Here is a 288358-nt window from a genome sequence, read left to right on the forward strand (position 1 = left end):
TAAATGGAAGAAGCTTCTGGTTTTCTAGATAGAGCTTTTATTGTATGGTAGTCACAAGGTGATGTTGATTAGAAGGATAGGAAAGTAGAAATACAATACAAATCATCTTAAGTCTAGGCTTAGTCTATATTCTGTATAAAACTCACCAAAAACTGAAGGCCACCTTTGGGGCGAGAGACTGAGTCAAGCACGTGCTGTTAACCGAGAGCCGGGCCGAGTCAAACTCCAGTCTGCGTCTGTCTGTGCAGCGCAGCCAGGAGACCAGCGGAGCAGGAAAAAAAGGCCCCACTTCCGTTCTCTCCTTGCCTTTTAAGCTCGCACCCTGGAAGTCGAGTGCTCAGCAGGCAATCTGGCGTGCGTCACAGGTGGACTGGGGTGCGTAGCTCATGCTGTTGATCTCCTCCCCAAAAGGGTGGTCCTAAAAAAAACTGGCGTCTCTCCATTATCTAATCGACTGTTAAAACTTTTTACCACACATCACAAAGAGAGCTGCTATAAATATTTTTCTACATATGGGTCCTTTTCTCTCTTCTATGATCTCTTTGTGATACAGACCTAGCAGTGGTACCACTCGGTCAAAGGGTAGGAACAGTCCCATAGCTCTTGGGCATAGTTCCAAATTGCTCTCCAGAATGGTTGGATCAGTTCACAGCTTGACCAACAATGCATTAGTGTTCCAATTTTTCCACAGCTTCTCCAACATTTATTATTTTCCTTTCTTGTCACAGCCAATCTGATAGGAGTGAGGTGGTACCTCAGAGTTGTTTTAATTTGCATCTCTCTAATCCGTAGTGATTTAGAGAATTTTTTCATATGGGAATAGATAGCTTTGATTTCTTCATCAGAAAACTGCCTGTTCATATCCTTTGACCATTTCTCAATTGGTGAATGACTTGCATTCTTATAAATTTGATTTAGTTCCCTATATATTTTAGAAATGAGGCCTTTATCAGAAATACTGGGTAAAAATTGTTAAAATCCCAGTTTCTTGAAGAAGAAAAGGTATGTCCACAAAGAACTATTGCTGAAGTCAGAGTATAGAAAACATGAGAGAGAGAGAGAGAGAGAGAGAGAGAGAGAGAGAGAGAGAGAATTATCTGAATTAAATTAGTAAATTATTTGCTATGTTTTCTCAATCAATAGAGATGACAGAATCAACAAGGCAGCCAAGTCTTTGAGGGCATGAGTCCCACAGGATTTCAAATAGTGTTAGCATAGTGTTAGTGATGACATGTCATTTCAAGACTCCAATCAAACTCTATCTCTTCTGTAAAACTTTTCCCCCACTGTCACCAGCTTATACATCTTGCTTTTCTCTGAATTTACTGTCTAAATATATGGTGACCATGTTTTTCTAATCAAAACATCAGGAAATGTGATATGCAAAAGATATTCTTTTTACAAAAAGAACAAAAACTGTATATACTTTATTAACTTTGTGTATCAATGAGCCTCTAAAAGTTCTGAGATCTTTGACTCTGGAGTCCCCTAACACTATTCCCAATTCATTGTGAGCTGTTGCAATCAGTCATTCAAATAATTAAAAAAAAATACTCTCCATTAACAAAACTTTTAAAAGCCACCAATCCAATAACAAAAACATTTAATTAAAACACAACAACAATGTAAATAACAAGATCAACATAAGTAGTGCAATTATTCTCTGTCCCCATACTCAAGGGAAATCTTCTATATCCTCTAAGGTAATGAATTAATTTTATGCAACCTCCTAGGCAGTAATTTTTTTTTATTTCCATATTAGCATGTTGTGAATGAAGGAACAAACCAAAAGAAAAAAATCACAAAAAATAAGGAAATTGAAAATAGTATGCTTTCATCTACATCCAGATTTCATCAGTTTTGGGGATGTGAATAACATTTTTCCTCATGAGTCCTTTGGAATTGTCTTGGATCACTGTATTGCTGAGAATAGCCAAGTCATTCATAGTTGAATATTGTACAATGTTGCAGTTACTGGGTACAATGTTCTCTTGGTTCTGCTCATTTCACTTTGCATGTAAGTCTTTCCAGGTTTTTCTCAAATGCACCTGCTCATTTCTATAGCACAATAGTATCTCATTACATCTCCCACTCAATGGACATCCCCTCAATTTCCAATTTTTTGCAACCACAAAAACTGCTATAAATGTTTTTGTACAAATAGATTCTCCCCCCCCCCCCAACATGTTTTTTTCTTATCCCTTTGGGATATGACTAGGAGCAACTTAGTTGAGATATAGAAACTATTCCTCATTAAGCGGTTGGATGAAGTGAGAAGTGTCATTTGTGGCTCATCTCCTCTTAACATCCTCTCCATGACTAACTTGAATATCTACTCCATACTCAGGTTTTCTTTGTAATACTCTGGAGGAGCTGCCAGCATCCTACTTGCATAAATGATCTCTTGGGTTCCTATTCTCCAAGTACACTGTAAAGTTATCATTTCTTGCTCAGTAAATTATGGCCCAAAACATCAAACCACACCATTTCAAATACCTGAATCATGGATGTCAGTAACACTCCAGGATTCCTCTATCCACATGTCCAGCTTACCAGGGCCTAACTTGAAACTCTTTTCTGGGAGATTTTTCCTTCCCTTCCTTTCTTTTCCCCAGGTTTATACTTCCTGATCCAATTGCCCCTTCTTCACATAAGATCTCATGGGGTTCTGATGTTATAAAGCTTTGTTCAATGAACAAATCTCCCTTGTCTCACCATCATGGGCACCTGAGCTGAGTGACAGTCTTTCTTTGTGGGCAATGTTACCTCAAATGTACTCAAAAACCCATTCCATGTATAGACTATATCTGATTGCTTACAATATCAGGAAGGGATAGAATTTGGAACTAAAAACTTTTTAAAATTTTTTTTAAAAAGAAATAAATTTGAGCAAAATAAGAGGTATCAATAAAAATAAGATCATATTAAAAAGTAAAAAAAAAACCATCCATGATATGTGGTCAAGATATCTATACCATTCATTTGAATTTTACCACTTACTTATAAGACTCAGAGATAGAAAGAAACTTAGTGATGGTCTATTCCAATCCCCTTATTTTACAGATGAGGAAATTGAAATATAGAGAAATAAATGGACATGCATAAAGTCACATAATTCAGTCTGAACAGATGAAGTCCTTTTTAGTGAGGCAATGGGGGTTAAGTGACTTGCCCAGGGTCACACAGCTAGTAAGTGTTAAGTGTCTGAGGCTGGATTTGAACTCAGGTACTCCTGACTCCAGGGCCGGTGCTCTATCCACTGTGCCATCTAACTGCCCCGAAGTCCTTTTCTTAAGCAAAGAGTGAAGAACAGATAGAAACAACTAGAATTCCTATTGAATATACATGTGAAGTTCTTGATACAAAAAGGAATTCTGCCAGCATCTATGTGTGTCTTTATCTGTATTACTCATGACTAGTATATCCAGCAAGTGCCTAGGAACTGCAAAGTTCCAGCTCCCTTTGCCCTCTTAAGTATAAGACAGTGCCACCCCTAACTACTCTTGTTTCTCAGACTCTATTTGTATTTCTAAATAAAGCTGATTTCCCCCCAAATTATCACCTGTGTTAGTCTGCCTCTCAAGGATAAGAACAAATAGCTAAGAAACAGAGGTTCATTTCTGATTAGCACACTATTTTATTATTACTTGACTGCAAATAAATAAATAGATGGGTAAACAAATAAATAAATGAATAATTGAATAAATAAATGAATGAACAAATGGGTGAATAATTAAATAAATAAATAAATAATTACTTGACTACCTCAGAAAAGTAATAGAAAAATTTTAAAGTAAACCCAAGTTCTCTGTCTCTAACTTCAGTAAAATTTCTACCATAGCATACTTTCATGTATATACCAGTGACTCTACTTTTATTTTTATTTCTATAGAGATCCTAAGGAATTATCGGGATATGAAAAGAAAGTCAGATATGATCAATGTAACAATTTCTGATGATTCTGGTGATTATTCAAGTGATTATTCTCTGTTCCCTCATCTAGTATTTGTATGATCCACTTTTTTTGTTCCAGGAACAGAAGCCAACTCATTAGAATAAAACAGAGACCTGTGTTTTCTCTCTTTCCCTTATCTTCCTCTGATTTTGTTACCTAAATTCCATTACTACCTATTCCTATTAAGAGAGATGAACACATCAAAGAATGCAAAACTGTAAGCAGTGGCATGATTTGGAGATTCTAGAGCAAAGATAGCAACCAGCAACTGGGATGAAAAAAGAAAATCCAGAGTTGTTCAGCATTTCCAGCTATTATAAGTTTCATTTGGTTGGAAACCCTTTTCTCTTTCTAGTCCATTAGCATTGGATGGGGAACAAATGTCCTTTCCTCCATTTCTTTTCCACATGCTGCAAATTACTGGTACTGGTGTAGCTCCCCCTTCCCATCTTCAACCCCAAATCTGGGAGAGAACCAGGAAGAAGATTAGAAGAGGGAAATGCTTAGTGGTATCAATGTCTTCAAAAGAATAGTTGGCATATTTCACTTTTCATTTTATTTTATGTGTAATTATTTTCAAGTTTACAATACACAAACTGTATTAATCTATAACTAGACTAGAAAGTGACCTGAGATAGTAGAAGATCCCTATGGGGTGGGAGCCCTAAATCATGGTAGATTGTGCATTTAAATATTTAAGCTAAATTTCATTCTATACTAAATTGAAATTGGCCAATAAAGAGACAACACAAAACCAGTTTCTGAACCAATTCCTGAAAAAAAATTGCTCATTATTTCAGGGAGAGCAGCCTAACTTTAGCAGTGGTCACAAGGATTATCATGATCTGTTAGAAAATGTCATAGATAATGTGAGTGATGAAACAGTTTTGGACTGTTGGCCCAACTAGAGCACCACCTTGTGGTTAATTCAGACATTGTCCTTGACTACTTAGAACCCCTTGATTGAACTCAGTAACTTGGTGACACAGTACCTCTGAATCTGCAGGTATGGAACCAAGGATTAATTTTCTCTTTACCAGGTCAGAGCCTGCAACTGGTATGCTTAAAGAAGAAATCAATGAGACACAAAGAGGTCTGCTGCTGCATATGATAGTGATGATGACGATGATGATGACGATGACACTTCATCTTAGAGATGCAGATTGATGTGTCTGCTTTCTGCTTTTACAAGGAAGAAAATAAGGCATCACCTAATCTGGAGCAGATGCAGAAGTATTTTACATTACATTTCATAGGATCATGAAATATAAAAGTTCAAAGTGACAGTAGAAAGTATCTGGTCTAATCCCTTTAATTACAGCTGAGAAAAATGAATGCCTCAGAGACTAAATGATTTGTGCCAAGTCAAACAAATATTGAATAAATGTTGAGATTCACATCCAGCTCCTCTGACTCCATCCAAACTTAATTTCCTCTCTATTATACTATTTAATCCCTCTCCTCTTGAGAGGAAAGCATAGCTGCTAAATTAATTTAATTATTATTTTTCAGTATCAAATATTAAATGACCAATATCCCACAGTGGCAGCTCCATTCTGTCCATTGGATCATTTCTAACTACTCTTATCCCTTCATCTCTTAGTTTAAAAGGTCTTTTAGTTTAATTAGGTTTATTTGCCCCTTCCCATAATCCTTTTAGTTTCTAAAACCCAGGGACTGTTAAAAAGTCATTGGTAGTATCTTCACCACTCATTTTATTTTCTATTCTTTCTGCAGCAGATCACCTTCTTAAGCAGCAGATTTTTCTAAAAGTCCAGGAAGTAATTTGAAGTGGAATATGTAAAAGACAAAGGTGAGATGTGTTTGTAAATTTATGTATGTGTGTATGCATGTATGTGTTTGTGCATGAGAGTAAGAGAAAGAGAGGGTATGTTCATATGTACCTGGGTGTATCTTCCATATAGCCCCTATAGTGAATTACATTCACTACAGTCTTCAAGTAAATTTCATCTTACTTTATCAAGTGAACAAGCACTTATTATGTTTTCTATGTCTGGCCATAATGCTAAGAGCTGGGGACAAAAAGAAAGGGGAAAAAAAGTCCCTGTCCTGAAGGAGCTTACATTCTAATAGGGAAAAACATTGCATAAAAGGAAACTGAAAACAGTATCAATTGTAAACAACAATAGTAACTGAAAACAGGGGTGAAGAGAGATGATAGAGATTTCAAGAAAGTCAAAACCAGAGCCCATAAAGAAGTGAAGTGAATATAGCTGACCTGAACAATTCCTCGAAATGGAAGAGAGGTAGTGTGATGTAGTATATAGAGTACTGGATTTGGAAGTGAAAAAAAAATGGTATTTAAATCCTACTTTTGACACGAGCTATGTCAGGGGCAGCTAGGTGGTGCAGTGGATAGAGCACCAGCCCAGGATTCAGGAGGACCTGAGTTCAAATATGGCCACAGACACTTAACAATTACTAGCTGTGTGACCCTGGGCAAGTCACTTAACCCTCATTGCCCCGCTCCCCCCCAAAAAGACATTAAATATGTCACCATTTTCAAGTGACTTGACTACTCTGGGTCTCAATTTTCTCTTCTGCAAAATAGGAGTAATAATTTCTGTAGCACCTACCTCACAAATGAGATGATGTATGTAAATTACTTTACCAACTTTCAAACTATATTAATGTCAGCTATTATTTTTATGAGACATCTTTGCTAAATTGCATCATGTTACAGGATTCTCTTTGCATATAAAACAAAATCTAAATTCGTTTAACAATTTAATGTTAACTAGTAGCCAGCTAAACTTGGAACATCTTATTAGGATCATTAAGGAGTAGTTGAAAATGTGCATATTTTGTTTTTTGATTAAGAATTTGTCATCTTGAACAATGCTATTATAACTAATGAACTTTTAAAGAATTCTTTGGCTGATTCTTATTTTTTAAAATAACTTGGTTTTTAACATAACTATTAAGCACTTGCCAATGTTCAAAGCACTGCCCTAGGTGCTAAAGATACAAAAACAAAAAAGAAATAGTCCCTCTCCTTTAGGAACTTACAGAGAAGATACAATATGTAGATAGATAAGCATTAACGAACTTCCACCAATTAGTCCCAAACTACTTTCCAGTCTTGTTTTACTGCACACACACACACACACACACACACACACACACACACACACACACACACACACACACACACACCCATAGATCCCAGCACAGAACCCTGTACATTTTTTTTTAATTGTGAGAACAAAGAAACCCAAACCAGCCAGGTGGTCAGACTAGCTCAGATTAAGGAATTCCCGTGAGAAAACTATTTCCACCAATTTATTCTATAATTATTCTACAACTTTAGAACTTTAGGGAGTTTCCTAGGATACTGAGAAATTAAATGACTTGATGAGGGTCACATAGTCAATATGGGACAAGGGAAGAGTTTGAGACTTGAACCCAGGTCCATCTAGACCAAGGTTGGCTCTCTATCCACTACCTTATGCTGCTTTTTAAATTATTTATTAATTTGTAGTTTTATTTGCATTATTTTCTATGCCTGAAATGTTATTGCCCCTCAATTTTACATCTCTAACTTATACTTATCCTTCAAGGAACAGATAAAAAGCTAAATCTTCCATAAAACCTTCCCTGGTGCCCCCAGAAAGAAGTGATCCTTTTTCCTCATAAACAAACACAACATTTGTATATTTCTCCTTAGGCTTTCACATTCTGTCTTAACATTTTAGTTCTTTGTGGACACACATTACCCTCCCTCTTAGAATTTAAACTCCTTGAAGAATGAGGCTGATTCTTATTTAGTTATTTACATTTTTTTTAACTCTCCACAGTACCTGGCTATGGAGTAAACAGTAAATATTCACTAAAAGAATGTTTAATAAATAATCACCCACTAACAATCAGATTTTTGGAAAAATGAAAATTCAACTGAACCACTATTACTATCCCTGTTTTCATATTTGTAATCATAAGCAAGTATCATTATTTTGGTATATAAATTATGTGTATTTCAGTGATGGAGAAGCACTAGGCATCTCTCTAGGGAACGTGACACAAATTGGCCCTATGGTCTAATGAATTCTTGATGTGGCATGGTGCTTCATAATGGAGTTATATTTTATTTAACAAAATGCCCCGGCTTTCACCTTCCTCCCAACTCCAAGATTTCTTCCCCATAGATGGTAAACATCTTAAAGGGCTCTTCAGGCCATCTTTTGTGTTGCTTCCTATAAATGAAAGAGTGATGTCTCTGAAGGGTTTGGCACTAAGAAGGTTAAAGCAAATTAAACCTCTGTACATCCTCATTGTCCCATGATAATGACATTTTCCTAATGTCTGCTGTCTGAAGTTAACCATGAATCAAATCAACACTGTCACATATTAAGCTCACTTAAAATGCCAGAGGAGACGTTTTTCTGGCATTGCTATGAACAGAGATAAAGCTTACCCTGGTCTCCAAAGAAACCTTTGATATTGTCATTTATTTTATCAACAGAAATGTATCCAAGTGGATATCAATCTTCTCCCTTAACCTTCATACTTAACTTTGTATAGGATATCTAAGGCACTTACTGAGTAATATTGTACATTATAGCTATCTATGTTTCTGTCTCATCCTTCTACTGATAATATGTTATATGAATTCAGGGGACATGTCTTATTGGATCTTTGTCTCTTTTCCCACACCTACTCTAGAGCTCTTTGCTTGTAGCCCATGGATCAGAAAATAAAGCTCTGGGATTCTATGAGCTAATCTTAATCTTGGGGTGTTTTGCACAAATCACTCCAGCTTGCCTCTACTCCAATAAAGCTTTTTATACCAGACTAAGCCAGAAGACCCATGAGTTCAAAGCAAAAGATATTTGATGAATCAAAATAGCAAGGTAATCACAATTAATCATTCTACAAGCATTTATCATTTACTATGTGCCAGTCATTGAAGTAGGCCCTGGGAATTCTAATACAAAGTGAGACAGTTCTTACCCTCAAGGAGTATAAATTCTACTGGATGGCAGGGTATTGAAATGGGATATTATGCATGCTTCATATAGGCACCCAGATGGCTCTCCCTTCCATGCCTTCAAGGAAAAATTAAACCTGGGGAGAATAATAGATTTAGAAATGTTAGGGACCTTACAGTTGAATTTGTTGTTAAATTTAGAATTTAGTCCAACCCCTTTCTTTTCTAATGAGGGTCATAACCCTTGCCCAGGGATATACAAATGACAAGGGTGAAATTTAAACTTGAGTCTTCCTCTGATGTAAATCTAATAATCTTTCCACTGAAACATACAGACTTTTAAAAAATCATTCTATTAATTGTTCTCAAAACATGATAAAAGCACTGACTGTTTAAATTCATGGAAGGATCTCTTTAATCACTTCTCCATTTTTGACATAGAAGCTACTGAGTTTACTCTTCTGCCACAGTGGAATTTGAGGATATTATATGTTTTTAGTCTTGTGTCCCCATGCCAGCTTAGATTTCATAAGCCACTTTCATCTACATCTCCCATTGTCAATCATCGCCCCACCACCCAACCAGCCTTTGAAATCTCACTTTCCATCTCATCACATGATAAAGCCATTTATATTCCTCCAGGTCTAAATATGTAATATGAAGAAAAATGTCCAGAAATGAATTTCTAAATGGTTGGGGATTTTCCATGGACTCATTAATTTATTCAGATAGATAGAGATAGAGCTTTCTGGTAGAGGCAGTGAAGGTGTATTTTCCTGGAAGCAGGCTTATCTCACCAGGGTTTGAATTGGGCAATGTCCCCACATGATGAAGCTTATACATAGCTTTCTGGGTGAGTAAGTTTATGGAGGAAGGAAGCACACCCCTGCATGAGTTTGACTGCTTTTAAAATCAAAAGGAGAGTTTGGAGCTATAGTTGTTGAAAACTTAGAAGTTAATATCCTTGAAGACAATATGGAACTATGCCCAAAGAATTGCTAATGGTGATATTGATCCAGTGATATCACTACTAGGTTTAAAACCCAAAGAGATTAAAGAATGAATAAAAGGACCCATGGGTACAAAAATATTTACAGCAGCTTTTTTGTGGTACCAAAGAACTGGAAACTAAGAGGGCACCCACCAATTGGAGAATAACAAAATGAATTCTGGTATATTAAAGCAGTGAAATATTATTGTGCCAGAATGAATGATGAAGGGATGTTTTTGGTGAAACCTGGGGAGATTTTTAGTGAAGCCTGTGAACTAAAGTTAGCAGAACAAGAACAATTCATAAAATAAGAACTAAACTATAAAAACAAACAACTTTGAAAGCTTTAAGAACTCTGACCAAAAATGACTAAAGAATAAGAGATGAAGTAAGCTACTCTCCTCTTGACAGAGAGGTGAAATACTCAGGGCACAGAATATCATGTGCTTGAGGGTGGGGGCTGGCCAACACGGGAATTTGTTTTGTTTCACTGGATATTTGTGACAAGGGTTTTATTGTTTGTTTTTCCTAGTGGTGGGGAAAGAGAGAGAAAATCAATTTTTGTTTTTGAAAAAAAATAGATTTAATTTTAAAGGAAATTAATGAATCTATAGAAAATACCTAACTATCTGCAAATTTATTTCTGGAAATTATTCTTCATATTACACAGTTAGACTGTGGAGAAAAGATAAGGTTCCCTCACCAAATGAGGATGAGAGACCCTAGTTCTTAAAACATCTATTTTCCTATATTTTCAAAATAAGAGAGAAAATAGTATTGTAAACAATCTTGAGCTTGGAATCAGAAGACAAGAGTTCAAATCTTGCCCCCAACAATTACCATGTGAACATGGTCAAGTCATTTAAACATTCACATCCACACCTTCATCTTCATTCAACCAAGCATTTATTAATCACCTACTATGTACCAGTCACATTAGGAACATAAATAAATACAGGAAAAATTAGCTGCCTTTAAGGAACTTATATTCTCTCTATATAAAGATCATGTGTACCTATAAGGATTTATAAAATTAAAATTTAAAAATGCAAGGTATGTGGGGGCACACTAGCAGATGAGGAAGGGATCAGGAAAGACCTCATGTAGGAAGTGGCATTTAACAGAAACTATTGATTTTAAGAAGAGGAGGCATGGAGAGAGAATATTCCAATTATCCAGAATGGCCTATGCAAAGACATGGAAATGAAAGAAAGCTATCCCTCAAAAAAGCATGATGAGAACACTTCCACTGCCAGACTCACAGGCTTCTTGGGAGAAAAGCACTTTGTGAGCCTTCAAGTGCAAATATGAGTTACTGTTATTAAATTACTGTACAATTATTCAAGAGGCAGTGCATCATACATGCCTTTAATGAAAAGTAGACTTAGAATCAGAAGGTGTAAGATCTGAACCTCACCTCTACTACTTACAGTGTGTGACTTTGATTGAAATTTATCTTGGATATATTATTTGCATGTTGTGTCCTGAATTAGACTGTGTGCTCTTTAAAAGCAGGGAGTATTTATTGTCCTTCTTAGCATTCCCAGCCCTTAGCCCAATGCCTGGCACACTGTAGGTGTTTAATGTTTGTTGGCTGACTGACAGTTTCACATTTGTGAGCTTAGTTTCCTTATTTGTAAAATGGAGATGTCTACCTTTCCTACTGCATTAGGGAGGTTGTGAGAATTTGTCATGGTAATATATAATATAAGTGTTAGTCACTATTGTCAGTTTCTCTAAGGTCTCTTCTAACCTTATACATAGAGGCAAAAGAGGATAGTGGAAAGAATGCTACATAGTGAATGGAAGAATCCAGGTTTAAATCTCACCTCTGTGGGTTACTATGCAATCTTGGGCAAGTTACTTACTAGTTACCTTTCTGCACCTTAGTTTCCTCACCTGTAAAATGAAGAAGTTGTCATGATTCCAGAGAACTGGTGATGAAACATCACCACCCACCTCCTGACAAAGTGATTATGGACTCTGTTCTCAATCACTACTGATTAGAGAAATGCAAATTAAAACTACTCTGAGGGGCAGCTAGGTAGCACAGTGGATAAAGCACCAGCCCTGGATTCAGAAGGAACTGAGTTCAAATCCTGCCTCAGACACTTGACACTTACTAGTTCTGTGACCCCAGGCAAGTCATTTAACCCTCATTGCCCCTCAAAACAAACAAACAAAATACCTTCTCTGAGGTACCACCTCACACCTATCCAGTTGGCTAATATTAAAAAAAAAAGGAAAATGATAAATTTTGGAGATGTGGGAAAATTGGAACACTAATGCATTGTTGGTAGAGCTGTGAACTGATCCAACCATTCTGGAGAGCAATTTAGAACCATGCTCAAAAGGCTTTAAAACTGTACATACCCTTTGACCCAGCAATACCACTACTTAGTCTATATCCCAAAGAAATGATAAAAAAGGGAAAAGGATCTCCATGTACAAAAATATTTATAGCTGCTCTTTTTGTAGTAGCAGAGAATTAGAAATTGAAGGGATGCCCATCAACTGGGGAGTAGATAAACAAGTTGTGGTATATGAATGTAATAGAATACTATTGTGCTGTAAGAAATGATGAGCAGGTGGATTTCAGGAAAAAAAAAACTGGAAAGGCCTACATGAATTGATGATGGGTGGAAATCAGCAGAAACAAGAGAACATTGTACATGGTATCAACAATATTTTGTGATGATCAACTGTGATAGACTTAACTTTTCTCAGCAATACAATGATCCAAGACAATGCCAAAAGACTTATAGAAAATGCTCTCCACATTCAGAAAAAGAACTATGGAATATGAATGCAGACTGAAGCATATACTATTTTCACTTTTGTTGTTGCTTTTTTGTTACTTTTATTGTTTATTCTTTGTTGCATTTTTCCTTTTGCTCTGACTACTGTGGAAATATGTTTAACATGATTGTAATGTATAACCTATATCAAATTGCTTCCTGGCCTCAGGATTGGGGAGGGTGGAAGAAAAATTTGAAACTCAAAAAATATCTTTACATGTAATTGAGAAAAATTAAAAATAACAATAAAATTTTTTTAAAAAGTGATTATGTGCTCAAGATGCAGAATGAGATTGACATCTTTGGACATGACTAATGTGGGAATTTGTTTAACTTGATTATGCGTGTTTTTTACAAAGGTTTACCTTTGTTTTTCTTTCTTCATCTATTTTTATCTTCTCCTTTCTTTTTTTTTTCAGTGTAGGTAGTAGGGAGAGAAAATAAATCCTTGTTGAATGAAAAACATAATATTTAAAAAGTAAAATGAAATGAGGGGATTACACTAGGTAACATTTAAGGTCTCTAAATTTATGACCCTATGATAAGATGACCCTACGGTCTTATGGTCCCTATTTCCTCCCTAGCTCAGCTCAAGTTCCAATAAATACTACTGTCAGAAAGCAGCCTGACACTGAGTCATGGAACAAGCTTTGATTGGTCTAAAGAGAGCAATGTCTTGTCTGAAATAAGGATACATTATTTCTTGGTTATTCTGATGAACTCCTTTTTTTAATAGCCATGGCTCAGCTTCAGGCCACATAGACTTGATAATGATCTATTAAAATGGACATTGGAAATTGCAAGTTCTCTTAGAGTTTGATTTACTGTCATGCTTAACTTCATCCAGGAGAACTAAGAGGTAATGCATGCCTGGCCCTGAAAATATCTTTCTAAACTCTAAAGAGACACATCCTTCAGTCTCCTAGGTACCTCCTATCTCTGATACCATGCAGATGGTATATGAATACTTCATATTTGAAAACAAACCTCTATTTTATAAATAGCATGTTCAGCCATGCATTCCCATCTCTGAAACTCTCACCTAGAGTCAAGCTCACCTAGAAGATCCACTATGCCTATTCAGATCTAACCCATTCTTCAAGACCTGGATAAAACCCTGCTTCCTACATAAAGTATTCTCTTATCACTTCAGTTCACAGTGATCTCTCCTTTTTTGGAAAGCTTTGTTTTCTCTGTCTCTACTTATCATTTAGCCTAATGTCATTTACTTCTTGGTGAATAATTTTTTTATTTTTTTATTTTTTTTGGTTAGGCAATTGGGGTTAAGTGACTTGCCCAGGGTCACACAGCTAGTAAGTATTAAGTGTCTGAGGCCAGATTTGAACTCAGGTCCTCCTGAATCCAGGGCCAGTGCTCTATCCACTGTGCCACCTAGATGCCCCAGACAGCACCTATATTTTTGCCATGCATTCTTCCAGCAGAATATAAATTCCTTGAGGCCAAGGACTATTTTTCAATTGGTTGTTATATCTCTTGTGCAAAGCTCAGAACCTTATACAAAGCAGTTAATAAATGCTCATTGGATTAGATTGCACTGGATCAGAAGTATTCATTTGTGTATGAATCATAGATGCTATTTGTAGAAGACTCTTCTGTTAGTGTCTCCTGTACTTATTGCAGCCCAGTACTTTGGTAGGGGGATACAAGGGAATCATGTAGGCAGCATGAAGCAAAGGAAATTACAATGAATCTAGAATAAGAGGAGCTAGGTGTTGTCCTGGCTTTCTGGTTTATTAACTGTCTGCTGGAAGATTGCTGTATCTCTCTGAGCCTCAGTTTCCTTGGTTGTTAAATAGGGAGTGCAATATTGGGATTACTTACTTCAAACAGTTGTTGTGAGTATCATATGGATGTAAAGCATTTCATTAATCACTATATTCTGCAAATATGAATATGGGTTTTGGTTTTTGTTTTTACTGGACCTAGGATTTCTCAGGTATAGGGAACTTTTTTTTGAACTATTTTATTAATGGGAATCTACAGCTACTCTGTAACTTAGATTCTTAAAGAGTTGCCTGGGACACTAAAAGGTTAAGTGATTTACCCGGGGACACAGGGTTAGTAAGCATTAGATGTGGGATTCAAATCCAGGTCTTCCTGTCCCTAAGGCCAACCCTCTGTCCTATACGCATTATTCCATCTCATGAAGTATGATTAAAAGTAGCAATGAAGATTTTACCCTTAAGAAGATTATGAGGGGCAGCTAGGTGGCACAGTGGATAAAGCAATGGGTCTGGGTTTAAGAGGACCTAAGTTCAGATATGGCATCAGACACTTGACACTTACTAGCTGTGTGACCCCTGGTAAGTCACTTAATCCTCATTGCCCTGCAAAAAAAAAATTATGTTTTAGTTCTGGATTCAGGGCAAACCCACAGAACAAAGAGAGAATTATCCCAAAGCAGCATATAAACAAGGGAAATTTAATTTTGGTTTGCTATCTTTATGTGAATGTTCCTGTAATGTCAAAAGGCATTAAACTTGTTTAAAGACTATGTTGTTCATTAAAAGATATCAAGGCAAACCAAGGGGGAAAAAGAAGTTCTAGTTTGCCCAACTATATTGAATATGAGTGTGTGTGCATAATATATAATATCAGAAATCAGTTCCTCAGAAATTTGAGGTGTTAGATTGTTTTTATTCTTACTGAAATAATTCTAAGAATCAAATCTGGAATTAGGAATGTATGCCAGGGTTTTTAAAAAAAGTGAATGTATGTAGTATGGTAGAACATTTAGTAAGGTTGTTCATTTCTCTTTTTATCTAGGTATATTATAGATTCTTGTTATCCAAATTCAATTGGGTTCTCACTGCAGCAAGGTAATTCTTTTATTACACCCTAAATGATTCTCTCATTCCACAATATTCCAAACTATTCTCTTCTTTCCTTAAGCCTCCTACCTCCTCCCCTCTACCTCCCCTTTAGATGAAGATCTCTTGTCATACTTTGCTAACATAATTGAAGCCCTTCAACAAGAGCCTCCTCCCTCTTCTCCCCTTCTCTTCATCTAAAAACCCCTTGACATCGTCCCTAATTTTTTCATACTTTGCCCTAGACTCTGGCAATTAAGTGGCCTCTTTTTTTATTTTGTTTTGTTTTGTTTTGTTTTTTTACCATGGCCAACCCATCTACATATGTCCTTGATCTCCTTCTCACTCAAATTCTCCAGCAGATTACAATCTCAATAATTCTATCTCTTGCACTAATTTTCAACCTCCCCTTCTCCACTGAATCCTTCCCTGATGCTTTTAAACATCCTCAAGTCTTCCCCGTTCTTGGAAGAAAAAAAATTCACTATCTCTGTAAGTTACAATATTATGTAACCTCTTAGAACAAAAGCTGCTTACACTTATTTCCTCTGCTTTTTTCCCTCTCATTCTTCTACCATTCATAATCTGGCTCCCTATCTCACTAACTCAGCTGAAACTGTTCTTTCCAAACGCGAACAATCTATTACAGATTGGATGGTATTACCTTAGTATTCGTCTTTCTTAACTTCTCTGCTGCATTTGACAATGTTGACCATGCTTTTTTCTTATATACTCTATCCTCCCTGTTTTCAGATTTGCCTCTTATTTGTCTAACCACTTTCTCAATATTTTTTGTGGGTTTATAAAACCATGTCCTTTTGTTGTGGGTGTTCCTTAAGGTTTGTGGTAAAAAAATATATGAAAGTTTTTTAACAGTCGGTTAGGATAACTGAAAGACGCCAGTTTTTGAAGGACCACCCTTTTGGGGAGGAGACCAACAGTCCTCCTGCTGCACACGTCAGACTGCCTGCTACGCATTCGACTTCCGGGTGCGAGCTTAAAAGACAAGGAGAGAACGGAAGTGGGGCTTTTTCCTGCTCTGCTGGTCTCCTGACTGCGCTTCACAGACGGTCTCTCTATCTCCAAAGGTGGCCTTCGGTTTTGGTGAGTTTTTTATAAGGAATATAGACTAAGCTTAGACTTAAGATGATTTGTATTATGCTTCTACTTTCCTATCCTTCTAATCAACATCACCTTGTGACTACCATAACAATAAAAGGTCTATCTAGAAAACCAAAAGCTTCTTCCATTTACTAGTCTGGGAGATAAATTAAGGGAAAAGTTAAGTAGGGAAGATTTATGATCTAATATCTAATTTTAAATCTCACAGGTTCCATCTCAGGACCTCTTTTTTTTTTTCAACTTTATGCCAATAACATATACACACATCTCTTCTACAACATTAATCACATTTTCTTATAGCTTCTACTTGAAGACTTCCTGTGGCAGGCCATTCTCATTTTGACAGCCAACATTCAGAAGTATTGAGCTAAAAATCTTTCTTTTGGCAATTTCTACTTATTGATTACTCACAAGTTTCATTCCCATATGACGAGTGGTCTGTGATAAAATAATGGTATTTAGCTGGCCCACCTGGAGATTAATCTAAACTGATTGAATTAAGTGAGTAATTGACTGCTGATTAGCCTATTTCATGTTAACTAGATTGTAATCACACCTGGCAAGCCATTAAGAAGTTCTTGTTCTCAGAAGCTAGACTTTGAACTTAACTTGAGACCACCTTCAAGTCTAGTGACCAATGGATTTGGATGACACTTACTTTCTGTTCCTCACACATGACACTATTTCCCATCACCATGCCTTTTCCTCAATGGCTGGAATGCACTCCCTCCTCATCTCTGCCTCATCATCCCTCTCTTACCTCATGAAAAATTTCAAATACTACCTTTTGCATGAAGCCCTTCCTGATCCTCGTAATTTATAGCATTCTCCCTCTTAACCAACCTTTATTTAAACATTTCTAATTTATTATCTTTATATATATTTTTTATTTATAACATATCTTGGACCACCATTTCATGAGGACTCACCATGCTCACTTCACTCTCACTTACTTGGTTCAACTTACTCAACATCTTGACCATGCCAGGTATCCCTTCCTCTTTCCTAGCTTCCCTTTATGTGTTGTCTTCCATCATTAGATTGTAAATTCCTTGAGATTAGAGACTGTACTGTTTGCTTGTGTTTATATCCCTAGCACTTAATATGGTAATTGGTATGAAGTAAGCAATGATCCACTTATCATCAGTCATTCATACCATTCATCCATCCATCTATCTATCTATCTATCTATCTATCTATCTATCTATCTATCTATCTATCTATCTATCTATCAATATATCTATATATCTAACTATCTTTCTATCTAACTAGCTATCCATCATCCCTCCCTTTAAATGTAAGCTCCCTGAGAATAAGGCTTGCATCTAGCAGAATTCCTTAAATATAGTAGACACTTAATAAATGCTTATTTAGGGCAGCTAGGTGGCACAGTGGATAGAGCACCGGCCCTGGATTCAGGAGCACCTGAGTTCAAATCCAGCCTCAGACACTTAACACTTACTAGCTGTGTGACCCTGGGCAAGTCACTTAAACCCAATTGCCTCACTAAAAAAAAAAAAAAAAAAGCTTATTTATTGAGCTCATACTGCACTAGGAGCCAGGAGTATTCTTTCCTTTTGTTTAATTGTCAAAATAACAGAATAACAGAATATCTGAGTAAAAAGGGACCTGAGTAGTCATCTAATGCCACCACTAATGAAAAGGAATCTATTCTACAATACCAATGTTAGGGGATTTTTTGGTTTTGGACTTTTAAAAAATAACTTCTACTTGAATAACTTCTGTGGAAGCTCCATCCACTTTTGGATAACTCTTGTTCAGAAATCTTTGCATACTTTGAGCTAAAATCTGTCACTCAGCATATTGTACTTATTTCATTGTCCTTGAGTCAACCAGAGCAATTTGAATCCCTCTTTCCATGTTACAGCCCTTCAAATACTTGAAAACAGTGGTCATGCTCTCTACTTTGCCCTATAAGATCTCATATCTAGGCTAAATATCTCCAATTTCTGCAACTGATCTTCATTTTTATGGGCTCTAGTCTTCTTGCCATCCTGAGCCACCTCCTTGGATATTCTCCCATTTGGCAATATCTTTTCAAAAATATGGTGATCATAAGTGTGAAAAATATTCTAGTTGTACTCTGAAGAAAGGAGAATGCTAAAGACCTATAAACTCCCTTTTTCTGGACACCACAGAGACCAGGATGATGTTAGTTTTGGGGGAAAACATGTCACACTAATATTTAATTTTGAGTTTTCAGTCCACTAAACTTTTCTCATAAATCTTTTTCCATCTATACCCTCATCTTGGTTCTTTGTAGTTGATTTTTTAACCACAGTGAAGGACTTAATATTTATCCTTAAAGAATTTTATCTCAGGGAGCAGCTAGGTGGTGCAGTGGATCCAGCCCTGGATTCAGGAGGACCTGATTTCAAATTTGGCTTCAGACACTTGACACTTACTTAATAGCTGTGTGACCCTGGGAAAGTCACTTAACCCTCATTGACTTGCACAAAAAAAATAATAATTTCATCTTGTTAGATTCAGCCCACAATTCTAGTTCAGCAGTTCTCAAACTCTGTCTTCTAAAGACCTCTTTATAATCTAAAAATTATTAAGGATTACCCCAAAGAATTGGTGTTCATGAGGGTTATACATATTGATATATATTATGTTAAAAATTTAAAGGTCCTGTATTAGTATGAAAATGGTTTTGACATTGCAGACCTCCTAGTATTTCAGGCATCACATAAACATGCTCAAATTTTGAGAACCATTGTTCTAGTCAATCAATGTCTTCTGGCATCCTGACTCAGTCATTCAACATTTATCGAAGCCATTGATAAAACTGTTGAATAATACAAAGCAAGTCAAAATCCCTGGGTCACAATGCTCCAGGTCTTCTTTCTATTAATCGTTGCTCTTTGGACTTACGCATATAAAGTACTCCTGAATCAATCTAACTATACTATTATCTAGCTTAAAGAAAATGGGGTACATAGTCAAAAGAACACTGGATGGAGAGTCAGGAGACCTCAATTCATATGCAGGCATGTATTAGCTAAACTAGAGACAAGTCACTTCTCATATATAAAATGGGTATGTCAATATCTCAACTACCAATCTCCCAGAATTGTGGGGAAAGTTATCTTTCTATCTTGTCCACAAGAATATCATGGGAGATTTTGTCAAATGTCATGCTGAAACCTAAGAGTATCATGGCATTCCCTGGAGCTACCAGGTGGCTAGGTGTTGGAATGGGGGAAAGTATTAGACTATAATCAGGAAAACCTGAATTTGACACATACTAGCTCTATGATTTGGGGCAAGTCACCAAACTCTCTCAGCCTCTATTTTCTCATCTATAAAACAGAGATAATAATAGCAACTACCTCACAAGATTGTTGTGGGGATTAAATGGGATAGCGTATATAAAGCACTTTAAGGTTTTAAAGTGCTTTATAAATGTCATCATTATAATTGTTATTATCACTGTTATCAGCATATTTACACTAGAAGAAAAATTAAATTAAGTGAGGTTGATATCATGTTCAGTTCTGGGTTCCATATATTATGAAGGACAGTGATAAACTGGGTTACGGCTAAGAAAGGGCAACCGGGACAGTAAATGCCAGGACTAGTTGAAGGAAAAAGAGATGTTTAGTCTAGATAAGAGAAAATATAAGGGGGGGGGAGTATATATTAGCTGTCTTCAAATATTTGAAGAGCTGATAAATGGAAGACTTATCTAAAGGGCATGACACCGGGAATGAGTTGAAGGGTCAATTCATTCCCCAAAGGCTGCACTCACTAGTCCAACTTTCCAAACCAAAATATTCCTGCCCAACCACCACTCACCTACATTTGTTGTCTCCCTTTATTTGAATGTAAGTTTGTTGAGGGCAGAAACCATCTTCAACTTTATTTTTGTTTTCCAACACTTGGGCAGCTAGCTAGAGCCTGGACCTGGAGTAAAAAAGACCTGACTTTGGGGGCAGCTAGGTGGTACAGTGGATAAAGCACTGTGTCTGGATTCAGGAGGACCTGAGTCCAAATCTGGCCTCAGACACTTGATATTTCCTAGCTGCGTGACCCTGGGCAAGTCATGTAACCCTCATTGCCCTAAAAAAAACGAAAAAGGAAAGACCTGACTTCAAAACTGGCCTCTGATACTGTGTGACCCTGGACAAATCACTAAACCCTGTTTACCCCAGTTTCCTCAACAGTAAGATGATTTGGAAAAGGAAATGCAAAATCACTCCAGTATCTTTGCCAAGAAAACCCAAAATGTGGTCACAAAGTGTCAGATAGGACTGAAACTATTCAATGACAACAACAAAATCCCACTTAGCAAAGTATTTAATACAGTAAGGACTTGATATAAATATGTAAGCACTTCATATATGCTTTCTTTCATTCATTCACCCATCCATCTATCCATTTATTTATTCAAGTGGTAAAATTAATCCTAATGTGAGGAAAAATCACAGCAACAGTGTCTAAAGCAAAAAAAAAAAAAGGGGGGGGGGAGGCAATGGCTTCACCCTTCTTGGAGATCTCCAAATCAAAGCTCTATATCTGCTTGTCAAGCACATTGTAGAGAGAATGTTTTTACATCACATGTCAGCCTATAATAGGTGACTGCTGAGGACCCGGTCAAATCTGAAATTCTATGATTCAATGAAAACTTATCATGATATGGCAGAATAATCATTGGATTGTGAATCTAATTATGGCACTATCTGTAACCATAACTTTTAGCAAGTTATATTTTAGGGCCTCAGTTTCCTCTAAGGGGGAGTTGGATTAGGTGACTTTTAAGGTCCCTTATACATAAAGAAGTAATGGAAGGAATAATTCATTCAAAATCAGGTTTAAGTTTCACCTCCACCATTTATAACTGTGTGACCTCTGTCAAATCATTTGACCTCTCTGAGCCTCAGCTTTTTCTATAAAATCAGGATATTGGATTAGATAATTCCTATTGTCCCTTTTAGCCCTGATATTCTATGCCTCTGAGACAGATGCCTTTCTATTTTCAAAGAATTAGTTTTTACAGGTTCAGAACTAGAGTAATCTATCAATGCATTCTTCCCCACACCCAAAACAAAACCACTTTACTGGGGCAACATTTGCAGGCAAAGGAGCTAAGCCACAGACATGAAGCTTAAGTAATAGCCAAGTGCTGCAGTTCCCAGCCTGCTTTCCTCTGCCAAATTGTCACCTAGTGATGAATGCATCTCTTTCTAAAGCAACTTCCCTCCGGATATGTCATGTGTCCCAAACTGTCCCTATGGGCTTGACTGTGGTCACACCCACTTTCCAAGCTGCAAAATTTGTTCCCATCCCAGTGATTTATTCCACATGCTTCAGCAAAGCAAATCAACCTGCATGGTCTGCAAACTAGTATCTATAAATCTGAGCTCCTTGGAAAGCCTATAAATAGAACTGGAGCTATCTGGGGGTGGTAGAGAGGGCTGTCTTTTGGGGAGCCTGCAGATTAACTCTTCCTCTAGAAGAAAGCAACCTTGTTCCTGGTTGCTATGTGCGTGTATCGCACAAATGTACAGCCTTACCCACCTGTCACAATTATAGATTACAAAGATATTGGCAATACAACACTGCCTGGGTAGTCTATCTGTATTTTCTATGTTTACTTCTTAGGCAAGGCAGCCATTATGGTGAAAAAGACCAATTGTTCTTGGACTCAGAGGATGTAGGTTCAAATGTAGGTTTTGCCATCAGTTACTACCCATGTGAGCCTGGTAATATCACTTAACTCTCCTGGCCTCAGTTTCCTCATCTGTAAAATGAGATAGTTGGCCGAGATGATCTCTAAGATTCCTTCCAATTGTATTATCCTATGGAGTCATACGGTGATGATGATAGAGCTGATCAGTTAACAGTCATACAGTCTTACATAATTGTCAAAGTGCTTTTCTATCCATGACCTCATTTGATAAGTAAGGGAAGGTGACTACCTCTTTGCCAGCCTTGGGAGCATTGAAGAGCAATAGGAGGGAACTGCAGCATATCATAGGATGAAGGACATGGCTTAGAGCCCATGAGCCCTTACCCTTCAATGATTACTTGAATTCTGGATTTTGACACAATGAGATCATTGGTGGTGCTGTAAAGGAATATATTAGTTCTTCCAGGATGTCAACCGTGAATACCATAAAAAGTGATCCTCAGCTAGTCCTGCCTCACCCAATTACGTTCTCTCTAATCATTCCGGTAAAAAGATGTAACTGACTCTGGTACTATACATTTTGAGAGAAAAGCCCTCTCCCCAACCACCTCCCTTCCTCTCCACCAAAGAAAGCTTGGATTCTTATTGGTAGTTTCCTTATTTAAATAAATTTCACCTCTTCTCTCTCTCCATTTGTTTTTGCTTGTCAATGAGGCTTAAGTGGCTTGCCCTGGATCACACAGCTAGTATGTGCCAAGTGTCTGAAGCTGGATTTGAACCCAGGTCCTCCTGAATCCAGGGCCATTTATCTACTGCACAATCTAGCTGCCCCTGTCTGTCCATTTCAATATCTGTCTCTATCTCTGCCTCTGTCTCTGTCTCTATCTCCATCTTTCTCTCCCTTTGTCTCTGTCTCTGTTTTTGTGTCTCTGTCTTTCCCTGTCTCTGCGTCTCTTCCTTTCTATAACTGCCATTATCTATCTCTATGTCTCTGTCTCTGTCTTAATGTCTGTGTGTGTCTCTGTGTGTATTTTGTGAGTCTGTCTCTGTCTCTGTCTCTGTCTGTCTGTCTGTCTCTCTCTGTGTCTCTCTCTGTCTCTCTCTGTCTTTGTCTCTTTGTGTCTCTGTGTCTCTGTCTCTCTCTGTCTCTCTCTCTTCCCCTTCCTCACTTCTCCCTGCTTCCCTCCCTCCCCTCAACCTCTGCATTTGGGAAGTCTATCAGCCTGGGCCTGGTCCCAGGACACATAATCCATCGCAATCTTTCTTTCAGATTCTCATATCTTCACAGATTATTGCTAAGGTTTTAAAAATTATTTTGGTTGTTTGGGCTCAGACATGTGATTTCATGGGTATAAGGAATTCTCAGTAAAGAAGTTTCTTTCCCAATGCAGATGGGTGCTTTCTCTGAAACTTAGTCTATGGTCATGGGCACTAATAGGTTGTCGCTTGCAGGGAATGAATTAATGTTGCCAGTATAAGAGAAAGATGGAATTTGAGTCCATGTCCTCTTAACTCCATGACCAGCTCTTTATCCACAATACAATGTTCCCACATAGATATTGTTAAGGGATCTAATTTTGTGGACTATAAGTCATTCTGATATAGTCACATATTTTACTGAGCTAGACATTTCCCACAGTACTCTATGTGTTTGATATTCCCATTGGATAGCTATCTCTCTCCAGGGTGGGATGGGGTAGGGAAGATAAAAACAATTTCATTTAGTTCTTAATTTTAATCCCTTCTCTGTCATTAACTCATTTCCCTTTCTGTGCCTCAGTTGCCTCATTTGCCACCTGTTTAGTCCAGCTCCAAAATTCCATGTTGTTACTCTCAGGAGAGTTTCTGGCCAATTACCAACCATTTATTGTCTAATATGTGCTGTGGAGCTAGGTGTGCTAGGCTTGGGACCAGGAATTCTCATCTTCCTGAGTTCAAATCTGCCCTCAGATACTTGCTAGCTGTGTGACCCCAGATCTGTTTGCCTCAGGTACTCATGTGTAAAATTAGCTAAAGGAGTAAATGGCAAACGATTCCAGGATCTTTACCAAGAAAGCCCCAAATGGGGTCACAAAGAGTCAGACATCATGTCTTTAGGTCATCTAAAGAACTGAAAAACAAATGTATCAGAGACTCAGGCACTGGAGGTACAAAGACCAAAATGAAACAATACTTGCTTTCAAGGAGCTTATCATCTAATGGTGAAATAACATGTAAAAATTAGTATAGACCAAATATGTATGAAATAAAATGAGACAAATTTTTTGCAGAGGGCACTAGCAACTGATGATATAAGATCAGAGAGGATATATAAATGTAACATTCCTCCTCTCTTCTATGTTCCATTAGCTCCCTGCAACAGAAGCAGTATCAGAAAAGGGAAAAGGGGTCAAGAGACTGGGAGGAGGTGGAGTGCAGAGAGAACTGGCTTATAAACCAGTGGGATTTATCAAACTTCCTAGATAATTTGATGAGGTAAAGGGCTAAAGAACCAATTGATTTAAACTTAGACAGCAGATAATTTAGGTTCTCACTAGTGTGAAGGTTTTTCCAAGACAAAGAAGGGAAGATAAAATGTCCATTGATAAAAGGCCATTAGCTGCTTCTCTCTGGAGCTTTTTTCTCAGGAGACTTTGATGGTCAATTGGGCCCTCTGGACAGGAGTATGCATCCTGCAGTGAAAAGTTGGAAGCTGTTGACAGAACCAAGCCATGGGAATCATCTAAGAAAGGATGTTCCAGAATAGTAATCAACATCTGATTTAAATAATTGGTAAAGAGTTTTGAGCTGCTCTTAAGAAGATTTCAATCTGAGCATCTGAATATGTTCTTTGAACTCCTGGGGCCCTTGGCTTTCTTACAGACAAAAAAAAGGTTTGAACTGGAAGGTGTTTGTTTGTTTTACTGGATTGTTTCTTTTAACTCTCAGATTTTGATTTGCCAGTAAACAAAAGAGTTTATTAGATTGCTCAAGCATAGGAGGAGGCATAGACAGGAAGAATATGCCTGCAATGACTTTTCAATATCATCTTTTAATTTCTTTCCTTATTGTTGTGAATAAAGAATTGTAGTGGAATTAAATATGATAATTATAACAGATATAAAATAAATTTAATTAATTAAAACAAATATAATTAAAGAATTATAAAGCTGTGCTTAGATAGATGGATTCTACTCAAATTCAGCAGCGATAGAAAGAGCGTTGAGTTTTCTAGATTCTGGAGAATAGTTGACACAGAAAATAAGGACCTGAGCAGTGGGAAAGAAGTAGCTAGTTCTCTAAAGCCATATCCAACTTGGTTACCCATGAGTGCCCTCTGGTGTAGGATGGCAGATGTTCCCACTATAGTGATCATGTGAATGTCTGCTTGGGCGTTATCCCTAAACAAGGTCAAGTACTCGATTAGCAGTGCCCCTGGTGGTTAAAAAAAATCAAACAGTGCAAAGTGAATTTATTTTTTGGAGATAAAAATTGTAAGCATTTTAGCCTTTAGTCAAAGTAACAAATAATGCTCAGGATGCAGAATATTCAAAATAGGCAACCCAAATTAATCACAATCAAAAGTGATACCAAGAAAACCAGCAGGTACTTTACTCAGAGCAAGTAAGTTATATACATACATATGACCTCTGCTGCCCAGGCAGGCTGGGGTAGGGAATGAGCTCCATCAGGTGGGTAGATAATAGCTGCAAAGTTGTTACTCCTGCTGTTAATCTGCCTGCTAAGCAGCTTCAGGGCTTCATGGAAAAAAAGAAAAGAGACAGAATCATAGTATAGCACTCCTAAGCTTAGAAAAGTACTAAAAATAAGATAGAGACTCTACTTCCTGCTTAGTGTTTGATATTTCCAGAGAGGGTGGCCTTAGTTCACACTGTTATGTCATCCAAGGTAGCCTACTTAAGATAAGAATATGGACATTCCCTGACCTATTGACCTTCTTACATCAAAAGAAAGAAGCCATCTGTGGGGGCAAAAGTTGTCAAATTTAAAAAAAAAAAATTTAAGAAAAAAAAAAGTTGTCAAATTTCCCCCCTGTGCTTCATATATTACCAAGGGCCTCCATCTGAAACTCTTGAAAAACACAGCTATAGATATGCACATGCCACCAACACCACCATCAAATCTTTCAATAACTTTGAAACATCACAATCTCCACTAAAATTTTTGCTATAAAATATTCCTAAATTTTCTATGAAGCTCTAATTCTTTCCCCACCCCATATGTTCAAGAAATGACAGGTAGTCAAAATTCAGTGTAAAGGATGCTATATTTAAAGTCAAAGGACATGTGTTCTATTCCCATTGTTGCTTCTGACTGGCTATTTGACCTTGAGGAAATCCCTCAACCTCTCTGAGCCTCTGTTTTTGCAAATTTAAACCGAGAGTTGGAGTAAATGATCACTGATGTTCCTTCTACATCTAAATATATGATTCTATGTATTATTGGGTTCTATGAACTTTAGACCTTACTTAATGTAAACACATGACTCAATAACTACCACCTAGAGGGTCATCATGGAATTTGTATTAAAATTACAGAAGGTTTGCTCTTTTGAAAATTTTTATAGACCATCATTTTATTTTAATAGACATCCTTCCCACAGCTGCCAAAGGAATTTTCCTTAAGCAGAGATATAACCATATCACTTGCTACTCAATAAATTCCAGGGTCCCTATTGCCTCTAAGGTCAATTATAAAGTCCTGTGTTTAGCTTTTAAAACCCTTCATAACCTGTCCCAACCTTTCCTGCCTCATTATGATCTGTGATTTGTGACTTTGTGATCCAGTAAAACTTTTTCTCCTGCTCTCAGTTCCTAATACATGGTCTTCCATCTCCCAGCTTTGTGCCTTTACATTGCCTGTACTTTCTCTTCCCCTCTGCCTAATAGAATCCTTTATTTCCTTCAAGAAAAAAAAAAAAAACTCTATGGAGCAGCTAGGTGGTGGAGTGGAGAGAGCACTGGCCCTGGAGCCAGAAGGACCTGAGTTCAAACTTGACCTCAGACACTTAACACTTATTAGCTGTGTGACCCTGGGCAAGTCACTTAACCCCAATTGCCTCACCAAAAAAAAAAAAAAAAAAAGATAAAACTTTACAGGAAGCCCTTTCAGGTTCACCTAAAACTAGAGCCAGTGCCTTCACTCAGTACCTTGTAGTTAACTTCCTTGTGTTTATTATCTTTATATTTATTCTATATATGCTCATATTTGTGTATCTTATTTCCTCCATTGGAATGTAAGCTCTTTGAATGTAGGGAATGTTTTTATTTATTCTTTTTATTTGTATCCCTAAGGCTTGGGTCTAGTATAGTGCCTGGATCAGTCAATACTTGCTGTTTGATTGGTTTTTTTGTTCATTTGCTTTGCTTCCTCAGGCTGAATTGATCTCCCCAAGATTTCTTCCTTTCAAAATCCTAGCCATCCTTCATGGTTTTGATCAAATGTTGTCTCCTTTGAACCTTTTGTGCCTCAATTAAAGATTTTATCACATTCTACTTTGTCTTACTTCTGTCCAGGACTCAGCTTCCTTTCTAGAGTGTAAGCTCCTTGATTAACGGACGATCTTATACTTTTCTTACATGCCCCTTAGTGCCTCCTGAAGTAACTTACACACAGTAGGTAGTCAATCAATATTCACTGCATGAATAATTTTTAAAGAATTTTCATATTTTAGGAGTATTCAATATCTTGTCAAATCACCTAGACAGCATAGTTTTTTGGAAAGAGTATTGGATTTCAAGTCAGGGGATTGGATTCTAATTCCTGCTCTACCTTTTACATTGACTATATTTGATTAAATTAAAGATGTTTCTCCTCTCTAGGCCTCAGTGTCCCCATATATCAAATAAAGTGATTGGAAGAGATGTTCTCTAAGATCCCTTACTGGTAGATAAGGAGGATCAAAGTTACTTAGTTCTAAACTCCATGAGACCATGCAATCTTATCTTCACCATGGTTACTCTCCATTCTACCACTACTTTTCCAGCCTCCAAACTGGACCAACAAGCTAAGTCACTTGACTCTCTATATTTAGTATCTCTGCCATTACAATCTGAACTGTATGAGGGGAGGTGCTGTCTCCCTATTGAATTTCTATTCCCAGCACTTAGCACAGAACTTGAAATGAAAAAAATAAAACCTTAAAATGATTCTTATTTATTCATTCATATTCTAAATACTATGGTATCATGAACACCTTCAAAAGTGATTGTGGTGGGGGCAGCTGGTGACACAGTGGATAAAGTACCCGCCCTGGATTCAGGAGGACCTGAGTTCAAATCCGACCTCAGACGCTTGACACTTACTAGCTGTATGACCCTAGGCAAGTCACTTAACCCTCATTGCCCCACCAAAAAAAAAAGTTATAAAAAAAGATTGTGGTATATACCCTGTGTCAGATTGCCTCTTGGAAGAGGAGGGAGGGAGCAGAGAGAGAGAGAGAAATAGGAACTCAAAATTTTATTTTAAAAATTATGTAAAAATTGTCTTTACATGAAATTGCCAAAAACAAAAATACTATTTAAAAGAAAAAGTGATTGTAGAATTAATTGATTTTGAGTAAGTCAAGCCAATATAATAAAAATGACAATTCTATCTAAATTAATTTACTTATTCAGTGTCATACCAATTGAGTACAAAAACGTATTTTATAGAGCTAGAAAAATAATTATAAAATTCATCTGGAAGAATAAAAGGTCAAGAATATCATAGGAATCAGAGAAAAAAATGTGAAACATGGTAGCTTAGCTGTACCAGATCTCAAACTCTATTACAAATGAGTAATCATCAAAGCAATCTGGTACTGCCTAAGAAATAGAGTGGTGTCTCAGTAGAAAAGATTAGGTACACAATACACAATAGTAAATAATAATAGTAATCTAGTTTTTTTGTTTGTTTTTGTTTTTGTTTGTTTTTTTAGTGAGGCAATTAGGGTTAAGTGACTTGCCCAGGGTCACACAGCTAGTAAGTGTTAAGTGTCTGAGGCCAGATCTGAACTCAGGTACTCCTGACTCCAGGGCCGGTACTCTATCCACTGTGCCAACTAGCTACCCCAGTAATCTAGTTTTGATAAACCCAAAGACCCCAGCTTTGGGGACAAGAAATCATAATTTGACAAAAATTGTTGAGAAAGCTGGAAAACAGTTTGGCAGAAATTAGGTGTGGACCAACATCTCACATTGTATACCAACATAAGGCCAAAATAGGTACATGATCTAGACATAAAGGGTAATATCACAAGCAAATTAGGGGAGTATAGACTGTTTTACCTGTGAGATTCATAGATGAAGAGATAATTTATGACCAAACAAGAAAGAGCACTACAGGATATAAAATGGATCATTTTGTTACATTAAGTTTAAAAGTTTTTGTAGAAACAAAATCAAATGCAGACAAAATTAGATTGAAACTGGTGGAATTTTTTTTATAAGTTTCTCTAATAAAGGGCTCATTTCTCAAATATGTGGAGAACTGAGTCAAATTTATAAGAATACAATTCATTTCCCAATTGATAAATGGTCAAATGATATGAACAGGCAGTTTTCAGAAGAAGAAATCAAAGATATATATTGTCATATAAAAATGCTTTAAATCACTATTGATTAGAGAAATACAAATTAAAATAACTCTGAGGTACCACTTCACACCTATCAGATTGTGGAATGAAAAAGATAAGAAATGCAAAATGTTGAGCCATTAGATTGTTATGGAAACCTAACTTTATTCAGTAAAAACAAACAAACAAAACAAAACAAAAACAAAACAACCCCAAAACCTCTTATTGGATCTTACTGGAGCTCAGACTTAAAGAGAACAGAAGTGGGCTGGAGGTGACTTGTCATTACTAGGAAGGCAGAGCAGTTGATCTATGGACCCAAAAAGAAGTAACACTTGCCAATACCTGACAAAGACACTGCTTCTTTTCCCTTCTGAGGTTGCCTAAAGCCAGCCTAGCTAATCTAGGTTTCCAAGTAGGTGTTCCAAAACTAGCCATGATACTTAATAGTTTATTTTGGTATCAAGAAAGATAGTATGTTTTGCCTTTAAAAAGAAGATGAGTTGACTGGATGATCTATGGGTCCCTTTCAGCTCCTGATCCTTTAAATCTCTATCTTGGCATAATCCATAACCACACACACTAAGAACTAGAAGGAATATTATGCACAACTGTGCTTTACAGAGGTTGAACCATTTGTGTGTGTGTGTGTGTGTGTGTGTGTGTGTGTGTGTGTGTGTGTGAGAGAGAGAGAGAGAGAGAGAGAGAAAGAGAGAGAGAGAGAAACCTAAAAGACTTAAGTCACTCTGACAGTGCCCAGCGGCTCTCAAGCTGGGTACATATAGTTGGTTCTCTTGTTCCTCTTGTAATGCCCCCACAGACCTTGAAACTTAATTCCTGACACCAAGGTTAATTTTACCTTTTAACCCGCCTGAAGCTATTTTTACTTCGATCTCCAATCCAAGGCTTTGTTCAACTTGGATTAAATGAGGCTGCTGAGCCATCCAGAAGGTATACACAGAACTACATAATTAGTCTTCCTGTCTCTACTTGAAAGTAACATTAAACTGGAAGGGGAAAAAATGCCCACAGCAGCAAGGACTCAAACCAGTGGAGGAAATAAGGTGCTTGATTTTCTACTCCTTTGGTATTTATTATGATCACCCTTACTGGTCCTGTGATTGTTAACACTCATAGGCCAAAAAAAAAAGCAAAACTTTAACTATTTTTGTCCAGAGCTCTGTTGAACTTTCATAATGTAGCCTCTCACTGGGAATGCATGTAATTAAATTTGTAAGTTTACTTCAAGATTTCAGTCTCACTGCTATACATAGGTTCATTCAATGGAATCCAATTCAGCAAGCATTTCTTGAGTGCCTACTGTGTGTCAGGCCCTATGCCAGGCACCATAGCTACAAAGGTAAAAATGAAAGAATCCTTATACTCAATAACTTATATTCTTCTAGGAGGAAACAATATGCATACAAATAAGCAAATTTAATGTACTAAAAGTAAATATCAAGTAATAAGGACAAGGAAGATTGCTAACAAGTTGGGGGAGATGACCCCTGTTGGAGGTGATAGTTGAGCTGTGCTGTTAAAAAATGCCCCAAACTACATATCCCTCTTTATCTGTACTATACCACCATTCCTCAGTTGCCTCCTCATTCTGCTCCTGTGGGCCCCATCTCCCATTGCTAAGTTCTTGGTAGAATCTTCATTTGGGGGAAGGGCCCGGACCTCATTCTCTAGACTAAGCCACTACATACCCAGTGAGGTAGCCACTACATACCCATTGAGCTACCTCCTCTCTACCATCTCCCCTTTATGTGTTGCCTTACTTCATTAGAGTGTAAACTCTTTGAAGGTAGGGAATATCTTTCTTTTTGTTTGATTTTGTTTCCCCAGTGCCCATAATAAGTGTTTAATAAATGCTTATTGTTGTTGTTATTGAAGGACACTCTAAAATTTCTACAAGGTGGCAATAAAGAAGGAGACCATTCTAGGTATGGGAAAAGGCTGTGCAAAGGCATACGGGTTAGAAATAGAATTGATTATACGAGGAGCAAAAAGGAAACTATTTTGGCTGGAATGTGATATGACTCATTGACTTCAGCTCCATTTAACTTTGGAGTTAAGACTTATTCAAGTGGAAAGCCGAGAAGTCATAGTGGGTGAAAACAATAAAAACTTCAGCAAATGTACCAACTTTTTTTTTTCTTCAGGTGGTATTTGGATTGTCATCTGTCCCTAAAGGAAGTACTTTGCTAATTCCCTATACAACTTAACTGTTTCACTCAACTGATTGATTCTTTGGATTTACTGAGTTTACATGTCATGAAGAAAACTTACTTCATCAAGTGGTGGATTAAGTTGAGATTCTTAGTACTTAAGGAAAACTTTGAGAATGACACAGGAGGCTAATAGATCATATTCATAAAGTATCTGGACGTTGAAGGATGGGAAGTGTTTCATAATGCAGTGTTGAAAGGAGGGAAGTCTAGGTAGGGAAAGTATACTGAGCATGGAAGTAGCGACAGGTTCTTCCCTTCTCAGTGGGTGAAGAAGAGGGGAAGAAGAGAACATGGAAAATATTAAAATTAAATGGAATATAAATGAATGGAGGCAGGAAAACACAAGTCATGTTCAAGGAAAAGAATGCAGTTCACTTTTCTGGAAAATAATATGTTACACTAGAAAGAGTCCTGTCTCTGGTGTCAGAAGACTTCCGTTTAATTCTCACCTTGATACTTTAGTGCTTATATGACTTTGAGTAAAGCATTTAATCTCCCTGGGTCTCAGTTTCCTCCTCTGTAAAATGGGAGTTGAATTGGTCTCTCAGGTCGGTCCTTCCAGTTCTAGACCAGTGATCCTAAAACATATGAAGTGGAGTATTATTAGATTAGATGAGAAAGATAAAATGTGCACTAATTGCAGAAAGACTTAGATGCCTTACTAAAGAATTTGGACTGTATTTTTTAGTCAGGGAGGAGCTGTTGAAGGTTTGTACAAGAGAAGTATGATCAGAATTATGTATTAGGGAATCTAATCATCCAACATAGATTGGAGAGGTAGAAAGATAAAGCAGAATGATCAGTAATAAAGTTATTATAATACACAGAGGGGTCGGGAGGTAATGTTGACCCAAATTATTAACTAAGCAGGAAAAATAGGGAATAAAGGTTGGAAGTAAAAGAAACTGCAGAAATAAATGAAGGAATGATGATATAATCAACTGGAATAGGAAAACCGGGAGGAGGAGCAACTTTAGAAGGAAATACAATTAGTTCAGTTTGAACACATGAAATTTGAAATGCCAACAGGATATCTAAATAATGATAGATCATATTTATGTCAACCTTTAAGCTATGTACAGATTATTTCCCTTACAACAAGCCTGCCAGATGGGTGGCACAGGTATTACTATTTTCATTTTAAAGATGAGGATATTAAACCTCTACTAGGTGAAGTAAGTAGGTCCACAGCTAATACATTTCAGAGTCAAGACTAAAGTCCAAATCCCTGGACATGTTTAAGAATGTATCATATTATACCACACTAAACATATGAAGCTGGAGCTCATTCATTCATTCAAACAGATATATAGTAAGCACCGAATGCATTTGTACTAGACAAAAAGTTTAGATGACTTAAGTTCCCTGTCCTCATGGAGCTTATGCCACAAGACCATAAAACATAAATATCACATAGTGGATGCATTAAGGTTAAAATATAAAAGTGTTATATGAGGTTCAAGGGGAACCTTAATGACAGGAATCAGGTATGACTTCATGGGAAAGGTAGTATTTGAGATGAATTCCAAAGGGTGAGTGTGAAGAGAGGAAGGAACTACATTACAAGCAAGCAGAATATCACAAATAAACCAAAGCATGAAGGTGGCATAATGCAGAGAATGTTCAAGGAGAAAAGAGTAGGAATAATATGAGATAAGGCTGGAATGATCATAATGGTCCTTTGTCAACAAATTATGAAAGGACTTGAATTGAAAGTAATTTGAACTTTACTTGGTAGGCAATAGTGGACTAGTGAGTATTCTTGAGCATTTGAACAACATGAACAAATCTACCCATATTAAAGATTATTATGGCAGTAGTATAAAGAATGCAGAGTGAATGTATGAAAAAATATCATTATGAAAACTATTGCAATAGTAGATATGACTGGCATTGAATGCCTAACTAGGGTGGTAGCACTAGAAATATTGAGGAGGAGATAGATGATAAAGGTGGATTTAGTTACACTAGAAAATTAATTCACTGGAGAGCTGAGAGAGAAGGAACAATATCAGATATATTTCTTCTTTGAATAACAGGAGAGTTCAGGGCTAGAAAAAAATATTATATATATATATATATATATATATATATAATGTGTGTGTGTTTGTGTGTATGAATATGTATATGTATATATGTATGTATATGTATGTATGTGTGTATGTATGTATGAGAGTTATCTACCAAGTTAATAGTTGAAGTTTTAGGAGTGGGTGAAATTGTCAAGGGAGAGAAAGTGGAGAAGGCTAGGGAGAATGTCTTGGGGGTGTTGCAGCATCAAGGGAGAAAGGTAGAAGAAGAGGCATTGAAAGAAAGCGATACAGTGTGGTCAGCATAGTAGAAAAAAAAGCTAAGAGTGCACAGAAGAAAAGAGCTAAGAAAATATTAAAAATTAGGAAATGGTAGGACTTCCAGCAAGATGATTGAGTGAAAGCTTTTATGTAAATCCCAATCTTTATCATCTACAACAGCTAGAAATGTGCTAAAATACTACAAGAATGGTAAGAAATCTTCAAAGGGAGGGGAGAAAGTAGCAATGGCCTAGAGATTGAATGAGCAATCAAAAATTTAAAAGAAAATAATGAAGAAATTATATAGGGAAAGGAAATTCAAGGAAAAATTCTAAAAGAGAATAATTACAATTATAACTCCAGAAAAAAGAATGGAATAACCACAAAAATCCCCACATGGTTAGAAGATCTAAAAGAAGAATGGAAGGAAGAAATAAAGATTAAACTTAAAACTCTACATAAAAAACTTGAAAGGAAAAGCAAAGGCTTAGAAGAAAAGTTGCAAACCTTAGAACAGTAGAAAACTTGCTTAAAAAAATAAAGGAAACATTTCAAAAATTCAATTGTACAAAAATCATGAAAACACAGTCCAAGGATATCCAACACTTGAGGATTTATACAATCAAAACAATTCACCAAAAAAAAGAGAGCTTGAAGAGAGAATCTAAGAATCACTGCCCTCCCATAAAAATATAACAATATAAAAAGCCTCAGTGCCATATTTGAGAAAATAATAAAAGAAAATAGCCTAGAAGTAAGTATTGGAATGAAAGGACAAAGCGGTACTTCCTAGAATCCAAAGAATATTACCAGAAAAGACCATAGGTTTTCTACCCACCAAAAAATGTGTTCATCAAATTTTAGAGCTACCAAGTTAAAAATAAAACATTTTAAGAAATAGGGTATGGTTGATAATGTCCAAAGTCAGAGAAAAGTCAAGTTGAATAAGGACTGATGAAATGAAAATGAATTTAACAATTAGAATGCATAAAGGTGAGCTTTGAAAAAGTCATCTCAGGAGAATGGAAACATAAAAATTTAAATATAAAGTTATTAAGAAGTGAGTAGATTATGAGACAGTAGAGTGACTGCATATAGGTTAATCTTCCCAGGAATTTGTCAGGGAAATGGAGAAGAGATATGAGACAAAAATCCATAGGAAGGTTTCTGTTTGTTTGCTTGCTTGCTTCCTTTGTTTTCCTTTTGTCTTTTAGACCTGAAACTATTTTTAAGCATAAAATGAGTCAGTGGAAAGAGAGATTGAAGATGTGTAAAAAGGAATGATTGATGGGAGAATAGCTGGTGTTGACCTTTGTAAGTTCAGACAGGAGGAGAAACAAGAAAGAGAAATATCATAAGCAAATAAAAAAGGAGAGAAAAGAGTATCCAGAAAGAGAAGGAAATCAATAGTGTCAATTGCTATAGAAGGGCCAAAAAGGATGAATATTGAAAAAAAGCCAGCAGATAATATTTGTTTTGTATCTACTATATATGCTTAAATATATCCATATTGTCTTAGAATGCAAATTTTCAGAGCATGAACTTTCTAATTTTTGTCTTTACATCTCCATTGCCTACAGAATTCCTTTCCTTGGATATAATAGACATTTAATAAATGAGTGTTTCATTGATTAATTGATTAATTGGCTGATCTGGCAACTAAGAGTTCATTGGTAAATTTGGAGAGAAAACTTTCAGTTGATGAAATAGTAAGACAACTTGCAAAGGCTTTGAGAAATAGGAGAAAAAAGTGAACACAACAAGTATAGAAAACTTTTTTCTCCTAGGATCTTAGCTATAAAAGAAGGAGACATAAAAAACTGGAGGGAAGACTGGAGTCAAGTGAGGGTTTGTTTGTTTGGTGTTTTTTGTTTTTTCCAAGATGTGTTCATCCAGCTTTTCCTTGGGCCTCCATTTCCCCACTATTTCTATCTAGAACCTATAGATGGTTGGACTAAATAGCTACCTTCCTCACAGGAGCATAGAATAATGGCTAAAAGGGAATTGAGAGGTAATCAAAGGCAATGTCCTTACTTTTCAGAAGAAGAAACTGAAGCACACAGAAATTGATAATCCAGGGTCGTACAGTTAATAATTGTCTGAGATGGGATTTGAACCCATTTTTTACTCCAAGTTCATTGCTTTATCCATTATAGCATACTACCTCTCTTGTCAGAGTGAATTATTTCAGATGGCCCATGGATAAGGCAGGTGCTACATTTATATTTTATGAAAATAAAAGATAAATAAATATAAGACACATAGTATCAGCAGATGGTTAGCCTTATTTTGATGGTTAGCTTATCTTATTTTTTTTCCTAGAAAATTGTCAAGTGTGGAAAATTATTCTGTCTTGAGACATGATGACTTCATCCAGTCAGACTTGCTCAGGGTGAAGAGCACTTTGCTTTGAGGATTCTTGTTGGGAAAAAAAAAAAAAACTACCTGGCAAAATATGGAAGAGAGATGACAGGCAGATGATTGAAAGTTTCCTTCATATTGTACCCCCTTAAAGTGTTTCCTTGGAATGAGATTTAAGAAATTATAGTCTTGGCTTTATAGTATATTTAAAATAATGTCCATCCATGAATGTTCCATAGAGTAATTAAAGTCATGAACTATGAACATTTTGCCTTCAACTGAGATTTATCAGAGTAAGCAATTATGAGCTTGTATGTTCTGGCTGTGTTAAAAATAGCTGGTTGGAACATGAGGCATGTTTATTGTTTGTTCATTATTGTTCTTATTGTTGCTTTATCTAGACCTTTCATTTCATCATTGTATGGGCCATCTAGTATGGAAATGCCCTCAGCCATATAAATAAGGTCAGCCTGTAACAGCCTTTGAGAATTGCCTAGGACACTGTGACATTCAGTGATTTGCCCAGAGTCACTTAGCTAGTATGTGTCAGAAGTGGGACTTGAACCCAGGATTTCCTGTCACCTCTTCTCTTCTATGCCATACTGCCTCTTATGAAGTAAATAGCCATATAGTTTTGAGAATACTCTACATGTTTGGTAGAACAGGCATAATAAGTCTGAAAAAAAGCTACATGTCCAGGAACCAGGGCTTTATATTCAGAGAATTCTAAATCAGAACTATCAGGCTATTTTCTTACTAATTCTAATTAACATGTAATATATTTTTACAGTTATATATCATTCATTAATTTTCATTTGCAAATTATACGGAAACTCTTTAAAGGTCTTGGAGTTAGAATGCCCCATTAGGAAATAATGGGGGAGAACATAAAATTAATAGTCACAGGACCTATCTTTACATTCTAGCTCTTCTATTTATTTATTATATAAACTTCAGATGATCATTTTATCTCTCCGTGCCTTCATTTCTTCATCTACAGCTAGTATATAGGCTAAGCACAACTGGTTAATTAAGACCTCAAGTCTGTCAGACTACATTGGTCTTTAGCAGGGTTCATTGCTTAGAGGAAGCTCAACTTCTCCATAGAGTAAGTAGTCTCTCAAAAAGTAGATTCTCTCTTCATTAGTTCATCACCCTTACTTTTTCATCCTGAGGAAAGTTATTAATTATGGTTATAGCTTTAAAATATATAAAAGAGTGCCGGGGGTAGCTAAGTGGTGCAGTGGATAAAGCACCAGCCCTGGATTCAGGAGAACATGAGTTCAAATCCAGCCTCAAACACTTGACAGTTACTAGCTGTGTGTCCGTGGGTAAGTCACTTAACCATCATTGCCATGGGGGAAAAAAGAGTGCCCAGAGTACAATATGAATCAGATATAGAAAAGGTATATAGAAAAGAATCATAGTATGAATTACATAATGATTAGAAGATAATTTAGTAGCTTAACTTATACTACTACTATCTTCAGCTGGTGCCCAACTAAAGCTTCTATGAGAAAATAATGGGATTTTGCAGATACTCAAAGGCCCACCTAGAAATTAATCTAAACTGATTGAATTAAGTAAGCATGATTGACTTTGCTGAGTAGTCTACTTAAAGTTAATTAGATTGTAACCACACCTGGCTGGCCCTTAAGAAGGTATTGTTCTCAGAACCTAAGGACTTTTAATTCAACTTGAGACCACCTTCAAATCCAGTGAACCAATGGATTTGGATGATGCCTACCAATCAGTTTGAAGCAGTGTGTAAGGATCACCTCTACTGCAGACCTATAAAAAGCTTCCACACTCAGTTTAAGGAGTTGATGGTTGAAGCAGGCTCATGGCAGAGGACTTGAGGAAGAACCAGACCAGGCTGGAACTCTAGGCTAGATAGGCCTTTTCTTAACTCCACATGTTCTCCTTTTACTAATACCTAGTATGTTTTAATAAATTCTTAATGTCCAAAGACTGGTGCTAAAGCTTCTAATTTAAGTCGACAACACATTTAGATTTTAAACATCACACTTCACTGGAACATTTAATTTTTTTTTCAGAAATGTTCATCACCCGTTAGGCATTTGACATTAGCATTGTTTAATCAGCTGAGCTTGATCCTTCCTTTGACCTCTCATCAATGCTAACTCTTCCTGTAGTGTCAATGTGTTGCTGCTTAAGCTACTCTTTCCACCTTTTTGTTTAAATGTCAAGAAATAGCAAGATACCAGCTCTAGTATTTGTAATCTCTGAAGACCTTTGATGAACACAATATCAATCCTAAAGGAAGGAAATGTATAATAGAGGCAAAGATATCCAGGAACCCCCTTTCAATCCTGTGAATTGAATTCCCACTCCACATGGGGAGTGATGGCACCTACTACCATTATATTGAGACAGAGAAGGACAATCCTTCTCCAACCCTCACTGAGATAAAACTTTATATTCTAAACTTTTATCCCAGAGGGTACTAAACATAAACCACCTCTTCCTTTAAAGGTAAAGAGGTAAAACAACTGGTATTATCAGCTCTTAAAGCTTAGTAGTTAATAGCCAGACTCCTAGTAGATGAGTATTATCATGTTTGGAAGCTGGACCCCAGAGCTCCCCCATGGTTCACCAAAGGCAAGCAGAAAATATCTGTGCATGCTAGAAGTAGGGGAAAGAAGGGATAAAAATCACAATGTAGGGAGAAACAAGGTGGCACAATGGATAAAGCACCAACCCTGGATTCAGGAGCACCTGAGTTCAGATCCAGCCTCAGACACTTGACACTTACTAGCTGTGTGACCTTGGACAAGTCACTTAACCCTCATTGTCCCAACAAAAACAAAAAAGAAAACAGAAAAAAGAAAGAAAGAAAATTACAATGTGATGTGGAGAGTAATAAGTAGTGAGAACTTGTTAGCCATAGGTATAGTAATGGGTGGAACGTGAATTATAATGTTAATATTCTTGAATGGCTGATGTTCTCAGACAAGACCCAGGATTATAGGGTTTTTGTCACTCTAATCTCCTCCTCCAATGTGGCTGAGTAAGGGTTGGGGTGGGTGGTACTACCACTACTTCTCCCCACCTCCAGATGATAACTGATGACAAAGAGAAAGCAGAGATGCAGGAGTCTTATGTTGCTCCTGTTTTCTCTGCCAATGAGAATGATCTTTGGCCTTCCTGGAAAGATCAGAAACAAAATGGCTAATAAAGAATTCATACCTAAAATAAATAAGAAGATAGTAATAGAAGACCTAGCTGCCCTTGATTAGTTCAAGCCTACACACCCAGATGAACTATATAATGGACTCTGAAAACATTGGCAGATATAATTTTTATACTGCATAGAGCAACCTTTGAAAGACTGCGGAGGAGAAGCACTGCAAGGTGAAAATATTCCCTGATTTTCAAAAAAAAGGAAGAAAATGAAATTGGCAAATTATAGACTAATAGATTCCCTTTGATCTCTGACAAAATTTGTGAAAATGTTAAAGGAAAAGTTAATGAGGATCTAGAAAAGGAAAGAATGAAAATAAAAACCCAACATAACTTTATCAAGCACAGGAAATTTTTTAAAAAGAGAAACATTAATAAAATATTAAAAATAAACAGGACATAAACAAATAGGGAAATTTTGTTACTACTGTGTTAAACTTAATATACACTTTAAAGTTGGGCATAGCAGTTCACTTTTATTTTTATTTTCCATATATTGAATTTTTAATAATTAAAATTAATAAAAATCAAAATAAAAATTAAATAAAATTAAAGACAAAACAAAATTATATACATATTCCTTTATTCTTGGTAGAGAAGTACCATGAATGTAGAATAATACATATTCAGTCACTGTGTTAGCCTGTTCTGGTATGACTGCTTATGATGGTTGTGATTGTTATGAGAGAGCTTTGTGAAGAGAAACAGGGGCAAGGTATATTTGGAAATGATTGTAATATAAAAAAGAAATGGAAACAAATTTTAAAAGAAACACATCATTTTAGACTAACTGTCTATCAGTTTTTGTCAGGGTTATCAGACTGATAGCTTGGGGAACTTTATATATAGTTCACCTGTATTTTAACAGAGCATTTAACAAAATCTTTCATGTTATTATTAAGGAAAAGATGGAGTTCTAAATAATAATACAATTGTGTGAATTCAAAATGATTTGAATGACAAGACCCAAAGAATACACATAAATGATTTGAATCCATAGATCTGAAGATAAGGCAGTCTTATAAGTCACCTAGTCAAACTCTTTCATTTTATAGAGGTGGTAACTTGCTCAAGGACACTCAGGTAATAAGAAGCAGAACCAAAATTAAAATGCAGGTCCTGTGACGCTAAGTTCAGTCCTCTTTTTACCACACCATTCTGTCTACAACTTGGAAGGACCTTTAAAGTGGAGTGCCCTGAGGATTTGTCCTTGGTCCTGCATTGTTTCACATTTCTATCATTGACTCGGATAGAGGCATAGATGGCATACTTATTGAATTTTCAGATAACACAAAGTTGAGAGAGATAACTAACACAATGGATGAGAAAATTGGTCTTGACAGGCTAGAATATTATGAAGAATCTAAGAAGATGAAATTTATTATGAAGTCTGTAATTTAAAGTCTTGCATTGGGTTCTGAAAATCAAATTCACAGATACAACATGGAAAGGCTAGATAGCAATTCATCTGAAAAAGATCTGATGGTTTCAGTCGAGTGTACTAAGTTCAATATGAGTCAATAGTATTATATGGTAGCCAAATAAACTATTGTGATTTCAAGTTGCATTAAGAGAAGTATGGTCGTAGTTTCAGGGGCTGAGCCAAGATGGTGGAAAAAAGGCAGTAACATCCTGAACACAATTACCCCCAAGAAAACTCCAAACACAACCAGAAAACAACTCCTGGAGCAGCAGAACCCACAAAGATATGGCTGAGATTCTTTTCCAGCTAAAGAAACCTTGGAAGTTCAGCAGAAGGCAGAGCGAGGCTGGGAATGGAGTCCTTCCCAGCAATTGTGCCAACACAGATACAGCCCTAGGCAGGTTGCACCAAAGAAACTTAACCCTGAGGCTCTGAATCAGCTGCAGTGCCAACATCTTCTGGAACTAAGCTCACGGTCTGGTGAGAGGGCTGAACAGCTGGCTGGGGGGAGTGTACCAGCGTGTATGCAGGAGCTAAGGGGGGATTTGGATGTCCTAGCCCAGAAGGAAACCAGGAAGAAATCTTGAGTGGTGGTAGCCCAGGTGGGGGAGGGGTGCAGGCTCATTGGAGCTAGTAACAAAAGCACATAGGGTTTTGCTGTCTGGTTGATTGGCAAGTTGGCCTGGGGTTATCTGAGTACCTGAGAAAGGGCCAGGCAAATGAAGCAACTACCCCTCATTAAATCATAACCCCTGGGACCCCATGAAGCTTGAGTACATCCTGGAAGCAGTACCCCCTGTGGTAGAAGGAGTTAAAACTCAAGTGGAAGACAGACAGCATGAGCAGGCAGAGAAAATTGTGAATCATAAAAAGCTTCTTTAGTGACAAAGAAGATCAAGGTGCACCCTCAGAAAAGGATAGCAACATAAGGGCTCCTACATCCAAAGTTTCTAAGAAAAATATTAATTGGTCTCAGATCATAGAGGTGCTCAAAAAGGACTTTGAAGATAAAGTCATAGAGGTAGAGGGAAAAAATGGAAAGAGAAATGAGAGTGATGTAGGAAAGACATGAGAAAAAAGTCAATAGCTTGAAAAGCCAAATGGAAAAGCTCTCTGAAGAAAATAATTGCTTAAGAATTAGTATTGAACAAATGGAAGCTAATGACTTCATGAGAAACCAAGATATAATAAAGCAAATCCAGATGAATAAAAAAAAAAATAGAGGCCAATGTAAAATACCTTCTTGGAAAAACTCCTGACCTAGAAAATAGATCCAGGAGAGATAATTTGAAAATTATTGGACTACCTGAAAACCATGATCAAGGAAAGAGATTAGACATCATCTTCCAGGAAATTATCAGGGAAAACTTCCCTGATATTCTAGAAGCAGAAGGTAAAATAGAAATTGAAAGAATCCACCAATAACCTCCTGAAAGAGATCCCAAAGGGAAAACTCCCAGGAATATTATAGCCACATTCCAAAGATCCTAGGTCAAGGAGAAAATATTGCAAGCTGCGGAAAAAAAAAAGAATTCAAGTAGTGTGGAGCCCCAGTCAGGATAGCACAAGATCTAGCATCTTCTACATTAAAGGATCAGAGAGCATGGAATATGATATTCCAGAGGGCAAAGGAATTGGAATTACAACCAAGAATCGCCTACCCAGCAAAACAGAGTATAATTTTTCTGAGGAAAAAATGGGACTTCAATAAAAAGAGGACTTTCAGGTATTCGTGATGAAAAAACCTAAACTGAATGGAAAATTTAACTTTCAAATACAAGATCCTAGAGAATCATAAAAAGGTAAACAGGAAAAAGAAATTAAGTAGCACGTTAAAAAGTTAAACTGTTTACATTTCTACATGGGGAGATGATATGTCTAACTCATAAGAACTTTCTCAGTATTAGGGCAGATGATAGAAATAAATTTAGACAGAGAGCACAAGTGGGAATTGATTATGAAGGGATGATACCTGCAAAGTATTTATTTTTGTTATCTCTTTTTGTGGGGTGGTTGGAATTGGGTGACATGCCTGGGGTCATGCAGTGGGTGAGTCCCTTGTGTCTGAGGCCAGATTTGGGTTTGGTTCTTCCTGGGTCCAGGTTGGGTGCTTTGTCCACCATGTCACCTAGCTGCCCCATGATGACATATTTAGGGTAAAATTGAGCAGTGAGGGGAATGCACTGGGGGAAGGGGGAAAGGGAGAGGTAGAATGGAGTGAAGTCCCACATGAAAGAAATAGGAAAGAGCCTATGGAGTGTGGGGGAGGCAGGGGGAGGGATGAGGGAGGAGCAGGGCAGTAAATGAACTTTACACTCATCAGAATTGGCTCAAAGACCTTAAGCTCATCAGAATTGGCTCAAGAAGGGAATAATATACACATTCAATTAGGTGGAGTAATCTATCTAACCCTGCAGGTAAATGGGAAGGGAAGGGGATAAGGAGAGAGGGGCAAAAGAAGGGAGGGCAGATTGAGGGAGGGAGCTGTCAGAAGCAAATTCCTTTTGAAGAGAGATAGGGTGAAAGAAGATAGATAATAGAGTAAATATCACGGGGAAGGGAATAGGATGGAGGGAAGTGGTTAACAATAGTAATTGTGAAAAAGAGAAATGGGGGGAAAAGTTACAAAAAAATATTTATAGCAACTCTTTGTGATGGCTAAGAAATGGAAATCAAAGGAATGTCCATCAATTGGGGAATGACTGAAGAAGCTGTGGTATATGATTGTAATGGAGTGTTAGTGAACTGTGAGAAGTGACAGGTAGGATACTTTCAGAGAAACCTGGAGAGACTCATATGAACTGATGTATAGTGAAGTGAGCAGAACTATGAGGACATTGTGTAGAGTGACAGCAGTATTGTTCTATGAGCAATAGTGAATGACTGGACAACTCTGAGCAATGCAATGATCCAAGACAATTGCAAGAGACTAATGATGAAGCATGCTATCCACTCCCAGAGAAAGCACTGATATTGATTGAACACAGACTTCAAAAAAAAGAGCACTTGTAGATTGTACATATATAACCTATGTCAGATTAGTTGCTGTCTTATAAAGGGGGGAGGAAGGGGAGGGAGCGGGGGAAATTTGGAACTCTAAATCTTATAAAAAGGAATGTTGAAAACTACCTTTGTGTGTAACTGGAAAAAAATAAAAATAAATTGAAATGACAAAAAAACATAAAATAGATAAAACCAATAAAATATTGGGGTTTTTTTCCTCATAAAAAGAAGTGAAGTATGGTTTCTAGGAATAGAGAGGTGATTATCTCAGCATTCTCTGCCTTGGTTAGACCACATAATGGAGTACTGGCTTTAGTTCTGGTTATCTTATTTAAGATAGAATCTTGATAATCTGGAGATTTTCCAAAGTAACACAAAGAATATGGACAGGGTCTTGGAGTTCATGACATATGGGAAGTCATTGAAAAAACTAGGGGTGTTTAGCCTGAAGAAGAAAAATGGTTAAAGGGCAATTACCTGAAAGCAGGATTAAACTTGTTCTGTTTAATCCCCAAATCAAAACTAGAAGCACTAAGTAGAAGCACAAAACATACAAATTTAAGCTTGATCTTAAAGGAAACTTCCTAATAATTAGATATCCAAAATTGGGAAGTTTCTATGGGAAGATGCTCCCCTCACTGGAAGTCTTTAAGCAAAAGCTCATGACTACTTCTCACTTATGTTGTAGAGAGGATCCTTATTCAGGGACATTTTGAACTGAACAACCTCAAAGATCATTTTTGATTTTGAAATTTTGTGATTCTGTGAGATTGTCCGGGATCACATGGCTAGATAAAGAGCTCTGGATTTAGAATAAGAAGACCTGGTTTTCAGTCTTGTCTCTGATTTTTACTAGCCACATGACCTCAAATAATTCATTTCTATAGATTTGGAACTGATAGAAACCCTAAAAATGCATAAATTCAATGTCATGGATGAGGAAACTAAGTCATAAAAGTATAAACTGATGTGCCAACATTCTCACAAATATCATGTAGCACAGTCAAACAAGAAATATAGATCCTTTTACTTCTTATTCATCATTCTCTCTACCATACCATGGTACTTTTTGTTATTCCTATAATCATTTGGATGTGTAATAGTAATAGAAGGAAGGCAATGTAATATAAAAGAAAAAGTTCTGACTTGGGAGTCAGAAAGCCTGGGTTAAAATCCTGCCTCTGACACATACTATCCATGTAACCTTGGAGAACCACTCTTGATTTCTAAAATGAAGGGGTTAGACTAGATGGTATCTGAAGTTACTTCCAGCTCTAAATCTATGGACTCTCTGGATTTGTCCTTTTCTTCTTTGGCCATGAAATCAAATCCAAAATTCCTAAAAGGAAAGTAAAATTCCCTAGTAGGACCTACTTTCTCCTGTCTAGATATTATGTTTCATATCTCTAAAATGAAACAGTTGGTATAGATGACAGATCCTACATTCCTATGTCTCATCCTAATTGGAATAAGTGACATTTCTACATCATTTTAGGGTTTAAAGTACTTTCATCCTAACAACCCTTTGATGTAAGTAGATGATGTTTAAGTAACCTCCAACTCCTAAATCCATTTCATGATCCTGAAATCTTAGGAGCTTTTCCTTTTCTCTCCTGATAGTCTTTATATCGCACTTTTTGTGTTAATGGAGTAGCACTACTCATATGTAATCAGGACTGGCAGAGAAGCCAGGAGAATGTCTTATTATGGCAAATAATATTCCTGTTACTGACTCCAATCTTGAGTTACATTCATAGGAATAAAAAAAAGGTATTGTTTTTGTAAGACAAGCTTGACAGCTGTTCATTGTCTGCTAAGAGTGGTCCTGAGAATTACTCAGCAATTAACTCTTAACTAAGGGAACCTTTTGAAATAATGACTTTGCATATTCATGGGGGAGACACTGCATTTCACTGAATCCACCAAGGATTTTGGTCCATCTCTATTTGAAAAACTGAAAGAGCTCAGTATTTGAAATATAGCCTTAAAGATAGAAGGGACCTTAATGATCATTTAACACATTTTAACACATAAAGAAATGGTACTACAAGGAAGCAAGGATATTTGGCCATGATAATGTAGCTAATTAGTGGCAGAGCCAGACCTTTAAAAAATGTTTCTTGAGTCTACCTAGGATATCACAAAATCAGCCGTGGAATTCAGAGCATCGATCCCTGATACTCTAGTAAACTACTACTGTGACTATCAAAAAGGTGACCTTGGGTTCTTGAAGCTAAAAGACTGTGTGTTTAGAAAGGACTTACCAAGTTAGAAAGGCTCTGACTATAGGCCCAGCACAGGACTGTATCTGTGATCCAAGGACCAATCTAATAAAATTCAAAGAGGTTTATTTCCAAAGCTTGGCAGCCAGTGATGAATTTGAGGGCCCATGGAATTCATGAATATCATCTTCTAAGGTTTAGAGAGGTTACATCTTCTGCTACTCCAGCACATGAACTCATAGCATTTGGACCTGGGGTCAAGAAGACTTAGGTTCGGGGCAGCTAGGTGGCACAGTGGATAAAACACTGGCCCTGGATTCAGGAAGACCTGAGTTCAAATCTGGCCTCAGAGACTTGACACTTACTAGCTGTGTGACCGTGGGCAAGTCACTTAACCCCAATTGCCTCATCAAAAAAAAAAAAAAGAAGAAGACTTAGGTTCAAATCCTGCCTCTGATACTTATTTGCTGTGTGACCATGGGCAAGTCACTTCACCTCTCTGAATAATCCTTTGTTTCTTCACCTGTAAATACTGTAGATACTCCCCATGATCCAGTAAAACTGATTTCTCTTTCTCCTTCTTATACCTAGCACTCTATCACTAGTCTCCAAGAGGTTTTGTTTTGTTTTGTTTTTGTTGTTGTTTTTTGTTTGTTTTTTGTTTTGCAGGGCAATGAGGGTTAAGGGACTTGCCCAGGGTCACACAGCTAGTAAGTGTCAAGTGTCTGAGATGAGATTTGAACTCAGGTCCTCCTGAATCTAGGGACGGTGCTTTATCCACTGTGCCACCCAGCTGCCCCCTCCATGAGGGGTCTCTCAAAACCCAAATCTACTCCCTACCTCATAAAATTAAAGTGGAGCTGAAAAGCAGAGGCAGGAAGGGGAAAAGAGGTATTTGCACCATGGCATGATGGCTAAGTCCTGAGAGATGGGACCTTTCATAAAATGGATATTCTGAGAACTCACTAATGGGAAAAGAGACCCACAGGAGCAGTCAGAATGCATCTGATATGTAGTGACTACATCTGCAGAACAATATGCCTGGTTTGGTGCTCTTCCCTAAAACGGAGGTTCAGGGAAGAACTCTTCCCTGAAGAGAGAAGGGACATCAAACTTATAGGCAAAAAGGATCTAGCTCCTTAAAGAAATCCCAAAGCTTAAATTGCAAAGCAGCTGCCAGAATACTTCTGCTGTACTATCCTCCAATGATATACATATGCCTAAGTAGTACATTTAATATGTGTGCTTATTTGAACTATATAAGACCATTCTGAATTGGAAGGCAAACAAGGACTCTTCTGATTTACATAGCTTAGAGAAAGCAGTATTCAACAGAAGCCAAAGCCATCTGCCCAGCAGAAACCAGAACACTTAGGGACTTCATTGATGAAGGTCTTTACTTCTTCTAGGCCTCAAGGGTTTATTTTAGACACTTTTAGCAGAATCCTATGAGCTGTCATGTAGTTACATTAGGTTGGTGTGTTATTGTAGAAAAGTCTGACAAGTGCCCCTACATGGTTGATTTACCTTGGCATATGCAGTTATTTTTAGCAGGATCTGAGAAAACAATCAAACTCCAGATGTTTCTGTGCTGTTCTCACCAAGAAGACTCACTGAAGTTTGCTCTCTTCTCTATACTGTTTCTGCTTGGGTGTTTTCTGAAGACATAGAAGTCAATAGATGCAACTTTTGACATTGTTAAAAAGCCTTTGGGTATCGAGTGAGAGTTTCATAGGTCAGTTAAGAGGCAACATAAGTTTTCTGTTGGTATCTCTTGATTTATGGGGAAAGACATATGTAATGCACTTTCCAAACCTTAAAACGCTATATAAATGTCAGCTACTATTACTACTAAAGAGTAGATGCACTCCAACCAAATTGCATGGAAAGCGTGTCATTCTTCTATTGATAACTATTATATAATTATAGCTATTTCCCTGAAAATTCAAGATGTGTGATGGATAGAAGGTTATTTGAAGTCAAGAGCAACTGAGTTCAAATCCCACCCCGATACATACTAACTTTGTGATCATGGAAAAGTAAACTCTTACTGTACCCAAGCAACTCTAAAATTACAAGCAAAAAGGATCTGGCTCCTCAAAGGTCTTCTGTGTTTAACTCTCAAAGCAATTGCTAGAATGCTCCTGCCAGAATCTCCTCTTATAATATAGTGGGCCCAGTGTTGTTTTTGATTCTTCAAGCAGTCCCAATCCATTTTATCATGTGATTTCATCCACACTTAACCTTTTCCTAAAGTGATGAACTATGTTTGTTTACACTTAGTTTATGTCTACGATTGATTGGTTCATTCTACAATTCAATCAAAGGTACAATCACACCTAGTAAAAATATCTGGGGCATGGAACATGTTGTTAATTAAGGTAATTGGAGGTGGGTAAAAATAGAAATTTTTTTATTCATTTATTTATTCCATGTATATACCTTACATATTCTCTCTCTTTATTAAAATGTGAACTCCTTGAAATCAAGTAAGATGCTTTTGCTTTTCTTAGTGCTTAGCACAGTTCCTGACACATAGTAGGTGCTTAGTAAATGCTTATTCAGAAAGATGGGAAACAATTTTTGCATCAAGTGTTTCTAATAAAGGCCTCATTTCTCAAATATATAGAGAACTGAGTCAAACTTATGAGAATGCAAGTCATTCCCCAATTGATAAATGGTCAAAGGATATGAATAGGCAGTTTTCAGATGAAGACATTAAACCTATCTACAGTCATAAAAAAATGCTCCAAATCACTATGGATTAGAGAAATGCAAACTAAAACAACTGAGGTACCACCTCACATTTATCAGATTGGTTAATATAATATAAAAGGAAAATTATAAATGTTGGAGAAGATGTGGGAAAATTGAAACACTAATACAGCATTGGTGGAGTTTTGAACTCATCCAACCATTCTGAAGAGCAATTTGAAACTATGCTCAAAGGGCATTCAAACTGTGCATACCCTTTCATCCACCAATACCATTACTAGATTTGTATCACAAAGAAAGCATAGAAAGGGGCAAGGACCTACATGTACAGAAAATATTTATAGCAGCAATTCATTTATAGCAATGAATTGGAAATTGAGGGGATGTCCATCAATTTGGGAGTGGTATATGATGGTATATAATGGAATACTATTATGGTATAAAAAAATGATGAGCAGGCTGATTTCAGAAAAACCTGAAAAGACTTACATGAACTGATGCTAATTGAAGTGAGCAGAACCAGAAAAATATTATACACAGTATCGGCAACATTGCATGATGATCAGATATGATTCATTTAGCTCTTCTCAGCAATACAATAATCCTTTGCTTTTATAAAGGACTCATGACGGAAAATTCAATCTACATCCAGAGAAAGAACTATGGAATCAATTGCAAATGGAAGCATACTATTTTCACTTTTTTTGTTGTTTTTTTGTTTTGTTTTGTTTTGTTTTTTGTAGCCTGCATTGGTGGAGGAAATTTCTACACAGGGAGTTGCCTAACTCAAGAAGTCACAGGTCTCTAGATTATAACACTTTAAAAAAAAATTCCCAGGGGAGGAAAAAATTCCCCCAAATAAATATTGAAACTTCTCAGCAAAGAATAACTTTAAATAATGGCTAAATCCAAAGCCCTTGGGATATGTTAGTATTCAAAAGTGTTTTTGCAGGACTTTGAAAACTTTGTGGTCATTTACAATACATTTTTCAACTCTAGGTGTTCTTTCTCTCTGTTACCAACTTCCATTCTTCCAAAGATCCTAGCTTCTTAAACTGTGGGTCACAACCCCAAATGGGGTCACATAAATGAATGTGGGGATCATGAAAAATTTGTATATTTATTTATTATTATATGTATATTTATTTAATATACCTATATACCTGGGTCGAGTAAAAAATTTCTTGGGCAAAAAGGAGTCATGAGTGGAAAAAGTTTGAGAGGCCCTGCTATAGATCACTGGAACATCTCAGATTTTTATATTGTTAGTCTTGGAAAGATGTATAGATACCATATAATCATGTCCTTTTTATTCTAACATCTCCCATATACCTGTCCTCTACTCCACTCATGCAACCATCTCCTTAGTCCAGACCCTCATCTCTTCTTATCTGGATTATTGAAGTAGCCTCATATTTCTTTTTTCTTTAATAAATGTTATTTATTTTAACATCCTTTTTTAAAATTTTGAGTTCTGAATTCCTTTCCTCCCCCACCTACTGAAAAGGCAAGCAATATATCAATTATACATGTGAAATCATGCAAAATAAATTTCTCTATTAGCTGTGTTTAAAAAAGAAAAAAGAAGGAAGGAAAGAGAAAAAAGTTGTACTTCAGTCTGCATTCAGAGTTCTTCAGTTCTCTCTGGAGGTGGATAGTAGCCTCCTATTTTGTATCCCTGCCTCAATCCAATCCGTCATCCACACAGTTAGCAAAGTGATTTTGCTATAAAATGCTGATTTGATCATGTCACCCTTTCTACCTTAATAAACCCAAATGGCTCCCTATTACCTCAAGGATGAAATATAAACTTTGCTATTTGTCATTTAAATATCTTCACAACCTGGCCCCTTCCTACTCTTCCAATATTATTATATGATTTTCCCTACCCCATGTCCATGTGACTGAACTCTGCCAAACAGCTACAATATGAGACTCGCTGACCCATCTAGAAGACATGCTATCTCCCATCTCCTATCTTCTATCTCTCTATCATTGTATTGGTTGTCATCCACACTTGCAATGTTCTCTCTTCTCCCCTTAGCTTCTCAGAGACCCTATTCCCCTTCAAGAAACAGCTCAATTACCACTGTCTCCCATGAAAGCTTTTCCTGATTCCTCACCTCAAACTACTAGGAGCCTGGCAAACTTTTACTGCACTAAATATCTATTATTTATGTAATTACATCTGCACATGCTTTCACTCCCAAATGAAAGAAAGCTTCTGAATGGAAAGAGCTATTTCATTTCTTCTCTGTATTACCAGTATTATATGGAGCTCCTGACACATAGTAAGTGCTTTATGTATATCTGGTGACTGATCAATTAATATTTAGAGTTCATCTGTCTCTTTTTATTTGGTTGGTTTTTGTTGTTGTTGTTGTTGTTGTTGTTTTGTTTTGTTTTTGGAGGGGCAATGAGGGTTCAGTGACTTGTCCAGGGTCACACAGCTAGTAAGTGTCAAGTGTCTGAGGCTGGATTTGAACTCAGGTCCTCCTGAATCCAGGTCCGGTGTTTTATCCACTGTGCCACCTAGCTTCCCCAGCTGTCTCTTTTTAAAGATGAGGCACCTGAGAATCAGAGGGGATAGATGCTCAATGTCACACAGCTGGTGACTATAACTGGAATTGAATCCAGTCCCCCTGACTTCACTCTGTATTACACTGCCTCCCTCTCTCAATTCTAACATACCAAGGAATCACCAGACTCCACATCTGTAGCTACTGAAATTTATCTCTTATCCCATTTCCTTTTATAGGAGCATTACTATATGTACCTTGCAATATAACCCAGTTTGAAAAGTCTTTTTTTTTTGGTAAAATCTGCAAGCTGGCAATTCTATGAAGCAAATTGACTTACTAGTAGTAATACTTGCACTAGAAAGGTTCAGTAGGAAATTCTATGGAAGCTTAAGTAGGCCCAGTGCCACCAGATCTCCTCAGAGACTTGCAATAGCCCATGGCAAAGAAGAACTATGAAGCCACAAACAGGATTAAATACACTATTAGAAGCCTTTTGCATGGATCCCTTGAGATCAAGGGATCTAGATGGCTTCTCACAGTTCCATGACTGCAAGTCAGCCAAGAAAGAATCCTTGGGGTTCATCCACAGCAGGACCAAAAAAAAAAAAGTCTAGAAAGGGTTAGAATGAATCCATGGATAATAGCTCCATGGAGGGTTATTAAGAGGAAGTTAGAGACATTTGATGTACAAGCCTTTAACTTCTGAGCAAGAACAAATGTACAGTAGCAGAGTAACTGGTTGCTTATGTTGTGGTTTGAGGAGTTCTAGGAAATTCTCTGATCCCAGGACTATCTCCTAACCAGATGTCATAGTACCATAATTCTACCATGAGCAAATCATTTGTTTGGGTTAAACATTGCCCTCTCCATAGACTCCCTTTTTTAAAGGAAAATATCCCCCAAAAGGGGACATGAGATTGTTATCAATACCTTGCCGATCTCTTCAGCTTCACTTGGTGATCTCAGCAGCTCAGTGGATTTATTTATTGGCTCATTGTTGATGATTCTGAAATCTATCTGTCTTGAAGCAATCTCTTTGCTGATATCCAATTTCACATCTCCAACTGCCTTTCAGACATCTCTAACTAGATGTCTTAAACTTGACATGTACAAAACCAAATTGAGTATGCTTCCTTCTAAACCATTCCCTATTACTATAGAGGGCAACACTGTCCTCCTAGTCCCTCAGGCATGGAATGCACATATCATCTTTAATTCCTTACTATCTCTTGTTTCCCTTGCCCCATATTCAATCTGTTGCCAAGGCCTGTCAATTTTACTTTCGCAACATATCTTAAATATGTCTTCTTTTCTTCTCTGACATTGCCATTACTCTGGTATAGTTCGTCATCATCTCAGACCTTTACTATTGCAATAGCCTGCTGGTAGATCTGCCTGCCTCAAGTCTCTTCCCACTTGGCTACTAAAGTAATTCCATTTGGCTACTAAAGTAATTTTCCTAAAGTTCATGTCCAATCATGTTACTCCTCAACAAACTGAACAAACTACAATGGCTCCCTATAATCTCCAAGATCAAATACAAAAATTTCTATTTGTCATTCAAAGCCCCTCATTACATAGATCCTCTTACCTTTCTTAGTCCTTTTCTAACCTTATGCCCCGATATATACTCTTTGATCCAATGTCATTAGCTTCCTTACTATTCCATAAACAAGATATTACATCTTTAAGTCTGGGCATTTTCTCTGGCTATCCTCCCATACCTGGAATTCCTCTCTCCTCAGCTCTGTGTATTGGCTTCCCTGGCATCTTTTAAATCTCAATTAAAAATCCATTTTTTCTAGAGGAAGCTTTTCCCAATCCCTCTTAATTCTAATATTTCTACCCTCTTAATTGTTTCTTTTATCTTGTACCATTTATTTATTATTTCTATATCTTATTTTACAAAATATTTGTTTGCTTATTGTCTCCCCAACTAAATTGTAAACTCCTTAAGGGCAGAGACTCTCTTTTGCAACTTTTTGTATCCCTACACTAAATGCTTTGCCTGCCACATATTAAGCACTTAATAAATGTTTATTGACTGACTGATACCTTTATACACCATGAGAGCAATAACTATGTTTTATCTTTGGTCTCACTCAGTTCCTAGAACAGTGTTATGCACATAGTAATGTTTAAATGAAAAAATGAATGACTGATTATATCTGTTATTGCTTTCTAAATACTGTAGAGGTCCCAGAAAATATGAGAACAAAGAATAACAGTGTCAATGTTCCCCAGCTACTGACTAGATAGGATCCCATGCCCTTTACTAAACAAAATAGAGAAGAGATATGAAGGCATTATCAAAGGCGTTTCTGTGGTTATCTTTACAGCTGTAGGACTGGTAGATAATTTGTACCTGAGAACTCAGGAAACTTATAGTACACACCAATGCATAGCACTCCCCACCTCTAGGGAAATACAAATATAAACCTACAAGGTGAGCCACACAGATAATCAGGCTTGTCAGAACTTCTCTACTCTGCTACAAAAAGCCCTCAGCAGGTTCTCCTTTCCAAAACCCAAAGTAGTATCACAGTAAAGTATAATGGACCTGCCTAACACAAATCAAGAATACCAGGTTTCCTCTGCTATTATTTATTGCCTATAAATAACATATGAGTGGGAGAGAAGGTGGTGCCTTCCTTTAGACTATTGAGGACAGCTGCTACTTTTTGCTCCCACAGCTCAACTGCACTGTCTTAAAGTCCTCCCTGCTTCCAATAGGAGGGAGAGTAAGTTGCTCTCAGCATATACTTCTGCCAGAAAAACTTTATTAAATTTAATTTAGCAAATATTTAAGTGGCTAATATGTGCAAGGTATTGATCTGGGCTAAGGGAAAACAAAGAAAAACAGGTCAGGTCCTCAAGAAACATCTATTCTACTGAAAGGATAAAACACATACACAAATAAGTACAAAGTTTATATAAAGTAACACAAAATAATTTTGATAATAAAGGGGTGGTGGAACCAAGATTAAATACAACCCAACTCTTTCAACAATTTCCTCCAAACAATTTTAAAATAATGCCTCAAATCTAATTTTGGAGTGACAGAGTCAAGAAAAGGTTAGAGTGAGACATTTTTCCAGCCTAAAATGATGTAGAACATTGGCAAGAAAAATCTATGACACTGGAGTGAGGCCAACAAAGAGCACAAGTGACTAGTAGTGGACCTTGTAGGAGGCCATATCAGCAGCAGCAGTAGAATAAGCATTAGTTTCAAGAGTTCTCAGCCCAGAGGTAGTAAGGTGATCAAACAACTGGTCAGGAAAAGTTTTCAGGGGACCCTTTGCTGGCTCTGGGTACAGCTGATGCTAATTTGCAATTCTATTGCACATAAACAGTTCTAGGTCACAGTTCCAGGGCCAAGGGGAGCACTAGTGCTTGTGGCTTCAGGAGAGTAGGGAATCTTGACACAATTCTGGGGACAAGAAGAGCAGTATTCCTTATGTTGGTCACAAGAGAGAAGAATATTTGGTCAAAATTCCACATCAGAGAGGAGCACTAGGCCTTTTGGCTAAAAGAGGGCAGGTGACTTGATCACAGTCCCAGGGCCTAGAAGAGACCTACCACTAGCAACAGTTGAGGAACAGGGGCTCTTTCTGGTTAAAGAAGAGAGCACAGACTAAGAGGACAATGACCACACCTGTCCAAGGGTCAAACCACTTTGAAAGCACTGAAAAATTATAGAGCTCCCCACCCCCCCAAAAAAAGAAAAATATTGCTTTGAAAACAGCAGGACAAAAAAAAATTTTAAAGTTTGGACAATGCCTCTCCAGCACCTGACGAACAGAAATCAACTTTAACATAAAGTTCAAAGTCAAAAATAAGCAAACGACAAGAAAAACAAAAGTTTGAGCATTAAATATATTTACTACACTAGCAGAGAAAACTAAGAAAACTTGTTTGTCTAGAATAAGACAACAATGTGAAAATAGCTACAAAGCAAAGCCTCAATGAAAAATGCTAATTGAACCCAAGCCCAACAAAAATCCCTGGAATAATTAAAGAAAGATGAATGGTAGAAGAAAAATGGGAAAATAAATGAATAACATGAGAAAATTACGAAAAGAGAATTGAGAATCTGGTAAAAGAGGTTCCAAAATTAAAAAAAAAAAAACCCTGAAGAAAATAGTACCTTAATAAACAGAATTGGCCTAATGGTTAAAAAGAGGCTCAAAAAATATCAGAAGAAATAAAACTTCTTAAAATATAGAATTGGACAAATGGAAAAAAGGGATACAAAAGCTCACTAAAGAAAATAATTCCTTCAAAATAAGAATTAATTAAAGTAGAAGCTAATGACTCCACAAGACATTAAGAAATATTTCTTTTAAGACAAAAGAAGAAAAAAAAAGAAAAACAACTGATCTGGAAAATAGAATGAATAGAGAAAATCTTGGAATTATTGAAATGACTGAAAGTCATGATCAAAATAAAAAAGAGGATAGACATCATATTTCAAGAAATTATCGAGAAAAACTACTCTGATGTCTTAGATTGAAAGGGTAATAGAAATTGAAATAATCTACTAACTCCTCAAAGAGATCCCCAAATGAAGACTCCTAGAAATATCATAGCCAAATTCCAAAGCTCTCAGATCAAGGAGAAAATATTGCAAATAACCAGAAAGAAGCAATTAAAATATTGTGAAGCCATGATGAGGATCACACGAGATTTAGCAGCTACCACATTAAAGCAGTAGAGGTCTTAAAATATGACATTCAGGAAGGCAAAGGATCTAGGATTATAACCAAGATCACCTACCAGGCAAAACTAAATGTTATTCTTTTCAAGCATTCCTGATAAAAAGGCAAAAGAATAGAAAATTTAAAATTCAAACACAAAACTCAAGAAAAACATAAAAGGGCAAACATGAAAGAATAATCATAAGGGACTCAATAATTAGTTAGAAGTTATCTACAATTAGGAGAAATCTTTGTAGACAGAAAACATGAGTGTGAATTGATTACACTGGAATGATCTCAAAAAAATGAAGGGGTGAAAAAGAGGGATACAATGGGAGAAGAGAGAAGTAGAATGGGGAAATTTTTTCTCACATAAAAGAGGCAGAAAAGGAAGAGCTTTTCAAGAGGATGGGAAAATGGAAGTGGTGACAACAGGCAATGCTTGAACCCTACTCTCATCTGAATTGATTCAAAAAAGAAAGAACATATATATATATATATATATATATATATATATATATATATATATATATATATATGCTTTCTAGAGATCTAATTGACTCAATAAAGAAATAAGAAAGGAAGGGATCAAGAGATATGGGGGAAAGATTACAAAAGGGAGAGTGGATTAAAGATCAGAAGTGAAACAGACTTTTGAGAAGAGACAGGATAAAAAGAGAATAAAAAACAGAAAAAATAGAATGGAGGGAAATGCACATTAATGTGAATACACAGAATTTGAATAGATTGAGCTCATCTATAAAATGGAAATGGATAGCAGAATTGATTAAAAACAAGAATCCAACAATATGTTGTTTTCAGGAGACACAACTGAAACAGAAAGACACAGACTATTAAAATGAAGTACTGTATAAAAGAAAGAGTAAAACAGTGCTAATAACTGTGAGAGGGAGCACCTGAACCAGACTCACTTCACTTGTCATACTGTCACCTTTACTTGTTGAACTATATCAATCTCCAAAATGTAAATGATTTTGTTATGTCTTGAAGTGTGTCCTGCTTTATATTTTCCTTTGTCCAGGTTTCCTTTTGACCTCTTTCAAAAAAGGCTCAGAAATTCTACTCCAATTATTTCCTTTCTGTTTGTTCAGATTTCTCCCAAGGAAACTCCTTTTTCTTTCAGCTTCATCTCTTTTTGAAGCTCTGAACCTGAGGTAGAGGCTTAAACTTGAAATATTTGCATGACAGAAGCCTCTTCTCTCCCAGCAAAGCACAACTCCCTGGACTTTCATCTTCATTATGACATCATTGGTTAGTCCCTTCCCCTGGTCTAATTTTACTCAAGGCTTCATCTGTGATAATAAGACTTCAGAGAAGGTGGGAGATTCTTGAGTGTGGGCCAAGTAAAAGGGAAGTACACTGACGTAAGGTCCACTAAAGACAGAGTCTGATTCTTCAATCAGTGTAACCCAAACACGTCCTACTGAGGTCATATTTTTGAAATAAATAGTTCTCACAACCAATCAACCCTCTGCCAAAGCCTTTCAGGTCAGTGGCATAGTTTCTTGATACACCAACACATCTCCCGGGGTTGGGGTGGCGGGGGGAATCTCCCATCAGGTAAGGCAACTCATTCAGAAGTCATCTTATGACACTCCCTTTGGGAAATATAATTCCTTGCCAGAATTTATTAGGACTTATGCCTATCTGGTCTACAGTAGCCCCTGGATCCATAGACACACTCCTTTGAACATAACCAGCGGAGTTAACTTTTCCATATCCCTAGGACTCCTTTCCCTACCTTATTAGTCCTTTTCCTCCAAGGTGATTGCTCCTGCAATGTCAGGGTACCAAGAATGCCTACGTGGAAAGAACTGCTCCTGATCTGCTTGGTATGGTTATACTCTGATATGCTGAGGTCCCAATATAGTCTCTTTTGATCTATCTCAGGACCACTTTACCTTCCTGAGAGCCATCTGTGTGCTTCCTTATACAAACCTAATCTGAGACCCATTGGAATAACTGGAGGCAAAGGACATGGTAGGCCTAGTCCTACAAGCCCTTAGAGCACTGATGTATCTACCTGAACTTTAGTTACCTGGAATGAGGGCTCTCATGGTGCCCCAGTGACTGTGTAGTCTTCTTGGCTCCAAGTTCTTCCCATCCATTCTTGTCCTTTAATCAGTCTTCCAATTGTACTAGCATATCAATAAAAGCCACCAAATCCCCAGGCATCAAATGTCTTGCCAGGCAGAACTTAAAGTTTTTGTTCAAGATCTTTTTTTAAATACTTCCAACATCACTGCATCCTCATAGCCCCAAATGTCTCTCAGTTGGATAAGTCAATTTATATAAGCTATCAAAGAGCATCTTCCCTGTCAGCATCCCATCACATAAAAATGGAATTGGGCTTATAATGGGAAGCAGGCCCAAATGGCCAGTAATCCCACCTTAAAGTGTTAATATCTTCCGAGCATAGGGCCCCCCTCCTCCATCAGAGGAACTGGAAAGAGAAAGACCTTAGATCTGAACCTGGGAGGGAACTTAGAGGCTACCTAGTCTAAACTCTTCATTAAATTTTAAATTGATTTTCATTTTTACTCTGAACTTATAATACATCAAGCTAGGGTATTTGCAAAACAAAATAGAACAGACTCTACAGGACTCTACATGAAACTGCAGGTATCTATTATGTTCAGCTTACTTTTCTTTTTTAAGTGTATAATAAGATCAACCTGTAGCTTTCAAAGCTGTCCTGCTTGTCTAGCCTTCTTTATGACCTTCTTTCTGTTATTTTCTCTCCATTTAAAAAAGATACATCAATGAACCTCTTTTATTTGTTTTTTTTTTTCTTGTTACCGTAGCTCTATTCCCTTTGCCCTACCACCCCACCCCTCACTGGGGAGAAAAAAGGGGGGGAGAAACAAAGCTCTCATAACAAATTTATACTTTACCAAGCTAAATAATTTTCCATATGATCTGTGTCCAAAAATGTGTGTTTTGTTCTGCATCTTGAATCCATCCCCTCTTTGTCTAGCAAGGTTAGTCATCAATCTTCTGGAATCATGATTGGTCATTGGCTTGATCAGAGTTCTTAAGTCTTTCAGCATTGCTTTTATTCTTCTTGTTCTATTAATTTCATTCTGCATCAGTTAATAAAGTTCTTCCCAAATTACTCTGAAACTATCCTTTTCATCATTTCTTCTGATGCAATAATATTCTATTACATTTATATATCACAATTTGTTTATCTTTTTCCCCAATAGAAAGCTACCTCTTTGTTTTCCAGTTCTTTACTACCAAAAATTTGCTATAATATTTTGGTACATATGAGTCCTTTTCCTTTTTCTTTGATCTCCTTAAGGTTTGGTGCCAGTTGTGGTATGGTTGGATTATAGAGTATGAAAAGTCTATTATCTTTGGGGGCATAATTGCAAATTGGTTTCTAAAATGTCAGGACCAATTCATAGATCTGTCAATAGTGCATTAATGTGCCTATTTTCCCACAGCCCTCCCAGCATTAGTCATCTTTGCCACTTTGATGCAACCCTCTATATACAGAAGAGGAAACAGAGGTTCAGCAGAATAAAATAATTTGCTCTAGTTTACAGGGCTCAGAAGTAAGAGAGTGAGGATTTGAACTCGGGCCCTCTGATTTATGACCAAGTACTCTTTCTTCATCACTCTCACTGTCCTATCCCTAGCAATAAAAACCACTCACATCAACTCTATCTTTAAGACTAGCTCATATGAAACTACAAAGGCCAGAATCAGCTTCTGCTAACTTTAGAGTATGGGTGGCAAAGCAATGGCAGACACAAGCAGCAATATTACCAATAGTGCCATGTAGTAATGGCACAATTGCCTAAATAGACAATTCTCCCCTGTAACTAGGGCTGAAAACTGTCATAACTTTTCTTGCCTTCCACCGTCAGCCAGAAAATTGCCATAAGGGATAGCCCAGGAAGACCTAAAGCTACCTTGCCAGGCTTATTTACACACTACTTCTTTTCATACAATCAACATTCCAGCCATATTGACCTACTTGCTGTTCCTCATCCATGGTAATCCATTGTGCATGTCTATGTCTTTGCACAATCTCTCCCTATGACTCTTAGAATTCCTGATTTCTTTCAAAGTTCACCTCAAGTGTCTTCCCTTGTAAGAAAGCTTTCTAAATAATAATAGCTAATATTTACATAGTGCTTACTATGTGTCAGGCACTGTTCTAAGAACTTTACAATTATTTTCTCATTTTATCCTCACAAGTCTGGTATTATTGTCCCCATTGTTTTTTTTTTTTTTTTTTACAGATGAAACTGAGGCAAACAGAAGTTAAGTGACTTCCCCTGGGTCAAACAGTTAGTAAGAGTGTCGGGAAAATTTTTTTTTTAAGTCCGACAGAAGAACGAAAATAACAAAGCTTCCAGGCTGAAGCAAATAGGTTTCTCGAGAGAGGGTTAGTCCCCCAACAAAACCAATAGGTTTATTGAGAGGGTTTTAGCCTCCCAATAAATCTGGTCATCCAGGCATTGGGCCTGAAAGACCCAGAATTACATAATCCATGGGTTTATATACCCTTCCAAAGTTACACTTGTACAGTATTATATCATTAGTTACACTTCTAAAATTAAAACATAATCTTAGGAAATATAAGGAACTACCTAAATGACTATAAATGCCAGCATTATGATAAGAATAGGGTGGATCATTGTTAGGCCACTGGTCAACAGCGTGAACTCTTATAGGCACTCATGATTATTAAAATATAGTATTGCTGACTACTAGATCTTTTGATATTACCTAATGCTTGTCATTAGAAAATTAAGAAATATGGGAAAAGACTTAACCTTTTAACCTTATGCAATCTATATGAAATAGAATAAATCACAATTTTTTTAGCTAATATATTTCTTATTATCTTAATCAAATCACTTATAACTATAGTAAATCTCTTATAACTAAGGGATGGGAAAAATCTCACTCACAAGAGTCTGATATTGGATTTGAAATCAGGTCTTCTTGACTCCAGGTCCAGTGCTACACTGTGCCACCTAGATGCTTGATTCTTTCTTGATTCCCCTATGCACTAATGTCCTCCCACCAACTACTTCCTCTTTGTCTCTACTACTTTACAAAAGATGTGGCACATAGGAAACTTGATAAATGCTTATTGATGCATTGAGTGACACATAAAAGTCATGGATACCGGGAACATAGCCCTGTTATCCTCCACCTCCGCCCTTTATAGAGGCCTTTAGTGCCTCTTGTATGTGACATCTCTATGGGAGAAGAGCTGGGAATATTTTACAAGCCCATCAGTGATATTTTTATGGCTAAAGCCAAAAGGAAGTAAGGAAAGGGAGTCCTATAAATACCCACCCAGGCATTTGGAGGAAGGTCACTAGAGAAGCAAGAACACCAGTTGCAACAGTTCCATGGGTATTTATAAATTGTCTCCTATGATACTGACTTCAGTTCCCACAAGAGGCAAGCTGGATTCTTTTAATTTGCCTTTCCTACTTTCTATTCAGTCATTTGAATATGAATGCCTTATCCTGGGTTATAGTGGGAAAATAGAAGGACAAACATTAGGAAAACAAGTATGCTTGTATATAGCTGGTGGATCTGTGAATTGGTGCAGCCATTCTAATAAGAACTTTCAAATGATGCCCAGAAAGTTGTTGTAAATACCCTTTGACCAGCTAAACAACTACTAGGCCTATACTCATAAAGAAATAAAAAAGAGAGAAAAGGATCTATATGTATAAAAATATTTATAGCAGTTCTTAAGAGGAAAACATTAGAAATTAAGAAAGCATCCTTCTAATTTTGTTGTTGTTCAGTCATTTTAGTCATTTCCAACTCTTCATGACCCCATTTGGGGTTTTCTTGGCAATGATACTGGAGTGGTTTGCCATTTCCTTCTCCAGTCCTTTTATTAGGGAATGTCTAAACAAATTCTGGCCTATAAATGTAATGTAATATTATTATTCCATAAGAAATGATGAAATGGAAAATTTTCAGAGGAAACTGAGAAGACCTATATGAACTTATGCAGAGCAAAGTAAACAAACTAGCACTAATATAGAATAAAATAACTTTGAAAGATGTTGATCAATACATTGAAATATCATGAGTCCAGAAGAATAAGAGAAAAGAGAGGAAGGGAAATGGAAAAAGAAAGGAAGAAAATTTTTAAAAGATTAGGGATAAATAGAGGTAATTATGGTGAGAGAAGGGATAAAAAGTTAGTGAGGAGAGTGGCAAGGTTATAGAAAAAAGGGAGTTCCTGAGAGAAAGAAGAAAAGTGAATGATAGCCAAATGATAACTAGAAATAAGGAGTATCAATTCTTGTCCTAACCAAGTAACCCAGTGCTTCATATAATGCCTACTGGAATAGGCACTTAAATCTTAATAAATGCTTGTTGATTTATTCACCAGTTGCAAAAAAGGATGTGGGCAGTGCCATGCTGGTAAATATTTAACAACCAGATCTCTGACAAAATGTAATAATGAGTCATTTTTAAGTTGAATCTACATTCTCAACCGTGTGTGTTGTTGTTTTTTTAACCATTGCTATTTTTTAAGTCTGTATAACATACAAAACAATAAATCAAGCCCTGATTTTTATGGGTGGCAAATTCCCAAGGTGTCTTGCTCACACTGTCAATCAGGTCTTGTGAGCCTATTTGAGCTATCTCCAGCACACCCCTGGATATAGGTCACATGAGTGTAGTCTATGTTATCAATTCCCAAAGAGAGAGTTAGAAAAAATTTGCATTGTATGGGCTGTGAATGTATAATATAATGCAAGGCTTTGCAGCTTTTTTTTTCTGAGTCTATTCTGTCCTGATGGTCAAGGCCGCTATTTGAAAACAGCACATTGTCATAGGTGGAAGAGAGATGAAGTGAGATCAAAGGGAACCCTCCAGGATCTAGGACAATGATGCAAAAGTGATTTGAAAGGAAAAGAGCAGGTGGAGTCTATTCAGTGTGAACTTTAGAGAAGTTTCAGCAAGCTAGCTAGAGCTTAATGTCAAATTAGTCTACACCAGACTGTTGACCCATCTCAGATTCCAAACCATGTGTTTGGACCTCCTGCCTATGTAATCAGTAGGGGGAAGTTACTGTTTGTGACTGCCCCTGTACAAGTTAGCAAGCTAGCCAAAGTAGAGGATACTTAAATAACATCCTCCAAGTATCTTTAATGAGGAAAAGAACCAGGCCTTTTATTTTTCTTGTATTTCTCATAGCCCCAAGACAATACTAAATACATAGTAGGTATCCAATAAAGACTTATTTAATTAAATTGAATTAACCTAACTGCATTGTTCCAGTGAGGGTGGGTGGGAAGATAGGATTTAATTCACTTTAAAATGACTTAAGCTAACAGTTCTTTCTCCAGGCAGCTCAGATAGAGAATCTGAAGCCCTCTTCTATAGAGTGTCACCAATAGGGGATTTTCTAGTTGGTTTTAACTCATTGGCCAACTCTTCAAACCCTGAAGTCAGTTTAATAATGACAGGGCAAAAACTATCAGGGAAATGTAGCCAAGTGATTAGAAATAAAAAAGGAGAAGCTTTTCATTGCATTTTCATTCACTGCAAATAATAAAATGCTCATATAACTGAGTCATTGTTCCACATATTTATAGTTATTTGGAACCAGGAAAATATGTAAATATCTTATAATATTAATATTAAACAAGAGAGCAAAGCTGGGAGGGGGAGAATGGAAGCTTGCATGTGTTTTTTCATTTTTTCATCAAAAAGTATTTTGTAAAAACAAGAAGGCAGGTAGAGAAGAGATTTTAGATATAACATTCAAAAAGAAATTACTCAAATGATCATATATATATATATATATGTATGTATACAGACACATACAGACATATGTATGTAGGTATATGTGTGTATATCCAAATAGATAGGGAATTCACTTTCCTTTTAGGAATTTGGATCCCAAAGCCAAAGAAGGAAGAGGAAAAAATGTATATCATAAATGTAGAAAATGAAGATATTTCAGAGACCACCAAATACAACCCTTTCATTTTGAAGATGAGGAAAGTAATAAGCTTCAGTGAGCAGAAAATTTTAGTGACTTGACTAAGGTTATACTTATCTAAGGCAACACTAATTTAAGATACAGCCCCATTTGCAAAATATTACAGAAAAGGAAGAGAAAAACTGAAAATAGTATAAGCTTATAAAACAATAAAAAGACATTTGACAAGAATACAAGCTTACAGATAAAATGGTCTGAGATCTGTTTCATTAACCCAAGAGCATTTGTAGATGAAACTGGTAGGAAAACAGATACAAAACAGAACAGATCTGCCCACATTTTTTTATAGCAATCTATTCCTATACAAAAATATAAATTGCAGAGAATGTGTTGATCTGAATTAGTAGAGGGAGTTCTTTCCTTGAAGGATTCCCTAGACTAATGAAATCATAGCTGGCTTTTACCCCTAACCCTATCACCTAATCTCATTAACAACAATAGTAAAACCACTCTATTTGGATTATATCACTGCCTACTCAATATAATGTGGCATCATACTAGCAAAGACACTTGCAGTCAGGAAGAAGTCAGGAAGAGTGTCTCAACATAAAAAAAATAAAAACATAAGATATGTATTCTGGAGGATACACAATTCTAAAGAATCATAGGAATCATTGGGGGGGGGCGGGAAACACTTCAAAGAAAGGAAGATTCTAAAAGAAAGGAAAAGTCAAAGATGGTATAATTAAAACAAACAGTTCCGGGGCAGCTGGGTGGCACAGTAGATGGAGCGCCAGCCCTGGAGTCAGGAGTGCCTGAGTTTGGATCCAGCCTCAGACACTTAACACATACTAGCTGTGTGACCCTGGGCAAGTCACTTGGCCCCAATTGCCTCACTAAAAAACAAACAAACAAACAAACAAAAAAAAACAGTTCCCATCTGTAAACATAACCCCACCCTGTCACTCTATACATATATTTGTGGAAATGGGTTATGCATGAGTCAAAGGTTTCTTCAATTAAAATATAAGAAAACAGATACACTCTCAACAAATGAATTTTTATAGCAAACCTCATCTTTTTGTCTACAAAACTAAGTATAGGGTGTCCTAAAAAGAGTACATAGTATCCTAAAAGTCTTAGTGAAGTTTTAAGTTATTAAACATTAAAACTACATTAAGGGGCAGCTAGGTGGCGCAGTGGATAAAGCACTGGCCCTGGATTCAAGAGTACCTGAGTTCAAATCTGGCCTCAGACACTTGATGCTTATCAGCTGTGTGACCCTGAGCAAGTCACTTAACCCCCCATTGCCCTGCAAAGAAAAAAAAAACTACATTAAAACTTTTGGGACAGTGTTTATTGTTTTTTTGTTTTTGTTTTTGTTTTTTTTGCAGGCAATGGGGGTTAAGTGACCTGCCCAGGGTCACACAGCTAGTAAGTGTCAAGTGTCTGAGGCCGGATTTGAACTCAGGTACTCCTGAATTCAGGGCCGGTGCTTTAACCACTGCACCATCTAGCTGCCCCTATTGTTTATTTTTTAAAAATCGGATGATATAACAAAATGCAGCCGGGGTGGGGGGGGAGGCCTGCTCAAAATATTTCAACTGTACACATTAAAAGAATGCAAAGTTTTACGGCATATGTGACTACAGAGATAACTTTGTTCAACTGTATTCATGCCATAAATCAAAATATAAAACAATTGGAATTTTGTTCTCTTAACATGCTTCCTGACTCAAGTCCAGACAATTGACTAATTCTTTATTAATAAGTAAACAAAGACTTCTGTTGAAAGATATTATTGTTTTAATGATATCAAGGCTCAGAGCTTTATAATGTCTCTTTTGTTAAATACACAGTAGTACAAAAGAGATGGATCTAATCATACACATTGGAAAAACAAAGTGGATGAAAAATACATATTGCTCAGATTAATCTCCTACTACAATACTTTTGCAATGGGGGAGTGATAATTGAGTTGAGAAAGCAGGATGCCTGTAGCTAGAAACAACTTATAAGAGAGCCCGGGGTATTGAGCTGGTGACTGCTCAACTAAATCTTATAGTGCAACTATAGAATTTAATATTAACATGAGGGAAATCAAGATAGCATAGTGAGACCTCAAAGTGGAAGAGCAGTGCAGTTTTGGGCAGTAACACTTCCTGAGTAACCTTTTGCATTTCTGTTTTGCTGTGTTATATCTGTTCCTAGATAAAGCCTTTTTTTTTTTGAACTGTGTTATAAGCTGCTTAATATATTAGACACAAAATACCTCCAAACAAATGAACTAGGATTACTCTATATCACAAGATAAGCAGTGGCTGCCTTTTTAACAACACCTTCTGAGGTCAACTCTATTCTCTTAGGCATTCCTGTGTCAGACTGGTCATAGACTGGTAGTCAGTAGTTGTAAGATTCTAAAACATGGGCATCCCTTCTAGTTACTTCACTAATTTATATATCTCAGAAATATGATAAAGTTATGATAGAATCAGTAGCAGGAAGAAGTCAGTCTGAATTGAATCTGAAAAACTGTACAACACTTTCAATCATACCGAATGTTTTCTGTCCCAGCAGTCCATCTCTTTCATATCAATATTCTTTAATAATGGGGGACAGCTAGGTGGCACAGTGGATAAAGCAGTGGCCCTGGATTGAGGAAGACCTAGATTCAAATCCAGTCTCAGACACTTCACACTAGCTGTGTGACCCTGGGCAAGCCCCTTAACCCTCATTGTTCTGCCCCAAAAATTATGCTTTAATAATGTTTTATGGTTTTGAATCAGAAAATACCAGTTTCACAAATAAACTAATAAACAAATAAAGTAATAGCTAATAAACAATATAAAGAGTAATGTGATGAATAACATATGGTAGATATAGAGTGCTTCATGTTATCAATAATGACTTCTATGCCAAGTGGAATATAAAAAAATTGACAAACATATATGATTAGAAAGAGAGACAGACTGCTTACATGCTAAGAATGAAAGAAATAGACGGACAGTCCAAATGCATGCTATAAGATACTAAAAGACCAAAACGAATACTTATTTGTTGTATTTTTAATTGGCAAGAATCATGCAGAATGATAAGGCATAGAAAAGACATAGTCTGTACAAGTGTAGAAAATTAAAGAACCAAAAGCTAAAACTCATTGTTGTGTTTGACTCTGTGCTTTGCTCAGACTGTAATTAGGCTTTGGTTAAAGAATCTACACATTACAAGCCTATATGTGGAAACTTTGTAACTGGAGATAGACATGTATCTCTATGAATTGTCAGATAGGACCTGACTTAATTGGGAGAACCAACTAAAATAGGATATCTTAACCTTGGATTCTTGGACCCCTAAAAGGTTTGTGAACTTCAATTGGAAAATTGTGTCTTTATGTCCACTAAAATCTAACTGAAATCTATATTTCCTTCAAATAGAAATGTTTAAAAATTTATTCTAAGAAAGCATCTTTCATAACTTCATAATACTGTAAAGGAAGTCCATAATGCAAAATAATTGAGAACTCCTGATTTAGAGTAATTTTTTTTTTAAATTAGAGAATTGGGTTCTTGAATTAAGAAAAGATAAACAAAGTCCTCTCTATGTACCTTTGAAAGTTATCAAAACAAAGTTTTGAGGAAAATGTATAACAAATAACTTCTTTTTTTTGTTTGTTTTTGTTTTTGTTTTTTTGCAGGCAATGGGGGTTACATGACTTGCCCAGGGTCACACAGCTAGTAAGTGTCAAGTGTCTGAGGCCGGATTTGAACTCAGGTACTCCTGAATTCAGGGCCGGTGCTTTAACCACTGCACCATCTAGCTGCCCCAACAAATAACTTCTAATATGCACATTGTTTTGTTGTTCTGTTTAACTCAAAGCACAGGGAATTTGACCTTAGTGTTTTAAAATCTGATAACAATGGCCAAGTCTTAAGTTTGATTCTTGAGTGTAACTCTTAGCATGGCTCATTCCTGTAGCCATTCATTGTACACCAAATTCTAGTTAACTGTGCCAGAAGTGTATGGTCTTGAGAGTGCAGAGTAGTGGAAAGAGCACTGAATTTGGAGTCAGCTAAATTAAAGGCATTGAGATTGTGCAGTGGATAGTATATTGAACTTGAAATCAGGAAAATATAAGTTCAAATCCACTCTCAGACACGAACTAGCTGTGTGACCCTGAACATGTCACTTGATCTCTGTCTGCCTCAGTTTCCTTAACTATAAAATGGGGATAATAATGGCACAACCTCATGAGGGATTGTGAGGATCAGATTAGTTAATATGTAAAGTGCTTTGAAAATCTTGAAGGACTTCTTTTTTATGACATGTGCAGTCATGCAAAACATCTCCACATTAGTCAGGTTGTAAAAAAAGACAGGCAAAATAACTTTAGAAAGAGGAACTAACAAATTCATTTATACTTCAATCTGTAGTCAGATACTATCAGTTCTTTCTCTGTAGATGTATTGCATTTTTCATAAGTCCTTCTGATAGCATCTTGCTCATCATTTCTTTCACAATTACTACTGCTAACTGTATTACCCATCATCCTATTCCCTCCACTTGATATTTACTCTATTTTCTATCTTCTTTCACCCTATCCCTCCTCAAAAGTGTTTTGCTTCTTACTGCCCTTTCCCCCAATCCACCATTCCTTCATTCACCTCTCCCCCTTTATCCTCTTCCCCTCCCACTTTCCCACAGAGCAAAATATATTACTATACCCATTATAGTGTGTATGTTATTCCCTCTTTGAGCCAATTCTGATAAGAGTAAAGCTCACTCATTCCTGTGATAAAATAATGGGATCTGGCAGATGCCCAGGGGCCCCATCTGAAGATTGATTTAGAATTGTTTGAATTGGGTGAGACTGAGAAACTGATTGAGTACCTACTTAAGAATGATTAAATTGAAATCATGCCTGGCTGGCCCTGAGTGGGATGTTGTTCTCAGAGGCTATGGACTACTGATGACAGCAGGAGATGGCCCTCAACCAATCAGCTTGAAGGACCTCCCCTTTTGGGGAGGGAGACAGGAAGTAGGAAGATGAGGCTCGCTCACTGAATTGGCCTCTTTTGGTCCAGAACTGGCTTGGTGGTGGCAGACAGAGAACAGGAGGGCTCCCCTTTCCATCTAGGACTTTGGCATGGTGAGGTACTTCATGTGGAGTGCTAGGAAAAGCAAGAGTTTCTCTCTGGCTATACCAACTCTCTCTTCACTAACTTCTAAAACACTTTACTAAATCCTGAAAGCCTAAACTCTTGCTGAATTTGTCACTGATTTTAGCCAGCTTTCTCCCAAAAATGGGGGGGGGACAGTTTAGGACCCACATTTATATTTTATACATCACATTCCTCTGCTCCTTCTCCATCTTCCCCTCCACTCCATAAGCTTTTTCTTATTTCTTTTATGTGAGCTACTTTACCACATTACACCTTTCCGTTTCCCTTTCTTCTAGTGCATTCCTCTCCCCCCTTAACTTTATTTTAAAGATGTCATCATGGGGCAGCAAGCCCAAATCCAGCCCTAGACATAAGCCACCCCACCCTGCCTGCCCCACAACACAAGGCTAAACAAAAAATAAATGCTTTACAGATAGCATCCCTTCATATTCAATTCACACCTGTGTATTCTAAGTATATTCCTTCCAGCTGCTCTACTACTGAAAAAGTTCTTATGAGTTAGAAGTATCATCTTCCCATGTAGGGATGTAAACAGTTTAACCTTTTAATATCCCTCATGATTTCTTTTTCCTGTTTACCTTTATATGCTTGTCCAGGGTCTTGTATTTGAAAGTCAAATTTTCTATTCAGTTCAGGTCATTTCAACACAAATGCCTAAAAGTCCTCTTTTTCATTGAAGTCCCATTTTTCCTCTGAAAGATTATATTCAGTTTTGCTGAGTAGGGAATTCTTGGCTGTAAGCCCAGTTCCTTTGCCCTCTGGAATATCATATTCCTTACCCCCAATCCTTTAATGTAGAAACTGCTAGGTCTTGTGTTATCCTGACTGTGGATCCACAGTACTTGAATTGTTTCTTTCTAGCTGCTTGCAATATTTTCTCCTTGACCTGGGAACTCTGGAATTTGGCTATAATATTCCTGGAAGTTTTCTTTTGGGGATCTCTTGCAGGAGGTGATAGGTGGATCATTTGAATTTCTGTTTTACCTTCTGCTTCTAGAATATCAGAGCAATTTTACCCGATGATTTCTTGGAAGATGGTGTCTAAGCTCTTTTTTGATCATGGTTTTCAGGTAGTCCAATGATTTTCAAATTATATCTCCTGGATCTATTTTCCAGGTCAGCTGTTTTTCCAAGGAGATATTTCACATTGCCCTCTATTTTTTATTCATTTGGATTTGTTTTATTGTGTCTTGATTTATCACAAAGTCATTAGCTTCTATTTGCTCAACCCTAATTTTTAAGCAATGATTTTGTTCAGAGAACTTTTGTACCTCCTTTTCCATTTGGCCAATTTGGCTTTTCAAACTATTGACTTTTTTTTCATAGCCCTCCTACATCACTCTCATTTTTCTTTCCATTTTTTCCTCTACTCTTACTTTTCCCTCTACCTCTCTTACTTTATCTTCAAAGTCCTTTTTGAGTGCTTCTGTGGCCTGAGACTAATTCATATTTTTCTTGGAAGCTTTGGATGTAGGAGTTTTGACCTTGTTATCTTCTTCTGTGTGTGTATTTTGATCTACCTTGTCACCAAAAACTTTTGACGGTCTGCATCTTTTTCTGCCAGCTCATTATCCTAGCCTGTTTCTTCACTTTGAACTCCTTCTCATAGTGGGGAACCACTTCCAGGATGCACTGTCCCAAGATTCAGGGGGTCCCAGGTGGTATGATTTAAGGAGGGGCAGGTTCTGCACTCACCTGGCCTGTACTCTGGTATATAAGTAACCACAGCCTGCTTGCTCTTTAACCTGGAAGCAGAAATCTGGTTCACTGTGGGTGCAAGCTTGGCATGCCTGTGCCCCTCCCCTACTTGGCCACTGCCACTCAAGGCTGCTTCCAGGTTCAGAACAGGGGAACCACCACTGCACTACACCTCAGCTCCAGCAGAGACCCCTTCTATCTCCCCATGGCCAACTGCTGGACCCCCTCACCATTCTGTGAGCTGACTTCCAGAAATAGCCACTGATACTGGTGATTCAGAAGCTCTAGAGGCACAGCCAGCCTAGGGCTGGATCTTGCATGGCACAACTGCACTCCCCTCTTGCTCCAGTACAGTAGACCTTCTCTGCTGCCCTTTGAAGCCAACTTTGGCTGGAAAATTATCTCACTCTGTTCTTTTGTGGGTTTTGCTGCTCCAGGAGTTGTTTTATAGTATTACTTGGAGGTATGTGGATGGACCTTGTGGAGAGCTCCAAAAGTTACAACCTTTCCTACACCATCTTGGCTCTGTCCCCCTGGGGAACTAAAGTAATAAAAACCTAACTTAACCTCTCTGAGAATCAGTTTTCTCATTAGTAAATGGGCTTAGTAACTCCAATACTACCTTTGTTATGTGGTTATTAGAAGGCTCAAAGTAAGTAAAGTTTATAAAAAGCTTTGCAAACTATAAAGCATTAAAAAATAAATATAAGGTGTCTATTAATACTAAGAAAGAGTTAAAGAATTAGGATCCATTTACAAAAACCTTTCCCCATTATTGGGGGGCATGTGCTGGGTCAGTAACATCATCTTTGACCATAAAGATCAGCATATTACTTTAACAAGGAGGTATGAAAAAGAGACACATGAGTTTCAATCTTATATCCTGTAGAGCTGCAAATCATAATGGCATGAAAACCCTTGTGCCCTCCTGTATATTAAATGCCTATGATTTCTACTGAAATAAATCTTGGTTTTTCTTTGATTCTCTGACAACCTTTGGTCCAATCTCATTTTTGATAATTCCTCTAACTTTTTTATGAAATTCCTCAGTACTTTTCATTGGGTTACTAACTTGAGTAGGTCGGTTCTGTCCTTAAATATTTAGCACATAAGCAAAATATATGTCCCCAAAACTTTGCCTTTCTTTAAACTCTTCAAAGGGGCTGTTTTATTACCGACAGTATCTCCTTTCCAACTCAAGGGGAATGGTTAATTTAGTACTGTAGGGTGTCCACTGCTGTGCTAACACAGCTGTTTTCCACACACAGGAAATGCTAGCAGCCATGGGGAGCTGTCCACAGCTGAAGCTCATTCAGTAGATCAAGGAGGGGAGATGTCAGATGATGCAGTGCAGTCAGACCCAATTCAGTTCAACAAATATTTATTGAGGGTGTGAGGCACTGTGCTAAGCCTGAGAGTCATACACAGATAAATAAAAAATAGTCCCTTGCCCTCAAGAATTATGAGCCTCAGGCAGAAAGGTTTCTTTTAAGTTGTTTTAATGACTTTGGCTCTAGTAAGAAACATAGAATGCCTGTGTGTTACTGATATGGGGAATTTGGCCTATCTTCATTCAGTCTATACTTCCTACCTCCTTCCTACCTGAAAGCAGTAGCCACCTCCCTTAAGGCCTCACTACTTGGTCCTATTTTGTGATGGTAACTTCTAGATAGAGCTGTTCTGTTCTTGGAAAAATGAGAGCATTTACGTCTGGGATAGGGTAGAATTCTGGGTGAATTATGACTTTAAAAAGCTCTGATATGAACAGTATGGTAAAACTGTCTGATAAAATTAGATGGATCCCAAGTACTGGGAGCAAAACAGGGCTTTATGAATTTTAATAGTTCCTGGGAAATGTCAGCAGAGGTTTGACTATAAAAACAGGTATAAAATAACACCATATGTCTGTGTTCGAAGAAGTAAGGAATAGAAAGAATATATACTTGAATTATCAGACTTAAAAAGAAAAAAAAAACTAAGATGCTATTTGAGATTTCACATAATACTTAAATAAAGTGGGGGAAAATCCAGAAATTCTTCCCCTACCACCAACAAACAGGATTTAAAATGCGATTGCATTCCACTTTGCCTCTGAAGTTTGATTTTATCAATGACATAGGTTTGTTACAGGGGGTAAATTATGTTAAATGTGAACATTATGTATGTATCTGTATGTGTGTCTACATGATATTACATATACCCACATTCTCACATTATTGGCCAATGGTTTGGGCCTGTGATTTCATCAGTATTGAAATTGCAGGTGTTGAAGCTCCCTCATACAGAACCTAGAGAGCTAGTTAGGGAAACAGAGGTTAAAATAACATTCCCATGACTCCATAGGTAGCACTATTCAGAGACAGAACTTGAAACTATATGACTTAAAGACTACTCAGAACTACCAAATTGCTATGAATGCTGTAGTGTTAAGCACCAATTCATAGGGGGGAAATGGATTTGGATTGTTATCTTTTTGGTAAGAATCCATTTGTATTAATTTGTAATAATTACTACTATAAATACATTATTACTATAAATACATTAGTGTATAGTCATATATACTATATATACTATAGATATATGAGAATACCATCCTGAATGAAAATGTATAGTTGTATACTACATCTACCATTCATATGACTATCTGCTCTACTACACTGCCTTATGTGCATGTGTGTTTGTCCAGAACTGCGTTTTCATTGGCAAAGGAAACTCCTAGTGAGAAGATAAGAAAGTTCTCTCTATGAGATTGACAAATGTTCTGTAACTTAGAGAAGTGCCTGGGGGAGCTAAAAGGTTAAATGACTTCTCCAGGGTCACATGATCAGTATGTGTCAGAAACAAGACATGAGCCTAGGTCATCCTGATACTAAGGCTTGCTCTCTCTCTCTCTCTCTCTCTCTCTCTCTCTCTCTCTCTCTCTCTCTCTCTCTCTCTCTCTCCACCATGTCACACTGTCTATATTCTGTGAGTATATATCTTACCTGACTCTGCCACTTATTAATTATGTGATGTTAGTAAGTCACTTTACCTCTCTAGATCTCAATCTCATTTGTAAAATGTTGGACCAGTTAGCTTCTAGTCTTCCTTCCAACTCTAAGTCTATGAATCTATGATACATCTCCTTATTTGAGAGAAAAAATACGTGATCTGATTATTACAAATGGATTCTTACCAAAAAGGTAACAATCCAAATCCATTTCCCCCCTGTGAATTGGTGCTTAACACTACAGCATTCATAGCAATTTGGTAGTTCTGAGATACTAAAATAATAAAAATGAATGTATCTAGCATAGCTCCTTTATGGTAGCATTTCTCAAACTTTTTTTTTCTCAAGATCCCTTTACATTCTTAAAAATCATTGGGGACTTCAAAAAGTTTTTGTTTATGTGAGATGTGTGTGTGTGTGTGTGCAGATACAAACTACATTAGAAATTAAAATATCTTAATATTATTACGAAAATGATTTTAACTTCATAAAATCCTGGAAGATTCTTGGGATCCTTAGGGGTCTCCACTCCACAATTTTAGAAATGTTGATTTAAGGAGTATTTCTAGAAGGGAAAACAAAACAATAACAACAACAACAACAAAAATTCTCATGAACCAGAATTTAAATGGCTGACAAAGCATGGAGGGATGAGTAGTCGGGTATATCACTAAGAGGATGGCATACCCACAAATTCAACCAAACTACCAAAGTCACTACTAAAAGTAATTTTACAGCTAACTTTGTACCTTACAACTAGACAACCCCTGGCCTCATATTGAATGTATAAATGTTACATGCCACTCTTTGTCCTTTTCTTTGCCTCTGCTACTACTTTGGAAGGGCTAGATATTATTTCAGGAATCCACTCAATAAAAAAATATAAATGGCAGAGAAAATCGTATGCTTTTTTTTTCTCAGAAGCAAATCCCCATCCACTCTGATTTGTATTCACCAGAGAGCTTACATTGACTTTTATTATACAGTCAGATATGAGATGACAAAATGAATTAGTACAGATTCATAAAGCTCATTGATTTAATCGATGGCACACCCATTGAACAAACCCATAAGTGCAGCCTATATTTACATGGCTTTTAAAGCAATTGTTCGTATCTCAGATGAACTAGTCAGTTCCAATTAATCAGTTTATATACTGCCTACCATGTTGACACCCAGATATTTCTGATTCATGTCATAACCTGGGTTTTTTTTTTCATTAAATTCTGAAGGAAAGTCACACCACCACCATTCTCTGATTGATGGAAATCAAACATTGGATTACAGGATCATGGATCCAGAGCTAAAGGGGCCTCAGCAACCATCTAACCCATATCCTTCCTTATTACATATGAGGCAACTGAGGCATATGGAGGTTAAAGCAATTCACCCAGGGTTACACAAGTAGTAGTTATCAAAGACAGAATTTGAACTCAAGAGTTGAATTCTAACCCCAGTACTATTCTACTGGATTATGTTGCCTTAAACAGCAAACATGTATTGACTTTCACATTTCCAGGACTGTGTTATTTGGTGAAATGTGGGTTGATTAATATTCTTAAGGTCAATAGATTTGTCATGAACAGAGTTAGTATACATGAAACAATTCAAGGTCTTCATCTTCCAGAGCAATATAACAGGAATTTAGAGAAATGAGAGAACAGTAAGAGTTGGGAGTTTCATAGGAGAGGAAGTTGTTGAAAAGATAATTGGTTTGTTTATTTAAACACTGGTAAAGATCCCTGAAAGATATCTAAATTATGAACAGGAATATTACTGCCAGCCTAACCCTGCTGAGTAAGGATTGGATGTTGGAATAAGGGATTCCTTAAGAATTTTTACCTGTATAGATCAAAATAAGGATAGACTTATGTGGTAGATGGTAGATAGATGGATAGGTTGCTTTGTGGGAGGCTACTGTCCCTGAAATATCTAGGAGTGGGCTACACTAGATGTTTTGATGAAAAATGAAAAAATTCAGCTATCATAACTGGGAACTTTATGCAACACAAGATCTGGCAACTTCCAAACACAGCCCATAAGTGATCTGGTAAAACAGTAGAAAAACATCACTTCTGTAAGAGCTGTTCAAATCCCAGATGATTCATCTAGAGTATATCTGCTAGGTTGGGTCTCTTGGGGAAAGGGCTTGGGGAAACAAATGTAAATCAGAAGAATCCCATTACTTCACACTGAGAGAAGAACAACGTCAGCACCCATCAAGGGAGCAGGCTGACTGAGCCAGAAAGAGATAATCCTTGAGCTAGGCCAAACTGAGAGAAGAATTGGAAAAGAGACCTGATTTAGGAGCCCTGCAGGTTTAAATGGACCCTTGGCATTTTAGCCCCACTCTCCTACTTCCCTTCTCCTCAATTCCCTGTTGTCTTGACCTTTGCTTCACTACTTGACCTTGTTTCCTACAGTGCTAGTTCTATTCATAAACATGTATAGAGAATTATTCTAAAGCCAGATATGAAATAACAAGGGGAATTAGTCTAGATTCAAAAACCTCATTCCATTTTATGCCAGGTATGTGATTTCTCTATGCATACCTATGTTTCTATTAGTATTTCAGACCCTAATTTCATGACCCTGTGCTTAATTGTAATGTAGACCCAGATTAATCCTGCTTGAGTGTCTCTGAAGGGAGGGCCAGACCCCCTTTCTCCTGGCAAATAGTCTCCCCCCCAAAAAAGCAAAACCTCTGCTAATGCCAGATATACCAGGTTTTTAGAGATTTCCTCAAGGACTAGCCATAAAAAATTGGCCCAGGTCTAATAAGTATCCTTTAGTCTAGCTAAAACCATTTTATGAAGAACTGAAGATAATTTGGCATTTTCTGGTCTTCTGATATACTTTCAATAGGGATAAAAGCAACTTTGATTTCCCCTTGGGCCTATAAATAATTCAGCTCCATTTGTGTGCCATCGAATCTCTTTTAGCAGAAACCTTACAAAGGTCAGGACCAAGTAAATGTCTCTTTCAGTGTTTGTGCATAATGTCAAAGAGTATTTTTAGGGCAAAGTGGTATTCAATTGAAATACTGAACAGAACCTAGTGAGGTCATTGTGTGGCAGGGCAGAAATTCCTAGTTCAGTTGTCATTGGCTCTGATGAGAGCCCCCAGAACTAGGACAGTGCTTCCTGGCAAACACACAGCCACTCTTCTTATGAAAAGTAAATTTTTCAAAATATAGTTTGGGTTTGTTTCTGCTTTCCCTGAACCCAGAAGCAATCTGCAAACAGCTCTTTTCCAGGTATTCTAACCACACTGCTTCTGGTTTAAATGTAATCAACCATTCAATTCAATAAATGTATATTGTTATTAAGTAATTACTCTACATGATATATGCTACTAGACACTGTGGACACTGAGGACAACAAATGAAGCAGTGCCTGCCTTCAAGGATCTTATATTTTACCACATAAATACTTTCATCACATCACAGGATTGCAGAGTATTAGAACTAGAAGCAATCTTAGTACTAATGTAGTCCAACCTTATTACACAGATGAGGAAACTGAGACCTAGTGAATTGAAGTGATTTGGACAGTCATTGAGTGGCTGAGTTGGAACTGGAACCCTAATATACTGATTCCCAAATCCCTGCTCACTACCATTTCACATGATGTCATCCCCTAGGCTTAAAGACTTCCTCCTGTATATCAGACATAGCACAAACTCCTTAGATAAGTGATTGAGGTTCTCCATAATTTCATCCCATTTAACCTTTCTCTTAGTTAAGCTGCCTTTCTCATTCTTATCTCTGTGCTTCGTGACCCCCTCTCTGCTTTTTATCCAAATCCTGATCATTCATCAAGAATCAGATCAAGCCATGGGATCACAGGGTTATATGAGGTCACAGACTTAGACCTTGAAGGGGCCTCTGGGCTCCTCTAGTCCAACCCCCTTATTTTATAGATGAGGAAAACAAAGCCCAGGAAAGTAGGTACCGGTTGTAAATGGCAGAGGTGGGATGTCAGGTCTTCTGAATTCAGAGTCAGTTCTTCATTCTCTTTACTCTAGTCCATCTTTCCAGGCTATAAGGGAACTAGAGGTTGTGGGATCATAGATTTTGGGGCTAGAAGGGATCTTTGAGGGGGTTGGACTAGATCTCTGAGCTAACTTCTTCTGTCTTGTGTTGCTCTCTTATTGTTTCACATATTTAATTGAGCTGCTTCTGTAATGAGATTATAAGAATAGGAACTATATTTTCTGCTTCCTCTGGATCCCCTAAAGCATTTAGCATAGTTCAAATAATATGTACAGGCTGAATAAATACATGTTGACTAAATCTGAAATGCTGAGAATAATAAAAGGAGAATTGAAGTTTGACTTTGCTTGGCATACTTAAAGAATAGAAAGCAGCTTCTTTTAATGGAGCTGATTTGGCCCAACACGCTCTTTATAAACTTTGATCCCTGAACTAATGAATGGACTTCTCTGGCTAATTCATTCTCCCTTCTGAATTACAAATGCCATCTTGGAAGCAAGGGCCCCTGCCTCAAGATAGATTAGCAAAGAAGGCTCAGGTGCTGTGTTGCCCAAATGATTTCCTTCCTTCTCCTTGATTAATGTGAACGAGGCTAGCCTGGGCTTTTATCTCCAATAGACAGGTCATGTTGGAAAAATGTTAATGATGGTGCCAGGTGATGTATTTTTTCTCTTACCTTCACTCACTGAAGCATGAGTGATAAATCAAAACCAATGGGAGTTGCAGAAAAAAATATGCATTGAACTGTTCTAACCATATGATTATCCTCAGCTAACCATTCAAGGGCACAAAAAGTAGTCCAATCAACAGAGAGATTTAGGATACTTGCCCTGGACCAAAGAGACTGTAAGTAGCATGGTAAGTCATGTGCTAAGGGAGATTGCCCTATTTTCATCTAGACCGTAGATTTAGAGCTGAAAGAGGCCTTAGAAGCCATTTAATCTGATCCCCTCATTTTGAAGATGGGGAAACTGAGGCCTAGAGAAGTTAAGTGATTTGCCAGAGGTGACAGAACTAGTAAAAAATAGAGGGGTTGTGAACCCTAACTTCAGGCTTATCCCCCAACTCCTTATCTCAGAAGTTATCATAGCCAGAAAATGAATATATTACAGCAATCCAAGAACCTGACTGACCAGAACAAATTCTTTCATGGGTATAGTTTCTGGGAACTTGTGCAACTGAGTCCCCATTTAGCTGCAGTGATTAATTAATTTCACCAAAATTAACATAGGCCTTGGCAATGGAAGTCAGAAAAACCTGGGTTTGAAACCTGATTAAAACACTTTCAACTCTATGACCCTGACAGGGAACAGCTAGGTGGTGCAATGGAAAAAGCACCAGCCCTGGTTTCAGGAGGACCTGAGTTCAAATCTGGCCTCAGACACTTGACACTTCCTTGCTGTGTGACCCTGGGCAAGTCACTTAACCTTCATTGCCCTGCCCCACCAAAAAAATTTAAAATTTAAAACAAATTTTTTAAAAAACTCCAAATAATGCCATAAGCCAACTCTATGACCCGGGACATGGCACAACTTCTCTGGGTCTCAATCTCTATATTCATACAATATAAATTTATAGTAGCATCTACCTCATCAGGTAAACTGTGAGGAACAAGTGAGACCATGTAGGTAAAGCATGCAGCAGACCCAAAGCAATAGATAAACATCAGCCATTAGATGTTGCTGGGTGGCTCAAAGCCAGGCCTAGAATCAGGAAGCCCTGGGTTCAAATCCATCCTCAGACACTTATAGGTATGTGACCCTGGGCAAATTACTTAACCTCTGTCTGCCTCAGTTTATTCAATGAGATAATATTTATAAAGTATTTTGAAAACCTTAAAGTGTTATAGAAATGCTATCCATTGTTATTATTAGGGTAGAAGTATCTTGATGCAGTTTGTGGCAAACATAGCATATTATTATTTGTCTAAGAACCTTTAGAATCAGTGTTATACTTGAGTTCCTTTACAGAAAACACACTATCAGTTAGTGTTTAAGAAAAAGACTAAGTTTTACTTCTTTAGAGCACTTTTGATTAGCTCTACCTGGGACAGATTGTAAGTCAATGGGAACTGAGAAGAGATTGTAATTATTCCTATGAATAGCTTGTCACTGGCTTACATGAATTCAAAACTGCTTGCAGAGATACTATAAATAGGGGCTGTAAAGAAATCGGATTTTAGCTTCTTTCTGATTATCCAAATGCTAACCATCCTTCAAATCCCAGCCCAAATCCCAGGTCCTATTAAAAGTGTAAGGGACCTTAGAAAACATCTCATCTGACTCCCTCTATTTTGCTAGTGGGAAAATTGAAGTCCTACACTCTTGAATGTGTTTAGCAATAACTTAGATCTGTGGTTCCCATTTTGTGGTTCCCTGGATAACTGTCTAAGGCAGAAGTGTCAAAGTAAACTCTGATGCAACTGGAACTCATTAGAACGTAATTGGGAAAAGTTTTTTTTTTTATTTTAATATAGTACAAGATAGATAATGTTAATTTGTGGTTCTCTCAGTCAATCTAACCTAGAGGGATCCATTTCTACTTGAATTAGACACCACTGGTCTATGGGGTTGGTACTAAAAATTAGCTAATGGTGACTTAAGCAGTAAATAATTGCAAAGAATATTCCGAGTAGTTCATTAAATTACCCTGGGAATTTGCAATATATTTTTGTTATTGAAAGGGGTTTATGGAACAAAAGAAAATGGGAACAACTCATTGACTTAGAACAAAGACATACAACATGCTTTTAAAATTTTCAGATGTCACAAAAGTAGGAGAGGTACCTAACACATCAGGATAACAGAGTCAGAGTATAAAAAGATCTCAACAAGCTAAAATATTAGGGTGGCTCTAATAAGATGAAATCTAATGGGGAACAATGTAAAAAGTACATTTGGTTTCTAAAATTCAGCTTCATAAGTAGAAGAAGAGGGAGCTCAGCTCAATAGCAGTTCATCTGAACAATATCTGGGGACTTGAGCATATCTCAAAATACCAATTCCAATCCAAATAATAAAATCTTCTCCCCATACAATAAAATCCCTCTCATTTATTTTAACTGAATTCTTTAGCCCAGATTCAATGTTGCAGGGGAATTTGAGAAGACTTAGGGGTGACTGGGTAAATGCTGTCAGTAATTGGAAGAATTATTATAAGATGTATGGTAACCAGTCTTTCAGCATCTCTATATAGTACAGAATAAGAGGAAATGGGCTTGTGCTACTTTGGGGGGGGGGGATGGAAATGTAGTAAAGATTTAAGGAAATAAAAGTGATCCGACTGAAATAGATTCCTTAGTAGCATTAATCTCTATACAGAGAGACTTCTGAGTAACATGAGCAACAAGAAGTTCTCTCATCTTATTGCACTGAACACTGCTGACCACCTCCTCCTCTAAGACACTCTGTGCTCTGTGGGTTTTCATGACCCTGCTCCCCTGCTTCTACTCCTACCTGTCTAACTATCACTTCTCAGCCTCTGCTGGATCTTAATTGGCTATGCCTCATCCCCAGCTGTGGGTTTACCCCTTAAGGCTTTGTCCTGGGTCCTTTACTCTTTTCTCTCTATTCTCATTCTGAGTGATCTCATCAGATCCCAAGGGTTCAATTATCATATCTAAACTGATGGCTCCCAAATCTACTTATCTATCTAAAACTTTCTTGAACTCTAGTCCCAAGTCACCAGCTGTCTTCTGGACATCTTCATCTTAATGTCACAGGTAGAAGTTGGAGAGCCAGGATTTGAAACCAGGCCCTTTGGCTCCAGACTTACCATTCTTTCTATTATGCCATACTGCATTTTAAATTAGGGAATAAGAAGCAAGTTTAAAGGAAAAGATTATGAGTTTAGCTTTAGACATTTTGACTTTGAAATGCTCATAGAATAACCAAGTGGAAAAATGTTTAGCAGTGACATCTCAAAGTTAATAAGTCCAAAACAGAATATGTTACTTCTTATCTCAGTATCTTCTATTCTATGAACATTCCTTTTTCTAACTTCTCCATTTCTAACCAGGGTAACATCATCCATCCAGTTCCTCCCCTAGAAGGTTTAAAATCTGATGTCATCCTCAACTCTTCATCCTTTTATTGGCCATATGCAATCAATTCTCAGTTCTTGTGTATTCTATCTCTATAGATCTCAAATCAATCCCAGGCTCTCCATTCTGACAGCCACCATGGAAGTTCAGGCTCCCTTCACCTCTCACCTACACTACTACAATAGCCTCCCCTAATTGGTCTCCCTGCCCCAGTCTGTAACTTCTTCATTCCATCCTCTAAAAAGCTGCCAAATTGATACTCCTAAAGCACAGGTCTGACCATGTCAGTCATCTGCACAAAGAGCTTCAAGAACCTTTTCTACTGGTGCTAGAAGAAATATAAATTCCTGTTTGGTATTTGAAGCCTTTCAAAATCTGACTTCAGCCTACCAGTATTGTCCATCTCTCTGACTCTGCATAGGCTATCTCCCAATCCTCAATTGTTCCCTAACTTTATGTTTGCCCCACTAAAATTCCTACCACCCCTCAAGGCTTAGTTCTAATGCCACTTCCTACATGAGACCCCATCTCTCTAGCCCCCTCTTAGTTCTTAGTGTTGTTTCTACCCCCATGCCCAACCCTAATCCCTACCCCGTAATCATTTTACATTAATTTTGTGTATATTTATATCTACCTACCTTTGCATTTGTTATCTTGCCACCTCCAACCCAATAAATCTAAATTCCTTGAAGACAGGGATGGTCACATTTTTGTCCTCTAATGCCTAGCAAATAGTGGGTGTTTATAAATTCTTGATGAATAGGATATTTGGATCTGTTGCTATCCAGAAAAAAGATAGAATCAGTGACCTCCTTTGATGTGATTCTTTGATTCCTGTTTTGTTATTGTTTTGGTATTCCATTGTCCCTTGATAATACAACATATTTGTAAAAAAATTCCCTTCTCTGTTCCATAATCTTTAATTATATTTTCTTTCATTACCTAAACATCTTAAAATGCCACTTTCATCATATCACCCAGAAATACTTAAAGGCTTGCCATTCTCCATAGCAATGTCAACCAACCACAAGTTTGCTGTAAATTTTTAGTACCAAATATACTTACTTCTTTAACATTATACACTATTTTAAAAGCCTAGAAAAAGGCTGCAGAATAAAGAGTAATCAATTGTGAATAATCTGGACATTTTACTGATTTTTCCCTATAATTCAGTATGGTAAAGACTACTCTATGTGATAAAGTACATAATGCATAACCCTGTATTGAAGGCCTTAGTCACTATTCCTTAGTCCTAACTAATATCCCAAAAGTAAATCAAATTTTTTTAAAAAAAAATCAAGAGCAGAAACATTTAAATATGACAATACCAAGAGATCCCAAGAACCCTTAATATAAACCCTTAGTTACAGTCAGGTCTATATAGTCACTCTCCCCTGAAAATGTATTCAGTTTGCCTGTCTCAGCTTCTTTGCCCAGGCCATTCCTGCCTGGAAGATTTGTCTGTGTTGATTTCCACCTATGTGAATCCTAACTTTTCTTCAAATACTGACTTATATTCCATATCCCTCATAAAGCTTCCCCTGGCCATTCCAACTCACAGTGATTTCCTCTTCTTCTAGATTGATAGTATTATTGTATGGCAGATTTAGAGCTGGGAGGGACCTCATACATCAACTACTCAAGCATTCTCATTTTATAGATGAAAATTTTCAGACCTAGAAATTTCTCTTCCAAGTGACTTGTCCAAGATCACACAAATAGTAAATAGAAGAGATGGGTTTTGAACGTGGGTCTTCCAAATTCAAATACATCATGCTTTTCCACCATACTATGTTGCCATTTCTATAACAAGATGTTCAATCTATTCTTTTGGTAATTAACATATATTGTCATTGTATACTTAGTTTTATTCCCATGCCTATGTTGAATGTTCTCAATGAGAAGGACCATGTCTTATATATTAGGCCATGAAATCCTTCACAGTATCTAGCACACTAGCATATCCATACTAGGTACTCAAAGGCTCCCCATTCTTCAGGAGTTTTCTATCAGCAGATTGGTAGGTCAGACTAAGGTAGAAAAAAATGTTAAGGTCTAATAAAAGTTATCTTAGTGGAGGAAGAGAATATAACAGAAAGAATCTTGTATTAGTATACAAGAGTCCTGGATTCTTCTCTCAGCTTTAATACTGTGTGCCTTTGGATGACTCACAACCTCTCTGAGTCTCATTTTCCAGATCTGTCAAATGAGCGACGGGTTGGACTCTAATATTTCCAAGATCCCTTGCAACTAAAAACACCTATGATTCTCTGTAGAAAGTATTTTTGGTTTTTTCCCAGAAACAAAGAAATTCAGGGCAACGTTATGAAATGATTAGAAGTCCAGTTTGGCTGGGTCATAGAATGAATTGGAGGAAATGATGTGAAAAGGAAGCTCAAAAAGTGGGTTTGAGAAAGAAGTAAAATTCACAATTATTTTTGAGTCAAGATTTCAAATCTTTGTGATTAGGGAATGTTAGCCATCAACACAAATTAAGCAGTTCATAGAAACATATACTTAGAGGTTGGAGGAACCTTAAAAACGATATAGCCGACTACTCCCTTCATTTTGTAACTTTCAAAGAAGTCAAAAGGTTCCATGGCCTCTGACTTCAGAGTTAACACTCTTTCCACTGTACCATGATGTGTTTCAAATTGGGGGAGAAAGGAGAGGTTAACGGGAAAACATGATACATTTAGCTTTAGACATATTGATTTTGAAGTACCCATGAAATAGCCAGATAGAAAGATGTGCAGCAGTCAGGGCTCAGGGCTTATGGTTGCAGCAGGGCATGTAGACTTGGGATTCAGCTACAGAAAGCACTCATTGAAATTGAGAGAGTAGATAAGCTCACTAAGGGAGATTTTGTAGAAAGACAAGAGAAGGAAGATTCTTGGAGCACATCCATACTTAGGGGGTGGAAGGAGAGTGATGAATCATCAAAGGAAACCTAAAAGGAGCAGTCAGATATATAGGAGGAGAACCAGGATAAAGCAGTATCACAGAAGCCAAAGGAAAAGAAAGCATCCAAAAGGAGTTGGACAACCATGGCAAATGTCACAAAAAAGTCCAAAAGGGCAAAGACTAAAAACTAGCCATTAGATTTGACAATTGAGAGATCACTGGTGACCTTGGAAAGAGAAGCTTCAAGGAATGTTCTGGTCAGAAGCCAGATTGAAAGATGTTGAAGAGTACATGTGAGGTGGTGAGAAAGTGAAGGCAGTGAGTGTAAATAACCTCATCTAGGAGTCTGGTGAATCTGGAGAAATAATATGACTTGCCCAAAGTCACACAGTTAGCAGAGCCAGAGCTATAATGTGTGTATTAATTGCTAGTACTATGTTCTTTCCAATGCCTTATGCAACCTTCCCTGAGATCAAGTTCTGAGAGCAGCACTTCAAGTGGTTATTATATGAGGAAAAAGACACAGAAAGATGAGACTCTGGGTATTGAGGGCAAGCATTGACTTTTTTGCTGTTTTGTTCAGTTCTATTGAGGACAGTGGTATATAAGCAAGACTTGTCCCTAGCTTTATCCTAATTTTCTTGGAATGCAAATTACTTCAGTTTTACATTGTCACTGGGACCTTATTTGACTTTGGGAATCAAAGAATGAATCCAGAAAAGTGTGCCACCAAGGCTTCCTAAATAAGATGATCCTTAACCATCCTTGATAGCAAGGGTTTCAATGGCTATTTCAACAAGGCCTAGAAGTAAGCTACCACTACTGTCTCTTTGAAGGACAAGCTATGTAGAAGGATAGGATCCAGGGGCAGTTAAGTGGCACAGTGTATAGAGCACCAGCCCTGAAGTCAGGGGGACCTGAGTTCAAATCTGGCCTCAGACACTTAACACTTAACTAGTTGTGTGACCCTAGGCAAGTCACTTAACCCCAATTGCCTCACCAAAAAAAAAAAGAAAAAGAAGTATAGGATCCATAATTAGGGGGATCAATTATAAATGTAGGGTTTTATAATTATTTTTCTTTGTTTTTATTTTTGTTTTTTGTGGGGCAATGAGGGTTAAATGACTTGCCCAGGGTCACACAGCTAGTAAGTATCAAGTGTCTGAGGCCAGATTTGAACTTAGGTCCTCCTGAATCCAGTTATGGTGTGTTATCCACTGCACCACCTACCTGCCCCTATAATTCTTCATCAAACAATATTGCTGTCATTATGCACAATATTCTCTTGGTTCTGCTCACTTCACTATACGCGAATTTATGTGTCTTTCCAGGTCTTTCTGAAATCATACTGTTTGTCATTTCTTATAGCATAATAATATTCCATTACAATCATACAACTGCTTGCTTAGTCATTCCCCTATTGATATGCATCCCTTTGATTTCCAATTATTAGCCACTACAAAAAAAGCTGCTATAAATATTTTTGTGCAAATAGATCTTTTTCTCTTTTTTGGATGTCTAGCCCTTTCGGCATATTTCCAAATTGCCCTCCAAAGTGGTTGGATCAGTTCACAACTCTACCAGCACTGAATTAGTATCCCATGTTTTTCTCACATCCCCTCCAACATATAAAATTTTCCTTTTTGTCATATTAGCCACTCTGATAGGTTTGAAGTGGTACCTTAGAGTTGTTTTAGTTTGCATTTCTCTGAATGAATAGTGATTTAAAGCATTTCTTCATATGACTATAAATAGCTTTGATTTCTTTGTCTTAAAACTGCCTGTTCATATCCTTTGACCGATTATCAACTGAGGAATGACTTCTACTTTTATAAATTCAACTCACTTCTCTATATATTTGAGAAATGGGGCCTATATCAGAGATACTTGTTGAAAAATTCTTTACCAGTTTTCTGCTTTCCTTATAATTTTGGTTGCATTGGTTTTGTTTGTGAAAAAAGCTTTTTAATTTTATATAATCAAAGTAATCTATTTTTTTTGAGGGGCAACGGGGGTTAAGTGACTTGCCCAGGGTCACACAGCTAATAAGTGGCAAGTGTCTGAGGCCAAATTTGAACTCAGTTCTCCCTGAATTCAGGGCCAGTGCTTTATCCACTGATCCACCTAGCTGCCCCAAAATCATCTATTTTACATTTTGTAATGCTCTATATATCTAGTTTTCTTATGGTATCATCCTTTATGTGAAAATTGTGTTCCCATTTTGACCTTAGTTTTGTATACAGTGTGAGATGTCATTCTATACCTAGTTTCTACCATACTGTTTTCCAGTTTTCCCAGCAGTTTTTGTCAAATAATTAGTTATTCCAAAAGCTTGCTTTGGGTTTATCATGTACTAGTTACTATATTCATTTACTGTAGTTTAATTCATACCTATTCTTTTCCACAGATCTACCACTCTATTTCTTAGCCAGTACCAGATTGTTTTGATAATTATTGCTTTATAATACAGTTTGAGATCTGGTTTAGTTGTTTACTTGTTAACTCATCGCACCCTTAAGACCTGTCAGTCTTCTTTACATCAACACAGGCAAATGCCTGAGCTTGTTAAAACTTAGATTTTCTTATTCCAAACCTAGCACGCTTTCTGACACAGCAGCAATGATGGAGGGTCATGGATGGAAAGAGCAATGAGCTCTTTTCAGAACCTAGAATCATATTTCCTCCTCAACTGCTTTTTTCCTTCATCAAACCATTCCACCCATCCAAATGAGAATGGTAAAGAATAGGAAAGTTTCATCCCCACAAATCTTTTCTCCAGGATCCATAAATCATGCCTGCCTTTTTTGCTAACCTTTCTCAAGTGCATGCACTGTCTTGGTCTTCCAATGAACCTTAGAAAATTATTTCCAGGTAGCTTGTAACTGGTCAGCTTTCAACCATTTTCAATCTTGGGAACCTCCAAAAATAACTAGGCTCTAATGCATATTTCAGGTTAGGTTTGTTTATTTTTACTTGCTTTGTGCCAACATAATAATTTCCCAAGAGGGCAAAGCAAAGCAAAAAGCTGTTGCCAGAAAATAGAAAAATACACTTTAGCTTCCCTCTTTATTGCCAGTGGGAAGGTGCCTCTAGGGGATCCCTGCCTGGTTTTATGAAGGAAGGCCAAGAAAAGAGTGACATTTCCCCTGAGTGGGCAAGGTGTTAGAGCATTACCCTACAACCAGGCTCACAAGGCTCAGGGCCAGGCAAGAACTTTTATTTCTAGTAGGGGATTTTAACAACTTCTTAGCCTTGAAAAAAAAAAGAGAGGAATGTTCCATGTACCAGTCCTAGCCAATTTTCAGCCATCAAATAGTAAGAAAGGGAGAACTGTTTTGGCTATGGTTGAAATTCTCTAGTGAAAAATATTCCTGAAAGAAAGCAGTCTGGTACAGACATAGATATAAACCAATATCATGTCATTGTAAACCAAGATAAGCTCCGAATGGTAGATGACTTATATATGAAGGGTAATATCATAAACAAATCAAAAGAGTGACAAATTTACCTGTTAGATCTATGGATAAGGAGAGAATTCATGATCAAACAAGGGATAAAGAAGATCACAGAAAATAAAATGGACAATTTTGATTACTTAAAACTCAAATGTGTTTGCACAAATAAAACTAAAATTAAAAGAAAATAAGGGAAATGTGAGAAAAATCTTTGCAAGAAATTTCTCTGAAAAAGTTCTCATTTCGTGTGTGTGTGTGTGTGTGTGCGTGTGTGTGTATGGAACTGATTCAAATTTATAAGTATGAGAGTCATTTCCCAATTAATAAATGGTCAAAGAATATATCAATAGCCACATGAAAATGCTCTAAATCATTAATAATCAGAGAAATTCAAATGGAAACAATTCTGATATCTATCTCACACCCCTCAGAATGTCAGAGTTGGGGGAAATAAGTAAAGTTCAGGAGAAGATGCAGAAAAATACGTATAATAATGGGTACATTAATGTGCTTTGGGTAGAGCTGTGAATTGGTCCAGCTATTCTAGAAAGCAATTTGGAGTCCAAAATTATCCAACTGAGCATACCCTTTGACCAAGAAATATCACTACTACTATCTGTGCACCCCCCCCAAAGAGATCAGAGAAAGAGGAAAAAGACCCACATATACAAAAATATTTATAGTGGTTCTTTTTGTAAGTTAAAGAACTGAAAAATTAGGGGATGCCCTTCGATTGAAGAATGGCTAAACAAATTTTGATATATGAATGTGATGGAATATTCTTGTGCTGTGAGAAATCACAAATAAGATGTTTTAAGAGAAAACCTGAGAAGAATCATATGAAGTGATGCACAGCAAAATGAACAGAACCAAAAAGAGACACATACCAGAAAGAGACCAGGGTCTGACTGCTGATGAAAAAGCTGATGCTATTATCTGGTGAATTGGGGATTTCCTCTATAGTCAGTAAAGGGACTAAGCAAAGGTCATAAATTGGGATATAGATCATAGATGTTAAAAAAGACCTAGAATGAATCTTAAAGTTGACCTAGTCTAATCTCCTCTATTTTAAGGATAAGCAAACTGAGTCTTAGAGTGGTTAAGTGATTTGCCCAAGATCACATGGGTAATAAGCAACAAAAGTGAGAATCAAATCAAGATCTCCTGACTGCAGAAATACTTCTTTGTCCAATGCACCATGAGCTGCTTCTCCTTCACTGATGTTGAATTTAAGGTGTAATCTCAGAAGGCAAAATTAAAATCCTCAGAATAGCAAAGGGCTTACCTCCCAAAAGAAGGCATTGTGCCTTTAGCTAAATGCCCTCTCATGAAGTGGCTTGCTTAGTCATTCTGATGATAAGCCTTCTTCAAGTTCCAGCTTCAGAAATTCACTTTCCTCTTCCTGGAAACCTTATTTATCTTAGATCTTAGACAATGCCATTGGCTCAGTTTCCCAGGTCACAGTAGGCCAAGTCTTGTCAGCATTTGGAAAGAAACTGGAACCAACTCTAAGTCAAAATCATAAGCCCTTTTATGAAAGGTATTCCTGCCTCAAATCTCTTTTTGCTAGAATCAATCCAACAAAAAAGATTTATCTTCATAAAGCATGATTCTGATGATATCTCTTTCCGCCCTCAAAACCTTCAGGGGTTCCAAATTACTTACTGAATAAAATCTAAATTTCCTTAGGCCAGCATATTCAGAATGCCTTATTTCAGCCTACATCTCTAGTCTTATCTCATATATATTATATATCATATATATCATCTTCTATAGTGGAGCCAAAGAGGACATTTTTTTTCATATTTTTCATGTTTCAATTTTTTTCAATGTTTCATATTTTTTTCAACATTCCTTATATATAAAATCTATTCTCCCAAGTCTACGTGTAGAAATACCACCCATTCTCCCAAGCTTAGCTTAAATGATATCTCATTCACAAAGCCTCCCCTGATTCCTCCAGTCAAAAAGCAAAAGTAATTTCTCTTCCTGCGCTAAATGCTCACAGAAGCTATTCATAGCCCCTTTTATGCACTTAGATATATTTGCAAAGGATCTGACATTTCTAGAGTGAGAACTCCTTCCACATATGAAGAATGTAGCCAGTCTGTGACTCAACAAATAATTAGATCACAGTTGGAAGGTACCTTAGAAGTCCAAGTCAAATTCATTTTACAGATGAGGAAAATGAGGCTCAGGAAAGGGAAGTGATTTGCCCCTTTCTGATCCAGAATTTTAACTCAGGTCCATGTTTGGTGTTCTTTCCATTATACCATGTACCTAAGAAGATTGCCTAAGACAATAAGAAGTTGTCACTCAAATGGGATCACACAGCTAATAAATTTCAAAGGTAGGATTTGAACCCAACCTGTTTTGATGAGTCCAGAATTCTATCCACTAACCCATGATATAAGTTTATGTACCAAGACTATACTGGTTCATATTAAGGTTACCTGTGTGTATATGGAATTCTTTTCTTTTTTAAACAGCCTGAGAGCTACATTGATATCCATCAAAATTTAAAACATCACACTAAACATTTCCATTATGTTGGTCAAATCTCTTATGGAGAAATTATAGAAGCATATAAACAAGGATAATATAGAATAAAAAGGTGGTTGAGTTAGAATCTGCTGTTGGAGTAATTGCCCATATCAATGGGATTAGGAACCCATTAAAGATTTGTATACATGTCTTCTCTGTCACATTAGATTTTAGACCATTGGAAGGCAGGAAATGTCTTATTCATCTCTCTCTGGATCAAGCTCACAGCAGTGTTTAACAACTGTTGCTTGTATTAAAAGCCTTCCATCATCCCTTTAAAATCTTTCCTGCAAATTTTTAGTCCTCCTACTGCTCAGAAAAGTGTAAGAACTCTCCCATGCTGAAAAGGGTTTCAAAAAGCAGTATTTCTTGATCTTTATGACCTTCCAATGGCACATTTCCAGTGCCTCGTAAAGACATCCAGAACAGTCTCACTGCAATCATAGTTATTGAACAGTCTCCCAAGCAGGACATCCCAAAGCACATTGTTGAGGGAGAAAAATAAACACAGTGATCTCACTAGCCTGCACATAACAGTATAGCAGTACCCTCATGCAAATTCTATGGTAACTGATACCTATTTCTATAGGTACCACAAGTTCAAACTCCAATTGTGACAGCTGAAAACTAGTGGAAGGTGATATATATATTTGAGGATTTTAATTTTTTAACAACTTGTCCCTATGTCACACACTGCATCTATTTTGGGAAGTGTACTTTTACAAGTATGGAGTTATCCTACAATCTTTCTAGATATAGTTTTTTGGAGAAAATGGAACTGTTGCCCATCAAACTTAGAGGAATGGCAATCAACTAATAGTCCTGGCTTTCTACCAAAGACACAGTCAAGTGGTCTGACAATTTTCAGTCTTTTGCATCTGTGGCATTCTATTATCATCCATGAAATGTCCTTACTATTTGGGATCAAGCACCATATGATGAGTAGTGATATATTTCAGTAGAAAAAGTAGAGGGGATGGAATCAAAGTCTAGAACCAAGGCATGATATAATAATGATGGAACTTAATTATTCAGGCTCATTTAGGAGTGTCTCTCTCTCTCTCTCTCTCTCTCTCTCTCTCTCTCTCTCTCTCTCTCTCTCTCTCTCTCTCTCTCTCTCTCCCTCCCTCCCTCCCTCCCTCCCTCCCTTCTTCTCTCCCTCCCTCCCTCCAAAATGGAAGAGCTGACTTGCTGACTTGCCTTAATGATAATTTCTTCCTTCAAAAGGTGAACACATAAACAAAGGAAAATTCTCACTACAGGGAAGAACTAGCTGCTAGGATACAAATGATGAGAACCTTAGGGGTAAGTGATTTCCTGTAGTTAGTGATAGAGAAGAAGAAAACCAGGCATAGTCTGCATGTACCCACAACTAAGTGATAACAAATTTGAAAGGGTTCAAAAGAAGGACAGTTGGATCACCAGGACTAATAATATTCAACAGGGGAAAGTTGACCCAAAAGGATGGGAAATTATGAAGATACAATAGAAACAATTTCAATGAGGAAGAAAAACAGGAACTATTTTTAAAGACCCATGTGGATGCACAGGGAACTCACAAACTAGAAAAAAACCTAATATATAAGAATCATCATACTTGTCTCCTAACATCTTAGTCCCAGGTATGTTTGGAGAATAGGTACAATTGGCATCAAAGATAAGAAAGGCAAGAAAAATAGCTGGATCATAATAAGTATACATGGAGGAAATCCTTGCTAGAAGAAATAAAGTTGTGAGGGTATAGATCGATGTTCCCATCCATATTAAATATTTATGAGAATCATCTACCCACACAAATTGAGGGCATCCTCGATAAGGATAATAGAAAACAGGCTGGCATTTACAAGTAATATGTCATAGTAGACTACATCTTTACCATCATACAACTGACTGAACTGTGTAGAAAATACAAGAATCCCATATTTTTTATTATTTCTTGACAATAAAAAGCATTTTATTTAGTATAGGCAAAATGCTACCTCATAGGAACTCTTCCAACAAGTTATATATGTTTTTTTTTAATCTGTGTCAGTTTGTGAATTCCCTATGCATCCACATAGGTCTCTTTCAATGACTTTGATTTTCTTCCTCATTGGAATTGTTTTCTAATGTATCTTTAGAATATAGTTCTTAAGAATTCCCTATTCTCTTGAGCTGACTTTCCCTATTAAATTTTAGTCTATGGGATCTCCAATCCTTGCCTTGAAAATGTTCATGATTCCAGGAAAGATGCAATAATGGTGATAAACCTATTTCTTATATATTAATATAACAAGATAAACCTCATTTGTTATGGTCAGATTACTGATTATAAATTTTATGGAAAGTATAAAACAAGGAGATATAGGCTCACCACTGCAATGGAAGAGATCCAGGACAGAGTCCATGCTGAAGAAAAGATTCCTCCAGGCTCTCCAGGTTGTTGATGTTGTCATGCTAGTTGCAGCAAGCCCAGGAAAATTGTAAAGCCTTCTGGAAGAGATTTTCACCTCCAAAGAATTTCATCTAACCTTCATCATAGGTTAAAAACCAAGTGAATAAAAATGTCAACTTTTCAGATTAGAAATTGGAAAACTACAGCCCATGGACCAAGTCTGTCCTGATACCTGTTTTTTATATGGCCCAGGAGCTAAGAATTATTTCTACATTTAAAAAAAATAAGATTGTGTTGTACAAGTTTCCACAGTGGGCTGGATTTGGCCTTTAATCCACAATTTGTTTGCCCCTGGTCCAGATGATTACATTCAATTATATAGATAACCTATGGAATTTATCTATCATTGTATATTTGTGTGCATTTATATGCATATATAAACATGTACATATACATAGATTATGATAGATAGATCTCTATTGCAGAGATACAAGACACTTCATCCTCATTACTATTCCCTTCTCCCTCCTCATAGTTTAATGTATTAGTTGCATCATTTGATAGGTATATGACATTGTTTCTTGTTTCTCTCAGAAGTGTTGAAGTGATGAAGAATGAGATATAATGGACTTATTAAGTTATTGATTCACAATTACTTAGTTCACTTTAATTCATCTAGTCTGATTCTTCTTTGTCCTAGGAAAACAGCCTCATAGCATGGTCTGATTAGAATTTGCTTGCCTTTTAAAGCAAAACTCTCTCTAAGTTATAACGGAGGCATGGAACCTTGCCCCAGCTGCTCCAATTAACCCACAGTCTGAGTGAATGACTCAGCAGTCTGCTATTTTTAAAGAAGCCAGTCTTTTACCATGCAATCAGTATTTTTATATGTAGAGAAGGACTACAATTCCTGGCTGCAGGGAGACAAGAAGGGGCAAGACAATTGGTGAATCCTCCATAATTTAGAGATGGATTTGATGGATATACTTGTAGAGAGACAGTGATGCAGGAAACATACCCATGTGACTTTTTTAAAGGTGACAGAGAGGGGCACACTGACTCCTGGGACTGTGTTTGCCCCGCTTCTACTGTCAACATTAAATTTATAATAGTCAGGCTGTGCTACCTTGGAATTAGCCCCTGGGCCATTTTATTATTGTTCTATTTCAGTGCAGGGGCTTCAGGAATAGACTGCAACACAGCAGTGTGGCTTAAAGTGTGGAGTCGGAGCACCTGGGTCCTAACTGGAGCTCTACCACTTACCACATATGTGACCTTGGGTGATTCATTTAACTTTTCTAGGGCTCAGTTTACTCTTCTATAAAATAAGGTGGTTAGACTAGATCATCTCATTTTGGTTAAGTCCCAGTACTCTAGAGCTGTCATGCTGTTGTCCTATTTGTCCATATATCTAGACGAAAAAGGTTGCTGCAAGTTTCTACATCATCCTCTAATTTTGGTGTAGACAATGGGAGGTAAGCTAACTGTATCCATTTCCTATTTCATGCGGAGGCAGGATGTCTAAAACAGGTCACGAGCTTCCAGGTCAGCTCTGATCCCTAGAGTGGTAGAAAAAAAAATCAAACTCCAGCCCAAAAACAGTTTCTACTTTGGGGAGAAAGTGGGACCCAGGATCCCATGTAAAATAAGTTGTATGTTACCATGGGAACAATAAATCTTTTTACTACCTTTTCTCTTGTCCAATTAAACTTCTTTAACACCATTGGCACAGGGCATTAGTCAGCTGAAAAATGTGGGAAGGGAGTATCTAAGTTGGAGGAGACGTGAACCAAGGAATTTGATTAGAAAATAGAGTCAGAATTCCAAGACAAATACTGAACCCAGTACTACCTATTCAGAGAAAGGATTAAGGAGTGGTTGATAACCAGGTACCCTGAGATCCTGAGAAAAAAGCAGCTGCAGGTGACTGATGTTCACAGTACCCCCTAGAGTCCCTTCTTTCAGGGAATAGTTTAGTTGGAGTTTAGAGCTAGGTATTTATGTTTGTAGGCTTCTTCTGAGAACTACTATTAACCAATTAGTGGGCTCTTTTGGTGGGGTGAGGGGAATGGAATGAAAGCTCTTCAAATAAAAGGTAGCATATGCTATTTATTAAAAATATGCCACTAAACCATTTAATATACCAAATATAAGTAAGATGCAGGTTTCTTCATGTTAGAATATGAGATAACTTTGTCCCTCCTAAGATTACTGTGTATTTTAATTAAGTGGATTAAAATAATGTTTTATAGACTCAAGAGTAATTTCATTATACTTCTGACATAAATGGTGACATCTTAAGGTATTTTAAAACTAAGTTGGGGGGCAGCTAGGTGGCACAGTGGATGGAGCACCATCCCTGGATTCAGGAGGACCTGAGTTCGGATCTGGCCTCAGACACTTAACACTTACTGGCTGTGTTACCCTGGGCAAGTCACTTGACCCTGCTAAAATTAATTAATGAATTAAATATATTTTTTTAAAAAACTAAGTTGGAAGTTAATAGGTTTAGTATACAGGAATATTGCATAGTACCTGGTATACTGTAAGTACTTAATAAATGCTTGTTGACTGATGTATTATATTAGTCCTCAACCTTTCTGATCTTAAGACCCCTGCACATTCTTAAAAATTATCGCGAACACCCAAGAACTTTTGTTTGTATGCATTATGGTTACCAATATTCACTATATTATAAATTAAAATGTCAGTATTATTGTGAAAATGGCTTTGGCTTTGATGATCTTCCTGTAGAACTCTTGGAGATGCCCAAGGATCCCCAGATGACACTGTGAGAACCATTAATTTAATGGAAAGATCAGTAGAATTAGGAGTTGAAGGACCTGGATTCAGATCCTCTTTCTAACAATACCTACTAGTTGTATGATTAGAAGGAAGTCTTTTATGTTCTCTGCCCTTTGTTTCTCTTATCTACAAAATAAGGATACTATATTCAACACCAATACTACAGAATTGTTGAGAAGCTACCCCTTTACAAGGCAAAAGTACTACATAAATGCGAGCTCTCCTTAAGAACAATGGCTAATTAGTTAAACTAAAAATCACAGTTGGAGCGATTCTGTAAAAGCCATTCTGGGTGCCAGTGTCGATGCCCTTGCAGTTTGTTCTGTAATGCGGCAAATTCCTAAAGTCCCCAAAATCAAAGGCAGCAGCAACTGCATTATTTATAGTTCATGTTTAACATTTCTCACAGGCAACTACACCAGTTAAATGTGACCTGTGACCACCCTGCATCACAGTGATTTAGAGAAACTAAACTATAAGATATTTTTAAAAATTTAAAAATAAAAACCAACCTCCCTTTTCTTTTATCAGGTGTCACAGCTTCTGGAGGCTGCTATACCAGTCTCTGAAGTGATGGAGATGCAGGGCAAAGTCAGGGGAATCCTACCCATAATAGAATGTGCCAGGAAAATAAACTAGATATGTTCAGCAAATGATCCGAGTGCCTTTTCCATGTGTATTCTGTAAGGGATAAATATTGAGCAAAGTACATGCTGATTTATCCACTTCTCTCCTGCAAATGTTAATGAGGCACAACAGGTAAACTGTCATGCCTCACTTTGAGTATATTTAGCTCAGCATGTCCAGAATCAAGATAATCAGTCATCAAGCAACATTGTAAAACACTTGAAATTTAAGCTTTGGGCCAATTGGGCCATGGCAGATCCTCTCTGACTCATTAGATTAATAAGATGGTAGATGGTTGGAGCTAGAAGGAAGCTGAACAGTAGCTATCCCACAATCTGGTCCTAATTGTATTAAACTTTGGCTGTCATTCAGGCTTCCATCACCACGTAACTAGAATATTGAAGCAACCTCCTAACTGGTCTCCCTGCCTTATTTCTCTTACCACTACAGTTCATCCTTCACCTACCTGCCAAAGTAATTTTCCTAAAACAGATTTGACCAGGTCACCCCTGAAGTTGTTAAACACTAGTGGCTCCCTATTGCCTCTAGGAACAAATATAAATTTCTCTTTTGGTTGTTTGAAGGACTTTTGAAGTCCTTCACAATATGGTCCCTAACTATCATTCTATCCTCATTGTGCGTTGAAATCCCTTCCCATGTTTTCATCTGACTAATGCCCTGTGTCAATGGTATTAAAGAAGTATTTCCCTTCCTACTCTCCACCATCCAGATAAACTGGCCTTCTCTCTGTTCCTCGTTGCTCTCATTTCCTTGCCATCCACCAGTAATAGAATACATTCCTTCACCTCTGTGTCATAGAATCTCTGTCTTCACTTCAAGTTGCAGATCAAGAACTACCTTCTACATAAAGCCTTTCCAGACCACCCCGAAATGCTAATGTCCTCTCACAATAGCTACCTTGTATTTATTTGCCTTTGTTCTCTATACATTTGTCCTGTATGTTCTTGTTGTTGGCTCCCTATTATTGCCAGGATCGAATATAAAATCCTATTTGACTCTCAAACCCCTTCATAACCCTGCCCCTTTTTACCTTTTCAATCTAATTACATGTTATCCACCCCCCACTCCCCATGTATTCTGGTATCCAGTGACACTGGTCTACTTGTTGTTCCTCACATAAGACACTTTATCTCCCAACTCTATGTATTTTCAATGGCTGTCTGCCAGTCCTGGAGTTCTCTCCTTCCTCATCTTTATTTTCTGATTTCCTTCAGATCCTAGTAAAATCCCATCTTTTGCAAAAAAAAAAAAAAAAAAAAAGGAAGACTTTCCCTACGCCACATTATGCCAGTGTCTTCCCTCTAAGATTATATCTAATTTATCATATTATCCATAAATATCATGGGATATTTATTATGTATGCTATGCAATATACATGAATACATCTGTATTGTATATAGGCTATATGTGTGCAGATGCATGCATAATACAAATACATGTTATATGTGTGTATGTACATGTGTGTGTGGAGAGAGGGGGAAAGGAGAGATGGTGAGAAGGAGGAAGAGAGGGAAAAAGAGAAGAAGAGGGAGAGGGAGGGATAAAGATAGCTTTTTTGTGTATTGCCTCCCCTTTAGACTGTGAGCTCCTTCAGAGCAAGGACTGATTTTTTGTTTTTCATTGTATTTTCAGCACCTAGCACAGTACCTAGCACATAGTAGGTGATTAATAAATTATTGTTGTCTCTACTTTTTATGTTTATACTTATCCTGCATGTACTCTTTACTCTCTCATTAGAATGTACACCTCTTAAGAGTAGGGAATATTTCATTATATTTATTTTTATCTCTGGTACCAGGTATGGTGCATGGTATTAAGAGATTCTTAATAAATTCTTGCTTGATTGATTGTTTGATTGATGACAGGCCCAGCTTTTCTCTCCCCCTGCTCCAAGCTATCCCAAACATCTCGTATAACTGCCTACCATGAGAATGAGTTATATTCTGAGAGCTAAATAACCCAATTAGTAGGACTCCTACATGCCAATGCTTATTTTCATCTCCACTGGACAAAGGAGGGATTCCATTATATGATTCCAAGAGGTTAACTGGTCCTTTCCATTCCCTTCAGGTAAGCAAATGTCTTGCCCTCAGAAGATAAGACAGCAAAGGGTTCATAGGAGCATGAAGTATGGAATTTGGAGCTAGAAGGAATCTTTGTACATAAATAAAGCCTTTTGTGATTCTCCACTCCCCAAATTTACCCTATGTTTGTATGTGTGTGTGTGTGTGTATACACATACACATACACACACACATATATGTATATATATATGCTAATTTACATATCTATTGTCTCCTCAATAGAACAAAGTTCCTCAGTGACTAGTGCAGCGTCTGGAACACAGGAGATGCTAAATGAATGCTTATTTGTTTATTAATTCTAGTTGCCATCTTGTGTGATTCCTCCTTTTATCAAGGAGGAATCATATGAATTCAGAGTTGGAAAGGATCTCAGAATCGTCCACCATTCATTTGTTCATTCATCCATTCAGTCAACAGTAGTAGCAGTGGTAGTGGTGGTGGTAATAATATAGTACTTTAAAATTTGAAAAGCTATTTTAAAATACTGTCTCATTTTATCCTTTCAACAATCTAGGAGGTAAGTGCTATTATTACCCTCATTTTACAGATGATAAAACTGAAGCACAGGGAGGTAAATGATTTGTCCAGGACCACATAGTTGGTAAGTGCCTCAGTCTAAATTTGAATTGAAGTTTTCCTGAATCCAGGTGGATCCAGCCCTCTATCCACTGTGCCAAATACCTACCTTATTTATTACTTACTAAATGAATAATTTTAAATACCTACTATGTGCCAGGATGTATGCTAATCCCTGCAGATATAAGGAAAGGCAAAAATATGATCCTTGCCCTCAAGGATCTTACAGTCTAATGGGGGAGCCAACATGCAAATATTTATGTGTACATAAGATATATACAGCATAAGTGGGAGGTAATCTCAAAGGGAAGGCACTAGACATATGGAAGGAGAGGAGCACAATAAAATGCCTCTTGCACAAAGTAAGATTTATACTGAATCCTGAAGAAAGCCAGGGATTCCAGGACTTGGAAGTAAGAAGGGAAAGCATTGAACACATGGGTAACAGCTGGTGAAAATGCTCATTGTTAGATGGAGTGTTCCATATGGGAAACAGCAAGACCAGTGCCACTAGATTATAAAGTATGTGGAAAAGAATAAAGTATTAGAAGATTAGAAATATAGGGAGGTGCCATATTATAAAGGGTTTTAAATGTCAAAAAGTATTTTATATTTGATCCTGGAGATGATAGGAAACCACTGGATTTTACTGAGTAAGAGGGTGACATTATCAGACCTGGCCTTGGGCAGTTGATTGGAGGATGGATTGAAATGGGGAGACACTTGAGGCAGGGAAAGTGACTAGAAGGCTATTACAATTCAGTCCAACCAGAACTTGAAAAAGAATCTGTTTATAGCATACCTGACAAGAGGTCAGTCACCTACTCCCAGGTCCACAACATCCAGCTATGGGAAACTCACTATCTTTTAAGGCAATGCATTCCACTTCTGAACAGTTCTAATTGTTCAGACTTCTTTCCAATTATTGAGGTGTAATTTGCCTCTCCAACACTTCCACCTCTTTCTCCTAATTATGCCTTCTGGGGCCAAGAAGAACATCTCTAATTCTTCTTCTGTGTGTCAGTCCATCAAGTATTTGGACAGCTATTATGCCCCACCCCCTAAGTCTTATATTTTCCATGTTAAAACACCTTACTCAACCCACCCTTACATTCTTTTCTCATCACCATATGGGTTCATTTTGCCAATTACTTTACTAAATCCTAGTACCCAGAACTGAATACGCCATTTAAAATATGAACACAGTAGGTCTATTGCCTCCTTTGATCTGAAAACTATGCTTCCCTAAAGCAGCTTTACATTGTGTTGGTTGGGGAGACTCCTAAATTATATTAAACTTATCATCCACTAAAACCTCCAGATTTATTTTTTTTCATAAAACAGTTGTGCTGTTACACAGCCCCCAATCTAATGAGGCTAGTCTAGCATTATCTAATCTTGATGAAGCCATCATGCATTTTTCAAATTATTTTGTAATGGTAGGATTTTATATTTATCCATATTAAATTTCATCTTACTGGATTGGGCCCACCATTTTAGTATGTCAATATTTGTTTGAATCCTGATCCTTTCTTCCTATAAATTAGTTAACCCTGCACCACCACCATCACCAACCCAAAACTTTGTGTCATTTGAAATTTTGGTAAGCATGTTGGGATAGCTGGGAACTGGATTCTATATTGTTTCAAATGTCATAAAGTTCAAGTTAATCAGAAACTCTGCACAGGTGAATGATCTGGGATGCAAGCACAGGCCTTCAATTGAGTAATTTTCCAACAGAAAGAGACTTCCCCTAGGGGCAGCTAGGTGGTATGGTGGATAGAGCACTGGCCCTGGAGTCAGGAGTACCTGAGTTCAAATCCGGCCTCAGACACTTAACACTTACTAGCTGTGTGACCTTGGGCAAGTCACTTAACCCCAATTGCCTCACTAAAAAAAAAAAAAAAGAAAGAGACTTCCCAAGGAGCACTGATGGTCCACTTGGGCTATTGCTCTGAAGCTTCTCAGCCCTGATAGAACCTCTAGTTACACATGGGACATTTTTAGTTTGAAGGGAGTGAGCCACTAAGGATATTTTCTCAAGGCTTGATAGAAACATTGAGAGGACACTCACTACAGATCTTTGTGCCCTGTTTGAAAAACTATATCCTTTCTCAGGGTGGCTAAGTGGTGCAGTGGATAGAGCACTGGCCCTGCAGTTAGGAGTACCTGAGTTCAAATCCGGCCTCAGACACTTAATACTTACTAGCTATGTGACCCTGGGCAAGTCACTTAACCCCAATTGACTCATTGGGAAAAAAAAGAAAAGAAAAGAAACTATATCTTTTCTCAATAAAGCAAATGCTTACTTGCAGTCAGGCTCCAATTATTCTATGTCAGATCAGAACTCTGCCTTAAAACACACACTATCTTTGCCTTCTTCCAAGGCATTAATTTTAAAAATGTGAAAGTTGACATCATTAGTAACTATTATATCAACTATATCAGTTGATATCATTAATAACTATTCTTTGGTCTATCCAGTTCCAAATCTATCTAACTATACTATTTTTTACCCAGCCTACATATCTCCACAAGAATAACACAAAAGACTTTGTAAAACGTCTTCCTAAGGTAAGGCAGGAGTTCTTCACCTTTTTTGTGTCATGATCTCCTTTGACAGTCTGGAAAAGCTTAGGGACTTCTTGGAATATTCTTAAATGCACAAAATTCATGTGAGTAAAATAACGATGATATTGAAATAATTAAGAAAGACTTAAGAAATAAATTTGCAACATAATAATACATATTCTTTATTAATGCATGAAATAACAAGATAATACATTTAAAATATGAGCAAGTTAAAGTTATACTTTATTTTCAAAAGACATCTCTCCATGATCCTTAGCTTGAGAAAGAACATTAAATTGTAAGGTAAGAGGGTGGAGACAAGATGGTGGAGGAAAGGCTGTGACCATTAGAACTCCTGACAAACAATCCACATACCTTCAAAAAATATGATAAGACAATTCTTGTAGCAGAAGAACCCACAAAAGAAGAGAGGGAAAACATTTTCCAGCCAAATAATTCTTAAAAGGGCAAAAGGGAAGGTCTGTGGAACCAAGCTGAGAGAGGAGTGCAGTGAGAGATCTGTGGTGCAGATCAAGTCCCAGAAAGGCCACACCTCCAGAGCCTCAGAATGATCAACATCAGTGGCTACTTCTGAAACTCAGCTTACAGACTGGTGAGGGGGTCCAGCAGTTGACCAGGTGGAAATAGTGGTGGTCTCTACCAGAGCTAAGGCAGAACATCCATATTCTGAACCAGTAAGCATGCTCGAGTGGCAGTGGCCCAGTGGGGGAGGGGCACAGGCATGCCAAGCTTCCTACCATAGAGAATCAGATTTCAATCAAATTTCTGCTTCTGGGTTAAAGAGTAAGTCAGCCTGTGGTTACTTACAGGCCTGAAAGTCTGAGAATGATCTTCTCATTAAATCATACCACCTGGGACCCCTGTAGTTTGGGACAGTGCATTCTGGAAGCAACACTACACATTAAGGAGTTAAACCCCACAAAATAGGCCAGCAAGATGAGCAGGCAGAGAAAGCACAGAAAATTGAAGATTTCTTTGGCAACAAGGTAGATCAAAATACACCCTCAGAGGGCAAAGGAATTGTGATTACAACCAAGAATCACCTATCCAGCAAAACTGATTATAATGTTTCAGAGGAAAAAATGGAACTTCAGTGAAAAAGAGGACTTTGAGGTATCCATGGTAAAAAAACCTGAACTGAATGGAAAATTTGACTTTCCAATACAAGACCCTAGAGAAAAATAAAAAAGATAAACAGGAAAAAGAAATTGAGTGGGATGTTAAAAGGTTAAACTATTTACATTCCTACATGGGAAGATGATATGTCTAACTCATAAGAACTTTGTCAGTATTAAGGCAGATTGTAGAAATAAATTTAGACAGAGGGCACAGGTGGGAATTAATTAGGAAGGGATGATATCTGCAAAGTATTTATTTTTTATTTATCTCTCTTTGTGGGGTGGTTGGAGCTGGGTGACATGGCTATAGTTGTGCAGTACATGACTGTCTTCTGTCTGAGGCCAGATTTGGGCTTGGGTTCCCCTGGGTGGTTGCTTTGTCCACTGTGTCACCTAGCTGCCCTATGATGACATCTTTAGTGTAAAACTGAGGGGTGAGAGGAATGCACTGGGGGAGGGGGGAAGGGCAGAGGTAGCATGGGGTGAAATTCAACATGAAAGAAACAGGAAAGGATATATGGAGGGGGGGGCGGGGAGAGATGTGGTTGGAGAAGGGCAGTAAGTGAACCTTACACTCTTCAGAATATTATCAAAGACCTTAATCTGATCAGAGTTTCCTCAAGGAGGGATTAACATGCATACCCAATTGGGTGGAGTAATTTATTTAAGATGGGAAGTAAATGAGACTAACACTCATCGGAATTGGCTCAAAGACCTTAATCTCATCATAATTGTCTCAAGGAGGGAATAATTTACACACTCAATTGGGTGGAGTAATCTATCTAACCCTCCAGGAAATTATATGGGGAAGAGGATGAAGAGGGAGGGGCAAAAGAAGGGAGGGTAGATTGGGAGAGGGTGCAGTCAGAAGCAAATCCCTTTTGTGGAGTGATAGGGTGAAAGAAGATAGATAATAGAGTAAATATCATGGGGAAGGGAATAGGATGGAGGGAAACAGTTAACAATTGTAATTGTGAAAAAGAGAAAAGGGAAAAAAATGTACAACAATATTTATAGCAACTCTTTGTGGTGGCTAAGAATTGGAAATCAAAGGAATGTCCATCAATTGGGGAATTACTGAACAAGCTGTGCTATATGATTGTTATGGAATATTATTGTGCTATAATAAATGACAAGCAAGGATGATTTCAGAAAAACCTGGAAAGACTCATATGAACTTATGTATAGTGAAGTGAGCAGAACCAGGAGGACATCGTGCACAGTGACAGAAGTATTATTCTATGAGCAATTGTGAATGACTTGACTACTTTCAGCAATGCAATGATCCAAGACAATCCCAAAAGGCTAATGATGAAGCATACTATCTACTCCCAGAGATAGAACTGATATTTATTGAACACAAATTTTTAAAAAAGAGTACTCGTGGATTGCACATAAATAACCTATATCAGATTGGTTGCTGTCTTGTGGAGGGGAGAGAAAAGGGAGGGAGAGAGAAAAATTTGGAAATCTAAATCTTAAGAAAATGAATTTTGAAAACTACCTTTACATGTAACTGGAAAAAAAAATAAAAACAATAGTCCTAAAAAAAAAAATACACCTTCAGAAGAAAATAACAAAGTCAAAGCCCCTACATCCAAAGCTTCCAAGAAAAATATGAATTGGTCTCAGGACATGGAAGCTCTCAAAAGGGACTTTGAAGATAAAGTAAAAGACGTAGAGGGAAAAGTAAGAGAGGGAGAGGAAAAATGGAAAGAGAAATGAGAGTGATGCAGGAGAGTCATGAAAAAACAAGTCAACAGCTTGAAAAAGCAAAATTGGCCAAATAGAAATGGAGGCTCAGAAGCTCTCTGAAGAAAAGCATTGCTTAAGAATTAGGATAGAGGGGAAAAAAGCTAATGACATTATGAGAAATCAAGACACAATAAAACAAATCCAAATGAATGAAAAATAGAGGGCAATGTGAAATATCTCCTTGGAAAAACAGCTGACTTGGAAAATAGATCCAGGAGAGATAATTTGAAAATCATTGGACTACCTGAAAACCATGATCAAAAAAGAGCTTAGACACCATCTTCCAAGAAATTGTCAGGGAAATTTTCCCTGATATTCTAGAAGCAGAAGGTAAAACAGAAAATGAAAGATTCCATCAATCACTGCCTGAAAGATATCTCCAAAAGAATACTTCCAGGAATATTAGAGCCAAATTCCAGAGCTTCCAGGTCAAGGAAAAAATATTGCAAGCTGCCAAAAAGAAAGAATTCAAGTACTGCAGAGCCCCAGTCAGGATAGCACAAGATCTAGCAGCTTTTACATTAAAGGACCAGAGGACGTGCAATATGATATTCTGGAGGGCAAAGGATTTGGGATTACAACCAAGAATCACCTATCAAAAAAACTAAGTATAATCTTTCAGGGGAGAAATGGGACTTCAATGAAAAAGAGGACTTTCAGGCATTTGTGATGAAAAGACCTGAACAGAATAGAAAATTTGACTTTCAAATACAAGACCCAAGATAAGCATAAAAAGGTAAACAGGAAAAAGAAATCATGAGGGATATTAAAAGGTTAAACTGTTTAGATTTCTACATGGGAAGATAATACTTCTAACTCATAAGAACTTTCTCAGTAATAGGGCAGCTGAAAGGAATATACTTGGAAAGAGGGCACATATGTGAATTGAATATTAAGAGATGATAACTATAAAGCATTTTTTTTCCTTATCTTTGTCTTTTGTCGGGCAAGCATGGTGAAGTGACTTATGACTGGGGCCAGATTTGGGCTCAGGGCCTCCTGGGTCTAGGGCTGGAACTTTGTCCACAGTGTCACTAGCCGACCCATTGGTGACATCTTTAAAATAAAGTTAAGAGGAAAGAAGAATGCACTGGAAGAAAGGGCAAGGAAGAGGTGGAATGTGGTAAAGTAGCTCACATAAAAGAAACAAGAAAAAGTTTATTAAGTGGAGGGAAAGATGGGGAAGGAAAAGGGGAATGAGTGAGCCTTATTCTCATCAAAATTGGTTCAAAAGGGAATAACATGCACACTCAAATGTTAGTAATATATTTTGCTCTGAGGGAAAGTGGGAGGGGAAGGGGGTAAGGGAGGAAAGGCAAAGGAAGGGAGGCCAGATTTGGGGAGGGGGCAGTAAAAGGCAAAATACTTTTGAAGAGGGATAGATAGAGTGAAAGAAGATAGAAAATAAAGTAAATATCTAGGGGAGGGAATAGGATGGAGGGTAATACAGTTAGCAATAGTAATTGTGAAACAATGATGAGCAGGATGCTATCAGAAGGTTGTATGAAAATGCAAACCATCAAAAGAGAAAGAACCGAATACCATTTTGTTAGTTCCTCTTTCTAAAGTTATTTTGTCTGTTTTCTTTCACAACCTGACTAATTTGAAGATGTTTTATATGACTGCACATGTATAACATATTGGATTGTTTGATTCCTTAGGGAGGAGAGAGGAAGGAGGGAGGAAGAAAATTTGGAACTCAAAGTCTTAAAAAATCTATGTGAAAAAATTTGGTTTTTTTTTTACATGTAACTTGGGGAAAATTCTAAATAAATAATGTTTTTTAATTGTAAGGTGAATGCATTGTTGGTGGAGCTTTGAACTGATCCAACCATTCTGGAGAGCAGTTTGGAACTATGCCCAAAAGGCTATAAAGCAGTGCATACCCTTAGACCCAGCAAAACCACCATTAGGAGAAAAGGACCCATATGTACAAAAATATTTATAGCTGCTCTTTTTGTGGTGGTAAGGAATTGGAAATTGAGTGGATGCCCATCAATTGGGGAATGGCTGAACAAGTTGTGGTATATGAATGTAATAGAATACTATTGTGCTGTAAGAAATGATGAGCAGGTGGATTTCAGAGAAACCTGGAAGGGCTTACATGAACTGATGCCGAGTGAGATGAGCAGAACCAGGAGAACATTTTACACAATATCAAAAACACTGTGTGTTGATCAACTGTGACAGACTTGACTCTTCTCAGCAATACAATGGTCCAAGATAGTTTCAAAGGATTCATGATGGAAAATGTTCTCCAAATCTAGAAAAGAAAAAAAAAACTGTGGAATCTAGATGCAAATTGAACCATAATATTTCTACTTTTTTGTTTTTCTTTTTTGAGTTTTTTTTTCCCTTTTGCTTTTATTCTTCTTCCACAGCATGACTAATGCAGAAATATGCTTTATGTGATTGTACATATATAACCTATATCAGACTGCTTCCTGTCTTGGGGAGAGGGGAAGGAGTGAGAAAAATTTGGAACTAGAAATCTTATAAAAACCAATGTTGAAAACTATCTCTACATGTAACTAGAAAATGATAAAATACTTTTATGATTAAAAAAAAGAAAAAACTTGTAAGGTGGTCTTTGACAAGGTAACACACATCATATTGAACATCAAATCAATTTTCGCCTATAATGAGATATGAAAATACCTGTTCTTTCTGCTGGTGACAAAGTCATGACTATTACTAATAGTCTGTTATCTACATTCAGAATTGAAGGAAATGCTAAATCTGTTAGAGTTTAGTGAAAATCAAGAAGCCATTTTTCCCCATCTAAGTTTACAGATGCCTTCAGACCTATCCATGGGAACCTTCAAGATCCATGGATTTCACATTATATATTTATGAACCCTTGGTATAGAGGGAATTTCCCCAGAGAAATGACTCAAACTCCTCCCCTTAAAGACTTCAGAGGTACATGCACAAAATGGGAGTTTCTTCTATTTAAAAGGGACTGTGAAAGTAGAAATAGAAAACACTAACAATGAGCAGCATCCCATTGACTGGGAGGCCAGAGAGGTGGTAAAATGAGAGTAGGGGTCAACTACATAGGGGGACACCAAGTCACTTTAGGAGAGAGGTCTGTGCTAAAAATAAGCTGCATTCATGCAACCGCGGAGGAGACAGAGCCTCAGCAACAGAAAGAGGCAAGGGAGACAGATCTTTGATGACAGCAACTTAGCAGGGAACTAAATCAGAGACTTATACAGCATGGAACCATGTGGACTGTGAAGCAAGGAAGCATTTCAAGGTGGAGAAGCAAATACATAGACCTTGCCTACTATGAGTTGCATGGACTATATAATTTCTTAGAGAAAGTTGGGACCTGGGAGCTGGGGGTTTGGGAGAGGGAGCTATTTAACACTCCAGAAAGAGAACAAGAATTTACCAAATGTTTGATGGGCATGAGGATAAACCTTTTCTCCCATTTACATAAGATTAAATGAAACATTTTACATATTTTATGTATTTCCATTCTGAGTATATGCAGAAGTGAAAGGCATCTTCTAAGAAGAGCCAAAAAAGCTAGATTTTCTTGGAGTTTCTTTGAGTGAGAATGCAAGTCTGAAAATTTTTGTGAGACCTCCTCTGAAAATCTGTACCTGATCTGTTTAAAGTCAAGAGCTGGTGCCTGACACAAAAATTTAGAAAAACTATATAACATGCCCTTAAAAGATGGTCTAGTAAATGTCAGAAAAGGAAATGAGATTATTCTAACATTATCTTATCTTGATGAAGCCATTCTGGCTCTTTGGGATTGTGGCTTCCTTTGCTAGATGTTAACTATCCCTTTAATGATATGCCCTAGAATTTTGCCCATAATTAAAGTTAAACTCATTAGAGTTCATCCTCCACTCAGCTGTCAAATTGATCTTCCTAAAACAAATGACGACCATACCAGACTCTTAGTCAATGAACTCCATTGTCTCCATATTATTTCCAGGATCAAATATACAATCCTTTGTTTGACCCTTCAAAACCTGGCACCATCCAACTGTCCAGCCCTCTTGGACCTTACCAGGCCACATATATTCTGAAATCTAGTGACTCTTGCCTCCTTGCAGTTCTTCACATGAGATACTCTATCTCCTCTGTACATTTTCACTGGCTACCCCCTCATTCCTGGAATTCTTTCCCTCCTTATTTCCACATTCTGGCCAGCTAAAATTCTACCTTTTACAATAAGCCTTTCCCAACCTCTCTTAATTCTAGTGTCTTCTCTCTGATTATTTTCAATTTATCCTATCTATATCTTATTTGTACATAGTTGCCTGTATGTCATCTTCCCCCATTAGACTGAGTTCCTCAGCAGCAGTAACTATCTTTTGCCCTTCTTTGTATCTCTATTACTTAGCAGAGTCATATATAGAGTAGGTCCTTAATAAATGCTGATTGACTGACTAATTGAAAAAAATATTTCCCCTTATCTAGTTCTACCTCATCTCTCTCATTCTGAATCATCTTTCAACAATCACGGAGAATGACTCAGGAATTAGAGCTACTAATTCTTTCTGTAACCTGGAATCCAGTTCATCTGGGCCTGCTGACTTGAAGTTCTCTTCCTGGAGAGTTAAATGTTATTTTACTTGCTCCTTACTTATCTTGGTTTTCAATGACCTATTTGCCATTTTTATTAAAATTCAAATATCATTCTCCTTGGCAGACAAAATAAGCAAAGTATGAGTTGAACAGCTCTGCCTTGTGCCATTAATTATCATCATCCTATTCACCCCCAAGCAAAAGTTCTAGTCCTTCTTTGATCCTCTTCTTTTCCCAAATGTAGCCAAAGAAAACTTTCTTGTTGTCCTTATCTTTCCCTACCAGCTGCAGCTTATTCTGAGTTTTATTACTTCAGACACTATTCTCATAGGACTGTGCTTCTCTTTTATATTCACCTTCAGTTTTCTGCCCTTGCTTCCATCTTCTGACCCAGAGACAGCACTACTACACCTATAACCCAAGGAGCTCAAAGAAAGAGGAAAAGAACCCTTAGGTAGAAAAAAATATGTACATGTCTTTTTAAAATAAAGCATAGTCAATGAGCTCCATGTGCATCCACATCCCCTTTTCCTTCTCCCTGGTATAGATATCAAAAATTTATTCTTGAGAAATTTCATTCCCCCTAGTCTGAGTTTCCCTTTGGAATTTAATTCAACCCTTTGAAATCTATTCTTCCAAAATGCTGATTGGGTATCAGACCATACATAATTTTTCTTTTTTTTTTCTATAAAAAGTTGAAGATAGAAGAACCACTTTTCCACAATATTCTCATTGCTTTTACTCCAAACTTATTGGTAAGAATCAGATCCAGGCTAGAAATTCTCCTTGTTGGTTCTTTCACATTTTGAACAATGACATAATCATTAAAACAAACCAAGATATTATTTGTTGCTCTCTTTTTGGAAGAAGGAAAACTCCAGAAGTTATGTGGATGATTTTAGCCCATTCTCACCACTGCCACCACCACCACTTCCTATGTACAGGACTGCAATTTTTTTTTAAGTGAGGCAATTGGGGTTAAGTGACTTGCCCAGGGTCACACAGCTAGTAAATGTTAAGTGTCTGAGGCCGGATTTGAACCCAGGTACTCCTGACTCCAGGGCCAGTGCTCTAACCACTGCGCCATCTAGCTGCCCCCAGGACTGTGATTTATCCCAAACATTTCATCTCTTTCCTATTTCTGCCTGGGGTATTTGTAGTATACTTCAATGACAAGAGCACCTCTTCTGTGTCCATTGACCTTTATACATGTTCTCTCCCCTACTACTCCATTGTGCTTTCTGATTTCCTCCCATAACTAGATCTTATATACAATGAAGCTCTTCTCTTGTCCCCATACCTGTTTATTTATTCTGTTCCTTCTCAGCGATGTATACCCTTCCACAGTTATATTTTAGTCATAGATGCCTTCCCACTAAGACTCAGTGTTACCAATGAGGTCAAATATGTTTTGTTGCATTTGAATCCCTAGTTTCCTTTTTTCTCTTTCCTTATACTTTGTAAATTTATGCATGGATATCTAAGGTTATGTTTTTTATTGCTAAATCATTCCTTGGATCTTGTTACTTATGCATTTTGTCATTTTTCTTCTTCCTATCTCATAGATGCTAAGCATATGCCTATGCCTAAGCAGCTTTCATCTTCCCTCTTCCTTTTCAATTCAAAGCTCTTTTGGTTAAATTTTAAAGACTCCAGACAAACACATTTTAGCATGTCATTGTTTAATTACACTCCACTTCTGGCCAAGGATCCATTATTCTTATATTTTGGAAATTATGGTCCAGGGGCAGCTAGGTGGCACAATGGATAGAGCACCAGTCCTGGAATTAGGAGGACCTGAATTCAAATCCAGCCTCAGAAGCTTGACACTTACTAGCTGTGTGACCCTGGGCAAGTCACTTAACCCCAATTGCCTCACCAAAAAAAATTAAAAAAAAAAAAAAAGAAATTATGGTCCAGAAAACAGGATTCCATTCTTGAATACCATCTTCTTAACTAGCTTTTCACTTTCGAAAATAATTCTTTCTCTTCTGGTATCTGGAATAAAAAAATAATTATCTATGTTCCTAAGGTATAATTTCTTAACCGGAACTTCATGATCTCAAAAAATGCTTCTGGATCCCTTCTGGAATTATCATTTGTACATATGTATTTCTACTAAGGTGGTAAATGATAATGGCATCATAGTTTGCAAAATCTGGTACCTTTATTCCTGTAGTCACATGATCTTTAGGTTCTCCAAGTCAGGGAATCTCAGATCAGCCAGCAGCTCAGCCATCATTTAAGCATGAAATTAGAAGAGTTTGGGTTGTACTATAAATTTATAATGTGGACTTCCTCCCCTTAGAGCACATGAGTAAATAAGTATCAATGATTATAGGAAATCATAAGAGCCAGATGGCACAGAGACATTCAAACTGATACTCTTGATTTGGGGCTCTGGCCTTCCTCTTTGTGAGATACTCCTCCACTATGTGGAAAGAGACCAGATCAGAACTGTGCTGAATAGCTCCCTCTTATCTTCAAGGATTCTGTCATCATAGTTCCCCAAATACTGAAAATGTTCTTTGAATATGTTAAGGCTAAAATTCTAGCTAAACTATCTAAAACATTTAATGAGTGGTCACCAATAAATTATAAGCTTTAGCAAGAGTTAGGCTTTTACACATTTATTAAGGAGAATAAGAATTTGGTAAAGAGAGAGAGAAAGGCCTACATTCATCTATCTATTAAAGGGAGAGCACATTTCTAGCTCCGCTCTCCACCAGAGTCCACAGGAAAGAGCATGAGTCAGAGCTCCAGGCTCCCCCTTCTTCCTCCCACTAGTAAACATCACTTCCTGATGCTAAAGAAAAGATACATGTTCTTGCCCTCAGAGACCTTCACCTCATGGTGCAGCTTTTCTACAGTAAGTCTCCAGCAGGTGGCATCATTCAAATCATTACAGTCCCCTCTTTGTTTCTTCAAGAAATGAGGTGTTTCCTTGATGAAACAGTCAAAAATAATAGAATATAATAACTAGGAACCAAAACTGCACAACATTACCAGCCAACTATACATTGGGGAATACCTACCTCTGTTTAGCTCTAGAAATTTATACTCCAAATGAATGCGCAACCCAAAATGCCCTCATTCTGAATACAGAATAAACACTAAGAGTTTACATTCAGATGAGCTTCCTTACATTCACTGTCAAATATATGCTCTTAAGAATTGTCTTCAGAAGGCCACACTTGGATGCCCACCCTCCTTTCCCCTCGCTACCTAGCAATCCATTCTCACACTGCAGCTACCCAATGACTGATCCACACTAAATTTTCCCTTGTACTTCCTATTTCCCCCTGCCCTGCCATTTCACTCACTCAGGAGGCAATTCATAATTTTGGCATAATCATACATAAGGTAGATCTCAGACCTTCATACCAAATAATTATGAAAGCAAAGAACACTATTAGATATCTGAGAGTAATCCCCAATTATGGGTAAGATCCCTTTGCATTCTGTGCACAGTAGAGTATCTACAGAGAAACACCTAAAGAAAGAGCTGTCCTAGGGGAAAGAGGGCTTAGCACAAGTTGTACTAAAAGACAGAAACCAGAGACTTTGTCAGATCAAACCAAAGGCACTAGTAATAACCAATCCTATATACATGGTGGTAGAGAATGGAGAGCAGAAGAAAAGGAGCCCAAAGCTTTGATCTAAAGCTGGGGAATCTAAGAGGGGAAGGGGAAGGGAATGAGCATTTAAATGGTGTCTGCTATGTTTTACCACTGTGCTAAGTGCTTTTCACAAATATCTCATTTGTTCTTAACAACTCTGTGAGGTAGGGGTTATTATAATTCTCATTTTATAGTTGAGGAAACTGAGGCAGAGATTAAGTGATTTGCCCAGGGTCACACATATAGCAAGTATTTGAGTCTGGATTTGAACTTAAATCTTCCTGACTCTAGGCCCAACACTCTATTCACTATGCCACCAGTTACCTCTAAGAAAATTCTTTAGGGAACAACAGTAGGGCAACAAAATTATGGTTTATTTCATGCTAGATATCCTTTTATGGAAGTGGTATATTTTACTGAACCATCTCCTCAAGTTGGTGTTCACTAAACCATCTCTTTGTTCTACCATGTTGATATTGCTATGGTCCAAAAAAGCAATTTTCAGATAAATCACAAAATCCAAATTTCCCTTAAAACTCACTTGAATTTTTAAATACAGAAAAACAAAACTAAAATTAACTCTACTGAACTCAATTAAATTCATTTTAATTTATTTCCTTTTTAGCAATTAATATAAAAACACATTATTGAATAAAACATGTATTTCATGTTCTATTATTATTAGAACATTATATAGGATTCAAATTAACATTTGAAATAAGAGTAAAAATTTTGAAAATCTAGTGTTTCCAGGATCCAGAAGGTGCTAATTTTCTCTACTCCAATATTCCTAACCACAATATATGATATAATCAGATGTCACTTCACAGAGGTACCTGGAAAATATAATTTGAGCAGAAAAAAAAAGGACAGTCAAATGAAACTCCCTGTTGGAGGGGTGTGTATCATGGAAAAAGTCTTTTTCCATGGTAGTAGGGAAACTAGAAGTGGAAGTGAAGGTGGTAGGCTTCTAGGCTATGATACAGAAACTAAAATTAGAAGAAATCAAGGAAAATAATCGATAAACTCATTCAAGGTACCAGGAAGATCCAAACGCCTGAGGAGTTACAGAGTTAAGGTAAAGAAAACTAGCTTGGAGAAGATCAGTGATGCATCTAAAACAGAAAGGTTGAGACATCCCTTATTCCAGTTGTGGCTTTATATTTTGCCATTCAATTGTTCCTACTCCTTCTACATAATTTTTTTTTTTTTTTTTGGTGAGGCACTTGGGGTTAAGTGACTTGCCTAGTAAGTGTCAAGTGTCTGAGGTCAGATTTGAACTCAGGTCCTCCTGAGTCCAGGGCTGGTGCTCTATCCACTGTGCCACCTAGCTGCCCCCTTCTATATACTTTTAAATGCTAGTGCATTGCGTGCTACTGTGGTCATAGACACAGTCATGTGGAACAAGAATGTTACAAGGTCCCAAATCAGGGAGCTGAGTCCAAAGTGCTCTTTCATATTGATGAATAGAATAAATTCTAAAGAAAGCACTAGAAGAATCAATACATCCATGTCTCAGCCTAGAGTAATAATTTCATTTGCTTGCATCAATGGAACATGAATTTTAATTTTAATTATGGAATCAATGTATTTTAGGGTTACAGTAATGGAATTTTCTTGCATCATAATGAGATGGTTAAGCAGAATTCACTAACCAGCTAGCCAATTAATTCCTTTGTTTCCTTGGGAACTTTTGACTCATTTAATTTTTTTCAGAATGTGTCCAACTTAAACTCCTAAGTGAGATAATTTAAGCCCATGTTAGTGGGTAGTTCAATTCAATAAACATTTATTTATTAGACTCTTACTTTTGTATTGGTCTCTTTGTTAGCTACCAGGAAGGGTGGTTATACAAGATAAACTGAAGCAGTGCCTTTCCCTAAATGAGTTTAATATTTTCTTGCAGAAGATCAAGAATATAGACAGGTAATGATATACAAGTTATTGCAAGTAGGAAGAGATCACTGAAAACTGGAGCAGATTCAGGACATGGCCTTCACATAGGAGTTCTGCAGTTTGACTTTTTCTGATTTGAAGGAATCCCAGGGCTTCCAAGACGCAAAGTGAAGAAGCAGTGACCTTTCATTTATAAAGGAACTCTACTAGGTCATGGAGGTGGGAAGGAACACCTAATATAGCTCCTTGACAGAATGAGAGTATGAGAAGAGAATGGAATGGAATGGAATGGAATGGAGTAAGCATTTATTAAACTCCTATTATGTTGGGAAAGATATTGTAACCATATTGTGATGGGCTTCAAATGTCTGATTCAGAGTTTTGTGTTTTATCCTAAAGCAATAGTACCTAAGATTTTTGACATGCTATAGTCAAAGCTGTGTCTTAAGCATATCAATTTGTATGAATAATCTTTCATTTATAATATCTCCAACACCTAGGCTTTCCTTTAGGAACTTTGTATAAAGATGTACTTATGTTGTATCCCTATGGATCAGCAATGATGATACAGTGATCCCCAAGGAAAGGGTCACCCAATGGCAGACTGACCATTTAAAGGCTTCTACAATATAGCTTCAAACTACGTTCCCACTCTTAAGTCATACACTTTTTTTTTCTCCTTGAAACACTGTGTTCCAATAATAAGGGAACAGACAATTTGATATTCATGAAATAAGTGTTTCATTCAACAATGTATTTATTAATATTAATTGTTCAATTGAAATTGAGTTCAGTGAGCACACAATGGCTAGCTCTCTCTATCCCAGATTCTTCTGAGTATTTATTTCTCAAAAACCTTCTATTTCTACACAGGATAAAACTTAAGCAAATTTTTGCAATAAGTGAATTCTCTCCTTATGGTCCTCCCATCTTCTCAGTCCCTAGCTTGTGTGGCTTCAGTGACCTTGTTCTCTTTAACTCCCTTCTATCAAAATCTTCAGTTATCTAATTTTCAGGTTACAAATAACATGCTTTAACGTGCATCCACAATCGTTGTTCTACTGTATGCTTAGTTATGTGTTACTCTTCAGAGTGTCACTCATTTTTAACATGAGACAGTGACTAACCAAAGGAATAGATCTCTAATAGTGGAATTTCAGACATCAAGAAGAGGCCATGGAGGAGCTATTCTTGGGCAGGGAGAGGTATTCTCAGCACTCCTTGTAACAAACCATGTAAACAGCCCTCCTACTCTACCTACTAGTCAGGACAGTCCTACCCCAGTAAGTAGGAAGTAGAACCAGGGTCACTCAATATGCCTAGATGCTTAATAGTTAATATTTATCTTGAGCCCAGAAGGAAGTAAGGATACAGATAAAAAGTGCTAGAGAAGCCAGTACGAAATGCTACATTTAAATAAACAATTGTGTTTGACATGCAGAACCCAATTATTGGAGGCTTTTTAAAGTTATTTATTAATTTTGCAAACTTGTAACCCAAAGCAGAATTACTCTAATATGATTTGTTCAGAGAATCTGTAAAGCAGCTGCTTTATATTCTGGGGAATTAAATCAAAATGAGATAATTTGGGAAAGTGGATGACAGGAACTCGCCCTCGTGAGAGCCCTCCAGACACTGTTACTGAGTGAGAACATAATGAGCCAACTCCAGAGAGGAACTAGGTCCCAGGAGCTTTTGTTTTACAAAAAACACCCTGGAAGGCTAGAAACGAGCTTCAGGAAGGTAATGAGATCAATGCTTTTATGGATCAGAGCTGGAAAAGATCTCAGCATTTATATACTAAAACCATCTCATTTTTTACAGATAAGGAAACTATGACCCTAGAAAAGCCATTTGCTTAAGATCAGAAAGTAGTAAATCTTAGAGGAAGACTTGAAGCCAGGTCTTCTAACTCCAGAACAGTGCAAATCATTGTTTTCATGATTTCCCAGTCATCTGAGCCAGTAATCCTTCACTTATCATCTTTATGTAGTTGACATTCTATTAAAGCTTAAAACTGCACTAAAAACTATTTAGTCACCCTGTATACGCAGCCAATATCTCCTCCCGTAAGATTCAGTCCTGCATTTCCACTGACCAGTGGAAGCTCCTAGCTGCGTCTGGTGTCAAACTCTGTGCAGCCAAAACTTAAATCATCTTTTTTACCTTTGAATCTTGACCATCATCCACACTTCCATATTTCTATGATGAAACTACCATCCTGCCAGAAACCCAGACTAAGAAATCTCAGTATCATATTTTAGTCTTTCCTCTTCCTTATCTCCACAATCCAGTCCCTTACCAGCTCCTGTTGTTTCTTGCTGTGTAGTTTCTCTCTATTTAACTACTCCTTTCCACTTATAGCATCACTCTGGTTCAGGCCCTCATCAAACTCATCAAATCAAACCTGAATTGTTATTGGAGCCTACGATTTGATCAGCCATTCCAATAGCTAGCAAAATAATTTTTACTGATACACAGTGACCCATGTCCTCATCAAAAATCTTCAGTGGCTTCCTGTTGCCTCTAGAGTAAAATACAAACTCTTTAGGACCGGCATTTAAAGTTTTCCATAATCTGTCCTTCCATCTACTTTTCCAATCAGTCTGCTTTTCCAAAGGTATTTGCATGTTCAAGGAGGATGGGCACCTCTGGTGTGAACGATTGCTGAACCCTTTTAGGACTGTTCATCCACCTTTGGTGTCCACCTGAACAACTCAACTTCCACCTATGGCTCCAAGAAGCTGTAGTATCTAGGTACATTGCTAAATTGGGTTGAGAGGAAGCAACAGGCCACAACCCATCAGTGATTTAGGGAGGTGTCTACCCTATAACATATGAAGACTTCTTCTAGTGGAATGGGCAGAAGAGAACTATTTGTTCAGTGGCCATGAAGGTGGCTGAATCAGGTGCTGTGGAGCTCCTTAAAATTTGGTCAGACACTAAATTTGCCAAAATCTTACATCTGGCAAGGATTTGCAAGGTCACTGCATCCTGGGGGTTGGGATAAGTCATCTGACTTTTGTCTTGCCACTGAACTTCAATGATTCTGCACGAGAAAGTGAGGCTGTGTGACTTTGTTCAACTCTGCCTCCACTTAAATCTTATTCATGGAGGAGTCAACACATCATCCTGTCATGTCATTGGATCTCTTCAAAGCAAAGAGCAAACAAAAAACATACTTTTTCCCGTCTTTTGTCACAGTGTTCCTCTTCTTGAACTCTATGTTATGGTCAAAATGAACTTTTTCCTAATCTAATCCTATATTCTCTAATTCATGCAATTGGCAGCACCTAGGATGATCGTCGGACTTGACTGTACTCTTTTCTCATCTCCATCCTTAGAAAAAGAGCATTAGTATGGGAAGAAAGTGCTGGGATCTAGAACTAAACTCCATCTCTGATAATGACTAGTTAAGTGAACATGGATAAGTCATTCAACCTATCTGAGCTTTAGTTTCCTCATTTGCAAAATGGAGATAATAGTGACACCATGCTGTGACAATCAAATGAGATAATAATGTACGTAAAAAGAATTTTTGCAAGCCGTAAAGTGTCATATATAATTTAGCTGTGTTTTATTATCTCTATGAAGTGTTCCCTCTTTCCCTTTCTTCCCCACATCCCTAGCTAAAAGTGATCACTCTCTCCTCGTATTTTCTTAGATCATTTCTCCAGGTCTCACATTTTATATACTGCCTTTTATCACTTATGTACATTTGTCTATAAGGTTTATCCCCTAGATGAAACTGAAAACTCCTTGAAGACAGGAAATGTGTCATTTTTAAACTTTGTTTCCCCAGCACTTAGTTCAATACTTAATAATTGCTTACCTAATTGAATTAGCTTAATTAACCACCTGAGGATTAGCTGATTTTATAGGAGGTGTGTTCCTTCTCTCTGTTTATATCTTCTCTTTTTTGGAACAACTTGCAAAGCCATAACAGTTAGAGTTTCTGTAGCATTTACCATTTTAATGGTGGCGATGGTGGGTGGTGGTGGCGGTGGTGATGACATTGATGATGATGATGCTACCTTTTTGTTTATATAACATTCTGAACTTTTCAAAGCAAATTCCGCCTATTCGGGGCAGCTAGGTGGCGCAGTGGATAGAGCACTGGCCCTGGAGTCCAGGAGTACCTGAGTTCAAATCTGGCCTCAGACACAATACTTACTAGCTGTGTGACCCTGGGCAAGTCACTTAACCCAATTGCCTCACTAAAAAAAAAAAATTGATCTTCTGGCACTAGATGTGCACAGTGATGTCCACAAAGTAGGCAAAGCAAATATTATTGTCCCATTTTAAAGATGCATACTCTAGAATACAGGGAGGTAAGATAGGAGAGACCTAGTCAAAGCACCCATAACCTACTCTCATGGGACTATTGTGAGAATCAAATGAAACAGTGGGAGTGAAAGTCCTTTGTAAACCACATTGCCCTCAATAAATTTGTTGTTGCTGCTGTTCAGTCATGTCTGACTTTTCATGACCCTATTTGGGGTTTTCTTGGCAAAGATTCTGGAGAGTGGTTTGCCATTTCCTTCTCCAGCTCATTTTGTAGATGAGCAAAATGAGGCAAACCAGAGTTAAGTGACTTGCCCGGGGTCACAAAGCTAGTAAATGTCTGAGGCAGATTTGAACTCAGGAAGAGGAATCTTCCTGACTTCAGGACCAGCACTCTATGTACTGTGCCACCTAACTGCCTCAATAAATTTAGCAGATTATTATTAGGAGAAAAAGGATAAGCATTTATACAGTGCCTACTTTGTGCCAGGCATTGTGCTAAGTGCTTTTAACAAACATTATTTCATTTGATTCTCACAACAACCCTACAAGGTTTTTACAACTGAGGAAACTGAGACAACCAGCGACTTGCCCAAGGTCACACAGCTAGTGTCTGAGGCAGAATCTGAACTCAGGTCTTGATGATACTATGCCCAGTTCTTTATTCATTGTGCTACCAAGTATCTCTATGAAAATGCACCTTGCCCTAGAAGGAGGTCAAACCTTAAACAGTATAAGAAGAAGGACAGGTTGGGGGAGAGGAGAATGCAAGAAAGAAAGAAGTGGATGCCAAAAGGGGAATATTAGAACACCTAAGATAACAATTTTACCTTCTTCCCTGGTTAGAATTTCTGATCATTTCCCTTCCCCAGCCCCCTGTCCCAAACCTGATTGAAATGATATATAAAAAACCAAAGTCACTGAAACCATGTGTGGTAATGTGGAAAGAGCCCCAGGCTCAGGAGCTGAGAGATACCTGAAGATAAATCCCAGCTCTAACATTTACTAGCTATGTAGTCCCAAATGAGTTATGTAGCTTCCCTAAGCTTAAGCACAGTCATCTGTAGAATGAGTATTCTTATACTACCTATCTCACAGGAGTATTGTAAAGAATATACTTTGTAGGCCTCAAAGTGCTCTGTTAATGGGAACAATTATAATATATGATTATATATTACAATATTATTATATAATAAATTATTTTAAGTAAATATGTAATATTATAATAAAATGTTACATAAGCATAAGTTATCATATGAGGATCCCACGCATGGCCCAGAAGTACAGACTGGATTACATTCTAACCAAACAATTCATCTTGCATGAATATTGGCCATAGGATTCATTTAATTTGAAAACTACCATTTTCAGGAGGCCCAGTTTCTATCACTCCATCACTCATTTGCTGCATGGCCTTGGGCAAATCACTCTCTGGAATTCAAATTTCTCATTTGTTAAAGTAATCTCTCCAGGCTGGGCGAGACTTCCTATATCATGCCCCAGAAAGTCTTCATCCTAAAAGCATGCCCCAGCTCCAGAATTCACATATTGAAAGTACCCTCTACCCCTGAGGCCTCTCCATCTGATTGCATGGCTCCTCCCAGAATCTCCATTTAAAGAAAACTGCAGAAACCAGCCTAGTCTCAGCTTTCTCTCCTGGCTTTACACTACTGGCTTTATCTACAATACCTTTGCCCCTCCTCGCTTTCCAGCTCCCTTTTGATGTGTTGGCTTCTTCATTAGAATGTAAGCTTTTTGAGGACAGGGCCTAGCTTTCATTCGCTTTCATTCTAGACACTATTTCTCAGGATTTGGCACAGTTTCTAGAGCATAGTAAGCCCTTAATTACTGCCTTTTGGTGAATAGGTTGGGCTAAATTGCTCCTCTTCTAGATCCAAAATTCTTTGATTTTGTGATTCTCTTAGTAAGAAGTAACCAATAGAGTGTGAGTTAAAGGGTACCATAAATGCTACCCTCATGCCAAAATAACTCAGATTCCATGCAGCCTAAAATTCCATCATTAGTGGTTTCCTCCTTTGGACTAAGCTTTGCCCTTTACAGGTGTCTTCCTTTAAAAAAAAAATCTGCACACACCTCTGAGAAGATATTTAGTACCTCAGTATAAATTGGTTTCCTAAATGCTTTACTCTCTTAAAAGAGCGAAGTCTTAGAGTAGCTGGGTATCAGAGAGAAAGGAAGAGAAAACCAGGGAAAAGGGGGCATAAGGCAAGCAGATAGAAGACAAACCAGAAATTATTCAGTTTTGTGGATTGTCACTCCTGTGTTCCTGGGTGCCATCTCTGTAAGTTGGACAACCTTCAACCCTCCTAGGTGAATATGTTAGAAATTCTCTCTGTATTGTTGCATTGTAACAAACCTTTATCTCTTATTGGTAATCTCTTAATTTTGCCATATAAATAGGCCACCTTTGATCTCTGTCTTTGTTTACAAAACCCCTCAGCAGAGTCCTGATGAGATATGTGCTATTCGCTAAAAGGGTAGCGAAGACTTGAATGCATAATAAGGAATGAATGTGCCCATCCTTTGTTCAATAATACAATATTTTTCTGAATAATGCATGAGTTGCTTTTCATTTAGGAAATGAGAGAGGATATAATCCCCACTGTGCATCGAGTGAGTATTTTTAAACATTTATAAGCAGGAACCAAAGACAGTGGTAAGAAGCTTAGCGACAACAGAAATAAATGTACCTTGGGATCAGAACAGGTGATGGATGGATCTTCCATTGTAAGTAGAGGTGGGAAGTTGGAGGTAGAAGTTGGCTGTTATCATAATATCCTTCAAGAGGCCTGTCTGGGTACTTGGGCTACCTCACACTTATCTGTATTGCAGCTAAACTCATGGAATGGGTGAAAATGTCATAAAATGTTAGAGCAGGAAGAAACCTAAGAATAATTTGATCCAAATGGGGGTCTTTATTGGAAAATAGTGAGTGATAAAGTTGTATAGGGAAGGTATTTGGGGCAGGCTCAGATTTCATCTCCCATCCAAGGTTTGGTATGGTCTCAAAGACTGGTCCTTGGTGTCACATTGCTGAGATCTTGAAGCCCTCACAAACCCACTAAAAGTTCTCTCTAATGGAAGAAGGAAACTGTGAGTGGGTCCCTGAATTCTTGGTGCCAACTCTAAGGCTTCAGATATTTTCTTGTGAGGAAGGCAACATCTGGGGATGATTTATGGAAATGTGTTGGCTTCCAAGATTTCCTCAATCTGTCTCTAGACATTCATGGCCATGGAGGATTAATTCTTTCTCATATAAAAGCTTCTTCCTCCTGTTTAGGATTTGTCTTTTCTAACAAATCCTAGGATCTCATTACCACCTGTCTTCTAATTGCCATGCAATATACAGACTCTAATTTCCCTGGTAAGCAGTCTTGCCTCACCCTGTTCATTTACAACTCCTTCTAATATAAATAATAGAGTAGTTTGCACGAGGAGATGCTGCCTCCAGAGTCCATGAATAGTTTGAATTGGCCCTGAATCTAGTAAATTGGTAAACTTGGGCATTCTTAACATTTCTGTTTTCACCCTTATAGTTTGCTTATTAAAAAGAAATCATGTTCATTGCTTCCTCAAGGGCCATTATTAAGACGCTATCATATTTGTTGAGTTGGATAAAGAGAAAAATTATACTTGTGTTTACTCTTTGGTTCATGAAGCTAATCATTGGGTTGTTTGTTCATTTGTTTGTGTATTCACATCCTTTGGGTGATCATTGAACATTTCAACAGGTTTCCAAATAGAAGAAATAATCTTTCAGACTTAGCCCTCTAATTGGAGAAAAAGGAGGTCAATCGGTATTGAGAACCCAAAATTGACTGTAGCTTAGACTAATTGCTTTGTTTGTGAAAATATAGCACTTCCATATATTGCCAAAATCCACTTTTTATTCAACAACTAAATGAAAAATCAAAATACAAGTCCTAAGCCATTGGTTCAGAATACTAGATGTCAGTACTAGACCTCTCTTTTTAAGCTGGCCAAGTCCAAGGGGACCAACCACTAGTGGCTGTTAGTTCCGATTTTGTACTAATTTTGTCTGCCTCATCTTTGCTGCCACTGGGCATCTTCTAAAATATATTTTAGCAATTTAATTAATGTTGTTTTATTGTATGCATACCCTGCAGCAAACTGCTTGTAGACATGCAAAAGACAAATAGTGAAAAAAAGAAAAATCAATGGGGATGATTAATTTTCATTTTTAAAAAGCCAAATCTCATTGCCTAGTCATATAATTCTGACTTAATTAACCTAAATGGAACAGTACAAGTGAAGAAAGAACTTTGCTCCTCCCTTCCTGAAACAGACTGACCTTTTCCAGGCTATTGGTCTAATGTTATCCTCCGTCTTGTCTTTCTTTAAGAGAGTGAGCTATAAATGCCACTCTTGTGAACTCACTGATATGGTGTATGGTTGGCATGGCCGGGACAGCAGGTGTGTAGACACTACCTTTAGGAGCTTCATGTAAGGGTATAAGGCTGACCCTGCATGAGCTTATAAACTTGGGCAAACTTTTGTTCCCCCCCCCACCTTCCTTCACTCCCTATGTTCTTCCCTCCCTTCACCTTCTGTTTAATACCTAGTTTTATTACTTTATCACCTAGTATCCTTATCTGGGGTACTGGTTACCCCAGTACCCAAGGATCTGATAACTTTATTCACTCTAAAATGTTGATACCATCACCTGCTAGTGTTCCACCTCCCAAACAACCTTAAATTTAAGCACTTTGCATTTATTCTCTTCTTGATTATTCTTGTTGTACTTATACATGTAAATTTTGTGTCTCCCATTAGAACATAAGATCCTTGAGTGCAGGTGTTGAATTCTTTCTATTTGTATCCCCAGTGCTTAGCACAATGCCTGGTACAAAGCATTTATCAGTGCTTTTTGATTGATTGTTGGTTCAATGTGTTGATTCACATTTTTATCCTTCCCAATAGAATGATCTTCTACTATTTTTAGTAGTCAACAATCTTTTATTTCTTGGTATGTTTTTTGTTTGTTTGTTTGTTTTGTTTTTGCGGGGCAATGGGGGTTAAATGACTTGCCCAGGATCACACAGCTAGTAAGTGTCAAGTGTCTGAGGCTTATTTGAACTCAGGTACTCCTGAATCCAGGGCCGGTGCTCTATCCACTGTGCCATCTATCTTGGTATGTTTTAATACAGAGAACATGCCTACCCTCTGATTTGTATAGTCAAGAAAAGGAGAAATTTGACCAGCCTCCTCCTAACAGCCAGAAAGAAATAGAGTCAAGTAGAGGAATACACAGGAAGTAGCATAGGTTGGAGAGACAGAAAAATGTTCACATAAATGCAGACTTAAAGTTGGCTCTCTCCTTTGAAAAAATAATTGGATACTGGCAAAGTTGGATTTATCCAGATATCTCCTTCTCCTCTTTCCTCACCAGATTTATCATGATACTTGAAATTCCTACCATTTGTCACTGAAATTCTTACTGTTGCTCACTACTTAAGGTTAAGGAATTATTTCTAAAAGGCACTGTTAAAATGCAAATGTTACTCTAGAAGGGAAATAGTTCTGCAAGGTAAGTAAGAAAGATCTTGATGGTTGCCCATATCTGTATATCATCTGGGTCTAATATAGACTTTTTAATGAAATAACTGAAAATGTACCAAGTAGCCTCAGAGGCCCATTGGCCTGGGGCAGCCTCACAAAAGAACAATAACACTCCCCTAAGGAAAAAGAAGCCAGACCAATAAAGAAGCATTTTTTAAAGTGCCTTTTATATTCTAGCCTATGTTTTAGACAGGGGCAAATGATTGTACCAGTATATGCCAGCAATGGATTGGCAGAAAATCAGTAAATGGCAGCTTCTGAAGCAGCTAGCAATATCAGGAGATATAGCTTCAACAGATCACAGATGTAGAGCTAAAGTGGAACAGATGGGGAAAAGGGAATTCTCTGTCCACAGTAAGGGAGTTGAGAGGGAGAGCCAAAATGTAGGCCTACAAGGCACAGCCAGGTTTGAGGGGATAGGGGCATGGAAAGTATTTTGATCACAATGCAAAACTAACTCACCTCAGAACATGAAATGTCTATGAAATGTTCCATTCTCAACCATTGTAGTAGACTGTGTTCTTTCATGGATTGGGAATTAGAGACTTTCTTCTATTGCATATATTCTGTTATTTATTTCACTTTTCTGTTCAAATGAATGCTTTGCTATTTCAATCAAAAACTACCCCGGAAATTAGTAACAAATTCTCATCTTGATTTTTCACTAGAATCATTGATCGGGCTAGCCTTGGGCAAAATTCTAAAGCAGCCAAAATTGGTTGACCATATCTTTCTATTTTCCCTATAAGTGCTCCCTCTACTTTTTAGGAGTGGTCCAAAAAACTTCCAGGCAGTATTCCAAGTTCTCTGTACCTTTTTCTCTCCTTCCCCCATCAAGGCTTTTCTATTCCATAATATATTCCCTTAAGAATATCATTCCCTGATATTCCACTGCTAAGGCACTAGCCCATCTGAGAAAATTATTATGGGAAGTGATATCTTAATGTGTCATCCCTCCCAAGAACGTATGTGCAATTTAGCAGAATCTCTCAACTAGCATAATAAAATGGGGTGCATGATGGATGAATTAACTGGTGTGGGGAGCACAGGTAGGGAAAAAGGGATACATAATTTTAGATAAAGGAAGCTTTGGGGAACATATATTACACCGCATATATAAATACCTGGCTTCACCTACATTATCTGGTCATTGTATGGAAAGGGCTTTGCAAACCTTAAAACAGTGTGTAAATATGAATATGACAATAACAATGATGATGATGAAACACAGTACCAGTTTGAATATTGGTACAAAACAATGTTTTCAGAGAGTACCTGTAGGTGTGACAAGTGTACTCACAGAAGATAAGAAACAGAACTGCTTTAGAATTCTTGCCTGACCTACATCTAAATCCTTTATTTTGGTCACACATCTGGCAGAAAAAACCCCTGGGCAGATCTTCTGATTCAGCCTGGAGAAGACATCTAGAGTCAACCCCCAAGGGACTGAGTTCCCTGGGGCAGCAGCAAGCGAATCAGGCCTGGAAAGTGAAGGTAATGAGAGAACAACAAACCATCTGAACTTTTGATCCCAATAAAAATACATGCATGCATGCATGTTTATGTATCTATCTGTGCACATATGTGTATGTGTATGTGTGTACATATGCATTATGTGTTTGTGTGTATATCTATATATTTATAAACATCTATATAGAGATATATAAATGTGTTTAGATATGTAGATATTTTGCCATTCATGACTTCTCACCCATGACTTTCCAGAAATCCTCTATAAAAGGAATACACTAAAGAGACTGGAGGCTTTCTTCCAGTTCTTTTAGTATGTTGATTGGTCCAGTATATCACTCAGGCTACACATTGGTTGTCTCTCATTCTTTTTTTGTTTGTTTTTGCAAGGCAGTGGGGATTAAGTGACTTGCCCAGGGTCACACAGCTAGTAAGTGTCAAGTGTCAGAGGCTGGATTTGAACTCAGGTCCTCCTGACTCCAGGGCCGGTGCTTTTATCCACTGCACCACCTAGCTGCCCTGTCTCTCATTCTTGCTACATGACTAGTTCATCTTCCTTTCCTGGTCATAGCTATCCTTGGAGGTACATTTCATATGACTTCTCTCCATCAAGTAACCATTATTACCACCTTCTCCCTGTGTGTATATGTATGTGTGTATGTGTATATACATACATGTGTATGTGTGTGTGTTTGTATATGTATATATACATATGAGTGTGTTTATACAGAGTATCCGAAAAGTCATCACTGGCCTAGAGCCACAAAGCTAGGAAACAGCAGAGTCACTATTTCAATCCAGGTCTTCTGTTTCCAAATCTGTTGCTCTTTCCATTAAATCTCACTGCAAAGATTGTTACCTGCACCAATGCAATGTGGGAAGAACCCACATGCATGAATTCACAGAGCTGGGGTGATTTCCACTGAAGCAGCTAAGTGTGTATGTGTGCACACATGTGTGTGCAAATTCGTGTGTTTAGAAACAGATCATAATGTGATAGGGATTAGAGATGTATGTTTTGTAAATGATTGCTTTTCCTGCATTGGAATCTAGAGAAGCAAATTGAATGCAGGTGTGCAGAAAAACTCTCCGGATTTGCTGTAGAAACACACAACAGGGACTCTGGTAGTTTGGCATTGTTCTCATAGATAGGATCTGTCTGCTGGGGTTTGGGGGTGGGGGGGGGGGTGGGAACAATACTTGATGACTTATTAGTAACAATTTGCTGCAGTGCAATCCTGCATTCCAGGAAGAGATGTTCAAACCCAAATCCCAAACGGAGGTAATGCCTTCTTTGTATGAGTTGCTCGTACTTGCAGGCATTTGCAACAAGCTGATTTCTGCAGAATTCAGGGTTTCTGTTTACTTGGGAATTTTTGTGTTTTTTTTTTTCCTTAACCCGCTCTCTATTTCCTGCACATAATTCTCAATGTCATTTATTTAGGTCCATTTTTTTTTTTGTCTTGGTGAAAAGACAAAAAGATCCCCCTAGCATCATCCCTGCAGCAGAATTCAGACCTGATTGGGAGATTTGTGTTTGGGGCAGGGGCTGATTAGATTCTGGCTGCCATTTACTGAAGACTGAGGTGGGGGCTGGAGAAATTAACCCAATACTATGTAAATACGGCATTTGCCAGATTTCTGAAGAAGTTGGAATGTGCTCCCTCATTATCAAACTGAGGAATTTCTTGGGCTAGACCCCTTTGTGTTGATAGAGACAAGTACCCTCACCCTGGAGTGAACCTCTTCAACTGCCCTCAGGGCAGGATCGCTAAGCACAGTACCAAGGCCTTGCTTGGGGAACTGCTCTACTACTCCTTGACCATTTAACCAGCTGAGACACAACTGGCATTTGAGGAGGCGGGGAACGAGACCCTTTTCTTATTCCTTTCTAATAAAGTGGGCAGGGTGACCATTAAGGCTTTTCAGTTACATATTATAGATTGGATTGGATGAATCTATGCATTTTGGATCCTTGGATCCTTGGACTTGGAGTGAAAAGGCCTGAGTTCAAGTTTGGCTTATGCCATTTCCTAGCTATGTGGGCAGGTCACCGCCCTTCTCCCAATCTTCTTTCACATCTATAAATTGAGGAGATTGGGCTAGATGATCTCTAGGGTTCATTCCCCTTTCAGCTATGATTCTGTATGGAGAGATGGTGAGGCATGCAGATCCTGGGGAGAGGGCAAAGTCTTGGAGGTGGGGAGGGAAGGGCATTTGGAGTCAGATCACCCAGGATCAAATCCTGGTTTTGCCACAAACTAAGCTGTGTAACCTTCCAGTACATCAGTTTCCTCATATGTAAAATGAGGTTGTTAGTATAGATGATCTCGAAGACCCCTTTCAGTACCAAATCTATGATCTTTATGAGTTACAGGATGACCTGGGTTCAAATCCAGACTCTAACACTTACTAGCTGTGTAACTCGAACTCTGGGCAAGTCACTTAATCTATATACATCAGTCAACTTCCTCAAAAGGGTATAGATCTATTTTTTGTGGGGTAGGAACCATGATAAAATCAAAATTCCTTTATAGTTTATGAAATAAAATAGACTGTGTCCTCAATCTTGTACTGTCTACCTTCTGAGATCTACAATGCCCATTGCTACTATTAGAAGAGAGAAGGGTGAATCATCTCCCCTGAGTTTCCACTTTTTGTTACTTTTCTGACTTTAAGAGCTGTTAAGGGCTAAAATTCTAGCTAAACTGTCTAAAATATCTAATGAGTGGTCGCCAATAAATTATAAGCTTTAGCAAGAGTTAAACTTTTAAGCATTTATTAAGGAGAATAAGAATTTGGTAAAGAGAGAGAAAAAGGCCTAGATTCCTATCTATTAAAGGGAGAGCACATTTCTAGCTCCGCTCTCCACCAGAGTCCAAAGGAAAAAGCGCGAGACTGAGCGCCAGTCTCTTCCTCCTCCCACTAGCCCGCGTCACTTCCTGACTCCTGGTCTTGCCCTCAAAGACCTTCCCTTCATGGGCAGAACTCTTCTACAGTAAGTATCCAGCAGGTGGCGTCATTCCAATCGTTACAGTCCCCCCTGTTGTTCCTCAAGAAACAAATGTTTCCTTGACGGAACAGTAAAAACAATATAATAACTATTGCTAACTAATAATATGTGAACAACAATATAGAAAAGGAAGAGAGGAAAGTTTTGTCCAGAGGGGCGATTTTTTGTCCTCATGAACCGACGCTTTGACATTAGTCTTGCAAAGGGAGGGCCTCCTGCAGAGAATACATGTTACAGATGGTGTATATTATAACAGAAAGAGAAAAAAAACCAACAAAAACAAATCAAAACTGTTCATTTAAAGTCTCTGAAAGTCTTTTCTCAGATGTCCTCTAGGTGTAGTCGTGGAATAGAAGTCTTTTCAGGGGTTGATGTGTGGATACTGGTAATCAGCCAGGAAATTTCCTACAAAATTGAGCTTAACACAACTTTAAAATAGCTTTGTCAATAATCAAATCAAACAATGAAAGTTCTCAAAAACATGTCTAAGGGAATACAGAATCTTAGTTGTTAACACGTGAAACATACAATAAAACAAAAATTGAACCATTCTTTAAAATTCATTATTATTATAGTCCCCCCTTATGGAGAGTAATTGAGAAGACAATTGCTGCGATATTAATTTTTAAAATAATATTTTTATCTTTGTTTCATCACTTTTTGCATCATCTGCCTAATTATCCTCATGCCATTATGAGAATTAAAAAATCTAATATAATTGGTAACAGGTGTCAAGGCCAAATTCAACACTGTATTTATCGTGACACCTGAGATAATTATGGGGGTTACCATAAAAGAACAGAGAAATGATGGGATATGAGCATTCCCACACTTGAGCAATATGTACTGCCCATACAGTATGCCAGGCTTAAAATAGGTGGATGGAATATATGTCCATGCCACCGAACATATTGGAAGAAACTGAGTCAGGCTTAATCAGATGCATGGGATTGAGATGTCCATGGCATCAGGCATATAGGAGGGAGCATAGAAGCCAGGTGTAGAAGTGAGATGGGTGGATGAATACTTCCAGCCATCTGTACAATATTGTGGGGAAAAATAAAATAAAATATTAAACCAAGAGAATCCAACCTCAACAATAGTCAAAAGCCGTTCTCTCAGCCATACCTTGACTTCATGCATGTCTCCCCTCATGTGACAGTTCAGTGTCTGCTCTTGCATGTATTCCTCTTGTGATTGGATGGCACCTTGGCCAACTGGCATCTGATAACTCAGAATAACGGCAATTAATGTCTTAAATGATAAATTCCCATAATTTAAAATCTCATATGGATTTAAAATTGAGGATAATAAATGATTGCAAAAAATGTGAATACATCTTGACTCAGAACACAATATATAATTATGCAACAATTTCAAATAATACCCCTTTTTTTTACTTAGTATACAATTACTTTTGTGAAAAATCAGAACATATTTAAATACAAGTTAAAGCACAACACAATCTCAAAGAAAACTTTTTTTTTTGAAAATAGAAAACTTTTACAAATGTTCCTCTCTTTTTTTTTTTGAATATGCTTATCAAAAATAATACTTCTTTACACTTGCCATGGCAACCAATTTGCCAGGGAAATGCTTCAAAGAGTTTGATCAAATAATCAGTTGAGAAAAAATAACAAAAACAAACAACTCAGAATATGGGAGCACAATACTCCTAGAATTAACATTGTATAATAAAAACAAAACCATCTTGCAATGTTTCAAAATTAGATAGATAAATGAATAGAAGAAAATACACATGGAACAATAAAAGACAATGAAATTCAAACTAAGGAAATATAAATGAATATGAACTTAATAAGAGTATTATAAAATATAAACTTGATCACATGACTATAAAAAACTTTTACAAATATTCTCCTTGTTTTAAAAACTAAGTATAAAACACAACCTCAAAAGCATGAAAATCTCTATGAAAATAAACCCATACCATTCATTTCAAAATGTATATATAATAGCACAGAAATCCTATGTAACCTCTGAACTGATACTATTACTCTGAGTGAATTCAGAACACTTTTGATTCCGATATCTAAAATCCCCAATACTCATATCAATACCTTGCTGCTTACTTCTACATTTCTGTACAATATATACCCTTCCATGGCAAAAGAAGCGGAGTCTTGAACTATGGTGATGATTGTCATTCTTATTCAGCTTAAGTTTTTCTTCTTTAACCCCTCTATATTGTCTGTCATTCTTTTCACCATACAAATGCTTTATAAGATTACTAATAAAGACAAAAAGCAGGTTAGCAAAATTATGACAAAACGAGCATAACTGGAATTTAAAGAGTTTTCTAAGATTGTCTCAAAAGCACAGCCAGGCCGGGGAAGGGCTGAGCCTGAAGCTGCAAATGCAGGTAGAAAAAGTTGAGCATGCGCATCAGATCTCTGGACTTCCCCAGGCAGGGGAAGCTATGGGCTTGGCCATAGGAGGAGTAGAGGGTGGGGTCTGGAGAGGAGGGGAGGGACCAGAGCAATTTGAATCAGACTTGATTTTGAACTCAGGCCTGGATTCCTCTTCCCCCACTTTGCCTCCAGGTGCTAGGGGATTAAAAGCTTCTAGAGGGTGGGTCATTGCCTCCAGGCATGCAAAATTAAAGCAACAATTAGTGTTAGAACTGGGAAAAAACTGTAGGAATCTCTTCAGGTTTCTCTGAAAAAGCATGGTTGGGAGAGGGGGAGATATTTCCTTGTGTGAGTAAGTTGCTGGCTCTTTTAACAAAAATAAAAGAAAATAGAAAATCCACAAAAACAAAGCATTAACATGATCTTATCTCCCATTTGTCTGGTTAAACAGACTAAAATCAAAAATAGGATAATTAGGGAGTTTAAAAGGTCCATTCGAAAAAAATTTAAAGGAAAACACAGCCAGTACGCCAGTACTTAGCAGTTAAAGGGAGAGGGAGGGGAAATTTCTTACCCAACCAGAAGATCAGAAGTAAGGTTCAGCTTTCCTCTTCGTGGTCAGCCATCTGTTAAGGGCTAAAATTCTAGCTAAACTGTCTAAAATATCTAATGAGTGGTCGCCAATAAATTATAAGCTTTAGCAAGAGTTAAACTTTTAAGCATTTATTAAGGAGAATAAGAATTTGGTAAAGAGAGAGAAAAAGGCCTAGATTCCTATCTATTAAAGGGAGAGCACATTTCTAGCTCCGCTCTCCACCAGAGTCCAAAGGAAAAAGCGCGAGACTGAGCGCCAGTCTCTTCCTCCTCCCACTAGCCCGCGTCACTTCCTGCCTCCTGGTTTTGCCCTCAAAGACCTTCCCTTCATGGGCAGAACTCTTCTACAGTAAGTATCCAGCAGGTGGCGTCATTCCAATCGTTACAGAGCAGAAATTCTCTCTCTCTCTCTCTCTCTCTCTCTCTCTCTCTCTCTCTCTCTCTCTCTCTCTCTCTCTGTATATGTGTGTCGATGTCTATCTCTATCTCTCCCTCTACCTCTGTCTCTGTCTCTCCCTCTACCCCCCTCTTCCTCTGTCTCTCTCTATATATATAGCGGGGTGAATGTCAGGAAGCACCCCATCCCCAGGTCCTCAATGTTCTCTACTCCCATGATTCTCCCCTTCCCCATACCTCATTCTCTGTATTCTCCTGATGCTTCATCCAAACTTCTCTGTCCTATGCCCTATTTTCTTAAAGCCCTGCTCTCTGCTAGGGATACATGGCTCTCCTGATAACCCCATTTTACAAATGGGATAAGTAGGAATGGGTTAACCCCACTTGGCATTCCTAATCTGAAAGTTTAACAGAAGAGATACACAGACCCCTTTCTGTACTAACTACCCACAGTCATTGTGAGAGTTCTTATCCCTGACATCTTGGCAGATCTTAAATTAGACCAAAGCAGCTTCACACATATAAACATGTCCTTAGGATCCTGGGGGAGCCATGCCTAAGAGCTAATGAGCAGAATTACAGAATCTCAGAGTGGGAAGGGATTGAAATGACCATCATGTCTAACCCATACCTGAGCATGATTCCCTTCTTCCACATTCCTAATGAGTGATCATGTAGCTTTCAAGCCCCCCACCCACCCACCCATCTCCATCCTCTGAGGGGACACACACTACTTCTGATCTTAGATGGGTCTGAAGTCACACATTCCACTTTTGGTAAACTCTCATTGTTTGGAAGTTTTTCAAAGGATCAAGCTTAAAAATACCTCTTTATTGTTTCATTCATTGCTCCTAATTTTGCCTTTTGGTGCCAAGAAGAATATGAATGCATGAATGAATGAATGAATGAATGATTGAATGGATAATCATTTACTAAATGTTTACTATATGCCAAGCACTGTGCTAAACACTAAATACAAATATAAAAACAAAATAATCCCTGCTCTTAAGTATTTTTTATTCTATTAGAGGGAGATAACACATATAGGATGAGTGACAGGGAATGGACTTTTGTTCTGGAAAGTTCCAAAGATTAAGAATGGCCATATAGTGGGGTTCCTACTTTGCAGGAGCAATAGTAGCTTTGATCTGATAGGGGGAGAGGGGAACTGAGGAGGTGGAACAAGATGACTAGAATAGAATATGAAGTATGATTGGGGCAAGCTAGATACATATACTCACACACTTACCAGTTAGGACAGTGGGGGGTCCCAGGGCATGAATCCCAAAGCCAGATGGGTTCCTCGTGGTATGATCTCTGGAAGTCTGGCAGTGCAGAAGTTTTAGCAACAGGATGGAGGGCAAGAGGGTGTCTGGGGTGGAATATTCCTAATCTATATGACAGCTCTTCAAATATCTAAAGACAGCTAACATCTCCTCCTTCTCATCTTCTCTTCTTTAAGCTAAACATCCCTAATTCCATGACTTTGTCCTCCCAAACCATGATCCACGGGTCTTTCATTATCCTGTTTGCCATCATCTTCTCCCATATATATTCATTCCCTTCCAAAAATGTGGCACTCAGGACTGAACACAAAATTCCAGTTGTGGTCTGACCAGAAGATAGTATAGCAGCACTATAATTTAGTTAAAACCGGACCATCTAAGAGGGCTTTTTTCACTGTTTTATCATACTGTTGACTCTTCTTGAGCTAAAACCCTCAGATCTCTTTCAGAAGAATTGCACGGATCCTTGTACAAGCCAGTCCTTTTGCTGGGAAATTGAAGAAGAGTCAGGGGGAGTTTTTCTTGGCCTGTGCATTCTCAAATTGCTACACTTGGACCTCTGGGTACTCAAAACATACCTAGATACAAAGGGACACCCTAGTGCAAAACTGAAGGAAGCCAAGTTGACTTTCAGTGTTTAAAATGTCCAACTTTTGGATCATTCTCCTGCTTTCTGGAACCCTGCCTACATGTGTCCAGTGATCTCATGCTGCCCCCTAGCTTTATAAATTCTCCTAGTCATTCAATCAAGAAGTATTTATAGTGCCAAGTACCAAGTTAGGAGCCTCCCCAAGATGATCCTCCCTAAACAATGTTCCATGCATGTCCAGGAATTATCTGATGCAGTGTTAGGAAGGAAAGAACACTGGGTAAGGGGCCAATATATGTGACTTCTAGCCTCTGTAACTTATTAATTGTTTGGATAAGGCACAGTGGAAAACAAACTGTCCTTAGAGTCGAGGTCCTGGGTTCAAAGACTGCCTCTCATGCTTCATATTTGTGTGACCTTAACCAACTCACTTAACCTCCCTGGGCCTCAGTTTCCTCATCTATAAAATGAAGAGTTTGGACCATTGACAAATAACAATAAATAGAACTCAAAACAGAATGTCGTGGGATTTCAGAGGAGTGAGGCAGGGATTTAAAAAGCTACATGAAAAGAAAGAATTTGAGCTGAGTCTTGAAGGATGGGTAAGATTTCAACAGTTAATCAATAAGCATTTATTAAGCACATTAAGTGCCTACTATTTGCCGAGCATTGTGCTAAGCATTTTCCAAATATTATCTCATTTGTTCTTCACAATAACACTGGAAGGTAGAGGTTACTATTATCCCCATTTTATAGTTGAGGAAATTGAGGCAGACAGAGGTGAAGTGACTTGCCCAGGGTCACAAAACTAGTAAGTCTCTGAGGTGGGAATTGAATTCATGTCTTTATGACTCCAGGTCCATTGTTCTATCTACTGTACCACCTACCTGTCAGAAGACCAGAGAGGTATGAAGAATCCAGGTGGTAAAGAATATGAAATATCAATCAGAGGAATTTCTATTTGATCTTAGAGATAATAAGAAACCATTAAGTGCTTAGAGGAAGCCATTTCACACAGAGAGAATGGCATGAGCCCATTGTAGCAGTAGGAAGATATGTTCAAAAGGTAGTGAGCAGTCTAGTTGTTTTCTTCCAAAATAAATTTGATTATATCTTTTGAAGTAGTTTTATTTTATAAGTACATAGAATGTATAAGGGGCAGAAATATGAAAAAAAGATTTGGAAAAGTAGGTTGGAGCCAGATTAAGTAGGACCTTGAATGGGTCCTATATTCCCGGCTGCAAAATGTCAAGCTGGGAAATTTTGACTTTATTAGGTAGCAGCAGGGACTTTTATTTTTAACTGAATTGAATTTGAAGAGGCAACAATGCCGTTGACCTAAGGAAATATATCTCCAGAGGCATTTCCTTTATCATTGACAGACCAGCAGGGAAGGTATTTGAGACTAGGACTGGATGACTCAGAGTATTAAGGCAATTGCTGGCTCCACCCATTCTTTGAGACTGGTTTTTATAAGCAGCCTTTTGCCAGTCCCATTCCAGGTTTATAAACTTATCTACTTTGCCTGTGATGAAACATTTCTTCCCTTTCAGACAAATATCAGTCACTCCAACAGAGAGAATTCAGAAGGTGTCGGGATGGGTGGCTTGTCCTTAATAGGTCACTATCTCCTCTTGTGCCTGAAGGATATAGACTGTCAGTTCCTGGTGGGGCAAATAATTAAGGATATTCACATAACTCTACAGTGCCCAGCATACAGCTATCCTTTAGAAAGTAATACCTGATATTTGTAAACCACCTTTTATTTTTCAAAGTACTTTTGATTCATGGTTGAGGGGGAAGAGCACTGGCCTAGGACATGGACAGGCCTGGGTTCTAATCATCACCCTGCTACTAATTAGCTGTGTGACCTTAATCAAGTTAAGGCAATAAGCATTCAGTAAGTACCTACTATGTTCCAAACTTATGTTAGACTTGGAGTTAGGAAGACCTGTGTTCAAATAGAGACTCATACACTTACTGGCTGTGTGACCCTGATTAAGTCACTTTACCATTGTTTACCTCAGTTTTCTCATCTTTCAAATGTAAATAATGATAGCATCTACCCATACAGGATTGTTGTGATACTCAAATAAGATATCATACATAAAGTGCTTTGCAAGCTTTTAAGTGCTTTATAAATGTTGTTGTTGTTGTTAGAAAGAAAGGCACAAATAGTCCTTACCCTAGAGAAGCTCACAATCCAGTGGGAGGGGACATCATTCAAGTAACTGTACAAACAAGATATAGACAAGATATCAGATGGAAAGCATTAACATAAACAAGATCTGGGAAAGACTTCTTGCAGAAGGTGAAACTGTTGCTGAATCTTGAAAGAAGTCAGGAGATAGACATTGAGAAGGAGAACAATGGAGACATGGGGAACAGCCAATAAAAATTATGCCATTTCTATAAGGCTATGTATTCATCTATTTGAAAAGGGAGGATTAGATTAGATCATCAGTCTCAAACTTAAGGGTTTTTTTGTTTTGTTTTGTTTTGTTTTGTGAGGCAATTAGGGTTAAGTGACTTGCCCAGAGTCACACAGCTAGTAAGTGTTAAGTGTCTGAGGCCAGATTTGAACTCAGGTCCTCCTGAATCCAGGGCCGGTGCTCTACCCACTGCGCCACCTAGCTGCCCCTCAAACTTAAGTTTAATGCTATTTGATTTGGGGCTTGAAGTAAGAAAAAAAATTCCTAACAATTAGAACAGAGGAGAAATAAAAGAGGCTGCCTCAGTGGTAGTGGATTCCCTCTCATTAGAGGTCTTCAACCAGAGGCTAGATGACCATCTGTCTGATATGTTGGGGGGGCGGGGCGGGGGGGGGGGGGAAGGGGGCAGGATTCCTGAACAATTGGGCAGAGGTTGAACTAGATGGCTTCTTTGGTCCCTTCAATCAATCAATCAGTAAACATTTTATTAAATGACTACTATGAGCCAGGCACTGTGCTTAGTTCTTGGTGTACAAAAGGAGGCAAAAGCCAGTCCCTACCCTCAAGGAGCTTACAATCTAATGGAGGAGACAACATGCAAAGATGCAAAGAAATACATACAAATCAAGTTATATATAAAACAGGAAATAATCAACACAGGGAAGGCACTTCATCTCCAAGAATCTGTGATTCAGTGTAATTCACACAAGACCAGGAGACAGGTAGAACAGATATCTGTATACTTGATTTATAGATAGGTAATTGAGATGCAAAAAGACAAAACACATGGTTGGGGTTGGAGAGTATGATTTCAACAGTGCTTCAACACCTAGTGTTCTCTACTGAAAAGCAATCAACTGCATGCAACAATCAATTACATCATCCTTTAAAAAAAATAAAACAAACTATGGTGCTTGGATGTAGATGGCAACTACAGATCTCCTTTAATACAGTCAGTGAACTGGGTAATTAAAATCGTGCCTCAATAATTCAGGACCTAATTGCAAAGAATGTTTAAGTATTATGGCAATATACAGAATGCTGTGTCATCACTTCTGATGAGGAAGCTACTTTTTTCAAGAGTTTATAATAAATGTATCACGTGGGGAGAACAAAATAAATCTGCCAGGGCTGTGATGAGGTGTTCCTGGGATGAAGTTCAAATTCTTAGAGCTAGAAATGCCCTTAGTCATCATTGAGTCCTATTTCCTCCTTTTGCAATGCAAATAATAGGCCCAGAGAGATAAAGTTGCCCAAGGTCATCCAGATAGTGGAAGAGCCACAATTTGATTCAAAGTCCACTGACCACAAATCCAGGCAAGGATTTTCAAAGCACTGCACCATGATTTGGAGAATTTTCTACTTTAAAAAAAAAAAAAAGCAACACAGGGGAACATGAAAACATAAGTCTTACAGATGATCCTGTGTTCTACTGTAAGTTTAAAATTGTCATCAAAGAAAATTCAATAATGTTCACACTTGTAAGTTACAACAATCATGATGGCATGCATCTATATGGCATTTTTTTTCATTATAAAACACTCATATATTTTATTTCGCCCAGCTCCATCTCCTACCCAAAGCAGAACACCCTTCCACAAAATCCCCAATGAAAGCTTGGACAGTTCACTGTCTCACTAGGAAGTTCATTGTATTTTTGAGGTGGTTTGGTTTAGTGGGGAAAGTATTCTGATCTTGGATTGGGTTCAAATCTGACTTAGCTACTTTATAGCTGTGCGTCCCCAGTCACCTTATTTAGCTTCTGTAAGCCTCAGTGTTCTGATCTATAAAATGGGGAAAAGGTAGTAGAACTAACTACCTCAAAAAATTGTTGTGAGGCAAAGTGTTCTGTAAACTGTAACTCTTTGAAATGTAAATGTTTCATTATTGGATAGCTCTAATTGTATGAAAGTTGATCCTCTGAGGACAGCTAGGTGGATAAAGTGCTGGGCTTGGAATCAAGAAGACTCATCTTCCTGACTTCAAATCTGCCTCAGGCACTTACTAGGTGTGTGACCCTGGGCAAGTCACTTAACCCTGTTTGCCTCAATTTCCTCACCTGTAAAACAAACTGGTGAAGGAAATGGCAAACCACTACAGTATCTTTGTCAAGAAAATTCCAAATAGGGTAATGAAGAGTTAGATGTGACTGAAATGACTGAACAGAAATGATCCTTTATATGGAAGAGTTTTGAAACTTCAGTAAATTCTAGACATCAGTTCTAGATTCTGTGTTTCAGAGATATACAGAAATGCCTCTTCCATGTGATAGATCCTTTAATTATTGATCAATTATAACTGAAGGATCAATTATTAGTCAATTATAACTGTGTGTCCTTGAGAAAGTTGCTTTCAATTATTTTTTCCACAGTTAAGAAAGTTATAGTGCTAGGAACCCTCCTCACTATTATCAAATAAGATGATCCCATATTAGCCTAAGCCCTTTAATGTTCCCTGGACACAACTGAGTGAACTAAACACACACTGGAAACCATAACAGGATTTTCTCATTCAGAACAGAATTTGTTTATATTGAGCTCTGAAGTTTGCTTTTGCTTTGAATTTCTATTCAGAGCTTAAGCTACTCCTGGGGGCTGAATAGGTCTAGAGAAAGAAGGGACCTCAAAGCCTATCCTTTCCATCCCCTCCCTTTTCACTTTACAATTGAGGAAATGAGGCCCACAGAGGTGAAACAACTATATGGTATTATGGGAAAATACGTGTTTGGAGTCAGCCAACCTAAATTACAAAACCTGACTTTGCTACTATACACTGTGTACCTTTAGACTCATTATTTAGACTCTCTATGCCTCAGGTTCCTCATTGGTAATAAATGGAGTTGTATTAAATTACCTCAGTGGTCTTTTCCACCTCTAAATCTATGATGCTAATGTATTTAAAGGGGATTTCCTGATGTACTTGAGTGAAAATTTTATATGCCTGTTAAAAGAGTTGCCCATCCAGCAATCTGGGATACAGAGAGAACTTTGAGATAGGATCAAGGGTAGGGCCTGGAGCTGATGAAAAAAAAAAAAAGAGTCAAATGAGGTATAGTAATAATTCTGTTTTACCAAAATTCCATAAATATCAACAGAGACCAAGAGCTGAGATACAAGTTTCAAATTAGAAGTTAAATCAAGGTTTCAAAGTCAACTGGTCAAAGTCATAGGCTCTGCATGGCCAGAAGGGAAAAAAAGATTTTTTTTTGACCTGGAAAAGGTTAAGATAGGGAAGTCCAAAACATGGTGTACTCTATGAGAGTATAGTTTAGATAAGAAATCAAAATTAAGGACCATGTGTGGTCGGGGTCAGTATGGAGACACCTATAAATAGAGGGTCCCATTGATGATGAATAGAAAGCAACAAGAATGGAAGAAGGGAATAAGCATTTATAAAGCACTTACTATGTGGCAGGCACTGTACAAAGTGTTTTTACAAATATTACCTCATTTGATCCTCATAACAATTATGTGAGATAGGTACTATTATTATCCCCATTTTATAGTTGAGAAAATTGAGGCAAACACAAGTTAAGTGATTTGCCCAGTGGTTCTTAAGTATCAGAGGCCAAATTTGAACTGTGATCTTCCTGACTTCAGACCTAGTACTCTGCTCACTCCACCACCAGCTACCTCAAGTAAAAGATACCTAAGACAAGCTTTACCTATTGGAATATTTTTCCTCCTTGCTAATAATACCCATGAAAAGCCTAAAGACCAGCTGAAGAGGAATGACAAACACAAAACTACCAGAAAACAAAAATGATGTATCCTGTGCTGGGGACAAAATGAGAATACAGAGCAAAAGAATAATAAGTTTAGTAAGCTGTTGATCCAGGAGAGGTGTTGCTGGAGGTGAAATTCATAAGCAGTACTACAAATGGACTGGTAACCTACTGGTTCAGCAAAAGCAAAAATCAAGGCAAGTAGGGGCCAGAAATATGAATGAATATGGGGAAAAAACTCATTTATAGTTCAACATGTGTGAGGCACTGGGTTTCATGGCAGGGCAGATGGCAAGATGACTTGGGTAGGTGATTTCTATATATTGATCATGGTCTCAAGTGAGTCTTCCTAGACACAATGGCCTAGGTAAGTTTATAATTGTTCAGTCCCCAATAAAAGCTCAGGAGTTCAAAAGTTCCAGTAGCAGGAACATAATAAATTACTAAACACAACAACTTCTGTGGCAAGTTTCACATGGAAGCTTAATATCTCAATGTACTTTCCTTTAATAATGGCTTCTGATTTACCTGAGGATAGCTTACTGCTTATCTTGGGCAGTCATATTTTGCTGGGTTCTTCCTGATGCAAGAATTACTAGTTTCAGCTCTAACCCAACCACCTTTCTATCCTTCCTTTATCAGGACTTCATTTTCTATGGTGTTTCCTGTGTTGTTGTTGTTGTTGTTAATATGTCTCATGCTAGTCATTCTCCCTCTCCCATTCCATTGCTATGAAGTCAAATGGCCTAAGGATCACACAGTGGGTTCATCTTTCCCAAGGCTTGAATCTGGAGGGCTAGGGCTCGGAGTTTAAGAAAGGAAAGTGAGGCAGAAAACAACTCCGGGAGTAGCAGAACCCACAAAAAGACATCTGAAATTATTTTCCAGCTAAAGATACCTTGGAAGTTTGGCAGAAGGGGGAGCTGGACTAGGAGTGGAGTACAGCCCTGCAATTGTAACAACAGAGATTTGGCCCCAGGCAGGCTACACCAAAGAAACTTACCACGGAGCCTTTGAATCAGCTGCAGTGCCAGCATCTTCTGGAACTAAGCTCACAGACTAGTAAGAGAGCTAAACAGCTGGCCAGAGGGAAGTCTATGGGGGTGTATGCAGGAGCTATGGGGGATTTGGATGCCCTACCCCAGCTGGGAACCAGGAAGTAACCTTAAGTAGTGGCAGCCCAGATGGGGGAGGGATACAGGCTCATTAGTGTTAGCAACCACAGCACATAAAGTTTTGATGCATGGTTGATTGGCAAGTTGGTCTGGGGTTATCTATGAACCAGAGAAAAGACCAGGAAAGGGAAGCAACTTCCCTTCATTAAATTATACCACCTGGGACCCCCTGAAGCTAAGAACAGTATATCCTGGAAGCAGGACCCCACACTAAGAAGGAGTTAAAAGTCAAGTGAAAGACAGAAAAGATGAGCAGGCAGAGAAAATTGCAAACCATAGAAAGCTTCTTTAGTGACAAGAAAGAACGAAGAGCAGCACCCTCAGAGAAGGATAGCAACATCAGGGCCCCTACATCTAAAGTTTCCAAGAAAAATATGAATTGGTCTCAGGCCATAGAGGCTCTCAAAAAGGACTTTGAATGAAAATCCCTTGACTTCCAGGCCAGGACCCTTTCCACCACAGGACAACACCCTGATATTCATATGAAACCATCAATGGTTAGATAATATAGTATATAACAAAGCACTAAATTTTGCAGGATTAATAATTATAAAACAAAGCTGTATACAATAAGGTGCATTACTGTTCAATACAGGCAAGCAGTGCAAAAGGAATTAGAAGAAGAAAAAAAACCAAACAGAATGAGCTTGAGCCCTCCTGGAGAGCTTCTCAAATGGAGTTAAGAAATAGTCTCATTTGCTCTCCATTCTTGCCATAAGGCAGAAATCTCAAATCTGTTTACTAACATTACTGCAGTTGAGGGAAATTGTTCAAGGTTAGAACCATGGACTATCAGATTTGGTAAAGGACCTTGAAAGCCATCTAGCCTAACCATTACATAAACAAAAAGGCCTTTTATAATATCCCCAGGGTTAAATCTGGGTTGTATTTCAGTGGCAATTAATTGGTTAGCATATTGGGCTATGTTTCTGAGGGACTATATCGAGGGTTGTGGTGAAGTAGCTGGAAAACAGATTTTTAAACTTTCAGTGTGAGTATTTGCACATCAAAAATCACCAATTGCTATAAAATCATAACTTGATTTATTATTTTGTTTATTGTCCAGATAACAAAAGTGATAGATTAATAATGCAGGTTAAACTCTAAAGTGTATTATATATATACATTTTTTTTTTGAAAATCAGTTGTTAAACATTTCCCAGTATGCCACTGGCTGCTATTATAGATGAGCAAAAGGAATGCAAAGGGGAATAAAATACCCAGTAGATTTATAGGTAAAGGTAGACAAACCTAGGTGTCCCAGTGGATAAAACATGCTAGATCTGGAGTCAGGAAGATTTCAGTTCAAATTCATCCTCAGGCATTTACTAGTTATATGACCTTGGAAAAGTCACATAACCTCTGTCTACCTCACTCTCCTGATCTGAAAAGTGAGGATAATAATAGCAGCTATCTCTCAAGGTTGAGATTAGTATTTCTAAAGTATTTTGTGAACCTTAAAATGCTTTATAAGCTCCCCCTCTTACTAGTATTATTAAAACTTGAACCATATCAGAGAAGCCCAAGAAATCACTGTAGCATAAAGAAGAAGACACAACTCAGAAGCAGAAATTCTGAGTATTTCTGGTTTCTTATCATGGTGCCATGGAATGAGTGCTGGATTTAGAAGCAAGAAATGAATTTGAATCTCTTCTCTCTCCCTTACCAGCAGTGTGACATTGGCTAAATCAGTTTCCTTCACTTGACCTCAGTTTCCTCATCTATAAAATGATAGTGTTGGTTGGACTAGATAAGAAGGGAAGTTCCAGGCACTGTGCTAAGTGCTTTACAAATATCTCATTTAATCCTCACAATAACCCTTCACGATCATTTGACAGTTGAGGAAACTGAAGCAAATGGGGATTATGTAATTTTCCCAGCGTCACACATCTAGCAAGTGTCAGGCCAGATTTGAACTCTGATCTTCTTTACTCTAGGCCCTACATTCTATCCACTATGTCACTGTCTTCCTTAAGCTCTGAATCCATAGCCCTACCTTCCTACACTATCTCTTTCCCTACTCCCTTCATTGTACAGTGGGGCCAGTCTGTTTCATTCCCAAGAGCAATGATCCAGCCTATAAACTTAGGGTCCACGTTGCAATATACACCTTTGGAGAAGAATATTTAAAAGCCAAATGGCAAATAGGAGGGTTTTTGGCATACACCCTATCTGCCTCAGCTTCTATCCTAATTTATTCTTCCACTGCCTCCAATCATATTTACTTAATCCCTGACTATATCCCTTCCATAAATCCACATAAATTTTTTTGTCCCTCCCTTCATAGAAGAGAATAAGCCTGATGTTTTTTTTTCTTTTTCTTTTATGGGGTGTTTATAGTACTTTATGTCAAAATGTGGGTTACCTGGTCAAAGTCTCTATGTTGTCTGCTGGTCTGCATGTGTCATCTTCGGCTTCTGCAAAATTTCCCCCAAAATCCCATTTAATTTCTTATGCAAAACCACAGTGGGGAAAGTTGAAATGTGGAAGGGATAACTGTAGTTTGTTTCAGTGATGTATTAGGAAGAAGCCTAGCACAGTGGGAGAACTGGTCTCAGTGTAAAAGGACCTGAGCCAAATCCCAGCACTGATTCTTTTTATCTATGTGACTTTGAGAGAGTCACTTAGCCTCTCTGTGAACCTCCAATTCCTCATCTGTAAAACGATAGGGTTGGATTAGATAGCCTCTATTGTCCCTTCCATTTGGGGATCTATGGTGCTATAAGGCTTTCTAGCACTAAATTTATGAGCGATCATCCTACTTTGGCTGAAAACACTGATTAAAAATCATGGTTTGCTACTGCCTGCTCGTGGAGTTAACTCTTAAATAAACTTGCTCAAAGACACAGCCCCTAGGTTCTAAAGACTAGGTTCCAGAGATTAGGATGCCAGGTCATCTTCCTGTGATAACAAGACCCACAGCTAGGGAAGCCATTTTGGCCAAATGGAATCTTTTTTCCCCAACGGAGAACTATTGCCAAAGCACTAGGGGAAAAAGCTTTGGCTTTGGAGTTAGGGAACTTGGGTTCAAAGGTTGACTTTGTCACTGCTGTCTTATATAACTTTGAGCAAGTATCATCAGACCACAGAACTGTTTCATATCTATGATTCTCTGAACATCCAACAATCATGCCAAGAAAGTAGCTGTCACCTGGAATCCAATCTGGAATCCAGATGTGGCACTGACAGGTAGCTCAGAGGAGACAAATTTTCCAAGGTCAGTGCTTGGGAATAGAGGGAAGAGAAGAGCTTGCATTTCATTAATGAATTTTTTATGACTGTAGCACCAGCCAAGAAGGGAATGGGCTGGCCATTCATATCAACCAGTATGTAAAATCTCGCTGTTTGAAATCACCAACCCAGTTACTGAATTGTCATGGATACAGACACACACAACAATCTGACATTGATGAAACATCTAGAACAATATCTAAAGATTCCCAAAGGTAGCATTTTCCATCCTTGTAAGATTCAATTAGGAATCCCAAAATGTATAAATCTTGGCATTTTTATTGCTCCATTAAAAAAAACACAACAAAGTATTAAACACAGACAAATTTCCCTGTATTATCTAGGCTGTGTTTCACTTGGCAATGGAGATGACACATATTTTACTATCATAATCATCACTTTGCTAGAAAACAACTGCTTAAAGTAAGTGCAGACCATTCTGTTGGATGCAGGACTACAGAACAGGGTGTGCACACCTGGTCCAAAGTTCCCATGACCATCTCCTGGAAAAAGGCTATGCTTGACAATAAGAGTTCTCTAGCTAACCTCCTCTCCTCCTGTTTTTCCCTACCACTACCTATCTTATGTAGTGCTCTCTCAAATTATAAATCCAAAGGAGGGTGGCCAGGACAATGAAGGAACCAGAGGTGATGTCCCATGAGCATCACTTAAAGGCATAGGGGATGCTTAGTCTGGGGTGGGGAAGACTTAGAGAGAATGTGACAAACGTCTGTACAAATTGGGAGGGTCACCATGTGAAAAAGGAGTAGACGAGTTCTGCTTGGTCCCAGAACACCCATGGATAGAAGATAGAATCACTGAGGCTCTAAGTCACTAGGAATCTCAGAAGCTATTGAATCCAAAGCCCATCTGAACAGAAAGAAGTCTCCTCAATCACATTTCTCACAAGTGGTCACTCAGCCTTTATTTGAAGACCTCCTGAAACAGCTTCATTGTTTCAGTTTTGATGGAGCAGATTATACTTAGCAATTGTTTCTGTTCTGGCCAGAAACCCTGATGGTCTTTGCCTCCCAGTCTGATTCATTTAATAAGTCAAACTAGGCCATCTTTTGCCTCAATTCTTTCCTAGCCTTTAATCACTGAATGGTCAGGCATTGCCTCATACAAACTGAGGCTTGGGAAAGACCCTACCTTAAAAAGATTAAAGTATCCCACTGCATCCTGGACCATAGGTGGGTGTCATGACCTGTGTCTTGCCACTGGAACCTAGCAACTCTGAAGGAGAGAGTGAGATTGTAAACTGTTTTCTAGCTATACTTCCCTTGGCCTGTACTTAGACAGTTGAATTTTTTTAACTTAATTTGTACGGCTATGATACAGCTATCTGGATATAGTCAAGCCATCAACGCATCAGAGATAAGATTCCAGAATTATTATAAAAAGGAAAGAAAGAAGGAAGGAAGGAAGGAAGGAAGGAAGGAAGGAAGGAAGGAAGGAAGGAAGGAAGGAAGGAAGGAAGGAAGAAAGGAAGGAAGGAAGGAAGGAAGGGAGAAAAGAAAAAGGGAGGAAGGAAAGAAAGGAAGGGAGGGATGGAGGGAGGGAGGAAGGAAGTAATACGGGGAGAAAGCATGTGGGTCCTTAGTATTCCTCTGTAAAGAATTACTCTAGAGCAAGTCCTATTTAGGAATAAAAGAACAGGTTTATTGGGATACAAGAGAAACTGGCCGGGAGGAAGGTTTTAGAGAAAATAGCTTTGCCTCCCCTGACTAGCTTGGGGAGCACCCTTTTATAGAGCTAACATGGCATGGGTAAGAATGTCCCTTATTGGGTGATGGGTTGGGGGGTCATCTCATGGTGGGCTGGGGTAGTTTGATGATCAGTCATGAGCAATCTGGTGATGGGTGTTAACTCCATCCTGGTGGGTCCTAGCAGTCTGCTGGTGGGTGGTTCCTGGGTCTTCTCCTGGGGTAGTCACACCCAACAGGATTACCGAATCCAGGTGGTTAGGAGGGCTGGAATGCAAGGTGGTGGTCCTGGAGCATGCTCAGTTCAATCTGATGCTGCTTATCTCTTTTGGGTGTGTCTGTCCTTGGGTGAGCTCAAGAAGAGGCCTACTTGATTTCTTTTTTTTTTTTTTTTTTTTTTGGTGAGGCAATTGGGGTTAAGTGACTTGCCCAGGGTCACACAGCTAGTAAATGTCAAATGTCTGAGGCTGGATTTGAACACAGATCCTCCTGAATCCAGGGCCAGTGTTCTATGCACTGTGCCACCTAGCTGCCCCCTAGTTGATTTCAAGGGAAAACTCCTGGGGTTTCAAGGAAAAATCTCCTTGACCTCCCCAGACACTTCTGAGGTCACCAGGGCCTATAATCCTCCCATAATAGAAGGAAGGAAGGAAAAAAGGAAAGAAGAAAGAGAGAAAGAATAAAGGAAGAAAGAAAGAGGAAAAAACATCATATGCAACTGAAGACTTAATCCTGAATTATTTAAATGAGGAAATGGGAAATGGACAACAGAAATGACATCAAGGCTACTATAATAATTTTATCCAGAAATATAACTAGTATAAATTAATTGCCACAGTGAGACTAAAAAGCTCAGAAAGTCTTCTAGTGTATATCTTACTTTCTTGCCAAACAGAGAAAAATAACTTTCAAAAACAACATCAGATTAAAATATGAACTTGGTTGTAAAATCTTATGAAGAAGGATGATGGAAAATGATGAGCAGTATAATTTCATGAGCAAGAGAGAAAGAGAGGGAGAGAAAGGGGGCAGGGGCAGATAAAACTAGTTTAAAGTAAGCTTGGCAAAATATCTAAGTAAGCAGGATCATCCCAAGGCATTTGAAGATGAGAATGGAAAGAGGTATACAAATATAAGAAAGATATTTGTGAAAAACATTTCAACAAACTTTTCTCATGATGGACAATTGTAAGCAATAGCATCTCAAAATAGAGAGAATCTATAGAGGGTAAAAGCAGCTTAAACAAAGCTTAGCAAGCTATCCAGCTAAGCAGCAGCATCCCAAGGGCATTCAAGGACAAAAATCGAAAGAGGACTACAAACAGAAGCAAAATGGAAGTGATTTCTGAAAACCATTAAGGAATGTTTTCTCCACCAAGTGCAGTGGAAGCATCTGGTTTGAATGCTAACGTTGAAGTTCAAGATATGTGTTATGGGGAAATAGGTGGGGGGTTTGGGATAGGGGTAGGGGTAAGGGTTGGGGTTTGAGATAGGGGTTTGAGGTCCTTAGGAATTCCTTTTTAAAGAATTACACCCAGGGCAGTTAGGTGGAGCAGTGGATAGAGCACTGGCCCTGGAGTCAGGAGTACCTGAGTTCGAATCCCACCTCAGACATTTAACACTTACTAGCTGTGTGACCCTGGGCAAGTCACTTAACCCCAATTGCCTCACACACACACACAAAAAAAATTACACCCTCTTGCATCCAAAACCAATTAGAATAAAATGAGAGTTTACTTAGGGGCTGGGGAAAGGAAATCAAGAGAGCAATCTTTGGACTTCTCAAGGGGAGAAGGCACAGCCCAGAGGCATGGCTGTGAGATACCTATCTCCTAGAGCAGGAGACAGGCAGATACTTTTATAGAGGACTGATGGGGGTGATCATCTGACTGTGGAAAGTTCCCTTATTGGGAGAGGACCATCCCTCACTGGTGGTGGCTGGGGGAGTTGGGTGAGGGATGGCTGCAGATCTCTCAAGCCATCTCTCTCCTCCTCTCATCACAAAGGCAGAAGCCACACCTAATCTTGTCTCCCTGGGGGTTGGGGAGATTGGAATGAAGGATGGTGGTCCTGAAGCTGGCTCAGTCCTGATCTGGTGCCACTTATCTCTTTAGGTGTGTCTGTCATTAGGTTTAGTTTCTCAAGGAGAAGGTTCTTTGATGTACCCCAGAAAACTTCTGGGGTGCTAGGCCCATAACAATATGCATGCTAGGTAGATATGCCACCAAAAAGAACAAAGACAAGAAAAAGACCTTGAAATGGATCAAGACTTTAGAGATAGTGACACAGATTGAGATAAAGACAGAAATAGAGAGATGCACACACACACACACACACACACACACACACACATGCACACACACGCACACACATTCATGTAAAAAGAGAGAATAAGGAGAAAGACAGACAGACTAAAGGGCAGGGGTGTGGGGGGGGAGGGTGGGGAGGGAGATCCAGAGGTAACAATCAATCAACAAGTATGTACTGGTTATGTATCAGGTAGATCTGAGGATACAATGCAAAAGAAAGATAAATAAATAAATAAATTGTCCCTGCTACACTGGGAGCTTACATTCTAAATGGGGAGAGAACAACAGAAATTAGGACCTGGAGTTCAGGAGGTGGAGCCAAGATGACAGCAATGGCTGCAAGATACCTATCTCCTAGAGCAGGAGACAGGCAGATATTTTTATAGAGGACTGATGGAGGTGATCAAGGTGAGCCAAGACGACAGGAGTGAAACCAAGAAGCAGCCAGCGCTCACCCAAATTTCCCTCAGAAACAACGTTAAATTAAACCTCTCAACAAATTCTGGAGATGCAAAACCTGCAGAAAAAAAATGGTGTAAAGCAATCTTCTGATTTAAGGTAACCTCAAAGATCTTCAGGAAAGGTCTGTTTCATCTGGGTAAAAGGTGAACACAACTCAGCACAGAGGGTGTCTGGGCAAACCAGCAAAAGGCTCTTAGTCACAGAACAGATCAGGAGCTGAGAACACATTATCCTAGCTCAGAAAGCTAGTGGTACAGCAGGCCAGTTGTGAGGCCTCCAATCCCAACACAGAAGGCAAATCTGCTAGCTGGGGTATCTGCTACCCAACAGGCCCAACCAGGCTGGGCCACTCCATTGCAGAGAACAAGCTGCAAGCTGCTGATGCCTTGGAGAAGAAAACTGGTGACTCAGCCCTTGGTCCCCAGCAAAAGAAGCTCAGGACAGTGCATGCTTGTATCCCAGGAGCAGAAGTCAACGTTAAAAGAAATAAAAGAGGCTAAAATATGAATTAGAAACAAAAAATAACCCTTATCATTGACAATTACTATGGTGACAGGGAAGATCAAAACATAAACTCATAGGAGGACAACAATGATTAAATGCCTTCATGTGAAGCCTTAAAGGGGAAGAAGAGTTGGTCCTCATACCAAAAAGCAGTCTTGGAAGAGCTCAGAATGGATTTTATAAACCAAATAAGAGAGGTAGAAGAAAAATTGGGGAATGAAATAAAAGTTATGCAAGAGAAAGTCAATAGCTTCGGAAAAGAAAATAATGCCTTAAAAATACAATTGGAAAAATGAAAAAGGAGATGCAAAAGCTGACTGGGGAAAATAATTCCTTAAGAATCAGAATTGAGCAGTTGGAAGCTAATGACTCAATGAGACAACAGGAAGAAGTAAAGCAGAATCAAAGGAATATAAAAGAAGAAGAAAATGTAAAATACCTCTTCAGAAAAATAACAGATCTGTTAAATAGAACTAGGAGGAATAATATAAGAATAACTGAACTACCTGAGAACCATGATAAAAAAAGAGCATAGACAGCATATTTCATAACATTATCAAGGAGAACTGCCCCAGTGTCTTGAAACCAGATTAAAAATTAGTCATTGAAAGAATCCAACAATCACTATCAAGAGGTACTAATCAATTGGGGAATGGCTGAACAAATTATGGTATATGAATGACATTAAATATTATTATGCTGAATAAATGATAAAAGGGATGGTTTCAGAGAAAGCTGGGACAATTTCTATAAACTGTTACAAAATTAAGCAAGCAGAGCCAGCCCAATTTACACAGTAGCAACACCACTATAAATAAAAACATTTTGAGGACAAGAACTAATAAATAAATGACCCACTACAAACTCAGAAGATAGATAATGAAGCATGCTACCCACTTCCATAAAGAGGGGTGATGAAATCAAGGGGTAAAATTAGACATGTTTTTGAACATGACAAGTATATGAACTTGTTTTGTTTGTGATGATAATTGGGGAAGACTAGAGTCATCCATAATGAAAGAAAGAAAGAAAAAAATGAAGGAAGAAAGGAAGGAAGGAAGAGAGAAGTTAAAAGAAGGTCATAAAAGCACCTTTTTAAAATACATACTACAGGGGGCAGCTAGGTGGCACAGTGTATAAAGCACCAGCCCTGCATTCAGGAGGACCTGAGTTCAAACCCAGGCTCAGACACTTGACATTTACTAGCAATGTGACCTTGGGCAAGTCACTTAACCCTTATTGCCCCACAAAAAAAAAAATTTAAAATAAAATAAATTTGAAAAAATAAAAATAAAAAACACATAGTACAAGGAAGTTCAGAAGGGGAAAAAAACAGGCAAGATAGCTTTGAAAATAATATGTTGTATTTATTATAGCTTTTTTTAAAGCATGATCCTGGGGTCAGAGCCAAGATGGTGGAGGAAAGGCTGTGACTTTCCAAGCTCCCAACAAATGCAAACACATACCATCCAAAAAAAAAATGCCATAAGACAACTCCTGGAGCAGCAAAACCCACAAAAGAACAGAGTGAGATTATTTTCCAGCCAAAGAAGGCCTAAATAGGCACTATAGATTGTCTGCTGTATGGGGTGAGAGAGGAGCTCAGTGTGCAGCGCAGACCCAGCCCCAAGCAGGCCGCACCTCTGGAGCCTCATAATCTTCAGTGTCAGCAGTCTTCTTCTGAAACTTGGCTCAAGGACTGATGAACAGATCCAGCAGTTGACCAGGGAGAAATAGTAAGGGGGTCTCTGCTGGAGCAGAGGTGTGAATGTTTTAGTGTTACTCAGGAAGCAGACTTGAGTGACAGTGGCCCAGTGTGGGAGGGGCACAGGAACACCAAGCTTTTGACCAAAGAGAATCAGATTTCAATCTGCTTACAGGTTAAAGAGAAAGCAAGCCCATGGTTACTTACATGCCAGGAGGGCTGAGAATGAGCCAAAACCATACCATCTGGGACCCCCTGTAGCTTGAGAAAGTGCAATCTGGAAGCAGCATTAAGAAGGAGTTAAAAGCCAAGAAATAGGCAGCCAAGATGAATAGGCAGAAAAAGCAGCAGACTATCAAAAGTTTCTTTGGTGACAAGGTATATCAAAATACACCATCAGAAGAAAATAACAAAGTCAAAGCTCCTACATCCAAAGCTTCCAAGAAAACATAGAGTCAAGGGCTGAGAGACATGTTTCAGAGTAAAGTGGTCAGTCATAGACATAGCATGGCTGGAATGGAAAAAAAAAACAAAACCCAAGCATGTTATTTTAAGACTAGGGACAGATTAGGACAGGGAAGTCTAAACAGATCCCAACTAGCATCTGTTCTCAATAACTTCCAACTCTGTGGAGCAGTATCACTCTTTGAGAAGAAGTCTCTCCTCTTTTGTACTACTTGCTTCTTAAATTTAGATGTCCTTAATAACCCTCCTGAGTTCTAGTCCCTCTTGGTAAACATCCTGCTAGCTATCTCCACCAAAACACCTCAGAAGTATCTAAACTTCGATGTGCCTAAAGTAAAATTCATTGATTTCTCCCTCTACATCTTCTCCACCTTAAAACTTCCTTATTTCTGCTGAGGATACTTTTTATTTTATTTTATTTTATTTTAAATTTATGGAATAGAACATGTATTTCCATAACTTAGTAAAATGAAAGGATGATTATACATGAAACTACAAATCTAACATGCACAACTTCTATTCCTTTCAAATATACAACACAATTATAATGTAAATTTATTTTTTTCTTCCCTCCCCCAAATCCTAGATATGGCTATTATTAGACACAAATAGCTCTGTGTGTGTGTGTGTGTGTTTATGTGTGTCTGTCTGTCTGTGTATATATGTATATATATACATATATGTATAATTTGTGTGTGTAAAATTATTCTATGCATGTTTCTATCAGTTTATCAGTTCTTTCTCTGGATGCAGATAGTGTTTCTTCATATGTCCTTTATAGTTTATTTGGGAATTTACAATAAACAAAATAACTTATTTGCTCAAAGTTGTTCTTAAAACAATATTGTTATTGTGTACAATGTTCTCTTGGTTCTACTCATTTGTCTTCAATTATTTCATGCAAGTCTTCCCACGTTTTTCTAAAAATCATTGATCTTGGGGCAGCTAGGTGGCGCAGTGGATAAAGCACTAGCCCTGGATTCAGGAGTACCTGAGTTCAAATCCAACTTCAGACATTTGCCACTTACTAGCTGTGTGATGCTGGACAAGTCACTTAACCTTCATTGTCCCACAAAAAAAATAATAAAATTAAATTAAATTAAATTAAAATCATTGAGCTCATCATTTCTTATAGCACAGTAATATACCATCAAAATCATATACTACAACTTGTTCAGTCATTCTATAATGAATTGGTATCACTGCAATTTCTAGTTCTTTGCCATCACAGAGCTCTTATAAACATTTTAGAACATATAAGTTCGTTTCCATTTTCCCTAATCATCTTTGGAAATAGACCAAGCAGTGGTATTACTGGTTCAAAGGGTATAAGTAGTTTAATAACTCTTTGGGCATAATTCCAGACTGCTCTCCAAAATAGCTGGATCATTTCACAGTTCCACCAACAATGAATCAGTGTCCCAATTTTTCACATCCCTTTCAACATTTGTCACTTTTCCCTTCTATTATTTTAGCCAAATCTGGTAGGTGTAAATTTCATCCTTCCTCCCCCCACAATAAAATCAGATGCCAAAACTTGCTCATTCTACTACTATAACATCTCTTAAACCTATCCTCTTCTCTCTATTTACAGGCCTACTACCCAATTGAGTCTCATTCCCTTTAGCCTGTACTATTGTAACAGTCTCCCAATCAAACTCCTGGCTTCCATTCTTTCCTCCTCTTGAATACATCTTCCATACAACTGCCAAAATAATCTTCTTAAAGGAAAGCTTTAACTATGTCATTTCTTTGCTCAGTAATGCCTTTCATCTTCTACCTATAGCCTACCTTTCCATACTTTTTTCTTTATAAATTTTATTTACCTAATTACATTTTTTCATTTTTAACATTTATTTTTTAAAATTTTGAGTTTTAAATTCTCTCTATCCCATCTCTCTTTCCCCCAACCCTTGAGAAAGCAAGTGATAAGATATTGCTTATATATGTGAAGTCATAAAAAACATACATCCATATTAGCCATGTTGGAAAAGAAAACACACCAAAAAAAAAAAAAACTAAGAAAAATGAAGAAAGTGAAAAAGTATGCTTAATTTGCATTCAGACTCTATAACTTCTTTCTCTGGGAGTGGATAGCATTTTTCATCAGGGGTCTTTTGGAATTATCTTGGATCATTCATTGTCTTGAACAGAGTAGCTATGTATTTCACAGTTGATCATCAATACAATATTTCTGTTACTATGCACAATGTTCTCTTGGTTCTGCTTACTTTATTTTGCATTGGTTCATATAAGATTTCCCAGGTTTTTCTGAAACCATTCTGCTTGTCATTAACACAATAGTATTCCATCACAATAATACACCACAATATGTTCAACCATTCCCCAATTGATGGGTATCCCCTCAATTTCCAATTCTTTTCCACCACAAAAAGAGCTCCTATAAATATTTTTGTACATATAGGCCCTTTTCTTTTTCCTTTGATCTCTTTGAGATAAAAACCTAGTAGTAGTATAACTGGGTCAAAGTATATGCGGTTTTATAGCTCTTTGGGTACAGTTCCAAATTGTTTTCCAGAATGGTTGGACAAATTCATAACTCTGCTAACAATTTATTAGTGTACCTACTTTTCCACATCCCCTCCATCATCCATCATTTTCCTTTTCTCAGACTTTTTTTTCTTAATACTGGCTCTTCCTATCTCTACAAGTCTAAAATGGAGGGACTGTTTATAGATACTTTCACCTGCTATCTTCCAACCTGGGTTTCTTCATCCCTCAATAGGCAACCTGAAGGCCCATATTTCCTGGACTCACCATATTAATGCCAAATTTAGTGAAGACATCCAATCATCTTAGCTGACTGCAGCTCACAATTTCAGAGTTCAAGAGATCTGCAAGTGACCTCTTCCCCAGCATCAAGAATTGAAGGAAGGTACCGCCACACCTGGCCATTTCCAGATTTAATTTCATGTGACTCTTCTTATGCTGTACTCACCTACTTGCAATTTGTCAAACCTAATATTCAATTTCCCACTTCTGTGCCTATATACATTGCGCACCCTTCACCTTCAATATACTTCCTTCTTACTTCTATCTCCTAAACATCTTACCTTCCTTCAGTTGGCAACTCAGGTACCATCTCTTGCAGGAGTACTTTCCTGGTGCCCCTACATGTCAGTATTCGTGCTCTTTGCAAATCTCTTTGTTTTGTTCCTTGTGCCCCTAAAATGTAAGCTCCAGGGGAGCAAGGACTTTACTTCATTTTATCTTTATGTCCTCAGAGCCTAGTACAGTGCCTTGATTGTAACTAATACTTGATAAATGTCTGTTTATTGAATGAATTAATGGATTCCTCCCGGTTTTCTGGCATCTGTAAATTTGATAAAAACCAATAGTATATTACTCAGTGGATATTTTTGGTTTTGTTTCCTCATGGTTAATCTTGCCCTCTTGACCAATTATAGATAACTAGAGAAACATAATGATGCCCTCTGATTCTTTAATGTCCCATAATGCACTCAGATCAGTGCTAGGAACAAAGGAAGCATAGAGCAAATATTCAGTGATGAGTTGAATGCCGTCTTATGATTTTCCACAAGAGAATTTAATTCTTGATGCTACTAAGACGATGTAAGATGTCTAATTAATCTCCATAGATAAGGGGCCACCCTCTTCTGGAATGCAATCAACATTCATTTCATATCCTGCCTGCTAAAGCAAATTAGTCAACCAGTGCAGACAAGGTCAGCAAAGATTTACTCGAGGTGTTTATCAGCAGGAAATGAACATTCGAACACAGCAAGCTTCTCTGTGCTTCCACTTGGCAGGTTTGCATTTGCTGTAATGATGGAGCCACCAAAGTTAAACATCCTGAATCCAGAAACAAGGTAGGAAAAGAACCTTGCTATTGGAATACATCAGTGACTGTCCTCATTTGTGCCCTGATGACATAAGGGAATATAGGCAATAATGATGATGCAACACATTTCCACAATACTTAGACCATTCTCAAAGCACTTTCACATGTGTTTTCATTTTATTCAGACATTCATAAAAATTTTAGGACATCCATTTATTAACTATAAGACAGTGTACTGGGGCAAGTAGAAGATAATCTATAAGGCACAGTTTCTGCTCTCAAGTAGTTTACAATCATTTAACCTTTACAAGATTCTGATGTGTTATAAGATCATTGATTTAGAGCTAGATGGGATCTTTTAAATCTTCCAGTAAAGACCCCTCATTTACAGAGAAGAAAACCGAGGCATTGTGAGGTGAAGTGACTTGACAAGAGTGACACAGTTAGTGGCATCCTATCATAGGCCCTGGGGTTATCAAGATAAAATACGCCCTGCCATCACAGAGCTTACACTCTACTAAGGGAGGAGTGTGGATACACAAGTAAGTAAATACAAGTATATATCAAGTTGATGACTCAAGTCTTGTGATTGGACTTTATTCTATGCTTTACTCAAAACCAGAGAAGCCAACAAAATAAAATCAAATATATTAAGCAACTACCAGAAGACTGCCTAGTTGAGGCTCCACCAAGACCCAGGCAGCTTCTAACTTGTGATGCCCAAACCCAGGAATTTAGGGTACCATTCATGTTCTTACTCAGACTATTGAGAGCTAATTAGCATGCACCATCTTTTTTTTGTTCCCACCTGTGCCCTAACCACCTTAATTTGGTTTTCCTCAGATAGCAATCCCAAAGGTCAAGATACCATTGGTAGGGGAAACTCAGGTCCCAGGGCACTGAATCCTCCTCTAAGTACTTTCCCTCATTCTATCAATGACTAGAACCTCTAATCCTGCCCGATGGCTGATCTCCATTTTGTGTATTCATCATTGTGGTAATCTACTACTCTAGTTGCTCCACATTGCTCATTTACTACTAAAAAACAGTGAGAAAAAAAAAATGAAAGACAGAGACCAGTATGAAGAAAGACCTCTCTGGCTTCCATTTCCCTTATTCTTGAACCACCACTCCTTTGTTGTCCACCTAGCCCCATTCTATATCATTTCCAATGTATTTGGTACATTCATTTCCTAGGCAACCAAAGCTTGGCTAGCATGCTCACCTTCAGTGCCAGATGATGGCAGCTATATGGAGGAGTGGATAGAGTGCCAGGCCTGAAGTCAAGAATACCTGAGTTCACATTTGGCTGTAGTCACTTACTAGTTCTGTATATGACCCTAGACAAGAAACTTAACTTTTGTTTACCTCAGTTTCCTCATTTGTAAAATGGGGATGGTAATAGCATCTACTTCCCAGGGTTGTTCTGAGGATCACATGAGAGATTTGTAAACCATTTATTGCAGCATGACATGTGTCAAGCACCCTATAAATACTAGCTATTATTATTTTATCATTATTAAGAGATTTAAAAGAAGCAGGCTAGGCTGGGCTTACCACACATATATAACCTTATCTTCTAAATGAAACATTTACCTAAACCAGAATGCTCTACTCGTGGTCTCTGGAACATACTTTGCACATTCCACATCCATACCTTCTCCCTATTCACACCATCTCCCTGTATTTTCATCTATATAATATCCTTCCCACCCCATCCCCATCTGAATCCTACCTTCCTCCAAGGTCCATGTTAGATCTTCACCTCTTTTGTGAAGTTTTACTGAATGATATACTCATACTCTCTCTGTCTCTCTCTCTGTCTCTCTCTGTCTCTCTCTCTGTCTCTGCCTGTCTTTCTCTCTCTGTTACACACATACACACACACACACACACACACACACACACACACACACATATCCTAGACCACACAGATCTCTTCCTTCTTCTGGCTCATACTTCCTTGGATTATCTTTCCCCATATACTGTTTTTGAGGGATGGGGTGGGGTGGTCCTTTGATTTAGTTTTGTTTTCTTATGGCAGGAAGATTCCAGGATGTCCTTTGAACATTAAGTTAATTATTTCTACCCTCTCTGGAACCACACAAAACAAGTTGACTCTCTTCTTTATGACAACCCTTCAAATATATGAAAACAATTATCATTTCTCCAAGTATCTACCAAAATTTTTGATAGCAGCTGAAGGATTGTTTTTATGGGATTTATCTATAGTTCTCATGATGGGCAAGGTTCTGAAGTTCAATGTTTTCTTTTCTTTTTTTTTTTTTTTTAGTGAGGCAATTGGGGTTAAGTGACTTGCCCAGGGTCACACAGCTAGTAAGTTTTAAGTGTCTGAGGCCAGATTTGAACTCAGGTACTCCTGACTCCAGGGCTGTTGATCTATGCACTGTGCCACCTAGCTGCCCCCTGAAGTTCAATGTTAATGACTGTCTCCTTCTGGAATCATCTCAAGGCCCTTGACCAAAGGACTATTTCAAGTTCTAAGGTCTTTGTTAAAAATTGAATAGTAGTGAGATCCAAGAGTTTCTTTTCCTTCTTGATTTCTTTGTGTTTGGTCCAACTCCATTCCAGCTCAGAACCATAGTACTCTTCATTGTTTCAACTTGATTCAGACTAACTTCAACTCTTTTTTGAAGAGCTTAGAGTTCTGAATGCAGAGAAAGGGAAAAACTAGTACGATAAAGATATTATGATGGTGACCATCACCACCAAAATTATTAAGCAGAACCAAAGAACCAGAGAAACTAAAAGCTAAAAAATATGGACTTTAGAGATTTTATCCAGCTGCCTCATTTTAAAAATTAGGAAACTGATATATAAAGTATGATTTGCCCTATGTTACACTTTGTTTTGCTAGAGAAAAATAATTTTGATCCTTTTAAAGTAATCAAGGAATTGGTTGAAATATGCTTATTTGAATTTCTGGTAGACATAAAACAATATAGCAGTAAATCCAGTTTATAAGAAATTCCAGTTTATTATTTATAATTTGGTACTTTAATTTGTTCATCTTTATTAAGGAAGGTTTCAGAATCTTTAGAAAGATGTGAAAACCATCCAGCTTATATACAAAACCAATAAATTCCTTGATTAAAATCTGACAGTTTAATTAATTAGTACTTAATCACTCAACCTTAATTACAATCTACATGGTTATTTGATAATATTCCTAGATTTTCCACTTTGTTGTACACACATGTATTTTATCAGCTGATTACAAAGAGATGAACTTGACCTCAATACAATGTAAAATGCCAAGAGCATGAAAAACTTAATTAACACCCAATTTCTCCTCTGCCAGGGTTTTCTCATACTTAATAATTTTGTGACTTAAAAGTACTTTGAGATCCCCAAGTAAAAAAGGCTATTCACTACCTCCCACCTCAGAAATTTTGGCAGCTTTCTGAAGTGTTGAATGAATAGTTCTGTAACTCACCAATTCATTAAAGAGCTCAAGTTTTGACTTGGTATTTTCAAGATGTCCTTTATTGGAAGGTTAGAGGTGAGAGAAAAAGGAAGAAGTGTCCAGAATTATGTGTATTATTGCTAGATTTCAAGAATGACATTGAAGAACACCAGGGATAAGATTTAAGAACTCCAAGGACAGAAAGGAAAGACTCTAAGGATTCTATTATTAAAAAGGAACTCAAATTATCACCATGCTCATTGTTTTACCTTCAAGATGGGCCTTTCATCTATCCAATTCCTCCAAAATGGATCAGGAGTTCAATTCAACACAATTAAATTCAACAACTATTCATTAAGTATCTCCTCTGTTCAAGGCACTGTGATAGGCAAAAGTTAAACAATGTTTGCTCTCAAAAAGCTTGGTTCTCTTGGGGAAAGGGAAGGGGGAAGTAAATACAAATATTTATAAAATTATATTAAGTAATTTCAAGATGGGGATATGGTTAAGAAAAGCCTCCATTTTTATCACATCATAACCCTGCTCAAAAACTTTCCAAAGTTCCCTATTGCCCAGAAATTCAAGAGTAAATTCCTAAGCCAGACATTCAAAGACCTCAAAAAGATTTCAACAGGCTCTGATCCAGAACCCATTGTTCTGGATTGGGCATAACTTGGGCTATTTCTCTGGTATTTTAGGTTCAATATTGGGACAAAAAGATATACTCTCACATCATTTGTCAGTTAGTAAAACAAGATTTATTTAGCCATAACAGGAGAGAGATATTTAACAATGTAATGAATAAAATCTAATGTATGTGAGGGGGCAGCTAAGTGGTACAGTGGATAAGGCACCAGCCTTGGATTCAGGCTGAGTTCAAACCCAGCCTCAGATATTTACTAGCTTTGTGACCCTGGGCAAGTCACTTAACTCCCATTGCCCTGCCAAAAAAAAAAAAATCTAATTTGTGTGTCCTTACCTGCCCCCCTCCCCCAGTGTGGGGAGAGAACTAGCCAATGTTTACTTATACATTCAGCAACAGCCTAGGCTTTTATGCATTTATTAAAGTATATTGGAAGTTGATAAAGAGAGAAAGAGCACATGTCTCTAAAAGAATGAAAAATCCCTAATGTAAGTGACAGAGTCCCAGCCAGTTCCCCTGGAAGCCCTCTGTGGAACAGGAAGCGCGGCAGTCCCCACAAACAACTCCAAGCTAATTGGATGGTAGCATTTAAGTCCATTGATTGACATGACTTACAGGTAGTCCATGAATGTCTGGAATGCCAGGATGGCCTAAGAAAGGTTATCTCATGTTTTTTCAACAGGGGGTGGCACCCTGGTTCTCACAACAAGGATAGTCAGTAAGAATTTCTTGAATTGATTCAGTTGAGCAATGCTCCCATAGGGATTCACCAGCAAAACATCTGAGAGCTGGGGGCAGCTATGTGGCACAGTGGATAAAGAATTGGCCTTGGATGCAGGAGGACATGAGTTCAAATCCAGGCTCAAACACTTGACACTTACTAGCTGTGTGACTCTGGGCAAGTCACTTTACCCTCATTGCCCCACAATAACAAAACAAAACAAACAAAAAAACCAAATAAACAAACAAACAAACAAAAACATCTCCTTGAGGCTGCTTTGTACTTGAGATGAAGAAGTGATGTCAGAGTAGCCTGAACCCTTATTCCCTTGAACCAATCAAGTCTTGAAGAATGTCTTAATACCTTCTAAGGAAAAGCTAGCCTAACCTGTATAGAGGAGGGGAAGGGAGATGATTTTGGGATCCTTCCATATAATACTACATAAAACACCTACCTAAGCAAAGCTGATGCCTACTGTCTCTGAAACATACTTTACATATTCTATATGCATACCTTTGTTCACACTTTCCCCATACCTTCACCCTTGAAATGCCCTACCTATCCGAATAGTAACCTGCATCCTGGGAATAATAAGTAATACTGTTGATATCAAAGGGCTCTTGGTGTCTTCTGGTGGTCTTGAGCTACTCCTCCCTGGAGTTGAGAACTGTTGGACACATTTGCTTTCTTGTGATCACTGGGCCTACTCCTGGTAATGCTCCTTGCTGCTATCTTCTACCCTCATTTCTTCAAGGCTATCAATGTAATCTCAACTTCAGTCTGTTATGGCAATAGTCTGCAAAGTTTTCTGATCATTCATGCCTTCAATAAAAAAAAATTGAACATATATCCTTGTCAACTGGACTGAGCTGGCCTCTAACCTGTGGATGGCTGGAGTGAAACAGAGCAGACTATAAACAGGAGAGTCAGGAACCAAATAGAAGGTTAATTTCAAAGTGAGGTAAATGGCTTCTAAGCAAGGAGTGATCCAGGCACATGTGCTAGGGCCCCTAGGGGAGGACCCATCTTAGTGTGGCCAAACCTTGATTTATATACTTGTGACTAGACAAAGAGTCAAACAATGTAGTGTAGCAACAGTGGCAAGGAACAACAGCAACAGTTAAGCAAGGTTGCCTAATGACAAAAAGTCCATTCAGAGCAGAGCTTCATGTCTGGGCCTATTGGTGCTTGCCCAAGTTCAAGGAAAATCAGTTCTATGATTTAGTTGCAGGAGTGTTCATCCAGAAGGTGAACAAAATGGATTGTTGTTATGCGAAGCTCAGGGCATATCTTGCTTGCTAGGCTATAACTCTGGAAAACAGAGTATCTCCTAATAGTATCTTGACATCCTCAATACATGTTGTTTATTGATTATATGCATATGTAACTATTAATAATTACATAGTTTATTAAACATATTAAAAGATAGACTTTTATTTATTTTTTTTTTGTGGGGCAATGAGGGTTAAGTGACTTGCCCAGGCTCACACAGCTAGTAAGTGTCAAGTGTCTGAGGCAGGATTTGAACTCAGGTCCTCCTGGACCTAAGGCCTATGCTTTATCCACTCCGTCACCTAGCTGTCCCCAAAAGGTAGACATTTAAAAAGAATAAAGCAGAAATAAAATTATATTTAAGTTGAGAAAAATGTTATTTTGCTATTATATTAATAACCAACTGTTAAATTGGGATTAAGGAGGTTTTGCCTTTATTTCCTTATTTAGAGACCAGTCCCTATAAGCCAGTCAGTTTCTGAAGGACATGGCTGATTGTTGAGATTACCCCTAAACCTCAGGAAACATGCTCTTCATTCTTGGGCCCAACTGCACCCAACCAGGATAGGGAGAAGTATAAACAGAATCCAGTCTGGGCAAGTTCTTTCCCCAAGGAAAAGTGAACAGCCCTATCCTTTCACTTTTCCACTGGAGTTTTGGGTGACCCAGATCATGGGAAAAAATCAATTAGAATGATCTGGGTGGAGATGGATTCCACTGTCCAGATTACTGGAGGTGGCTGAGTCTCATGATCAAGCTAACTTCTCAGCAGGAGGAGCTAAAGACTTCTAGCCAACCTCATCATTAAATGTTCACTAATCAGTGTTGATTTTCACTTGTTGGGAGCATTTCATTTAAAAAATATATATTTAAGGCATTCAGTGTCTCTATTAGGGATCTTTGGTTACTGAGAGAAAACACTGACCATCAATTTATTGATTGTTAGCGATCCTAATTGGTAAATTGATTATTAATTGCCCAAAAACTATGTCTCTTGGGTTTTTCATTCATCCCAAAGATTAAATTCAAGAAGAAACCATTGGAGTTTATTGAGTAGAGGCAAAATATAGTCAGATCTGCATTTCAGGACTACCAATTTGGAAGCTATATGGATAAAAGACTGGAGTAAAGAGAGACTTGAGGAAGGGAGGCTAATCAGGAAGCTATTGAAATAATCTAGGTAAGAGGCAATGAGGACCCTAAAAGAGATTTGAGATTATGTGAGTGAAAAGCAAAATATGGATGTGAAAGATACAGTAGAGATAGAATTTTTTTTTAATTTGGCAACTGGTTGAGTATGTAAACTGAAAGTGAACAGTCAAAAATAACATAAAGATTATGAGTCTGGGTAATTGTACCTTAGACAGTTTTAGGGACGTTTGGAAGAAGGGTAGGTTTATGAGGGAAGATAATTAATATTGACTGTTGTCTGTCCTGTGTTCTCAAAGAAAACCATAATATCAGGGTGATGTCATGACTTGCAGTAAATTGGATTTAAGTGAGGGAGGACTGTGCAAGGTCACTAACCTCACTCTCTTCTCCAGAGATAGCAAGACAACTGGAGATGACCCCAGATGTTTTTAAGGCAGTTGGGGTTAAGTGACTTGCCCAGAGTCACACAACTAGTAAGTGTCTGAGGTAATATTTGAACTCAGGTTTTTCCAACTTCAAGTCCAGGGCTCTATCCACTGTGCTACCTAGCTACCCCAACATTGACTAATAATAGATGAAGGAGGTTGTATAGTTGAATTGGAAACAAATACACAATCGGCTATCATGTTAAGAGTTGGATACCATCTTTACATCTTCCAACTGATCCTATACCACTGTAAGTTCATGTCACAGCCCTAATTAAGATCATACAGTCCTCCACCCCCCATTCTCCAGAGTTACATGTCCCTCACATTAGAGAGCACTGTTCTGGGTTATAGCAGCTAGAACATTTTCCTCATAAGATAAGGCTAATGATAAACATATTTTAGTCATAGATACCATACATGGCTAATAAAAGCCAGGTAAAGTACACCCAGGCTAAGACTGAATTTTCCTTTTTCCTTCTGATACATCTCCCATCGAACAAAACCTTGCTACAAGATGCTCTCTGACTTAGATACTATGCAAATGAATTTAAGACAGAACAAAAAATAGGCTAAAGAGTTTAGTACAGTGTTCTCTACCCACCTAACCCCAATTCCTGTCTTTGTTATGCAGATCTCAGTAAAAAGGCAAAGAACATTTGTGGCATGTTGTCCAGCAAAACAAACAAACAAACAAACAAATAAAATTTTTAAAAACCACTTCAATATCCTACATTTACATATTCAAGCTGGATTATTTCAGAGATTCACCTTTTTCACACAAGGCATATGTGTGTATGTGTATGTGTATATGTATGTGTGTATGTGTATATATTGTATGTATGTATACACACGTATGCATACATACATACATTTTTCGTTATTTGGTCATTTTTCAGTCATGTCCCCCCATGTGACCCCATGGGTTTTTTTTTTTGGTAAATATAATTGAGGGGCTTGCCATTTCCTTCTCCAGCTCATTTTACAGATGATAAACCTTGGAGGAATGTGTTAAGTGACTTGCCCAGGGTTACACAGCTAGAGTGCAAGACCAGATTTGAACTCAAGAAGATATCTTCCTAGTCTACAGCACCACCTAGCTACCCAAACTGTATATACCTAGCATTATTTTGTACTGCACTGAGGTTTTGATCTCTTTTTACAAGAAAAAGAACTTGGGGCTGGTAGAGAAGCAACCAACCTCTTTCTCATCAGACAGACCTGCAGTGTTTCCCCCATGTTATGGGTTTAAAAGGCCCTTGCAGCTTGGGGATCATGTAAGCATTCTTCTTCCTCACAAAATTGGTAGTGCTCCAGAAATTTCCAGGCTTCTTACACTTAACTCCCACACACACATACTCTATAATCCAGAAAAATTGACCTACTTGAGGTCTTTGAGCACAATACTCCAGCTCTTGTTTCTATGCCTTTGCCTTGACTGTCCCCCAAGCCTGCAATGCTCTCATACAAGAGGTCTTTCCTGATCCCCTCAGCTTTCCCCTCTCACATTACCTTCTACCTACTCTTTATATATCTCTTAGGTACCTAGTTATTTATGGATGTTCTCCATTAGACTATGATCTCCTTGAGGGCAGGAAATAGGCTTGCTTTTCTTTGTATCCCCAGTGCTTAGTACTGTACCTTTCATATAGTAAGTGCTCAATATATGTAGGCTGACTGACTGACTAGAAGGTTTGATTCCATGATGATACGGTCCAGAAATTCCCTTCCTTATCAAGATGATGGGGTTCCACTCTGCATGGCTGCTGAGTGGTTCAGAGCTTACACCACTGCTTCTCCAAAACTGGAGTCAGGAATTTATGATCTAGAAACTCTCCTTTCTCCATAAAGAATTCATGTGACTTACTCCCAAGGTAGCCATTAATGGTTCAGACTCAATGATTCTATATTGCTTCAATATATAAGAACCCCTACATGGCCTTAAAAAAGTTCTATTCTTTGGAAATGCCCCATATAGTAAGCACTGGCCAAGATATTGCTGAGTGATAGTCACCACTAAAATTTTATTTTTTATAAAACACAATAATTGCCCTTCTCAAAGAGTTTGTATTCATATCTTGCCGATGTAATATACCAGGAATCCTCAAATGTGTTTTTTTTGTAAATAGATATTTTCATTTAATTCATCTGTGCTGGCTGATGTGCACTGCGGGCTGCTTCAGAGATGGTAGAAAACATTAATTTGAGGGGTAATAAGGATTACTTGAAAGTCACTGTCTAAAAGCAACATTTTTTTTATGAAAGATAGAGTCATCAGCTCAGAACAGATAATAGAATCAGATAGATAATGATGATGTTGAAGATGATGATAGATTGGTAGAATTTATTAAGTGATTTCTATATTTTGAGCACTATGCTAAGCACTGGAAACACAAATAAAAGACAACAAAAATCCCTATCCTCAAGGAACTTACATTCAAAAGGGGGATGGGGTGGAGAAAACACATAAAAGAAAACTGGAAAGTGGAGGGGAGGAATACTGGTGTTAAGGGCTAAAATTCTAGCTAAACTGTCTAAAATATCTAATGAGTGGTCGCCAATAAATTATAAGCTTTAGCAAGAGTTAGACTTTTAAGCATTTATTAAGGAGAATAAGAATTTGGTAAAGAGAGAGAGAAAGGCCTAGATTCCTATCTATTAAAGGGAGAGCACATTTCTAGCTCCGCTCTCCACCAGAGTCCAAAGGAAAGAGAGTGAGAGCGAGCGCCAGTCTCTTCCTTCCTCCTCCTACTAGCCTGCATCACTTCCTGATGCCAAAGAAATGACTCCTGGTCTTGCCCTCAAAGACCTTCACTTCATGGGCAGAACTCTTCTACAGTAAGTCTCCAGCAGGTGGTGTTATTCCAATCGTTACACTGGTAAGAATACCCTAGTTACTTCCATTTTTAATGGCAGGAAATCATCATTTGGAGGAGGGGTCCACAAAGGCAAAGGAATCTTCAGGATGAGAAGACTGTTAGAAGTAGGTGTGGAAAAATCCAGAAAGTTAGAAGTGATATAGTCTCCAAAAATCATGCTGCTTTTAAGTCAAAGCTTTATGGAGAAACTGATGTCATCCAGCTAACTTGCTAGTTCTATACTTTCAAAAGGGAAGAACAACTGGTAACAAAAGAAACTCCCAGATGAGGCAAAGATCCTCATGATGCCTCTTTCCTTCCTTCCTCCACTGGACTCATATCCATAACCAACCATTTCAGGCTATGCCAACACATTGCCAAACCACCTACACAGAAAATAAACACTCCAGTCAGTGCTCCAGATTTGGGGTCTCCTGGATGTATTTCTAACTCACCAAATATTTGCTATCCTGCAGACATGACATCTAGGGGACAGACTGAGTTTGTCATTTTCAACATAAATGCTTGGGCAATATGAGATATCTCTCTCTGTACTCTAAGCCTCACTGGAACTTTTTTACTTTCCCCAAGTCCATCTAAAAAAAACAATGTTTTATTCTTATGAGTTCGCTCAGGCTTCCCATTGGATACAAGTACAGATTTTAGTACCAGAGGAATATTTCTTTCAAACTTCTTATTGGCACAAAAGCTAGGTTGAACCTTTAACTGACCATTTATAAAATGAAAGAATTGAACTATATGACATCAAAGTTCCATTCTGGTTCTAAACCTATTATCCCATAACTCTATGATGTAATGGGAGCATCTGTGGCTAGTTTAATCATTTTAAAACCTAGGCAAATAACCAACCTATGTAATCATTATTCTCTTCCCTTCAAATAATGAAGAAAGTCTGAAATCATAACTAAAAGGCATGATGTTCTATTCCAAAGGTATCAAACAGGTGGGCATGTGGCCTGCAAGTGCAACCCAAACCAGATTAAAATGTAGTTGGGAAATAGTTAACAAATAAATAAAATACAAAGAAGTTAATGTTCATGTGTGGTTTTCTAAGTCAATGCGTACCCCGAAGGATCCATATAACATGGTTTAGTGAACCCATTCCTATCTGACACCACTGTTCTATGCCTGCTACAACAAGCAATATGTAAATGCATATATTCCATATATATTCTTATGGGCCTGGAATCAGGAAGACTTGAGTTTGAATGTGACATCAGACATTTAATAGCTGTGTAACCCTTCCTTGTCAAGTCACTTAACCTTTGTCTGCCTCAGTTTTCTCAACTGTAAAATTGGTATGATAATAGCACCTACCTCTCAGTGTTGTTGTGAAGATAAAATGAAATAACACACCTGGAAAACACTTAACACAGTGCCTGGGACAGTTAATAAATATTTCCTTCCTGCCTTCTTTCCTACTTTCTTTCCTTCCTTCCTTCCTTCCTTCCTTCCTTCCTTCCTTCCTTCCTTCCTTCCTTCCTTCCTTCCTTCCTTCTTTCCTTCCTTCCTTCCTTCCTTCCTTCCTTCCTTCCTTCCTTCCTTCCTTCCTTCCTTCCTTCCTTCCTTCCTTCCTTCCTTCCTTCCTTATTTCCTTTCATATGGGTTTACCTGCACTTGTACTACATACTAGACCATGTGACTAAATTCCCTAAATAAAGAAGTGAATACACTACTGATTGTGTTAACTCTCCATTTTACTATCAACACCAGTTACTTTAACCACCCAAATTGTGGAAATCAGACAAATCCAATGGGCTCTTTCAATGGGAAGAATTTGAATATTTCTTTACTGGGAAACTTTTTCTCTCCAATATTATTTTCCATTAATTTTGAGATGCATTTTTACAGGATTTTTCATTATTTTCCCAGCATGGATCTAATAGGAACCAAGAAGTACTTTTTAAAAACCCTATTAACATTATCTAATGGAAATTCTCCCAATATCACAATTGCTATAGGATTTTATTCTAGAGTTAACCTTGGGGAGCATTTAGATACTTTTTGGGACATATACAGAAGACTAAGGAAATCTTTCATTTCCACTTCATTGGAGAGCTTTATATGCTTGGCTGGACTTGGAACTGCTTATTCCTAATTTGTTTCTCTGCTTGGATATTGATTTGAGTCACATCGTATATCACAAATGCACATTAATATCAAGCTGTGGAGACATGGAGAGAATTTGGTTTAATAGTTAATTTTGAGCTCCTGAAGTCCATATACTTTTTTTTTTCTTTTGGCTACTCAACTTGTTGAAACTGTTCATATTTGATTTGTACAGCAAGAAATTACTAACCAATATGAACAGAGAGTTTTCCAAAGAAGAAGCACAGATTACTAATAACCATTTAAAAAATATGGTCAACTTCACCAATAATCAAAGACAAGCAAATGAAAACAAATTTGAGGTACCATCTTGTATTCATCAATTAAAAGCATTGATATTCAATTCTGGGTATTCTGAGGAGAAACAGATATACTTATTCATTGCTATTAGAATTCCAAACTAATAGAAACTTCTGGGAAAGTCATGTGGAAATATGCAGCAAAAGATACAAAGATAAGCATATCCTTTGAATAAAAAAACCCTTATACATATTCCACCCATTTTAGAATTCCCACAGGTTATGGGGTTTAGTGGAAGGGCAATATGCAGCTCAAGTGCCCATCCAGGTCCTACTCTACAAGTCAATCAGGAAGGTGACATAAAACAAATACCAACATATTGCATTTGGATAGAATATCAAAGTAATTAGCAGAAGGACAAATCAAGCAATAGAACAACTGTCCCCCTGCCCCCCAGAGATAATTTAATGCAGACTTAAGTACCAGTAGGAAGGACACGTGTTCTCTTTCCTAAGCAAATCCCTGAGAAAATATATTCTAAGGTGAGAGAGAGTTTAAACATCTGTGTCTGCTATTAGTAGACTTCTCCTTTCTGAGTCCTATTTGCTCATTGGTGTGATCCAAAAAAACTGTGGATAGCTAGGTTCTCCTGAGTTCAAATGTGACCTCAGACATTTACCAGCTGTGTGAGCCTGGAAAAGTCATTTAGCCCTGATTTCCTGAAAAAGAAATTTTTTAAAGAAAACATATGCTGCTTCTCCCCACATTCTCTCTCTTTGGGACTTAAAAGATTGCCACTCTCTCTGGTTCTGTAACTACTATCTGGTACTGGTAGAAGTTACTACTGCTTTCCTTCAAGGATGCTACAACCCTCTGCTCTTTTAGGAAACTGTGAGCATTTATTTAGAATAAAACAAATACTTGGGTTAGTTTGATCATTTTAAAGCTTATGAGAACCACCAACCCATGTAAGCAATATTCACTTCCTCTCACCTCGAAATGATGCTTACATTTGAAAGGAATGATGTTTTATCCAAACTGTTACAAAAACAGTTAACAGATTTTTACTTCTGTTAACTAGTCTCACAACCACATGTGCTGACAAACAAAAGAACCTCTCAGGAAGCTGGAAGGCTTCAACGTCTTAGCCTTCTTAACAGAAAATCTCGAAAACTTACTCCTAGCTAAGTTAGGAAAAAATGAATTTAATTTACTTCTTTCCTTCCATAGCATTATACAGTATGCCTCCCACATGACCAGCACCTCCTACTCATCTTTTTTTGAGACTAACAAGACATACTCACATCCCTTTCCATTTGCTTTGCAAACTCCTGTTATATCTCTCACCCCCAATTTGTTTACCCTGAAGCTTTGATAAGCCTCAAAAAGGCAGGAAAAGAATTGATGCAATGACAAAACTAGGAGCTTCTGTCAGTGTTTCTATCTTAAGGGCCAACCCCATGTGATACATGTTCAAAAATATTTATAGTAGCACTATTTCTTTCTTTCTTTTTCTTTCTTTCTTTCTTTCTTTCTTTCTTTCTTTCTTTCTTTCTTTCTTTCTTTCTTTCTTTCTTTCTTTCTTTCTTTCTTTTTTTGCAGGGCAATGGGGGTTAAGTGACTTGCCCAGGGTCACACAACTAGTAAGTGTCAAGTGTCTGAGGCCGGATTTGAACTCAGGTACTCCTGAATCCAGGGCCGGTGCTTTATCCACTGTGCCACCTAGCTGCCTCAGCACTATTTCTAAGTGTCAAAAACTGACCAAACAAAAAATTTTTAAAAAACCCTCAAAGTCCAAATCTAAATGTCCAATAAACTGGTCAAATAAAGTATGGAACATTAATTAATGGAATACTATAATGAAATTAAGATGGAAAAGTATGATGAATATAAAGAAATCTGAAAAGACCTTTATGAAATAAAGCAATAGAAAATTTTAAAAATGAACCAGAAGACACATGTACACCCTAACCATGATCTTATGAAAGAGAAAGAGAATGGATGGTCAAACAATAAATACTTATGAAAATTTAGGGGGACTGACTAAAAGGTTGTTATGACCTTTAAGCCAATGATCTAAAAGCATATAGTTAAAAATAAAGTTTAATTGGTAATCTTGATATTAAATTCTAAATTTCTATGAAACATTTTAAATGAAAAATTGTTGAACATAAAGGTTATGATCTAAATTTCCAAATAAACCTATAGAGTAAGTCAGAAATTGCCATTATCCAAAAGTACACAAGCACAGAAGTAAAATAAGCAATAGGGAGCAGAGCAGAGTAGGAAAGTTGGGCAGGCTTAGGAAGACCCCAAAGGAACTATATGAAAAGGAGATAGAGAATAATTCTGAGAAGTAGACCTAACGGAAAAAAAACACTGACTCTAGCCTCTCTTCTAGCTTATTAAATAGGAAGGCCATCTCCCCTGTGTTTGAATATAGATTATGTAAATCCAAAAGGAATTGTTTGGTTCTCCAATTGGAAGGAGGATATGTAAAGAGAAAAAGAAAAGAAAGAACAATGGAAGACCCAGGCAAGGCAAAGCTAATAATGTTGGTAAAGTGTTTTCCCACATTTTCAATAGAAGATGCCTGGTCCTAGGCTCTGGCTTCTGGAATATGATTTAGTATAAGTCATATATAGAGGTAGAACTATAGACATCATCTACTCTACTCCTTTATCTTACTGATGAGGAAACTGAGACTCATAAAGATTAAGTGACTTGTCCAATTGGGATTTGAATTTTAGTTCAATACTTTTTTTCCCAGTATACCACACTGCTTCCTTTAAGATTCTGTAACAAAGCTTCTGAGCCCCCAAATTATATCCCACTACCACTTTCAGACATCTGCTTGAAATTCCTTTTAAAATTTCACCCCTAATCATTATGAAAAAGATAACTCCCCTAGAAAGGGTAATATTATACAATGTGAATGAAGGTCTTGAGATTAGATTTTATGTTCAGGGGTTAAGAGCATACCTGGCCAGGACAAGAAACACTGAAGTGTAAACAGGTTTTAGAGAAATGATGCTGAGCCATTACAAAATAAATTTTATCTACCACACAATTTTTCTGGAGGCAGGGCTTCTTCCTTTTCTTCTCTTCTCACTCCTCTAAACTTTCTTTCCCATCCTCCCTCCCTAGATAATAATTGCTTCCTGGCATTCTTTGGCTAACCAAGATCATCCATATCTATCATTCTCCTGGGAGTATCTTTTTCTCCATCCACCCCCAGGCCCCATAAACATTTATCTGAGTTACGGCTCATTCATGCAGGACAGTACTGAGCAAGATAAAAATATGATGTATTAATTCAAGGAAACCTATTAATGACTGATGATGTTTTATTGACTTATACCTCCTAAATTTATGCATACATTCATAGGTGACTACTAAAAATATAATAACATAATCTAAAAGAATGAAGACTAGGGAATCTCTCTTTCCTTCCCAACCCCTCTATTCCTTTCTTGTGGATTGTTGTGAGACTCAAATGAGATAATATTGGTTTTAAAAGTATTTCTCGGGGCGGCTAGGTGGCACAGTAGATAAAGCACCAGCCCTGGATTCAGGAGTACCTGAGTTCAAATCTGGCCTCAGACACTTGACACTTACTAGCTGTGTGACCCTGAGCAAGTCACTTAACCCCCATTGCCCCACAAAAAAAAAAAAGTGTTTCTCACAGTGCCTGGCATATAGTAGGAATAAACATTTATCCTTTCCCCTTCCCATTCCCCATCTGCCCTCTACTCCTCTCCCCTTCTGTAGCCACCATTTTACTTTTTGGACCATTACCTCTTGCCCTAGATTTTTGCAATGGCATCCTAACCAGCCTTCCAGTTGGAGGCTCTCCCTAACAAACCTGTCCTAAACATATTGCCAGATTGATCCTCCAAACACACAACTCTAATCTTGCTGCTACCTATTGCTTAAAAAATTAATTCCAAATTCCTTAGTCTGGTGTTCTAAACCCTCCATAATCTGCCTCAATTTACCATTTTGTGCTTTATTTCATATAGCTTTTCTTCATACTCCTAGATTCCAGGAATGATGGATTACATTCACTATTCCCACAGAACACTCAGAAGCTTCCTTTACCTAGAATGCTCCCCCAGACTCTCCCATCGCTGTCTCAGGTAAACCCATATTCATTAGGAATTCCCCCTCCTATTACAAATTCTAACCTCTGCTGAGCAATTTTTAGTCTTAGAGAATTACCTGTAGTGCTCTTGAGTGGTTAAGTGACTTGTCCAGGGTCCCACAGCCATTAGGTGTCAGAAGCAGGATTCATCTGAAAATCCTTACACTGATTAAATAGGTATATATATATATATATATATATATAGAGAGAGAGAGAGAGAGAGAGAGAGAGAGAGAGAGAGAGAGAGATACACATATATACATATGTGTACATATGTGTATATATGTATGCCTATTTAATCAGTGTATGTATGTGTATGTGTATGTATATATGTATGTATGTGTACATGCTTATGTATTATGTGTCTATAAGCACAATACATATATACAACACTGTTACACACATAAGTACACGTTACATAAGTACACTTATGTTAAACATGCATAAGTACAATAAGTACATACTTATGCATATATGAATGCATGTGTGTGTTTATACAATGTCTATATATATGCATTGTGCATGGGGAGAGAGAGAGAGAGAGAGAGAGAGAGAGAGAGAGAGAGAGAGAGAGAGAGAGACAAGGGGAGGGGGAGTAAGAAACCAAAGACTGATTGGGAGACTAATTTGTGGTTTCTCCACTATACCTCTTTAAATCACAGATATAGGCATGAGACAACCCCACACATGTAATTTGAAGTCAGGGGCAACTGAGTGGTGTTTTCATTCATTTCTGTGAATAATTTGATTAAATGGTGAGTCCCTGAGCTGAACTCTTGAGACATCCAGCTTTCAGTTACCTTACCAAGCTTGTACTTGTCAAAGCCAGGGTTAGTTACTATAATGGAGAATAAAGCTATCCACTCTGCCAGGAAATTATCAGTCCTGGAAGAATGTAGAGAAATGTTAAGCCTCATAAAAGGAGGAAACAGTATTGAAAACAAAGCAAGATGTGGGAATAAGCAAAGCTGGAGCTGCTGAAAGAGAGATGCATGGAAGATAAACAAAGCCGATTTGATAAAATGGAAAATGAAATTGCAGGAGCCTGGTGGAGTGGTACCAATAATAGGTAAATAGAATCTCCCTCAAAGACTGCTAAATTGCTTGGCAGGGTTTCAAGAACCTCTGAATATGCATTTTCTGTTGTATTCAGTTACTCTACACACAAATAATTGGGTAGGTAAGGGAGTTAAATCTTCTCATTGGTAACATGGCATTTTCTTCAAAATAAATCTCTAAAACAGTAGCCTTTTCACACTCCAGCTCCAAAAAAAAAAGAGCCTTCTTAGACTGCGCTTTAGCCAGAACCCCAACTTAGGGCTTGGGGCTTGGGCCTTGCGGGGAGGGAAAGGGGATGTCCTAGAGCAACATCTGTAGAACCTAGATTTTGAGCTTTGTGCCCTGTAGGGGCAGACAGGGCTGCCTTCACATGCATCCTTAGCAGCCTATGTTTGCTGGTTGGTGTGCATTTATAGCCATGAAAAATGAGCAAGGTAACTAGCTGGCTGGCCCACACAGTTCAGTGACCTTAGCTCCAATCAACTGTAAGAATTCTTAGTCATGGGGTCATATACTTAAAGCCAGAAGGATCTTAGTGTCTATCTAGTATAAGAATTCTGAACCTTTTTCATATCCTGGACAACTTTGGCAGTCTTCTCTGAATAATATGTTTAAATAATTGAAGGAAACGATAAATTTCAGTTACGGGGTTAGTGAAAATAAAGATGTAACTAATTCGTGAAACACTGTTTTACAGATGAAGATACTGAGACACTGAGTCAAGTGTCTCGATGAAAGTTTCATTTGTTAGTGTCAGAGTTGGGATTTGAACCCAATTCTTTATTCCACACCCAGTGTCACATTGTCTTTATAAGCAACTCAGCTATTTCAGTAAGCAGACAGAGGGAAATAGAAAGGTGAGATATGGACCCTGCACTCAAAAAGCTGAAAGTCCATTAGGCACAGTAAAATATCTAAGTACCTAGATAATTCTAATGCAAAGTAGAGAATGAAAGTATGTAAGAAAAGCACTTGTGAAAATTCCAAACTGGGTCCTAATCTCCTGTGGGTGGCAGGATCAAGGGAGTCTGCAAGAAAGGTGTCAAAGGATGGATAGAATTTCAAGTGGCAAAGATAGGAAGGAAAAAGTGTTTTATATATAGGGCAAAATATGAGTAAAGACAATGAAGTAGAAAAGCACTGTGTATATTTGAGAAATGACAAGTATTCCGATGTTAATAGATTGAGACCACTAAGATATATGTAACCTATGTTGTCCCTCTCTCTATTGGCTGTTTAAGAAATCAGTGTCAGGGACAGCTAGGTGGCACAGTGGATAAAGCACTGGCCCTGGATTCAGAAGTACCTGAGTTCAAATCCGGCCTCAGACACCTAACACTTACTAGCTATGTGACCCTGGGCAAGTCACTTAACCCCAATTGCCTCACTAAAAATAAAAAAAGAAAGAAAGAAAGAAATCAGCGTCAGAGGTCCAGTATCTCCAGGAGAATTCACATAAGGCACTTAGGGACCAAGAACTTCCAGGCATAGAGCAGGTCAAGCAAGCAGGTTTATTCAGTACATAACTCATAATCAAGCAGCTTAGATGGAGAAAAGGACCCCAGTGAATGTGTTTCCACACATTGATAGGGCCAGACAAAGAGACTTAAATAAGGCATAGAATGGGGTCCAATTAGTCACCTCTTTCCCTAGCTCTTAGTCAAGGAAGTTAGGCATCGCCAGCAAGCTAGCCCCACAAGGCAAAGGTTGCCCCCATAGAGATGCATAGGACCAAGCTCTAACAGCTTGCATTTACACCTCAGAAATTGACAAATGCTACAAATCAGGCCTTGATTTACTGTTTTGGTGATTGTCTAAACAAGAAAGTAATGAAGAAAATGTAAATAATACAAATTGAACTTACTTAAAAGTGCATTGTGGGGGCAGCTGGGTGGTGCAGTGGATAGAGCACCAGCCTGGATTTGGGAGGACCTGAGTTCAAATCCGGCCTCAGACACTTGACACTTACTAGACATGTGACCCTGGGCAAGTCACTTAACCCTCATTGCCCCATCAAAAGAAAAAAAGAAAAACATAAGGAGCTAAAGGGTATTGGACCTGGTGTCCAACAAAGTGTATTGTAGGTATATTTTTTTCAGAGAGCTCATTGTTAAACATTTACCAGAATACTCCTGGAGAGATAGCTTCTGAGATCAGGGTTCAGATATACTAACTGGGCAACCTTAGCATGGCCAAGAAAGACCCAATTAGTGAAGGTGATGAACCTTGAAGACTACCTTTACAAACTTGGATGCAGGAAGCCCTAGACTAGATGTGCCAAAGGTCTCTGAATATAAGACCATGATAAAGAGTGCCTTCAAAAGCCTGCATTTTGTCACTGAGTCTAGATCAGCATTTGGAGAAGCTTCAGCAATTATTTTCATTTCCAGTGACCTCTGCTGGGACCTTTGAACCTTTAAAGGTCCTTGATGAGAAGGAGAAGAAGACAGAAGAATGTAGCTACTGCATCATCCCACGCTTATGAATAGCACCCAAAGGGGAAACTAAGAATTCTAGTGGTTAGGACAAGCTTAAAGAAAATACTAGTGTGGGGGCAGCTAACTGGTGCAGTGGATAAAGCACTGACACTGGATGCAGGAAGACCTGAGTTCAAATCTGGCCTCAGACACTTGAGACTTACTAGCTGTGTGATCCTGGGCAAGTCACTTAACTCTCATTGCCCTGCCAAGGAAGAAAGAAAGAAAGAAAGAAAGAAAGAAAGAAAGAAAGAAAGAAAGAAAGAAAGAAAGAAAGAAAGAAAGAAAGAAAGAAAGAAAGAAAGAAAGAAAGAATTAGTGTGAGGAAAACAGTCCTATCACAAAACACCACTTCCTTCTTCCCATGTCCCAGGTGAAGGTTGACAGGGATGAGGTGCAAAGAAAAATCCATTCTAATCTTGCCGATTCATCAAGGAGGATAAATTGGTCTGAAGTGGGAGAGGGGAAAGAAGACGATTGCAAAGGACAAATGCAAAAGACAATTTGACCAGGTGAAGTGTCCTGGGCAAGCCAACTCCTAGGATGAGGAAACAAGTTGAGAGGACTAGATAGTCATTTGACACAATCACACTACATAAAATGGGGTAGAAGATGGATAGACCCTTACATTATAGTTGTGACTGATATTTTCCCCAAAACTGCCAGGGAGGGAAGAGGGTATGGCTCAGAGATAGATTCCTGTAGAGATATGCTGAGACTGAGATAAAGGGGAAGAAGGTAAGAAGTAGGGATGAAAGATACAGAGGACTGTCCCTTCTAGTCTAGGAAAACAGTGGGAGAAGGTGTAAATGAAGATAAAGGAATCAGAAGTCCGTGATGGAAGGTGAATCTTCAAAGAAAGTTGGGATCCTCCAGATACAACTGGCCTACTCCAGGATGAGGAGAGAAAGGGAAAGAAGGAAGGAGAGGGGAGATGAAGAAGGGATCTATAGAAGACATTAGACATCCCCTGTAGGAGATGGAGGAAGTAGGAAGGGCCATGGTGATAGGGTAGCAGAAGGATACCTACAGGTGAGGGGTGAAAATCTTGTGCTTCCTACTTCAAGGATCAGATTCAATGAGTTGGGGATGGAAGATGAGGGAGCTTGATACATGAGAGAAAAGCTCCAGTTGCCCAGTCCTAGTTATAGGTCTGATATAGGTCTGATACCTTCCAAGTAAAATATAAGTTGGACCTAAAAGGTATTTATTTCAGGGCAGCTAGGTAGCACAGTGGATAGAGCACAGGCCCTGGAGTCAGGAGGACCTGAGTTCAAATCCAGCCTCAGAAACTTGACACTTACTAGCTGTGTGACCCTGGACAAGTCACTTAACCCCAATTGCCCCCCCCCACACACACACACACACACACGCACACATGCAAAAAAAAAAAAACCGATTCATATTTGCTCTAGTCCTGTAATTGTGTTCCAGACTTCCTCAGCTCTCATTTATACCCCATTCCTAGAAGAGCTTCTTTCTGTCTCTGTTTGTCTGTCTGTCTCACTTACTCTCCCTCTCCCTCTCTCTTTTTCTCTCTCCTCTGTCTCTCTTTCCATCCCTCTCTCCTCCTTCCCTCCCTTTCTTCTTCAATTAGACTATAAGTTACAGAGTTGTCAATCTATATCTACTGAAGAAGTTTCTATACCAAGATTTTTCCATACACATGAAATCACAAGTCTGAACCAAATAAGTTTTATGCTGATAGCTCACTTTCATATGGAGGTGACTCTGAACTCTTAAAGGCATTTTTATGACATGAGACTGTAAGTTCTGGTGGGATCTAAGAGGATGAAAAAGCTATAGCTATTTTGTAAGGAAGAGCTAATAACTATTTAATAAACCACCAGGTGGGAAATTCTTTAGCCATGTCCTAGCCATTCATCAAAGCAAAATACAAAATGGCCATCAATTCTGTGCAGATCTCTCCTGCTTTCATGGTGACAGTGTCAAAATTACAACAAAGAAACTAGAGGGTGCTAAGAAAGTTTCCAAACTATCTGTAAGCATTAACAATTATTACACTAAAGGTAATATCTTTGACCAATAACTGATAATTCAGCATACTACTAAAGGTACTGGACTCTATCAATAGAAACATTCTCACTTTAAATTAAACCAAAAGATATAAGGGGAGAAATCACTGTGGAGAGGGAGCCCACCTTCCTCATCACCACCAGCAACCATTGTTGAACAACGGCCATCAATGAACACAAGAACCTGGAGAGTGTGGCACCTTCCAAACCACCAGTTCTGCTTCACAGTCATTATCTAAGAAAGCAATTCTTGTAGAGAACAGGACAGCTATCCCCATCAACTACCAATCAACTTCTATACAAAGGAAAGGCAAACCAATATAGCTGAAAGAGAAAGACACTCTGGAAGAGAGACACAGGAGGCATCATGTGAAGTCAAACCACGACCACCACCTCAACAACCATCTCCCCTCATATTCCAATGAATACAGCCCAGGACCCTGAACCCCCAAGCCTTAAGAATAACAATCAATGCCTAAAGCTGTCATCTGGTGCATATGGTGATGCAATCTGGCAATTGTTTCTACAAGTGCTACAGTCACAGGTACCAAAGATGCAGAAAGGAAAGCTCTTGTTGCCAAAGTTCTTGACATTGTCAACTAGTTCAACCTCAGAAAAGTATTTGATTTTATCAGTGGAAATGATATTGACTAAGAAGTATTAATATCTTTATTGTTATTTTACCCAAAGGACCATGAGGCCTTTCCATTTGACTTGCAATTAAAACCTTCCATATGTGTTATTTCCCCAATTAGAATGAAACTCCCTCAGAACAGGAACTGCCTTACTTTTCTACCTGTATTCCCCAACATAGTACTTGGAATAAAATAAGATCTTAATAAATGCATTATCCCTTCATTCCTCCATGAGGAAATTATGGTTAATGAAAGGATAGTACATATCTTCTCTTGCAAGAGGCAAACAGAGAAGTTGGCTAAGTCCATTTGATCTTGGGCCCAAAGATAACCAGAATCATGTAAACAAAAATTTTAAAAATCTCCATGAAGATAATTTAAGACTACTCATAAGATTCTATTGTAGAGTTGAGGAAGTAGAGAATTTCTACAAATAATTCAATAAAAACCTTCCAAACAAAACTAGAATATACCTTAATATTCAGAAACTTTCATGCAAAGGTGTATATAGGAAAAAATGTCAGAAAAATTCTAAAAATGTCAGAAAATATGGTTTATGGGGCAGATAGGTGGCACAGTGGATAAAGTACTAGCCCTGGATTCAGGAGGACCTGAGTTCAAATCCAGCCTCAGACACTTGACACTTACTAGCTGTATGACCCTGGGCAAGTCACTTAACCCTCATTGCTCTGCCCCTCAATATATATATATATATATATATATATATATATATATATATATATATATATATATGTGGTTTATAATTAAGAAACAAAAAATTATCAGCAGTTAGCACCTCATAAAAAAGTGATGAAAGGAAAAAAGTATGTTTTTGGAAAGCTTAACATGACACACAATTAAACCAGATTATCCCAGGATCATTTGAAGATTAAAATAAAACAGATTTGTCAACATGCCTATAACAAAATAGCACCTTGAGAAAATTATTTAACCTCCCTGACCCTCAGTTTCCTCCTCTGTAAAATGAGGTTGTTATACTAGATGACCTCTAAAGTACCTTCCAACTTTAGATCTATGATTCTATGGTCTTCAGTGATGACCTTGGAACCACATTTGGACTAAATGAGAAGAGAATGGCATTGAAGGATGGATGATAAAAGAGTTGGATCACAACAGGAATACATGAAGGTAATTTCATCCAAGCTGGTGGGAATGCACTTTTGGAGCTTTAAGAGGTTATGTCCTAAGACATATTAAAGAGCAGAAGAGAGCAGATGATTAGAGAAAAACATTCCATATGTCATTAACGTTTGCAAAAACATACAATCGAGAATACTTCAAATAACTACCAATACATGTACCTACTTTCTATTCTCTATAAAATCTTTATGAGAATGATATATATAGAGAGATATGTAGATATATACATATATATCTATATGCATGTGTATCTTGAGAGTATCCTTGATTTAAAAAAATGTGATAATGAAACAGGCAGTTTGGTTGCCGGTTTGTTTTTGTTTTTTTCAAATGGTTTTCTAAAGCAGAATACATATTTACAGATACACAGTTGACTAAAAGGTACTGAAAAATTAAGGTCCCAGTTTGTTAATTGTTGGTTATAATAAAGCATTTAATTCTAGAGGAAAAAAATGCAGCCTTAAAGACTTTCATCCAGCAAGACAGCCCCAACGCTGCCTCGTTATCTATGTTAGGTGACATTAGATTTCTTAGGAGATACAATAGGAAACAGTATAGGGTTAGGGACTGGAACTCACATTTCATTGGTCTAAGGGATTACTAGTTGAAGAAACCCTTTACCAGAGGAGGTCATCACCCTCTAGGAGCTGCCTAGAATACTGAGAGGTTATATAACTGCCTAAGGTCACACAATCGGTGTGTGAACTTGAACCATGAAGAACTTCAACCCAATTGTTTCTTATCCTGAATCCAGCTTTCTATCTACTATCCCATGCTGCTTTTCAGTATACTACTACTATTACTTCTAATAACAATTTATCCTAATTATAATGTATAGTAATTATACAACATTTTATACCTATTATCTTATTTGATACAACAGATATAACATGTTTTACTACCTTTGGATGATGAGTTTTAAGCAAGACACACAACAAAGAAATGGTTATGGACCTCATATGTATTCTATTGACATGAAGGAGATAACACAGTCTAAATGAAAGAGAAATTCCCTATTAAAGGTAAGATTCTTTTATGGATGACATTATGCCAATTGCTTCAAGGTGAGTAATACTATACTGCCACCTAAATGACATCTATAGTCATTCAAGTGAGTTCAGCCTAATAATTCACATAGAAGGGAAAAAAAAAACGTTTCATTGAGCTTTTCTCACTCTAAGGGTTTATAAGAGAAAGCCTTCTAAGAAAAAGGAAGATGGTAAAAGATGATTCTATTGTATGGTGATCTATAAGTTTGATTTTCCAGAATTTATGAAATGGGGAACTTTCCAATAATTAGCAGTCAAGCTTTATAGAAGGCCAGAGCTTTTTGACTCAGTAGTCCAATAAACATTATTTCAGTTTGGGCTATACTCATCTGCTCAGTTTCTAGTGCTTTTGAAATACTGTTCCTGCTGTGTTTCTGTATCTTTCTTTTCTCTCTTTCTTTGCGTTGACTGTCCCAGAAGCCTGGAATGTTCTTCTTAATCTCTGCTTCTTAGAATCCCTAGATTCCTTCAAGCCTCAGTTTAAATACTTCCCTACAGATGATGTTTTTCCTCCTCTTTCCAGCTAGTAGTATCTTCCATCCAAAATGACCTTATATCCATTTTGTATGAAGTTTTATGTAAGGGTGTGCCTCATTTAGATTTCAACAGTGTGTAGGTTATATAAGAGCCAAGAATCGAGACAAAGAAATGCAAGGTTAAGATGTTTCACATATGACTGAATCATTCTATACCTTGTAGGGGATCTGAGGCATCTGGTAGTGGATTTACATATGAAAAAGCCAGCAAAGACAACATCTCTATATCATTTTCCCATGCACTCATTTTCATTAACCAACAAAAGAACATTAGAGCTTTAAGAAATGGAGGGACTCTGAATTCCAGAAATGTTTAGCCATAATTGGGCAGATGGCTATTGCCTAGTTGTGGTCTAGCTTGCAAAGATGAAAGTTTAGATAAAGAACTTCATAGTGATGGTAAGTTAGAATCATGTCTATGACTGTGTGTCTGTCCCTAAAACAGAAAGAACTATACCCTGTTTGTACTCCCCCCTGCCTAGATTCTATATAAATCTGTAATCATTATCCATAATTTAGCATCCATTTTGTATACTGTAATCAACATTTCATGGGATTATCTACTTTTTCTTTAAATATCTGAAAGACTTTTACAAATGTTTTCATTATATTCTATTTTTAGAGAAAAAAAATCTTCAATTATTACAATGAAAGGGGATTTGGGAAAAAGGAATTCATGCACCAAAATTTACAAGCAACTTTTCAGTAATGTGCTTCTCCCCTGAAGTAATATAAATCTGTACACTATTGCTTCACTGTCCAGGACCTTACATTCAAGAACACCGAGGGCACAAAAAATGTTCCATTCGATGGTATATTTTTCCATGAAGAAGTTTCCAAATAAATGTGTTTTTCTTTTGTGTGATTTTAGAACACTTACAGAATATGAGATTTTTATTCCCAATGACAGAAGCATTCAGACCAAAGAAAGACTCCAGTTGAATCAAGGATGGAGGAAAGAGAAAAGGATAGTAACACTTTCCTAATTATTGTTTCTCTACAAAAAAATGGAAATGACAATACCCTAAATATAATATGTACATGACTTTACATGTAATACTTTCTAAATTGGAACCAGTTGGCAAAGAATTGGAAGCTGAAGGGATACTTACCAACTGAAGAGTTGCTGAACAAGTTATATATGTATATGATTGTTATGGAATATTGTTGCTTTGTAAGAAATAATAAAGAGGATGGTTTTGAAAAAACCTGGGAAAGCATATGAACTGATAGAAAATGAAATGAGCAGAACCAATAGAAGAATGTACATAGTAACAGCATTATTGTAATGATAATCAACTGTGAAAGACTTAGTAACTCTGATCAATACAATGATTCAACACAGTCTCAAAGAACTCATGATAAAAAATGCTGCCCACCTTCAGATAGAGAACTGATGGATGGATTCAGACTGAAGCAGCATTTTTTCTCTATATTTTTCTTGCTTCTTTTTTTTAACAACATGGATAATGTGGAAATATGTTTTGCATGACTTCATATCTACAATGGTTATTGTATTTCTTAACTTCCCAATAAGTGGGAGAAGGAGTTGGGGAAGGGAAGGAAAGCATTTGGAAATTTGAAATTTATTGGAAATTTATTTGAAAATAAAAATTAAAAAGAAAATGCTAAATAAATTAATGAATAAATGAAAATAAAAGTGGACCACTGACTCTAAACAACAGTAAAAACCATAAACATCTATTGGTTCAAGGAAGGAAGGTATGAATAATGAGGCTCTTATTTGCTCTTTTACTCTTACCTGTAATCATATTTGTTTGAATTGAGGTCTCCTAAGTTTATTATAGTCATTAGTGTTTGTTAATAAGAAGTACTTATTATATTTCACAAGTAGGTATAAATGAAAGCATGAATAATGAGGGTCCTGTTGACACTCATCATCTGTAATCACAGCTAATATTTCTAGAAGGGGGACAGACTTTGTCAATATTTTCCCCAAAATGACATCACTAAGTAAAGTCCTGGACTTAATGGAAACTAAGAAATAGCTTATAATACCTAATGGAAGAAGTATTAATGGACTTTCATGATAAGAATTAAGTAATTATTTCTGTGGTATTATTTGAGGAATTTTAGAAAGGCAACTTGTCTCAAAATATCTACCCCCTCCCATGGTGCCTGAAATTGTATTCAATATATAAAATTGCTATTCCTAGACTGTGATCTATGGATGAATTTCAGGGAGTCTATGAGTTTCGATAGAAAGAAAATACATCTTTATTTTCACCATCTCTAACTGAAATCTGACATTTCCTTCAATTATTTAAAAGCATAGTTCTGAGAAGGTATCCATGGGTTTTATCAAACTTCAGAAGGGATCCATGACACACATAAAAAATAAGAATCCCTAGTATAAAGGTAATGCCTACAAGTACCTTGGTAAGACTCTCTTGAATAATCTTTTATATGGCCTAAACCCAGCCAATGTGAGATTCTCTGATCAAAGTTAACTCCTCAGTAACATGCATGAATGAGGCTTTTGTTCTGTCTTTGAAAGCTCCTTGACAAGGTATGAATTCTGGGAATTACTGAAATAATACCACCTTGATAATTAATTTCATGGCCTATTAATAACACATTGCTGATGAATTTCATACTTGAGCTATACCCTTAGACCTCACCTTTGAAAAAGAGAGAGCTAGAGAGCTGAAAATGGGAAGAAAGAACCCTATCAGATATATACAGATTCTAGCTCCTTGGAGTGAAGTCCACCCAACCACATGACCCTTTCACCACTGTGCAATAATATACATAAGAGAATTGGGTACTTCAGTATATGGTCCCAGAGATGCCACTGGATGTAGCCAACAGTGGAATAATAAGGAATTCATTGACTACCCTGGAAAATACAGATATACAAGCTAGAAGAAATGGAATTGTATCATCAGAGTGACAGAGGGCTCCTTATTAAGCAGATGCATTCCTTTCAGGGCTTTTTTGCCAGCCAGTGAGTGTTAAGTGACTTGCCCAGGGTCACATAGCTAGTATCAAGTGTCTGAGTCAGGGTTTGAACTCAGGTCCTCCTGAATTCAGGGCCGGTGCTTTATCAACTGGCCACCTAGCTGCCCCTAAGCAAATGCATTCTTGAACTAAGTCTCCTCCTTACAAAATAGTACCTTTAAAAAAAAATCTCATTTTCCTGGACCAAGTGAAATCAAATATAGGATTCTAGTTTTATAAATAGAGGTGACCTCAGATGTTATCCACTCCAATACCCTCATTATACAGATGAGAAAAATGAGGATACAGGAGGATAAGTGACTTGCCCAAAGTCATAGAGATAGCATCAGAGATGTGATTTGAACCCAGGACCTCTGACTCCAGAGACAATGTTCATTCTACCATAACATTCTGCCAAGCAGGAACAATGAGGAGCAGAGTATGGTGTGGAAAAGCAAATTCAGACTTTAGCTTTCACTTGTTCTGGGACTGTGCTGCTCTGGGACATGAGGTGGGTACTATGGCAAATGTGAGTGTTTTATCTTTGTTGGGGGAAGATGAGACTCAACTCTAGGGTAATACCATAAGTATCAATGAGTAAATTCATACCAGGCTGAATACTGATCAAGAAACCCAATGAAACTACAGCAAGTGACTTTTCCCACCCCAGAACTGCATAGAAAGTCAGTTGGAAGACTCTGGGGAAAAGGAAAAGAGGGCTATCAGAAGGACTTGTGCCAGTACAGGCAACCAAGCCTTCAACCTCCTATCAGAGATAGCCCAAATGCTTAAAGACTCTATTCATATTTGATACATGGCTTTGTGACTGGAGACAGCAAAATCTAAGAGCTCCTCCCTCCCAGCTAGGTCAGAAAGTCCCAGGGAAGTCTAAAAGGCTCAGGGTTAGAAGTCCCAGAAAGGTAATTACCAATGCAGCATGGAATCCTCAAACTAGGATATCCTAGGTCCCAGAGCTCTGTCCTGAGATGTTAAAAAGGACCCAGAAGATTCAGCACTTTGAACCTCAAAGTTACAGAAAGAAATAACCCCAGAAGAAAGAAGCTGAACCCAGGTGATCTAGAGCAATACCAAACAGGACCTACCACCCCACCCAAAAGTATAACAGGAAGAGCAACACAAAGCTCCAATTCAGAAACAAAAGTAAATAAATGAGGAAATTGAACACATCAACCAGTATAATAAATTGTTGCACATCTACAGAGTACCAAAATAAGAGAAACCTTTGAAACATTTGTAAGCAGACATGCAAGTAAAGTAAAGCAAGAGGTTTAAAAGGATTAAACAAAAGCTATTACAAAAAAAAGTAGAAGAAATAACTTAGAACAGAAAATGGTGAAACTTACCCAAGAAAAACATACCTTGAAAACAAGAATATCCCCAAATGAAATGAAATCCCAAATGAAATGAAATGAATCTCCATGAAATCACACAAAAAAAAAAATTAGAAAAAAAGTAAAAGATTAAAAAAAAAAGAAAGAGGGGCAGCTAGGTGGTGCAGTGGATAAAGCACTGGCCCTGGATTCAGGAGTATCTGAGTTCAAATCTAGCCTCAGACACTTGACACTTACTAGCTGTGTGACCGTGGGCAAGTTAACCCCCATTGCCCCACAAAAAAAAAGAAAGTGTAAAATATCTGATGTATAAAATAACTGACTTGGAAAACATGTCAAGTATAGATAATTTAAGAATCACCATACTCTGTAAAAATGATAATTAAAAAATAAATCCAAATGCAGAAATATGTTTAATGTGATTGTACATATATAACCTATAACAGATTACTTGCTGTCTTGGGGCGAGGGGGAGGGATGGGAGGGGGGAGAAAGATTTGAAACTAGAAATCTTATAAAAACAAATGTAGAAAACTATCTCCACATGTAATTGGAAAATAATAAAATACTTTTATAATTAAAAAATAAGGCCAGATACCTTATTTCAAGAAATCATAAAGTAATGCCCAGTTATACTAAAATCTGAGAGTTAAATTAAGATAGAAAAAAATCTACTATGTTCTGAAAGAAATGCCAAAAGGATAATTCCCAGAAATGTCATAGGCAAAATCCTGAGTTCCCATATCTTGGGGAAAAAATATTCCAAGCATCTAGAAAGAAGTAGTTCAAGTACCAAGTAAACAAATTAGAATTGCCAGAGTCCCAACAGCTTCTCCCATAGAGGAAATCTATGAATACAATACTCCAAAGGACAAAAGATATAAGCTTAAAATTAAGAATAGCTTAAAAAAACAAAACTAAGTACAATGGGGGAAGAGAATTAATCTTTACTAGAATAGAGGGTTTTCAACCATTTCTAATTTTAAAAATAAGACAGAGCTGAATAGGAACTTTGAAATACAAACACAAAACTAAGGAGAAACCTGGAAAGATAGATTTATTTGAGCAACTGGAAGGAGCCATATGATGAAGTAGGAGGAGGAGAAAAATAATTATCAGTCTAGAATGGTAAAGAACCTTTTTTTTGTGTCCTGGCCCCTCTTCAGCAGTCTGGTGAAAACTATGAATCCCTTCTTAGAATGATGTCTTTAAATACCTAAAATTAAATACATAGAATTGCAAGGAAACCAGTTACACTTAAATAATTGTCAATTTCTCTTAAGTTTATGGACCTCAGGTTAAGAACATATGCTTTAGAAATGTAAAGTCACCAAAGGATATTAAAGGAGTTAAATAAGAAAAACAGAGAATCTGAGGTTGAATTGGTTCTGTTCTAAAGGTGTATAGGAGGGGAAAAGAAGGGAGGATAAAAAGAATAGGTTTAGGGGCAGCTAGGTGGAGTAGTGGATAGAGCACTAGCCCTGGAGTCAGGAGTACCTGAGTTCAAATCCAGCCTCACTTAACACTTACTAGCTGTGTGACCCTGGGCAAGTCACTTAACCCCAATTGCCTCACTAAAAAAAAAAAAATAGGTTCATCTAGAAAGGAAGAAGAAAAGGGTGGATTTTGCTATTTTTCATAACTGAGATGTGTGAGATGAGCTTACGAACATGGAAGAAAGGATGGGATAAATGGTCATCAGATGAAACCCACTCATATGAAAAGAACAAAAAGAACAAGTACTAATATCACATTCAATAGGAAAATAATCAGGGATTGGTTGGGATGAGAGATGGGAGATGTTACGATGGAGGATAATATAAAGGGGTGAATAGTCACAAACAAAACAAACTTCCTAATGCTTAAGAGATTAAAGGGGTGGGTGTGGGGGGAGCACGTAGCTAGGTGGTGCAGCTGGGTGGTGCAGTGGATAAAACACCAGCCCTGGATTCAGGAGGACCTGAGTTCAAATCCAGCCTCAGACATTTAACACTTTCTAGCTGTGTGACCCTGGGAAAGTCACTTCACCCTCATTGCCCCTAAAAAAAAAAAGAAAGAAAAAAGAAGAAGAGGAAGAAAAGAATGAGGATCTAAATGGGGTTCCCATCATCTAGGAAATATCTAAACAAATTGTGCTGTATGCATGTAATGGGATTTTATTTGTCAAAAGAAATGATGAAACAGAGTATTTCAGAGAATTCTGGGTATTATAAACTGATGTAGACTGTAGTGAGCAGAACCAGAAGAACAGTTTGTACAAGGACAACGTTGTAAAGAAACTGACTGATCAATTCAATAGCCAACCAAGTATCCAAGGGATTTATGAAGAGATACATTATCCTCTTCCTGACAAAGAAGTGATGAACTCAAAGCACAAAACGATGAATACATTTTGGACATGGACGCTATGTGGATTCTTAGTCAAAAATAGTGATTACAAAAGAAAGTCAAGGGCAACCAAACTGTGTATACCCTTTGATCCAGAAATACTATTAGTAGGTCTATATCCCAAAAAGATCACAAAAAAGGGAAAAGGATCCACATGTACAAAAATAGTTATAGAAGCCCTCTTCGTGGTGGCAAAGAATTAGAAATTGAGGGGATGCTTATCAATTGGGGAATGGCTGAACAAGTTCTGGTATCTGAATGTAATGGAATACTATTGTGCAATAAGAAATGATAAGCAGGAAGATTTCAGAAAAACCTGTAAAGACTTGTATGAACTGATGCAAAATGACATGAGCCAAACCAGGAAAACACTGTAGACAGTATTAGCAACATTGCCTGATGATCAACTATGTGACTTAGCTCTTCTCAGCAACACAATGATCTAAGACAAGTACAAAGGACCCATGATGGAAAATGTTATTCACATTCAGATAAAGAAATGATGGACTCTGAATGCAAATCAAAACATACTCTTTCCACTTACTTATTTTTTTGTGTTTTTTTTTCTTGTGATCCATTTCTTTTTTCACAACTATGACTAATATGGAAATATGTTTTACATAATTGCACATACATAAACTATATCAAATTGCCTACCATTTTAGGAAGAGGAGAGAGGAGGGAAGGAAGGAAGGAAGGAGAAAAATCTGGAATTCAAAATCTTGTAAAAATGAATGCTGAAAATTGTCTTGACATACAATTAGGAAAAAATAAAAATACTATTTTAAAAAAGCAAAAAAAAAGAGTCATTGGGAGAAAAACTAAGCACATAAAAGAAAACAGAAGGAAATAAAGAAGGAAGCACAGACAAGCAGGATAGTTGTGAAAGTAACAAGGGGGGGTGGGGAATGACTCTATGAGGGAAGTGAAGGGAAATAAGGAATACATTACTTAGCAGTTCAGAGTCAAGCTCCCCTTCCCGGCTTTGGACATCTTCAAGCGGAGCTCTGGAATTGGCAGCTAATTCAGACACTGAAGGGGAGTAGGTATTATTATTACCCCCATTTTATAGATGGGGTACAAGGGCCCTAGTTACAGTTCCAGAATGGAGAAGAATGCTTTTGGTCACTCACAGACCAGAGCACAGGCCAGGAGAGTTGGGGACCACATCTCTCCTTGGATCATACCACCTTGGAAGAACTGAGGGTTTACAGACCCCCAGAACTAGCTCTGAAAATAAAGCACCTAGCAGGAATGAAGTCTCCCTTAGAGAAGGATGGGGGGAAAAGAGATAACTGTTCTGCCTTTCTTGTAGCCACACACAACTGCAAGTCCTCTTGCCACATGTGGTCTTTCTCTCCACCTGGTGTGCCATAACCCTGAGAAAGTCACTTATTCCCTCTGGGCCTCAATTTCCTCATATGTAAATTAAAATAGTTGGGTTAGATGACATATCCATAGGAAAGATGGAACTTTTCATCTGGCTGGGCTCCCTGTCTCTTAGGCTAAGCTTGTAAGGTTACTTCCAGCTCTAAAACTCTGTATTGAATGCTTTCCCCTTGCCAGATTGGGGATGGACCAATCCCATGGAAATGTTCTATATGTCAAAGATGGAGGAAAATTGTATAGAAAAAGCAAGTTATCTTAATTATTTTTGTCTGAGACATTTTTTGTCCAGGTCAGCAAATCTGTCAGTCAACAAGCCTTTGTTAAGTACCTACTATGTGTAGGGCACTGAAGACACAAAGGCAAGAAACAAAGGGTTCACAGTCTAATGGAGGAGACAACATAAGGCACATCCTATGTTCAACATATTGTTAGGGTAAGTACCTGAATGAGATTGTGACCCCTAAGATGTGTAAGACTGAGCCAAGCACTTATGAGGGGAGTCACAACAAACCAAATTCTGGCATTTCCTAAAAAAAAAAAATGAGTGAGGGCATGAGCAAAAGAGTACGATTAGTGAAAGACAGCACCCCCCACCCCGCCACTGATATTGAACCCAGTCTGTGCAAAACCAGAACTTCAGTTTGGGGATATAAGTTAACATTCACTGTTTATTTGAAGTCAAGCATTCTAACTTCACCTTTTCCTTTTTAAAAATGTAAATCCAATAGAAAAAATAATGCATTTATAACACTACCTCTTATTTGATTGGCATGAAACTTAAGAATTTTCAAAACATTTTCACTTACTTTTGATTTGATCTTCAAAATAGCAGCATAAAGGAGACAGGTCAGATATTATTATGTCTATTATGTCTACTTTACAAAGGAGGAAACTGAAAATCAAAGAAGTTTAGGTCAAATAGCTAAAAAGTGAAAGAGATGACAAAGAGGGTAGGATTAAAATGAAGGTTTAATTTCAAGTGTTTTTTTCTACTACTGAGTCATAAATATCTTAGTGTGACTTTACACCTATCTCAGCTATGTATGTAATAGCTAGCATTCAAGATATATTTATTTAACTGACCATTTCTCTCTATGAAAAAATGCATGGTGAGGGGGAGCCAGGGAAGACATGAAACACTGAGTGAATAGAGTGAGACAGGAGTAAAGAATAGGCAGAAAAGAGGAAACAAGCCAAAGACAAACTTTCCATGCATGAAAGTTTTGCTAAGGGACCATCATTCAGGGCTACAACCATTGACCACAAAGTTCCCTTGACCTCTGACCTAAGCACATCTAAGAAAGAAGGGAAGGATTTAGAATACATTATAAAGGATGAAACCGATCTTGTGGCCCAGAGCCATCCCTACCCAACACTCAGATGCCAGAAATGTTCTGCCTCCATCTACTATTTTATTGATCTTGATGGCTTCCTATAAATCCCAACTAAAATTCCACCTCCCACATGAAGGCTTCCCCAGTCACGCTTTTTTTTTTTTTTTTGTGGGGCAATTAGGGTTAAGTGACTTGCCCAGGGTCACATAGCTAGTAAGTGGTGTCAAATGTCTGAGGCCAGATTTGAACTCAGATCCTCCTGAATCCAGGGCCAGTGCTTTATCCACTGCACCACCTATCTGCCCCTCCCAATCACTCTTAATTCCAATGCCTTCCCTCTGTTCATTATTTAGTATTTATCCTACATATCATTTACTTTGTATATATTTGTTTGCATGTTTTCTCCACCAATTGATTGTAAGCTCCCTGACCTCAAGTTTATCTTTATGTATCAATGCAGCATGAGATACATGTACACAGTACATTTTTCTCTTCCTTGGGGCCCCTTCTCTGCCTTACTCCTGGCCCTAAGAAAGTTGTAGATGGTCTTACTCTGCTCCAAAGGCCCTTTAGGGTATAGTGCTGCCTTGAGCTAACCAGGTTCCTAAATCAAGGAAATTTAGACTTAAGAAGGCCTCTCCTGTCACCATCCTCTTTCCCAAGTTCCCAGACCAAAGACAAACTCCCTTATTTTAGCAAATGCAAAAGCATTCACGCAGCAGGAATTGATTTGCTGTGTGATATTAATAACATCATGTAGCAGCTCTTCTTTGCAGTGTTTAGCATATGGATTATCTGTAGGCTCCCTCCTACCAACTATTAATTCTTACATGTTTTCTTTCAGTTACATAATGAAAAAAATTCATTTTTGCAAGTGATTGTATTGTGAAGGCCAAACAAAAACAACTTTGGCATTTTCATTTAATTTCACATCTGTCAGTTAAGGCAAAATTTACAAAGGGCAAAAGAGGTGAGAGAATTACCATAGCTAGTAAAACATTCATTCAAATAAGCATAATCCTGAACTAGCAGGATTTTTATAACTACAGTCCTTTATTTGGTGAAAATGTCACCAAAACAAGGTGACAAGAGTGATTGAATGGGATGGATGGAGAGACGGAAGGGTGGCATTATGGGAAGATACCAATTAAATCCAGCCTCTTACATATTCTAAATCTCTCTCCATAGACTGAAATAACTAAAAGAGATGTCCCGAATATTGGTGCAGAGACCCTGAAAGGTTGTTAATCAAACTTTTTTCTTAAATAGGTGAAATTCCATTTACCATCTGTACTTACTAAATTAAGCAAGGAGACACTTTCATCTTAGGAAAATATTCAGCATCACAGAAGTACTAAATTTGAGAGTTGGAAAAGACCTCAGTGGCCATCTGGCCCATTAAAAAAGAGGAATCCTCATTACAAAATATGTGATGAGCAGTCCTCCATCCTCTGATAAGAAGGAAACCATTCCTTCCTGGGGTAGCCCAATTCATGCTTCACTTTAGGAAAGTCCTAACTGTTAAGAAGTTTTTCTTGACTTCAAGCCAAAATGTGCCTCTTTGTCATTTTCACCGATCAATTGTGGTGTGCCTTTGGAGGCCAAGCAGAACACTCAAATCCTAAATGTACATGATATTCCTTGAAAGACTAAAAGATTCTTTATGCATCCTCTGTGTTTTCTCTTTTCCAGGATAAGAAATAATAAGAATCAGATGTTTTGCTTTTTGTTTTTTTTTGCTGGGCAATTGGGGTTAAGTGACCTGCCCAGGGTCACACAGCTAGTAAGTGTCAAGTGTCTGAGGCCAGATTTGAACTCAGGTCCTCCTGATTCCAAGGCCGGTACTTTTTCCACTGTGCCACCTAGCTGCCCAGAATCAGATGAAAAAAAATTAGCACTCAATTACCCAAGGAATTCCACAGACTAGAACCTCCCATTCTTTAAATAGGCTAGTTAGTCAAATTTATATAATACTGTAAAAATACATTCATTTTATTCATTCCTTCTTTCAACAAACAATAAGTGCTGACTATGTGCAGCTCGCTGTATGGAGAGAGATACAAAACTTAGATAAAATGTGATCCCTGTCTTCATGGAGTCTATTAGAGAAATAAGAACCAGATATTAGCAATACAATTATTCCTTCCATATTGTGACTTTCCCCAGGTCAGTTTCAATATAACACTGGTCAGCATGAGAAATTAAATTGGAATTTGGGGGAGTTTTTCAGAAGCTGCAGGCAAGAAGAGGCCGTCAGATGACACATAAAAAGTTTAGAAATGCAAAAATGTATAAAACATATGTATAGTACTGTAAACACCCCATAAAAAAGGAAAAATTCAGACTTCTTCTATGGTCCAAAAGGAAGGCCAAAAAATTTTAGGTAGATTTTGCAGAACCAGGTCAGGAGAGGGGGTGCAGGGGGAAGGGGTGTGCAATGCTGTGCCCCTAACAATTGCGATGTGGAAGGGATAGCTGTACATAATGTGATAAATGTAGTAGCAACTTACACAACAACGAGCTTTATGAGGTCCAAGAGAGGAAGATAATTTCCTAAAATACAGGTCTGATGTCACCATCATGTTTAATGAATTGAAAGACTTCCTAATACCTCTAGGATAAAATGTAAAACTCCTGTTTCACATTTAAAGCTTTTAAAAATCTGATACCTGGGGCAGCTAGATAGTGCAGTGGATAAAGCACTGGCCCTGGATTCAGGAGGACCTGAGTTCAAATCCAACCTCAGATACTTGACACGTACTAGTTGTGTGACCCTGGTAAGTCACTTAACCCTCATTGCCCCCCCCAAAAAAAAAAAATATCTGGTACCTTTCTACATCTCCAGGTTTTTAACATTTTATTCTTGTCCTTGTATCCTATGAGCCAGCTACCCTGGTCTACTTGCAGTTCCTCACACATGATACTCTACCCCCTTTGTACCTTTGCATTGGTTCATGACTAAAATGTTTTTATTTCTTATCTCAGCCTCTTAGAACCCTTGGCTTCCTTTCCTGCAGTCCAGGCCCACCTAGTAGTGCCCTCCCCTTGAATGTTACCATGTATTTACTGTCTATACTTATTTATGCATATGTTGTGTTCCCCATTAAAATGAAAACTATTTGCCAGCAAGAATGGGTTTTCCCTTTCATCTGTAGCCCTGGTGCTCTACCACAGTACCTGGCTCACGTAAGTGCTTAATAAATGTGGATTGATTGATTCAATCTAACTTCTACCAGAGCTTCTGCTGCTACCCACTCCTACTCTCTACCATTTTCTTCTTCTCACCCTTATTTTATTTTTTAAAAACCTCTTTCACCTTGTCACTTCTCAGCTCCAATGGCTTCAGCAGCCAATCAGAGCACACCTTTCCTGTCCATTGATGAAACAGGCCATCACACAATATCTTGGCTATTCTTTAGGTGTTCTGCTCTCCTTTGTATTTTTACTGTCACTAAGGTCTAGAGACTATAAATTTACTCTCAATAATTCTTCCTCCCCTTTCCCCATATTGTCTCTCCTCTTTTTGGTTTAAGACTGTTCTAGACACAAGGAAACCAGACTAGGTTCCAGAAAAATGAGTTTTACTGATTTTGTTTTTCCATAAGAACTTGAAGGACAAAGGAAATGTACTGTGAGAAGTTTCTCTGACTTGATGGAAGCTGATAAAGTTAAAATACTTGACAGCCAAGTTAGTTTTTTTAATTAGGATGCAAGTAAGAAAGCTCAAAAGTCAATCAGTCAGCCCTGAAGAAAGTGAGCCTGTCTTCCAATCAATGGCTGCTCAAACCTCTTTGATTAAAGACTGGATCTGTCATTTTCTATTGTCTGAAGTTAATGAGTCACTTTGAATTAGCCCCTCTATAGACTGCTTTTGATGTTCTGGGAAGGAAGGCTGTAGGGAGTTTTAAACAATGGATCAGCTTCCTTCCAGATAGGGTCTTTAAATGTGCTTCCCCAGAGTACCATTTATAAAGCCCTCCATTAACTCCCCCCACACTACCCTCCAGACGTAATAGAGCCCTCTGCCTTTTTTCTCTTTCAAACAATCAATATTTACTTAGCACCATAACCAGGGCAAAGCACTTGGCTTATTTGGGGGAGAGGGAGCAGGGAAAGAAAAGATAAAGATGCATAAGACAGATACAGAGATTTCTCAGAGCTTCCTGTGTGGGTGGGAGGTAAGATACCCATTAAAAGTTAACTAACAGGGGCAGCTAGGTGGTGCAGTGGATAGAGCACTGGCCCTGGATTCAGGAGTACCTGAGTTCAAATCCGGCCTCAGACACTTGACACTTACTAGTTGTGTGACCCTGGGCAAGTCACTTAACCCCCATTGCCCCCCCCCCAAAAAAAATAGTTAACTAACAGCGGCAGCTAGGTGGCACAGTGGATAGATAGAGCATGGGCCCAGGAATCAGGAGGACCTGACACTTGACAGTTACTAGCTGTGTGACTCTGGGCAAGTCACTTAACCGCAATTGCCTCACCCTTCCTCAAATAAAAGTTAACTAACAATAAATAAAATTTGTTATTTAAATAATTCTCTTCTCTCCCTACCCTGACCAGAAACAGCAGCAAAAAAAGTTGTAAGGATTGGATGAGTCCTTTAAACAGGGGAGTAATTTCATTGCTGGTCTGGTCAGGGAGGGCTTCTCAGAACATGCCGTTAAGGGAAATGGAGGTCCTGAGCTGTGAAATGACTTGACTGTGACTAAATTGTTCATGCTTGTGTGCTCGGCTAATGTGGCAGGATAGGGACAGACTGACTAATAAACCTCTTAGCTTCTTTCCTAAGGGAAGCTGGGAAACCATTGTAGCTTGGTGCTCATGACACACTTAACAGGACTTTATTTGACCAGATTCAGTAGCCTGATCTTAGGATGAGCTCTGAGAGTAATTCTGTTGTGGCAAATACTCCAAAAGAATAATTCTTCTTGGCCAAGTTTAGAGGGTAGAGCCTCAGGTTAGGGAGGCCAAGGCTAGATGTTCAATTCTCTGAATGAGCCGATTAACCTCTTTTTCTTCTTTCTATATGTAACCCTTTTTTCAATGGTTCTTTTATAATATTAAGGGCACAGGTACGCTTTGGGAGTGGAACAAGGGAGAGTTCTCACATTTCTAGTTCATTGCCTTTTTCTAGATAACTTGGTAAATTATTGTCTATGGGCATGAAATATGTTGTCACTAACTCTTCTTGTAGACATGTGAGGCTCAAAGAATTACTATTTACCTAACAGATTTGTTGTTTACTGTATTTAGGTAAGGTTTGGGAAATGAGCATGTAGAGTTGCTTCTGCATTTTTATATTCCCCTCCAGGGTACTCTCCGGCTTTCCCTCATGCCTGAATTGCACATTCAAGTTTCACCCTAGCCTCTCAAAATCCTTAGCTTCCTTTAAGGCTCAGCTTAAGAGCTATCTCCTACATGAAGTCTTTTTTGACCTCCCCAGTTGTTAGTGTCTTCAACCTCCTCCCCCCCAAAAAAAAAACTTTACCTAAGGTACTTTACCTTTATTATATAGACATTTTATTTACTGAGAAAAGCGCACACACACACACACACACACACACACACATACACACACACACACAAAATGTGTGTGTGTGAGAAACAGAAAAGCAGTTTAAGGAGAAACAAACAATTCTGAGAGAAAATCCATTCCTCAGATGGCATCGCTTAAGGAGAAATACATAAAGTTCTGAAAAGGACTGAGTGAAAGCTTGACCCTAAGAGGCAAAATACTGATTAATTGTAGTTTTAATGCATTATTTGCAAGCAACTAATTTATATAATGCGCTTTATAGGATTTGGAAGTTTATTGCTTGGAAATTCTTAATCAAAGAACTGTTTAGGGACTAAGGGTCTATTATATATAATAATAGTGATAATAATAGCAATTATATAATTTTTAAGGTTTCAAAATGCTTTACAAATATTTTATCTCATTTTAATAATTTGTTATAATTTTATGCCATTAGTTTATTACCTCAATATCTTATTTTAATATTTTATTAAATATTTATCATACCTAGCAGAAATATGGATTCTAACTGTGTAAAGCTAAAATAGAGATATGAAACCTCAAAGAAAAGAAAAAAAGGAAAAAGGGGGGGGGTGCAGCTAGATGGCACAGTGGATAAAGCACCAGCCCTGGATTCAGGAGGACCTGAGTTCAAATCCAATCTCAGACACTTGACACTAGCTGTGTGACCCTGGGCAAGTCATTTAACCCTCATTGCCCCACCAAAAATAAAAAAGAAAAGAAAAGAAAGAAAGAAAGAAAGAAAGAAAGAAAGAAAGAAAGAAAGAAAGAAAGAAAGAAAGAAAAAGAAATCTCACATAAGGAAACCTTGATTTGAGGTACTAGAATTCAGATGAGAAGTTACAAAAGAAGCTGCTTTTTAGAAGACCAAAACTTCAGAAGCTAGAACAGAGAACCCAACAAAGCTAAGAAGACAACAGAAATGAGGGGGCAGCTAGGTGGTACAGTGGATAAAGCATCAGCCCTGGATTCAGGAGGACCTGAGTTCAAATCCAGCCTCAGACACTTGAAACTTACTAGCTGTGTGACCCTGGGCAAGTCACTTAACCCTCATTACCCCCCCCCAAAAAAAAGAAGAGGATAACAACCTCAGGGCCCCTACATGCAAAGCTTTCAAGAAAAATATGAATTGGTCTCAGGCCACAGAAGTGCTCAAAAGGGACTTTGAAGAGAAAGTAGAAGAGATAGAAGGAAGATTTAGGAAGGTGGAGGAAAGAATGGAAAGAGAAATGAGAGTGCTACAAGAGAGTCATGAGAAAAAAGTCGACAGCTTGAAAAGCCAAATAGAAAAGGAGATACAAACCCTCCTAGAAGAAAATAATTGCCTAAGAATTAGGATTGAATAAATTCAAACTAGTGACTTTATGAGAAACCAAGACACAGTAAAGCAAATCCAAATGAATAAAAAAATAGAGGAAAATATGAAATAAATCCTTGGAAAAACAGCTGACCTAGAAAATAAATTCAGGAGAGATAATTTGAAAATCATTGGACTAACTGAAAACCATGACCAAAATAAGAGCTTAGCCAGCATCTTCCAAGAAATTGTCAGGGAAAATTGCCCTGATATTCTAGAAGCAGAAGGTAAAATAGAAACTGAAAGGAATCCACTACCTCCTGAAAGAGATCCCAAAAGGAAAACCTCCAGGAATATTATAGCCAAATTCCAGAGTTTCCAGGTCAAGGAGAAAATATTGCAAGCAGCTAGAAAAAAGGAATTCAAATACTGTGTAGTTACAATAAGTATAAAACAAGATCTAGTACCATTTACATTAAAGGATTAGAGGTCATGGAATATGATATTCCAGAGGGCAAAGGAACTGGAACTACAGCCAAGAATCACCTACCCAGCAAAACTGATTATAATCTTTCAGAGGAAAAAATGGGACTTTAGTGAAAAAGAGGATTTTCAGGCATTTGTGATGAAAAGACCCCAACTGAATAGAAAATTTGACTTTTGAATACAAGACTCTAGAGAAGCATAAAAAGGTAAATAGGAAAAAGAAATCATGAGGGATATTAAAAGATTAAACTGTTTACTTTCCTACATGGGAAGATAATACTTCTAACTCACAAGAAATTTCTGTGTATTAGGGTACCTGAAAGGAATACACTTAGAGGGCACAGGTATGAATTTAATATGAAAGGATGATATCTGTAAAGCATTTATTTTTTGTTTATCCTTGTTTTTTGTGGGGCAGGCAGGGTGGGGTGTCTTATATCTGGGGCCAGATTTGGGCTCGTGGCCTTCTGGGTCCAGGGCTGGTGCTTTGTCCACTGTGCCACCTAGCTAACCCATAATGACATCTTTAAAATAGGGTTGAGGGGTAGGAGGAATGCACTGGTGAAGGGGGAAGGAGAGAGGTGTACTGGGGAGAGGTAGCTCACATGAAGGAAACAAGAAAAAAGCTTATGAAGGGGAAGGGAAGAAGGGGAAGGAGTAGGGGAGTGAGTGAACCTTACTATCATCAGAATTGGCTCAAAGAGGGAATAACATACATATGCAAGTGGGTATAGTAATATATTTTGCCTTGAGGAAAAGTGGGAGGGGAAGGAGATAAGGAGGGAAGGGGAAGGAAGGAAGGGTAGATTGGGTGAGGGAGCAGTAAAAAGCAAAATACTTTCAAGGAAGGTGAAGATGTTCTGCATAACTGTACATGTATGACTCATATTGAATTGGTTGATTTCATAGGTAGTGTTGAGGAGGAAAGGTGGAAGAAAAATTTAGAACACAGAATTAGCTCAAAGACCTTAATCTCATCAGTGTGGGCTCAAGGAGGGAATAACATACACACCCAATTGGGAGGAGTAATCTATTTAACCCTAGAGGAAAGTAGGAAGGGAAGAGAATAAGGAGGGAAGGGTGAAAGAATGGAGGGCAGAGCAGGGAAGGGGGCAGTCTGAAACAAAACACTATTGAGGAGGAATAGGGTAAAAGAAGATAGAAAATAGAGTAAATATCATGAGAAGGGAATAGGATGGAGGGAAATAGTTATGATGATTAATTATGATGGCAAAACATATGGTACCTACTTTGCTGGGCTATTGTGAAGAAAATTCTTTGTCAAGTTTAAGATACTATATGTTATGATGAACAGGATGCTATCAGAAACACCTGGAAAGACCCACATGACCTGAAGCAAAGTGAAATGTACTGTGTACAAAATAACAGCAATAGTATAAGATGATCTGCTGGGAAGCACGTGGTTATTTTCAGCAATGAAATGATCCAATATAACTCTGAAAGACTTATGAAAATTGCAATCCATCTACAGAGAAAGAACTGATGGTATCTGAAAACAGATTGAAGCACAAATTTTTTAGACAGCTCCTTAATCTGAAGTTTTGTTTTTATCTGTTTTCTCTCACAACCTAGCTAATGTGGAGATGTTTTCCATTGCTACCAATGTATAATTTATATTGAATTGCTTGAGTTCTTGGGGGTTGGGGGTGGGAAGTGAGGGAGGAAGAGAAGTTGGAACACAAAGTTTTAAAAAAACTGATGTCAAAATTTGTTTTTACATGTAATTTGGAAAATAAAATTCTTTTTGTTGTTTTGTTTTGTTCTGTTTTTTGTGGGACAATGAGGGTTAAGTGACTTGCCCTGAGTCACACAGCTAATAAGTGTCAAGTGTCTGAGGCTAGATTTGAACTCAGGTCCTCCTGAATCCAGGACCGGTACTTTATCCACTGCATCTAGCTGTCCCTGGAAAATAAGATTCTAAACAGAAAAAAAAAGTGGTTTCTGGAAAAAATTGGGAACCACTAGTATAGAGAACTCTCTCTCTCTATCACTGCTATTCAAGTCCTTCTGTTCATCCTATTGTCTTAAAGATCTCAGTACCTAGGCACTGAGAAGTGATTTGTTTGATGTTAAACAGCCAATTAGTGTCAGAGATAGGACTTAAATGCAGTTCTTCAGGACTCTGAGGACATCTGTCTATCTATTAAAATACACTAATAATATTGGTTGATTATTGTCCTTTGTTCTAGAAGAGAACCAAAATTGACATCGCTATGTTAGAGTCAAGTTACAGAGTGTCTGTAGCTGATCATACCAATATGAGCTCAAAATGTTCTACCTAGGCTCAAATAGTGAACATTTGGGGGTGGATTCTCTAATTTTTCACATCTTGCATTTTTTGAGCTACTTCAATACTGCTTTGCTCATAGAGCATAGCACCTTCTCTGATGGGGGCACACCATGCTGGGTGGTCCTGTACCAGTGTCACTGATGTCACACAATCAATTCCAAAGTTCATAAGAAAGACCTTGAGAGTGTCTTTGTATCCCTTCTTCTGATCACCATGTGAGTGTTTGTCTTGTGTGAGTTCTCTGTAAAGTTGCCTTTTAGGCAAGTTTCTATTTGGCATTCAAACAACATAGGCAGCCTATCAGAGTTGCACTCTGCAGTAGAGTTTAAATGCTTGACAATTTAGTTTGAGAAAGGATCTCAGTGTCTGGTAGCTTATCTAGCCAATTGATCTTCACAATCTTCCTAAGACAATTCAAATGGAAGCAATTCAGTTTCCTGGCATGGCACTGGGATAACATGTAGGTTTCACAGGCACACAACAATGAAGTCAGTATAATGGCTCTATAGACCTTCTGTAGACCCCTGTAGCCTTGTGGTAGGCATTCTAATATCTCTTCTCTCCCATACTTTTCTTCAGAGCCTCCAAAACACTAAGCCAGCTCTGGTCTAGCCAAATTTCCAACTGAAGAAGAGACTTTAATGCCATTAGGCTCCTCTCCTCTGGCAAAGCACCTGGTGCTGATTCTATACCAGCTAAGATTTAGAAAGTGGAGTGTCCGTTGCTCATACAAAAATGGACTGAAATTTTCCAGGTTATGTGGAAAGAGGAGGTTATCCCCCAGAAGTTTAAGAATGTCTCCATTGTCCATTTCTATTAACACTAATAGGACACAATTCAAAGAGTTTTCAAAAAGCATTGTATGAGAGGGGTCACATGAGGACCATAAACATTAAGTACTATGCAGGCAGTAGAATGAAAAATCATTATAATCTAAAATGGCAAGGGAGGACTTCATGGAGGAAGAGGTATTTGAGTTGGGCCTTGAAAGATGAATGGAATTTGGATAGAGTCTCCTGCTTAACATGCATTCCTGTTGGCACAGTGGATAGAGCACCGGCCCTGGAGTCAGGAGGACCTGAGTTCAAATCCGACCTCAGACACTTAACACTTACTAGCTGTGTGACCCTGGGCAAGTCACTTAACCCCAATTGCCTCACTTTAAAAAAAAACAAAAACAAAAACAAAACAATATACATTCCTGTTCACTTTAAATTTCCCACAATATCTTTAAAAGGTCTCACCAGAACAAGATGAATGGGATGAAAACTCTCAAAATACAGCCTCAGTGTGATGAATACAAAGCTTGTAAGATGGGCATTGTGATAAGGGGGTGTGAAAGTATGAGAAAGCTATGTTAGTTATTATACTGGGCTTCTACTTAGGAAAATGATGGCTATCTCCACCCATCACTTTTCTTGAGCCATCTGACCTTGCAATACAATCACTGCTTAGCTGACATGTAAGCCAGCTTTCCAAGCAGCTTTCCATCTAGAACTCACACCCTAAAAACAGTTGGTGAAGAACTGCTTATATATAACAGGGTGTAGCCTGTTATTCTAAGAAAATAAAAAGCTCTCTATATAAAAAGAGCAAGGTGTTTAATGCTTCTGAGGGGCAGTGAATGCCCTAACAGACTCGTTAAGAGTGAAATATAACAGTAGCTAGTGGAATAACCAGGAAAATATAACAGTATCTAATCATTTGTATAGCACTTTTAATGTCTGAAAATCAAGTTGATCTTCACAACAAATCTCAGAGGTAGGTGCTATTATTATAACCATTTTACCCACAAGGAAAATTAGGCAGGGAGAGGTTAAATGACTTGCCCAGAGTTACACAGCTACTAACTGTTGGAAGCTAAATTTGAACTCAAGTCTTCCTGACGCCAAGTCCAGTGCTTTATCCACTGTGCCACTGTCTCATCTCATTACAAGGGGAATAATGGACTGTATGTGGGGGTGATCTTTTCTTAGGTGCTCAGGTCTCCTGTGGTTGTCAATTGTGTTTCCAGTAAAGGTGAAGGGCAGAGGAGGAAGGAGGAAAGAGATTTTGACCTGAAGGGGAAAAAATGGAAGAGAAAAGGAAATCATATTCTGACCATAAATTTCATTCAACTGACTGGAGTATTATGCTAAGTCCTGAGTGTCCTATTTTAGGAAGGACTTTGGCATGTGAAAATGTGTCCAAAAGAAGGTGATCAAGATGGTGAAGTACTGAAAAACTTTGTCACACAGAGGACTGATTGAAAGAACTACGGATTGGCAAAGGGAAGAGAAGACTTAGTGAGACATGATACCTCTCTTCACTTGTTTAGGATTTTCCTGTGAATGCATTAGGATTTCTCACTTGGTCCCAAAAGATAAAACAAGGAGTAAGAGGCGAAAGTGGCAAAGGATAATATCCCTAACAATTAGAGTTATCCCTCCAAAAATGTAAGATATATTGTCAATCAGTGGAGGTGTTTAAGGACATGCTGTGTGATTACTCTTTGGAGATATTGTAGAGATGATTCCTATTCAGTTATAGATTGAACTAAAGCCTACCTTCTTAAACTGTGGGTTGCGACCCCATATAGGGTCGCATAACTGAATGTGGGGGTCATGGGAAAAATTGGTGACAGTAAAAGGTTATATATACCTATTTTATAAATTTATATACCCAGAGTCACATAAAAAGGAGGCTGCAAGTGAAAAATGTTTAAGAAGCCCTGGTCTGGAGGAGGAGCTGGCTTCAGGCAGAGAGAGGGATGATGAGCTCTATTTCCAAAAAACTGCCAACTGCTTTCTTTTCTTGCTTGTCTGTTCCAAGTTTTTAAACTAAAGATTCCTTCTTTTTCCCTTTTGAGAACAGCATTTGGTTCCAGTGGTGTATGGGGATAATAAATAGCAGACTCCGTGCTATAATTGATTGAGACACACCATAAAAAGCATGGTAATTTCAATCAGTGGAAACACCTATTATAACCCAGAGAATACTGGGAGGCTGTGGGCAACATTTCTGCCATAGGGGATTTAGAGCCCAGCCCAGGAACAATGTAGTTTTATGTTTTATTATTCAAAGCCACCAGAACTCAACTTTACTCCCTTCCTTGTTCTCCCAAATCCTTTATAAACCCTCTTCTCTCTTCTCTCTTTTCTTCTCCTCCAGTTCTTCCTTTTCATTTTTCCCTTCTTTATTTCTTAGTTATTCTTCCTCCTTTTCCTCATTTAACCCATCAGGGGGCACTCTGCCTAGTTTCCCGACGTTGTAGTGATGTGGGCCCAGATACCCGCAATCCCAAGATCATTTTGGTGATTGTATGTCACCCTTGATACCTGAGAGAACAACAATCTCTGATTCTCAGGAAACTGCTCTCTCTATTTCCAGGGCTGCCTTTTCATACTTACTTTTCAACTTACCCTGTTAGTTTAGAAAGGAGGTAGTCAGTATGGGCCTATTTCCTCTTGAGTCAATTATACAGTTATTCTTTCCACATTAAGACTTTCCCCATCTTGGTTTTGATATCTCTCAGGTCATCATAAGAAATTAAATGGGAATTTGGGGGGAGTTTTGAGGAAGCCACAAATGACACACAAAGGCCAGAAGAAGACACAGAAAAAGTTTAGAAACTCAGAGAGGTGGGAAATATATGTATAGTATAATATTGACCCAAATTTTATAATAAGGTACTATAAACACCTCATAAAAGAAAAAGGGAAAATTCAGACTTCTTCTCTGGTACAAAGGGAAGGAAAGCCAAAAATGTTTATGTGGATTTTCCCAGATTGTGGTGGTGCCACACCCCTAACACCCACAATATAAGAAGGGATACCTGTTTTTCAATGACCGTTAATCATGTGACCATGGCATAATGGAGTTGAACTCAATCTTGGTTTGATTTTACTTGTCATGTTTTAATTTATCACTAAAGAAATAAAAATCAAAATTAAAATATATTAAAAACAACTATCGGGGCAGCTAGGTGGCGCAGTGGATAGAGCACCGGCCCTGGAGTCAGGAGTACATGAGTTCAAATCCGGCCTCAGACACTTAACACTTACTAGCTGTGTGACCCTCAGCAAGTCACTTAACCCCAATTGCCTCACCCACCCCCCCAAAAAATGAGGACTACATCCTTGTGATCTCTCTTAGACCAATCCCCATCCCTCAAACTAGTCTATAGACATTTCCCAAACAAGAATTCCTAGACATAGTTCGGGCATGATACTCAGCCTCACCTATTGCCAATGACAGATTTAGAAAGTTCTCCAAGGCCTTCACACTTACAATCTAAATGCTCCTCAATCATATTTCCCTCTGGGAGACTTCCACCAAGTCAAGTTAGGGAACCCAGAAACTAGATCTTGACTTTCTCTTCAGAGTTCTCTTGCTGGCAGCCACCTCTAATCCTACTTTCTGACTACTTCATCACTAGTTGAACAGCATGGTATGGTCAACAGCAGGCCAGATGCAGAGAAAAATTCTTCCAGTTACCATTGTACCTTTTTGACCTTGAACCAACTCTTCTCAAAAAGAAAAATCTACTCTGTCTGCCAACATCCTAGCTGTTTCTACACCCATGCCTGACTTCAACACTTTCTGTCTTGTCTCAGCTTTAGGTGGGAAGATGATCCAAGACATGATGTCACCCTCCAACTGAAATTCCAATGGCTCCCTATTACCTTCAGGATCCATTTGGCACTAAAAATACCTTCATAACCTGGGCCTTCCTATATTCCTTCCTATAGTCCACTCTTCTTACCCTTTACTCCCCTACCTACCCACTCTCTAACATGGCTACATTGAGCTATTAGCTGTTCTTTGCACACCAGCCTCTACCTCCTGCCTCCTGCTAGGAGGTCTTTCCCACATGCTTCACCTTTCAAATATTTTGACTATTATAAATACCCAAATTGGGGCAGCTAGGTGGCGCAGTGGATAGAGCACCGGCCCTGGAGTCAGGAGGACCTGAGTTCAAATCTGGCCTCAGACATTTAACACTTACTAGCTATGTGAGCCTGGGCAAGTCACTTAACCCCAGTTGCCTGATTAAAAAAATTTTTAAAAAGAAAAAAGAAATACCCCAATTAACTACAAAGGACATAGGAAGAAAGACACCATCTTCATCTAGAGAAAGAACTGATAAATAGATATATAGAATAATTTTACATATATATATATACATATATACATATATACACATATGCACACATCTATTTGTATCTAATGGTAGCTATATAACTATATCTCTATATCTCTATCTCTATATCTAATCTATGCTTTGTAGTTACTTTCTATATATATTCTAGTGTATATATATGTGTGTGTGTGTATGTATGTATGCATGTTTATGTTGATGTATATATACATATACACCTATTTGTGTCTAATGGTAGCCATCTCTAGGGCAGGGGAAGGTGGGAGGGAGAAAAAAGGTGAAAAAAAGAAATGTACATGATATGAAAGGAATAGCAAGTTGGGCACAGTAGATTTGCAGTTTTCATGAGCAATCATCTTTTTTAATGTTCTATATTATGGAGATGCTTGTTTTATTGCATAAAATAGGGGCATCTAGGTGGCACAGTGGATAGAGCATGAGCCCTTGATTCAGGAGGACCTGAGGTCAAATCCGAACTCAGAAACTTGACACTTACTAGCTGTGTGACCCTGGGCAAGTCATTTAACATCAATTGCCTCACCAAATAAATAAATAAATAAACAAACAAACAAACAAATAAATGAATGAGTGAATAAGTAAATAAATAAATCAATGAATGAATAAATAAATAGATAAATAAATGAATTAATTAATAGATATATAAGTAAATAAATTAAATTAAATTAATTTTAAAAAAACAGATTACCTCTCAACTACTCTGTATATATTGCCCAATTATTTATTCGCAGTCTCCTCCATCAGGGACTATTTTTTTGCTTTCTTTTTTATCCCCAGTGTTTAGAACAGTGGCTGGTATGTACTAAGCACTTAATAAATGCTCATTTTGATTGACTCATGTTGAGATATATTTCCTATATTTCCTTTCCCTCCTTCATCTTTCCCCTATATCTCTAAATTTATGAATGCAATGGGAGATAAACTAGGAGAATGGATCTGAGCTAAGTATAGAATAGATTTCTTTTTTTTTTTTGAGCAATATTCCATCTTATCTCCAGATTAATATTGGATCTGGCCAGCAAGGAGTTAATCCAAAGTACTGGTGACTTTACACTTGGTGGTAGGAGATCAGCCCAGGCATTTTCAGGGTAAGTGCCCTATGTTGGACAATAGTGTAACACTGCTGTCTCTTAGAAAGGGTATAACTCTGGCATGGACCAGAGAAAATAACTAGAAGGCCTATGCCTTTGGCTCAAGTAGTGTATCTGCAGGTGAGCGATACAACTATAGCATTCCCTCATTGGATAATTAATGCAGACACATTGTCTTCCTTTGGGCTTATGGAGAGCAGCACTGAGGACATACAGCCAAATAGCCCCACGTGGGCACTAGAGTCATGCTATAATTCCCCTTTTTCTCCCCTTCTATTTTCCTTTTCTCTCCTCCTTCTCCTCTTCCTTTCTCTCTCTCCCACCTATTATTTTCTCTTCTTAGGTAGCAGTTTGAACTAGTTGACCTTCAAGGTCCCTTCCAGTTCAGATTCCTAGATTCTCCCTTGATCTCTTCCTTCTTTTGTTTGACTTACTGTCTCCTCTCTACCTCCTATGACACCATGATGAAATCTAATTGGTTTGGGAGGGTTTTAAACGTTTTGCTGAATTGCTTCACACTTACACTTGGGAAGAGGCAGAAGCTAAAACCACTTGTTTGCAGTTTTCTACTAGATTAGAATTTCACACTCAAAGCCTTCTCTATGTGAGTAGGCTGAGGTAAGTAACAAGGGAAATATTTCACTTTCTAGAGAAGTGAATTCCTTTTTGTTGTGATCATTCTTTATTTTTCTTAATTAAGTTTTCATGACTGAAATCATTCGCATTTCCACAGATACTTAGATTTCCCCCCCTTCCCTGGAAATGCCCTGTAATATTTGTTTCAAATTTTCAGGTCCCTTAAATTTTGCTTTCAGGAAAATGACAAGACACACTGGTTCTTCCATAGACTATAAAAAGTAAATGAGGCAGCATGGTAGAGTGGAGAGAGCCCTTGAAAGAAACCCAGAGTTGGTAATCTCACCTCTGTCCAGTACAAGCTTTGTGATTATGACAAGTGATATAACCTAAGCCTCAGTTTCCTCCTCATGAAAGAAAGATAATTATATCATTTCATCTCCCATGATTGCTGGGAGGACCAACTCAATTCAATAATAAGCATTTATTAAGCACCCAATATGTGCCAACAATGCGGGATACAAAGGAAAATGAGAACAGTACCTGCCCTCAAGGAGCTTGTGAATGTAAGCATACTGATCTACCAGTGTAGAAGGCTCATATAGATTAGTAAATACAAAATGTGCAATACAAAATACAAAATACAAATATACAAAATAAATCCAAAGTAATTTGGGGGAGGCACTATGAATGTCAAGAAAGCGGTGTTCTAAGAGGTAACACTTAGCGTGAGCCTAGAAGTTAAGGTGTTTTGTTTTTTAAACTTTATCAAGAATTTATTAAGCACCTGTAATGTGTCAGGCACTATTCTAAGCACTTTAAAATATTCCATTTTGTCTTCACAACAACATTGGCAGATAGGTACTGTTATTATCTTGGTTTTCCATAGGAGGAAATAAAGGCAAACAAAAGTTAAGTGACTTCCCCAGGGTCACATATCTAGAAAGTGTTTGAGGTCAGATTTGAACTCAGGGCTTCTTGACTTGTCCACGGTTCTATCTACTGTCTCATCTAACTGTCCTTAAAGTAAAATGCTCTGCAAGCTTTTGAGTGCTATGTAAATATCAACCATTGCTAACCTCTTCCAGGAAGTACATAAAATCTCCATGTCATTATGAAGTGGTTTTCTACATTTTCAAAGGCACAGTTCACAATTTGTGTAGTGAACTCCAACCCAACAGAGCTACCTGTGTCATGAAGTGTATATATATATATATATATATATATATATATATATATATATATATATATATATATATATATATATCTTATCCAAATCCTAGACTGTCAACTCCAGGGCTTGAGGACCCATGTATTAAACTTTGGAACTCTACAAGTATATAGCACAGTACTCTGAACATAATAAGCACTAAATAAATGTCTGCTGGTTAATAAAATGCCAGCCCTGGAGTCAGAAAGACACCTTCCTGAATTCAAATCTGACCTCAGACACTTACTAGCTGTGTGAGCCTGGGCAAGTCACTTAACTCTGTTTGCCTCAGTTTCTTCCTCTGTGAGATGAGCTGGAGAAGGAAATGCCAAACTAAAAGCATGGCTAGAAGCTCAATGAAACACTCTAGTATTTTTTGTCAAGAAAACTCCAAACAGAGTCATAAAGAGTCAGACACAACTGAACAACAACTGATTAATGGAGCTCAGAATTGGTTCAATCATTCTAGGAAACAGTTTGAGTTGGATTGATGCAAGAAAAGTTTCTAAACTGTTCATATTCTTTGACTCAGCAAATCCTCTACTGGTCACATGCTCCAAGGAAGTAAAGAAATAAAAAGAAAGATCCCATATAAATTAAAATATTAAGAGCAATACTTTTTACACCAGCAAAAAAAAAAAGAAAGAAAAGAAAAGAAATACTGGGGAAAATGATGTCTATCAATTTTTAGGTTACTGGATGAATTTTGATAAATGCATGTTATTAAATACCATTATAGCATTGGGAATGATGAATATGAAAAATTCAGAGAATTCAGGGAAGTAATATATGATTAGATCTTTTGATGTTTAAAATCTAATGTGTAGGGGCAGCTAGGTGGCGGAGTGGATAAAGCACCAGCCCTGGATTCAAGAGTACCTGAGTTCAAATCCGACCTCAGACACTTGACACTTACAAGCTGTGTGACCCTGGGCAAGTCATTTAATCCCCATTGCCCAACAACAACAACAAAAAAGAAAATCTAATGTGTGGTCACCTTAAATAAAAGCTTTTAGCACCAGTCTTTGGGCATTAAGCATTTATTAAAGTATATTAGGGGTTAGTAAAGAGAACATGTGGAGTTCAGAAAGTTTAAGGTTTTTACCTATCTAGTCTAGAGTTCCAGCCTGGTCTGGTTCTTCCTCAAGTCCTCCACCACGAGCCTGCTTCAAACATGAACTGCCAGTTCACAAATGAAAAGGTGCAATCCTCAGTCTGTTCCAGTAGAAGCTTCCTATGGGACAGGAAGAAAGGGGTGGTCCCCACACATAGTTCCAAGCTAATTGGCTGGCCCATTGATTGACATGACTTACAGGTAGTCTATGAATAGATGTAACTTCTGGATGCCAGGCAGCTTCCAGATGATGGTCACAAGCTTTCTTTTCAGGGGGACATTGCCCTGGTTCTCACAATGTCTTTCTTAGTATGGGGTGGCACCCTGATTCTCACACTCCCCCTTGTGCTTCATGAAGAAACTTCATTTCCTTACATGAAGCCATTACATTACAGATACTTATGATTAACAAAGTAAAGGGAATGAAAAGGGAGAAAAGAAATTGAGTGACACATTAACAGAGGTTAAAGGGGGCACTCTCCTTTAGTAAGTGGCCATTATAAACAGTGTATGCAATGGGGAAAAGGAAAACAGGAAAATGTCCATTTAAGTCTTTGGAAGTCTTTTCTCAGATGATTCTTGGGATGTCCTCTGGGTGTAGTTCTGGAATGAAAGTCTTTCAGGTGTGAATCCTGATGATCAACTAACAAGCCTCAGCTCTAGAGTTCGGGGTATGACTGTAAAGTCTCTCAGGTGTTTCAGATACTGATAATCAGATGGAAAGATGCAGAGTGAAGATAGAAAAATCAATAGGACAATATATGCTATGACCACAACATATTATTATGTAAATATGTTATATAATTTTATGTAATATACAATTATATTATATTAATAATAATATAAAAGACATGCTCCATCAGATTTCAGAGAAAACATAATTGATTCCAAAGAACTGATAATGAAACATACTCTTCTCCTACATCTCAGTAAAGAAATGGTAGATTATGAGAATGAAATGTGGCATACGCTATCAGACCTGTCCACTGTGTCAAAGGTTTTGCTGAACTATTTTTCTTATAGCATGGGAGATTTCTATGTCATGGAGGATGAGCTACTGGAAAGTGACTGTGGTACATGTAACTGGACTTCCAACCAAGCTGGGGAGCTTTGAGTAATGTGGTGATTGCCAAGGAAAATATAATTCCTAACTGGTAGAGAGAATGGTGACTTGAATGGTGACCTGCATGAAAATTAGAGTTGGTGGAAAAGCTCCTCAGGGGACAAAGCTTCCAGTAGGACGACAGAGTTATATTACATCCTTTCTTGTATGCCTCCTTCCACATGTTCCACAACACTCAAAACTCCCAGGCTTGAAAGTGAAGTTATATTTCACAAACAAAAATTATTAATAGAACACTGAAAATTTTAAAATAATTATTTGTGGAATTAAAAACTCAGAGGCACCTCCAGAAATCATCTCATTAATTTAAGCAGTTGTTGTTGTTCCTCGAAGAGGAGGATGACATCAGGAGGTGATGTCATAACCTGAACTGAATAGGATTTAAATGAGGGAGGGCTGTACAAGGTCACCAACCTCACTCTCTCCTCTGTAGACACTTGGATCCAGTGCCAAGATATACATCAGTATGACTGGAGATAGCCTCAGATTTTTAAGGCAATTGGGGTTAAGTGACTTGTCTAGGGTCACACAGCTAGTAAGTGTCTAAGGTGAGATTTGAACTCAGATCCTCTTGACTTCAGGGCCAGTGCTTTATCCACTGTGCCACCCAGCTGCTCACAAATCAAAGCAGTATGTAGGATGAATGCTAACATTCTGTTCTCACATGCCCAGAGAAGAGAATTTTAAACCTATTCTATCCAGTGTTTCACCAATCTCTTAGCGATGTTGATTGTCTTTCTAATCTACCTTTGCTCTATTTCTATATAATTCTCTCTTGTTTTGTTTTGAGTAAATGAATAACTTCTCTTTGCTATCTGAACATTATGGCTTCATATGCTTGGCAACTGTTATTTAGAACAATCCAAATAATGGCACCCACACATACCTCTCAGCAGTTTTTTCCCAGGTTAAATCATTCAAAGTCCTTGAGTATTTCTTTCCAGACCTGTCTTTTTTGATCCTTCTATTTATGCCATTGCTCTGTTCTGAGTACCATTTCAACCCTCCATATCTTCCTTAGTCAGAATCTTCCTGAAACCAAGAGGGCAAAGGAGACTAAATTTCCAGGCAAAGAGCAGATGGCAGTTGTCTTTTTCTTCTCAGGAATGGGGGGCCCACCTGATCATTTATGATAAGTCTAATTAAAGCAGATGGTTCTTTTGTGACTTGTGGGGGATCCCCTACCTAGTTGATAAGATAGAGTGGCCTGGCCTACTGACTGTCCAATGTGGGAAGGGGGAGCTTTCCCTGGGGTTTCTCATCTTTACATTAGAAAATATCATTGTTTTCCTGTCCTCTAAGGAGCACTGGCTATCTTATTGCTATTTCCATACTTTCTGCTTCTTCTTTTTACCCCTAAGTTCCTGGACATAGCAGCCCCTTTCAGCCTCCTACCCTGATATAATGGATAGGACACTAACCTTGGCATCAGAAAACCTGGGTTCAAATTCAGCAACAGATAATTACTAGCCATTTGACCATTAACAAGCCACTTACCCTCTCTCACTCTCGAATTTTTCAGCTATAAAAAAGGAGGGGGGAATAATAGCACCTACCCTCCACGTGGTTGTTGTGGGATCAAAAAATATAATCTGAAGGAAATCATTCTGATAACCTTAAAGCACTATATGAATATGTTATATATGTATATATAATACAGTTATTCTCTTTCAAGTTTAGAATTTCGTAAACATCCAAGCTCCATAGGTTCAGTCCATAAACAAGTATTTATAAAGCACCTCTTATGTGCCAGTCATTGTGCTAAGAATTAGAGATATAAATAGAATAAGTAAAACAAACTCTAACTGAAAGTAACTTATAAATTTCTCAAGAATGGGAATTGTTTTATTTTGTCATTCTATTCCCAATACCTTGTGTAGTGTTTTGAAAATGGTAGGTATTTAATAAATACTTGTTGAATTAAATTGTGCAGTAAACAGAAATAAAGAATTCAGGGGAGGAACATTCTGTGGGGGGTGTATAATGAGTTCATTATTTCAAATGCTGATTTTTGAGAGGTATAGTAGAACTTCACATATGCCCAGATCACCTAAAATGGAGGCACCTGTTTGGAAAACAGCAGGGACCTGATTCTTCAAAAAGACAGTCTACATTCTTCTACCACATGGGTAGGAGCAGCTTCTTTCCATTAGCTATGTAATCAGATTTGATCTTTAAATCTACCTGGCTCCAAGAGGTGAAGGTCTTGTTCACCCAAAGCTTGGGCACCATGGACTAAGTTGGGTGAGAGAAAGGGCTATCTTCCCTTTCTCCTTTTAGGTCATGCAACCCCAAGAAATGGACTTGGGGTTTTGGTCTGTTCTAGACAAAAGTGGTGAAGTCCCTGAACCCAGTAGGTTAAGATGTTATAACCATGGAGACAGGATTCCATCTTAGTCAGCTATTGCTGACTAAGAAGCCCTGAGCAGCCAAGAGTACTTTGGACTTGGAACATGGTGGGAATTATGCTATATAGGAACTGATCTAAACCATGAGTCTAATCACCCTCCTTTCTCTGCAAATCTAGTGGGTATAAGGAAGATTATGTCCCAGGTACTAGGAAAGTGTTATGTTTGTTCTTGCTATAGCTTTTTTTGTGGGGCAATGAAGATTAGATAACTTGCCCAGGGTCACACAGCTAGTGTCAAGTGTCTGAGGTCAGATTTGAACTCAGCTCCTACTGAATCCAGGGCTGGTGCTTTATCCACTGCACCACCTAGCTGCCAGTGCTTGCTATAGCTTTTAAGTAAATATTCTTTTTGTAAAAGCTAATCTGGCTGTTAAGTGTTTGAATGGAACTGAAGGGGGAACTTGGAACCCTCAAATTCATAGAGAAAATAATTGGAGGTGGCTTGAACCATTGATAGAGATTAAACACCCCCCACATCATGAAGAACATGAGAACTCTGGGAGAAAGGTTAAATGCAACAGATCTGGCCTCCAGTTGGAGGTAAGATGATCCAGGTGGCTCTCAACAAACAATGAAAAATATGTGATTAGAGCTTTATGGAAAATTTTGGGGTGAAGATTTGGATTTAGAAAAATCCACATAGATTCAATAATTAAAACCATTGAAGCAATGAAGTCGCCAAGGGAAAAAGAAGGGACAGAACTGATAGTACAAGTGGGAAAATGAAAAAATGATACCACCTCATCCTGTGAGCCTGCAAAGAAGCAAAAGAGGATGGGGGAGGACTTTAACAGGTTAAGAGGAGGGGTGGAATGAATCAGAGGGAGTTCCCAGTGGTCAATGTCATTTGTTTTTCAATAGAGTAGAAGACAAGGTTATTTGCTGAGGATAAGGAGGTGAAAAGGAAGGCTTCAGCCTTCTTTCCACTTTCTAGATGTCTTAGAGGAGTCACTTCTCCTCTTTTTCAAGGCACAGTCACCTCAACTGGAAAATAAGGGGAGCTAGATAGGATGCCCTCTCTGATTCTATAAGATACAGTTGTGAAATACTACTATTACAAACAACCACCAACACCACCACTACTACTACTAGCTATTTATGCTATTAAAGCTTAAAACTACACTAAGACTTTTGGGACACTCTATATAGTTTTTTGAGGTGCCCAGAGTAATGTATATATATATATATATAAAATCTCAATTGAGCCCCACAAAATCCCAACGAGGTAGAAAGTACAGGCACAATTATCCCCCATTTACAGCTGGTAAAATTGAAGCCCAAAGAAGGTAAATGGCTAGCCTATAGTCATACATTCAGTAAGCATCAATCAGTTAAAGCATTTGAAACCAGGTCTTCCTGATTTCTGGTGACTCGTCAATCTACTGCATGGGAATTGTGCATGACATTCATGAAAAATTCGGGTAAAACAAAAAAGCAGGTGGAATGGATGAGATCAAATGTCTTTTATCTAGAGCTCATTCGGAATTCATTTAGGTTGATTAGAGTTTTGATTATGATGCTGTACCACATTTACTTTTATGAACAATTTTAATTGTTCATTCAATGGGCATTCGTTAATGGAGATTTCAAAGAGATTGTCACCAAATCAGGACAAAGAGTAGCTATTTTCCCCCTTTGCTTATTTTAGCCTCAATTAAGAGTGACCCAGATTGATCTAGTGGTGCTTATGAGCCAAGACTGCTTCCCCTTCAGGATACTAAAAATCGCTGATTTCCTTCTGAAATCACAGGGACTGATCCAGATCTGTCTGAATCAAAAGACTAAAGGGAAATCAGTCTATTTGACCTTTCATGGTGGATCTTGTTCAAACCAAAACAAACTCTAAGACCAATTGCCCCTTCCCATTGACCATTAATTCATTAACAATACTTAGTATTACAGTGTTTACCTATCAGTTACAGCTAGGACATTCCAGTGAATTTGCAAGGAAAATCAGATGTTTTTGTTAGGGATCAGATGAAATAAAGTACATTAGGAATCTCAAAGTGTTATATAAACATCATATTATTCTTATCCATAGTCCTAGCTGTAGTAATATTAATAATAGTTATCATTATCATTATTGCCATCATCATCCATACTATTTCCTCAACTGTAAAATAGTGATAATAGCACCTGCCTGACAGATTTTTGTGAGTATCAAATGAGATAATATTTATTTTTTTAAAGCACTATAGTATGGTGCCTGGCATGTAGTAAGTATTACATAAATGCTTATTGCCTTCTCCTCACTCTTATTAATCCTCACTCTCTCCCTGTTTACTGCCTTCTTTTCTTCTGCCTAGCAATGTCTTCTGACCTCAAAAAACTTTCACTCAATCCTTCCATTCCCACTGGCTATTAGACAGACAGACAGAAACACACACACACACACACACACACACACACACACACACACATACACATACACACAGAGTTCATCTCAGTTTCCTCAACTGTAAAGTGGGCATGATGATAGAACCTACTTTTCAGGGGTTTGTGAGAATCAAATGACATAATATTTGTAAAGGGCTTGGCATATAGTAAGTATCTAATAAATGCTGATTTTCTTCCATCTTTCCTTCCTCCCTTCTTTCCTTTCTCCCTATCACCTCCAGAATCAGATATGAAATCCTCTGGCATCCAGAGCTCTTTTTGTCCTTTCTCTGCTTTCAGGTCTTACATTTTTACTCCTCCACTCTTACTCTACAATCCAGTAACACTGACTTTGCCATTCCTCACAAAAGAGGAATTCCTCTCCAGATTCTGGGCATTTTCACTGGCTGTATGTCCCATACCTAGAATTCTCTGCCTCTTACCTCCATTTCCTGGCTTCTCTGGCTTCCTTCAAATCTCAGCTAAAATCCCACCTTCTACAAGATGCCTTTCTAGATCTCTCTTAGTAGTAGTAGTAACTTGCTTCTAATTTACACTGGACATACCTTGTTTTTACATAGTTGTTTGTATGTTGTCTCTATTAGACTGTGAGATCCTTGAGAACAGGGGCTGTTTTTTTCTTGGGTTTCTTTTTATTGGGGGGGAGGGGTTGCCTTTAGTTTGTATCTCAAGCTCTTAGCACAGTATAGTAGGCACTTAATAAATGTTTGTTGACTAAATATGTGATAGGAAAATACATATATAATTTCAGAGCAACCTGAAATGGTAGAGTGTTTGATGGAGTCAGAAAAAAAATTGGTTCAAATCAGACCCCCACTGATATTTACAAGCTGTGTGAACATATGCAAATCATTTAAATTTTCTACCTCTCTGAACCTCAAGCAAATTTTTAAGACTATGTTATACTATTATTTGCCACCTCAATCCCCTCCCCAAACCCCACTCCCATTACACCAAAGTTACAGCCTTGTGATCCAAGCTATTGGTTATATAGTGTAGGCTTCAGCTATCTGAGATGGAGATATTGACACTCTTTCTTTTCCTCTTTAATAACAAAAATAGAACAGCTAACACTTAAACAGCTAAGCTTAATCATGATGACTAAATAATAATTCTTTACCTTTGTATAATACTGTACTCTTTGTGAATGTGTAGGAAAATATTTTCATACATAATAAAAAGTTTTTAAATTAAAAAAACACTCAGGTACTCATCAATCAATTAATCAATATTAGTTAAATTAAAGGTATTTTCTTTTTTGTCTTTTTTTTTTTGGTGAGGCAATTGGGGTTAAGTGACTTGCCCAGGGTCACACAGCTAGTAAGTGTTAAGTGTCTGAGGCTGGATTTGAACTCAGGTCCTCCTGAATGCAGGGCTGGTGCTCTATCCACTGTGCCACCTAGCTGCCCCAAATTAAAGGTACTTTCATTCATCCTTTTTCACTAATTCTTAATTACAATTAATTTCTATATATCTAGCCCTGGTTTTATGCCTAGATGTGCCTTTACTTATTTTGCCAAGCATTCCTATTTGGAGTTGGACCATTTCCAGATTGTCTCTAAGACTTCGAGTCAGATCTGTGGGAGAAAAAAGATTTCAGTAGGAAGCCATGACAAGCCACATCCTACAGACAGACGTTGGAGGTAAGTGTAGCTGAGCATTCTTTTCACCTGTTGTCACCAGTAGAGCTGTTCCCATCCAAAGTTACTCCTCTCAGACTCTTTCTCCATAGTTAGCAAACCCCCACCTTCTCTTACTCATCCAGGGCAAGTGATGCCAAATCTCTAACTGCCTAAGAGTAAACTATTTATTCCTCTCCTAATTCCCACCTGTACATTTTCCCATCCCCATCCACCTCAAACCACCACCCCCAATGTCCCACCTTCAACTTTGTCTGACCCTTCTACTGATGGAGGAGGCTAAAAGTGTTTGCCATCCCACATCATTACTGTACCTTCAAACTGCCCCTCTCATATTTTACAAAATGTCCTTAATGTTGAAAGTCATATTGTAAAAATAGATGGAGAGCTAGCATCAGAGCCAGGAAGACCTCAGTTCAAATTTCAGCTGACATTGTGAAAAATAATTATTAATAATATATTCCTAAGAGAAACCCAGACTTTAGGTGAACTCTGCCCCTTACCCCAGAAACTTCAGTTCTTAGGAGGAAGTTTTAAGCCATGCCTGAGATGAGCTCAGGTGAACAAAAGGAATGCAGATTGATTCTTTTGTTTAGCTAGGGGAAGAAGCACCTAAACTTTGGAATTTGCCCCTCAATTCATGTCAATCAATGGAGCTAAATGAACCTATAACCAGTTAGTTTAGATCAATGTATGGTGACCAGCCTCTTTCTAAGGGGGATAAAACTCCTGTGTACACTAGGGTCAGTGTCTTTTACTCCCCACTCACCCTCTCTGCTCTCTCTCTGGCTGCTTGCCCTCTTGGCTCAGAAGGCTGTTTCTTAGGGATATGTAATTGTTTAGGCCTATAAGCCTGTGGCTAGTGTGGAAGTCAGGGAGACATTTGGTCAATACTTTAATAATATGTAATATTAATTAATAATAAATACTGCCAAAGCAGGTGCAATACCCATTCATTTATAAGTAGCAAATATTTTAGAAAGCACAACCTAGCCACAAATAATTTAGCAAACACAATATATATTGGCTGTATTACCCTAGCCAAGACACATTAAGACTATATGTTTCAGAAAAGATATCAACCTGAATTCCTTTTTGTTTGGTTTGGTTTTTTTGGGTTTTTTTGTGGGTCAATGGGGATTAAGTGACTTGCCCAGGGTCACACAGCTAGCAAGTGTCAAGTGTCTGAGGCTGGATTTGAACTCAGATACTCCTGAATCCAAGGCGGGTGCTTTATCCACTGCACCACCTAGCTGCCCCCATCAACCTGAATTCTTAGAGGAAGTTCTTCACTGAAAGTTTCCTATACCATTTCGATCACAGGTCTAGTCCCTTTTCCTAGATTTTATAACTCTTCCTCTCATCTTCTTTCCATCATCTGGCACTGACAAAGGAGAGAATGGGTGATGATACTGAGAAGTCTTAAGGGAGCTCCTGCCAGATGGTTTCTATCTTCTCTGAGAAGTGGGGAGCTAAATAATCTATTATAAGTGTAAAGTTTGGAAGGCAGGGGTGGTTGAAGGCTTGAGTACAGAGGGGAAAAATGTTTGTGTTAAGATTGAGAATCCTAGGAGAAGGCAGACAGTTACACAAGGGAGTTGCTGTGTTAAAGCAGCTGTCAACTATTGCTAAGTACCACTTGGATTTTAAAAGAGCCTTTAAGACCTCTCTCATTTAGAATAGTGGGTGGGGAATTTGACCCCAAGTTATGTTTATGACATACTACAGGACAATGGTTACTGAATGAGTGAAGTATATAGAAATTTGATAGGAGGGAGGATGAGATATGTGAATCAGACTAACACAAGTATTGAATATGGAAGGAAGGAAAGAAGGAAGTAGGGAAGGAGGGAGGGAAGGACAGAGGAAGGAAGGAAGGAAAGAAGGAAGGAAGGAAGGAAGGAAGGAAGGAAGGAAGGAAGGAAGGAAGGAAGGAAGGAAGGAAGGAAGGAAGGAAGGAAGGAAGGAAGGAAGGAAGGAAGGAAGGAAGGAAGGAAGGAAGGAAGAACCTTCAAGTTTAGCTCCTCAAAGCTAGTTCCATGTGAAGTCTATAGGGTAGAATTTAGGCCTAGGCTAGGGCTGCCCAAGGAGCTGGTCAGAGAGAGTGCCCTCCCAAGCAGTGATGACAATAGCAGATGAACAGTCATTCATCAGATTTGATCTTGTACCATGTATCTGAACCAACATCACTTTTGAGCCTCTATAATCTCCATAAGACAACAATGTGCTTGGAAAGAAGACAGCAGACCCAGATTTTGGAAAGTGTTGGAGATCAGTGTATAAGTGTTGTAATAACCAGGAATGATTGCTATGAGAAATCAGAAAGGGATTCAAAAAGAATAGAGTGAATCAAGGACTAGATGGCTACACACCAAAATTCAGTGGGTTTAACATTATTTTTTGGTTTTTTGTTTTTCTTAATAGCATTTTTTCCCATTTACATGTAAAGATAGTTTTCAACTGGCTTTGACCTTAGCTGACGGTTTGTTCTCAACTTTCAGATATAATCTCTGCCTTGGCAACAGACAGACTATTTTCCTTCTAGGGTAATTAAAAAGATAGTCTAAGTAATATTTGTGGCGTTTTTTGCTTTTTGTTTTACCATTGTTCCTGAGAACAATGTACTAACAACAAAAAGAGCTGAGTCAGAAAAAAGTTCCAATACTTCTTGGTTACTTACAACCTGTGTGAATTTAGGCACTTAACCTATTTGGACTTTTTTTTTTCATCTGGAAAAAAAGAGGTCACAGTAAATCATCTGTATGGTCCTTTTACCTCAAAATTCTGTGATCTTATCAGCTGAAAAGGTCTACCATTCCCTCTCTTCTTTCTCTCCACAGTTAAAATAGGTAATTATAGTCATATGGAGTATCTATTCTGCTGACAGAGTGAACCCCATAATTTTTTTTCCCCAATCAGACAGTAGTAATTTTCCACTCCACTTAAAAATGGGAGAAACCTTCTCCCTTTCTTCTGATCAATTCTTTAACGCTGAAAGGGCTGTTTACTAATTAAGTGCTACCCTTAGCAGTATTGCAATCTTACTAAAATATTTTAAAATTGCCTCAGGTAAAAGGACCATACCCTTTCACAGAACATTCCTTTAGTTTAGTTTTATTAGTTTTCACTGATGCCTTTTATTTTTTATATCATATTAATTTCCAAGATATCCTCTTTACTCTGACAGTTTCCTATTAACAATGATTTAAAAAAAAAGCAGGCCAACAAAACTGAACAACATATTCACCCTGCTGATGATTTATACAATAATTCCACACTCATACTTTCCCACCTCTGTAATGAAGGGAAGGGAGTGTCTTCTCATAATTGAGGCCAAACTTGATCATTATAATTTCACAGCATTTAGTTTCCATTGTTTTTTTTTGTTATTCTTACCAATTAAAGTGTTATTGTCATTGTGTATATTCTTTTCCTGGTTCTACTTACTTCACTTTGCATCAATTCATATAAGTCTTCCCATACAAGAACATTCCTTTTAAAAGCAACACAAATTAGCATTTACATGTTTTTGAAATAAATATTTGTAGTGATTTTGTTACAATGTGTAGACCCCAAGCAAAAGCCTAGTTTCACAGAATGAGGAAATTCACCAACCTGAAAAGGGTACTGTGTTAAGGGCTAAAATTCTAGCTAGTCTGTCTAAAATATCTAATGAGTGGTCGCCAATAAATTATAAGCTTCAGCAAGAGTTAGACTTTTAAGCATTTATTAAGGAGAATAAGAATTTGATAAAGAGAGAGAGAAAGGCCTAGATTCCTATCTATTAAAGGGAGAGCGCATTTCTAGCTCCCTTCTCCGCCAGAGTCCAGAGGAAAGAGCCTGAGACCGAGCGCCAGTCTCTTCCTTCCTCCTCCCACTAGCCCGCGTCACTTCCTGACGCCTGGTCTTGCCCTCAAAGACCTTCGCTTCATGGGCAGAACTCTTCTACAGTAAGTCTCCAGCAGGTGGCGTCATTCCAATCGTTACAACTATATGAATGAATATTAAAGGAGGGAGAAACAGATTATTCAATGGTGGAACTATACTATGGGCTGCCATGAGAACTGGTAGCATTGAATGAGAAATTCCTGACATGAACATAAAGCTATTCTTAGAGTGGGATAGAGTTGCTAATCAATCAATCAACAAATGTCTATTAAGCATCTATTAAGTGTCAGGCACTGTGTTAGGGGCTGGGCATTCAAAGACAAAACTGAGAAATTCTCAGCCCTAAAGAAACTTATGGTCTGTCAGTGGAGACTAATGTAGAAGTGTAGTACACACTCTGGATAAATGATGCAGGAGCCCTCACCCTCACCCTAACCAACACCACCATTTCAGATCAGGTACAGATTTCCTCTGACTGTAATAAAGATTCTTTTAGCTAACTAACTGGCAGGCCTCAAAAACATCAGTGAGTTAGGAGGATGTCTACCCAAAGCATGTGAAGACTTCTCCGAGTGAAATGGGCAGATGAAAACAATTTGTCCCAATGACCTTGAAGGGGACTGTGTAGTGCTTAGAACCTGGTCAGATATCAAAGATGCTAAGGTCATCCACATCATGGGCCATCACCAGTCAACCTGACTTTTGTCTTACTACTGTACTTTGATGACTCAGGAAGAGAGTGAGGCTGACAACTTTGTGCAACTCTGCCTCACTTAAATCCAATTCACATGCAAGTCAAGACATTACCCCATGATGTCATCAGTCCTCTTTGAAACAAAGGCAACCAACAAGCTGACCGCTGAGACACAACTCTGTAAATATACTAGAGGTTAAAAAACCCTTATACAAGGCAGCTAAGTGGCACAGGGGATAGAGCACTGACCTTGGAGTCAGAAGGACCTGAATTCAAATCCAGCCTGATATACTCACTGGATGTGTGACCCTAGGCAAATTATTTAACCCCAAATGCCTCCAAAAGAGCTATACTTAGAGGTAATCTCTGCCCTTCAGGCCTCTTCCTTCTGCTGCCCTCAAAATGTAATGATGACTCTCCAAGCTAAATATCAGTATGAACAGGATGTCCTTTCCTATACTAAGACCAGCAAGTGTGAGCTCATGGTCACAGGACTAGCTGTTTCTAGGATGAGACTGACTCCTCTGTGTATCTTTTCTCTTTTGTTACAGGGCATTATGAAATCTCCAAAAGCATCTAGCATGTCCTTCTCCCTCCCCAAGACACCCAAGCATTAGGGTATCAGTTATAAGAGTAATTGTGGAAGAAACAATAGCAGAATCAGAATAGTCAAAAGAGAAAAAGTTGAAAAGTCATCTACAGAGAAGAGACAATTAAAAAAAAACCCACATTTGATAATGCTGAACTCAATGGAGAAGAAATGCAAAATAACTAATGAGCAGCCCTATTGCAAATGTCCCAAAGAGACTTGAATACTATCCTCTTAAGTAATTGTAATCATTCTATTATTCTTTACTCTTTATGTGTGGGAATAAAAATTCCTGTCACACACCTGAATCATTGTTACTGTTTTTCCCTCTTTGGGTACCTTTAAGTCTTTCTCTACCCCTGCTTGGAAGAACTTAGACTAGAATCAAAAATAAGATTATTCCTCAGGAATGTGAGTTCAGGGTTGAGGTGAAGCACTGGAGCCAAGTTGTATTCTTTAGGAGAAAGGTCAATGAACCAAGAACAAATCATCAAGACAAGTAAAGAAAAGGAATGGTGATGGTGGTGAGTGTGGCTTCAGCCTGTGTGGCTAGCTGAGTGTTATATGACAATATACAGGATTAATATAATATAATATAATATAATATAATATAATATAATATAATATAATATAATATAATATAATATAATATAATATAATATAATATAATATAACATATAACACTATAATATATAACATAACAATATGATATATAACATATAACAATATAATATAATATATAACAATATAATTAAATTAAATTAAAATAAATTTAATATAAATTTTAAAGTACATTAAGACAATCAGGCAATAGCACCTGGGAGAGATGTGGTTAGTCCTCAGAGATCAGAGAAGGCTTCATGATGAAGGTGGTATTTAAATTGAGGCATGAAGAAAGTTAAAGATTTTACTATATGGAGGTTAAGGAGGAGTGGCTTCCATGTATGGAGAACAGACAATGCAAAATCATGGTAGCTGGAAATGGAATATCCAAGAAAGAAGCCAGTTTACTTCACTGTGGAATATGGGAAGGAGATATATATATGTGTGTGTGTGTGTGTATGTATGTATATATGTATACATATACATACACACACATAAATATATACATACATACACGTATACATACATACACGTATACATACATACATGTATACATACATACACATATATGCATATATGTACGTGTGCATATATATGTATATGGATAGATAGATGATAGTTGATAGATGGATGATAGGTGGATAGATAGATAGATAGATGGATGGATAGATGGATGGATATGGCAAGATTTGGGAATTGATTGGGTATGTGAGTTGAGGTAGAGCGAGGTGTTAAGGATAACATGGATATTGCAAACCTAGGAGACTAAAAGAATGGTGGTGCCCTTAAATAGGAAAAAGCTCTACAGATGGGTAGGTCTGGGGAGAAACATAGCACAGGATATTAGAACCATCCAGGCATTTGTTGTTGTTCTTCAGCTGTTTCAGTCATATTTGACACTTCATGATTCCATTCGGAGTGTTCTTGGCAAAGATACTGGAGTGGTTTGCCTTTTCCTTCTCCAGGTCACTTGACAGATGAGGCAACTGAGGCAAACAGGATGAAGAGACTTGCCCAAGGTTACATAGCTAGTAAATGTCTAATCTCAGATCTTAACAAAGGAAAATGAGTCTTCTTGACTGCAGACCTGACATTCTATACACTGTACACCTAGCTGCCCTCTAGACATGTGTCTTCTCAACTTGAAGTCTCTGTTAAAAACAAAGCAACTGCTTGAACTCATGACACAATCGCTCCAAAAAACATCCAAATAATGCCATAGGAAAATGCCTGGAGCAGCAAAACTCACAGAAGAACGTGTTGAAATCATCTTCTAACCAAGAACAGCTTTGAAGGTCAGAAGGAGGGAACTGCTGTGCTGATACAGGAGTCCAGCCCAACCCCACAGTCACTCTGACACAGATTCAGTCCCAGGAAGGCTTCACCAGAGAAGGAGACCCCCAGAGCCTCTGAATCAGCTGAAGCACCAGTGTCATCTAGAACTAAGCTCACAGTCTGGTGAAAGGGTTGAGCCCTGGGCAGGGGGAAGACTACAGGGGTCTATGCTGGTGCTGAGGCAGAACTTGGATTTTTCACCACTGCTGAGAACCAGGAGGTAGGCTTGAGTAGCAGTGGCCCAGGTGCAGGAGGGGCACAGGTTTGTCGGAGTTAACAACCACAACACACAAAGCTGGTTGATTAGCAAGTTGGTCTGGGGTTATCTATAGACAGGGAACAGACCAGGAGAGTGAAGAACCTGATCCTCCTTAAATCATACCACCTGGGACTTCTTAAGTTTGGGATACTGCAGCCTGGAAACAGTGCCCCACTTTAAGGAGGCAAAAGTCAAGTAAAAGAAAGGCAAGATGAGAAGACAGAGAAAGGTGAGGACCATAGAAAGTTTCTTCAGTAACAAGGAAGACCGAGGTGCACCCTCAGAGGAAGATGTCAACATCAGGGTCATACTGGGGGACATACCTGGGGTCGAACAGTGGGTGACTGTCTTGTGTCTGAGGCTGGGTTTTGGCTGGGATCCCCCTGGGTCCAGGGGTGATGCTTTGTCTACTGTGTCACTTAGCTAGGTGAAGACATCTTTAGGGTTAAATTGAGGGGTGAAGGGAATTCCCTGGGGGAAGGGGAAGGGCAGAAGTGAAATCCTACATGAAAGTAACAGGAAAAGGCTTATGGAGTGGGGGAAGAGATGGGAAAGGAGCAGGGCGGTAAATTAATTTTACACTCTTCAGAAAAGACTCAAAGATCTTAAACTCATCAGAGCTGCCTCAAGGAAGGACTAACAGACACACCCAACTGGGTGTAGTTATCTGTTTAATCTGGGCACTAAGTTAGCCTAACACACATCAGAATTGGCTCAAAACTTCAATCTCATTAGAATTGGCTGAAGGAGGAAATAATGTACACACTCAATTGGGTGGAGTAATCCCTCTAACCCTGAAGGAAAATAGGAGGGGAAGGGGATAAAGAGAGAGGGCCAAAAGAAAAGAAGGGCAGAGTTGGGGAGGGGACAGACAGAAGCAAATCCCTTTTGAAGAGTGATAGGATGAAAGAAGATGGATAATAGAATAAATATCATGGGGAAGGGAATAGGATGGAAGGGAAATCATTAACAATAGTAATCATGAAAAAGAGAAAAGGGGGAAAATTGTACAAAAAATATTTATAGCAGCTCTTTGTGGAGGTTAAGAATTGAGAATCAAGGGAATGTCCATCAATTGAGGAATGATGGAAAAAGCTGTGCTATAAGATTGTAGTGGAATTGTCTTGTGCTACAGGAAATGACAAACAGGATGATCCCTGAAAAACCTGGAAAGACTAATGAACATAAATGTATAGTGAAGTGAGCAGAGCTGGGAGGACATTGTACATAGTGACAGCAGTATTGTTCAATGAGCAATTGTGAATGGCTTAACTACTCTCAGGAATACAATGATCCAAGATAATCCCAAGGACCTAATGACAAAGCTTACTATGCACCCTCATAAAAAGAACTGATAAAAAGAACACTTGTGGATTGTACATATATAACCTGGTTGATGTCTTCTGGAGGGGGAAGGAAAGGGAGGGAGGGAGAAAAATTTGGAACTCTAAATCTTATGAAAATGAATGTTGAAAACTACCCTTACATCTAACTGGAAAAAATAAAATAAATGTTTGATCCATACCAAAAAAGAAAAAAAAAAGCAAAGAAACTGATATTTTTTTTTTACAGGGCAATGGGGTTAAGTGACTTGCCCAGGGTCACACAGCTAGTAAGTGTCAAGTGTCTGAGGCCGGATTTGAACTCAGGAACTCCTGAATCCAGGGCCGGTGCTTTATCCATTGCGCCACCTAGCTGCCCCGCAACTGATAAATTTTAACCTGACTTGTCAATAATAAATAGATGAAGGAAGGAAAGAAGGAAGGAAGGAAGGAAGGAAGGAAGGAAGGAAGGAAGGAAGGAAGGAAGGAAGGAAGGAAGGAAGGAAGGAAGGAAGGAAGGAAGGAAGGAAGGAAGGAAGGAAGGAAGGAAGGAAGGAAGGAAGAAAGGAAAAAACATTTATTGTATGCTTATTATGTGTCCAGTGATGGGGATAAAGAGGAAAAAAAGTAAAGTCTTCCTGGCCTAGAGGTCCTTATCATCACTATTAGAATCAATAGGTCAGATAATAGGGTCCAGGAATCTGGAGAGCATAGCAACAGAAAAAATGGCAAAGACAGGAAGACTTTAGGATGTGGTGACAGGGCAGATGGTAAGATGTAGTATTCCATTATCTTACACAAAGGCTTAGAGTTGGTGATTCCCAGCTCATCCAAATGATACAGCCATGACATCTAGACAGGGACAAAGAAGAAAGGGGAAGGCAATATATAGCACCTACTCTGTGCCAGGCACTATGCTAAGTGCTTTACAAATATTATTTCATTTGATAAACTACCAAGAAAGGGTAGGGGGAAGTGCGTGCCAACTGCTGGTTCTTCCTGCTATACCACAGAAACAATAATGTGTACTACTATTTCTGAACCTGATTGTTCCAAATAATAAGAAACTTGTTAATGAAGTAACAGATAAACAGACAAACCACCTCCACTCCTCCATGCCCTACTCCCCATAAATACTACTTCAAAAAAGACTTCTAAAACAAATGAATGTTTTAATTAGCTAACTCTCTTATCATAAAAAAGAAATATTTTCTAAGGAATATTGTATTATATCTAACCCCAGAAGATTTTAAAAAATGAAAATAAAACCTTTACCATAATATCTGTTTTCCTTCAGTAGAAAAGGAATAACAAGTAAGCTTTAATAAACATTGCACTGTATTGAAATGTCAAATAGTTGCTGACTCAGGTAATTCATCACTGAATTGAAAATATTACATATGGTAAGAGCCAGAATCTTATTTCAACTTATTTCAATGTGAATTGATCTTTAGGGCTTATTACATGAAGTAAACTTTAATAACATAACTTTGAACATGTCCTGGAATGAGGATTAGAATAACAAGCAATAGTGGTGGCCGATAAAAAGATATTTGCATGCAGATAATCTGATAGTTGCATATTTTAAATTTAATGAAAGTCATGTTGAAAGTAGGCTTAACAAAGGGCTATAAAATCATGCAAACTCTTTGACTTAGTAATGCCACTACTAGGTTGCTAGCCAAAAAGAGATTAAAAAACAAAAAGTTAACAGATATATAGGTAAAAAAATAATTATGGCAGCCCTTTTCTGGTGCAAAGAATTTGTAATTGAGGAGATGTGCATCAGTTAGGGAATGGCTGAACAAATTGCGAGATGTGATTATGATGGAACACTATTGTGCTATAAGAAACGAGGAGCAGGATGCTCTCAGAAAAACCTGGAAAAACTTACATGAGCTGATGCAAAGTGAAATGTACTGTATGCAAAGTAACAGCAATATTGTAAGATGATCAGCTGTGAATGACTTTGCAATTCTCAGCAATACAATGATTCAAGACAACTCTGAAAGACGTATGATGATAAATGTGATCCATCTCCAGAGAAAGAACTGATAGTGTCTGAATACAGATTGAAGCATAATTTTTTAAAGTTTCTTTTTCTCAAGTTTTTTATCTGTTTTCTTCCACAACCTGACGAATATGGAAGTGTTTTACATGACTATACATATATAACTTATATTGAATTGCTTGGGTTCTTAAAGGGGGAGGGGGGAAGGTGTGAGAGAGGAAGAGAATTTGGAACACAAAGTTTTTTAAATGCACATTAAAATTGTTTTTACATATAATTGTGGAAAAAAATAAATTCTAAATAAATGAAAAAATTAAGTAGGCTTAACAGTTAAAATGTGAGTAAAGGGAGCATAAGGAAAACAGGAAATATGTCCTTTGGGTTGGGCTGCCTTTATGATTGTCCTGGGTAGACTGGTACCCAGGCAAAATAAGGATTTTTTGCCTTTAAAATAAATTATTTGGGGGCAACTATCACCCATTTTGTCAGAGCCTTTGATCAGGATTGATTTGAGGAAATTAAAGAAAGAGAGATGGCCTGAGGAGCAGCCATAGAAAGAGCCACAGGACAAGAACCAGAAAGAACCATGTAGTACATGGCCTCAAATCTCTTTGGTAAAGTGTAGCCTCCACTGTGAGACCTAGGCAGGGAGAACCTGAGACATTTGTGAGTGTTAGAGAATGAGGGTACTAGCTGAACAAGCAAATGCACATCTTCAGACTTTCCTTCCTGTTGTAGAACCTGTGACTCTTATAATCCTCAGGCAAAAGAAATTGTCTCATCTTGGCAAAGATCCTTCCTACACTCAGACAGGACTAAGAATACTAATAATATTTCATATTTATAAGAGGCTTTATGGCTTACAAAGCATTTTCCTCATTACAACTCTATGAAATAGTGTATTATTATCCCCATTTTTAAAATGAAGAAACTGAAGTTCAAAATGAGGAAGTGATTCACCCATATGGCTATGAAAAGTCAGATCCAGAATTTGAAGCCGGGTGCCATTACTCTTTAGTCCAGTATTTATTCTCTTACTCATGATGGAAACCAGTCTGGGGTCCTTATCAGGTCTCAGACTTTCCCCACCTCAGCTAAGAAGAGTTGTGGTTTTTTTTGTTTTTTTGTTTTTTTGGTGGTGCAATTGGGGTTAAGTGACTTGCCCAGGGTCACACAGCTAGTAAGTGCGTGTTAATTGTCTGAGGCCGGATTTGAACTCAGGACCTCCTGAATCCAGGGCCGGTGCTCTATCCACTGGGCCACCTAGCTGCCCCTGTCCACTTAGAGAAGAGTTCTTAAAGGATAGCTCCCAGAGCAAAGAGAGTCTTGAGAAAAATGGGCCAGGGATAGGCTTGCTTCAGCTTTTTTTCTAATCAATTGATTTTTTTTTTCTACTAGAAGTAGGGTGTTTAAAAAAAAAAAAAGTTCTGAGGTCAATTTACTGGATGCCCAGGCTTTATTGTACTGTTTTGCAATGATAAATGTGTCAGACTTTTTGGTTCAGTACCCCAATACCCCAATAGACCTAAAATCTCAGTGATGTAGCATCCAACAATACATATTACAACAGTATCCACACTTGTGAAATACAGGAAACTCTCATCTATGTTCTCCAATAAGTTTACCACCTAAAGAAGATCCACCCAAACTACTGAGGATCTTCTCATACTTTAACCATCTTAAATTTGCCAGTGAAGCATGTAAGCTGCCTATTGATTAGCTGTTGTTCTCAAATTATTATTGGTCCATCTTCTGTTTGATATACCTTTTTGGGGTGACATTATTTCCACCACTTATCCCATGTTATTCCTTTTTTATAATGTGTTGGAAGCTGTTCATGGCCAACATGTTCTTCTCATAGTTTTCTTTTTACTTCATCAGAAACTGCAGTATTTGGTAACTTAAAACTGTATAACATCATCCAGTGGAAATTGGTGTCAAAAAGAACTTAGTTTTCCAGAAGCAATCTAACCTGTTATTATCCTTCTGTTCAGTTCTGGACTCAGATCATTGTCCATTTTCAATGTCCTTTTATGATATATATACTGATGGTGAGTATGTTAGGTTGTCCACCTAACTACAAACCATAATGTAGCTGAGAGTCCACCAATGCTTACCTACTTCAGAATTTGGAGAACTAAGATTCTATAACTGAAAGCTTAGTTCATTCTCTTTTTAAGGAAGACTAAGCTTCTTTTTAAAAAGTTGTACTTAGTATAGGAAAATGGGAAAGAAGAAATTTTTCCCAAGGCAGCTTCTCATATACCAAACAGCTTAATTCATTGTGTCCAATATCAGATTAAATTTTTTTTTCCCCATTTTTTCTTGCTTTGAGCTCCCAGCTGGTAATCCCAGAATCTTTCTCTCTCTCTCTGTCTCTCTCTCTCTTTGTCTCTCTCTGTGTGTGTGTCTCTCTCTCTGTGTCTCTCTCTCTGTCTCTCTCTGTCTCTCTGTCTCTCTGTCTCTGTCTCTCTCTCCAAAGCCTGAATTTCTTAATTTCCTGCTCTTCTCCTCTTTCTTTGAAAGAGAAAGGCCTGAGCTTTCTGTCACAGTCTCACAGATCTTCAAACAATGTAAATAAATAAGTATTGTTCAGCCCTCCAGTTAATAAAATCCAAACAAGAGACATTCTTCATCCACCTAGCTTTCCCTGGGTAGATGATTAGTCAAATTCTTGTAATGATTATATATCCCATTTAATTATCTCTCCAATATTCTGGAACTTAACATAATCATCACAGTATTATCCACAAACAGAAGCATCTGGAAGATCTTAATATCCATAGGTAATTACTCCTCAACTTGGGCTCTTTGCTGGATTTGCTCCATCACAATGACAAATACTTTTAATGAACATATAACACCCTATTTTATGCCTTGATCTATATTAATGATAAGAGGTTTATCAAACAAAGTTATGTCTGTTGCTCTATATTTTAAGTAATATTTTATCATTTTGATATATTCATTGGAGATACCTTGTTGGACAAGAGCCTTTAAGGCAGGAGATTGCTCTAAGTTAATGTCTTTTAAATAGTCAATGAACTAAAAACATGGTGGAATATTTTTTTTCTCTACATCTTTTTAGTCAAATATGTAACAGTAAAGATGTAATCTCCTGATAAATATTGATTGTGTATGTTTACCCAATTCATAACAAAAAGTTGAATTGATTTTTATTCTTTTTTTTATTGATTAGATATTTTGGTATTTGTCTCATGTTACCAAAGGCCAGATAAAGCAAGAAAGAACAATTAGTCTAATTGTCAATTAGGATTTTGATTATGCTTCCTTCATGAAAGATGAACCATATTACCTTTTCTAAGATCATATGCATTAATTACAATGTTAGTACAGGGAATGGGAAAGCACTTGCTGTTCCTCAGTTCCTGCTATGAAACTTATGATTCAATTTCAATGAGAAATAAATGCAAACACTCAGAAACACTAATGAAATTAGATAAACAGAACAATTTCTCTAAAATAAGGAGATATCCCTAGTGATAAAAATATGAACTGGAGCCTAACCAAGAAGGTGAAAATTAATCTTCCCTCTTGGTTCATCTTTAACATAAATAAAACTCCTCTACTACTCTCAGAATTCCAAAGAAAGAGGAGAGGCTTCCCAGGCACTTCCTAAATTTTACATTCATTGACTAAAGGACAAACAAGCCACTAGAGGTCTACATTAGCATACAATCCATTCTGCTTTGCCAAATTATTCACCAAGCTCAGCCATAGGGATAGCATTGGCTAGTTTTCATATTCCCACATTGGAGAGGGGAGAGAAGAGAGAAGAATTTCTCTTTACAAAAGGAAACTAAAAATATAATTTTCCCTGGGATCTGTTTTTGCCTCATTCCTATTCTTTAACAGCCAGTTTGGGAAAAGACAGAGATAGAATGAGACAGAGACAAAGTCAGACACAGAGAGACAGAATGCAGAGAGTTAGAGAAAAAGACAGAGGGACACAAAGACAAAGACAGCAAGAAACAGAGACATACTAGCAGATAGACAGAAATGACTGATGCTATTAATATCACTTTCAACTTTTCAAAGCAGTTTGATGCTTGGAATTTTATTTGAACCTAAATGACACCATGAGTTAGCTAGGGCAGATATTATTATCCCCATTTTATTGAAGCTCTAATCAACCACCTATAAAACCTACCTCACTTACTTATGTGATACTGGACCAAACTGATCCAGGGAGAGCAGTTCCTATTTATTTGAGAAATTGGGCATGAAATCCTGGCTCAATTCCCACCAACTATTTTTCTGAAGCACCAAGACTCAGGTACCAAATAAATGAAGAAATGAAAGAAAGAATGAAGCATTTATTAAGTACTTATATCTCTGGAACTATGCTAAGCTTTGAGAATAAAAATATAAAAGCAAAATAGTCCCTGACCTCAAGGAGCTTATATTCTAATAGAGGGAATCAACACATATGATACAGTGATGGACAGGAAAAGGAAATTTTGTCCAGGGAGTTATAGTGGTGGTGAATTAATCCATAAGGCATCTCATTGACATGGCCTTTCTAGAAACAATAGTAAGGGGCAGCTAGGTGGCGCAGTGGATAGAGTACTGGCCCTGGAATCAGGAGTACCTGGGTTCAAATCTGGCCTCAGATGCTTAACACTTACTAGCTGTGTGACCCTGGGCAAGTCACTTAACCCCAATTGCCTCACATACATACATACATACATGAATGAATAAATAAATAAATAGAAACAATGGTAGTATTTATTTGATTATTGTACCCAACACATGAAGTCTCAGGTTGTGAGGCAGAGTAGAATTTGAGATGAATGAATGAATAAAATAAAATAACACTTCACATCAAAGCCCGAAAGCAAGTTAAATGTCATTTTGAGAATTTAAATCATAATCATTAATAGAATTAAATTAAAAATACAAACATTTAAAATGAGTACATCTGAGGTTAAAAGGGCAAGTACTATATTACAGTCTATGTATCTTATTTACATGTCCAAATACTATTCAGTTCAATTCATGCTCCATTAATTATTCTGATTTAAATACTGTTTATACTTAGAATTTAAATTTGCTGTGACCAAAAAAAAGAAGAAGTAAACTTGTTGTGAGCTGTCCAATGTGTACCATGAACTAAGAATACCAGGGATAAGATTCTAATCATGGACTTTGGGGGGAAAAAAATTATTTTGCTTCTAGCCCTGCCTTCCTTTTTGCTAATCACCCTCAACTGTATCCTTCTATAGAATTTAACATATCCCTTGAAGGCTTTAATCTACTTTTATTGACTTGTCTCTTTGAGCAAATTCTTTTTTCCTCATTTTCCTTTGGAATGTGCCTTCTAATTTTCCCACCTGTGGATTTCTAGCAGTGCTTGTGTTATCTGTCCAGGAACATATACCTGCCAAACTGCCCAACCTGACCAAACCACTGAATTTTCTCTTCAGGAAAAGCAGAAGTGAGCTCTCTAGACGTTCTCAAGAAATGTCACCAAAAAAAAAAAAAAACCCACAAAAAAAGAGCAAAGAACAAAAAACAAAAAACAAACATACATGTGATTTGGATTTTAAAAGTAAAAAACAAGGGAGAAATCAGCCCCTCTCCTCATACCATGATTCTTAGTGTTGAGGGTGGGGGAAATTGAAAATTAAGTGGTGAAAAGGCAAGTACAGAGAGAAAAGAAAAGCAAATGGGTCTTGAACAGTGGTGATAAGGCTCCAGTGGCTGTGCAGATTACCTGGAGCAAAAAAGAAAAGATATTTAAACAAACATTTGTTGTGGGGAGATAAGGTAGGGGGTTTGGCATAGGGGTAGGGGTTTGGGGTAAGGGTCCTTAGGAATTCCTCTTTAAAGAATTACACCCTCTTGCACACAAATCCAATAGAATAAGATAATAGTTTATTTAGGGGTTGGGGAAGGGAAATCAAGAGAGAAATGCTTGGACTTCTCATGAGGAGAAAGGCATGGCACAGAGCATGGCTCTGAAATACCAATCTCCTGGAGCAGGAGACAGGCAGATACTTTTATAGAGGACTGTGGGGTGATCATCGGACTGTGGAAAGTTTCCTTATTGAGGGAGGACCATCCATCCCCCACCGGTGGTGGCTGGAGGAGTTGGGTGAGGGGTGGCTTTGAATTTCTCAAAACCTAATCTTATCTCCTCAGGGGTGAGGGAGACTGGAATAAAGGGTGGTGGTCCCGGTGCTACCTCAGTCCTGATCAGGTTCCACTTATCTCTTTAGGTATGTCTGTCCTTTGGTTTAGTTTCTCAAGGAGAAGGTTCTTTGATATACCCCAGAGAACTTCTGGAGTGCTAGGCCCTATAACACATTCATTCATTTTAATAACATTTATTAATTAACTACTATGTGTCAGGTACTGTGCTAGGTACTAGGGATAAAAAGATAAAAAACTAAATAGTCCTAATCTCAAGAAGGGGGACTTGTTTTCTATAGAAGAAAAATAGCACATAAACAGAAATAAAATAAGAAATATCTAAAAAGTAGATGCAAAGTAATTTCTGGAGGAAGGATACTAGCACTTTGGGGACAATGGGAAAGAAGTTCCATGAGACACCAGTGAGGAGGTATAGAGGATCACAGCCTCTGCAAACTCATGGACACAGGGTTTTCATCATCCCTATCACTTATGGGGCTGAAATGTCATATACAAGGAAAGCAAATAGATCAGTTTGACTTAAACATAAAGTGCATGAAAAGGGAGTCATATGCAATAAACCAGGAAAGGTAGGCTTGATACAGATTATAAAGGTTTTTAAATAGTCACCCAGAAGAGTGTCTATCTTATTCTAAGGGCAAAGGGAGCCATCAGAACTTCCTGAGCAGGAGAATGACATAGTCAGACCTATATTATAGAAGTATCCATTTAGCAACTGAGACAGCTAGGCAGTGCAATGGATAGAGCACTGGGCTTGGAATCAGTAAGCAGGAATTCATCTTCATAAGTTCAAATCTGACCTCAGTCACTTACTAGCTGTGTGACCCTGAGTAAGTCCCTTAACCCTGTTTTGCTTCTGTTCCTCATCTGTGAAATGAACCAGAGGAGGAAATGACAAACCACTTCACTATCTTTGCCAAGGAAACCCCAAGTGGGGTCACAGAGAGTCTGACATGACTGAAAAAAACTCAATAACAACATTTGGCATCCAACTGTGTGGAGGGTCAATGGGAGAAAGGAAAGAATGGATTCATGCAGACCAATTAGGAAGCCAATGCAACAGTCTATGTTGTGTGAGTGAAGACAATGGGACTGATAGGAGAGACATATATTAGACAGATAGGTAAATAGGTAGATAGATGGATAGGTAGCTAGGATAAGACTTGGAAATGATTGGATGTGAGAGGTAGGGGAGAAGAAAAAATCAGGGATGACTCCTAGGTTGCAAATACGTAAGACTGAAATGATAGAACCCTCAATAAAAATGTAAAGTTTGGAAGACGAGAGGGCTGGGAGTTGGGGGCGGGGAGGGGAAAAGATACTGAGTTCTCTGGTCAAAACTGCTCTTGTCAAGCCAATCTGTCTTTTGTGAGGTTTGTGGTGTAGCAAGTAGGAAGGAAATGGCCAGTTAAAGCTCTGGGGAACATTAAGAGTTTCAGCTGCATTAATCTAGTCCTCCTCACTTTTTTGGTCTGCTGATCCTCTGGAAAAGGCAGTAAAGAGCTTGTCTACCATATCTGTGTGTGTGTTCTTCCTATCTTCACAAGAGTCAACAGTTGGAACCTATGTTATTCCAGAACCTGGTTCAGTCAGACAGGAGCTAAATGATACTGAGGTATCAGATAGATTAAAGAAGGAAAAGTGTGTGTGTGTATGTGTATGCCTATGTCTTTGCATGTCTGCGTGTCTGTGTGTGTTGCATGTGTATATGGTGAGAGAAAATGGGGGCCTTTAGTGTAGCCTATCAAACAGCTTATTCCACTGCAACATGCCATGAGTGGCACACCCCCATAAAAAACATCAGAATCGACAGTGAGGTTTGGTTCACACAAGAAAATTGTTTCTGTGCTAATTTTCCAAATGATAACCAAAGATCATAAATGTACAGAATAGAGAAGTGATACAGATGGAGCTGCTGGTACTGTGTAACGTAAAGCCCTGTCAGTGTCTTCATTTGTGATCCTCCGATGAAAGGAATAGGTGGTCATGCAAAGCCAGCAGCAAAGACAATGGTTGGGTCAAAGAGAAAAGAGACTGATTTATGCATCACCAGTATATCTGCAGAGGCCAAGGAGTAAGCTAACAGGACTGCTGGAGGACTGTGAAATATAGCATCACCACAAAGATTTCTTTTTTATTACAACAATCCTACTTTAAATGTGATTAGAGGGCCTTGACTATTATGGCCTGGAACAAATTTAAAATAGACACTTACATATTGGTACTGGAATGCAAATAAATGCTGCAAATAAAATGAAAATAATTTGGTAACAAATTTTATAGCATGTGATTTCTTTCTTTCTTTTAAATTTTAAGGAGTAGCACATTCTTCCTTCTGTAATGTTTTAAAGGAGTGAAACCCAATGGGTGTTGCTATACTGACACCTAGTGGTAAGGTGGACAAGCCACAGTACAATTTCTACATCCTAACTTTAAAAATAAAAATAAAAAAATCCCTTCCTATTCCCATTGAAGCTGGGTGGTGGCTGTTTTTAGATGGGGCTCTCTTTTTGTGGCACTTTCGTAATGGAAACTTGTTTCTGTTCAAAAAAAGCCATGGAAAGCTGTTCAGATAAACCCATTTTAGCTGTTTCCTGGATCCTTGTCTTTGCGGGGGCTTGTGTAAACCACCAGGATGATCCAGAAAAAGGAGACCTACTCCCTCATGTGATGCTCCAACCTGGAACAGCATTGATTCATAACTTCCTTAAATCCTCATCTTTTGGACCGATTTCTCTTTATTGGTGCAATGTAATCAGCAAGTTGAGGCTTCAAAAGATCCTAGAATTTTACTTCTGATTCATTCAGGGCCAACCAAAAATGTGACCACCTACCTACAAACACGATAGGAATTAAGAAGAACTAAAAGTCTCTCTTGCCCAGCAGTATCTTTCCCACAGTGCCTGAAACACCACTATATATTTATTTCTTTGGGCTCATATCCTAAGGAGGAAGCCATGGGCTCAAATAGCTAGAGAACCAGACTCTAAGTTAGGGAGAGGCATTCAAATCCCACCTCCAGCACACATATTGGATGACCCTGGATAATTGACTTAATTTCTCAGCACTTTAGGCAAATCTATAAGTCTAGAATTTGTAGGGCAGATACCAACTGGTAGAGGGAGTTCCCTTTACCAGTGAATTTGGTTTCAGGGTTGTTGTTACTTTTCAAAGCATCTTAAAATGCAAAGATGAAAGGGATTTTGGAGATCCACCTCACCTAACTTGTTCATTTAATATCTAAAGAAACTGAAGCCCAAAGAAGGAAGTGAGTGTTCAAGGTCACAGAGCTAATAAGAACCAAATTCATCTTTCTACATTTTGTCGGACACTTCTTGGGGGTTGGGCTTAGAAATGTGGTGTGTGAAAAGATGGATCCTAGGAAAAACGTCATTGTTTCAGGAAGGATTTTTACAAGAAAGGAAAATATAGGAAAACCAATTAAATTCAATTAATACTTTTATGCCCTACTATGTACAAGGTACTCTGTGTTGAAGAGAGTAGATAGAGTTCAATCTAATTGAAGAGAATAGACTTTGATATTACTGTCTCAGTGAATCTTTATTCTCATCTATGTAGATTCATCCTCCAACCATGAATATTGCAGACCATCCATGCCCTTAAACCCTGGGTAAATGTCCTAAATCTTCCACAAGGGTATATCCAATGTGCTAGGAATTATGCTCCCATTTCCTTAACATTGGTTGGATATCAGTTGAAAGCAAAACTGTCCACCATTTATCCCTCACCCCTGTACAGGATTGACCTGCCTTTTATACTAATCATACTTCTCTCTGACCATATACATTATTCCAATGATCTTTTACAATTCTTAGATAGTTAATGAGGCAAGTACACAAATAACTATAATACAAGTTGATAATATTTAAGTGAATAGAAATAATATAATATTAGCCAGATCCCTAGTTCCCAGTCCAGAACTCTTTCTACTACCCAAATATATGACATGAGAAACATCAGCAGCATCATTAACAGCAACAACATTTATGTAGTATTGTAAAGTTCACAAATGAATTTATATTTGGTCTTCATGCACCAATCCTCAAGGTACAATTATTATCTCCTAGTTATTAACCTCTTATCATCTTTCTATTTAGTCTCCCTGACTCAAGTATCTCCTTACTATCCTATATCCTTCATAGAGTCACCAAGGTGATTTTCTTAAAGCATAAGTCTGACCCTATTATCCTCCTACTCAATAACCTTAATTAGTTCTCTATTACCTTTAAGATCAAATATAATTTCTGTCTAGCATTTAAAGAACTTCACAACTTGACCCCTTCCTGCTCTTTCAGTCTTAATTATTCCCCTCTGCACAATCTATGGCCTACTCATACTGATCTACTTGCTGTTCCTTACACAATTCATTTCCTAGTTCTTTGCATTTGCACTGGCTGACCTCCATGCCTAGACTATTTTGTTTCCCCACTTCCACATCTTAGAATCTTTGGTTTCCGTTTATGGGGCCTATTAATTTCCCAACCCCAAACTACCCCCTGCACAAAATTCAGCTAATGTCATCTTCTACAGAAAGTCTTTATTGATTCCCACAGTCCCTTCCCTTCCCCAAACTACATAGCATTTATTTGATATATGTAGTCTAACACTTACTTCAGGTGGCTTTGTCAGTCCCCTGAAGAACAGTTTGTGACTCTCTCTACATGTTACATATGCAGAGTTGTGACTGCTGATTGACTGAGAAACTTCAAAGAGAGAGAAACAGAATCTTAAAGAGATGAGAGGGACAAGAGAGAAGGCATGGATTTTGAAGGGTACTTATGAAGAAAACTAGTACTATCACATATCCCTTAATGCCCACCACCTAAACACCCAGAGACTGCTAAGGGTGGACTTCTTGGGTGAGATAATTCTCTCCTTGGTTGAACTGAAATTTTATTTTGCTCTAGAGTTGCAGAGCACTTTTTTGTCTTGCATATCCTATCACAATTCTAATCTAATCTTTGTAACTTCCCCAATTAATGTTGTTTTTTGCTTTAATAAATATATTTGCTCACTATCCATGATGTTCTTTAGTATAATTAGCATTTGGTGGGAGGGGAGCTAAGCAGGCTGTTGTCTAGAGCAGGACTATTTCCCACCAGAGAGACCAGGAAAAGTGAGTTTTATCCTGAACACCAAAGGGAATTGTAGTCCCAAATTGCAATTATATAATGGATAATAAATATAATTATAGCTCAATATTCATCTTGAAAATAGGAGAGTGGGATGGTAGTGGTAGGGGCAGCTAGATGGTACATAGGATAAAGTACAGGCCCTGGATTCAGGAAGACCTGAGTTCAATTCCAGCCTCAGACACTTGACATTTACTAACTGTGTGACCCTGGGCAAAGTCACTTAACACTCATTGCCCTGCAAAAAAAAAAAAAAAAAGAAAAGAAAAAGAAAAAAAGAAAATCAGAGAGCAAAGGAGTCGTGTCCCATCATGGGCATCCTCTTCTCCACAAAAGAGGAAATTTCAGAATCTCAGAGGTTGGGGAGTAGGACCATCCAGATCATATCTATCTAAATATATCATTGCAACACAAGCTTCCTCAGGTTCCTATGTTCTAGTCAAGCCTACTACATGTATATGTCCTATATATACTTATATATACATTTGTTGCCTCCCCCTTTAGAATGAAAGCTCTATAAAGACAGCAACAGACTCACTTCTATCTTCCCTATCATTCAACACAGTTCCTCGAGCAACATAAGTACTAAATAAATGCTAGTTGATTGATTTTTTGTTTTTTAGCATTTTTTGTTGTTATTGCTTTGTTTTTTGGTGGGGCAATTGGGTTTAAGTGACTTGCCCAGGGTCACACAGCCAGTAAGTGTCAAGTGTCTGAGGCTGCATTCGAACTCAGGTCCTCCTGAATCCAGGGCCAGTGCTTTATCAACTGTGCCACCTAGGTTCCCCCCTGCTGATTGATTTTTGGAGATGATAAAGCTGAGGCTCTGAGAGATTAAGTAACTTGAATAGTCACACAACTAGGTAGTGTTAGGTAGGAGTCAGATCTTCTGTGACTGCTAGTCTAACATTCTATCCAACACACCACTTTTAAAGAGTGTTAGGAATATTAGAGAAAGTCATTTGGTGAGTAATCAGTTAATCATTACATTCAAAGATCAATTTTGTGGATAGGTAACTGTCTCTAGTACTTCTGGGTACATCTGATGAGGCAAGAATTGGGGCATTTGTTTCCAAGTTGCTAACTGAATTGGAATACCATCATGTTAATTAAGTTCTCCCTCCCTAGGAGGTGAAAAACAAAAGGGAGCAAACCCAGGGGCTGAAAACCCAGGAAACCCAATTAGCAGCACAAATTATATTGGAATTTGGAGGAGAAAACATAAAGTGAACAGAGAAAGGGAAATGGCCTTCTCATATTTGTCTCATATCTGCAGGGAGTGAGTTTTTGTTGGGCCAAACTCAAATCCATTCCAGAACCAGGACTCACTTTCTTATCATTTCTGGGTCAGCCTAGCATCTTCAGTCATAATTTAGAATGACACCCCACCTAGAAGGGATCTCAGCAACCAGTGCTGTAGCCTTACCTATCATTGCTCTTCTGGGTAGTAAAAGGAGTTAATCACTTAAATGTAAGTCTTAAAATATGCCCCCCAATCATTCTTCATGGTGCCCTAGATTCCACTACAAGTATATTTCAGAAAGGGCTTCTTAACTTTAAGGTAATATCTTCTGGTATGATAGCATGTTAGAGGTAGAAGGAACCTTAGAAATCATCTAGTCTAACACCTCTCCACCACCACCCCCATTTTGGAGATGAGGAAACTGAGGCCAAGAGAAAAATCAGAAAATCATAGTTCTAGAGTTGAACGTCATCTTAAGGGACATCTAATTCCAACCTCCCCTTTTTTTACACATGAGGAAACTGAGACCCAGGAAAGTTAAGAAACTTAGTCAGGTCACAAATAATGGCAGAGTGGGGGATTCAAATTCATGTCCTATGACTCTAAGTTTAGCATTTCAAGTAGTATTTGGACTAGCACTCAATCTTCCCAGCCTCAATGGTCTTTTCACTATAGTACCTTCTACCCTGTTATTTGGGAAGAGTAACATATTAGTATGTATGGTAATAATATATTAGCCATCTAACATATCAGTAAGGATATTTATTTCATCAAACCATTACCATCTTTGGGGATCAATACCATAAAACAATGAAACAGAGGATGTTAACCTTGGTTGGCTACATAGGACAGGAACATAAGATACTTCCTAGAGAGAAACAGTGGGAGGGTTAGCAATGGGGAGAGTGGAAAATATTGCATATGAATAGTAAGCCCAGAAAAACACCAAAGCCAAAGATGGTTTATGAGTTTGTGCAAGATCTTTTAGTCCCATTTATTGACAAAATGCCTAGTCCAGTTGAACCCCCTCCCCACCTCAGAAAACTTATACAGAACACTAATAATAGAATTTGAGGTAGGTTCTATTCCTAAACTCAACTAGACTCCATTCCTAAACTCCATCTACCACCTCCATGCATTTGTACAAGGTTCCCCTTCCACTGTATGCCTGAAATGCATTCTTTTTTCACTTATCAGCATTTTTATCTCCTTACAATATTCAGGTACTACCTGATCCATAAAGATTTACATGATTCTAACATTTGCTAATGTTTTCTCTGTCCTCACATTATGTTGCATCCTGCTTAAATGTGTGTATATTCTACCCTCCCCACTCCAGAAGAATGTCTGCTCCTTATGGGCAGTTATTATTTCATTTTGTCTTTGCATCTCTATTGCCTAGAATAATGCCTTACAAATAGTAAATGCTTAGGGGCATCTAGGTGGTGCAGTGGATAGAGCACCGGCCCTGGAGTCAGGAGGACCTGAGTTCAAATCCGGCCTCAGACACTTAACACTTACTAGCTGTGTGACCCTGGGCAAGTCACTTAACCCCAATTGCCTCACTAAAAAAAAAAAAAGTCTTTGGTTTCAGTCATTCTGCATCAATCCATACTTGAAGTAGCCATTATCATGCATAAAACATAGGACTTGGAGTTAGGAAAGCCTGGTTTCAAATCCCACATTGGACACTTACTAGATTCATGATTTGAGGCAAATTACTTAGTCTCTCCAGATCTCAGATGGTCTTCAACAAAAGACCAAGAAGTAGTGATTCTCTGCTGAGTATCACACAGTATTTCATACTACTGAGCTATGATCACTGAGTTGAAAGAGATCTTAGATGATGATGGGGAGGAGGAGGAGAAAGAGACAGAGGAGGTGGAGAACCACAATAACAAAAATATCAACATTTATATAGCACCTTTTGGTCTGAAATACATTTTATCGGTTATCTCAGTTGATCCTCACAACAATCCTTTGAGGTAGATGACCTTAAAGGTCATCTGCTCCAGTGCTGTTATTTTACAGCTAAGGAAACTGAGGATAAGATCAATTAAGTGATTTGCCCAAGGTCACACAGCAATTAAGTGAGAACTGGTACTTATGCCCAAATTTGTAGCCAATATTTTGGTATTTGATTGAATTGGCCATAGTAACTAGTTATTTTTTACTGGTATTGTGCCCATTCTTTTGAGGGAGGGTGGAAATGATACTTTTTTTAAGTTTTGACTTTGATCATTCTACTTTGTGGTTATAGGTTGGAAATCAGAGTAGGGTTAATGACACATAGAACAGCATATGGGTGGGAACCTATTAGATCTGCTGTACTCTGAGATCAGTGACTTTTGCACTGGCTTCTAAACTCACTCCCTGATGAGCATGTAATGGACTAAAATATTTTCATAGAAAAATATCCTGATATCCCTAAAACTTGCCAAGGATTCTAGGCATGTGGGCTATGGCAGCAAAATTAACATGTCACATTGAAGTCTGGGCTGGACTGCTCTGATTTGAAATAGGATCCTCATTGAGTATTTGCCACTGCTATAGTTTTTGAGAGAAAATGGAAAATAGGTGTTAGAGCTTACAGTCTACTTAAGAGCTAGAAATTAAACAACAAACAATTGGAGAACAATATAAGAGAGTGTTTAATTACATACCCAAATGTTTGGTAGGAGCCATGAAGGCTATAGTATATCAAAGGAGGGAGACGATAGTGCTGGGCAAAGTGGCAGAGTAGGTTACATAGAAGATAAGAAGCCTGAGCTGGGCTTTGAAATCTAGTGTAGGATATAGATGGATAGGCAAAAGGGAGAGGGGCCAGCATGCCAGGTAGGAAGAAGAACATACAAAGTCAGTAAAGAATGTGACATGTTCAAAAGACAATGAGAAGGCTGAAGTGGAGGGGACTCGTAAGCTATTAGATCAGTTATGGAAAGTTTTGATGGTCAGAGGAGAGTATTTGTGTTTGATCCTATAGATCAATGGTTCTCAAAGTAAGGTTGGGGGATAAGTAAAGGGAAGAATCCCTGAGACCTTTTCAGGAGATGTGTGAGGTCAAAATTATTTTCAAGATAATAGTAAGATGTTTTCATTTCTACTATAGTAAATATTTACATATAATTTACATAAACAAAAGCTCTTTGGGATAGCCTCATTAATTTGTAAGAGTGAATGGGGTTCTGAGACCAAAACTTTTGAGAACCACTACTTCTAGGGAAAGGAAACTCATCATAGATTCTTTTTTTTTTTTTAAGTGAGGCAATTGGGGTAAAGTGACTTGCCCAGGGTCACACAGCTAGTAAGTGTTAAGTGTCTGAGTCAGGATTTGAACTCAGGTCCTTCTGACTCCAGGGCTGGTGCTCTACCCACTGCACCACCTAGCTGCCCCCTCATCATAGATTCTTAAGCAGAGAAATGAAATTATTCATTTCAATTTAATTCATTATATATTAAATGCCTACTATGTACAAAATAATTGTCATGGTCCTCTCAAGAGGCAGTAAAAGCAATATGACAGCTATATAAATTATGATAAAATGTAGGGTAAGAAAAAGACAAAGGGGAGGTTCAGTCAAAATGCTAGAAGAAATGGGATACTGCAAGTACCATCTTTGGAAAATGAATCTAATTGGCAGGGGGATATTGAAACAAGCCAGAACTGGAGGCCAGGGGATCAGCTATTTAGGCTTTATGAAGAAGCTGCAAGATGTAGGGAAAGGTGAAGAGAATCCAAAATCAGAAGACTTGCAGCTGAATAGTGGTTCAACATTTAATTATTCTTGAAGACTAGAAAATTCTTTAACCTCTCCACAGATTCAATTTTGACAGCAAAATGGGAAGCGTAATACCTCACACTCTATCCCTCATGGGATTGTTTTCAAGAAAACTTTCACTTTTAATTACCATTCCTTCAAGCTATATTCCTTTATCTCTCTTCCATTTGTCAATCAAACTCCTTGTTCCCATTCCAAATTCATCATCCTCATTCCTTATTCTCTCATTTCTTGAGGGTTTTGTTGTTGTTGTTGTTGTTTGGAGGGCAATGAGGGTTAAGTGACTTGCCCAGGTTCACATAGCTAGTAAATGTCAAGTGTCTGAGGTTGGATTTGAACTCAGTTCCTTCCTTAGGGACTCCCATGATAAGGTCCCCTTACTTTCTATATACTCCCTCTTTTGGTGATCTCATTAGTTCTTGAGTTCAAATACCATCATCATGCACACGATTCCTAAAGTCTATCTAGTTCTAATGTCTCTGCTGAGTTCCAAAGCCCACATTAAAAATTGGCCATTAGGATCCCCCTATGTATTTCAAACTCAACATGTGAAAACTCCAAATATCACTCATTAAGTTCCCTACACCCCCCCACACACACAGAAAATACACCCTTCAGTAATTCAGGTTTACAAATTTAAAGAAATCTCTAACTCCTTCCTCTACCTCATCTCCATATTCACTTAGTTGACAAGTTTTGTTGGTTCTATTTTTGTAACATCTCTTGAATCTGTCCCCTAATCTCTATTCACATGGCCACTGACCTAGTATGAACCATAATCATTGCTTGCCTTTGCTATTACATTAGTTTGCCTCAGGTATCTCTAATTCATATTTGTTGTTGTTGTTAAGTCTTTTCAGTCATGTCAAATTCTTTGTGACCCCATTTGGGCTTTTCTTGACGAAGAAACTTTGCCTTTTCCTTCTTCAGTTCATTTTACAGATAAAGACACAGAGGCAAACAGGATTAAGTGATTTACCCAGGGTCACATAGCTAGTAAGTGTCTGAGATCAGGTTTGAACTCAGGAACATGAGTCCTCCTGATGTTAGACCCCAGCCTCTATCCACTGTGCCACCTGTCCAATTCACATACCTAACAAATATTCCTAAAACACAATTCTGTACGTCAATCCTCTACTCAGAAAATGTATAGTGGCTCCCTATTTGTCTCTGAGATGAAATGAAAACTTCTCAGTTTCACTTTTAGGAAAAAAAATCCTTAATTTAGCAAATACCATAAAAAGATAACATTTCCATACAAAAAGCAGAACCAAAAAAGAAAATTATGTACTCTTATGTACAATTTACTTGTTTTAAAAGTATACAATAAATCCAATATATTTCTTTCAAAGCTGTCCTGCTTATGTTTTTCCTTCCGAACTTCCTTCAGTTCACTTTGGTCCATTTTTAAGAAAAGCTTTATGATGTGCTTTTCTTTTCTTTTCTTTTCTTTCTTTGCTTTGCTTTTTAGAGGATGACTCTATCATTGATTCTCCTCTCTCCCTTGAATCTTCCCTTCACCCCAACTAAAAAGAAGCACAACCCTTGACCTATTTGTCTTTTAAAGCCCTTCATAATCAGGCTTCACTTTACCTTTTCAGGTAAAGGGGCAGCTAGGTGGCATGGTAGATAGAGTGCCAGACCTGGAGTCAGAAAGGCTCATCTTCCTGAGCTCAAATCTGACCTCAGACACTTACCATCTGTGTGACCCTGGGCAAGTCACATAACCCTGTTGGCCTCAGTTTCCTCATCTGCAAAATGAGCTGGAGAAGGAAATGGCAAACCACTCTAGTATCTTTGCCAAGAAAACCCCAAATGGGGTCACAGAAAGTCAGAAATGACTAAACAACAGATTACTCTCCTTTATACACTATATGTTACAGCCAAACTCACCTGCTTGGTCATCCAGATATTGGCCACTATAAATCTTACTTCTATGCTTCTACACATTATTCCCCATGCCTGGAATGTACTTTCTACTCATCTCTGCTTCCTTGGATCCCTAGCTTCTTCCAAAACCCAGCTCAACTGCCACTTCCTACACAAAGCTTTTCCTAGACCCTCAGTTGCTAGTGCCCCCTACTTCCCCCAACCCTACATAAATTGCTTTGTATTTACTTTGTATGTGTTTTGTATTTACTTGTATATGTAATTAAAATTAACTTGTCTTTAGCCATGTCATTTCCCCCAAGCCCAGTAGAATGTAAACCCCTTGAGAGCAAGGAAATGATTTTTTCCCCTAGTCTTTTATGGTTCATTTCTATAATCCATTATATTATCATTGCTGAGTCCATCCACTTTTATATAATAAATAGGTTTCTGTTATATAATACTTATAGTTATAGCCCTGTAAAGTGCCCCCATTCTCTATGCCCTTTGTCAAAAAAAGATCCATGACCAAGCATAGTGCATGGCATATAGGAGGCACTTAATGGATACTTTTTTCTGAATGTTGAATGAATGAAACACTTTGTACATCTTAAAATCCTATAGTAATGTAATTGATGATGATAGTGGTGGTGGTGATGGTGGTGATGGTAACAATGGTGGAGGTCACGGTGATGGTGGTGGTGATGATGATGAAGGCAGGGTTCATAAAGAAGAGATAGAACTTCTGGAAGAAAATCAAAGCTGAACTTACAAGAGTCTTTTGACAGTTGCTTTCACTCCTTATGCCTCTTTTGAGTCTTATAATCTCACAAAGAATCCAAAAGGACTCCATCAACACTCTTTTTCCAAGACTGTCTCTTTTTTCTCATGACTTTGAAACATTAAAGTACCCTGTGGAGCACCAGTCAGGGCAAAAAATGATGATAAGTAGATGAGAAGGATGATAATGACCGCCTAAGTGATGCCTAATTTACCAACCTCTTGATCTAGATACATTTCTCTTTTTTTCTTTCAAATTTTAGGGTTTTTTTTTATTCTGAACTTAAAAAATACTCAATAAAATGAACATTTCCTTATACAAAATAGGACAGGAAAAGAGGATTGGACCTGAAACTTCAAATCTCTATTATGTCCAGCTTGCTTTTCCTTTTAAGAATATAATCAATTCAATATGTAACTCTCAAAGCTGTCCTGCTTCTCTGTGTCTAAATGCATTTCAGTAGAAAAATGTCCTTGCTGAAGCAAATCCAATTTAAATAAAGGTGGATAATGCAGCCACTATATTGCACTATAGACAGTCCTCATGGAGCCCCAAATATTATCCAAAAGGCCCCTCCCTTCCATGGGAGAAGGGTGCTAAAATTTTTTTTGGAAAAAAATCTAATGCAGAAGAAAAACTTCTACCATGGGGAGCAACCTGCAAATTGCTAACTACAGAGATGATCCTCCTCTGGGCATGTGTGTCTGGAGCAATGGATTGCAAAAGAGGAAGTACAGACTAGGGGATAGGACACTAGATTTAGATTCAGGAAAATCTAAGTGAAATTCTACCTCAGACACTTACTAACTGTGGGACAGTAGGCAAGTCACTTAACTTCTCTGAGCCTCAGTTTCCTCATCTGTAAGGTGAGGAGGTTGGATTCCATGGCCTCTAAAATCCCTTCCAGTTCTAAATCCATCATTCTAAGGAGTTCTAGGAAGGGGAAAGGATTTAGGATGGGACTGCACAGGGCTATGACCACAGGTATTATAAAGCATAAATCTATTTATTATATAAAAGGCATTGTGCTCAGTAATGCATAAGTGAAATAATTATTACAAGTAAACAGGGGCAAGCTGGTTTAGCTTCTCAGTGCCTTTTGGTCCTTCAATGGTCAACATAGGGAGCTCTTAAAAAGGGATGTCCATATCTTTGTTACCCAATGGGTCTTTCCTTTCTGTAAGGAATATATGTATACATATCAATATTTTTACATATATGCCAAAATATATACGTAATATTTTTGGGTCAGGCCAATTATTTCACTACTATATGGAGCTCTCAATGAGAAAACCCTCTACTAAGGCAGATCCAAATATTTCTCTGAAAATTTTAGTCTTAGAGAAGTCATTGTACCACTGAGATCACCAGTGACTTGCCCAGGGTTACATAAAAACTATGTGTCAGAGGCAGGACTTGTATTCAAATCTTCCTGAGTTACAGATAGGTTCTCTACCCACTCTATGTCATGCTGCCTCTTATGTATAACATATACTTGTTATCTTTCCCTTAAGTGCTTCTGAAACCTTTTTTAAAAGCTATCTTTGGAGTTAGCTAGATGGCACAGTGGAGAGAGTATTGGCCCTGGTGTCAGGATCACCTGAGTTTAAATCTAAAGACCCTTACTACCTGTGTGACCTTGTGCAAGTCATTTAACCCTGATGACCTCTAAAAAAGAATAAGGAAAAAAATCTATCTTTGACTTGAGCTGATGAAAATAAATATTTAAAGATCTTTACAGAACAAGGAGTGACCTGAGGACCATGGAAAGAAAGGGGGAAGGGATTGGTTTGAACATGAAAGGGCCAGACATGATATCCCTTAAGATCAAGGTTGGCTGTGTAATAGAAAAATGGAAAGATCCATAGTTTGAATAGGCTGTAGTTCACCAACTCCTGGTCACATTGTTGAAGTTACTTCCTCATTACCTGAGTACAAAGTAGCCACAAGGAGTTCTAGGACCCCTCTGAAGCTTAGCTGGTAGAGCACAATAGGCAACTCAGACAAGGAATCTCCACTTAGCTGAATCAAGTCGAAGGGTCCTCAATGCCTATCCTTGTTGAATATACCTCTCCTGCTATGACTCAGTAAATCTATTTTAATTAACTGTTGAATGACCTACATATGTCTTATTTTGCTATAATATCTAACCTAACTACCAGGAGACAGGTCTGAGTTACACCAGACTAAAACACGTCAAGTTTTGTTTTTTTTATTTGCACTGCAATCCAATAAATTAGCTATCTCTCCCAATCTTGTGTTAACAACACATTTTATCATATACATTCCAACTCTTTACCCTCATATAATAAGGCATTATTCCCATTTTACAGATGAAGGAAATGAAACCAGAAAGATCAAATGGTGTAGTCGATATTCAATAGTCATTAAATATGTTAATTATAATAGGTGTTTGGAGAGTTACTTTCATATGTTCAGACCACCAAAGGGCTATCCAGTATATTTGGGACTCCAGAAGTGAGCCAAACATCTGGTTTTATTTTTTATACTGGTCTCTGAAGTAGTTTTACCATAAAATGGGGTCAGCCCTGCTGAGGCAAATTATTATCTCCTAGTTACAGCTTTGTCAAGCACAGGGGACCCCACTTAAAGGAAATGCGGAATTTTCAATGTGTAGTGGAAGCCCTACTGATTTTTACCCCTCTGGTTCATATATAAACAGTAATTGTTGATTTAACAAATTGTTTATAATGAGCCCATTCAAACTTAATCACATTGTGTTGCAACACAAAGTCGTAAGAACCCAAAGGAATCCAAAGCCTTCCTGATGTGCAATTTGTGAGCTAGTTATTATACACAAGTTGTTTAGTACTGCCTCTGTTTTGTTTACTTTACCCAACCTGCTCAACAAAACAGCCTGAAGACCAGCGGTCAATATTTTATTTATTTCATTGACCCTGGGTGATGTTTTGCAGACAGAGAAATTTGCAGCAGTTGCAACTACTGAAAAGCACAATTAATTGTAAATGGGGCATGTAAAGAGAACCCTTCAGTGGCAGCCCAGTCAGCTGGATTCTCTAGTTCCATTCACAGCCCTATCTAGTCCCTAGCATTGTAGAGTCAACTCTAAAATCCTCAGTTTCTTTTTTTTCCTTTTATTTTTCTTTCTTCCTTCCTTCCTTTCTTTCTTTCTTTCTTTCTTTCTTTCTTTCTTTCTTTCTTTCTTTCTTTCTTTCTTTCTTTCTTTCTTTCTTTCTGTAAAAAGATTGGATTCACAATCTCTTTGAGGATGAAACTGATACATGCTGGTATGAGGATGGGGGCAGAGAAAGACTTGATCTGTTTTCATTGAATGAATGGGTTAAAAAAGTATTAATTTCTCACTATAGGCCAAGTACTAAATACAAAAACAGAGTCCCTATTCTCAAGGAACTTACCTCCTAATGGGAGAGAATACATGCATAGGGATGTGGAGACCAGAGAGGGGTGATTTGGAGGGCAGAAATAAAAGAAATCGACCCCAAAAGTAAATGGGTTAAAATATCCAGGTTATGTTATCCAGCCCAGGAGGCAAGGCAGTAGATGAGGAGAAGATGGTCATAAGGTAGGGAGTGAAGTAAAGTATGGTGTGGAGAACTCACTCTGCACAGTCTCTCTCCACCAATCTAGCTCTGGAATTCATCTATAACATTGAACCAGCATTTGTGAAGTCCAGGAATCAGGAACACCTGGATTTAAGCCCCATCTCTGACACATACTGGGCAATGTCACTTAACCTCTGTTTTAGGAAATTCCCAAAAACTAGAAGTTGTAGATTCGGTGCTCATCTGAACTGGTAGAAAGTTTTCTCAATGAAAGTTCCTTATGTAAATTAAAACAAAGATCTAGTCAAAAATGAAAACAAAGAAGCCACCAACAACAACATCGTGGTTGGCCCTGGGGATACAAATATATAAAACAAAATAATTCTGGCCCTCAAGGAGTTTGTTATTGAGTCAAATCCAACTCTTAATGACCCCATTTGGGATTTTCTTGGCAAAAATACTAGAGTGATTTGCTATATCCTCCTTCAGCTCATTTTACAGATGAGAAAAACTGAGGCAAAGACAGTTAAGTGACTTGCCTAGGATCACATAGCTATTAAGTGTATGAGTCCAGATTTGAATTCAGGAAAATGTCTTCCTGACTCCAAACCAGCACTCTATCCATTGCATCACCTCCTGGTCAAGGAGTTTACATTCTATCAGTCCTAATTCTACCCATTTTTTAAGGCTAGCGTAAGCCCTCTCTTCTCCATTAATCTTCCCCTGCCAGTATTGCCTACAGAAATTCAGCCTCCACAGAATCACAGGTTCAGATTTGGAAGGGACCTTAGAAACCATCTACTCCAACCTCCCTCATTTACAGATGAAGAAACTGAGACCCAGTGAGGGTAAGTCACTTAATCAAAATTGCAAAGCCAGGATTTGAATCCAGGTTCTCTGATTCCAAACCAATCACTTTTTCTTCAGTTCCACATTGCCTCTCTTAACTCATAATTCCTTGTCCTTATATCATTCATTAGGTAATTAATCATGGCTTCAAAGAACAGTTATGCACTTTTGGATTTAAAAAGAACCCCATATACCATTTAATCCAAGTCCTGTCCAAAGCATTAATCTCATCTATAATGTACCTGACAAGTGGTTATTCAACCTCCACCTTCAGTAAAAGGGGACTTACTACTGCCCAGAAATAGACCATTTCATTTTTGAATAGCTCTGATTATTAGCAACTTTTTCCTTATGCTGAATTGAAATATCCCAGCACTTTATATATAGTCCAAGAGAAGAGCTCATGGCACTGAGAATTGATCTATCAATGGTCACATAATTAGTATATGTCAGAGTCAGGATTTGAACCCTTCTTGATTCCAAAATCATCTCTCTATTTGCTATGCTAGGTTCCTCCCTCCCAAACTATTTCTTTAACTCAATATTCACAGGTTTGCAAGTTGACTCCACAAGGATATTGCTACTACTTCTCTTAGGTTCAAGGGTTCAAGTGTATTCATCTTTATACTTATTTTGTATATATGATATATGTATATACATGATATATATATGTATATACATGTTTGTGTATATATACATATATGTGTGTGTAGAGATAGAGATAGAGATATAGAGATAGATATAGATATAGATATAATTTCTCCCATTAGTATCTATACTGCTAAAACTACAGATCAGATCACAAGCCCCTATTAGCATGCTTACATTTAGTAGTCATCCAGTAGAAACAACTGGCTAAAAACAAAGACATTTATTAAGATAGCATAGTATAAACAGTAGCTTCAAAACATTCCCTCCATAAAACTGGAATCTACTCTCTACAAATGCAGACATCAGTAGAAAGAGTGGCCAGAAACTTAGAGTACATGAGACACAAATGTAGGGAATGAATGTGGCCAAGGCAACTAATATCTCCAATACTGCAGAGCCCCAATATTATTTTTCTTTTTGTAGTGTTTTCACATTGTTCCCCTTGGAGTGTTAGTCTTCTAGGTAGGTCACTCACCTGGATTCCCTGGGTCTGCTCCCTTCTGCTGCTCAGCTCTTGATTGCCAGGTACAGTTCTCTCTTGACTTCATAGCCAGCTCTTTTCTCTGTGGACAGCAGTCTTGATCCTCAAAGCTGTTTCTTGGCTTGAAAACTAACTTTTTGCGTGTATGTCTGTTGGAAAGTCTGATTTTGCTCTTTTCTGGATTCCCCAACTATTGGGTGAGTAGCTCAGTTGCAAGATAATATGGCTGATAGAGAGTGAAAGGAGATTAAAGTCCCCTCTATTCACTGCTAATTGGCAAAAATGCTCCTATATTTTAACACCTTACATTCTCATTTTATTTCAGGACTAATAGGCTTGTCTTTCAAGGGTCATTAGGGCATGACCAATCTTCACCAAGTGAGTAGTCAGCACCCTCCCTTCGAATTTGGTCAGAGAGCTTTTTGTCACTTTGTAAAAGGAGGATAGGACCTAAACAGATCTCTGTATTTCAATAATCTATCGATACCTCCTTAGCACTGCTATCTGTCTCTTTCTGTAATTATACCAAATAGTTGTTGTGGAAAAGGATTACACTGTTATTAGAGCAATTAAAAGGGTCCAATGGAGAAAACTGTGGGGGGAACACTGTCATGAACTTCATCATGGTCTGAAAGAATAAGTGGAAAAGTCAATGCCAATGCCTGTCAGAGTTCAGAGGGTACAAATCCAAAGAGCTAGGAAGGAATAATAAAAAAGGTCATTCCAGAAATCTAAGACAGGAGGAGGGTAGGAGAGAATAAGTCTGAAAAAAATTACAAAGAGAGCAGTGCTCCACATTAGCAAAATGACAGTTCATCTCATGTAACATCTCTGCCTAAGATAATGTTCTTTTATACCAGTTAATAACAGCTACCCTCTCTGCTCTGCTTCATCGGTGTCACTGTGAGTTAGGCAATAGATTGGACAACATCATCTCTCAGATCTGTCCCAATCATTTCCATTGACAGGAATAGTCATGACGACATTTATTAAATATCTTTTATGTCCATGGCCCAGTTCTGACCATCACAGGTATCATAGTTAGGAGTAGATACACAGTTCCTGTTTTCAAAGGGTTTGTAGTCTAAAGGGGATAAAAATACATACCAGCTAAAATAAACTTAAATATACACTTACATAAAGATGGTAACCTCTAAACATAATAATAGTGGCTGACATTCATATATCACTTGAAAGTTTATAAAACTCTTTACATATATTATTTGATTTGATCCTCACAATATATCTATGATGTATGTTATTATTGTCTGGTGGATACCAGGCCAGATAGTGGTTAATGGCCCAAGCTGACACAGCTAGGAAATATCTGAGGCAGGATCTGAGCCCAGTTCTGCAGGACTCCAGATTTGGCACTCTTTACTTCATATTCATATACTATGTTGCCCAATAAATCTATCAGTAAGCATTTATTACATACCTATTATGTTCCAAAACTGGTCTCATATGCTTGTTAACTGTATATCCCAGGACTGATCACTTAACCTCTGCCTACCTTAGTTTCTTCAACAGTAATACAGATATAAGAATGGCACTTACTTCCCAAAGAGATATTAGTATGGGTGCTTCCTCTTTTCCTCTCTTCTTCCCTCCCTCTCTTTCTTCCTTCCTTTGCAGAGCAAAGAGGGGAATTGTTATCAGAACTATTACATGAAAAGATCTGTCCTCCCTATTTAGAAGTAAATTGGTGTTGGGGGAGGGGTAGGACAAGTAGGATTTATTGTTTTCTGTGTTTGGTCCAGAAGGACTTCCTGGAAGAGATAGACTTTAAGATATATTTCTGCTTATGGAAGGATCATGCAACAATAAAAGAGGAGAAGGTTATTCTAGATAGGTAGAACACTGTGAAATGGGGCAAATGTGGGAGAAATATAGAGAATGGCAAAGTTAGGCCACTTGCTTCCATTTCTGTGCTCAAGCATAAGGATGTTTCGGCATCTCAAACTCAACATGACCAAAATAGAACTCAGTATCTCTCCTGCCAAACCCTCCCTTATGTGAAACTGCTCTATTACAAGCCAGGGCATCACAATCTTCCTGGCTACTTGGGTTCTCAACCTTGGTATGATCCTCAATGCCTTACTCTCACTCATCCAACATACCTAATTAGTTGCCAAATCTTGTCCTTTCTACCCATCCAATATCTCTCTCTCCAACCACACAGCTGTTACTCTGGTTCAGACTCTGGGTATCTCTTCCCTGAACAATTGCAACAGACTCCTGTTTGGTCTCCATGTCTCCAGCCTTTCCAATCTCCAATCCACCCTCTACTCAGCTGCTGCAAACCTGATGTTCCTGAATACAGGCCTGATCATGTCACATACACCGATCTACTTTGGAGGATAACACCAGCTTCTCCTGAATGTAGGATTGAATTGAAAGCACTCGATTTCACATTGAAATTGCTTTAAAGCCTGACCCCTTTTGAGTCTTCTTGTATGTTACTCTTCTCCTTGTACTCTAAAATCCATCACCCACTCACCAACTTGCTATTCTGTACACAGACCACTCCAACTCCTTCTCCTGGGCCTTCACATTGACTATATAGCCCATGCTTGGAATTCACTCCCTCCAGATCTCTGCCTCTTGGAATCCCTAGTTCCTTTCAATACTCAGTTCAAGGGCCACCTTCCTCATGAAGCCATTCCTGATCCCCCAGTCGCTAGAACACTTTTGTCCCAATTGTATTCATCTTTTTTTTTTTTTTTTGGTGAGGCAATGAGGGTTAAGTGACTTGCCCAGGGTCACACAGCTAGTAAGTGCCAAGTGTCTGAGGCTGGATTTGAACTCAGGTCCTCCTGAATCCAAGGCCAGTGCTTTATCCACTGTGCCACCTAGCTGCCCCTGTATTCATCTTTATACTCATTTTGTATATATATAAATATATATGTATATACATAAATGTGTGTATGTGTATATATACACACACACATATGTGTATATATGTATGTGTATGCATATGTGTGTATATATGTATACATACATATATATATATATATATATAATTTCTCCCATTAGAATTAAGCTCCTTGAAAGAAGGAATAATTTCACTTTTGTCTTTGTATCCCCATAACTTTGAAACAGTCCCTAGCACATATGAGGCACTTAATAAATACTTGCTAATTGACTGATAGATTGATCATTGTTATCATCTCTCTGAGACCAATACATCTGAATGAGGTAAGGGTGTGCTTTGTAAACTGCTACTACAAAAAGACCCTATTTGGGACAGAGATTGTAATTGAGACTAGATACATTTTAACAAAACCTGCTACTTTTTCCTTCATTGTTATACTTGACTATGTCCATGCTGGTCCTTTGTGATTTTGCTGTCATAGGTGAATTGTTTGACTGGTCCATAACAAGGCATTCTGATTACTTACTCCTTTCTCATTCTCTCTCTGTATGGACCATGCCTTCCCTGCCCCAGATGGATTCTCTCCCTCCAGTCTTATTATGTGCCCTCAATCACCAGCACCAATTGGTCCCATCTCTATAGAGGATGGGAAGCAGATATTACCAGCTTTTCATTTCCTCAAAGGTTCTATCAACATGCCAGAAGCTATTACCTTTACCTTTTAATTTATTGGCTAAACAACCTTGAATGCTGGAATCAGTCCTTTCTTTAGGCCAATCTAAAGCTAAGGCCTCCTGAGACTCGTTTTCTATAATGGCACTGTGTGAGCCTGAGGCTCCCTTGGGTAGTAAAGTTGTTTGAAGGAAAAGTTCAATTCCCTAGGGTTAAAATGATAACCTGAGACTGTGGAGGATGAAGGCACAGATTAGAACTGGCAGCCTGAAGTTGTCATTACAACTGTGAGGACTATGCCCCACTCTGTGAAAATTCTAGTAAGCCCTGGAACTGCTTCCTGTGTATGAGTCAGATAGTGTTTGCATTTTGCCTTGACTCATGACAACTAATTATATTTGTGCTGGTATGGTTTTACAATAGATCTGCAAAAAGCAAACCGAATAGTCAAGGGTGATCTGGTGATTCATAGGTTGCAGGAGAGAAACAACTAGAAAGAACTGTACAGGTCATTTAATACAAACCTCTCATTTTAGAGAAGAAGCAGTTAAAGTCTAGAGAAGAAAATTGACCTCTGGTGTTTGTGGGCCAATTAGAACAGGAAAAGAATACATTATTATCCTTACTTGCAACAATACCTTTTCCTTCTCTCCATTTATCTAACCTCTACAATTCACCTTGTCCATGAAGACTTTTGTGAAAGCTCTACTGACTTTCCACACCTCTGAATTTCTCCAAGTGTATGAAGGAAGAAGGAGAGGAGACAGACAGAGGTTCTTTTACCATGATGGCAGGAATAATGGAGAAGTTTCACTACCTCTGCTCTCTCTCCTCTCCTTCTTCCTTCTCCTACTGGAGATTTAGTACTGACTGAGTACTAGTGTAACAGTCCCTCAGGATCTACTCCTCCAACTCACAACACTATTAGCTAGTTCAGTGCCCAGAAAGATTGCTGTTACTATACCTAAGGTTCTAGAGGTAACCCTGTGCATGGCTATGCTTCTTTTAAAAATTAAATTGGTATTATATCTTTTGTTTTTGCATTGTCAAAATTTCTTCCAGTATCCTTCCCCATGATCCCTCTAAGAACCATTTCATGTAACAAATTAAATTTTTGAAAGAAAAAGCAAAAAGAGAAAAATAAGGAAAACTGAGCAATACATTGAAAAAGGATGAAGATATATACAATATCTCATGACCTTTGCAAAAGAGTTCTTATCTCTCTTCTTTTAGGACAAGCTTGTTTTTTTATAATTTTGCAACATTCGCTTTTGGTTATTTTGTGGTTGTTGTTCTTTCCCTTTATATTGTTGTAGTCATTGTGTATATTGTTTTCTTAGATCTGCTTACATCACCCCATATCAGTTCATGTAAGTCTTCCCATGTTTCTTTGTATTTATTTTGTCATTTCTTACATCATAGACATATTCCATTACAATCATGTGTCACAATTTGTTTAGCCATTCCCCATGTGATAGGCATCTACTTTGTTTATAATTTTTACTACCAAAGAAAGTTCTTCTATAAATATTTTGGTTTATATAAGGCCTTTCTCCTTATCACTGACCTTCTTGGAGTCATCTTTATGTTGAAGAGGATAAACATTTTAGTCACTTTATTTCAAGAATTTTAAATTGTTTTCCAAAATGGTTGTCTCCACCAACAATGTACTGCTGTAACTATTCTCCCCTAACTCTTCCATTATTGACTATTTCCACTGTTTATAACCATTACCAATTTGGAGGGTTGAGAAGAAATCATATGAGTGTTTTGATTTGCATTTCTCATGTCATATTTGGAATACTCTTTCATATGAACTGTTTATTCTTATCCTTTTACCATTTACATAAATATGTTAATTATTTCCATATTTTGGTTACAAAACACTTATCAGTGAAATTTTACATAAAGCTTTTCTCCATTTAACCCTTTCGATTCTTAACCTAGATATATTAAGTTCATTTGTGCAGAAGTTTTTTAATTTCATATATTCAAAAAAATTTTTATAATGGCCTCTATCTTTTGTTTGATAAAGAATATATGCCCTATCCATGGCTATGAAAGGTATGTGGTCTGCTTCTTTTCTAATTGTTTATATTAATTTAATATTATGATTATATATCCACCTAAAATGTATTGTGGAATATGACATAAAATATAGATCTAAGCCTAACTTCTAGACTGCTATCCAGTTATCCGACTACTTTTAATCAACTAAAGAGTACTTTCCTAAATAATTTATATTTTTTAATCCATCAAATACTGAGTTATTAAATTCTGTTATATATGGTTCTTTCTTCTCTAGTCTGTTCCATAGAGCTACTATTCTGTTTTCAACAATTATCAAATATATTTCATAGCTATTGCTTCGTAATACTGTATAGTGTAAGTTCTGGAAGTGCTATTATCCCTTTTATTCCTATCCTATTTCATTATTTCTTTTGACATTCTAAAGCTTTTATTTTTCCAATAGAATTTTGTTATTATTATGGTAATGTTTTACATATTTGTACATGTATAACTTTTATCTGATTGCTTACTGCCTCAGGGAGGGGAGAGGAGAGGGAGGGAAGGAGGAAAAAAATTTGGAAATCAAAACTTTAAATAAAAATGTTTATTATTTTTAAAATAATAATAAATAAATAAAATGAGAATTTTGTTATTATTTTGTCATGTTCAACAGAGTATTCCTTTTATAGTTTGATTAGTATAGAATTAAAACTATAAATTAACTTCAGTAGTTAATAATATCTCTATACCCCATTTTTAATATATAGCAGCAAAGGGGCAGCTAGGTGGCGCAGTGGATAGAGCACCGGCCCTGGAGTCAGGAGGACCTGAGTTCAAATCCGGCCTCAGACACATAACACTTACTAGTTGTATGACCCTGGGCAAGTCACTTAACCCCAATTGCCTCACTAAAAAATATATATATATATATATATATATATATATATATATATATATATATATAGCAGCAAGGTGTCACAGTGGCTAGTCCTGGACATGGAATTAGGAAGACCTGGGTTCAAATCCACCCTCAGACACTTAGCAGCTATGTGACCCTAGGTAAGTCACTTAGCTGCCCTATCTCCAAGGGTTGTTGTAAAAATGAAATAAGATAAAATTTGTAAAGCACTTGTAGCTATTATTATCACTATCATAATTATTAACATTATTGTTGTTTAAATTGCTCTTTATTTCTTTGAAGAACATTTTGTAAACCTATTAGACAAGTATTTTGTATGCTGTGGGAAATAGATTTCTAAATATGTTATGCATTTTATAGTTATTTTGAATGGGATTCACCATTTTACAACTGACTCTTGAATTTCATAATTTATTACATAGAAATGCTGTTGGGTTTGGGGGGTTCATTTTGTAACCTGCAACTTTGCTGAAGCAATTTATTGCTTTAATTAGGATATTTGATAATTCCTGAGAATTTTCCAAGTAAACCATCATGTAACAACAAATAAATATAGTTTTATCTCCTCTTTGTTTATCTTTACATTTTTTTTCATTTCTTTCTCTTCTTGCTATTTCTTGCATTTCTAGACTTATATCAAATAATAATGGGGAGAGAGGGCAGCCTTGCTTTATTCTTGCATTTATTGGAAAGCTTCTAATCTGTTTCCATTGTATATGGTGCTTGCCTTTAGTTTTAGTGAAATACCGGTTACTATATTTTTAAAATTCCATCTAGACCTATAATGTGCAGGGTTTTAACACGAATGAATGGTGTATTTTGTCAAAGACCTTCTGCATCAATTGAGATAATTTAATTGTTTTGGATAATTTTGTTTTTAATGTGATTATGTTGAACCATCTTCGCAGGTCTATTATAAATCCAAGTACATCGCAAGGAATGATGTCTTGATAAATTGCTACAGTCTATTTTAAAAGATTTTATTTTTAATTTTTAATGAATACTTATTAATGATTTTGCTCTTTAGAATCAGCTTTCTGGTTTTTTATCATTTCTATAGTCTTTTTAGGTTTCCAAATTGTCTATTTCTCTTTTAATCTTTTTTAATGTCTCCTATTTTGTGTCTGTTTATTATTGGCTTTCTAACTTTTAAATGAATATTCAATTCATGAATTCTCTCCTTTTCTTTTGTGTTAAAGTATGTTTTTGGGGATACAATTTTCACCCAAGTACACTCAGAAATTTGATATGTTGATTTCATCAATATCATTTCCTTTTGCACATAACCCTTGTCCAAAAGCCCATTGGTATGAGGCTCTCTCCTTATTGGTGGAGATGAATGTCCTGTCCTTTGTGAGAGGCAAAGCTGGGTTGGAGACAGTCAGACAGGGAGACAAACAGATAGAAACAGAGAGACAGAGAGAAAGAGACCTCCAACCTTCAGATGTATATATATATATGTACATGTATATATGTACACATGTTTATATATACACATACATATACATATATAATTATTAATAGTTTCTATTATTTGTTCATTGACCCACTCATTATTTAGGATTTCATTGTTAAGTTTCCTTTTATATCTGTGTCTTGTGTTTGTGCTCCCTGAACTAATGAGTATTTATTTTTGTTGCATTTTTCTGGGTGAAAAAGATGTGTTTAATATTTCTACATTTTTCTCTGTTTGTAATATCTCTATGCCCCAGTGCATGGTCAATTTTTGTAAAAGTTTCATGTGGTACTGAGAAATACATATACCCTCATTTCTTCAACAATTCGTTCAATTCTATGTTTTCCCTTTTGTTTATCTTTCTGTTAGATTTGTCCAAAAATAAGAGTGGAACATCACAGTCTCATGCTATTATTGTATTCATTCATTTTTCCTTTATGAATTTTGATACTAAGGGATTTGGAGCATATAAATTTAATAAATATGTGGGTTTCTTTCAGCCCAGTGTACTTTCTTTGTTTATCTCTATATTGTGAATTTTTTGTTTGTTTGTTTTTGCCTTGTCTGCTAATCCAATTGACTCCCGCTTTGAGGGATCCACCTGACGCTTAGTAATTTTTTGTGTGTGTGAGGCAATTCGGGTTAATTGACTTGCCCAGGGTCACACAGCTAGTAAGTGTTAAGTGTCTGAGACTGGATTTGAACTCAGGTGCTCCTGAATTCGGAGCCAGTGCTCTATCCACTGTGCCACCTAGCTGCTCCACTTAGTAAATTTTGTTCTAGTCCCTCCTTTTTATTCTGTGTATGTCTTTTCTTTTTAGATGTGTTTCTTCTTCTTGCAGAACAATGAGAGTTAGGTGACTTGCCCAGGGTCACACAGCTAGTAAGTGTCAAGTGTCTGAGGCGGGATTTGAACTCAGGTCTCCTGAATCCAGGGCCAGTGTTTTATCCACTGCACCACCTACTGTCCCCTAGATGTGTTTCTTCTAAGAAACAAATGGTGGGACTGTTTTCTTATCCAATCTGGCACTAGCTTTCATTTATTGGATTCTTTGGCTCATTCACATTTAAAATTATTAGAGTTAGATTTATATTTTCCTTTATTTATCTCAAATATTTTTGCTGAATTGATTTTTTTTCCACTTTCTCTTTTAAGAGAGTACTTTGTCTCTTCAGTAATTTTGCCTAACCTATTTCAAAGCAATCCAATAGGTTCTCTACTCAACTTTAATTACTACTCCAACCCTACCACCATTTGACTCCTTTTGTTTCAAAATTTTAATTAATTTGTTAATACTTTTTCTTCCTTTTTTATTCAATTATCTAATTTACCTTCTTTTTTCTATCAGTAAAATACGCAAGCAAAATCTGTCTTCTTCCCTCCAACTTCTTTTGCTAGTTTTTTACTGTTTTCATCTTTTCTAAAAAGAATTTTTCCTTAATTTTCTTCTTTAATTCTTTCCATTTCTCTCTATTCAGACTTTCATTCTTTGTATTTTGTATGTATTTATTCCTTCTTCAGTCTCTGAATTAGTATAGCAAGAACAGTAGTTTCAAAGTATTCTTCCCAAACTAGGGGCACCTTAAGCCACAAATGCTACCAAAAATACTACTACCAAATTTGAGGAAGGAGAAAGAGTAGACATGAATTTCAAGAATACTATTAGTGAGGCACATATGTAGGGAACACATGGCCAAAGTAACTCACAACACTGGAAATTATGTGCTTTCTCTCACCAGAGGATTCTCAAAATGCTCACTGTGAGTTTCTCTCCCATTCAGCTAGGATGGCTCTTCATAGGGTATGTTGGCTCAACTAGACTTGCTCATTCTAGGGTACAGTATTTTGAGCTGAAAGGGCCACTCTACTGCTAAGCTTGATCAAGCAGATCACTCAATGGTTCTATCAACACCTCACCAAGTTCTACTGTTCCTAGTTTGCTAGGTCAGTGGTCTCTTTGCAGAATGTGGTATATGTGCAGAATGGGTCAATTTGCTGGTCAGTCTCCTGGTCTCATTCTTTGATGGGCAGCTGTAGTCTTTCTGCTAGGACAATGACCTTTAGTTTAGAAGTCCCAGGAGCTCTTTCCCTTTAACTCCTTCAATGTCTCATCTCTGAGGTAGTCACCTCCATGCATCAGATAGTAAAAGTCTTAACTTTCCTATTATTAAATTTTTCCTTTCTCCAAAGCCCCACCCTTCCATAAACCACTTCATGTTTCCTTAGGGCCAGAGTTCTTAACCTAGGGTCAGCTAACTTTAAAAATGACATTTTAGGGGACAGCTAGGTAGTGCAGTGGATAAAGCACTGGCCCTGGATTCAGGAGGACCTGAGTTCAAATACATCCTCAGACACTTGACACTTACTAGCTGTGTGATCCTGGGCAAGTCACTTAACCCCAATTGCCTCACCAAAAAAAAAAAAATTATTCTCCAAAGGTGTCCCTTGGTTTCACCAGACTGCCAAAAGGGTCCATAATGCAAAATAGGTTCAGAACTCCTGCCTTAGCATAGCTAGTTTTAATTCAGTCATTTTTGCCTCCCATACTCCTTTGGAAATCTTATGTAGATGATAAGAAAAAGGTATGAATATTATGTTGCTAGCCTCTTAGCAGGCAGTTGAGGTATTAAAACCTCCCACTTTTTCTAGGGTGGAAAATGTCTATTTGACATTTAAAAGCTTTCTTCTTTCTCTCCCAAAGTTTCTGTGTTTTGGCCTCCATAGGCCTTCAACTTTTTTTAAAGGGGCACCTTCCTCATACTAGTTATTAATGAAATAGAGGGATTTCAAGCACTTCTGATGAAAAAACCAAAGCTGAATAGAAAATTTGGCATTCAAACACAGGACTCAAGAGTAGCATAAAAAAGTAAACATGATGAAAAAGAAATCATAAAAGACTCAATAAAGTTAAACTGGTTACATTACTATATGGGAAGATGATATATGTAACTCCTAAGAACTTTATCATTATTAGGACAGTAGAAGGAGTCTAAATAGACAGAGGGGAAATGTATGTAAGTTAATTTTATTGGGATGGTCTCCAAAAAATGAAATGATGAGAAAAGGGGATGCACTGGGAGGAGAGGGAAGGGAGAATGGGGAAGATTATCTCATAAAAAGAGAGACACAGTGAAGAGCCCTTATAGTGGAAGGAGAAATGAACGGATGTGGAGGACAGTGCTTGAACCTCATTCTCCTCAGAACTGGTTCAAATATACATACATATATATAAACATACATACATATACTTATGTATATATGTGTGTATGTATGCATACACATACCTATACTATACACACATATATGTATTTGTGTGTATATATACTCAATTAATCATAAAAACTATTTTACTGGAATCCTAAAATACCTTTGAAGTTTATCCCTTTTACAAATATATTTTCAGCCTAAATTTTCTCCAGTCTGCCCCAACTTGAGCCATATAAAAAAACTACAGTTGGCTAAATCTAATGAATGTGGAATATTTATTTAGTGTCTGTGAAGGATGAGGGAAGAGAAATATTTTATCTTATAGGCTTTATGCCAACTTTTGGGTGGCATAGGTGGCATTCTGCTTTCAGAAAAAAATTAAACTTAATTTTAAGGTATCCAATTTGTAGGCTGGAGAAGATTAGTAAATACATTAAAGATTGCGTGTTAACTTGCAGGCAATATTTTGAGATGCTAAGAGGTTTCCCATTTTAAGCAGTTATGCAGTAAATAAATGCTTAAGAAATTTAATTTGAAATCATAAGGTAGGTTTTTTAAATTGGAAAATTACTTAGTAGAGGAATGCCTAACCAAAGGGAGAGTTAAGTTGGAATATAATTTGTTTATTGATGGATGATGAAATCTCCATGTATATTTGAGAGATTTCTTTTTTAACATTTGCTACAGTTTAATAGAAATGAACTGGATAGAAGAAGAAGAAGAAGAAGAAGAAGAAGAAGAAGAAGAAGAAGAAGAAGAAGAAGAAGAAGAAGAAGAAGAAGAAGAAGAAGAAGAAGAAGAAGAAGAAGAAGAAGAAGAAGAAGAAGAGGAGGAGGAGGAGGAGGAAAAGAAGAAATCTTTCTTAGCCAACAGGGGAATGGGAGGGAAAGGGGACAAAAAATATGGGGGTCAAAAAAGGGAGGGTGACATCCAGAAAGAGAATGATGGAGTCTGAAAGCAGATTGAAGCATACTATTTTCACTTTGGGGTGTTTTTTTTGTTTGTTTCATCTTTCTTGTACATTGTTTTTCTTTTATTCTGATTCTTCTTTCACAACATGACAAATGTAGAAATATGTTTAACGTGATTGTAATATATAACCTAAAAATTAAAAATAAAAGGAAGGGTGGATTAAGAGAAGCAGTGGTCAAAGGCAAAACATACTTTCAGGAGGGACACAAAAATAAAAGAAAGAAAGAGAAGCATGAATGAAATATAATATACAGTTATTAATAACTATGAATGTTTTTGCGATGAGCTCACCCATAAAACAGAAGCAGATAGCAGAATGAATTAGAAACCAAAATCCAACAATATGTTGCTTACAAGGGACACACTTGAAAGAGAAAAACACATAGACAGAATTAAAATAAGGGCTGGGATTAAAATGCATTATGCTTCAGCTGAAGTTTTTTTTTTTTTTAAGGTAGGGGGAGCAATCATGATCTCAGGCAAAGCAACAGCAAAAATATACCTAATTAAAAGAGACTAATCAGAGAAACTACATTTTGCTAAAAAGTACCATTGACTATTAAGAAATATAAAAATAGGGGCAGCTAGGTGGCACAGTGGATAAAGCGCCAGCCCTAGATTCAAGAGGACCACAGTTCAAATCCAGCCTCAGACACTTGACACTTGCTAGCTGTGTGACCCTGGGCAAGTCACTTAACCCTCATTGCCCCACAAGAAAAACAAACAAACAAACAACAAAAACAAAGAAATATAAAAATATTTTACAGCAAGTTTTCCTGAAAAAGCCCTCACCTTTCAAATATATAGGGAACAGAGTCAAATTGATTTTTAAAAAGGGGCCATTTCCCAATTGATAAATGGTCAAAGGATATCAGTAGACAGTTTTCAGAAGTCAAAGCTCTCTATAGTCATATGAAGAAATGCTCTAAATCATTATTGATAAGAGAAATCCAAATTAAAACAACTCTGAGATATAAACTAAAACCTATCAGATTGGCTAATATGACAGAAAAGGAAAATGACAAATGCTGGAGGGCATGTAGAAAAAATGAGACATTAAATGCACTGTTCATGGAGTGGTGAATTATTCCAAACATTCTGGAAAAGAATTTGGAACTATGCCCAAAGTATTATAAAACTAAGCAATACCATGACTAAGTATATACCCCAAAGAGATAAAAGAAAAGGAAAAAGGACCTACATGTTTAAAAAAATACTTATAGAAGCATTTTTATAGTGTCAAAAAAATTGAAATTCAGGAGATATTCATCATTTGGGGAATGGCTGAACAAGTTATATCATATGATTGTTTTGGAATACTATTGTACTGTGGGAAATGATGAGGGGAGAGACTTTTTTAAAAAAGCATAGGAGGCCCTGTATGAATTGTTGCAAAGTGAAATGAGCAGAACCAAGAGAATATTGTACACGGTAATAGCAACATTGTAATAATGATCAACTGTGAAAGACTTAGCTATTCTGATCAATACAACAATGCAGGACAATTACAAAAGACTCATGATAAAAAATGCTGTCCACCTCCAGAGAGAGAATGATGAACTCTAAGTGCAAATTGAAATATATTTTTCTCAAAAAAAAAAAATGACTATGACAACAGGTTGAATGCATGCATGCATGCAAGCAAGCAATATAGAACAGAAATCCACAGTTTCATATACAATCATCTTTTTGTATTCTATTTTGTGTATAGAAATGCTCAAGAAGGAGTGGGGTGCTTAGTGCAAAATAAAAATAGTAATTTTTTAAAAATTATTACACATTAGCATGGTAGAATAAGGAATGCATTCAATCCTGATTCTAAGACCAATGCCCTTCTTTCCTAGATACACTTTCTCTTTATTGATTAACTGAAGATATGGGGATTTCAGGCCAGTAAGTTGGGAAACCTGGGCTAAGCATCAATGAGATCTGGAGCTCAGGCTTGAAGTCCAGATAACTATAGAATTTAGGAAACATTAACACCAATCCCAAAGCCATTGGAGTTGCAGGGTTAGCACAGTTTCTTTTTCTTGGAAGAAGATCAATGGGAACAGATCCTAAGCAGCAGCCAAAACACTTTGCTTTCCCAGAATGAATTATGCTTGTCCCCTGGGGAATATGGATATGATCAATCAACAGCAGTTTTAATCATTTAAAAAAGCAAAGTATCATAACACAAATCAAGTTGGCCAATGGCCATACCACCACAGCCCCTTCTCTCCTCTAGCTGGCAGTATTGTGCACTGGTCTTAGAGTCAGAAAGAAAATAAGGCCTGGATGTGAGTTCTGACCATGACACTTACTAGGTATGTGACCATAGGCATCTCCCTTGACCTCCTTTGAGCCTAAGTTTCCTCATCTGTAAAATGAGAAAGTTAGATCATATATTTCTAAAAATCCTATCTGACACTAACATTCTTTTGATGCTGACATCTTTCAATGAAAGATTCAAGGCTGTAGGAGGGAGCAGGGTTGGGAGAGACAGTGAGAGTGAGACAGAGAAAGAGAAAGAGACAGACAGACAGACAGACAGACAGACAGACAGACAGACAGAGAGTGGATAATATAGTCTCTGTGACCGAACCATTTTTTGTTCAGTTAGAGCCCCCAGAAAACAATAATGCGTAAAATTGTAAACAGGATTTCTTTTATTCTGGGTTGGAACATAAGAAGGGGGCAGGTTGGGGTTGGGGTGGGGTACAGGTGGTGGTAGACTAGAGCAGTGCCCTCCAAAGTGAGAATCTCCTATCTTCTATGGCAATCTCAGTACCATCCTCAACACCTCTCTCTCTTTCAGCCCATGTATCCAGTCAATTGCCAAATCTTGTCAATTCTACTTTTACCCCATCTCTCATATCCATTCTCTATCCTATATTCACATAGCAGCCACCACCCTTCCTCAGGCCTTCTCATCTTCATTACTGTAAGCCTCCCTATTGGTCTCTCTACCTCGTCTCTCCCTTCTCCAATTCAACCTGCCAAGTTAACATTCCTGAAGTACAGATCTGTCCATATTGCTCTCCTATCAAATAAACCTCAGTGGTTATTGTTTCCTTCAGCCCACATAGCTAATCAGTTGTCATATCTTGCTATTTCTACTTCTACAACATATTTCCCATCAGACACATTCTCTCCACTCACATAGCTACACACAGCTAGTTCTGGTCCTCATTGTCTCCAGTCTAGATTATTACAGTGGTTTCCTTGCCTCAATTCTCTCCCTATTCCAGTCCATTTTCCTTAAGTCAAGATCTGACCATGTCTCTTCTACCCAACCAACTCCAGTTTTTCTGTTGTCTCTAAGATAAAATATAATCTCCTCTTTTTAGCTTTTAAAGCCCTTCACAACCTGGCCCCAACGTATCTTTTTAGCCTCATTAAACATTACTCCTCCTCCTACATTCTTCAATCCTTGTCTCTCTTGCTCACACAAAACTCATCTCCATTTCTTTCCACTGGCCATCTCCCATACTTGGAATGCTCCCCCTACTTATCTTCATCTTTTAGAGTCTACTTCTTTTAACAACCACCATCTTCTGATCAAATATGATTGACTTAGCTCTTCTCAGCAATACAATGAACCAAGACAATTCCAAAAGACTCACTGTGGAAAATGATATCTACATTCAGAGAAAGAACTGATAGAGTCTGAATGCAGATCAAAACATACTATCTTCAATTTCTTTTTTTTTAGTTTTTTCCTTTTGTTATGTTTCTTTTTCAACATGACTAATATGGAAATATGGTTTACATGATTGCACATATAAAACCTATATCATATTGCTTACTATTTTAAGGGGAAGGGGAGAGAGGAAGGGAGAAAATTTGGGTTTCAAAATTTAATTTTAAAAATTAATATTAAAAATAGTCTTTACATATAACTGAAAAAATAAAATGCTATTTAAAAAAATAAATACCACACCCCAAATGCCCCCAACCACCATCTTTAGCAGAAAGCCTTCCCTTAAGCCTCCAATTATTAGTACCCTCACTAACATTGATCTTTAAGCATTTTACATACATATGTATTTTTTCACTTTATATTTATAATATATGTATGTATATTGTTTCATTCTTTGTGCTTGCATTTCAACCATCTAACATGGTGCATAACACCTAGTAAATGCTTAAAAATATTTGTTGATCAATTTATTGACTGGGAATATAAAGACAATAATTAAATAGTCCTTGTCTTCAAGAAACTTACATTCTATCAGGAGAGATAATATAATATGTATATGCCAGATATAAAAGACATCGTGCTGTACTATAAACAGAGCTAGTCTCAAAATCAAACAGTTCTTTGTTCAAGTTCCACTTCTTTTTTTATGTTTAGAAGTTTATTTTCCCGAAATATATGTAAAAACAAAGTTTGACATCAATTTTTTAAAACTTTGTATTCCAACTTCTATTCCTCCCTTCCCACCCACCCCCACCCCCAAGAACTCAAGCAATTCAATATAAGTTATACATGAGTAGTCATGGAAAACATCTCCACATTAGCTAGGTTGTGAGAGAAAACAATTAAAAACCAAAACTTCAAGAGGCAGCTAGGTGGCACAGTGGCTAAAGCACCGGCCCTGGATTCAGGAATACCTGAGTTCAAATCCAGCCTCAGACACTTAACACTTACTAGCTGTGTGACTCTGGGTAAGTCACTTAACCCTCATTGCCCTGCCATAAAAAAATAAAAATTTTAAAAATTTTTAAAACTTCAGATTAAGGAATTGTCAAAGAAAAAAAATGTGTTTCAATCTGTTTTCAGATATCATCAGTTCTTTCTCTGTAGATGGACTGCAATTTTCATTTGTCCTTCAGCGTTATATTGGATCACTGCCTTGCTGAAAATAACCACGTGCTTCCCTGAAGATCATCTTACACTATTGCTGTTATTTTGTATACAGTACATTTCTCTCTGCTTCGGTTCATGTAGCTCTTTTCAGGCTTTTCTTATAGCATCCTTTTCACCATAACTATTATATAGTACCTTAAACTTGACAAAGAATGTTCTTCACAATAGCTCAGCAATGTTGGTATTATATGTTTTGCCATTATACTCAATCATCATAACTATTTCCCTCTATCCTATTCCCTTCCCATGATATTTACCCTATTTTCTATCTTCTTTTACCTTATTCCTCCTCAAAAGTGTTTTACTTCTAACTGTCCCCTTCCCCGCTCTACCTTCCATTCTTTCACCCTTCTCTCCTCATCCTTTTCCCCTCCTACTTTCTTATAGGGTTAAATAGATTACTCCTCCCAATTGGGTGTGAATGTTATTCCCTCCTTGAGCCCATTCTGAGATTAAGGTCTTTGAGCTATTTCTGTGTTCTAAATTTTTCTTCCTCCCTCCCTCCTCAACCCTCCCTATGAAATCAAACAATTCAATATGTCATAATTATGCAGTTATGCAAAACATCTTTACCTTCCTCGAAAGTGTTTTGCTTTCTCCCCCAATCTGCCCGTCCCTCCTTCCCTTCTTCCCCCCCCCACTCTTATCTCCCTCCCCCCCCACTTTCTCTCAGGGCAAAAACATATTACTATACCCACTTGGGAATGTATGTTATTCTCTCTTTGAGCCAATTCTGATGATAGTAAGGTCCACTCACTCCCCTACTCCTTCCCCCTCTTACCCTCCCCCACAAGCTTTTTTCTTGTTTCCTTCATGTGAACTACCTCTCCCCAGTCCACCTCTCCCCTTCCCCCTCCCCCAGCCTATTCTTCCTACCTCTCAACCCTATTTTAAAGATGTCATCATGGGTTAGCTAGGTGGCACAGTGGACAAAGCACCAGCCCTGGGCCCAGGAAGTCCCAAGCCCAAATCTGGCCCCAGACATAAGACACACCACCCTGTTTGCCCCACGAAGAACAAGGATAAACAGAAACTAAATGCTTTACAGATATCATCCCTTCACATTCAGTTCAGACCTGTGTCCTCTGTGTATTCCTTACTGAGAAAGTTCTTATGAGTTTGAAGTATTATCTTCCCATGTAGAAATGTAAACAGTTAAAATCTTTAATACCCCTCAGGATTTCTTTTTCCTGTTTACCCTTTTATGCTTCTCCAGGGTCTTGTACTTGAAAGTCAAATTTTCCATTCCGTTCAGGTCTTTTCATCACAAATGCCTAAAAGTCCTCTTTTTCATTGAAGTCCCATTTTTTCCTCTGAAATAGTATACACAGTTTTTCTGGGTAGGTGATTCTTGGCTGTAGTCCAAGTTCCTTTGCCCTCTGGAATATCATATTCCATCCCCTCCAGTCTTTTAATGTAGATGCTACTAGATCTTGTTTTAGCTTTATTGGAGCTCCACAATATTTGAATTGTTTCTTTCTAGCAGCTTGCAATATTTTCTCCTTGACCTGGGAGCTCTGCAATTTGGCTATAATACTCCTGGAGGTTTTCCTTTTCAGATCTCTTTCAGGATGTGATTAGTGGATTCATTCAATTTCTGTTTTGCCTTCTGCTTCTAGAATATCAGGGAAATTTTCCCTGACAATTTCTTGGAAGATGATGTCTAGGATTTTATTTTGGTCATGGTTTTCAGTTAGCCCAATTATTTTCAAATTATTTCTCCTGGATTTATTTTCTAGGTCAGCTGTTTTTCCGAGGAGATATTTCACATTGCCCTCTATTTTTTTTATTCATTTGGATTTGCTTTACTGTGTCTTGGTTTCTCTTAGTCACTAGCTTCCATTTTTTCAGTCCTAATTGTTAGGCAATAATTTTCCACACAGAACCTTTTTATCTCCTTTTCCATCTGACTTTTCAAGCTGTTGATTTTTATCTCATGACTCTGCTGCATTGCTCTGATTTCTCTTTCCATTCTTTCCTCAACCTCTCTATCTCTCCTACTTTCTCTTCAAAGTCCCTTTTGAGCATTTCCATGGTCTGAGACCAATTCATATTTTTCTTGGAAACTTTGGCTATAGGGGCCCTGAGGTTGCTATCCTCTTCTGAGGGGGCACCTTGATCTTTCTTGTCACTAAAGAAACTTTCTATTGTTCTCAACTTCCTTTGCTTGCTCATCTTGCTATTTTTTACTTGACTCTTAACTTCTTACAGTGAGTCCCTACTTTAAAGCTACACTGTCTCAAGCTTCAGAGTGTCTCAGGTATTTTGGTTTGAAGGAGGGCAGGTGTTTCTCTCACCTGGTCCAAAGATAACCTCAAACCAATTTGCTAGGTTACCAGCCAGCAGAACTTTCTGGGCTGTGGTGGCTCTTATCTTTGACAAGCCTGATCTCCTCCCCTACCTGGGCCTCCCACCACTCAGGATTTCTTCCAGCTTCCCTGTTGGGGTGGGATAGCTCACTTCCTCCTTAAGCCCTGCAGACAGCCCTATACTTCCCCCCTCACCCCTTCTGTAGTCAGCTGCTCAGCCCTCTCACCAAACCACAAGCTTAGTTCCAGAATACAGTGGTACTGCAGCTGATTTAGAGGTTTGGGGGTAAGTTCCTCTTTCACATGTCTGTGGTCTCTGTCGGAGTGATCATAGGGTTGGACTCTGCTCTCAGCCCAGTACAGCCCCCTTCAATCTGGAAAATAATCTCAGCTGGTCTTGTTTGTGGGTTTTGCTCCCCTAGGGCTTGTTTTATTGCTGTTTGGGGGGTAATTGTGTCAGGAGCTCTGTGCATTTAATGTCTTTCCTCTGCCATCTTGTCTCTTCTCAAGCCTCAAGTTCCACTTCTGACAGAAACTGACCCCAAGAGCCTGAACAGCTCATTTAACTTCTCAGTTCTCTAGGCAACTCTCTAAAAACTATACATTTCAAAGAAGGTGATGATTTGTATTAGTAGGAGTTTCCTCACCTGGGAATTCATTGTAAATCACAGGTCAAGTCCCTATACCTATATGAGATATATACAAAATAAAAATAAGATAATTTATTTGGAAGAAGAAAGGAAGAGAAGCACTAGCATCTAGGGAATAATAAACACCTCACTAAGCACATTTTCTGTTTGTTACTTTTCCATCTCTTTGTCTCCTACTGACTTGTGAGGCAGCTGGGTGTGGTGTGTAGAGCCTTGGACTTAAAGTCGTAAAGACCCATGTTCAAATCCTGCTTCAACTACTTACTAGGTATGTGACCCTGGGCAACTTGTGTCCTCTCTTTAGGTCTTGCTTTCCTTGACTATATCAGTCTAGGACTCAATAACCTTCCAGTTCTGATTCTATGAGTACCCTCAAGATTTCTCTAGTAGTTTCATACTACCCTTTTCTTACTTTGCTATGGAGGCCTAAACAGGTTCAAAGTCAGATCATCCAAAATGTTCTTCCCCTAATGTAACGATTGGAATGACGCCACCTACTGGAGACTTACTGTAGAAGAGTTCCGCCCATGAAGCGAAGGTCTTTGAGGGCAAGACCAGGAGTCTTTTCTTTGGCATCAGGAAGTGACGTTGGGTAGTGGGAGGAAGAAGGAAGAGAGTAGCGCTCGGTCTGACGCTCTTTCCTCTGGACTCTGGTGGAGAGCGGATCTAGAAATGTGCTCTCCCTTTAATAGATAGGAATCTAGGCCTTTCTCTCTCTCTTTGCCAAATTCTTATTCTCCTTAACAAATGCTTAAAAGTCTAACTCTTGCTAAAGCTTATAATTTATTGGCGACCACTCATTAGATATTTTAGACAGTTTAGCTAGAATTTTAGCCCTTAACACTAATGTCCTCCTGGTGTTAGACAACTGTCACAGAGGTTATTGAAACCTGGGGAGGCTTGCCTAGGACAAGTGCAAAGACATTGGACACCAAAGAAAGGGACACAGAAAAGACTACACGGGTAACACTTAAAACATCAGACAAGAGAGCCCCATAGCTAAACTTCAATCTCATCATAGTCATGTCAAGGGCTACCCTTCACCTACCTGAACCCTGGAAAGGAGAGTCAGTATAAGTGAATTACAACTGCCAGGAAGACAGAAAGGAAAGGGGAAATTGTGGAACCTCCATGGTATTAGAACATTGGCCAACCCAACCTTTCTGAAGGAGCCTTCTTGAAAAGTTCCTATTCAGAAATTTTGGCAATGTGGAATTAGAGGGAATCACAGGCAAGAAAGCCCTAAGCAAGTTGGTCAAGTTTGTCAACTTGACATTGAAATAGATAATTTCTCTCACTGCAGGGGAGATAAAGCTGAGGCCTTAAAAGCTAATACCAGGGATGAAGGATGAAAGAAAACAGCACACAGTGTCTCTCTCAGTCCTGCATTGGGATTAGTGTGGTAAAAGGTAGAAAGAGTTCAGCAGGGGCTCCTCTGTGAAGTGTTAGGAATCTATTAGGAAACAGTGTTCAGAAAAGGTTCTTCAAGGGTATGGATCTATAAGAGTAACAGGACTCAGTGGCTGCTACAGTAGAGGTAATGGGCTTATATGTTAATAATAGTGATGATCACTGTTTTTAAAAAAGTTTGTTTATTGTTATAATTTAAAGAATGCTTATTAACCCTTTGCACCATCTCTAACTAGTGCATCAAAACGTTATGGGACCAGGATCACACATTAGAATTGGAGTAGTGATTACAGAATTGAGCTGCTAGGGTTTAGTCCCAGGCAATGATAGATGAGGGAGTTGGGGGAATCAATGATCTTCTTCCTCAGGGGCCTCATGTTTCCCTTCCACAATAGTCCAGAGACCATCATCCCCTTCCCCAGAAGGAAGCAGGATGAGAGACCAATGGAATTGAAGGCCAATGAGAAAAGAGGGAGAGGGAGACAAGCAGCCCCCACATGGTGGTCATTTAATAAGTGTTTATTGATAAACTGAAGTCTATTTGGCATAGGGCAAGTCACCTGGCTTCTCTTCGCCTCAGTTTCCTCATCTGTAAATGAAGGTATTGGATAAGATGACCTTGGAGATCCCTTCCAGTTCTTAATCTACAATCCTCTGTTTCCTGGTTAGGGTTCTGCATTAGTGGAAAAGACTAGAACTGCTCCAAGGCTTATCTCCTCTCCAAATCCTTCCTGATGAAAAAGTTCAGTCCAACTCAACACTCAAATTATATAGAGGTTTATTCTATGTTTACCCTACTACAAATCTAATGGAGTCATAGGTGTAAGAAAGAGAGAACACCAATTTGACTTCAGGTAACTAGGTGGCACAGTGTCTAAAGAATTGGGCCAGGAGGCAGGAAGACCTGAGTTCAAATCTGACCTCAAATACTTACAAACTGCAATCTTGGACAAGTCACTTTAACTTTGGCAAGTCTGTCTCAGTTTCCTCCACGATAAGATGAGGCTCATAATAGCACCTGCCTCCTAAGGTTGTTATGAGGATCAAATGAGATAATATTTGTAAAGTCCTTAGCACATAGTAGGTCCTTAATAAATGCTTGTTTCCTTCATCCCTAACCACTCTATACCCATTCTGTTGTCCATATTGTCTACCCTCTTATAATATAATTTCCCTGAACACAGAGACTGTATCATTTTTTTGTCTTTGTATTCCTAGCTCCTAGTCCAAGAGCAGGCACCTGGTAGATAGATCACAACTGCTTATTGAATAATTTATTACCTAAGTCACAAGCATTAGGAGAGGTACAATGGACCCCCTTTCTAGTATTGTACCTCCCTTGTCATGTAAAGATATCTAATTATGTCATGTGGGTAAGTGATCTCTCACCATCTAGACTAGAAGCTTCTTAAGATTGTGGGGTGTATCATGTGCTTTTTTGCAACACTGAAGCAAGTACCAAGGGAAGATGATGGAAACCAGACTGTCTTTCTGCTGATTTATGTGTCCATTCCAGATCCTGACTTCATTTCTGATTGATCTTCCTTTGGCATTGGCTCCTAACATTTTTAGCTGGAAGCTTCTTTGCTTGGGCTCCCAGCCTCTCTGTCATGTACTTAATGATCCGGAAAGGAACACTTAAAATGTACTAGGGAGCTGCTATTTAAAGGAATCTTTTTGGTAAAGCAGAAAATCCTTTTGTAATGCAGACAGTCACCTTCTATTTTCTGTGCCAAGAAGCTAAGACTCTCCAGTTTTCCTAGAGAAATATGTCTATGCAATCCACCAACCCCAAAAGACCCCTAGATGTTCTCAGGAACATAAAAGTAAAAGCACAGAATCTTAGAGTCAAAGGAGCTTTAGAAAGCATGCCTTGCATTCCCTTCATTTGACAAATAGGGAGTGGAGCCCCGAGTGAGAAAGTGACTTGGCCAAGGTCAACCAGCTAATTATTATAGAGAACCAGTTAAGCATCACTGAATTGGATTTGAGAGTCAACGCCATTGCGTCATACAGTTAGACTGGAAGAGACATCAGCAGCTATCTTGTCTAACCCCCTTAATTTATAATTGAGAAAACTGAGGTCCAGTAAAGTGACTTGGCCAAGGTCACAGAAGCAGGGGAAGAAGTAGGAGGATTTGTATCCAAATCCTTTGACTCCAGATTCAGTGTTCTCTCTACTTGTGCCACAATGCCTAGGTTTGAGTCTTGGCCCTGACCCTTAAGTAACTGCATGACCTCAGCTAAGTTATTTCTCTTCAATGGGTTTTAGCTTCCTTCTCTGCCAAATGAGGGGTTTGGAAAAGATAAGCCCCAATATCCCTTCCAGGTCTGTCAGTCTAGGAGTCTGAAGAACGTACCAGTGCCACATCCTAAGTCAACTGACCTCAAGGGCAGTGTTCTTTCAGTTGTACCAGACCCAGCATGTGCTGAATAAAGATAGCCACAGTCTAACACCTTCCACACCCCCAACTTCTATTCCGTGTCTTCTCCAAGAACAAGTGGTCATCATAGTACAGGGAAGAGAGCACTGGATGTAGACTCAGAGAACCTAATTTAGAATACTCCCAGTTCTGAACCTGAACAAGTCACTTAATGTTCCTGAGCCTCAGTTTTTTCATTTGTAAAATGGGGGTGGAGAGTTAGACTAGATGTCCATTCAGATCCCTAAAAGCTCTAAATCTATGTTCCTTTAATGAAATAGGAATTGCATTGAGTCCTCAACCTCTGTTGTCATTGTTGCTTTTAACACCTCTGACATAAGCTCTCTTTCTATAGCACCAATATATACTAACTTTACTCTTCATTTAGTGCACAACCTTGGCAAAGTCACTGAGCCTCTGTGACTCAGCTTTCACCTCTGTCAAGTGGGTATAATACTGCCTTGCTGGTCTGCCTCATAAGGGTGTGATGAGAAGCCAGTGAGTCATAAACATGGAAGCTATTTTGAAAGTATAAAGCAGTAGATTTTTAAAATACAATTATTATTGTTATTGCTGTTCTCATCCAAAGCAGAAGCTTCCCTTAGAGATCCTTGAAGTGAATGAACTACAGGCATCAGAAGCCTCAGAACATGATGGGAAAGTATCGGACATATTTTAGGTGAACTTAGTTGGTTATTTTCTTGTTGCCAAGAACAACTGTTACATGAGGTCTAGGAGGATACAAAGAAGAAGTTCAATTCATCAGTCACTAGTTCTATTCCTTCAAAATATTCAGGTGGCAGGGGGCAGCTAGGTGGCTCAAATCCAGCCTCAGACACTTGACACTTACTAGCTGTGTAACCCTGGGCAATTCACTTAACCCCCATTGCCCCGCAAAACCAAACAAACAAACAAAACAAATAAAAAAAATATTCAGGTGGCCATAGACATCCCAAATGACTTTTGTAAGGTGAAGTGGGACCCCTCCCATGAAATACTGATCCAGAAAATAATTGGTGACATACTAACAGACAAAACTGACATATTTCATGGCTATGATTGTCCAGACACAAACCAAATGTGAAATGAATGAGTTACAAGGTGGCTTTTGCCCCTGAATCCTATGTATGTCAAGAGATCTATGTTCAAGACCTAGTTCAAGGGGAAGCTAGGTGGTGTAGTGGATAAAGCACCAGCCCTGGATTCAGGAGGACCTGAGTTCAAATCTGGCCTCAGACACTTGACACTTACTAGCTGTGTGACCTTGGGCAAGTCACTTAACCCTGATTGCCCTGCAAAAAAAAAAAAAGACACATTTCAGGCACAAACTTTCTGTGTTATTTTGGGAAAGCCATTTGGTTTATCTGAGTCTTAGTAGACTCATCAATACAATGAAAGAATCCAACCAGAAGCTGCCTAAGGTGCCTTCTAGCCCTAAGGCACTAGTTTTATCCACCAATTACTGGGAAAAGAACTATCTGTCTTCACTATCTCACTGCCTGTTGGTAAGTGTGTCCCAAGGTCCAGATCCACTTAGGTCTCCACTCATTTGTCCTGTCCCTGGCTCATGGCCCATTTGGAGAGAATTCTCTTTTAGAGATGAGGAAAGAAAAGGGTTTCTCATAGGACCCTTTCCCACATGTGAGATATCACTTTTATTTCTAGCCAGTAAAATCTCAAGGTTCAGAAGTCAGAGCTGTCCAGAAATCTGATATCACACCCCCATCCCCGACCTATTCCAAACTGAATACCGATAGATTCCAGACTGCCATTGGCTTTGAACTATGGTTTGAGATTAGAGGAAAGGTTCTATTGTAGCTTTTTTCTTCTTCTTTTCCCAGCTGGCCCTCAGTGGTTGTATAGTAAGGGTAAGAAAAAGCAGACCCTGACCCTTCTAACCTTTTGCAGCTGAGCTCATTTTTGGACCAAATTATCTTTCTGAAACCAATTTTGTACCCCTAATGAGAAATATGCTAATGTTGACATTATGTTCTAGACACTCATGCTAGAAAAGCAAACAGAAACACAAGTCTCCTATCTAGTGGTCAGATGACCACCATGGAGTCCATCTATGAGCACAGCTGGTCACCTCACTTTGCCTGTTGCTCTTTCTGCTATGTTTTGTTCTGGCTTTGGTATACAGTTATGGAATTTCACTCTGGACTTTGTGTACAGATGACATGTTTTTACTCTGAGGTATGTTTACAGAAACGGCACTTTAGTCTGTGTATATAGATGTGGGATTTTACTCTGGGCTGTGTTTACAGATGAGGGAGTGTTTCACATAAGGGTTCTCGATACAGATGTGGCTTGTTTTAGTCTGGGTTGCCTTTCTAGATGTGCCTGCTACTGATTAGAGGTGTAAATTTCCTTAGAGATTAAAGCTTCTAGCAGCAGAGAAATATGTCCAGCTATATCTAAATTAAAGTAGTCTGAAAGACAGTGCTGGCCTCACAAATCAGACATCCTCCTTCTCTTCCATATCACCACCATCACCATCACCATCACTGTCACCATCATCATCAGTGTTTATCTAGTGCTTTACATTTTGCAAAGCTATTTACAAAAACTCTTTTGATTTTCACAATCGCTCTGTGATGGGGGTACTATTATTATCCCCATTTTGATGATGAGTAAACAGAAGCGAAAAGAAATTAAATGGCTTGCCCAGAGTCACCCAGTTACTAATTGTTGTGGGATTTGAACCCAGGACATCCTGACTCCAAATCATGTATCCAATCTGCTACATTAGACTGACTTAATTATATCTTCGTATTAAATCAAAGACTTTTAAAACTGGAAGAGTGCTTAGAGATCAACTCATCTTCGTGACGCTAAACCCGAGGGTCTAATCCACATAGGTATAAAAACATACATACGCTCACAGGTAACTAAGTGAAATGGATTGTCCAGACTCTCTGTGCAACCCAAACCCACTCCATTATCCTAGTATAAACTATACAACCTGACCCCCAGAGCACATATTTTTATTTTTTTTTAAATTTCCATTACTAATATTTAATTCATCACTTTGTTAAGTATAAACAATCAACTAAACCATAAATCAAGCCCTGATTGGTAGCATTTGCCAATTTCCAAGATATAAATATTCATGTGGAAAATTTTAACAACTAGCTCTCACAAGCTGGTACCAACACACCTCTATGAAAGTCTTCATTGCAATCAGGTGGCAAAACCCCAGTCCTATATCTAAATGGTCCCCCACAAAATTCTCTCTCTCTCTCTCTCAAGTTCTTTTCCTTCTCTCCCCATTCATGTTTCTTCTATATTTGTAACAGCTTGCTTCAGACCTATTTTTATTGGCAGGCAGAAATTCTTCAATGTTTATCTATTTAGTCCCTGGGAAACCTGTGAGACTACGATTGAAAAGTTAGATTCTCTCCCATCCTAAAGGAAGTGAAAGAGAGATCACATCTTTTAACTCTGTCCTTCATCTCCATTTGGATATTGTGACCAAACCCTGTTTCTGATCTAGATACCAATTTCTGTCTCTGGCCCTTCTCTTCAATACTGCATATCCTTAACATCCAGGTAGGCAGTGAGGTACACTAGAGAGAGTAAGTCAGAAACCCCAAGTTCAAAATCTGCCTTTGAGACTTAATAACTTGTATAATGGAGGGCAGGACACTTTATTTTGGGGGGGGGGTGAGGCAGTTGGGGTTAAGTGACTTGCCCAGGGTCACACAGCCAATAAGTGTTAAGTGTCTGAGGCTGGATTTGAACTCAGATCCTCCTGACTCCAGGACCAGTGCTCTACCATCTAGCTGCCCCGGGAAGGACACGTTAAACTTTAATTTGTAAAATGGGGAATCTGACTAGATGGCATCTGAAGTAAATCCATCAACAAAGTTTTTAAAAAATATATTTACTGTGTTCCAGGCATGTACAATGACAAATAAGAAGTGTATGAAGACAAATCTTGCCCTCAAGGCTTACATTCTACCTGGGGAGACAGCACAAACATACATATGTGTGTATACATATATAATATACACATATATACACACTCATATATATGTGTATGTAGATGTATGTCTGTATATGTGTATATGTATACACACATACAAAAAAAATAAATAGAAGGAAATCTCTTGGAGAGAATTCTCTTTTATCTCTAGAGCCATGGTTCTAAATATTGGCTTTATATGATGAGTTTGTTCCTTTTGTCTCCTCCATAATGGAGAATAGTAGGCCAATGGCGGCATAATGGATAGTGATCTGGCTCTGAATTTGGCAGGACCTGAGTTCAAATCTCACCTCAGACACTCATTAGCTGTGTAACCCTGGGCAATTCACTTAACCCCAACTGCCTTAAGCATCCTGGGCCATCTCCAGTCATCCTGATAATATATCTTGCCACTGGACCCAAATGGCTCCAGAGGAGAAAGTGAGGCTGGTAACTTTAAACAGTCCTTCCTCACTTAAATCCAATTTATTGCCAAGTCATGACATCTTTCATAGTCCTCCTCAAGAATGAAAGACAAACAACAACAATAACAACAATGGAGAACGGTCCAGCAGCGAGCAGCCTTTCCTCATTCCCTTCCTCATGTCACTCTCAGACAGGGCCATGGCAGGTCTCATCTGTCATCCCACCCTGGGCTGGGGGCACAGGAGGAACAATAAAACATGGACTTGCATTCTGAGCTATGTATACAGCTGTAGGAACCTTTCCTCTGTTATCTATCCAGTTATACTTACACCTCCCCATACATATGTTTATCTATGATTACCATACAACAAATTAGAATTTGGGTGTGGGAGCTAAGCAAGAATCATCCTTTGTATCATCCCTTCGTTCTTTTATATATCAGTGCCTCAACCTATCTCTAGGACAATGAACAACCAAGTAAAAAGTGAGAAGTGGAAACAACAGATTGGTTTTGCCTCCAGATTGCTCAAAGTTAGTGATTTTTTTTTCTTGCTCAATCGACTGACTTTCTTTTTACAGAATTGACTGTATGTCACCATTTATATAATACTTTAAGGTTTGCAAAGCACATTCATATATGTTATCACATTTTTTCCTAACAACAACCCTATGAGGTAGATATTATTATTATTCCCATTTGCAATTAGGGAAACTGAGGCTATACCTAATAACAAACATCCTTTAATATCTTAATAACCAACTGAATATTTCCACTTCCATCTAGAGCCTCGGTATGGTATTACCTTGCAGACTTAAACCCCACTCCCCTTTTTTTAATGTATTAACTTGGGGTAACAATAGCACTTAGGGCTAACTAGGCCTTGCAGTGGATTGAATGCCTAGCTTTTAGCCAGAAAGACCTGGATTCAAATCTGTCCTCAAACACTTAACTAGTTGTGTGACCATGGGCAAGTCACTTAAACTATTTGCTTCAGTTTACTTACCCATAATAAAGAGGGAAATAATAGTACCTACCTCTCAGGATTGTTGGGAGGATTAGAGATAAGAATTATAAAGTTCTTAGCACAGTTCCTGGCACATAATATGCATTATATAAATGTTAGCTAGTAGTGGTAGTGGTGGTGGTGGTGGTGGTAGTAGTAGTAGTAGTAGAAGAAGAAGAAGAAAAAGTAGTGATGTAGTGATGGAGGTGGTAGTGGTAGTAGTAGTAGCAGTAGTAGTATGCTTCACATACAGATCTATCTTATTAACTGTCAGCTAAATGACTGGTCAGTTCAGTATGAAGCTATATATATATATATGATTATGTTAGAAGCATGTGAGATAATCAATTGTGATGGTATAAAATAGTGTGAAGAAAACTGAGCCAGTAGTTATAAGTCTAGCTCTGTGACCTTGGGAAAGTCACTTTATTTCTATGATAGTTCTCATCTATAAAATGGTTGGGAGGAGGGGGAAGGAAGAAAAGATAGGCTTATTCTGCTAGCTCTCAAAGGTCAGAAAGAACAATAATTGTAATAAACTCTAAGTTGCTTGTACATCTATCCAATGTCCCATTTGGTCCTCACAAAGAAGGAATGAAACTAACGTTTATTAAGTACCTTTTGTGTACCAGGAACTATGTTTTACAAATATTCTTATGTTATATACACAACAACCCTGGGGGTAGGTACCACTATTCTCCCCACTTTACAGATAAGGAAATTAAGGTAGACAGAGAATTAAGTGACTTTCCCACAGTTATACAACTAGTAAATGTCTGAGACAAGATTTGAAGTCAGGTCTTCTTAACACTCTATGCCTTGCCCTACATCTCACTGCCAATAGAATTTAAGTTCCTTGAGGGCAGGGATTTTTTTTTTCATTTTGTCTTTGTATGCCCAGAAGCTAACACAAAAGCCAAAACAACCCTTAAATTCTGGGTAAATGTTTACTGAATGAATAAATGGGGACTTAATGCATGTTTGTTGAATTGAATTAAACATAATCCCATTTGACAATCTTTTCAAATCCTCACTAATTATTCTGGAGGGACATTTCATCCAAATTTCATCTGGTAAAAATGGCCAGACTCCTTTGACCCTTGCTAACTGACCTCCCAATAAGGTAGCATTTTACAGAGCACCAGGAATGAAGAGATGTTAATTTTACCACTTCTAGGCAATTGCTCATCTTTTTGCACTAAAAGCATGAGCTCTTACTTAAAAATACTTCAAACCTTTAGCTTGAATCACTGATATGAACTTCCAGTGACAGGAGCATAATACAATTAGAGCAGCTGGTTATTATCTTCCATTATTGAATAATATGTTCATTAATAGCTCTTCTCTTCCTTTACCATAACATTCCCTGGGCTAAAAATAAACATAAATACCAGAAAGGGAATGAGTGAGAGCTGAATTTGAACTGAAATAAACAACAAAAGCCCTCAAAAGAAGAGAGCAGGCAACTGGGGTTGTTGGAAGATGTGACCCAGGAGTTTATTTTTAGCCAATGCAACCCAAGGCTGTTACCAGAAATGCAGGGCTGCTTGTCAGTCATCAAAATCAGCTAAAAATGAAAGCTGGATCTTGGTTGATTGGCCAATGCTGCAAAAGGGCAAGCAAACCCCTGAGACCTCAGTGGTGTGTGTTTTAATGAACTTTCCTATTTTTAATTTGGGGATCAGGGTATTCCCCAAACTTTGCACTTAGTAGTTACAAAGAAGAAAACAAAATTGCCATATGAATAGGATGGCATCACTGACAGAGGGAATAACTAGTCATTGAGCCCCTGATGCCCTAATCTACCAATAACTTCTCTCTAGATTACCATTTCTCTTGACTAAGGTTACCACTTGGCTCTTCCTCAGATAAGGCAAGAAAGGATTGAGCGGCATCCATGGATCATTGTGGCATAGCAGAAAGATCCTCAGACTTGGAGTCAGGAAGACCTGAGTTTGAATCCTGCTTTCATCAGTCCCATGTACTAGGACTCTAGGCAAGTCACTACCACTTTCAGTCTCAGTTTCCTCATGGATAAAATGGAAGTAATTATAACACCTACCTCCCAGGGTTGTTGTGAGTATCAAATGAAATATTGTTTGTGGAGCACTTAGCACAGTACTTGGCATGTACTATGCATTTAATAAAATGTTTGTTTCCTTCTTTCCTTAATCACCCATACACATATTCTACCATCTATGTAAAACCCTTTGCAAATCATAAGCCTATATAAATGTATTATCATTATACAAAAGTATATATTATATGACATATAAATTATTATATGGTATATAAAATATATTATTATTTTTGTAACCCAGCATGGAGGACTTTGGTAGATACAATCAAGGTATAATACTGGTCTCTTTCCCTCACCATTCATGCAATAGAATTTAGTAGATGAAATTGACATACATATAAACAATGGTACCAGTACAAGATAGTATATAATTAAATGTGCTATTGTAGAGAGTAGGAGGAAAAGAATAGAACTAGAATCTGAGAAACCAGTACTGTGACCTTGGACTACTCTTTTCACTTTTTCATTTCCTTACCTATAAAGTCAAGGACATGAACTTTCATCAACCCAGCCCTAGAGGACAAACTTTCCATTTACTCTCTCCATATTCTGAGAATGTGCTCTTTTGTGTTCATGAGTTTCCCCCCTCCAAATAGAATGCCAACTTCTAGAGGTCAAGGACTGTTTTATTTTTTACTTTGTGTGTGCCCAACACTTAGCACAGTGGCTGGCACATAGTAGGTACTCAACAACTGGCTTTTTTAATTGAAGTGAAAACTAGGAACAAATAGAATCTTGAGCTGAAGGAAGGCAGATCTCAAATCAACATAAGAAATTATTTCCTGCCCTGGCCCTCAATTCAGGAGGAACTGAGTTCAAATTTTGCCTCAGACACTTGACACTTACTAGCTGTATGACCCTGGGCAAGTCACTTAACCCCAATTGCCTAACCAAAAAAGAAGGAGGAGGAGGAGGAGGAGGAGGAGGAAGAAATTATTTCCTAATGTTTAAATTTTCCCAAAGTAAAGCATGAATTTCAGGGGGTAGTGGGCTTTCCATCCCTAGAGGTCTTCAAACAAAGCTTTTAATGGCCAATAAATGTAGCTGTAAGGGTAATTCCAGACTGGATGGGATTTTAGCTACATGGCTTTCTGAGATCTCTTCCAACTCAATCCTTTGATTCTAGGATTAGATTAGATAGTCTCCAAGAGCCTTTGTTGGCTATAAACTTTTGTGATTCCATGATTCTAAGTGCAAAGAGTCAAAAGGGGAAATCAATGAGCACTGTCATAGTCAGGGATGGATTCACCACATAGGTGGGACTTGAGCTGGACCCTGAGGAATGAGATGGAGGGAGGAGGGAGAGGATTCTAGAGAAGAACAGCATATGGGGAAGATTAAAATGAGAATGAGCACAGATAAGAAAGGAGACAAACTTTGTTATTGCTGTTCAGTTGTTTTTCAGTCATGTTCAACTCTTTGTGACCCCATTTGGGGTTTTCTTGTCAAAGATTCTAGATTGGTTTGCCATTTCCTTCTGCAGCTCCTTTTACAGATGATGAAACTGAGGCAAAAATGGTTATATGACTTGCCCAGGGTCACATATCTAGCAAGTGTCTGAGGTTGGATTTGAATTCAGGTCTTCCTAACTTCAGTCCTGACACTCTATCCACTTTATCACCTAGCTGTCCAAAAGTTAAACCAATCATACCTAATTTCTCTGCCCCTAATACACAGAGCATGTAGTTAAGAAAACAACATGCTAAAGTTACTAAAAGAATTTTCTGTAGAGAGTAATCTCAGCTGACATGGCCACAGGCACCTAGCCTCTCTCCTAAGAATCATCTGTAATCAATCAATCAACAAGCATTTACTGAGTTTTTACCATAGACTGAGCACTGTGCACATGAATAATGTGCAATATTAGCCATTCAAAACTATTATTATATAGTTGTCTTGGTTGTTAAGGTTTGTTGGGGTTTTTTTGAGAGGAGGGGGAGGAATGGAACAGGTAAAATTCTGTATACCCCATTTGTTATAACCAGAACACAAACATTCAGTGGGTCACTGAAGGCAAGATGATCTTCAGAATCTAGAAAAAACTCTGGTCATGAAGTTTGATTAGTAACACAGGGAGATAACATTTCATTAGAATGGGGAGCAGAAGAAGAAAAATAAGCACATGAAAATGTTATGGATGCAAGATAACAGAAAACTAAATTTCTACTTTGGTGTTAGGAATAGTAACATTTAAAATAATAATAGTTAAAATTTCTATAGCATTTTAAGGTTTATAAAACTCTTTATATATATATTTATATATATATATATATATATATATTTGATCCTTACAACAACCCTGTGAAGAAGATGTTATTATTAACCCCATTTTACAGATGATATAAACTGAAACTGAAGGAAAGTAAGTGATCTGCTAGGATCATACAGCTAGTAAAAGCGAGGCAGGATTTAAAGTTGTGTCTTCTGAGCACTGGAAGAGACAATCAGAGGACATTATGTCCAGCTCTCTGCTTCAATATTCAATATTTAATTCTTAAGTATCTCCCCCTCCAAAGGGCATTCTTTAACTTCCCTTTCTATGTTTAATAGTTCAGAGGCTAGAATTTCTGTTGTTTTTCATCACTCAGCGATTTACTCCTGCCCCATCACCAAAAAATTCTCCAAACTCCTTTAGACCCCAGACCTCCTCCCCTCCTCCTCCTCTCCACCTTGTCCCTGGCCTTGAACCCCAGCACATGCACCCAAGGAGCGGAGACAGAGAAGCTGATTATTTAGTAGGTGTAGAAGACAGATTGTAATTGCTTCTCATTTGAATGCTCAGAGTTGCACAGGGTGGCATGTTTTCTACTTTCTGGGACTTAAATTGGATTCATGAAATATCTGAAAAGCAGTATAAATAGCTACCGTATATGCTAACATACATTTTCAAGGCCCGATGTTACATTCTTCTTCCTTGAAGATGATTCAGTAACTCTGAGATTTTGGGATCCTACTTATCCACAAGGGGACTGATACCCTCTTTTGAAATCAAAGTGAACCTTTCATATCTGTTATGAATCAGTAAATGGCGAAGTCACATGTAGAGGGAATGAGAGTTCACTTCTGTTCATGTCTAACTATTCAGTGAGTGGTGCAGAGGAGGAAAACTCTCCCAGAGCCTTTAGAATCATTTATATTTGTTAGATTAATTCCTTGGTCCCATAGGATAAGTCCCCTTTAAATTGTAGCATCAAAAGCCCTGTCCTTATTTTCCCCAACTTGGTACTCCATGCCCCTCACTGAAATTATTATGGGATCATAGATATAGATTCAGAGAGAACTTAGAGACTATTAAACCCAATCACTTCATTTTATGGAGGAGGAAACTGAGGCCCAGGGAGATTAAATGATTTGCTAAAGGTCACACAGCTGTTGACGTTGAACCAAAGTGTTCAGATCTCAAATTCAGCATTCTTTTCACTCTATTGTTACCTCCATAAATTATTTGTATTGACTTCGTTTATATTTTGTATTGATTTATGAATGGTTATGTTGCCCCACACACCCTATGTAAATACCTTGAACCCAGGGGATTTTGTTTTCGTTTTTGTTTTATCATTATTATCTCAAAGCCCAAGCTTTATTGAGTTAAATGTAAAAAGCTTTTAAAGAGGTAACAGTAGGGGCAGCTAGGTGGCCCAGTGGATAGAGCACCGGCCCTGGAGTCGGGAGTACCTGAGTTCAAATCTGGC

The sequence above is a fragment of the Dromiciops gliroides genome, chromosome 1 (genome assembly GCF_019393635.1).
Source record: "Dromiciops gliroides isolate mDroGli1 chromosome 1, mDroGli1.pri, whole genome shotgun sequence".
NCBI lineage: Eukaryota > Metazoa > Chordata > Mammalia > Microbiotheria > Microbiotheriidae > Dromiciops > Dromiciops gliroides.